General features: G+C 42.2%; 1 protein-coding gene across 6 annotated transcripts; it reads left to right on the forward strand.

Moving 5' to 3' along the window:
• The first annotated feature begins 99,710 nt into the window (after nt 1–99,710).
• Nucleotides 99,711–224,203, forward strand: ntng2b (netrin g2b). 6 transcript variants are annotated; one of them, XM_054744501.2, is made up of 14 exons: nt 188,213–192,890; nt 193,163–193,255; nt 193,410–193,478; nt 197,562–199,916; nt 200,053–200,175; nt 200,604–200,723; nt 200,863–200,949; nt 201,079–201,168; nt 205,741–205,833; nt 205,932–206,024; nt 209,110–209,184; nt 212,311–212,478; nt 220,355–220,489; nt 221,559–224,203. In XM_054744501.2, the coding sequence occupies exons 1-14, from the start codon at nt 192,782–192,784 to the stop codon at nt 221,780–221,782; spliced, it is 3,834 nt and encodes a 1,277-aa protein (XP_054600476.2). In that variant the 5' UTR covers nt 188,213–192,781; the 3' UTR covers nt 221,783–224,203. The 6 variants fall into 6 exon arrangements, 5 of the variants coding, with proteins under 5 accessions (XP_015798517.1, XP_054600476.2, XP_054600477.2 ...); XM_054744502.2 differs by lacking the exons at nt 205,741–205,833; nt 205,932–206,024; XM_054744503.2 differs by lacking the exons at nt 205,741–205,833; nt 205,932–206,024; nt 209,110–209,184.
• The last annotated feature ends 19,590 nt before the right edge of the window (nt 224,204–243,793 follow it).

Consider the following 243,793-nt stretch of genomic DNA (forward strand, 5'->3'; position numbering starts at 1 on the left):
GGATTGTCACAGGTGATCATGGTGATTGGGACACAGCTCAAGCGTGTTATCCAGCTCTGCCCTGGAGGAGGCCGTAAGAACTTAAACAGCACAGACTGGCACTAATGAAGAGAATCCTTTTATTACAAGAGTTACTTTTATGTCAAGAAGAGCAGGAAAGTGACACGAATGAGCCGAATGCTGGATGAATGCATGGGCTTGTAAAATGTGAACATGGGTGTCATTTAGCAGCACATTCAGGTAAAACTACCGACTAAAATCATGAAACCAGCTTTACTACCAGATGGAAAAGGATTGGTGGGAAGAGTAGAAAATGCTTTGCAAAGGCAGGAAGGTGTTGCTATATTCTTGATGCTTTTCCCATCTCCTATAGATGCTCTCCAGAGTTCCCACCTCATTTCTGTCCGCAGCATTTTCCTATTGGAGCAGCCATAGCTGAGGAGGTAGAGACGATTCCCTTGTGATTGTAGGATTGTGGGATCCATCCCACCTCCTATCATGGGGTATTCTGCTGTTGTGTTCGCAAGACACTTCACCTGACTTGCCTGTGCTGATAGTGGTCAAAGGGGAAAATGGTGCAAAAGGGCAGCCCTGCCTCTGTCAGACTGCCTCAGGGTGGCTGTGGCTGCATAGCAGCCTACCATCACTGGCAGTGTGTGAATGTGAGAGTGCGTGAATAACGGAAAGTGCTTTGAGGGCCTAGAACAGCACTATTAAATCACATCCATTATTCTTAATTTTAATATACTGTTGCTTTCATGCTAGCTTCATTTATAATTGCCTTTCAAACTGTCTCCGCATGCTATTGGACAACGAACAATGTGATGTGCTCACCATAGATGTCGGTCAACCAGACAGTCTGTCATCCACTGTCAAAAAAGATGCAAAAACATCCTATTTTCTGAAAAGAAAGGATGTAAGTACGTCTATCTGCTTGATTCAAATAAAAGCCTAAACAGTTTAAAGTTGATGCCAAAGCCTGATCAAACGAGCCAGCGCCATCTTAGCTCTACCACTCCATCACATCATCTCGCCCACCAAACCAACAGAGCACTGTGATTAGCAAGACATAAGACTGTTGAAGCCTGCTGCAGTTCCAGTTGTACGTGGCTAGACCAATATGCAGAGCGGATATCTTGTGCTTTGGCCACTGTCTTTCTAGATTTCTAGGCTAAGCAATGCCAGCTCGACATCTTCTTGACGACCAACCCTTGCCACTGCTGCTTCAATTCTCCACCCTATATTCTACCTGAATAGTAAACCACCATGGCTTTGTGCATCCTTCTAACAAGTCTTCATCTATAATACCCTAATCTGCATAATAAAGAGTTTATTGGATTCTTCTTTGGTAGACCTTGCCAAGGCCCTGCAGAGACCATCCATTAAAATTAGGTTTTGATCTAGTGTGAAAAGTGTCAAATCACAGTGCAGAAGAATTTCAGCTGAACAACAGTGGATTGTATCTTACAACAATACTCACCTACATCCTGGAATGTCGTCAGTGTTTTTCTGGTACCGTTGCCCTGCCGTACCAAGAATTGCAGATGTGAATGGTGCCGAACTAACACCCACGGCAGTCCGTGTTTAAGTATCTCTTTTAAGGACACTTAAAATATGATCCCATTCTCTGTCCATTCTCGCCTCTGTCAGTTCTGGTCTTTGTTCATTGTCACCCCGGTTTCCACCTCTCAGTGGGACCTTACTCATCCATGCGTAGCGGGGAGTCAGTTCCATATTAGTTGCAATTTGTTGTGCTTTCTACTTTCTCAATCCCAATGAAGCAAATGATGTGATAGCTAATTTTCCCAGTCAGTGAATAAAAAATGATCACCGAAAGGGTTTTGTATACCTGAACCCTGGATGATCTCCTTCTCCATCATATCATGCTTGTGCTCGAGACCCCTTCTTCACTTCATCCTCCAACACAACAAACCGGTTCACTGACTCAACATCAACTGAGTGGAGTGTTGTGACAGTTCATACAACAATGTGACTTACCAGGAGGAGAACTCTTTGAAAACTAAAGACAAAAGAACAGAGAAAGACTACAGTCAGTTCAGAACTTGGATATCTTCAGGTCCGTACCAGTCAACAGCTGTTGAGGTCAGGGAATGTTCACAAACGCTTTCATTCTTTACACAAAACCTATCATAACATAAGCTCAGTAGTGTCAAAAATAACTGTTCACTGCCTCCATCACTAGAAATCTGCAAAACCAGCAGCAGCCACAGGGTCACTGGCATCCACAAGGACCTGACCTTTGATAATCATCTTCACCTCCTTTCCCATCTGTAAATGCCATATTGATCCCAGTGTTCCCACAGGTCCAGGATAAAGCCTCCCTTATTGCCACAAAGCCATCTTGTGCTGTTTTCTTATATTAGACAGGTTACATGGCTAAACATGCTGACCTTTGTTCAGTCATTGTTTATGGGCATTGACAGCATCATAGTTTTACCACTGTGACTGTTTTATTGCTCATCTTACCTTAAATACAGTAATTACAGATTTTACATACTGCTCACATTTTTTATTACTTTTGACATTTAAGATGAATAGTTAATGATTTATCTTTTTTTTTCTGAGTATTTGTTTGTGCAGTACCCTTCCTAGACCACTTTATACTATTTTCATGCTTGTATGTCTATTATAATGCATCTAGTTGTTTCAAACTTTCTACCGAAGTTGTAATTTGCACAGTGACAGTAAAGCAGCTCATCAGATTGAAATGCTCAGTGGCAAAAGCCACCCCTGTATTGAGCCTCTGTTTGCCTCTACGCGTCGTAGTTGCTGTGCATCGCTACGACAACCTGACAAAGTGGTTTGTGCAAAAAATTTGGTCACTACTGACACAAAACACAATTATACAGATGGTAAATGGTCTGCTTTTGTATAGCACCTTCTTAGGGTTCTACACCCCCTCAAGGCCCTTCACAACACAACACAGTCATCCACCCATTCACACACACTGGTGATGATCAGCTACGATGTTGCCACAGCTGTCCTGGGGCGCACTAACAGAAGCGAGTCCTGCTGAACGCTGGCTCCACCGGTTCCTTCGAACACCACCAACAGGCAAGGCGGGTTAAGTGTCTTGCCCAAGGACACAACAGCAGCAGTCTCTGGCGAGTGAGATCAAACCTGCATCCTTCTTACAACCCGCTCTATCTCCTGAGCTATTGCAGGTCAAAGCAAAACCAAAACCTATCTCCTCACTGGGAGTTTGACATCAAGTCAGTTACTCGATGCAATCTGCTGGGTTCTTTATTAAAGGAAACTTTTAATGAACAGAATGAATTTAAGTCAGTTGGAATGTTTATTTTGTGAAGGGCCTTGAGTTGACCCATGTCAGTTTTTGGTGCTATATAAATAAACTGAATTGAACTGCATTACAAAGCAAAGAAATGATTATTTTATGATTTTTGGTACAGAGTTTTCCACATTCTGTATGTATGAGTAAATATTTGTTTTTACCCACAATACCAAAATGTTCACACACACTCGACTTATCCTTGAGTTAGTACCAGGAAGCAGTTTATTAATAATTCAACCTAAACAAAAAATAAAAAAAATAAATACAATTTTTAAGTCAGTCCTTGACAAACACCTCACACTGGAAACCATCAGTGGATCTCTGAAGCCTTTGATGTTGTTTGACCACATGGATGTTAAGTTTTCATAAATGAATGAAACTTTCTGAAGATAGAGACATTAGCTAGTACTACAATAAAAATATGTTGCTCACTGCACAGTTTCACCTGCTCCTAAATACATACATAAACAGTTGAGAGCCATCATTCTAAAGAACAAACATGGCCTGAAACACGATGATAGCAGCAACAAAGCTGAAAATCTAGAGGCAAATACATAAGAAGTGTTGTAAAGCGTATTTACATTCATTACTTTTAGAAGAATGTGAGCCGCTCGTCCTCTGGATTAACACCTAAAAATAACTCGGGATGCTCATCAGTCGCTGGAATAAGATGAGACTGCAGATTCTTTGCCCAGTGGTCACAATTAATGCTGAACCTTCAATATCGCCCAGCAGTCTCCAGAGATCTATTAGAATTACCATAAGCAAATTGGTCAACAACTCGACACATTCCATGTGTGTGTGTGTGTGTGGAGGTGTGTGTGTGTGTGTGAATGACACTTCCTAGTCTACCTGCTGACTGACACTGTTCCTTCTCAACCTTTGGCTCACTCAGCTGATCGAACGCACCGCCTTTATGTCTGGGTAAGCATTGTATAAAAGTGTGAGAAAAGAAAACACTCTTCCCTGCATTCCATCAAAAATTCATAAACTGACCTCGCATGAGGGCAGCAACTCTGGAAAAAGCTTTGAAACTGTTTGATAAGGTAGGCATTAGGCAGATGGAAAGGTGTGGCGGCTTTAAAAACAGGTGTGAAACAAAAGCGCCTGAACAAGCATTAAAATATTAACCTCCTTATAACAGTCTGATGGCTTAATCGCCAATCAATAGCATGGGGCAGGAGCAGTGACTGGGTGGGAACAAGATGGTGGTGATGAAAAATGCATGAGGCAGGGGCTGAGGCGGGGGGCCAGAAAATTAAACCTTGCCCACCACATTTGCTGAGTTGCAGCTGTGGAGTTGGGATAGGTTTGAGTAGAAAGATTGTGTGTGTGTGTGTGTGTGTGTGTGTGTGTGTGTGTGTGTGTGTGTGTGTGTGTGTGTGTGTGTGTGTGTGTGTGTGTGTGTGTGTGTGTGTGTGTGTGTTTGTGTGTGTTGCTCCTGACTGAAACAAATAAACCTCTCAGGAAACAGGAAACGTGACAAGCACACCCATGCACAAGCAGGCGTCAGAACATTTTGACTTCTGAGAATGAAAAGTCTGAAAGCAAATAATTTTCAACTTGAATCCAGTTGAAAAACATTCAACACAGCTTGCAGCGGATTAGCATTGGTTAAAGGATTGCAGTTTTTCAGTCTGAAGTTTGATCTGAGATCATCTTATTTTGACAAAACGACGGATTTAAATCTGTTTTCGCTAGATCTAGAAATCACTGCGATGTGCGATTGATCGTACACAATGTAGTAAGACTTTGTGACACTACAAAAACAAACGTGGGCAAAAACATTATCAGAGGGTCATAAAAAGGAGCTGCAGTGACTCTCATGCCTTGGTGATGAGCTGATAATTGATTAGAAGATATTTTAAGTTTCCTGCTGACAAACCAATCAAAGCTGTGACCCTAAATTCAGTCTAATTTTAGTCTCCTCTTAATATGTTTCTTGTTCAGACCAGGAGGGCTCAGCCTCTCCTGAATCATGAAAGATCAAAGACTTACTCTGCACAGATTAAAGCCAGATATATTTACACCCAAAAGCAGCAGTTGTGGATTTAAAGTGACAATGTATAGTTTATACCATTAATTTCTGGAAATATCCATTGAAACATTGTTGAAAATTAATAAAATGATGCCCAGTCGTAGAAAAATATTGGTGGCTTTGTAACATAAAACCTTAAAAATTGGGTCTAGTGTCATTTGGGAATGTCATAGTTGATGCCATGTTTCCTTCTGGCCGGCTCGGGATCCTGCACCTGTCGATGACATCACACTACATGATTGACTGTACATACGAGTACGGAAGTTGACCGTAATGTTTTTTTTAATAAACTAAAGACAATATGGTGTAAAACTACCCTGAAATGTATGTAGTGCCCCCTAGTGCCTGGAAACTACACACTGTCCCTTTAATACACAAGAATGCCCAGAGAGCAAGATTCTAGCAACTCCACCACACAGCAGAACTCCTCCAGGCTTGTGTTATTTGTGGAGATAAAACATCTGTGTTGCAGAGTAAATGAGTCAGTGGTAGAGCCGTGTTGCTGTTTTCCAGTCAGAGGTGAAATGTCCAAATGTCAGGAAATAAAACACCAAATCCTGTTGTTTGAAACTACTTTCTCCTCCAGCTGACTTATACATCCTCAAACAAGTGCACCAGAGAGGTTTTTCCCCCATTCAATGACTCGCAAGGCATTCGTTCCTACTAGAGACCTCTGCTAATGTATTAGAAGTATGAGTGAAGTTGACCTTTGATACTTAGAGCTGCATATTCTCCTCATGCATGTTTGGGTTTGGTTCAGAACCCCCTGGTTTCTACAAAAACATGTGTTAACACATGTTAATTAGATTTTGTGTGTGTGTGTGTGTGTGTGTGTGTGAGAGAGAGAGAGAGAGAGAGAGAGAGAGAGAACTTGTGCCACCCTGTGAACAGGCAACCCAAATTAAGAGGAATTAAGAGGTTAAGGTAATGAGAGACAGAGAGAGTGGGTGTCTGTTGTAATCTTGATTGTGTGACATCCTGCATACATTTCCCAGCGTGTGTGTGACTCTGTGTAAGTACAGTGACCACCTGACTGACTCAAAGTGGCTGTCAAACATTTATACTTTCTTCCTGCAAAAAAGACCAAATCCAGTCCTGCCTTCTAACCCATGAGATGTCCCACCATTAACTATCCTGTTCCTCTGAGCAGTAGTGCAGAGGTGGGTCCTTTGAGGCTGAGCTCCGACAACCTCATGCTTCCCACCTCTCTGCTGGGTGCAGTGTCCTGCCACGAGGCTGTGATCTCACCTGTCAAAGTGAATTTAGCGGCAGGTGAGCTCAGCCAGCAGCTACCTGCAGACTACAGTCTTGTTTTACGCTCCAGTGGGCTGTCCTGCTGGACTCAAAGCTGGAGAAACATGGACAGTGACCTGCCCAACCCCACTCAAGCACTCAGTTGATGCAGTGGAAAGGCGCAACTGGAAAGAAGCAGCAGTTAATAAAAGGGAGAACATCAGGAGGGATGAGCAACATTCCTGGCTGGATTTCCCTGAAGAGTTCCTCTAAAGCACCCGAACAACGGGCGACGTGCCGCAATCTGACAGTGATGTAATTGTCCCCGCTGATGATGTGTGAGATACAGAGCATGCAAGATTTTTCAAGATTATCCCACGATCAATGCTTTCAGAGCAGGAGACTATTTATGGGGAAGAAGTGAGGAGTTCAGGTGTGCTGCTGAAGCTTTATGTGGCCTTGAACGGTCTGTCAGGCAAGCCTGTCTATCTCATTCTGCCTGAAGTAAACTGGGTCCTGCCCTTGACACAAAAAATAGCTCCGCCATTGATCAGAACGCATCCCGGCAAACAGGCATAACTAAAATAGCGTCGCCATTGATCTTGAAAGGAAGGCTAATCAATCTTTATTAGTTCCGAGCAAAACATAAAAACGGTCTTCAGGCTCTGCTTCGCGTGGAAGAGGTTACTGGAAAGTCTGCTGCTGATCAAACACCACATTCGTGCTCCACACTCTTGCGGCTCAGACAGAAGGCCTGAGTAACCTCTTCACACGCACACTGAGCCTGTGAGAAGACAGTCAGACAGACGAGCAGACTGAAGCACGCAGCGAAGTGTTTCTGTCAGCAGGAACTGGCTGTGTCGAGCAGCAGCACCTGGCTTAAAGGATAACGCTTCCCCTGATCCCCTGTATCTGCCACGCCAAACGCACTGAATATACCGTCTCATAACCACTCCTGGGGTTACCTACAGCAGCCACAATCGTTTCTCTGAAAGTGGATAGCACAAATAGAGACATCACGGCTTTCCATGATATAAACTGCTGTCGCTGAGGGACTGGGGACCCATCTGTGTCTGATTACAAGCTATAAATCCACGTAAGGCCTTTCTCTTTACCGCCTGCACGTATAGCTCGACATGTTTATCGATTTTTGTTGTCATTGCAATAGCTTGTACAAGCGCACATGAAAATGTCAGCATTCTTTTCAGCTGCTAACATGAAGACCTTTAGGTCTTTAGACCCCCCAAAACCTCAAGGCCAGCAGGTTTAGCGCTCTCTAAAACAGCTGTTTGCCAATCGTCAGGCACAGAGACGTTTTAAAAATGATGTCCTCGTTATTCATACGGGAAAACAATCATCTAAAGAAGCGGGGAGGAGAAAACAAAGCTGTCTGGAAGAATGCACGACATCCTCAGGGTGAGGAGAAGAGCTGCAAAGTGACAAAGAGGCGGAGAGAGACAAGAAGGGGGCGGAGGATGCCACATTTAGTCTACTTTCCATCTAACGTATGGGAACTTTTAGCAGGAGAAATAAAACAATAAGAGGCAGAGAGAGGGGAGGAATGAGAAGCAAGGAGAAGAAAAAAACTGGGAGTTTAAGGGTTAAACAGAAATATCTTTGATTCTGGCAGACAGATGTTGAAGAGAAGCTGTCTTTCTGTGCAAAGGCCCACCTGAGCTGGCAGGTAGCCATGCCCAGATGGCTCTTTGTTGAAAACCCAGCGCTAATGAGCAGATAGGAAGGGAGGGGAGGGACCCTGGGGTGAGTGATTTGGGGCCAGCGTGTTGGGGTGTTTTTCAGCTGGCACGGAGACAGGAGCGTTGTACTGATTACATTTAGTTTACAAGCCACAAGTGGACGGCACAAATCAAACACCTGGGACTTGGGGATGATGTCATGGACTTCTAATCACTTGGATGTGCAGCCAGCAGCTTTGCATATTCGTTGCACAATCCCATGCATCAATAGATCGATGGTGGTGTATCCTTCAATATGCAAAGAAAGCACAGCGATGTACAACACATCAATCACCCTGTAGAATCATCAAATGCCATGATCGCCCCTTGGGTCAGTAAGCACTAAGCATGCTGGGAAAGGCAGTGACATGGCAGATGCTTACACTCGACACTTACATACGACTGAAATAAATTATTGTTTTCAAAAGCTCTAGCATCACACAAACCCACACAGATGCAACTCTACCGCTGGAAGAAAGGAGGACTTCACACATAACTGTATTCAGTTTTACACCAAATGACAGCAAAACTGATTCAGATCTATTTAAACTGTCCGTGACTCAGCGGTTTATTATCTTTGTAGTACAGTACAACCAGATGAAGCAGCTTTCCCCCCCCCGAACCCCGATAAAAGCTCAGAGCTCCGAGAAAACAAACTGAAGCTCAGCATTGGTGTAGTTAGTAAATGTGATGATAGGTGAAATGAAAGCTGCCAAAAGACGGCTTCATGAATAAGACAAGAGCAGCAAGCCTGAAGATGTAACTCTAAATAATTTACCAAATCTAAACAAATGTTGGAGAAAATCTGCCAGTTGTCAATAACAAAAGGGGATGCATCATGACTGGTCTGGGTTGACCTCAGCTGACCTCTGCTGAGTTATGATTTTGTTTTAACAACATACAAGCTCTATTTAGCAATTATTTTTTGTGTGTGAAGTGATAGGATTTTTTTTACAAGTACAACATAAATCAGATGCAGTTTTATTTTCTGCAGGTGAAACTGGAAAAGTTAGAATATGGTGCAAAAGTCCATTTATATCAGTAATTTCACTTAGACCGAGAGACCATCTAAAGTCTCAGGAACTCTTTGCAGGTGTTGAGGATTCATTGGCTGATTAGGTTGTGACACTTTGAGTCTAGAATATTGAACCTTTTCAAAATATTCTAACTGAGATTATGAATGTGGGGTTTTCATCAGATGTAAGTCATAATCACCAAAATTATAACAAATAAAAGCTGAAATATCTGGATTTGCATGCAAGTCTATCTCTTAGATTAGTTTTACCTTTTAGGTAGAATCACTGAATAAATGAACTTTTGCACCAATTTTTGACTTTCACCTGTATGTATGGTGTATTTCAGGAGTATCCAACCCTGGTCCTGGAGTGCCGCTATCCGGCATGTTTTAGTTGTTTTCCTGCTCCAGCACACCTGATTTTATTCACTAGGTAATTAAAAAGCTTCTTCAAAGCTTGTCATCCTGGTGAACAGGATATTCAACCACTGAATTAGATGTGTTGGAGCAGGGAAACAACTAAAACTTGCTGGATACTGGCCCTTGAGGACCAGGGTTGCATACCCCAGGTGCGTTTTATTGCAGATTGAGCAGAAAATAAAATTTCTTGTCCTTATTTTTCTGAAACACAAAATTAGTTTAACTCCAGAAGTAATGAGAAAATGCCTTGAATGTCCATAAAATGATTGCTTTTTGTGTTTTTTTTAACCTACTTGATGTTGTCAGAAAGGTTCTCCCAAAGTAATTTCTTGAAATCATAATTTTAAAAAATTTCTCAGTAAAACAGGCTCATTTGGCATTTTTCTTTAATAAACCCAGGTTTTTGTTGTCTGATATTGAAATTTGTTTTCTAATTTAAAGGGATACTTTGCAACTTTTTCCTTTTTGTGAGTCCTTTTCTTGAGCCAGTATGTGCTAAAATGACCCCTTATAGGATTACTGTAAGGTCACCCAGCCCCTATCGCCCCCTGTGGCCGGAATATTTCACTTGCAACTTCAGACTGGCGGGCCGTTGGGTTGGAACTTAGAAAAAATGAAGCTGACATACCCGGCGCTGCAGTCTGCTTCCAGCACGTTTCCTGCATGTTTTAAATCACAAACACAGCTGATTTGTCTAGTTTAGTGATGAACCAGTCCTGTAGATACTAAGGAAGGCTGGGAGACATTTCAGCACAGCGAGGAGATACGTTTTGCTTTCGGTTCTACAAACGGACACTAGGGGGTGCTAAAAGCAAGTAAAACTGCCTAGTCTCCCTTTAAAACATTTAGGTGTGAAAAACAAAAACATTGCTAAACTCTAATCCTTTTTCACATTTCTGTATTTAACCATTTTTCTATGTAGGTGTTAATGCCTGAACGAAGGTGTCTCGTGGTTTATTCTAAAATGCAGAACGATAGACGGTGACCTCTACTGCACCAAACTAAAGTCATGCTGTAGATCAACTTCAGGAAAAGTCCTGACAGTGTGCCAATATGCAAAAAGTGCAGCTGAGATCCTCCCTGTTAGAAGCACTTCTTAACCACCCCTGAGAGTTTCCTGTTCTTCCACTTGCAGTTGGTTGTATCTACATATTCCACCCCAGCTGCTGCTTTCTGTATGATCAAAAAGGTCTTCTGAGGCCACTGCATATTTCCAATTATAAGTAAAGTTTTTAAACTGACATGTGGTTTGATCCCAAATATGAGCTCATGTGTTCTTGTGAATGCCTTTTGTGGCTCTTATTATTTGATGGTGGATTTGTTTATGGTTGTTACAAGCGTCTCAGTGAAAAGTTGGCAAAAATACTGTAAAATGGCTAAAATACTTAAGCAAGGCCAAATATATATTACCTGTCAAGAAGGACCCTCAGCAGAGCAATAGAGTCACTTCTAATGAGCCATCTGACTTCAGCAAAAATCAAACTTTCCCTAAAATGTATTTCTTTTTTCTTTTTAGCCTCGTTGAGTTGTTGATGGTGTATTAAGAGGTGCACAGAATGAGTCCCGACAGAGATGCAAGCGAAGAGTCAGACAAGGAGGCTCCCAGTCAATAGCACCTTAATGGTCATCTTTAATGATGCCGGCCTGTCCGGCCCACCTGGCGCTCTCTGCTCTCCTCTTCTGCTCTCGGGCACAACGGCACCCGGTCGGCTTTGCTGAAGGACGTCCGAAGAGTTTCAAAGGCGATAACAAATCAAACTGTTCCCTGAATCTAATATCAAACAGGCCTGGTGTCAGCATTTATTAGAGAAATCAGATTCCCCCCTCGTCCAAGCCTTCGTCTCTCTCAGCCCCCCTTTTCACTCCCACTTGCAGTATTCCAACACACAGCGGCCCTTTGAAGTTGAAAGAATGCAGGATCGCAAATTACCCAGGAGACGTAGCTGATAGTCTTTGAAGCCCTCCTTTGATAGTGTTGTTTTCTGGCTCCCCGAGCATCTCTCTCTCTCTCTCTCTCTCTCTCTCTCTCTCTCTCTCTCTCTCTCTCTCTCTCTCTCTCTCTCTCTCTCTCTCTCTCTCTCTCTCTCTCTCTCTCTCTCTCACTTGCTTTTTCCTTCTACACACACACACACACACACACACACACACACACACACACACACACACACACACACACACACACACACACACACACACACACAGTGCGCTGCAGCTTACGAACACAGATCTGATCCATTCAATTACATTAAACACCATGAGACTCACCAGAAAGCTTAAGCTTTTATAAATGGGCCAACACCTTTAATGGAACACCTGAAAGACAAAGTGATTCCTGATCACAACAGCTTCACTCTACCTGGTCACTAATGCCAACTCATAACAGTGTTTGTGAAACTCTTTTCATTGAAGCGAGGCCTTTGAACAGTGTGAGGATCAGAGATCTGTTGTAACCTTTTTCCCCAAAGAGGGACAGATGGAACGTCCAAGGGCGTGATGAAATTTCTCTCCTCAGCCATTGTTTTTTCACTACTTTCTTCAGCTTCGTCTGCACAGATGTAGTTGTCACAGATCATTTCTGTTGACTCTGGTCTCTCCTCAGTGCGTCTTAAAAGGATGAATGTAAAGACATTCACAAGTTTGTTTTCCTTCTTCCTCTACAGCAGGCAGCTTGGCGACTGATGCGTGAATGTATCTGCTCAGGAAACGTGACAACAAAGTTGCACTTGTTAAATGGCTGTTATTCAGTTTGGAACTGCAAGAACGACAGCAGGAAAACAGCTTCATAACTTAGAAATGAAAGTTCGATTTTTTAAAAATAAGCTGTTTTCAAACAGACATCCAGATGTTACAAACTCACCTGTCTAGTGATGTACACTGTAACCAGTGTTGGGAAAGTTTGTTTAAAAATAAACTAGTTGAAAGTTCAGTTCACACATTTTAAAACGAACAAGTTTGTTTCTTAGTTCATAATTAAAAAAATTTGAAGTAAGTTCACTGTTCCAAAAACGAACTAGTTAATTTTCCAATAGTCAGCACCCGTTCAGTCCACACTCATACCCAGCTGCACATTTACCCTACACTATATTCTCAATGACATGAGGAAAACATTATTTGAACTGTTTTTTTAATGGGAAATTATTAAACAATCTTGGGAAACAGGCTGTGGTAGCAAACTCAAAGTTGCAATATTAAAAGTGCAAAACATAAAAAAATATAATCTTTCAGTTAAGTCCCTTTTCAATTTTTCTGAATGAACTTTGACTCCTCCACACAGCATAGACGTATGGACCATTCCCATCTCAGCCCGGGCCGGGTAGCCCCAGTCGGCCCCAGCCTGGCCCGGTTGATTCCACACATCCTTGCCTTAAGCCCATGTGGGCTGATTCTACCCACCAATCAGAGGCTTGCTCTAATGGAAGGTGTGAATTTGCTGTCAGCAGTGGGTGTGCTGGCCCTGGTCGGCCTGAAGCAGACCCCCTCAGGAAGAGGGCTGAGAATGAGCCTTGGTTGGCCCGGAAAAACACCAGGCCACCCAGATATGTAAACAACCTACGCTACCCGGCCCGGGCCGACCCGGTACAGATGGGAATGGCCTAATAGAAGAGTAGACGCCACACCAGCTGCTACTGCCTATGTTTGGCAGCGTTTGCGGGTTCTACTTCCTATAAACTCTATGGTTAACAGGATGTTTTAGCAGCTAGGCTTTAGCTCCGGAAAAGCTCCATGGAGGTCTGGAGCTAGAATGGCGAAAGAACGCGATCATAAACCTGTTCACGCGCGCCAGGATGAACGCACTCACTTTTACGTTAGTCAGGCAAAATACGATCGAGTTCACGAACGATCGTTCAATGAACGCATTCGGGCACAACACTGACTGTACCGGACTTGTCACCATGGGGTTCACACACACACACACACACACATGTTTCTGCTTTCTCAACACACAGCTTTACTTCACCACCAGCCTAGCTGTCATGCTCAGACTTGGATGGGAGCAAACCAATCTCTTCACGTCACTTTCAGCAGCCCCTCCCCTTGTGCGCACCAATAGGCCACTTTATTAGGTACACCTTGCAGGATGGACTCGTTTATAAAATAGACAAACCCTCCGCGCCGTCACCCAGAGGTTACTGATGAACTGATTTGAAGCCCAATGGACAGCTGCCACCACTGCCTTCTTGGCTCTGTCACATGTCTCGTCACTCCTGGAAAATACAAACATTGAGCTGAGAGTGGAGCAGTGAACATCTTTTGTTGTCAATGACTTCAACTGGTGCTTTTCTTTTTGGGACTCTATCCTGAATTAGAGGTGGCAGCAGCCGGCTGTTTCTCCTTTTCTGATATTATTGAGCGGAGAACTGCTCACACCAGTGGTGTTCTGTTGCTAAGTGATGACACAATATGTTATGTTAGAACAGTGTTCAGAGGCATGAGGAAATGTTTTGAGCAAATTTGCCATTGCAAACGTAAGGTCGTCTTTTAGTTCATCAAGCAATGGCTGCACCTAAGAAGGAGGCTAGTGAATGGTTATTTAAAGTATAAATGAGGTATCTAGAGGTCCACTTGGTTTCATGTGGAAAAAGACCATTAACTCTTCTTATTGACAGGTTCCTTCCCATGAGGAACAGTGGGATTACATCTGCTGTCTATCAAAGCAATGTTGTAATCCAGTCAATACTTCCAAGGACACCTTGACCATCTAAGCACAGACTTTGGATGGACACCCAGAATAGACGGCCCTGACTCACCAGCACCCAACATTGACTCATAATGCAAATGAGAGATGGAGGACACTTTTAAAAGTTAAAGTGAAAACTTTATTTGGAAGGAGTTCTTTTAAGTATCCTCCTTTTTTCTTCATGTCATGAGATCTGAAAGTGTAATAATAGTTCTGAGCTTGACTAAATCTGATTTAAGTACATTTTTTTAGAACCCCCTCCTGTTCTCTTTTTAATCACTTGGGAATTCAGCACATCGGCCTTGTAAACCCAATGCAGATCATTTCCTAAGAGTTGACGCAACTTTCTGATTTCAAGTGTAATGACAGTCCATTGTAGTTGGGTTTTAAGACTCCTTTCATAAATCTTAAATGACTTCTGCTTCATTAAAGATCTGCTGCTCAAGAGCGTCTTTGTCTGCCTTTTTTGTGTGTGCTTGACAGGTTTGACGATCCCCGTCTTGCTTTTGAACAATGTTTAAGATCATCATCGTCTTCTGATGAGCACTTGAAGGACAACAAGTCACAGAGCGATGGTGATAGGACACAGCTGTGCACAAATGTTTGACTCCACCTGCCCGACATGCCCAACACTGGTTTGAAAACACATCTGCACATCCTCCCTGATGTATAGAGCTTGCAGCATCGCTCTGGTGGTTTGGGAGTTTCACGTCCACTTAGGTAATTAACAGTGATCAAGGGTCGTCCTGCCTGTCATATCTGCCTTGTGTTATTGCCTGTTCAAAAGGATTCAAACTCACTGGCCTGAGCTGAAAGGAAAGCTACACACAAGCTCATACTCACATCCAATAAGCCCCTAGTGTAAACGTGAGTCGAGGTTTTTTGAGGTAGGCTGGTATCTGACTTATTTAATATGAACAAGGGAAGATCAAGAGCCCATCCACCCACACACCCAGTGACTGCTTTGAAAGGGCCCCAAAACATAAAATGCTCCCAAACAGTGTCTAGAATTATTGAATTACTGATGTTTAACCAGGAACTTCTTCTCAAGAAGTTTGCACGATCGTTTCTCTCCTCAGTTTGTCGTTGCTCTGTTTTATTTTGTAAAGGAGTTTGGGTAAATCTGTCATGCTACGAGCAGGAGGGTTGGACCCAGGATGTAGAAAACCCAGAATGACCAGAGGAAGGAGTGGTTAAGAAAACAAATTTCTTTATTTGAAGGAGTATGCGCCAAACTTCAAAGGCACAGAAACCAAGCCTAATCTTGAACAAACGGAATGACCAAAACAACGCAGAAGCTCTCTCGTGAGCTCAAACCTGGAGAAACACCAAAAGTACAAAATAACGCTGACACATACAATGGACCGACAAACACTGAGAGACAAGACGGGGTTTTATACACAGAGGGAAGCAATTAGGGAAACAGGTAGCAGGTGTGTGGGGACTGTAAGCTGAAGGGATCAGGAGAGACTAATTAACTAAATGGGGAAAGAACACATGGTATTAAAGGAAGAAACTGACTGGATAATCTAACTATACAGAGAACTACAGATAAGAGAACTAATAAACCTGAAGCTATACACCACAAAAAACACTAAATCTATGGGAACACTAAACTAAATGGGATGGGATAACTAAGTATAACGTGACTAGGGGGAAACATGAGGGAAACCAGGAGGCAGCTGAGGACTACAAGGATACAGAACATGACAAATCTTACTGTTTGTAGATGTTGGGAGTTTCCAAATAATTACAAAAAAAAAAAAAAAAAAAGTGAGGGCTCTGTTTGCAAAAGTTGCTAAACTTTGTGTTCTTTCTCGTTCAAAATTTGCATTAAAAACTGAATCTTCAGAATGTTCCTGTTGTCTGGAACCTGTTTTGAGGCCTTCTCAAATTATTATTTGAAGGTCCGAATGCTGCAGGAAAAGTGAGACAATTATGACACCATTTAGAGTCCAACTTGTGAATTAAAAAAAGAGAATAAATAGCTAATTATATGAGATGTAGTTAAAGATGAGGTTTACTGAGACACGTGTGATACTTGTTTTTTTTGTAATAGGAGTTTCATATGTGTGCTGAATGTGAAAGTAGTCTTCTACCCTCACAAAATTTAACCTAATAAATCAAATCATGTTTTTTTTATATCAAGCTGTGTTACAACCCAGGTGTCTAGAAGGCCTGGGGTAACATGGAGGACATGTGACACAAATGATAAGTTAACAGAGGGTTTCTTTTCTCTTTTTGTAGCTTATTCTAGACAAGAAACCATAATGGAACAAAAAGGGGTATTTTACCAGAGATAAACATTTAACCAAACAGGCTCAAACACTAAAATGTAACATAAAAAGGAACTAACTACTCAGAATACAAAATCTCAAAAAGGTAACAGTTTTTACAGTTTATATGGGGCTTACTCCTACTTTATTTGCAATACCGTCTCCAATCCTCTTAAAGTTCTCACATTTCTTGCATTTTGGATAGAAAAGATGATTACTGAGTTGGAATATCTATCTATCTATCTATCTATCTATCTATCTATCTATCTATCTATCTATCTATCTATCTATCTATCTATCTATCTATATATATATATATATATATATATACACAGTATATATATATATATATATATATATATATACACACACACACACACACACACGCACGCACGCACGCACGCACGCACGCACACACACACACACACACACACACACACACACACACACACAGCTGGGCTTCTGCATAGCTAAACACCAAATTTAGAACAAAACAACAAAAGGTAATTGTGTGATGAATGCTTGTAGTCACCAGCAGGGGAGGACTGGCCTATCTGGCATTCTGGCACTGTCCCGGTGGGCCGCTTAGCCAGGTGGGCTGCTTGCCCAGCTTGGGCTGACACTGCTCCACAGATGGTGATCTGCAGAACATTAGCTACATGCTAACCCAAAGCTAACAGAATTTTTCTAGGCGTTTGTAGCAAGAAAAACGCGGTAGAGCGATGACGTAGGAGTTAGTGTGTAGCTAATGTCCCGCTGATCTCCGCCCGTGGAGAATGAGCTGATCTGGAAGGCCAGGGCTCCCGGTCGCAGCGGCCTGGCCCTGCTTGTGATTTAACTGTCCCAGTCCATATTAGATCTCACATTCAGCCTAGAAACGAGTCCGCGGGCGGCAACACCCCCCACCCCCACCGCTCTCCCAATGGGGAGGGCCAACTGAGGGCCGATGATTCGTGCCAGGGCCGAATTTTGGTCCTAGTCCACCCCTGGCCACCAGTCATGCTTAATAAAACTCACTTCACACAAAATAAGTTCAGGACTTTCACTGGTTTTAGTGAGCGTTTACTCATTTAGTGAAAGCATATTCTATTGTGTGAATTTTTATTAATCCAAACATACATTTTATATTGATCTAATTTAAAATAACTGTAATAAAAGCATGAGCAGGTTGCTGAATCTACTTAAAACCTAGTTTAAACAACTTCAATCAGGTTTAACTTCATGCTGCTTTTCCCAGCACCACATTAAGGTTTAAACCTGAGGGTTGGTAGGGGTGTTTCACAAATGAATTTACATCTTTCCCTTCCAACAATTAATTCATTATAAAATCTTTCATGATTTGCTCCTCTTTCATATTAAATATTCATTAACTGGTGAGTAGCTAATACATTTTTTGCTTGTTACTCATTCATTTAAACATTAGTTCTTGCTTGGCATTCGTACTAATTCTAAATTATGTCCTTTAAAGTGAAATCCAATACTTCTTCTCACATCAAATCAGACAAAAACAAAAGGTTAAAAATGAGAACAGTAAAATATATGAGAAGAAACCATAACATTTCTCATTCATAACAGATGAACACATTTCCATTGCTTATTTCTTTTCTAAACACAGCGTTTTCGATTTGTTTTTACCTATTTTGCTGACAAGTTTCGGCTTACGCTGTAGCCTTCCTCAGGGCACTGTCGATGTTGGTGGCGTTACTTTCCTCACCGTTTATCTGCAGGTAGCAGATGAACACGTTTTTTAAAGAGTTTTTATTGTTTTTTGTGATGTTAGCTAGCCAGGTAAGCCATCAAACAAAAGTAAATATATAGTGTGGCAACAACCTATAGACAGGGCTCAGTTGTGGGGAGCATGGATCCCCGGAAGAACGAAAAATAATGAATGCAAGTCAATAGGGCTATTTTCTAATTCTGCTTGTTTTGTGCCATAGATTTCACATATGATGTCCATGAATTTTAAAGAAGTATTTTGATACTAAGAACGCGCTTATTTTCGCACGGGGGAAAACACTATTTCAGGTTTTGTGTGAAAATAAGCCCAGGACTACAAATGCGCTTCATGAAAGTGATTTCATCAAACTTGAGTACCTCTATCAGCATGTGTCTCATAGAAAAGTCCAAATCCAAATGATCCAAAGTTGATGCCAAATTCATTTCAAATGAGCGCCGTTCCTGAGCCGACTCCATCTTTGTAGTATTTCCTCTGTTAGAGCTCTGGTGCGCCCCCAGTGTCTCTCTCCAAACGTAAAGTGCTGTGATTGGTGTTACAACCTGACTTGTCAGATCGTGACAAATGTGAGACACACCGCTTCTAGTTTGCAAAAACAGAAGTACTGGTAGTTTAGACCTAAATAGACCAAAAACCAAACTAAGCTAAAATACAACAAAGAAATCTAAAAACCCTTGGGACTGCCTGTTATGACTGAGGCCCTGTCCACACGTAGCCGGGGATCTGCCAAAACGTAGATATTTTTCTACGTTTTGGCCTGTCATCCACACAAAAACGGAGTTTTTTTCACACGAAAACGGATCTTTTTTAAAACTCCGGCCAAAGTGAAGATCTGCGTTTTCTCCGTTTTGGGTGTCTGCGTGTGGACAGACAAAACCGGAGTTTTAAGGTCCGCAACGTCACTTTCCGCGACAAAAAAAATGCTGACATCACATGTGCGACCTGTGTTTACACTAGCTGACAGCGTGGATGCCCTCAGAGCTGCGCTCGCTTTATCAATTGTCCAAGCGCTTTTTGCTTGTTTGTTTTTGCAAGTGGAATTACTGCTCCTTGCGGAAGACCACAGACGAAGGACGAGGTTAAGAACGGGGGAAGTACTGCCCCCTACAGGTCTGGCATGTCCTTAACAACGTATTTATCCGGGTACGTGTGGACAGTTTTTTTTAAACGAGGTGGTGTGGATGCAAGTTTTTGGAGGGGCGGATATTCGTTTAAAAAAAACCCGGCTACGTGTGGACCAGGCCTGAGCCAGGACAGCCAGTGAGTGTGAGCAGCAGCTGCTCTTTAAGGCTGGGGAAATTGGGCCCAGGTGTTCCCAGTCAGCAGGTGACAGACCATCACTGCAAAACTGAATTCTAAGAAAGTAAAAAAAAAAAAAAAGCCAAAGTTTTAGACAGTTAATCTTATTTTTAGTTTGAAAAAAGAGAATATACCTCTTTAGAAAAATAGCATTAGGTAAATATTCTTAAACATGACCCACATTTTCTTGCTTGGAGTAAAAAAAATCTGCCAAGTGGGTGAGCAAAAGTTGCTTAGCTAATACTCATAAAACTAACAAAATAATGCAATTTTAAATTTATTTGCTAGTTTTAAAAATTCTATCCTAGCGACGTTTGCTTACCACATTGGCAGATTTCTTTTACTTAAACCAAGAAAATGTGGCTCATATTAAGAATATTTACCTTATTTTAGGTAACTGTTTTTGTAGACAAGGATTTTTTTTGCAGCGCACACACACAGACCTAAAACTGTTCAGGCCGATGGTAGACCTGCTGAGGCCACAACAAAGTGTGGTTAGGCCAATCTGCAGAGCAAAATATTTTGCTACTGCCACAGTTTGTCTAGATTTCTAGGCTAGATTTTAACACTTCCAAATTCCAAAGGTTTTGCTTTTCTCTGGTTAAATCAAAATTTCGAACGTTTTTCTTTGGTGGAACTGCATTCACCACCTCATCAAAGCATGTTTGAAACCACATCATACTCACCCTCAGCCTAAAGAAAGCAGCCTTGCTCACACGGGTGTACCGCTGTGTTTCATCTCCACGGTATCGGTGTGAGACTGCTAATGAGAGCTGCTTTATGATCCTCTCACACCATCAGTTTTGGTCTTTAGAGCCTGGTGAGCATGCAGCTAGCTCTCTGCTACTGTGGGACTTGTAAAAAACAAAAAGCATGTTTTTGTTTAATTAGAGTTGCAGAAGAGCAAAGCAAGGGTTAAATTGGTTACTGCAGAGTAACACCACATCTGGGAGAGCAGATGATGGAAGAAGTTTGTTCCTTCCTATGTCATCACCATTACAGGGTCACAGGCCAGGGAGAGACGGGAGGACCCATCTGCTGGGGCAAAGAAGAAATCTCAAGTTCGGGATGAGGGGGTGGATTTAATATGCATCAGAAATGAAGAAATAGGAAAGAAAAATAAAGTGAGTTAACTGTCCCTTAAGCTTGCTTACCTTGATTGGACTTGTGTAGAGAAAGCCTCAGGGCTCTGTTCCTGGTCCCATTCTGTTTGTAGTATATCTCCTACCCTTGGGGCTTCTCCGATGAGCATGGTATCAAATTCCATCTTTACGCCAAGGATTGCCAGATCTATCTTTCACTCCGGCTGGGGGCGGGTGGATCTATCTCCACTGTTGGACTATTTAAGGGATTAGATCCTGGATGGCTTGTGACGTGTTACACCTGAATGACACTAAAACCAAAGTCATAAATCTCCGTCCTGGGACATGGCTCTGGCTCTGCAGACCTTGGCCTTTTAGCGCCGTTTGACAAAAAAGTTGTCAGTAATCTTGGGATAAAAATGGACTCAGCCCTTAGGTTCAAAGCACACATTATTAAAGTTGTACGTAGTCCTGTTCATTCTGCGACACCCGTCTAGGATCAAGCCCCTTTTGTCTAAGGCAGTGGTTCCCAAACTTATTTAGCCGCATACCTCCTTCTATGTCCCCACCATGTCGACCTCCCCCCCCCAGCCCCCACACCAGGGCGTGGCTATGGGGTTATATAAATATGTACATTAAATTAATACATAGAGTGCCCAGGTAGCACATGCAATTTAACAGTTTCTCTTATGACCTGTGGCTCTGATGTAAACCTGAACTGGTCACCTGCTTGTGCGTAATCAAAGGTCTCTAACGGGGTTTGCTGAAAAGCCTGGGTTTCTGGCTGAATCTGCGCTCCGCTGCCACACGGACTATCCTGGGGCTGACGTTCATAACTGAGGAGATAGCTCTGTATTTATGATCACTAAATAGAAGCTTCTGTTTTAATTTTGAGAAATGTAGTTGTTTTTAAATCACCTAAATACGCTTTAATCACGGAGTAGACTAGCCAACTGTTCATCCATCCATTTTCTTCTGCTTATCCAGAGTCGGGTTGCGGGTGCAGCAGCCTAAGCAGAGAGGCCCAGACTTCCCTTTCCCCAGCCACGTTGGCCAGCTCCTCTGTGGGAATTCTGAGGAGTTCCCAGGCCACACGAGCAATATGGTCCCTCCAGGGCCTTCCTTTGGGTCTTCTCCGGTTTGGACTTGTCCAAAAAACCTCACCAGGGAGGCGTCTAGGAGGCCTCCTGACAACTGATTCCTCCTGGTGTGGAGAAGCAGCAGCTCTACCCTGAGCCCCTCCTTGATGGCCGAGCTTTTCATGTTTTCTCTAAATCCTACTGCACGCTGGAAGCATCAGCGGCGTGGAACGGCAGCGGAATGTCTCTGCTTCAAATAGAATCCATTATAGTCTATGGAGGTGATTCAAACCAGTCGCTTGATCGTTCAAGAAGTGCAGCAGTGTGTTTTTCATGGCTTTCATCCTGGCAGTGGAGAGGAATGACATCATATGACATCAAGCAGCGATACAAAACATGGTTTCCCTCTTTGGTTTTAAGGGCGGACTCCATAAACTTGAGGGATTTTGTGATCTCATGAGAGATCATGTTCTGACGAACCCAACAAAAAGTAGAGATCTGATCCTTAGACCACGAAAACGGATCCCACCAACACCTTGTCTGGACCCAGAAATCCAGCCAATAAAAGTTATGAAAAGAATTATTGACAAAAGGCAGCCTTGGTGGAATCCATCTCTCACCGGGAACGAGCCCAACTTACTGCTGACTTACACTAAAGTAAAACCAGTATAACCCTAATCCTAACCAACATCAAATCAAATAAAATGGCCTGAACAAAACGGACGATTCCCCTAGAATGAAATGTGATAAAAATATTTAACCAAAAAGGCATGTTAAACTAATGTTTGCCTCATATTCCATGCAAACATGTCTCTAGTCTGCCCTTTCAAAGGGTAAAAAACAGTCCACCCTGAGCATGGACCACAGAAAGCTGGAGACAGTTTTCTCAGGGATCAGAAAGACAATGATTGATGATGATTTATATCGTGTGATTGTTCAGTTAAACAATGTCGATTTTATATCTATATTTTTTTATATCTATATTTTATAAGAAATCAAAGTAAGTACAAATATAAATGTGTTTAAAATGAATTATAAAAAACATATTCTGAACAAGTGTTTAGTGGAAAATAGATGATTTATGTGGTTGTCCTTTATTCCAAGGAAAAGTAAATTGTATCAATTGTAAAAAGATGTTTTTTTTTCTTTTTTTGTTTTTTTCCATATAATTTGGTGGTTTTTTGGTGACTTGTACCATTTTGTTTGTTTTAATGTAGGTTTTGTGTTAGATTTAAGTAAACAAGTAAAAATTACTTGTATAAAGGGGTAGGGATATATAAGTTTCCACTTCAGCCTACTCCTTTTCAAACACAGAAGGGATGATATGTATTTTTTCTGTTTGTGGTACTTTTTAAAAAAATATGTATGTTTTCTTTGTTTGAAATAAACTAAACTAAACTAAATATTTTACCATCAGGTTGACACAGTGATAGCTTGCTCCTGATTTATTGTGTGTCCCATTTTTTCTGCTCTTTCTCTTTCTGCAGGTCTAGAAACAGACTCTTGTTCATTATTGTTTATTTTTGTAGAACCCCCCCCCTCCCCCCTCTCTTCCCACCTGTTGTCTTTTCCTTTCTCTTTCACCTCTGTCTCCGTGTCTGGTCGGAATTACAAAGCATTCAAAAACAATAAACAATAAACAATAAAGTTTTAAGTATCAGGCGTGACATTAAAAGCAGACGCTTTGATGCTTCACCTGAGAGTAAATCTGTAAGGCTTGTTACCAGCATTCAGACATCAATTCTGTTTGCTTCACAGCCAGATAGGACATGGTTAAAAAAATAAATAAAAAGAAAGACAATGATTGACAGGAATGTTAACAGTAGAAGACCACCAAGCAATTTGAAGTTCTTTTACTACAGTTACACAGTTTAATGTCCGCGGGACTGTAGCCAACCTTCCTGGACACGATCACAAACTGAAGACAAATGTCAAGATGTGGAAACCATGGTAACTAAAAAGAGATCAAAGAACTTCAAAGTCAATAGACATAAGTGTCAGATCCTATCATGTGTTGCTGTTTGAGATTGACGTGTGAGTATTATTGTTAGCTAATTTTCAGTAATGTGTTACTTTTGTCAGTTTTTAGTTATTTCAGTTTATTTGCAGATATTCCTTTCTTAAATGAATGGGTACCACCATTTTTCCACGTCTGCATGGGACGCTTCCGTTGATGTGCTGCTGTTCATGTTTGCACTCAAAACTAAACTCTGAGCTCAGAATCTTTGCAAACTTGTGAACTACAGAGCAGCCTGACACTGTTTTCAAGCAACATTCTCATGTCTCAGTGGTTCTGTTCCTCTGTAGTTTCATGAACACCACTGCAGAGCGAGGCATCTCTTGGTGTACATCGACACTTTTCAATGAATATTCAGTGTGTAAAAGACTTTCTCTGCTGAAGCAAAAACATTAGCAGGACAGCAAATATACTACTCTGTGTTTACAGCTATGCAGCACAACTGAAACTTGTTTTCTTTGGGGATGCTTTGAAAAGGTGAGCACTAATAGAAGGAACACTGATAGGAAGTGAGGATAAAACAAGGCAAGCATTAGGATATTGTGTTTGTGTGGAAAACAGGTATTATTTTGCAGAGCTGCAATCTAAAACCTTATCCATTTAAGATGAGGCTGCGTTCACAAACATATCCCTAAGAAAAAATACATTAAAGTTCACTTTAAGCTACCAATATGTATGCTGTGATGCCAGTAGATTACAATAATGCATTCTGCAACAGTGATGCTTTTCTTAAACATTTTGACATTTCATGTCAAAATCTATTCAGTCCTGCGTTTGTGCATTTAGACATACGTGCCAAATAAATAAGGGTTTAGGCTTCAGAGGATTCATGCATCATTTGCTATGTGTGTGGTTTGTAATTTATGCATTGTAGGTAATAAGTTGTGCTTTAAAGGAAGAATCTTCACAAATAACACAAGCCTGAAGAAGTTCTGCCATATCGTGGAGTTGCTAACGGTTAGATTCTACTAGCCAAGACGTGCTCTACTCTCTCCCGGCTGCTAAATCAACACAGTCTTCTGCAATTGCAAGTCAAGCTGGATGCTAATTTTCCATGTGGCGTAGAAGAGTCTAGTTTCTTCTGGCCCAAGCATTTCTCCATTTCTTTGGCTAATGCAAGCGATATGGTTTGAAAAAATATCTTGTATAAATAACTGCTAAACTCATGTAGTAATGCATATTGATAAAACTTTTTTTTTAAGATTCTCCTGTAGTGCCAAATACTACAACACGCCTAATTGTAATAAAAACTCAGTGGCACAAAGCAAAGAAAACAGATTCCTGATCTCAAATGTCACATTTTGCTCCAAACCAATGAGAGCTGTGAGAAATGAGGGGGCCTTCTCATTCGCTGCCCCCAAACTCTGGAGTGCTCTCCTTCTCCATGTACGACAGGCCCTTTCACTAGGTTGGTTCAGGTCGGTGCTGAAGGCCTGTTTCATCACCTTGCTTTTGGTCATTGACCCGGGTTGACTATCTTTTTAGAACTGATTTCCATTTGTGTTTTTTTCTGTGATGCATTTCCCTGCTTTTATTATTCACCTTTTTTAATACTGTGTTTTACATTCCACTCATTGTTTTTGTCATTGCACTGTTGTTGTGAATCTTTGAATTTGTTTTTTATCTTATCTTTTGGCTCTTGAATTTTGGGTTTTTATTATGGAGCTTCCCCGTTCCTTGCTGTACAGCACTTTGGTCAGCTGTCATGCTGTTTTTAAACGTGCTTCATAAATAAGCATGGTGGCATGGCATGGTATATAAAATGAAGGAGCTGACTGATTTAGGATAATAACCCACTCATGCAGCCACATTTTGGTGTGCATGCTAACTGTTTCAAAGTATCCAAGACAAAGAGAAACCCTCCCCCGAGTTAACTCATGCCACAACTGGTAAAAACTCTTTGCAGCACGTTTCATCAAGTTGAGGAAAGATGTTCGTATGAAGTGCGGCGTTCCTGCTAAAAAGCTGTGCATGTCGTTCGGTAGGAAGCAGGGGGAAATGCAAACCAGATACAAGATGAGATTCGCTGAAGAAGACGCTGAAACAGTCATTCATATTTCATAAGCAAAGCCCTTTGCACTCCCCTCCTCCCCCTCCACCCCACCTCCTCCTACCTTTAACATTTGCTTATTAAATTCACTGCTGTCAGAGGATACCTCAAAGCTGTACAACACGCACACGCACACGCACACGCACACGCACACACACACACACACACACACACACACACACACACAATTATTCCCACTTCCCTAGAGTGTGTGTTTCTCTTAATGCACGAAAAACTCTCTCTCTCTCTCTCTCTCTCTCTCTCTCTCTCTCTCTCTCTCTCTCTCTCTCTCTCTCTCTCTCTCTCTCTCTCTCTCTCTCTCTCTCTCTCTCTCTCTCTCTCTCTCTCTCTCTCTCTCTCTCTCTCTCTCTCTCTCTCTCTCTCTCTCTCTCTCTCTCTCTCTCTCTCTCTCTCTCTCTCTCTCTCTCTCAGACACCCTGACTTTAAACTCATTACTTCGGACAAGGTTTTAATGGAAGCACAGCAGCCACACCAAGGTGGAAAAAATGAAAGAGAGAGGCAAAATGAGAGTGGGACAACAGTTAACTTGTATTTTAAAACCACACCACGCCCTCAACAGAGTTGTCTTTGGACAGGAAGTGAACAAACAAACCTTTATAACCACAGCAGAAACTGACCTGGTAGAACCCAACAAAGTCCACTTCAGGTGCACCACATCCATGTAACAAAAGTTTGCATGCCTCTGGAACGCTGCAGCTTTCTTCCACCAGCGAGCGACTGAGCTGCACTGAGGGTTTCATAATGATGATGTTACGCCAGCAAAGCGGTAAATGACAGAGCTCACAGGGAAAAATGGTGGAATCGGCATAGCCGCGCCGATCGGTGAGGAATCAATACTTTTCTGCCAAGTAAGCAATAACCACGATGATTAACGACAAACAATCAATCGTCATTGTAGCAGTGAAGCACACAATCAGCCTCACCGGTTGTAGGGCAAGAGCCAGAAAAGGCTAAAGGCTCTTTAATGTGAATTTGACACTTTAAATGTGACAAATCAAAGACTTCAGATCAGTGATTCAACACAATCAGGTGCTTCAAAAGCTTGATTTTCAAAAGATGTCCAAATACCGTCCCTTAGTCCAACTGTTGCACTTTTTCACAAACATTTGAACCTATTCTGTCATGCAGTTTAAATCTGAAGGGGTGAAAGAAATCACTCATCCTGTAACGGGTAGCAAACAAAAGAGGGTGAAATATTTCAGAGTTAGAAGCAGAATTATTGTTGAAAAACTATAAATTGCAGTTTTTGTTCCCTTCATGGCCTCACACACCCATGCATCAGCTGGGTACACACACACACACACACACACACACACACACACACACACACACACACACACACACACACACACACACACACACACACGCACACGGTCGAAAAGTTGCTACAAGCAACAGAGTAGCTTTGTATGCTTTCACATGTAATCTGACAGAATTATGGCTCAGAAGATTAAATGAGTTCTGATTTTTGTTCCTAGAGACAAATCTGTAATAAGTAAGTAACTCTGAGCCATGTCCTGTAATCGGAGTCAGCTAACGTCTGCTTGGGAATCCTAAGCTCAAACTCACTCTGACAGCTGTTGTTAACTGGCAAAGCGGTGGAGGAATGCGTTCCAATGCAAGTGATTTGTACACAGCTGACTTTTATTGCAACTAATGAGGGAAGACAGCATTTAATAGTGAATTTCTGGGTGTGCTTCCAGATTGTGACCAGTAGAGGGAGCTGCTTGTGGAGAAGCAGAGGCCAGGCAGCATCCCAACTCTAAAATAGGTCAGAGCTGTCTCCTTGTTACTCACATCTGGTAAATCTTTTCACTTTGAACAGATCCTGGAAAAAAAAACACAAAATTTCCATGATTTCTTTTAAATCTCTTTCTTTTTGCTTCACACACTGACATAAACCTGCTCCCTCTTCACTTTATTCGCTCCCCCTCCTCTCCTTGCCCATCCCCTACCTGCCCCTCCCTCTCTTTTTATTGCACGGCTCAGCACAACTCCTAAACTTCAGCCATCATCGAACTCTGACAAATTCTCCCCACAACGAAGCACCCACAGTTGGGCTGCTGCTCACTTTGCTAACCTTGAGCTTACCAGGAATGCAAGAAGGCAGGATTGATGCACGCGTGTCCCTCCATGTCTGTGACCGTACGGCTCCCATCAAATGCAGCTGAATATCACTGGAAGGTCACTTTAAAATTCAATTAATAAGAATGTTGAACATCCCCAGGAGCCATCGACACCCCTGGGGGGCAAGACTCAACACGACCCAATCCCTGGGCACACACAAATGATGAAACAGCGGAGATGTGGATGAATTCATATCTGCATTGTTAAGCACAGCTTTGCTCGGAGACGGCCTTGCCTGGAAAGAATGTCTCAGCAACTCCATGTTTTATTAACGGTCGCAGAGCAAGCCAGCAAAAGCATATTGTCTCTTGCGCCACCATCTGTGTGCATTTTCCTTTTCATGTTTTGTGTGTGTGTGTGTGTGATAAATGTGTGTCTACGTGAGCCTATTTCTGTCAATCACACACCCGCTGGGTTGAGGTAAGCTTGAGTGATTCGACTTGATTGGATGACAACAGAAATAAGTTTAAAATGTTGGTTGTGTGGCGTAATTGATGCTGTGCCACTTCTTTCATCCACACAAGGGATCCATTCAAATATGTATGTTGGGCCAAAACTCGGTCTTAATATTTAAACCAGCCTGGAGGTGAGGCCTGCTCCAACAAAGCCCGACAGACCATGTGTACAAAGTACCGGCTGCCTCCCATTAAAGGAAAAACAACTTACACACACACACACACACACACACACACACACACACACACACACACACACACACACACACACACACACACACACACACACACACACACACAAATAAATGCCTGCTGCTTCAGACAGAGACATACAGGTGCTGGCCAGTAAATTAGAATATCATCAAAAGGTTGAAAATATTTCAGTAATTCCATTCAAAACGTGAAACTTGTACATTATATTCATGCAATGCACACAGACCAATGTATTTCCAATGTTCATTACATTTAAATTAGATATTCATAAGTGACAACTAATGAAAACTCCAAATTTGGTATCTCAAAAAATTAGAATATTCTGAAAAGGCTGAATATAGAAGACACCTGCTGCCACTCTAATCAGCTGATTTACTCAAAACACCTGCAAAGGCCTTTAAAAGGTCCCTCAGTCTTGTTTTGAAGGCACCACAATCATGGGGAAGACTTCTGACTTAACAGCTGTCCAAAAGACAATCATTGACACCTTGCACAAGGAGGGCAAGACACAAAAGGTGATTGCTAAAGAAGCTGGCTGTTCGCAGAGCTCTGTGTCCAAGCACATTAACAGACAGGCGAAGGGACGGAAAAAATGTGGTAGAAAAAAGTGTACAAGCTCTAGGGATAACCGCACCCTGCAGAGAATTGTGACGACAAACCCATTCAAAAATGTGGGGGAGATCCACAAAGAGTGGACTGCAGCTGGAGTCAGCGCTTCAAGAACCACCACGAGGAGACTCATGAAAGACATGGGATTCAGGTGTCGCATTCCGTGTGTCAAGCCACTCTTGAACATGAAACAGCGCAAGAAGCGTCTCGCCTGGGCCAAGGACAAAAAGGACTGGACTGATGCTGAGTGGTCCAAAGTTATGTTTTCTGATGAAAGCAAGTTCTGCATTTCCTTTGGAAATCAAGGACCCAGAGTCTGGAGGAAGAGCGGAGAAGCACAGAATCCACGTTGCATGAGGTCCAGTGTAAAGTTTCCACCGTCAGTGATGGTGTGGGGTGCCATGTCATCTGCCGGTGTTGGCCCACTCTGTTTCCTGAGGTCCAGGGTCAATGCAGCCGTCTACCAGGAAGTTTTAGAGCACTTCATGCTTCCTGCTGCTGACCAACTTTATGGGGATGCAGACTTCACCTTTCAACAGGACTTGGCACCTGCACACAGTGCCAAAACCACCAGCACCTGGTTCAAGGACCATGGTATCCCTGTCCTTGATTGGCCAGCAAACTCGCCTGACCTTAACCCCATAGAAAATCTATGGGGTATTGTGAAGCGGAGGATGCAATACGCTAGACCCAACAATGCAGAGGAGCTGAAGACGACTATCAGAGCAACCTGGGCTCTCATAACACCTGAGCAGTGCCACAGACTGATCGAGTCCATGCCACGCCGCATTACTGCAGTTATTGAGGCAAAAGGAGCCCCGACTAAGTATTGAGTGCTATACATGCACATTCTTTTCATGTTCATTCTTTTCAGTTGGCCAACATTAGAGAAACAAACATTTTTTCATTGGCCTTTAGAATATTCAAATTTTCTGAGATACCAGATTTGATGTTTTCATTGGTTGTCACCTATAAATATCAAAATTAAACGTAATAAACATTGGAAATACATTGGTCTGTGTGCATTGCATGAATATAATGTACAAGTTTCACGTTTTGAATGGAATTACTGAAATATTTTCAACCTTTTGATGATATTCTAATTTACTGGCCAGCACCTGTAGATTTATCCATAACGCGTGTCCCATATGGAACCGATGCTTTTATTAGAAGCAGCCAGAGCCACGAGGCTCACCTGGAGGACCGGGGTGCTGGACCACGGGGATGGAACTGGCGCTTGTTTGTTGTGAGGAACCGAAGATGAGTGGCGAGGAGAGAGCCTGTGACCCACTGAGACCCAGGTGATCGCAACGTTAATTACTGTCTGCTAATTACGAGAGAGACGCATCATTAAGCAGAGTGCATCACTGGAGGGCTTGAGGACTCCCTGGCTCTCCTCTTCTCCTCTCTTCCACGCTTTCTTACTTCCTGACCCCGATCTTCTGTCCCAATTAGCACTGCCCTGCTCCCCTCTCCTCCTCCCTTCCCACCTTCCCCAGAGTGTTTCCATCAAGACTGCTGCAGCCGCTGTCTAAACATGGACACACCATCCAGGCTCTGGGTACCGCACCTTCTCACACACACACTCACAATTATTAGAGCAGACAAAGCTAAAGAGACCGTGTGGACACCTCCATCTTACCACACGGTGACTAATGTGACATCACAAGCTGTCATTTCTCACTGAGTTTGTCTTTAAATTCTACATCCCTAATTGTCTCAAATCCCTTCTTAGATTTCTGTCGATAATGTGATCCATCTGTTATTCTCCCTCTTTTGACAGTTTAGGACTTTTTCAATGATCTCAAGGTACACATTCTTAGCTGGGATGCCTCACCTCTGTCCCTAGCACCCTGCCCCACTGCTGTCTGCCTCTCATTTAGGATCGAGACACTTGCTCCCTCTCGGATTTCCTGTGGTTTCAAGTGGGACAGGATCAGCTGCCGGGAGGTCAGGTCAGAGCCTTCTGCTTGTTGGACCATCTGGAACCCCACCGCCACTCGTCTATAGGCCGAATCTTTATCTCCAGGGTGGGAGCAAAAAAAAGAAAAAGAAAAAGATCCAGAAGAGGAAGGAGAGAGGCAAGAGAGGAGGGAGATAATGAGGATGGAGCAAATAGGTAATCAAGAGAGAGAGATGGCAACAGATGTGAAATGAGGAAGATGAAGGAGGGAAAGAGAGGAATGGCTCTTGAACAGAGATGAGAGCGGACTTTGTTGAGACATGAAGCAGAAGAGTAAATGCTGACGAGTGGCTTCTCCAAGAGATGTTTAGTCTGAATGTTTGTGAGGATAAATCTATGAAGCTCTTATCTAATCTCATTAGTCTCATAGTTTAAATGGGACATATTTTCATTTTTATCTTAAGTTATAATAGTTCTATAGGCGATACAGTACATGTGCATGAAGTTTGCACTAAATCCCTCTCACACAAAGCAATTTCAGCAGTTTTATCCTTGACCTTATGTCACTTAAACAAACAAGCTGGAGCTGGCCACGCCCACCCATCCCGCGCTCCGCCTGCTATAAGCTGAGAATGTCATGTTCTGTGTCCCTCTGTCCCTCTGTCCCCAGCCTCCTCCTGTTCTCACTCCAGGTTCTCCTCTTGTGTCCCATTACTATCCCCAGCCCTCTCTAGACTTCCCTCAGGTGTCCTCCTAATCAATCCCTGATAATTCCTAGTCAATCTTACTTTAGTCCTCCTCATCCATCTAGTTATTAGTTTATTTTTGCCCTCAGTCTTTAGGTTTAGTTTTATCTGTGCTTTATAGGTTAAGGTTTATCTGCCATCCTGCTTGTTTCTTTCTCCTCATTTAGGTTATTGTACGCACCTGCCTTCCCTCCAGATCTCACTCCTCGCACCTGTCACCTGTTCCCCTGATCACCTCCCTCTGTGTTTAAAAACCTTGTCTTGTCCTTCAGTGTTTGTCGGTCCATCGTTGTGTCTAAGTTGTTCTGTTCCCTCCCGAGTTTTGCCCGAGTCCGTGCTCAGTTGTGAGCTTATGTTTTGTTTTTGGACCTCTGGATCAAGCCTCCTCCTTTAAAAAATAAAGGATTTACTTATTTACGTCTGCTCCTGTCTCGTGTGTTCTGTGTTTTTGGGTCCAAACCTCCTGCTCAGCGTGACAGAGAAGTTCCAGTATCTGGCAGGTTATCACAACGAGTTTGAGGGAATCTTTTATCAATAACCTCACTCATCACAGAAACACAAAAGTCTCTTGGATGATTCAATCCGTCCTTTTTGGACCATGAGGTCTGCTGTTTTACTTTACATCCAGAATAAATGTAGTTTTAGTTTGACAGTTTAAAGTTTGCAGCATCATTGCCTGAAAAGTCACACAGGAGCTCATTCTGGTAAAGCAACAGAGAATGTTTACTAGTGTGCACGATGAGCCTGTTTGCTAAAGTGGAAAACTTTTGTTAATATGAAAAAAAAATTGATTTAGGTTTTATTTGGTGGAAAAAACCCTTATAATGTGAAACAGTTTAGGCTTGTCACAACTGGGTCAAGACACATTTTCATCAGCCATTAATAAACACTGAATACTAAATTATTCCTGAGAATTATTGGGATAAATGTGTGACTGTGTCTGCAAACCCAATCTCAAAACAAATGGGTCATGTTGCAAAACCAAAAACCTCCAGTAAGAAGTATATATATATATATATATATATATATATATATATATATATATATATATATATATATATATATATATATAAACGCCTTTCAAAATAAAAATCACAAGGTGCTTTACGAGCACATTACATTTTTTAACTGTAAAGTTTAAAAGTTTTTTTAATAAAAATAAAGAACAAATTTTGTATATAAAAACTAATAAAAGATTTAAATTTATTACAGAACTTTGGTAAAGGAAAGATTGAAAACACTTTTTCTGTCAAAAATGCATGTTTTAAAATAGTTTTTTCAATATTCAATCCAATAATTTTGAATACATTAGCAGAGGTCTCTAATAAGATTTGATGCCTTGTAAGTCATACTCTGGGTTAAAAAAAGCTCAGATGCTCTTGTTTGAGGATAAAGAAGTCAGCCGAAGGAGAACGTGGCAGCAGCCGGCAGGATTTGGAGTCGTATTTCCGGATATTTGGACATCTTGCCTATGATTATTTAACAGAAAGGCAACTCTACCACTGTCTATGTTTGCTCTGCAACATTGATGTTTTATCTCCACAAATAACACAAGCCTGGAGGTGCTTGTGCCGTGAGGTGAAGTCGCTATTGCTAACGATTAGCTTCTACTAGCCGAGACGTCTGCTGCTGCTTCCCAGACTTTAAACCAACAACAGCCTTCCCCGTCGTGAGTCAAGATGGGTGAGCCCATGAATGTTGAGTGACAGTGTGACATAGATATGTCAGACTTTTCAAATCCTAGTATTTCACTGTATATTTTCTATCAGAAGCTAATGCAGGAGACTGTTTTCGTGTTCAACTCAGAGTTAATAATCATTTAAAAAAATAATAATTGAAAATGTTTTCTCAGTGAACCTGGGTTTTAAAATCATAAGTGATTATGTTTTCTTTCAGGACTTGATCATAACAAACTGACAGCACCTGTTGTTTGTGGTCATTTAGATGGTTGCATGCATTCAGCTCTACAACGTGGAGACTGAACTAGAATAAAGAACAGCAACAGAAATAGACGTTGATGTATTTTCTGCACATGAAACATGTCTGATTTATGAAATATTGTCCTTTAAGTTGACCAAACAGAAAAAGATGTATGTTTTAGCATGTGAATGTCCCTGAAAGCCACTGTGATTTCTTCTAATGTGCCCACACATCACTAGTGCCTTTCACAGCCAAAAATGTTTGAAACGTTAAGCTGAAACATGTCGAACGAATCCAAAAACACGACCACACATTTTCATTTGGAAAAGAAAACCAGAGCTGTTGTAAAACAATGACTCACTTTCTCCTTTCTCTCTTTCTGGTGGTTTGTTGATTAATGGAGGATGAAATGAAAAGGAATTTTATGATTTGGTGACAAGTTTCAATCACATGAACGCTATTGTGACTTCAGGAAAACATTCTTTTAAGGTTTACACACATAACTTTGTAGGATCTTGAAAAAGTTAAATCAAGATCTCAAAAATGGATTAAAGATGTTTTTAAAAATGAGCATAAGGGGTGACAGTGTAAAAACATTTGCTTTAAAATAAGCATCATAAGAGCCAATTTACATTATAAAAGTTTTAAAACATTATAATGATCACATTGGTCTTTTTTTGCCAACAATACAAATAAATTAAGTCTCGCATTTGTTTACTGATTTCTAATTCTGCCCACAGATTGTGCAGGCGGTCTGTCGATAGTGTTTTACTGTTACAAAGCACCGCCACGCTTATTTTCCTGCAAACAAAAATGTTAATGATAGTCAATTTGAAGAATCCTCAACAGATTAGGATTGTTCGTATCTGCAAACTCATCCATTTGGTTCAGTTGAGCATGATATATTAAAGGTGTGGTTGACTGAAAAACTGTTTTCTAAACGTTTTTTTTTTTTTTGGATTATAATCTGTCACTCTTGAGGTTTTCATGCAGGCTGAACAGGAAAATAGTCTCCTACGCCTATCTGCTGCATTAGCTTCTGACAGAAAATAGATGGTGAAACTGTAGCACAGGGGTCACCCAATCCAGTCCTCGAGGGCTACCATCTTGCACATAGCTGTTTGCACCTGCTCAACTGAATGAAATGAATGACTAATACACAGGTCTGTGCAGAGTTAGACGTGGTAAGGAGAGGATTAAATTACTCCATTCAGGCATGGCAGAGCAGGAAACAGAAAAATAGCAGTTGGTGACATTTGCTAGGATTTGAAAATCCTGACAGATCTACGTCACACAGTTAATTAACATTCATTGTGTAGAGGGGTAAATATTGTTGCTTTTAAGCTTAATATATTACCTTTACTCATGACCAATAAGCTCTGATATTCTGTATAAATGTAGAATATCAATTTGCTTGGTCTTTGGATGTTTAATCAGAAGATTCTAGAACTCTTTGCTTTTTCAGGGATCAGACACACTTCGTATCAATTCAGACAGAGTCAGGTTTATAAAAGATAAGAAATTTATTTTCTAAACAAATAAAAACATGACAAGTTAACCAAGACTACTGTGATGGATGAATCTAAGTGGATGGGATGTGATGTATGGTGATTTAATGGTGTGTGTTTATCAGAACCTTGTATCTAGAAGAACTGAGTTCTGGGCATGAAAAGAATTTGGTTTGCATTAAACTATGAAGTTGGTTCTTATCAAAACGGCATCAGATGCAATCATGTGTGTCTACCTCACCCTTTCTTTGGAGACCCTCTTCATGGATCCAGAGGTCAGGGAGGTCGGATGACCTCTGGGCACCGAGGTTCAGTAGATTAACCGCAGCACCAATGCTCCAGCCCAGAGATTTCGCCAGGCACACAGGTTGGAACTAATTTGCGTCTAGAGCAGCTGCTTCTGAACAGCTGAAGGAACCATTTTGCTGTGTCAGCTGTAGGCAGCTTTTAGCTTGTCGAAAGCTTGTCAAGAGATGCGGTGTGAGCAGAGTTTCCCTCCGATGGCCAGTCAGATTTAGCTCAAGTAACAGAAAGCTAAATCTCACAGAATGCTGGAATGCTGAATCACTCCCCAGTGACTCTGTTTTAATATTCTCATATTATGATTTACTTGGCCAATCGGGACGTACCATGTTAAGGGGGTGTTAACAAACAAACCCTCAGAACATCATGCCTTCTTTCAATGCAGGATGCTCTGATTTGTGGGCAAGAAAATATCTATTTGCAATGTTGTTACTTTAACTTTAATCTTATGAACATTGTGTGAGTGTAGCTAATGATTCACTTGTTAAACCAAACATTCCTGATCATAACATCATAGTATTCATTTCAACCACAGTAATTTAAGCACAGATTAATCAAAACATTTCATTAGTGTTCATATAAAATTTGTTCATTCAACCATATTATTATTTAATGATTATTTAATGATTATTTAGCTTTTGAGTTGTAAAAGTGTTCACTTTATTCAGAGGCATGAGAAATCCTCTAGAGGCGATAAGGGAAGCTTAGGCCAAGAAACAGGAACAGTTTGTTGATAATATGTTATTTTTCTGCCCCTCTGTTGGTACTCTATTAGTTTTCTGTTTACTGGTGCATCTGTCAGTTCACCACTAGGGGGCCAGTAGTACCCTTTGAGTTTTGTGACTTCTTCTTCAGTTATTTTTCTGAGCGCAGTACTACCCCCGGTGGCGATGTGATGTAAGCAGCAGGCAAAGTTGGGGCAGGCAGTGTGAGAAAATGGTTGGAGGAGACAACGCGCTTCACTCCTCTGAGCCCAGTTTCACTCGTTGGGGAGTTCGTTGAGCCATAATCTGTGAGTAATGAATGTGTTGCTTTATTTTCTATAAGATTGGTCACTTTTCTGTTACTTAGGGAGTTCATTTGACTGTATCAGGAACGTATTTATGGTGAAAGTGAAGTATAAGAAAAGCTATGTTGTTAACTTCTGTTTTTGGTTGCTAAATAAGGCAATACTGATGCTTATGTATTGTTTCGCTGTATGTTCACAGTTTTACAAGTTAAAAGAGGAAAAACGGTCTTCAGTAAAAACACAAAGACAGAGATGTGCACTGTCGTTTCTGGAACCACCTCCTCTTATGTTTAGCTCGCTGCATAGGTCGAATAGCCACACATTCAACTGAGGGCAGCAAAGTTATCGTGTTCAGAGCTGTAGAACCTTCTAGGCTTGTTAGAAAATAGAATGTAAAATCCACCTTAGAGAATGGAATTTATGTCTGCAGATGACTGGTGGCAAATAGGTCAATCTGTAGGTGAAAACTGACCATTCCTGGACGTTGCAATTGTCTCAGCCATCTTCACTCACGACGAGGAACGCTGTTTTTCTTTAAACTTCAAGTAATCAGCAGATGACATTTCGGCTAGTTTAAGTTAACCGTTAGCATTAGCAAAGTCCTACAGGCTTGAGTTATTTGTGGAAATAAAACATCCATGTTGCAAGTCAGTGGTAGAGTTGCGTTGCTGTTATCCAATCCAGGGCAAGATGTCCAAATATAATAATAATTATAATACATTTTATTTAAAAGCACCTTTCGAAACACACAGGATCACTTCACAAGATAAAACACAATAAAATACTGTAAAATACCAAGAATAAATCAAACAAAACGAGTCAAGTTATAAGCAGATGAGTCTTGAGTCTGGATTTGAAAAGGGTGAGGCAGCCAATGTTTCTGACGCCTGGGGGAGTGCGTTCCAAAGTCGGGGAGCAGAGCGGCTGAAAACTCTGTCCCCCTTGGTAGTGAGGTGTGCAGAAGGAGCAACAAGGTGGAGAGAGGAAGAGGATCTGAGTGAGCGTGATAGGGTGAAAATATTAATGAGGTCTGTTAAGTAGGGAGGAGAAAGATGATGTATTGCTTTGAAGGTGTGGAGGAGGATCTTGAAGGTGGACCTAAATTTAACTGGAAGCCAGTGGAGCTGCTGAAGACCTGGGTGATGTGGAGATAAGAGTCCAAAGCGTACCGTCTGAAGCTCAGCTGTTATGTCACAAACTTGGCCCTGCTGAGCCAGGGGTCTGTGGGCTTTTTTTGTACCCTGAGTACTGCCTGCAAGGCATTCATTACTAGAGACCACTGCAAATACAGGCAATCTCTTGTTTTAATACATTTTACTTCAGATTACTTCATTTTTGTTTTAAATTAGAAAAGTAAGTAAGTACATCTGTTGTTCTAGGGGTTTTCCAAATGCAAATCAACACATTAATCAGGGACTACATTTGTTATTTCTTACCTTTATTCATATTTTTGTTTGCAGTTGCTGCTTTTTGCACTTCATCCTGTCAGAAAATTCAATAAAGTACAAAAGTCTTGACTTATCTCCCAACCACACTTTCTTGTAATCTTTTTAAAGTCGTCCTAATCAATATTTTTCAGGCCTTCTGAAGGTCTTTTACAGTTTTGCTTTGGACATTTGTTGTCTTTTGGCTCATATCTGATCATTTTCAGAGTGTTGTTTTGTTTGTTTGTGCTGTTATTGTTTATTTGGTTTTTAGGCCACTTTACACAAGCTTGTAAATCATTCAGGCACAAAACCTCCAGGATTGAATCAGGTTTATGATCAATTCTTTAAAAATACACTAAAAAGATAGTTTTACTCATAAAGGTGCATTTAATCACTAACAAGTTGAGCTCACAAACTTTTTATCTGTCAAATGCACCATGCATGAAATGAAGATAAAGCATTTTTCCTTAACGCGCAGGAGAATGTTGACAGATGCTATGCAAATGATTGTTGTGTAATAACGTCAACGCATAAATTAGCCAAGTTTGATCAGGTGGAAATCTGCACCGCGCAGGAGGGATGAGCTGTTGATTTAATCAGTTGCAACGGCTCCAGTGGGCTCAGGTCAACCGAGGATGGTTCGATATCAGGCTTAAAAATTGCAGCAGTGAACATGAATAAAACAAATCTGATCCTAACGGCACCACTCCCTCCATCCATTAAATATAGCAGCAAGATATCAGAGCAGCCTTCGGGCTTGGGAAACCAGACACTCTTACAGTTAAGACACTCACGGGAGGTTAGGATGCATGTGATGTAAACACAGTGACTTAATGCAGATCAGACTTAAACAGAGCTGTCAGTCTGTGGGAGTCCTTGACCCCCTGATGGCTGATGGGGGTTCTCTTGGGGACCGACCAGAGTGGCTGTCCTGAGGTTTCTGGACAGTTGGCTGTCAGGACTATGCTCATCAACAATGCAGCATTGTTACAACCAGAGAACAGCTGGAACATCAGGGGAATGACACTGACAGATTAATGTGCTTCCTGATACATTCATAAGCAGCTACAACTACAGACAACTGTCAAAACAGTCAAACCTCTGTCAGCCCAAGTTCTTACAAAGCCTAATCAGTTATATGCTTTTAAAGACATCCTATGCACACTCAGTGTGTGTGTGTCTTGTGCTGTGCTGTGTGTATGTCTATGCGTGTGTGGGTAGATGGGCGAGAGTGAACCAACAGACCTGATATTTAAATGTTGACAGTATGCCCAGCACTCATGTCACTGTGCCTTCATTTTATCTCACTCCTCCAAACGTGCTGCAGAAAATCGATGTGCATCAGACCTACTCATGCTTCTTGTCTCACCAGTGTTAGAATCAGCCTAATTCAAAGGAAATACATATTCGATTGTGATTTAGTTATAATAGTTATATGGTCGATACAAAACATGTTGATCAAAGTGGTTTCAGCACTTTCTGACGGTTTCTGTACCTTCCAGAAGGAGCCGTTTCAGGGATTTGTCACTTTCAGAAAACTAGCTGTTGATGGCCACGCCCACCCATGCTCCACTCAAGCTGCTATAGGCTGAGAAGATCCAACATGCAGGAGGGCTGAAAGTAAACCTGCTGCTGCTTCAGCAGCAGCTCTCTCTAGTTAGAGTTGTGACATTTGCAAACAAACCGATTCTTTTGAACGGCTCATAAACATGAACGATGGGAGCTGAGTCAGAGCTGGGGGTCAGCCATTATTTCTGTCGTTCTTTTTTTCCTATGCGTGTTTCACACAGATGCACACAATTGAGTTCCTCCGCGAGACAGAACAGTCATAGGGGGAGGGGCGCACCCAGTGGTGATGTGACATTCACGAACGAATCGTGTTCCGGCAACAAACCTTCCCGGAAGTCGGTAAAGTGCACCCGCTCAAACCCCACCCACCGCTGTGACAGACGTAGGTGAAACGCTACCCAACACCATGCACCCTCACGGACACCAGAGGAACACATTGCTCTTAATATACACCCCCCCCCCCCCCCCACACACACACACACACACACACACTTTTGAACGGCTCTTTGACGTAAACGACCGACTAATGAATGGTCTCCCGTGAAAGAGCCATAAATCCCATCACTATCTCTAGTATGCGAGAGATGGTTCTATGCAAATTTCTCTATTTGTGACATCACAAATGTGGGCTTTTTGAAACAGCTTATTTTAGGCACAAAATTTCTTAAACCAAACACTGACAGAAAATCCATAGATGTTATTTTTTTCACATTTGGAGTGTTTATAGAGGCAGTAGGGACCCACATGGCAGCATAAATGAAACCAAAAGGTGAGTTTAGCGTAAAATGTCCCCTTTAAAGGTACTAACTTACAATTGATCTATGCTTTACCAAATTAAACCAGAGGTGAATGAAGTGGATACTTTACAGCCTTTTACAGTTAATACTGCTTATTGTCCTCTTGCCTGATGCACTTCCTTTTAACAGGCAACTCCTCTTGTTGCAGTTGTCCTTGTGTGTGCGTGTGTGTGTGTGTGTGTGTGTGTGTGCTGGTGTGTGAAAGAGCGAGTGAGAAACAGAGAGAGAGTAAAGTGTCAGCACTCTTCTCCAAATCGTTGAGCCCGATGACCTGTCACCCCACCTTAAGGACATAGTGAGGAGAGGCTCACCTTTGGCATTGCTGACATTTTAATTTGTCACTGCTGGCCATCCTGTTTCCATCAGTAGTGCATCAATGAATCAGAACATACGCTACAGGACATGAGAGGGTTTCAGGACTTGGGATCGTTGATACACATCTCGGATTAAGACTGCATTGATGCAACTCACAAAGATGGCCGTGTACTGATAAGAAACAAAGATGACAACAGATAAAACCCAAAGGGACTTAAAATGGTGGCATCTTCAAACATATCAATCTCTATTAAAGTGTATTCATGTTTGGTGTTTGAGCGCCACAGGAGAATTACAGGGGTTTTCTTCACTTTGGTGGATCATATAAAACATTTTAGACAGTTCTGCTCCTATAAAGTTAACACGAGTCCTGCACTGGAGTACCTTGCTTGACTCATTCAAGAAAGATTTAAACAGTGTATGTAAATTAGAAATGTTAAAAATATCATTTCAGCTGTTTTTAATGTTGTAAGTATCAGTTCATGTGTTTTTAGAGCCACACTAGACACTGACGGGCTAAATTATATAATTAAATTGATAAATGACCTGTATTTACAGTGATGATGTGCTACACTGTAGCCACACCTACCCTGGGGCATTCTGACAGAAGCAAAGCTGTTGTACACTGGCGCCACAGGTCCTTTTGACCACCACTAGCTGGCAAGGTGGTGCCCAAGGACACACAACTGTGACAGACTGAATGGGGCTCAAACCTGCAGCCCACCGGTTATGGAGTGGGCACTCAACTCCTCTGCCACTAATTAACATGCCATTAACCATATATTGCCTTTTCATTTATACCATATTCTTGCTAAGATACTGAGTGGCTACGATCTGACTATCTAGGACAAAGTAAAAAACAGCCAATTTGTCATAAAAACAAAAATGCATCTTTGACCCAATTATGGTTCTTGAAATATTTCACAGAAAAAAATAAGGGACATCCATTAGTTAAGGAAATGCCTGGCATTCTCTAAAGGAATGCATGTCATCAGCTGTCTGGCATGCCAGTGTTTAAACTCGTGGAGTCTGCTGGTCTGCTTTAAACTATACAAATGTTTATGTTGACAAATGATGGAGTCGTAACCATCTGGATCAAAGCGAGAACCATTAGCATGTTAGCAATTTTGATTCTGTGACCCTCAGCTTCTACAGCAAAAAATTGCAGCTCATTATTCATAAAAGTGACCATATTGTTGCCGTTTTTGTGTTTTTCAATGGTTGATCAGCACTGTTGAAATTCTTAAATCCAAAGAACATTAAAGAAATTTCACAAAGATTTTAATTAAAATCCATCTAGTGGTTGATGAGATATTTTGACAATTATAACACGTCTCTAAGTAAAGTAAAATTTTCTAGTGCAGAGTGGAGACAACCCATAGAAGCACTAATTTGATCTAATTTCAGAGAAAAATAGAACAGGTCAGATGCACCTAATAAATAAAATCACTAACAAACTCAGGAATCTGTTTCTTTGCTTCACTGTTCTGGTGCTGAAAACATCACTAATGCGGATCAAAGGACATACACAAATGAATGCACCTCTTATTTATTATTTGGAGACTACATTTACTGCAGCTGGCAGAGGCAGAGATTTTTTCTAATGATACGCGGAGTTTACAGAATCATTTTAAATTTTAATAGGGGAAGACTGCAGGAGGGAGCAGTAAAATACAGGGGGTCCCCAGCAAAAACAAGAAACTTTACGAGTCTGATGAAACCCGCTGGTTTTCCATCAGGCTGTCACGGGGCAGCTCCAACGACCCAGTGGCTGTGCTGGGTCAATGTTATCGAGCTCAGTCTGGCTCGGCAGAGGGAGAACGAGCCGAGGCGACGTCGTGCTCTGCTTAAGAAGAAGTGTTATTTTCCCGCATTAGAAGAAGCGTCCAATGTGTTTTTACGCTTTCTCTGAGACATGTCACGTCGCTAAGTTGTTAGCGCCACGCGCTAACGCGTCAATAGTGCAGCGTAGCCTGCTGGAGGTTTTAAGGGTTCAGATGAAAACACCCGATCTCTCATGCTGCTCACGCATCGATCTTAAGTTGTCGCTGTTGCGCTCACATCGTAATACAGTATTAGATGCGGTTAAAGTCAGACATGAAAAAATAAATACATTTTACATGAATAAGTGATGCTTAGCCTGGTGGGGGGAGGAGAACCTGGCCTAATAAGCACTGGAGGAAACCCTGTCCAGATCGTCAACACTCGTTTATCTTAATGCTATTGAAACATGTAAACCAAAAAGCATGTCAAAATGTTTGATGGTTAAAGAGGTTTTGCTACAGATGGCCGGTCTGAGCGATTCTCTAGAACTTTTGAATCACTCAGGATGATCCAGTTTTAAGGTTTTGATGTTATGATTTGCACAGCCAATCAGAGGCTGACAGCTTGAGAGATGTTACCAAGACAACTCAGAAACACACCTTCTTTGATCCCGGATGTTCTGACTGGTTAAAAGGGCAAGTTATGTGTTGGAGTTTAACTTAACCGTACTTGTTATTGTGTGAGTTTAGGTGTGAGGACCTTGTCGTCAAAACATGTTGAACACATGGCAGGTTCTAGTAGACATAAACATAAAAGAACATCCATTCAGTGAGCACAGATTAACGAAGCATTTCATTATACTATAATTATTATAAGTAGTAATAAACAAATGTGTATTTAATGATTATCTAGGTTATGAGTCATGGAAGAAGTTCACATTTATTTAAGAAATCATTCTTGATTATAGCAACTGATTCGACCTGGAGGTGTTCCTTCTGTGGAGGCAGACAGACGGGACCTTGGGAAAGAAAGTTATTGTTTATTTTTCAGACTTGCAGAGTCTGTGAGCTGGTATGAAGGCAGGCTCATTTAAAGGGAACACATGCAGTGTTGTGTCTCCTTTCTGACCAGATGTTGAATAGATGTTGAAAGGTCAGACTGTACCTAAACTGACCATTGCTGGACGTTACACCTTCTTGGTCATATAAAATGCTTTAACCTGTCAAACTGGGAATTATAAATTTCCTTAACTGAAAAAATTCAATGAAGAAATTAGCAACATAACCATTAGATGAAGCTTGAAAGTGTTCCAAATGGTATTTTTCCAGGTGAAATGAATTTTGAACAGTTATTTGTGATAGATTCCTGAGTCATGTGCATATTTATAAAACTTTTCCCCAGTTGGGGCAGTCATTAAGCCCTCACAGAGGCGTCTGTCAGCGCGGTCGAGACACCTCTCCCAGATGTCAATAAAGGTTTGGCACACCTAGGCTCACGGTGCCCTTCGAGACCCCACCGCTGTCCTGCACGTGTCAGCAGAAACAGAAGCCACTGTGTCAGGCTGCTGTTCCCTCTCTCCTTCCCTCAAAAGACCTCTATTCATCCCTCGCTTTGTCCGGTCCCAGGGGCACCAGGTCAGTCCTAATTGTATGCTAATCAGGGCATAGCACATGTCTTTCTAACTGCTGACAATCAATGGGTGGCATCAAGGTATTGTAGCCAATGCAAAAGGAGGCCTTCAGAATAAACAGATGCAAAAGAACCGTCTGTCACTCCTTCATTCCTGACTTTCAGCCTGTTCCTAAGTTTTGGTACACACTTTATTGCACAAAGGAAGAAACACCATTTACCTCCTAAGAGCCACATTTATGAATGGACACAGAATCATTGTTAATATGACAACTGCTGCACGGCGTGGCAGCTGTGAGTGACTAATTCTGATGACTCAAGGTCTTTTACCTACTAAGTGGAGCTGATCTATTTGTCAAACCGTTTGCCTCAATTCTCACGTTCTCCCTGTTTCTGTTCAGACACATAATAAGGAAGCAATGATAAATCTGTTCTGACTTCCAGTTGAAATAAAACTGGCAGTTCTAAATGAATGAGGCATGGATGAGCAAAGATGACACAGAACATGACGAATAAATCCCCCAATATGGGATGTGCATTTGCAAGGAGCCATCCTGTTTGGGTGTATGTGCATGTGCATGTGTGTATGTGTGTGTCTGCTTGCATGTCATTTTCTCTGCATGTGAATGCATTTTTCCATATGTCTGTGTTCACTAACAACAGTAAAAATGTTCATTTGAAATAATTTAAAACATTGAGAATTTGGTTCAAAAAACGAATCCGTATCTCAAATGTGGTCAAAATTGAAAAGGGTATTAAATGACTGACAAAAAATAGTTTTAGTTAATTAAGTAAATTTTATTATATAGCACTCATCACAGACAAAATCACAAAGTGCTTCACATAGATCAAAACAAAATAAGTAATAGTCATAGTCATAAAATCATGATGATCTTAAAACAGAAATGGATCAAAATCAGAAAAATAAAGTCATGAATTTATAAAATACCATAAAACTAATGAAAGATGATCACAGAATCCGAAATTAAAAGATGAGCAAATACAAGATTTAAGTAAAATCAGCTTTAAATAAAAGGGTCTTCAGTTGTTTTTTAAAAGTGTCCAGACCGTCAATACTACTTAAGGATAAAGGAAGATCATTTGGTAGGCATTTCGGTAACACTTTACAATAAGGTACACAAAATTGTGCTTCGTTACTAAGGAATGACTTGGGGAGTAATGAGTAATGAAGCAGGAAACAATAGGCAGCTAACCAGTAGTTACTGGTAAACACCCAGCAGTCTTTTCCAGAGACTAATAGGCAGTTATCTATTTGTGCTTTGTTATTAGGGAATGACTTAAGGGTACTGAGTAATGAAGCAGGGAAGAATAGGTAGTTTTAGAGTGTTTTTACATGTTGATTTCAAAGTTTATAAATGTAAAAGTTAAATTTTGTGTACTTTTGTGATTATTTAAAAAAGTACCCTAAACATTGAACATTTTGTTAGTGATTGATTTGAGCCAGGTAACACTGTAACCTGCAGGATTTTGGTCATCCATCTCTGAAATATTACCATACACAAGATGAAAGAAAATGATGTGTAAATAAGCTCAATGTATTTATGGTAAATGGCTATGTAACAACATATAAGTAATGGTTAAGTACTGAGTAAGTACAGATTAGTTCCTGAGTAGGTACTTGGGAGGAGGCTTCACTTTAAGGTAGACAAAAGCAGTAGGTAATGGTTAAGTACCTAGTAGGTACAGATTTAGTAGAAGCTAACCATTCACATTAGAAACTCTACCACACAGCAGAACTCCTCCAGGCTTGTGTTATTTGTGGAGATAAAACATCAGTGTTGCAGAGTAAACAGAGTCAGTGATAGAGTCGCGTTGCTGTTATCCAATCAGAGGTGAGATGTCCAAATATCAGGAAGTAAAACTCCAAATATCTCCATGTATCCCACACCTTTACAATCTTTTCGTGATTACGGCTAGAAGGAACGCCTCTCGCTCGTGAACGCATACCTCTAGCTGGGCAGCATGTCTAAAAAGTATTGTTTAACAATTATTTTTCTCACATTGTGCTGTTTATTCATTTATACAGGACTGTGCCAAAGTCTTAGGCTGGTGTGAAAAAATGCTGCAAACAAAGAATGCTTTCATAAATATAAATGATCGTTTCCTTTTTTGATCAAATTACAAAATGCAAAGTGAGTGACCTCGATGGTACAGCCAAACTCAACACCGCAGAGTGTGTCTGGGATTAAATGAAGAGGATTGGAAGCCTACATCCACAGAAGGTGTGGTTAGTTCTCCCAGATGTTTGGAACGACCTACCAGCCCAGTTCCTTCAACGCCTGTGTGCAAGTGTAGCCAGAAGAACTGAAGGCACAGAGTGGTCACACCAAATACTGATTTGATTTACATTTCTCATTTGTTCATTTACAGCTTTTTGTTGACTGATGAAAATAAGTGATTAACACTTCCATTTTGAAAGCATTTTATACAGCATTTATTCACATTTTTACACTGTACTGTTTGTATATATTAAAGACTTACACGTCCGTGACAGATGTCACTAACTCTGCATCAGTCAAGGTAGTCTGCGGAAATACGAGCCTGCTCTATGATTGACATCTGTATGTAAGCAGATGTCTAACGTTAATGCACGGGGCTCTATGGGACGGGGCGAGCGGAGCAAAAGACAAATATACATATTGCCTGCATTATAGAAGAAGAAGAAGAAGAAGAAAATCTCTCAAGATAAAAATCACGAGGCGTTTCACAAAAACAACGTAAAAATATAAAAAATAATTTAGAAAATGGTTAAAAATATATTCAAAATGAGCAAAAAATAGACAATTGTGACTAAAAAATGTTAAGAAAGAGAGAGAGTGAATAGAAAAGAGGGAAATAAGTGGATCCTGAGGAAGGTGGAATAGGTGGGGAGAGCAGAATAGAGAGTGGTGAAGAAGGTCATACAAAAGCCAGCTTGAACAAGTGAGTCTTCAGCTGCTTTTTAAAGGAGTCCACTGAGTCCACTGATCTCAGGCTCAGGGGGAGAGAAATCCAGAGTCTAGGGGCCACAGCAGCAAATGATCTGTCACCTTTGGTCTTTAGCCTGGTGTGCTGCACAACCACTAGGCTTTGATCACTGGACCTCAGGGACCTGCTGCGGGTGTAGGGACTAAGAAAATCACCAATGTAAGATGGTGCTTGTCCATGTAAGGCCCTATAGACCAGAACCAGGATCTTGAAATGAACCCTGAAGTTGACTGGCAGCCAATGAAGCTGGAGGTGAAGCGGGGTGATGTGGGTGTGTTTGGATGACTTGGTCAGAAGCCGAGCACAGGCATTTTGAACCACCTGCAGATGGTTCAGGGAGGTTCTGCTCAGACACGTGAAAAGAGAGTTACAGTAGTCTTAAGCATGAGGAGATGAAGGTGTGGAGAACTGTCTCAAGTTCAGAGCGGGATAGAATGGGACTCAGCTTAGCAATGTTCCTGAGACGGAAGAAGGAAGAGCGAACAAGAGAACTGACATGAGAATCCAGGGTGAGAGCTGGGTCAAAGGTCACGCCAAGATTCCTGATGGAAGGTTTGGTGTAAGAAGCAAGTTGACCAAGAGAGTCTCTGACTTTGGGAACCAGCTTGTCTGGGGCACAGATGAGGATCTCAGTCTTATCTTCATTCAGCTGAAGAAAGCTCCCACCATCCAGGTTTTGATAGAGTCTAAGCAGGTGTGTAACAGCTGCAGCTTAGACATCTCATGGGGCTTAAAGGAGATGTGCAGTTGGATGTCATCCGCATAAAGATGGTAGGAGATTCCTTTGAAGGAGCTCAGGATGTGCTGAAGAGGAAGCAGATAGAGGAGAAAGAGCAGAGGCCCCAGCAAAGAACCTTGTGGGACACCATGGGTAAGGGAGGTGGTGGAGGACCTAAACTTGGAGACGGCCACAGAAAAGGAGTGCTCAGAAAGATAAGAGGAGAACCACTCCAGAGCAGTTCCTGATAGGCCTGCCCGGTCTCTCAGCCTCTCCAGTAGCAGGTGATGGTCAACAGTGTCAAAGGCTGCAGTCAGGTCCAGCAGGACCAGAACAGAACAGTCCCCTGCATCACTGTGAGTCAGAAGGTCATTAGAGACCCTTAGAAGAGCAGTTTCAGTAGAATGAGCTCTACAAAAACCTGGCTGTAAGCAATCATAGATGTTACGTTCATCAAGAGCAGTTGTGAGTTGTTTAGCCACAACCTTTTCCAAGATCTTGGAGATGAACGGAAGTTTAGAGATGGGTCTGAAGCTGCTATGGAGAGAGGGGTCAAGACTCGGTTTTTTAAGAAGCGGGTGGATTACAGCATTCTTAAGGTAAGCAGGGACCTGACCAGAAACCAGAGAAGCATTAATTACAGAGAGCATGCTGGGACCGATGGACTGAAAAGCACTTTTAAACAAAAATGAGGGTAAGATGTGGAGGGGGCATGCAGAGGTCTTCATAGAGTTAACTAGTTTGGTTAACTCAGGCAAAGAAACAGGAGCAAAGCTATCTAGGATGATGGGCCTGGTTGGAGTTGGGAGAGGCAGCGATAAGGCTGAAGGAGAGATGCTAGATCTGACCTTATTGACTTTGTCCACAAAGAAAGACAGAAAGTTCTCATAGTCTGTAACAGAGTGGATGGAGGCTGTAGGAGAGGCAGGAGACACGATGCTGCTGATGGAGTTAAACAGCACCTTGGGGTTCTCTTTGCTCTGGGACACCAGGTTGGAAAAATAAGAAACCCTTGCGTCTCTGACTACAGAGTTAAAGGATGTCAGAAGATCCTTTAGGTGCAGCAGATGGACGTGGAGATAGGTTTTCTTCCACAAGCGCTCAATTTTTCTGCATTGGCGCTTTAGGCTGTGAAGGCTGTCATTAAACCAGGGAGTAGGGTTCACTGCTGGAACTGATCTGGTTCTGACAGGACAGATGTTGTCCAGAATGGAGAGGCAGTGCTCGTTAAACTGAGAAGTTAAGGAATCTGGGTCGTTATCAGAAGAACAGGGTGGATCAAAAGCAGCAGAAAAATTGCTAGCTGTGCTCTCATTAAGAAAACGAGAACTAACCATACGGCGAGCAGGAGGTGGGGATGCAGAAACTGACAAGTTAAAGAAAATGCAATGGTGATCTGAAATATAAACATCCTCAGGACAAACACTGTCAGCATTTAGACTCAGGGTAAAAACAAGGTCTAGAGTGTGCCCCCTTGTGTGTGTGGGGCCAGAAACATGCTGGGTAAAGCTGAAGGAGTCCATAAGGCTGGAGAAATTCATGGCAAAGAGATCAGAGGGATCATCAACGTGGATGTTAAAGTCACCAACAGTCACCAGTCTGGACAGCTTCACAGTGGAGGATAGAAAGTCACTAAACTCCTGAAGGAAAGAACTGTTTGGACCAGGTGGACAATAGACCACAGCACAGTAGAACGGGTCCTGACGCCCGACTTTAATCAGCTGCAGTTCAAAGGAAGCAAAGTGACCAGAGGTTATAGAGCTTCATGGAAGATGGTTCCTGAAAACAACAGCTAGGCCTCCACCACGACCAGAACCCCAGGGCTGGCTAAATAATGAATTACCACTCGGGCAGAGTTCAATCAGACCAGAATAATCAGATGTTTGCTGCCAAACTTCAGCCAGAAACAGAAAATCCAAGTTTTTAGAGAGAATTAAATCATTGAGCAGGAAGGACTTATTGTTAACAAAGCGGGTGTTTAATAGAGCCATGCTGAGTGAGGTGGAGGAATCAGAAACTACAGAAACAGCTGGAGTTAGTGGACGTAAATTAGCAGGGTTAGATCCCCGATGTTTATAAAAACCACTTATGGAGGGAACAGGAGGAGAAACCACTGAGGAATGAGGATAAACCAACCTTAAAAAACTTGGACAGAGAAACCGCGCCGCAACGCGGCCTGGTGGGAATGCGGAAGTGGCTCTCAAGTCGCCAAACAAAGGACAAGAAGCTAGAAGATCACGCCGATGTTCACTAGATAAACCACACTTTAAGTCTTATTCTCACCTGGATTCCTGATCGTTTACCTCTTTTCCTCCAACGTTTTCCCAGGACTGGATAAACATCGCTGGAAGCACCCTGGTTGGAATCGTCGTTTGGCTCCGGGCCAGTGTGCCACTCAGAAAAACAAACAGGGAGGTACGTCCTCGGTGCATCTTGGACGATCGTGAACAAACGGAAGGACAAAAGAGTCTGGCGATCATAGGAGATGGTAGCAGGGACACTACTGAAGAGGATCACAGACAGGAACAAGGTGGAAAAGAGGAGGTTAGTGGAGAAAAGTTTGAAAAAGTGGCTGGTGACTGCGGCTAAGCCAAGCACAGGCGCCATCTTGTTATCGACCGGAAGTGGAAGATATATCACAGAACAGGGTCCGACTGTCACGTTTACATAATCCCTAAAAGTGGGGAACTCCTGATTGCTCCTACTGCCATCTCCCATCATATATCTCCTTCCCCCAACACAGATATTATCAGCGTAATCCTGCCAAACGTAATCTCCAGCTTAGTCCTCCCAACCATACGATTAAACAGGAAAAGATGTCCGAACAAGAGGGAGAAAAATTATATATTTTAGGCAAAGGACTTTGTTGTAGCTTTGGGAGGAGGGCGGTAAATGCCCATGATATAGCGCCTTCTAAAGTCCTGCAAAGTCATTCACCCATCCACACACACATTCACACCCTGGTGGTGATGAGCTACACTGAAGCCACAGCTGCCCTGGGGCCCATTGACGGAGGTGAGTCTGCCATACACAGGCGCCACCGGTCCCTCCGAACACCCCCATGATGAGGAGAAAAAAACAGAGAAAGGTAACGAGACAGAGGTTAATGTTTGAGGATTAAAGTCTGTACATCTGTAGAGGGTCTCTGACCGGTGCATGGACCATAGCCTCACCTCAGAACTGAAGCCACGTGGTTGTCAGGCCAACAGAGCATCAGTGAAGTCAATAAAACAGAGCAGGAAGCACAGCGCCTGCGTCCCAGTGGAGAGGAGTGGTGTGCTGAGCGGTTACCACTGCAGAGATCTTCACCATCACCTTCATTCTTTCATCTAACCCCCCTCACTCCTTCTTAAGTGAGACAGCACAACAATCAGATCGCTTTGACAGTCTCTGTTCTTTGTGAGTCATTGTATGAAACTTTAGACTTTTTCTTATGCATAACATTAAATGCACAAACATGATGCACGCCGGTTAGGAAAGCCTGGATTCCTTGCTGACAGGGGATCAGCAGAACCGACCCGACAACACCACTGCAGATCTATCCCACAAGGACACAGCAGCAGGATTAAAATGGCCCATGAGTGACTTCCCACCATGCTGCTGGGACAAGAGGGTGGGGACGGATGGGCTGGTGGATGACCTTGTTTTGTCCCAGGATAACAGCAGCGGCTTTCATCTTTTTAAATGTTCTACCTCTGAGCTCTTTCCAGAGGCAAGGCTTCTGCTGTAAATGCTACAGTTCAGATCATTTGTATTTTTGTGATTATTCAAAAGCCGAACTTCCACCTTTACAGTCTAAAACTTTTGTTCTTGTGGAAGTTTTTCATTCACAGCGAATCACAGTTCCACACAGCTGAGGTGGGAGATGTATCTTGTGTTTCTGTGCAGGTGAATGTAGGAAGAGATGGTGCATAAGGATACCTGAACAAATCCTCAGGAACAATTATTTTACTCCATGTTTGTAGTTCTCTAACCATGTAGTCCAAATTCCATATTTGGTTTGTTTGCTGGTCTAAGTGCAGAGAATGATTACAATGAAATATATATACATTTTTATCTTATTTGTATTTGACAGATGCTTTTATCCAAAGCGAATTACAAAGGAGTGAGGCAGCAAAGTGTGTACAGTGCCCTGCCTAAGGGAACAATGGCAGAATAACTAGGAATGAATTGGGAATGAACTGGTAACCGTCCAATTACTAGATGATGTCCAGAGCCATTATTGCAGCAGTCAGTAATCCATCAGTCTGGAAAGAGTTGTTTACTTTTAAATGAGTAAAAACAAATGTTTACATCCATAAACATGCATTAACTTGCTAAAACAGCTAGTTTGCATTCAACGATCCAAATATGGAGATTATATTATGTAATCAATTTTCCTCTGGGATAAATAAATTTCCCTCTGGGATTAATAAAGTATTTTTGAATTTGAATTTAATTTAATTGAATAAAACATGTTTTGATGTATTTGCAGAACATTTTAAGTCTAAGAGGAGCCTGGATTTAGGAAACTTTAGATTTAAGCTCTGTTGAATAATCTTTACTCAAAGCTATAAAGATTTGGATCATTTGTATCTAAACTTTATAATACAAATGCTTGTAGAGCATGCGTAAAAATGTTTTCACACATCAAACTCGACACTAAAGAGCCAAAGCAGATTATAACTGGTCTGAATGAAAGGACATTAGTGTTTTTACTGTTTGTAATTGCAATTATTTGCAAGTGTATATAATCAAGGTCCAGGTCAACTTTATTTATATAACACCTTGCTGTCGCTCGTGCAACCCAAAGGGCTGAAGAACAAAGCCAAGAATAAAACCTACCCAAGTAGGACATATTAAAACTTATGTCGCTGGAAACTACAATATTAATAAAACCACGAGTAAAAGGATGAGTAAACAATCAAATGGCAAGTTGAGAATAAATCAATAACTACAAGATCAAACAATAAAAACACAGTAAACTAGACAAAAAATAATAGATGCACAAATCAACCATTTTTTAAATCCAGGTTAAAAAAACAAGTTTAAAGGTTTGACCTAAAATACTCCATTCTCTGAGAGGACCTCAGTTCTAAGGGCGAGTTGCTCCAGAGCCTGGGCCAGCCAATGAAAAAGCTTTATCACCACGGGACTTGAGACTAGTTTTTTAGACCGCTAATAGTGACTGGGAACAGGACCTCCGCTTCATGACAGGAGTGGTGGGTAGACCATCTATGCACGGTGGAGCAAGGCTTTGGAGAGATTGAAAAACAAAGAGCAGTAATTTGAATTGGGTCCTGTAGATCACACTTCCTTAGCTGTTAACAAACATGCTGCTGCATTTTGGACTGTAGATGATGCAAAGTGGAGCATTCTAGGCCATAATAGAGGGAGCTGCAGTAGAGATGATCAGATGGATAACTTGTTCCAAAACAGTTGCTGGTAGATATTAAAGTTAAATACTAAAATACTTAAACTAGGATGAAAGGGGATTTCACTAAACTGAATACAAATGAACTCCTATAAAATGTCATTTAAATTCAACCTTTTGTACTTTGGGGCAACTTTTGGTGTGAATTAATTTTATAAATAAAGGGAATCAAAGTAAAATAAACTGAATCAAATTTGACATTTCAAAAATGTCAAATAACCTTTAGTTTATTTTTAGCCACAGCTCAGCTGCAAGTACATTTCTGACTTGTGGGAAAATAGTTGTAAACTTGGGCTTTGGTGTAGCCACAAGTTTGTTTTGAAATATTCAGTTGCACATTTAATTTCCCCTCTGTTGTGGAATGAATGCATACACACCCCTGTAAAAATCTGTTTAGCAAATTTGTTCAAAAATGAACCCCTTAACATTTCTCTGTCCTGCTCACAGGATTTGATCAACTTCCTGTCCTACCCTTGACCACAACAGTGTTAATGTAAACATACAAAACTATACATCATTGGAAGGCTAAGAATCTTGACATTCCAGTGAGGTAAGCTAATCAAACACACGACCATAGCTGTAGACACAGTAAACACTTTTGTCCAACCACTCGCAAATGCAAAATTAGTTTAACTTCCAACCCTTTCTCGTGTTGCTTTTTGACTACATTTATCCAGGTGAAGTGTCTCGATAACTTCATGAAGGTTGGTTTTGTTCTCCATATTTTTCATCGTGGCCATTAGATCCTGATGGACGCTGACTGTGTTTCTGCCTTGGGCGAGCGCCGTTTGCAGGCAGACTTGTCAGTTGTTCTTCCGTGATCTGATCTTCTAGTTTTTCACACAGATCTGTTTTCTCCTGCAGCTGCTGCTCAGATTGAAGTCTCTGATTTTGTTCGTTGGTGAAACTCTTCTCAAGGTTTTCACAAACTGAATTCTTTCACTGGAGCTGCTTTTTGAAATTGTCCTGCTGCTCCAGGACCTCCTTGAGAGAAACCTCGTTCTCTTTGATCAGGTTACCCACGACCACTCTGAGCTCAGAGTTTCCCGTTGTCAAATCTTCAATCTTCTGTTTCAGATGAACATTTTCCTGGATTATCTCTTTGTGTCTGTCCAGTTCAGCTTCAAGTTCGAGTCTAATCTGGTTTTCTTCGCTGAGACAATTTTTTAGTTCTTCACAAACAGAAGACGTTTCTTGGAGCTGTCGTTTAAAGCTCTCTAGCTCCTCAGATGTTTTCTCGTCTTTAGCCTCAACGTTGTCCAGTTTCTCGCTCAGCTTTGCGTTTTCTTTTTCAGATCAGAGATTTCCTTCTTGAGGTTTCCATTAACCACGCTGATCTGATCTCTGCTCTTCTTGAGCTCGTCTTCACGGACCAGACGGAGCTGCGTTCCTTGTTTAAACTCTTTTCTAAATTCTCACAGATCAACTTCCTTTCTTTGAGCTGATGTCTAAAATTGTGTTGCTCCTCCAGAAGTGTCCTCTCTGTGATTTTCTGGTCAGCGTTAAGTTTCTCCAGCTGCTCAGTGAGGTCACCGTTCCATTTCTACATTGACCTTCTGCTGGGAATTCTTCTGGTCCTGCACGCATCCCAGTCTCAGCTGATGTTCCTGGTCTAAATCTTTCTGTAAATCTTCGCAGAATAAACTCTTTTCTTCAAGTTGGTTTTTAAGATTCTCCAACTTGACAAAACTTTTCTTTTCTGCTTTTATTTTGTCGTCATCTTCTTTCTTCAGCAACATCTCAAGGTCCAAATTTCTTTCCTGCAGTTTCTCAACGTTTGGATGAGATCTCTTCTCGAGGCTCCAGAGAAACTGGACTGGTCCGTCTCACCTTTGAGCTCAGAGCAGAGTTCTTGTAAATCCTCGTTTACGTTTTTCTGCTCTTTTAATTTCTTTTATAAGTTCACCAGCGTGTGTTGCTGGTGAAGCAAACCAGTTTCCAAATCCATCATTTGCTCTTCGTAAGGCGAGCAGCTGGTTTATGCAGCGATTCTCTTCTCAGGTGCTTTTAATCTGCAGGTTTCTGTTAAGATTATCCACCTGCTGTAAAAGTTCGGCTATTAGTTTGAGGTCAGGTGATTCCTGCTGAGCTGGTTCAGATGCAGGGACCTCCATCTCAACAGATAAATCCGATTCTTTTTGGAAAGTCTCAGATTCAGATGTCTCAATAGAAAAGGAGGATTGTGTCTGAGTTTCATCTGCAAAAGACTCCATTTTCTGCGTCTTGAACATCTGTTTGGAAATATTTTCGCCTTCACAATCAGAGTCAAAGTTAATCACCAAATTGTAATCCACTTTCACGTTTTGCAGACAAATATCGAACCACGACGTTTCAGTTTTGTTTAAAACCACTCTTATCCTAGAGAAGCAAGGGGCTTGTAGCGACTACGATGGGCGTCCAAGCCTCTCACCGTGTGTCTCAGGCTCGACTGAATGGAACTAGCTGAAGTTTGAGTGATGATATAACAAAGTTGTCATAACTACCAGGAATGGAATTTGTGATTTTGCGTACAGTTAGCATAAATATAATTTAAATATGTGCATAATTTATTAGCTAATTAGATAGCAGGCCCTCTAAATATACATTATTTACACAAGCATGAACACTATCTTGTGCCAGGTTGCAGGTCCCATTTAAAAATGTCTTCAGGATTGTTTTTCCCTAAATTAATTTATATTTAATAATTTATTTAAATTTCATGAAGTGGTTAATTATTTTTGTTTATTTGTCTGACTTTATTTATTTATTTATTTATGTATTCATTCATTCATTCATTCATTCATTCTTTCATAACAGAATACAAATTTTGTGGTTTATTGTGTGTGTGTGTGTGTGTGTGTGTGTGTGTGTGTGTGTGTGTGTGTGTGTGTGTGTGTGTGTGTGTGTGTGTGTGTGTGTGTGTGAGAGAGAGAGTTTGATTAGAGAGGGACAATCTTAGTTTTATGAAAGAATACAAAGTTCCACCTGCAAAGAAAAGTCACCTGCTGTTGTTTTCTGTGATTTACGATAAATAAATAAACATAATTTAAATTGAATAACTTTAGAAATCTAAATAAATTATTAAATAAATAAATATAAAAACAACTAAATGAATTTAAACCAACAAATACATTTAACTGAATTATTATTTAAATTAGAAGCAATGTGAGCCGTCAGGTCGCATCAGAGAACTGGGTTGGACAGTGTGAGCACATGACTCGTGTAATCTGCTCTGCGGGGAAGTCATACAGATTGAGCTGAAGCAGAACGCTACAAGTACAAAATTCACAGTGTACATATCGCTTTACCCCTACTGCACACTGGAGGCATCAGCGGCGTGGAACGGCAGCGGAAAGGTTTACCCGCTACAATCGCTGCACTACAGTGCACATTGGGAGAGTCTCAGCCGTGAAGCAGCTTTTCCGCTGTGCTCCTCGCTCGACTCACAAGATCACAACATCCTTTGAGTTTATGCCGTCCAGCATTAAAAGGATGAAATCACATGTGCTATCGCTGTTTGGTGTCATATATGATGTTCCTCTCCACTGCCAGGATTAAAGCCACGAAAAGCACACTGCTGCACTTTTGGAACAATGCAGGGAGTAAATAAGCTGCTAGGTCACTTGTACTGATGTTGTACTGATGACTTTTATTTTGAAAATTAGCTGGGATTTTACACTGAAACTGTGTGTAATTTCCTGTCCAGCCCCATGTTAACTGTGGAAATTGTCGAGTCCCTGAAGAACCTGATCCTGTATTTAGCGGTGCGGCGCAGCGTGCAGCTTCTGGGACGCTCCTGAAAACTGATAGGTAGATGTGTAAAACAACAATTATGATACGGACTCACGCAGAAGGAAAAATGGCATTCCCATGTATTTTAGACCCGATTTTTATGGTTGTATGTTACAAAGCGCCAATATTTTTCAACACCTGGACATCAATTAATTCATTTTCAACAGCATCTTGATGGATATTTCCAGAGATTAAAGGTAAAAACTACAATGTCACTTTAAATTAACGGACCCTAGAAATCTCAGAAGATTTGTTTCCAACTGAAAATTTGATCATCTTAGGTGTGTTCTTGCTGTGTCTTTGTAAATCCATGCTTTCGTTCGGAGAGCGGGCAGTAGAGGGCGACAACGTCCTCTGCTGCCCGCAGATAAACGGAGAAGGAAGTGACGCGCCACCATCAGCGTCAGCCTGAAGAAGCCGGCAGCCGTCGGCGAAACCGTAGCTACAAACAGGTAAACAAAACTGTTTCTGTGTTTAAAAAAGAACGAAAGCATGGATTTACAAAGACACAGCAAGAACACACCTAAGATGTTCAAAGAGAAATACGGACAACAAGGAACGAAGGACTTCCGCCGTTTGGAACGATTACACCAGAAACGCGCACGTCTAAGAAACCACCTTCGCTTCTGTTTAAGATGCCGGGACGAAAACATCACACCCACAAGCCTACAGCTGAAAACATCGATCCGGACCAAGACAGCACAAAATATAATAGAAAGAGCACAGAGAGCACTGCTCAAGGAGAGGATAAGGAACGTCATAACCAAACAGAGGCGTGTGGAGGACGAACTAGAAAGAGGACACCTGGACTTGAAAAGGAATTACAAACTTGATAAACAAATGGAGGAACTAATTAAAGGACACATGATGGAAAAACAGGAACAAGAGTTCATAAAAGTAAAAGAAAGACACATAAAGAAGTTAAACAGACTCATAAACAATATATATATATATATATATATATATATATATATATATATATATACATACATACATACATACATACATACATATATATATATATATATATATATATATATATATATATATATATGTATATATATATATATATATATATATAGTTTATTTTTATTTAATTTAATTGCATTTTTTACAATTTCTTACATAATTGTTTAATGCAAAAATGAACACACATGCACTTTACACAAGCTGTAAAATGCCATTTCTTTAACCTTCTCTGTCACTGCACTGGGATAAATGGACGCCAGCCTGCACCTTCTGCACAAACAATCAGTGCACAGTTGGATGGCAGCGGATCACTCTGAAGGTTTGTTACAGGCCCCTTTAATAGGGAAACTTGAGCAGAGGGGGCAGGAGACAAACCATAAGACTTCCGCTTCTCTGATTTCACACACTTATGAGAATCCAATACCACTGAAGCAGCTCTGGCCTCCTTCTCTTCCTCAGCTAAGCACTCCATCCACTGGGATAAGTAAGCAGAAATGCAGCGAGGAAGCAAAACGGGAGGAGAGACGAAGAGTGTGCGTGTGTGTGTAACATCAAGAGGAAGATAAAGAGATGGAAAAGGGTTAGTGGGTGCAACTGAGAGAAGAGAAGGAGAAGCGTGGGGAGCCCTGGGGGCAGCATGCAGGAAGAAGAAGGGGGGGGGGGGGGATTTTCAGATATTTTGGAAGACTTGATATAAAGTGAAAAAAGATTGAAGTGTTTGAAATGGGAACATGAGTTTAAGAGTGGAGGAAAGTCAGGGAAGATATAGAAAACAGCTGGCTGAGAGGAGTGCGGCAAGAAGGAGAAAACCCCCCTCATGTGAAGATGAACCTGCATAATTCATGTTCAGCTGCTTTTAGAAACAGCAGCTTCATCAGGACAGGACCGCTTGACTGTAGCAATGCAGTATGTGTGTGAGTTTGTATGAGGAAACGTGCGCTTGTGTGTGTGTGTGTGTGTGTGCGTACACGTGCATGTGTGATGTGCTGAACTCTGCTTGCTGTGGCATGTTAGTTAGTTGGTCTGTTCACTTAGCTTTCTCATCCTATGTGTGCGTGTGTGTGTGTGTGCGCACGCGTTTCTGAGCTCTGTGCACGCAGGTGTTCATGTGTGTGTGCGTGTGTGATTTCACAGGAAGTGGATCAGTGCGCCTTCACCTTGCCCTGCTCTTCACCCTCACTGTCTCTGACTGCACTCTACAAGGCCATTAGAGCTCTCTGAGGCCCACGGAGGCTGCTCGTCTCTGTGTCTGCTTTCATGTGTCAGTGAGTGGGCTCGAAAGTGTGTGTGTCTGAGTGTGTGTGTGTGTGCAGCTGTGTATGCTGACCCCTACAAAATAAACCATTGTTAAAAACCAAACACTATTCCCTTTTTAACTGCAGTTTGTCATTCCATACCTTTCTCATGGTAAACTGATGCACAGAACCCCCCAAAACAAAAAGTTTGGACTCCTGTTCAACAGAAAATAAATGGATCTTTTTTCTGTACAGTTTGATTATGTAAACAGTAAATAAAAGATTTTTGAAGCCTGTTAGAATTTCACTGCCCTCATAACACCACCAGGAACAATTATTTTATCACAGAAAAAGATTATCATCCCGACTGGTGGACAGCTGTTGTATTCCTTGCCTCTCGCTCCAAGGATGGACTCTAATCTTTGTTCAACCTATAAACAAGACAGACTAGTGACTGAATCACAACAAATCAATGTTCTTTGATCTGTATTTTAGATGTTATTGGTTATGGTATGATTCTCCGAGAGCATCTTGCTTGGTTTTATTGAAAAACACGACTCGTATTTTGGTGAAAATGAGGGTATTTTCAGAATGTGAATGAGTTTGAACCTTGGAGATCAGACAACACAGATGACAAGTAGAGCTTCAGATTGACCTGAAACACACTGTAAAGCCTAATTTATACTTCCCCGTCAGCTCCGTGAGGGAGAGACGCACACGCATTGACAGAGGCGTTTTGCTTTCAGACTTCTCCGTCAGCTGGGGATTGTTGCAAAACAATTTCCTGCCAGGACGACAGAGGGCGTAGCGCTAATCTGGGGAATCCTACCATCATTACAGTCATGGATCTAGTTCACGATAGTGTTTACTATTGTTTACATTGTTTTAATGTATTTCAGAGACTTTTCAACACGTACGCACTTATCCCTCATTGCCCTCCACCTCATCATGCGATCGGCACCCCCTAAACCCATGTTTCTCATCTTTTTCGAGTGTTATTTGTGGACATTTCCATTCACAAATAAAACGCTTGCTGCATATCTTTGTACTTCTCCAGTCACGGGTGAATAAATGTTCACATTTTGAGACTTTTTCAGACCATCGCCATATTAAAATATGGACATAGCCCGCCCATTGCTCTGCCGAGGGAGAAAGTTGAAGCCAAAAATGGGAGGTTCTCACAACTGATGTTTTGACCGAGTCACGCCCAGACAATCCAAAAATGGGAAAAGAGGTGGAGCTGAGGGTGGGGCTGTTATGTTTGTAACAGGGTTGGAATAAATGAAACCAATTTAGCTTCTAGCTAATTTAGCTAACCCAAGAAGCTAAGAAGGGCACCAGGGGCGGCGGGGTAGCTCACCCGCACGGCTTCAGTGTGAGACTGTGGTCATGCTGGTCGCCTGTGTAGATCTAATATGGACTGGGACTGTTTGATTACAAGCAGAACCAGACCACTGCGACCGGGAGCCCTGGCCTTTCAGATCAGCTCGTTCTCCACGGTCGGAGATCAGTGGGACATTAGCTACATGTTAACCCGAAGCTATTGGAGTTTTTCCCAATGTTTTTAGCAAGAAAATGCGGTAGAACGACTCCAATGTCCTCTTGCCTCCTTAGTAACAAAATCATAACTAGGAATGTTGACCGATGATATCGGGCTTCGCTGGTCCACTGCGGTCAAAAATTCGCCAGTTTGCTGTTGTCAATGCACGCAGCTCTAGGACTTGGCTCACAGTCTCATGCTGTGCTCCCGACAGGGACAATGTCTCTCACTTGGCCAGGGAACGCCTTGGGATTCCTCCGGAAGGGCTGGCCCAAGTGGCTGGGGAGAAAGAAGTCTGGACCTCTCGACTTAGGCTGCTACCCCCGCGACCCGATTCCGAATAAGCTAAAGAAAAGGGATGGATGGATGGCTCTCGACTGGAGACAAAAACGGCGGACTCGCAGATCTTTCACCGCGGTGGACCAGCTAAGCCTGATCTTCTGTCAGATACCAAGCAGCCACACCAACACGTTATATTTCAACCGATTTCAACTCATTCTAGACCAAGCGGTGTCATGGTAAATGCATAGAATTTTCCCCCATTCAACCGGCAAACTATTAGCAAGAAAAAATGTGGTTGAGCGACTCAAAAGTAAAGCAGCATCAACTAAAAAAGCTGCAGTGTTTCTGCGATCTCCCTCAGAAATCCACAAGTGACCAGCATGACTACAGACTTGCATCAAAGCCAGTCTGCTCCAGGAATGGGAACAGCCAGCCACCTGCTCTAGCTTGGAGCTTTAGCTCTAGCTTTTACTCATAGAGTAAAAGTTGGAAAGAAAAATGTTTTGGCAAAACTCAAACCTAAGTACTTTTGCTTTAGAAAATTTTTAAAAGATGTAGTGGAGTAGAAACCACAAAAAAAGAGCTTTAAAATGTAGCACAGTGAATGTACCAAGTAGGACCAAAGAAAATGACAATTACAGATGCAGAAAAACTGTACATAAGTACATTAATGAAGTAACAGAGCTCTTTTAATTTGTTAACAAAAAACAAAAACAAAAGAATAATCTTAATAAAAGCTTCATCTTCACCTCAGAACTTTGTGTTTGCAGATAAACACCAAATTTGTAACTAAGTACTTATACTTTGTTAGATTCCATCACTGTAAATCTTGGGTCAAAAATACCCCCCTCAAAAAAAAAAAAGAAAAAAAAAGAAAAATAGAATATATTAAAGTGGACTTTCTTTTCTTAAGTTAAAATACAGTAGTTCTATAATCTAGACAAAACATGTTTATGAAGTTCTTTGCAAAAAATCTCTCTTACATGAAGTGATTTCAATCTGGAGGTGGCCACACCCACCCATCCCGCACCCAGGCTGCTTTAAGCTGAGAAGCTCCGATATAGCTCAGAGTAGAGCTGCTGCTCCTCTGGCAGAAGCTCTCTTCCAGCCATTCCTCCCCATCCCCGCATATGTCTCTCCTCCTGCTCCCACACATCATCACACAAACATACACATAGGATCTTGGGGGGTGGACAAATTAGGGAGTGCGGGTATGGACCCCATTTCCGCATTCCTGTGGCAATCTGCCCCCCAATTTTATTTGCACCTTATACACTTCCACCAGCGACATTCCACGCAAACACACACTTTGGGCCTTGGGAGTGAGCACATTCAACAGGATTTGGCAGGGGGATTTCTCAGCCTCTTCCCGAGTGCCAGTGCCCACTTCCAATTTTAAACTGCACTTAGACACCGAGGGCAGTGGGTGCAAGTGGGGTGGTGCGGTGGCATCCGCTAGCATAGGCCAGACAATGCCCGCACTGCCCGCTCACCACAGCCATGGAATACACCTCATCAACACACAACACTATAATGGAGCAGGCGGAGGGAGACTAGGGGTCTTAGCACACCTCTGTTGTTGCTTGGGTTCCTGGGACTGGAGGCTAGGAGGGAGATCTGGCCATCTGGTTGGGGTCTGGGGTGGTGGGTTGCTGTGCTCAGAGTTGGGCGGGGGAGCCTGCTCATCAGCACCCCAGCAGAAGGGGTCAAACTCTGGTAACCGGTGATGGTTGTACCCAGTGTGCAGTAGTACCAGGACCAGAGTGAATAGGCCTTTCTGGTTGCAGTCTCCCTGGGGTCCCTGTGCTCTGGGGCAGCACCTGGATCTCTGAGACTTGGAGCTCCTTCCATCTCCTACACATCTTTGGGGGTGGATCTGTGGCCCCTCACACTCACTATTAGACGCTCCTATAGAGCAACCTTACATATACAAGCATGTGTACACACACGGGTGCTCACATGGTGCTCTCAAAAGTATGGGTTTGGGCACGCTCAACACATGTTTTAAGGCTGTCGTTGCCACTAAATGCACTATGATTTATTATCGTGTGATTGTTCAGTTAAACAATGCTGATTGTATATTTCTTAAAGTTGACGAAGTGATAGCTTGCTCCTGTTGTATTGTTGTGTGTCCAATTTTTTTCCTGCTCTTTCTCTTTCTGCAGGTCTAGAAACAGACTCTTGTTCATTATTGTTTATTTTTGTGGACCCCCCCCCCCCCTCCCCCCTCTCTTCCCACCTTTTGTCTTTTCCTTTCTCTTTCACCTCTCTCTCTGTGTCTGGTCGGAATTACAAAGCATTCAAAAACAATAACAATAAAGTTTTAAGTATCAGGCGTGACATTAAAAGCAGATGCTTTGATGCTCCACCTGAAAGTAAATCTGTAAGACTTGTTACCAGCATTCAGACATCAATTCTGTTTGCTTCACCGCCAGACAGGACACGGTAAAAAAAAAAGCTCTCTCTTTTATGTGAGAAGTGGTTCCTAAATACTTTCCCCTTTTGTGACAACACAAAAAGGGACTACTTGAAACAGCCTGTTTTATGCACTTAATTCCTAAAACCAAACACTGACAGAAAACGGATTTTGCATTTTTACATTTGGATTGTTTATATAGGCAGCAGAAACTCACACGGCATAAAAGGATGCAAAAAGTGATTTTTGCTTATTTTGTCCCCTTTAAAAAAGAATCCAACAACCTGAGACTGATATGCTGGTAAAGGTTCTCATTCACCCAGGTCATGGTAATCCAAAAGGGGTATTCACAGGTAGTTTCTGCTTGTTAAGAAACAATAGATAGGTAAATTTTATAAGCTCGATCCTCCCATATTCCAGTTAGAATTGACAAAGCTCCTCAGATGAACCAAAGATGTCCAGTCGCCTTCATTTGAGCCCTTTTGGGTTAACATGAGATTGAGGCTCTGTGACTCTCTAGTGGCAACTGAGAATCCTCACGTTAAAAACTCCCTGATGAATATGGTTCTTAATTTGTCAACAACAGTCTCCTGAGACACAGGCTTTAAATCTTTCACCCAGTTCTACAAACAACAAGTCTGAGATGACTGACAAAGAAGTTTCAGGAAAAAACTAAAGTAATTCCACATCCAAAAACCAAATGAGCGCATAATCTTAAGAAAAGCTTCATCTTCACCTCAGCACTTAGAATTTGCAGACAAACACCAAACACATTTGCTGCATGTTGGAAACGAGCACAGTGAAACGATGAAGTCAAAATAGGAATTTCCTGCCCGTGGCACAAAGAGAACTATTCAATTAAAAATCACAAAATTCTGGAGGCAAACAACACACACGCCTTAACAAAGTTCAAGATAGAAGGAGCATGGCTTCTGCTGCAGGATAATAAACCAAAACACCTCAAAATCCTCTGTGAACTCCCTGAAGAAGAGCGAGTTGAATGTTTCTCCACGGCCCAAACCAGATGTAACCTTGGATGAGCCCTGCATGTATGAACCTTCAGTGGGAACGAGGGAAAATCCCCCAAACAGGCACTTAAATATTCCTGACTTCGGAAAACATCATGTTTCACTTAAAGACATGTTAATGCACAGGTGTGTGAACATGTGGGTGAATATACAGTGCAGACTCTAGTGTGTACTCGGTGCAGCGGCCCGTGCATACATACTGAGTGCAGCTGCAAACAAATCTCAGTAGGGCTGAAAAGAGGCTCATCTCTGCAGGCAGCACACGGCTGATCAAAAGATCCCCCGGTCTCTGAAATACACAACTCAGGCTTTACCTCTGCTGGCTTCTGGATTAGCACGCTGAGAACAAACATCGCCGTACAAATAGATGGATAAAAAACATCCTTAAAAAGAGTCGGCGCTCCCACCCACACTCCTCACAGCCTATACATTCAAATGTGACAGTGCTGTTAACGCTCAGCACACAGCCTAAAAATGGAACTAAAACAAAGTAGAGAAACAGAGATGTCTCAAATTACCACCAGAGAGCAGTTTCCACACCTATGGACAAGAGCTTTGGGTAGTTACCGAAAGAACGAGATTGCCGATTCAAACAGCCGGAATTATTTTTCTCCAGAGTGGCTCAGGCATCTGGTCAGGATGCCTCCTGGATGCTTCCCAGGCGAGGTTTTCCGGGCACGTCCAATCGGGAGGAGACCCAAAGGAAGACCCAGGACACGGTGGAAGGATGATGTTTCTTGTCTGGCCAGGGAACGCCTTAGGATTCCCCCCGAGGAGCTGGCCCAAGTAGCCGGGGAGAGGGATGTCGGGGCCTCCTTGCTTAGGCTACTGCCCCCTGCGGCCCAACTCCCGATAACTGGAAGAGAATGGATGGATATTCAACCCAACAGGATCACAAATTGCCCCATTAGCCCTTTTTACAAGACACACCATGCTGACAATAATAATAATAATAATAATAATAATAATAATAATAATAATAATAATAATAATAATAATAATAAATACATTTTATTTAAAAGCGCCTTTCAGGACACCTAAGGTCACTTGACAGGAAAAATACATTAAAACATCAATATAATACAATGAAAAAAAGAACATGGAAAAAAATTCTAATTAAATCAGAGGTCATAGGCAGATTTGAACAGGTGTGTCTTGAGTCTGGATTTGAAAAGGGTGAAACTGTCAATATTTCTGATGTCTGGGGGAAATGAGTTCCAGAGACAGGGAGCAGAGTGGCTGAAAGCTCTGCTCCCTGTGGTAGTGAGATGGGCAGAAGGAACAGCAAGATGGAGGGAGGAAGATGATCTGAGGGAACGGCAGGGGGTGGTAATACTTATAAGGTCCGAAATATATGGATGAGAGAGGTTGTGGATGGCTTTGAAGGTATGGAGGAGAATCTTGAAGATGGACCTGAATTTAACTGGAAGCCAGTGAAGCTGCCGGAGAACCGGGGTGATGTAGTGAAAGGAAGGGGTTCTGGTAATAATACGGGCTGCTAAGTTCTGGACCAGTTGAAGTTTATGAAGGCGTTTGTAAGGGAGACCAAAAAGAAGTGAATTGCAATAGTCGAGACGGGAGGTGACAAGACTGTGGACAAGAATGGCTGCAATGTGAGGGGTAAGGGAGGGACGGAGACGGTTTATGGAACGAAGATGGAAATAGGCTGACCGAGTTATGTTATTGATGTGAGCATGAAAAGAAAGTGAGCTGTCGAGGATGACACCCAGCCTCTTAAAATCAGAGTAATATTACTGCAACAGTGCACCTTATAAATGCGCTATGCCGGTATGGCGATGCACAAATTTTGCAGCATTCGTTCCACCTCGCTTGGTAGTAACATTGCAGTAACTGTCTATCTGACCGCTTCAGCGTTGCTGCAAATTGACGGCACTGATGTGTAAAAATGGCTACTTTTTCATGGGTGATGTCAGTAAATCATGGCAGCAAAATGTTAATATTATTGTAGTTTAAATATATTCAGTATAACTTTAAAAACCTTAGATACTTAAAGTAACTAAAAGTAAAACTGTTCATTCAGAATAATCGTTGTTTCTTTTCCTAACGTTGTTGTCAGCCAAAGGCATGGCTGATAAGTGATTGTTTAGAAAGTCAGTATCAGAGAGTTTAGGTAATATTTTCTTTATTTATTCACTCAAGAAAATAAATTCTATCTGCTTTTATTCGTTTTATAGAACAAAAGTTCTCCCCACACACCCAAATGGCTCATTTGTTGAAGGTAACAGTTTTTCTCCTAATCATTTAGAAGACTTTTACTTTTTTAGTACAACTGACAAACAAAAACAATTAGAAATTTAAAAAAAAGGAAATAAAAAAATACATTCTCAGATAAACCAGTTCAAATATGTTTACAACCTTTGGAATAGTTGTAGAGCAAGTTCACTGAGAAACCATTTTCCACATTTTTTTATTTTAAATGATCGGTCACTCTGAATTTAACATGCAGGCTGAACATGAACAATGTTTACCACCCCCCTTACCTGCATTTGCTTCTGATAAAAAAATACACAGAAAAACTCTCGATTCAGAAAAGCCTGACGGATCAGCATCGCATTCATGGACTCGCTCATCTTGACTCGCAACGGGGAAGGCTTAGCATCCAGAAAACAGCAGAAATCCTCTCAACAAGTAGAAGCTAACTGCTAGCATTAGCAACTTCACCACACAGCAGAACTTCTTCAGGCTTGTGTTATTTGTAGAGATAAAACGTCAACATTGCAGAGCAAATGTAGTTAGTGGTGGAGTCACGTTTTTGTTTGCCAATCAGAGGAGAGATTTCCAAAAATCAGCAAATAGATCCTAAATCCTGTTGCCTGTTCTCCTTCAGCTTACTTCTACATCCACCAGAGCTCTTTTCTCCAGATAACATCAAGCTCTAACCATGACAACACCGCCTCCATGCTTCACACAGGGCTGCAAAGGGCATTCTTCAAACACTTTTTTTCCTTATAGATATAAAACCATTTATCCAGTTCAGTCCAAACGTTTGATAGACTTGTGAGAATTTTATATAGAACATCTCACCGTACCACACACCAATATTTACGTATAAATTTTCATGTGCTTTCCAAGGCTGGTGTAGACACTTTTTTCAAAGTTTCCCAAACTATCGAGCACTGTCACAAATCACAGACTTTTTGATAATATTAAAGATATTTTAGGAAAAAGTTGATCCTGATCTTAAGATTTTATCCCACTGTCATATTAAAACCCTGAATAAACGACATTGCCCTTCACAAAAGTTCTCTTGAAGTTCAGATATTCAACATTATTTCAGACTACTGCCATTTGCTACTTAATGGTTATAAAAGATGCATGTGAATGGCTTTTTTGTTTATTTTTGTTTGTTTGTGTCATGTAAATAACCACAGCAGTTTAACGAGAAAAGTTTTTGTTGGATCCTGTCCTGTTGCTGTGGATCGTGGCTCCGCTGCACATTCACATGATGGACCTTTGGCTTTTTATCTGATCATGTATCGTAAGATATTTACCGATGTTGGCTTTTAATTTGTGCAACATCCTGTTGTGCTTTAAAGCTGGACAGATTGCAGTGGAGGTCATGCAAGAACGCAAGTGGGCCCTCCCCTTTGAGCGAGGACGGCAAACCCATAAAAATCAACTCAATTCCACCACCAGACAAGCAGCTTCTTGATACTCGCTAATTATGAGATGGTTAAACATTCCATGCATGTTTTTTCTCCTGCGCTTAAGTTGAGCGATGCACAACTGCAGTCCTCCATCGGCTCTCAGATGAGGCTCGTCAATTAGGGCTCGGGCCAAAGCACTGCATGTTAATTTGCTGTAAAATATTCCTCCTCTAACGCTAATTAGGTGCTAGCTGTGGTCGAGTAATGCTGCTCACCATGTGAGAGCAGCCTGTGCTGCACAGCCGTCCCCCGGTATCGTTTGGCTGACCAAAGCAGCCAAGATAACGGGGAATAATTTTAATTAACCGGTGCCACCTTCTGCAGCTAATGAGCCTGCTTAAAAGTAACCTGACATCTTGTTGCAGCATTGCAGGGTTCTGGGGTGCAGAACCGCGGGTCCTCCAAGGGCAAAGTGAATGCCAAAGAGAACTCCACGTCAGAAAAAGTACTTTGAGTAGTGCTTGTACAATTTTAACATGATTACAGTGGATGCATGCATGTCTTTTTCTATAGGTACAAATGAGTTATAAACAGCCCTGACAATGCCAAAAACTCAGGCGTTAACAGACATTTTGCCTCTCAAATCTTATTGCCCTCATTCTGAAAACAGAGTGATGCATTTGCTGTCTAAATGTGGGAGAAAGACACTTTTTTTTCTCTCTCTCTCTCCTTCTGACTGAGTCAGAGTGATGAAAGAGGAGGGTTTGAAACTCCGCCTGGTCTCCTGCACAGAGCAGCAGAGGACAGGGGACACAAGCACACGGTTTGGCCTCGTCGCTGTTATTAGTCTTCAGTTGTGTGGTGGTGACATTTGCTCACATCTGAAGCACATTCATCTCAACCTCACAAGCACCTGCATTCTGAGAACCGCTGGCTATCACATCTCCCACTACAGAAATAACTTCGGTGACACTTGTTGTATTCCCAAAAGCTGCTGAATATAAAGGCACAGGTGCTAACGGAGCGTTCCGGCTACAGCATTGATACACTAGGACAGTGCCTGTGTGTTGCACATGTGCAAAGGCTGCATGTCGTTGTAATTTTATACGCGCAGAGTTGCATACTCTGCAATATGACAGCTGACGCAGGAGATCTGGTGGTGTCCCAAGGATGAGGTAATCACCGCCAGGACCAGAGTACAGTAATCTACACGGTTAACTAAGACGTTCCCACCGCCCTCGTGTCCACTCAGAGCCCACTGCAGCTGTCTAACCTCAAATGAATGACCTGGGCCTGTGGCGAAACACTCCAAGTGCTGAGGCTCTCATTTCCCTTTTGCATAGGAGCTGAACTTTAAATTCGTCAGTGCGGCATACTCATTAGCCTGCCCGAACGTATCCCCCGCCCTAACACACTAATGTGCAACACCACACTTCATCCGCACACCGCACATCTTTACTATCATACTTAGACTCTCATCTGAAAGCAAGTGATGCCGATGGCGGAGAGTGTCAAGGTCATTTGAAAAGAGCTGAAAGGTGTATGTGATGTGAATTCACTTGCTGGATTGATTCCTCCTGTATGTCCTAATGATCCAACCCTGGCGGATTTAGCGGATAGTCAGGGGTCTTAATGAGAATTTGGAGGATACAGTTGTAGAGATTGTGTAGACACATACTGTTACAGTGTGTGTGTGTGTGTGTGTGTGTGTGTGTGTGTGTGTGTGTGTGTGTGTGTGTGTGTGTGTGTGTGTGTCTGTGTTTGTGTGTGTGTGTGTGGGGGGTGTGTGACTGAGAGGCTCTTTTATAGACTGAACTGTAGATCATGTTTGAGGAGAGAAAAGGAAAAATAGGACTTTTATTAACATGGACTGTGCAGCAGTCCTGGGCCACCCGCCATTCCTTTTATTAATATCAAATTACTCTGTGTTTTCAGAATGATTTGACAATGTGTAGTTTTCATCATTAATCTCTGGGATTATCCATCAAAATGTTGCCCAGTTGTTGAAAAATCTTGGTGACTTTGTAACATGTTACTATAAAAATCGGGTCTAAAATACGTACATGGGAGCGGGTGTAAGTCACTGGGCGACACCATATTAGTCATGTTTCCTTCAACAAGTGGTTACAAAACTTTAGCCATAAACATTGTTGTTTTGCACATTTACCTCCACTCGTTGCCCGTGATGAAAGGGAGTCTGGTGTGCTTGTCATTTTGCTTACTTATTCGAAAGTTGTGCTCCCAGGGATTTTTGAACCTAATGGCCATCCGTTGGCAGTGTTGGGCAAGTTACTTCAAAACTGTAATGCAGTTGAACAGCTGTGAACCTGCTCGAGTCAGCAGAGCCAGAGGCCGGGCCCAAGCCAGACCCGGGGGAGACATGGCCCGAAGACGCGGTGGAAGATGCGGCGGGAAATGCGGCGGAAGACGCTGTAGCGCCAACGCCATCAACATCAACGCCGTCACAGAAGGAGAAACTGGAAGAACAGCAGCCAGCCAGAAGTCAGCCCAATATAGTCTTACAGCAGGAGTCTCTAGACCCAGAAAGGGTATTAACAAGCTACATCTGATCCTGCAAAGTGGTACCAAACTGATGACAGGATGCATGAGTACTTTGCACTAAACCATCCCTCTCAAAATATTGGATATTCTTCTGCATCCCAGAGGAAATCTGGAGACATAAACCGAAGTTTAACCAAGGAACATTTCTTTAGACGTGTTTCTGCTGTGACTGAGGCCTGTGATGCTGGAAGGCTGAAGATTATCCCGGAGTGGAGCATGCTAAATGGTTTCCTTGGTAAGTGTAGCTGGTTTTATTAATTATTTTTCAACTAATTTTTATTTTTCAAATAATCTTATTAATGTTCAAATAGCAAAACAATAAGTTCACACTCAGAAAATTGACACAGAATTTCTGATTCAGCAGAGGCAACAACAGCCTGAATGAGCATAAAGCAAAATCAAAACTTAAGATAACGTGTTCATTTTATTAAAATACTTTTTTTAAGATTATAGATTGTATTAAATTTATACTGTAATAATTTAGGCTGCGTGTTTATAATTTGTTTTTGTGCCTTTAAAACATGCTTCAGTCCATTCAAACTAATCTATTTATTCTTGAATGTCTTTCCACCATCATGTGATTAATTTGTCAACATTTATAAATGTTGTAAGCTATTGTATTTTGCAGAAAATCTTTTGAATTAAATGTGTTGATTAAATATAAACAGCAAATAAGAGACACATATTTGCTCTGTTTACATAGTTTAATGACACCGTGTGGTTATTTACTGGTACCGCCTTGACAATGGCACTGCCAATCGATAAGATGAGGATAAATTTATTAGCATTTAATACAGCTGTGTAATGACGTATAAATTATTATTATCAAAAAATTGTCTGATAGAATGTTTAGCATGCAACACATGACTTATTTTGACATCCAACCAATTTGTAACCAAAAACTAGGCTATGTAAAATGTGAATAAACGTTTATTAGTAACTTTGGTAAGTTTCAGATTTCAATTCATTAAATAACATCGATGGGGGGGGGGGGGGGGGGGGGGGCTAAAAATGCAGCCTGCCTAGTGTAGTCCATTTATTTAATCCGGCTCTGGATGCATCCACAAAATAAATAAATAAATAAATAAAACCTCCAGAATATAACATGCATAAAGGGACATACCAATTAGACTTCCTGGGCTTGTTTTTGGTTTTTCTACATGACAAACGTATCATGTTTATAAACGGGTAAACTACTACTAGTTTACCCGCTTAATTATAGATTCACTAGGATAAATACAATAAAGTTTATCTCTCATCAAATAGAACATTTACTAAGAAATCACAATGTAACCATGGAAACACTACTTGGTATATATGTTGTGCGTGTGGATGTGTGTGTGTGTGTGTGTGGGGGTGTTTAGGTGTTGGTGTATGTGTGTGTGTGTGTCTGGTGGGGGGTGGGGGGGGGGTATTGGTGTGTGTGTGTGTCTGCTCTGTCTTCCCGATCCCCATGAGTCGTGGTGGATGGCTGCTTATACTGAGCCAGGATCCTCTGGAGGTTTCTTCCTGTTAAAAGGGAGTTTTCCTCTCCACTGTTGCTGCATGCTTGCTTAGTATGAGGATTGTTGTATAGCCACTGACACTAGTCAGTGACTCGATGCGATTTGCTGGGTTCCTTATATAGGAAACTTTTTTCTGATTGGCTTCATGAACTGACCTGTATTGGAATGTTTACTATGTGAAGTGCCTTGAGAAGACTCGTCATGATTTGGCGCCATGTAAATAAACTTGAATTGAATAGAATTGAAATCAAATAGTTGCTAAACCAGCTGAAGGACGATTAGCCTCACAGGTCCTGCAGGATGAAATCAGAAGTAACTGTTCTACTGTTAGACATCCTGAGGAAGTCTGCTCACCGTGGGCCACACTGACAACCAGTTACAGGATTTTTTTACTGTTATGACAAGATGCTAACTTCTCAGACTAGTCCTTGGAGCTGAATAGGAATGTGAAACGGGGTTTGGGTAAAACAGCATGTCCTTAAATAATCAAAACTTTTTGTCTGCTTCATTCAAAAGAATGCCTTTTGACACATAAACAAGTTGGAGGAAAGAAATCTCCTCACGACAGATGAAATAATTCAGTTGGACAGGATGTTCTGTTTTTCATTCTTTTGTGGTTCTGTGTTCGGTTTTGTTAAGATCATTGATGCTTTTTTGTTGTGTTTCATGTTTTGTTTTCTTTGTTTCACTTAGAATCTTCCTTGTCTGCCTGGTTCCCAGCACAGATATCATAGATTCAGCTCTTTTTGTATTTTTGCAGGTTTAGCATTAGCTCGTTAGTAGCGCTAGCTACAGCAGGAAGCGGCTGCGTTGTTTACAACAGTCTTAATTCTGCTTTCATCTTATAGGAAAAACTGTCTTAAATAAGTTTTTAGAAACACTATTTTTGGGAAACATTTAATTAACATCATATATTTGAATTATATTGTGGGGAAAAAAACATTTAATCTTAGATTCAGTTTCAAAGCTGCAAAAATAAAAACTGGGAGGGAGGACAAGAGAACTCTGAGAATTATTGCTGACAAATAAATGAAAGAAGAAAAAGTATGCAGCGAAAAGAGAAAATAAAGTATTAACTAATGTGTTAGAAATGCAGGAACAAGAAAATAAAGAGAAAAACAATCTCCAAGCATAAAGAATGTGGGCACAGAGATGGAGGTCAGTGGTATTTCCTGTGTCGGACCCCCATAAATCAGACTCTTTGAGTTACTTTAACAGGACGCTTTTTGTTGCCAGAAACTAATTTTATATTTAGGCACGTCTTATGATTGAACAAGTGAATGTGTGTGTGTGTGTTTGTGCATGTGTGTGTGTGCTTGTGTGCGACAGTACAGCAAGGCTCTAATGAGATCCCAAACCAGCACCAAGCGATGCTGGAATTAGCGCCTTTCACACCCTCGCCTACTCCTCCTCCTCCTCCTCCTCCCCCTTCACCCAGCAGCTCCCATATTCTCTAAACTCTTCCACCGGCTTTATTAAAATCTGGACATAAGGCGCAGTTGAAAAATGAGCAGAACTCAATGTCGACTTTAGACTGATGCCGTCCGGGTTGTGTGCTCTAGAGGAGCACGTGGAAATGACCTGCGGAATACAGCCTTGGCTTTAAATACAAATTGTTACTTACACACATGTAGGGTTGGCGAGTGGGCACAAACTCAGTCATACACGCACACGCACACATGCATATGCCAAGCATTGGGGCAGCTGAGAGAACAGTTCTTCATGTAAGAGATGGAAACAAAACAATGAGCTGCTTCATGGAGATGTCTCGGTTTGAAACAAATCCTCTGATCCACCAGTGTCCAACAAAGACGCAGAAATAAAAAAAAACAAGGAAATGTACAAATGCTGCATTGTAAATAATCAGCATAATCTTCTGGTGCATGAAGCCAACTCACACAGAAGGCCTACCAGGAAACAGCGCTCGGAGAAGTGAAGCAAATACCGTGCTGCTCCGTATCAAAGGCCTCCTGCTGCCTCTGACTGGTTTTAATGAGGAATTAGCAGTAAAAGATAAATAAACAAATTCTGATTTACTATTCGCTCCTTCCGCTGTTCCTTCACCCATCAAAGACCCGAGCAGATCCGAGTGAGGGGAGCTTTCTTCGCTCAATGCCAGAGTGGTGAAATTGTACTGGCTCATTGCAGCTCATGCTTTGCTGGGCTCTCATTGATTTCTGTTTTGTTAAGGTTTACAATACTTTCAGCGTTTGACTGACCAACTTATTAGCTGTGGCTCACAGAGCAGCAGGGAGTACGTGTTCCTTGTCATTAACGCGCTTTGCCGGGTCATTAGCAGCTGAGCGTGGCTGCAGCACAAGCGTGCACTTTGCTTACACACACACACACACACACACACACACGCACGCACACACGCACGCACGCACGCACGCACACACACACGCAAGCACACATGCATGCACGCACGCACACACACACATACAAATGTGGGTGGGTCACTGCTGACTTCTGCCCATGGCCTTGCTCCAGAGATGATTAAAGCCACTGGTGACAGAAAAAGAGACAAAAATGTGCTCACAGGAGCAAGCACACAGGCAGCACACACACCTGAACACACACACACACACACACACACACACACACACACACACACACACGCACACACACACACACACACGAGTGGCTGAAATCTGCACAGCAATGCTGCAACAAAGTGACTTAACAGTATTTGATCATCTTTCAGGTAAACTCTGTTAAACATAAGCAGGCTCACAACCAGCATGCATGACAGAGCTCTACTTTCAGAAACAGATGAGCATGTTGGATCTAAATCTGAAGCAAATTTTTAGGATCCTTTATATTTTTTTATTCCCTCCCTCTGCCCCTGTCTGTCTCTCTCATTAGCTGGGCACATTGGCTTTCCTGCTACCCTTTCAGCCAAAGAAAAGAGAAGAGAGCCTGCGGCAAAGTGACCTTCTGGGGATGGAAGGAGGCCAGGGGAGTTCTCTGACACCACTGATCTGCACCGAGTTCAGTCTCAGCTCAGGCAAATACTATGATCTGATGCAGCCAGCGGTGATTGACGGGGGAGACGGGGCGAATTCTAAGCACCGTTTCAACGCAAAAGGAGAACATTTGACTAAAGACTGACAATTCTGGGAATGACTGCTGGCAAATGAACCGTTGGGAAAAAGTGTCATCAAGAAAGACCTGAGGGGAGGAGAGATCTTACATGTGATTAAAGAGAAGTGATGCACACATAAAAAACTAGGTTTCTAGTTTCCTTCAAGAATTACCTCGATCACTGAATTCTCGAAGGATTTGTGCACGATTCCTAACTCAGAAGGGCAGAGTAGCATAATTAAAGGTTAGCTGTTTGTGTGTTCTTTCCTCTCACTCTCACCACTGCAGCTATATCAAATTATGTGGCCATAGCTCTTGGCAATACTTGAGAGATCACCGGTGCCCCGGTGTCACCAGCAAACCCTGTCAGTGTCAGCGTTCTGCAAAGAGAGCTGATTTAAACTGATTATGCACTAATAATACGTTCTGCGACAGACTGATGAACTGACATGCAGATAAACAGCTGACCGGTCCACCTGCCGTGAAGCTCAGATGTTGCTGCAGGAATCACTGGCCTTGGAGGAGAATGAGGAGAAAACTCAGGATGACTGAATGCCAGGATATGTATGAGTGAACTTCTAGTAATAATGATGAGACGGAGCATAAATAGGAGAAAAATGGATGCAAAAGTAAGTAAGATGTTTGTTAAACAGGTTTCTCAAAAACGGATGTATTTTTGATGTTTTGAAACTGCATGCAATGTCTTGGGGTTTATTGCAAACCCTGGCTTAGTTAATCCACAGCGCACAAATATATTTATTTATTTTGCACAAATATGAGGTCTTGTGCAAAAACCACTAAGCTGCAGAGGTGCTTAACTGGGCCGTTCCTCCGCACCCGTAAGCATCGCAAAACGTAGCGTGCAACGATTAGCTTCTGTTGTAGTGGATGGGTGTGTTTACACCGACCGCAGCGCCTACTGTTTTGGATGTGCTGCTTACGCTTCAGATCTGTTTTACACGCTACACTTATGGAAAATGCCAAACTCAGCTGTAGATTTGAACAGACAGGAAGTCAAAAACGAAACCAGTGTTAACGTTCAAAATAAAAGTCACACACAAATTTCCAGTTGCTTAACTAGTAAAAACAGGAAATCATTTCCTGTGAAACTTCTGAAGCCAAGGGACGCAGAACATAAAATACACCCCAGACCTTTTTGCATGCATGCAGCCATCTATCTCCATGCTTGTGTGAACGCCCAAAATCACTGATGGGGTTGCACATCTCCCGTGGTTTTGTGACCTCGTGGGACCAGCAGCATGGAACGGTTTGCTGCCATTCCCGGTGGAAAGCAACCTTGCGCTGCAAGAAGACTTCTCGCAAGATTTGGAGTTTTCCAAACTCAGGAGAATCCATCTTGTACCACTCCACTTCAAACCGCCTGACCTCCGGCCAAAAATAGGCGTATCCAATCGTGTGTCAACACTGTGAAGGGAAGGGAATTCGTAGGTAAAATGAGTCCATTACGTTACGCGCTGCTTAGGCATCCAATGGAAAGGTAAGACTCGGTCACAAACAAACTCAACAGTGAGCCGTACAAAAGAAATTGACCTACTTTCAGCCAAAAGGATGGATGTTAAAAATGATGTCAATTGCAACATTTTATTGTCAAACCTTTAATCTTATCTTGGCTTTAGCTGTGGCTTTTTTCATTAATTTCTGTTTTTCAACAAAACTGTCATGAAAACTAAACCAGTAATCTTAGCAAACTGGTTCATTGTTGTCATGATGTCCAGGTTTTGTAAAATAATTGTTAAAACATCCATCTGACCGTTATTTCATAAAATGCTCTTTTTAAACTTTTTTTACAGCCTGTTCATAAATACTGCTGCGTGCAATAAACTGATTTTATTGGGTTTTTAAAATTTATTTTGTAACAACTTAATTCACTCTTTAGGCCAAGCCCCTCCTGGATATCAGAGCTTCTCAGCTTTTAGCAGCCAGAGCGGGGATGGGTGGGCATGGCCTGGACAAATGGGCGTGGCCATCTCCAACTTGTTTTCAGTGACAGAGCCCCAAAACGGCTCGTTCTGGAAGGAACTGAAACTGTCAAGAATAAAACTGCTAAAATTTCTTCATGAGAAGGATTTAGCACAAAAAACTTCATGAGCATGTTTTTATCAACCTCAGAACTATTATAGCTTATATAGGAGTGCCTTTTAATCTTTAGAAATTGTGCTAAACATTTTGTGTCTTAAGAAGCATTGTGTGCATTTTTGAGGCCACTTGCTATAATCTTGCCTAAACTCTTTTCCCGACCATTCTTTTATTGTAGTTGCAGGCTGTGACAGCAGTTTGCTGGGTCGCTTTGGACTCCCTTGATCAAGCACGTACAGCTCACCCAGGCAATCCACCTGCACTCAATAAGGTGCCAGCTAGGTGCCAGTCATACATCTGTGACCGATACACACCTGGCCGGCTTTGAACACCAACAAGAGATTATTGCAAGGAAATTTGACAGATTTTTAAGCAGAGTGCAGCTGTTACGGTCCCTGCCTAAACACCATGGACAGCGCTCCTTCTGCTCTCCGTGTTTCTGCACCATGGACAGCGCTCTGGCAAGCCTCTGCCGCCCCTCCTCACCCTGCAGCTGATCCCAACTAGCGACCACCTGTGGAGTCTTCACAAGGCTCAGGCTGCCGGACCTGTGTGGGACTCAGTGGCGCTCTGATGTCCCCAGACAGGAGCCAGCGATCTTGACAACTGAACAATTGGCTGGTTGAGTTTCTGAATTATGTTTTCCCTGAGAGGTTTCTGAGTTCATAGCCAGTTGCTGTAATTTTACAATTATTTCAGAGATTGTTTAGTTATTTATGCCCTCTAGGTTTCTCTAGCGTAGATGAACACATGTAAATAAACATATTTATGACTGTTCTTGCTCATGCTTTCCTTTGTGCTGCACCTTCCGTCACTCACCATCACTGGGTTGTAACAGCTACCCAAACTATGTTGCTTTGACCATTAATGCATGATTCTACGTGTTTGTCTATTTCTGTTATTTCTTCAACAAAGATTTTTTGTGCCAAGTTAAGTATTGTCAAAATCCAGCTGTATTTATTCCTTCATCCACAAAACTTCTACTCCACAAGCCAGAGATAGAGGCACTGTGGTCTCTTGTGTCTGCTGGTTCGGTCCAACAACAACTGGAACACTGTTACGGAAAAAAAAGCTGAGCCAAGATCCAAGTAAAGTGCTTTTAGGAAGTCTTACAGTTCTGCTCCATCACAACTTGGCTGACGTTTGGGCTCTTTTTTTTAAAGGTGGTGGAGGTAGAAAAGCAATAATGTGTCCTTAGTTGGCAAAGTCGAAAGCATACTAAATGCCATCCATACATCCAAACCAAAACACTACTACTAATGTAAATGTGTGAGTAACATAGGGGTATGAGAAGGGGAGGGTTTTAGAATCATTCCTGATGTCTCAACTCTGTCAAATTATTTTTGGGGGGAATAAAAGCAGGTGATTATGTGGATCAATGCATCTCTACAGTGGTGCCAGCACCGGCTACAGCCACTCATCCAGTGCTAATCACCACACTCCCTACTGACAAGCATGTCTGAGAGACTCCCCACCTGCCCACAAACACACTGATACACAAACCTAGAAACATGCAGACACTCACTAGGGGTACCGCAAATGCCTGCAGGGAAATGGGGGTGGGGTGGGGGGTTGGGGGGGGGGTCTAATCTGACAGTGATCTAGTGACTCTAAAGAGGAACTTGTTGCATGGAGAAGTGTCACCGTAGAGGAATGTGCGTTTGTACTTCTGTCTCACTGCAACAAGGGACAAAGTTCAGACGTCGAACCTTTGTAAAGGACTCCTAAAATTGTGTGTGTGTGTGTTAATTATTCTGTTATATTACAATTTCTTTGCAAACACTGGTGTTTGTTCCCAGTATGTTCTGTTTTCTTCATTTTCAGTGATGGCTGAGCAGAATTCCAGGTTCAGTGGACAGAACAGAGTTGCACAAACTCATAACCAGTTTCCCCACACGGCTTTCACTTCGTGTGAATGTGAGTCTCAACTTTCTGGTTATACTGATGGACCTTTCTACCAGCTTGGGAAGTGTCACCCTGCAAAGTGTAGTACATGACAGTTGGCTGCTGTTAGTGGCTAGGTCGATTTCCGCCGGCTGCAAAGTGTGGCGCTTTGAGAACGTTGCAGAAGCACAGTGAGGCATCGTTTAGCTAAAATTATGCTTCAAGTCTGCAATGCTTACAGAATAAGTCAAGCTCAGCAGTTCAGATTGGGCCAGACAGGAAGTCGAACACAAAAGCATTGTTGACAATCAGGAAACTTTCAAAATAAAAGTCACATGCAGATTTCCAGTTGCTTAACTAGTAAGAAAAAAAGTACATCATTACCTGTGAAACCTTCGTAGCTGATGTAAACAACAGAAACTAAACCAGAGATCTTTTTGGATACTGCCATTTTTCTCCCTCCTTGTCATCGTGTGAACAGCCAAAATCACATTTGGTCGTGCAACACTCCGGTCATATCGCGACCTCGTAGTACCAGCTGTGAGAAATGCTTTCACTGTTGTTGGGAGGGGAGCTTGTGTGTAACATGAGCCATGATGCCTACACATCCGGTGGAACGGTCAGGTTAGGCTGACATGAATTTAGCGATAAAAATGCCCTGAACCTCTCATTCATTGGGATATTTGTTGAAGCTGGGGTTCGTAATTTATGCAACTTGAATAATGCTTAAAATTGACAATCTGACCCTGTTCTATGATATAAAGTAGGCAATCTTTGAAACTTCATATTTCCTCTAACCCCATATTCTCTACAGCAAACCAAATCATTTACGTTGACCAACGTATAGAGAATCCGCCCCAGTCCCCAGCGTGATCTGTGGTGTGACGCAGGCACCTCAGCCATCTTAGCGCACCAGCCTAGCTTGAATGCTGTCTTGACCTGTGAAAATGGAGTGAGGGGACTTCAATAGGATTTATCTTTTGTGCATTGGAGCTAAGTGATTAGCTTAGCGCTCAACCGTATGCTACATCAGACTTTTGTTTTAGCCTGTTACAGCGTTAGCTAGGGTGTTGTAGCTTGTGAGAGTCGGTTGTAGATGTCTCCCTGCTCAAACGCAGCGGATGAGATTAAAACGAGTGATTAGCAGCTCCTGCAGAACCTGATGAAAGCTGAGGAGATGATGTCTCTTCAATAAACTTTCCAACGAGCTATCCATCTCTGGTGTCCACTCTTCATTTCTGAACATTTGCTGTAGTAGACAGCTTCCTCACCCTTGATTGTAGAGACACGTTCATGCAAAATATTTCAATAAATTAAAATTAATCTGGATTTACAACTTTTTTAAATAGATTTTTTGTTTGGGTAAGGTTTTGGGAAGTTTGGGAGTATGTATTTTGAAATTAAACCAAAAGGAAGTAAATTCCCAGACAGAATAAAACTAAGCAAACACTTGGGGTTCTCTCCGGAACGATCAGTTCATCCCACGCGTACCGAGGGATGAACAAATGTTCCTGAGCCCACATGTCACATAACAAAGACTGGGCCTTCCCACTCTTCCAGTTCTCTGAGCGGCTATTGTTAGTGCACATTTCCCACAAGATTATCTGAAAACATGCATTAATAAACAGCTCAACCTTTGCAAAATATGCCTCCTCTTTTCAGAGGCTGCAGCGGGACATTGGGACAGGCTGTGGATGAAGTCTGACTAGAATCCAGACCTAGAAAAGTCCAGTAATTGAAAAAGAGAATGCATTTACCTGCCTCACCAATACTGATGGTGCGGTGTCAAAGAGAAGCAACTGTTCCTCTAACGAACCAGAGAATGGTTTTTCATGCCATTTGCAAACAGTTTGGAGTCCATCAAGCAGAAATAAGACAGTTCATTCACAAGTGTAAAACATTCAAGTCAGTTGCCAATCCTTAGGAGAGGAAGTTCCGGCAAGCTGACCCAAATTCTCTGTGAACACAACTGTAAACAACAAATGTGAGCCTGTTTTTCCAACGGATGGACCTTGGAAGAAACTGGGAATAGTCTGCTCAAAGTCGCATAAGAGGCACTGCGGAGGTAACAGCCCAGACAACTATTCCGATTAGCTGCTGCTGAAGGTTGTTCTAAAGGCTAAACAATGATGTCCTGCTCAGTTTTTGTGTTTTCACTTCATTTTTGTTGAATAAATTACAACAGTGTAATAATGCCAAGTACTGTTCAAAACATCACACAGTCCATTAAATGTTTTATCTCCACAATTAACCCAAGCCTGGAGGAGCTTCTGCTGTGTGGTGGAGTATCTAATGCTAACAGTTAGCTTCTGCCAGTCGAGACGTTCTCTGCTGTTTTCTGGATGCTAAACCAACAGCAGCTCTTCTCGTCAAGATGGGAGAGTCCATGAATGTTAGTGAGAGTGTGACGTAGATTCATGAAGATTTTTAAATGCTAGAGTTTCACCATCTATTTTCCATTAGAAGCTAATGCAGGAGAGTTCACCTTTGGCCTGCACGAAAAACTCACAGCGATAGATTATAATCACAAATACAAATTTTAAAAATGGGTTTTGAGTGTTCCACACCTTCAAAAGAAAATTCCTTAATTTATTTTAGCCTGTTTTTGCTGGTTTCAAATTACAAAATAATCCAGATGAAACTGAGTTATGTGAGAGAATTTGGTTTGAGATTTGCATCATGAGTTATTTCCAAACATGTCAGGTACCGTAGATTTGGGAGCCCAAATCTCTCCGGTTAGGGTAAACATGATATAGCTAAGCCAGCTAACAAAGACAAACAACTGTACTCTTCATAAAAACATTTACAACTTGTGTTTTTACTTCTTTTTAATTGTTACAATTAAATACACTCACAACTCAAGTTGAAACAACTTTCAAAAATGACTTTTACTTGCATTAATTTGGACGTTTTACACTGTTGTAACAAAAATAGGTTCGAATCTAATTGTTGTTTTTTTCTAATCAAACCAAATATTTAATCTCAGTGACGCTTTTTAGATGGGACAACAAGCCCATCACCCTTTTGAGGGAGCCAGGCTATGTTCCCCCATAATTCGAACCATGAAAATTTGGCACTGGTTTAGCCTCTATAGCACACCAGGAGCGTCGGGGGTCACACACCCAGATTTATGATCAATCCCAAATACTTGAGGTGACAGACACCATTCTTACAAAATCCTTTCTAATTTTCATCATGTAGCATGAAGGTTCTCTGATTGCCTGTCACTGCAGAGCGACTCACATTTTAGAGCAAAACTGAAACATTTATTTGGCTTAAGTGTAAATAAAGTTTTTTTTTAACTGAGGCACAAAGCTGCTAACGCAGTTTTGCTAATGCAGTCAAATTTAGCTCAAGTTATAAAAACTTTAAGACATTTACTAAGCAATCTTTTCTAATTTAAATAATTCTTATGCCAATATGTGCTAAAATGACCCTTTACAGGGTTAATGAAATGTCACTCAGATCCCACCTCCCACTGTGGCCAGAATACCGCACTTGCAACTTCAGAGTTGACAGGTGTTACCTGTTAGGTCCAACTTTAGTCTGAGTAATGAGGAGCTGGCATACCTGGTGCTGCAGTCTGCTTCCAGCATGTTTCCTGCACGTTTTAGATTGTGAAGACGGTTTTGTTTCATTTAGTGATTAATCACTTCTGTAGACTTTAGTGAATGCTGGGAGCTGTTTCAGCTGTTGGATTTAGGGAGGGCTGGTATCCAGCATGTTTTAGTTTTAACCCTGCTTCAACACACCTGATATCAATCAACAGGTGATTAACAGGTTTCTGCAGAGCCTGATGAGCTGCTGCACAGGTGACAACCACTGAATCTAGTATGTTGGACCAAAGAGACCACTAGAATGTACTGGATACTGGCCCTCGAGGCTCAAACTTGAATAGCCCTGGATTAAGGTGTTAAATGGACGACACACAGAGAGGAGCTAACTTTCACTTTCAGTTTTACTAACGAACACTAGGGTGCATTAAAAGCAAGCCAAAGTTGCCCATAGTCCCTTTAAATTATATAATTTTACTTTGATTTTAATATTCCTTTGTTTTTTAGATTTATATTAATTATAATGAACATTTACTAACAGGAATTGTCCATAACTTCGTTTATTTTCACACCAACACCGGCAAACTCTGATGGTGGCTAAAGTAATTAGCAGAAACATGTAAGGTAGTTTTTATTAAGCTGTGTAAAAAAGGAACAGAGTAATGGATTATGAAGTTACACACAAAAGGAATGTACAAATTATTATGTAACCTCAACTCCAACTTGGAGAATACCCAGTTTTAGACACATAACAACAAATGTTCCAAGCTTTACGATACTGCTTTGGTCACAAGTAAATAAGTTTACCGAGTAAATACAACAGTTTTATACAGCCAAAGGCCATGATAGGATGCAAAACACAGAAAAGAAGTGAAACATGAATTTAGAATGAGCCAAATGTACAGAAGAAGAGTGAAAGTGAGGTAAGATTCCCACCTCGTCCTTCTGTGATTTCACTCTCTGCTTTTAGTAGCGCAGGTCTCACAACAAACATATTGATCGTGTTTACATTAATGGGTACATTGGGAGCCGCAGAGGAGAGGCCGACCCTGGCTTTACTGCAGTCCTGGAATCACTCAAACAGGAGAGTTAATCTGCAGCCAGACCTCCAACCAGAGCTTGTTTCATTCCCACCCCGCATGGACGGGGCAGATATGCAGCTGCAAGTTGGTTTGGTGCGGGAAATGCTCCAAAACATCTGCAGGAAAACCTCAGAAGGATCCGCATATTCAGAAAATGTACTCAGTGAATGCAAAATGAGAAATTGTTGCATAAAGAAAAGAAAATGGGCAAAAGCACATTTTCAAACGAGCCACAACCCCCAGCAGACGCTTTACAGCATAAAGAAAAACATCCAGTTGTGGTGGAACAGAAAAAAAAATTGCACAGAAGAATCGATGCTCGTTGTCTGGGTCTAATACGGGAGATATCAGGGAGTTGGAGAAGAAATGCTTTTAAGTCCTGCAGACCTTTGGTCTACACTGAACACACACACTGAAACCCCCCGCAGTGTCCAGCCATGGTGGGGTGCAGGATCTGATGATAATTAGCAGAGTTTCCATCGTGCACACTCAGTGGTGGCAGTGGGTCCTGATGAGCTGCAGTGGATAGATGTTCACAGAGATGTTTAAAGGCTTCTGGTGCAAAAAGAAAATAAAACACATCCAAATAAATAAATAATAATGGCACACAACATGGTCAAGAGCTTGGTGTGCGGTGCCTTAAACACCAACTTGCAACTTCGAACAAAGTAGTGTGAGTAAAAATATGCTTTTAGTGTCCAATTATCTCAAAATGAGGACATATTAGTTATTAAACCAAACTAATGAGACTGTAACAAATAACTATTAAAAATGCAATGGTCCCCCCTGAATTGACGGTTTCTATAAACACAGGTTAAAAATAAATGTCAGATTAAAATAAAATAAAAAAAAGAACTTCTTCTGTAGAAATAAATGAAAACTTTAATTAAAAATGGAATCAGAGAGTAATGAAGAGGCCACTCAGGACCCTGTCAGGGCCCCTGAGGTACACACAACTTATCTCCATAACAATGTTTCTCAGTGCAGCAGCAGCAGCAGTGACCTCTTGCTCAAAGGTTCAGGACATGGGAAACAGAAAAACTGCTAGAAAACTCAAACATGTGTTCCTTCTGCGCTGCTAGAAACAGGCCTTACAGCAGTAAGGGCACAAAGCTGATATCGATCTAAAGTTTATGTTCTAAGAAAACAAAAGTCGTTTTTTAATCATTACGTTTGTTTTAAAGCTCAACTTTACTCATATTTTTGGAATATTTGCAGAGGGCTCTTGTAGGAATGAGTGCCTTGTAAGTCGTTCTCTGGAGAACAAAAGCTCAGATGCTCTTGTTTGAGGACATAGAAGTCAGCTGGAGGTGAAAGTGGCAGCAGACGGCAGGATTTGGACTTTTATTTCCTGGTATTTGGACATCTTGTCTTTGATTGGCTAACAGTAACATGACTCTACCACTGAATCAGTCTGCTCTGCGACGTTGAGGTTTTATCTCCACAAATAACAAAGGCCTGAAGGAGTTCTGCCGTGTGGTGGAGTAGACGTCCAGCAGCTCCTTTAAGCCCAGTGAGATGTCTAAGCTGCAGCGGTTCCACACCTGTTTAGACTCAATTAAAACCTGGATAGCTGGAACTTTCTACAGCTGAATGAAGATAAGACCGAGATCCTCATCTGTTCTCTCACCCTGGATTCTCATGTCAGTTCTCTTGTTCACTCTTCCTTCTTCCATCTCAGGAACATTGCTGAGCGGAGTCCCATTCTGTCCCACTCTGAACGTGAGCTTGTGGCTGGCTTAGGAAAGGGGGTCCATGTGAAGAAAAGCAGTTGGGAACCACAGATCTAAGGCGATTTCAAAACACAAGATTCTTAGTAAATTATGAGTGGAGGAAGAAATATATCAATACAAGCACATTTTTTCTCAAATGTTGCAAATGTTGCTTCACAGATTTGTGTCAGTGACATGAGCTCTGAACAGGAACTGTTCCTCTAAAACCAGAAGAACAAAGAACAAATCATAGAAGAGAATGATGTAATCAGTGTTTAGATTCTAACGTAGTACTTTAATACCCTTATTTATAAATGATAAATGGCCCACACTTGTATAGCACCTCTCAGAGTTAGGACTCCTTTACACTACAGTGTATCATTCATCCATTCACACACATTCACACACTGATGGTGATGAGCTACAATGTAGCCACAGCTGCCCTGGGGCGTGCAGACAGAGGCGAGGCTGCCGAGCACAGGCGCCACCGGTCCCTCCGACCACCACCACCAGCAAGGTGGGTTGAGTGTCTTGCCCAAGGACACAACAGCAGAATTCTCTGTCCGGAGCCGGGATCGAACCTGCAACCTTCCGATCACTGGACAACCCGCTCAACCTGTTGAGCTACTGCTGCCCCTAAAGGGGGCACTTTGGAGTCCTCATCATTTATATTTAAGTAGGGAATCTGTGGCACACGCAACTAGACAGGACACCCTCTCGTGCTAATTTCCCTACGATGATGGATGGCACATAAGTGCATCATATAATGCATGTATGTGGCACCGTGTGACCTGATGTCTTGGTAAACAGACAATAAAGTTAAATAAGACACGGAAGTCCTGAGAATGAGTGAAGTTGTTCAAAGATGTCCCGGTAATGAGAACTTGAGAGAAAGAGATAAAAGAAACTTCAGAGTTTGTCTTCAGATCTTGTTTAGAAACAGGAAATGTGCTTGTTTTGCTTTTACCGCTTCCAGTTTCTCATCTTAATTGCATTTTTTTTGCAGACAAAGACAAAAAGCCATTGCTTCAGGTCGTACCGCCTGCCTGTTTTTATATTTTTATTTTATTGAATAGTTTTTGTATTTAAGGTGCATGTTTTTTCATACTTTCATATTTGCTTCATTTCAGTTTAGCAGGCCTTGTTTTTAACATTTACTTTGGGTGTTTTCTTTTGCTTCTCTAGTTTAGGTTGTACCAGCTCATGACATGTTGCACATTCATGATGATAATGATAAGCAGGGATGAAGTTACTAGACATAATGGGAAATCATACGCGTAGAAATATAATATAAATGGATTCCTCCAGCCTGGTATCCATTTCCCCTCTACCTCATAGGCTGACCCATGACCTGTTAGATGTAGAGCTTCTGAAGACACGGGCCTCATTACCCAGGCTCCTCTCTGGCAGAGCAGGGTCTTATTTACCCCCGAGGAAGGACAGAAATAAACAAAACACCTCTGCTGATAAAATGATGGAAACAAAACACCGTGGCAGAGAAAGGTTACGCTGGCTGTTATCCTGTTCACTGACTGCAGGGTTTCAATCATAATAAAGTAAAAACCTCCCAATCAGCACTGGCAATGTCTCAATTATGGAAGAAATGTCACCGCAAAACATCTACGCACATGATAATCGTGTCATTTAGAAATGTTCGGTGTGAGTCCCGAGCTGGTCGCTCACAGTTTGACACAAAAGCATAAAAAATGTAACAATTTACTGTTATGTAACGTGAGATATTACATGAAGGTCAGAAATGACTTCATGACGTTTTATGTTCATTTGACATATTAATAAATAATAATATTAGATAGTTGGGTTTCTCATAAGAAAATTGTTGATTCTCAAAATGAAAAGAATGAAATGAAAAGTAGCAAATCTGAGCTTTTTAGATTAGTGGAATGTTTTTATTATAATAACATTTTTTCCATCTAATTTCTTTTAAAACTTCCACATAACCTCAACCCCTTGGTCAAATGCAGTGATTATGGACTACGGGGCTCACGTGTTACAAGAAGATACACACGGCCAGACACATCGGTACTTGTCAGGTGACGCGTCGGGTGCTGAAGCTCGTTGCATGATGGGATAGCTAGGGGTGTAAACAAAGGAAGCACTGGTCGCTTTGTGTTTTGTGAGCTTATGAAACTGCAGAAAATGGTACACTCCTGTTGTGTGAAGGGCTGCCATGCTCTCTTCACAAGAAGGCAAAAAAGTGAAACGTAGGCAGGGATCGCGCTAACCGGGTGCTTTCCGTTTTTGACCGTTTATTTTGACGGAGAAATCTCAAGGCACTTGGTCGTTCTGACAGACTGGAATTACCCCGACGACCCCGAATGCAAAGACACTTTAACTGTAATGAACAGAGAACATCACAGAGGTAACAGAACATATCAAGAGAAGATTCCCATCAGAACATCCGAGCATCATCTCAGACGTGGACACCACGATTAGTGTAGCTTGTTATCAACGCGCTGAGGAGCTGCGAGAGCACCTCGGAGCGCGCCTGTGGGTCACAGCCCAGCAGCAGAACCAGAACCAGCTGGTAAAATGTTCCTGCTTTAAGTGAAATTGTTTAGTTGTAACATTAAAATGTTGCGGGACATGCTGGTCAGCTTGTTTAGATTAAACATTCATTATTTGAGAAATGAAAATTATGTGAGGAAATGATTGTGACTGTTGTTTAAGCTCTGTCTGTCAAAATTAAAACAAAGGTGTCTGGCGTGACCTCTGCATGCAGGTGTTGTTTCTGTACCTGCTTCTAACTTATATTGATAAAAACTTGTTGAATTTTGGCTCATCCAGAAAATAAAACCTGGTGCAGCACCTGTTTTAGTGGAGTCCTGTTTCTGGACGGCTACTTTTACTTTTACTTGATTATAAACATGTTGAAGTAGTGCCACCCTTACTCAAGTGATATACTTTCAGCAGTAATGAAACATCTGAGCTCCATATGTTTTCGCTGAGGTTGTAGGGATCTACGATGTCGAATGTACCGTATACAATTTCTGAAAATACCGACCTCGATCTTCCCTCACAAGTTCATTCCTGTAAAGGATGTGTCCATCCTTGTTCTTTTTATCCATCCTCTTGACTCGCGTTCTGCTTCAACTTCAGCTGCGGCTTACCATAGCAACGTGAGCCATACTGCTAAAATAGCACTTAGGGGGTGTGGTTGACATGCAGGTCACGTGTCTGACAAGGAACGATAGGCGTCAGAGCCATTATGTCAGATAGGATTGTGTCCCGCCCCCTTTTTTTAAATGATGCATTTGGTTCCCCCACATTTAGTCCACCTTGCACTCTTTCGATCATTCTCAAAGAAATTAGTCCGTCTGCTGAAATCCATTCCATGTTTTCCTGGTTGCTCTGCTCTGGCGCACACATGGAGAGAAGGGCATCGCTGCAGACCCAGAGACCGCAGATTCAGGCCGACTGCAGCCATACACTATTGGAGAAGGGCCCATACGCTATTGCACATGGATGGGGTTGTCAAGTAAAAAAAAAAAAAAAAAGATCACCGAACTGAAGTGAAACTTCAGTGCAGGCTACTAACAAAATACATGTTTTCAACTTGTTTAGTAATAAATAATAGTAAGTAAATAGTAAAATACGGACACAACAAAGAGGCATGGTTGTTAATAAATATTGAAATGATTCCTTACATTCAAATGTAGTCCTCAGCCCCCCCCCCCCCCACCATTCTCATAATAAACAAGAACAAACACACAATCAACATTTTAACATTTTATTAGAAGTGTCTATTTTTTTAGTGTTTTTGCACTTTCTGCATTAAATGCACACACACACACACACACACACACACACACACACACACACACACACACACACACACACACACACACACACACACACACACACACACTTTATGCTTCTGATGCCCATGGCCAGACAGACGAAGACATTTCCAGGCTGAATTATCGTCTGAGTGTGCACCTGAGCACACCCTTGCTAACGCTACAACAACAGTCTTATGTAGCAGAGGGTTGAATGCTACGCTAACCACTTAGCTCCAAAACACAAAAGATACATCTCTTTTCATTCACTGACTAACGCTAAAGCGCTGCGAGTTGAGTTAGCATTCGAGCTAGGTTGGTGTGATTTGTTTTGCTGTAGAGTTCAGGGGAGGGGCTTAGGGGAAATAAACATTATGAAAGATTACCTAGTTGATGTCATAGAACAGGGCCAGACTGTCAAATTTAAGCATTTTTCAGTTACTTTTAAAATTTCAAACTACACATCCCAGCTATAAATCTTAAATGCAGATCCAACATGTTCACCAGAAATAAGGATTAGACCTGTGCTCCTTCCCATGTTGCAGTGTGACTTTTACGAGCTGCTTTGGCCACACAATGTCACCGCCGGTGACACAGATAGCTCTAAATGTGCACAGATGGATGAACCACAGCCACAGGTGACAGCAGGGGTCATCATGGCGGAAGGACCTCCAGGTTGAACAAGGGCGAAGTTGTACGAGCAAATCAATGAGGCAAAAAGTTGGTATTGATCCTGCTGGATTTATCCCCTTCAATGTCAACAAGGAGCATCGGTCTGAGGAGGAGAATGTGCCGTTTGCTGGGAGAGCAGCAGGATGTTTCTCATTCCCTCTTCTGCAGCTCGTCTAATGAAGGACATAATGGTGCGAGTAGGCTGAGCGACTGCTAGCAGATCGTTCCAGAGAGCCGACTGTAAATCTTTTGTCCTCCTGACTTTAATATGCCACACAACCTGATTTATAAATTGAAAGGGTGCTCACATCAAGCAATTAAATGTTTATTCTTAGGGTACTGGAATTTTTTTGACATCCATGCTGAAGAGGGAAAATTGCCTAATTAGATGCTGATGTGATAAATGTTAACATAAATCAATGAGCAGCAACATTAAATGGAACGAGTCGATGAAGGTTCAAAGACTTACTCGAGGATTACCCAACCTGTTCTTGTCTGATGTGAGCATAAAATTAACAAAAATTTACAAAACTATGATTGTTTCAGTGACCTTGTCCGTGAATCTGGAGATAAATCAGGAGAGCGCAGCTTTCTTAAACGAGTATTACGCTGATTTTACTAAAGAATCTGTACACAGAAAGCAGAAAACAGTGCACCATCGGGAATTGATATGTAGAGATAAAAATGTGTTATATCAATCTGTCTGTCAAGAAGTTTTCAAAATACAATAAAGAATAAAAATGTTAAAATGACCATAACTATGACTAAAACATCACAAGGTACTCTGCTTGTGCAACAAGATCAGACATTTTCAGTGGGATGTCCTTGTAGAGTAGTGGAAAACTTAAATAATTATTCTTTTTATTGTCAGAGATACAATGTTTTTTTTATATTCATCTCACTCCCAACAAATAGTAAAATAACAAGAAACCTTTGTGACCTTTGACCTTTGACCCAGCTCTCACCCTGGATTCTCATGTCAGTTCTCTTGTTCGCTCTTCCTTCTTCCGTCTCAGGAACATTGCTAAGCTGAGTCCCATTCTGTCTCGCTCTGAACTTGAGACAGTTCTCCACACCTTCATCTCCTCACACTTAGACTACTGTAACTCTCTTTTCACGTGTCTGAGCAGAACCTCCCTGAACCGTCTACAGGTGGTTCAGAATGCCTGTGCTCGGCTTCTGACCAAGTCCTCCAAACACGCCCACATCACCCCGCTTCTCCTCCAGCTTCACTGGCTGCCAGTCAACTTCAGGGTTCATTTCAAGATCCTGGTGCTGGTCTATAGGGCCTTACATGGACAAGCACCATCATACATTGGTGATCTTCTCAGTCCCTACACCCCCAGCAGGTCCCTGAGGTCCAGTGATCAAAGCCTACTGGTTGTGCAGCACCAGGCTAAAGATCAAAGGTGACAGATCATTTGCTGCTGTGGCCCCCAGACTCTGGACTTCTCTCCTGAGCCTGAGATCAGTGGACTCAGTGGTCTCCTTTAAAAAGCAGCTGAAGACTCACCTGTTCAGGCTGGTTTTGGTGCGACCTTCTTCACCCTCTCCTTGTTCTGCTCTCCCCACCTATTCCACCTTCCTCAGGATCCACTGATTTCCCTCTTTCCTGTTCACTCTCTCTCTTTCTTAATATTTTTTTAATCACAATTGTCAATTTTTTGCTAAAATGAATTTTTAATCATTTTGTAAATTCTTTTTATATTTTACATGTTTTGTTTTTATGAAGCACCTCGTGATTTCTATCTTGAGAGGCTCTATAGAAAAGATATTTTCTTCTTCTTCTTCTTCTTCTTCTTCTTCTTCTTCTTCTTCTTCTTCTAATAAAAATGGGTGTAGTTGAATGTCTGAGTGCAGATGAACACTGTGCGATAAAAGAAGAATGTAAAACACAAAACTCCTTTAACTAAAAACATACGATACTTGTTTACTATAAAATCCAATTAGGACCCCACCTCTGTTTGGTCGGTGGAGAGCTGTAACAGGAAGTGAGCTCACCTGATGCTCTTACATTACTATTCCTAGAAATGTTCCTTTAGCAATGCATCCTCAGCTACACAAATTCTTTATAATTACTTCCTAATTACTGAGGCTGATTTCTAGTGGCCTTTGACCTTTCAGGCTCCAACACCATTCATTGTTAGTCCTAAACATCATATTGACACAAAGACATGACAGGAAAACAATCAAAAAGCTAAATCCTTATGAAGATGCTCCTCCTCTGTCCACGTGTGTAAAATGGATGTGAAATCCCCGAGGCACCGCTGAGTGAGAGGGAAAGAAGCGAGCTTGCTGCTGAACGAGTGAACACCGAACACACTAACACACCAAATGCATGAATGAGTAAGTGAGCAGTGCGAGTGACTGAGTGTGTCAGTCAATGTGGAAAAGATTAGTTGCAGAAGGCCGGTAAGAGCGAGCGTAGCTTTACATTTGTTAAAGTGATAGATGAGTGAGCAGATGAGCGAGTGAGGGAAGGGGGTGGAGGGAGGAGGTGTGAATGGCTGATTGATTCATTCAGTCTGAAGATGAGTGAGATGTTGCCTTTGTGAGCGTAACCTTTAGAAAGACACTTGTGATGTTGAAGGGTGTGTGTGTGTGTGTGTGTGTGTGTGTGTGTGTGTGTGTGTGTGTGTGTGTGTGTGTGTGTGTGTGTGTGTGTGTGAGTGTGTGTGTGTGAAAGGCACCTCCAGAGCTTCTCATCGATCACAGCACACGAGGACAGAGGGGAAGTTCAGTTACGTTGCAGTTGACGAGCAGAAAAAAGGCCACTGCTGTTGAGCAGCTGAACAAACTCAGAGCGTGTGGACTCTAATTTCCCTCTGGGATTAATAAAGCATTTTTGAATTGAATTGACGTTCAGCACGTCTGCAGTAAAACACGGGTGCATCAACAGTTCCACCCACAGACGGAAACGCGAGCGGCAGCAGCGAATTTCCTGTGTGGACGCAGTGTGGTGCAGGACACCACCCGGGTCCTCTGCAAGCACTGTCAATCTCAGAGTCAGAGGCTTGTCGTCCCTCATTACGAAGTGAAGAAGGAGAACTTCTGCTGTTTTTGTTCATTGTAGTAGAACTCTCTGGTTTCTAACAACTTTTACGCATCAGTGTTTGGGGGAAGAAACCATAGAAGACAATAAGAAACACCTGGTGTCCCTTCGACGCTACAATTAGCATCTGGGCTGTGATTGGTGGATCTGCTTGTGTGTTTGTATTTGTTGGTTTTCCGGTAAACCCATCTGGTTGTTTAAAGGACATCATATGGTCACAGTGACAAGTCTTCCACATATAAACACACATATGGAGCTCTTTGATATAACTGTCATCAAATATGTTAAAAACATAAAGCAGAAAATATAAAAGGCCCGGATTATATCTCAAGCATCAGATCAAAAACATAAGCGAGGGAATTTTGGCTGATTAGTTTGAGGTTTTTAATTCTTGACCTCCTCACATTAGCATTAAATAATTATTGCATTAATAAGGACATGCTTTAGTAATGCACTGATCATGAACTCTGCACACAGCTTTGCTGCATGAATAAAGTCACTAGGTCCTCAGTTGTGATTCAAATGAAGGGAGAACGTTACACAGATGCACATCAGGTGAAGGCCCGATGCTGCATTCAGGGTCGTCGTGGAACAAAGTGCTGCATGCAAAATCAGCTTGAAAGTTTGGAATTTAGAAAAACAGTAGATTATCATAAGCCTTGCTGAAGTGCTGATTGATGATTTAATTCCATTTTAAAGGTCAACTTAACTCATATTTTTAATACATTTGCAGTAGTCTTTACTGGCAATAAATGACTAAGTTGTTTTCTGGGGAAAAAAGCTCCGGTGCACCCGTGAATGTTGAAGTCAGCCGGAGAATAAAGGGACAGAAGACGGCATGATTCGAGGTTCTTTCCTGATATTCAGACATCTCACCTCTGATAAGATAACAGCAACTGGACTCTACCACTGACTCTCTTTGCTCGGCATCATTGAGGTTTTATCTTCACAAATAATACAGGCCTGAAGGAGTTCTGCCATGTGGTGAAGTCGCTGATGCCAACAGTTAGCTTCTAGTAGCCGGGACTTTGCTGTTTCCTTTACACTAAACCAACAACCTTTTTTCCTTGTCACGAGTCAAGTTGGGTGAGTCCACGACTGTTAAGTGACAGTGTGATGCAGATCTGTCAGGCTTTTCAAATCCTAGAGTTTCACCATCTATCCTCTATCAGGAGCTAATGCAGAAGATAGGTGTAGGAGACGAAACTCAGAGTGACTGATCATTTTCAAAGATAATTAGTAAAAAAATATTTCTCAGTGAATCTGCTCTTTAAAAGATCTACTCCAGCTCTTGCAGTGTTCAAACTATTGTAATCATTATTTACAAAACTTCATATGAACTGGTGGGAATTTGAATTTAGTTGCAATATAACACATTTGATTTAATATTATGTTGTGTGGTATTGAGTTGCTGATTTCTAGGACTATCTTGACAGAATTAAGCTAAACCATGAAACAAGTGCAACAGCTAATAGCCACAGTTAAGGGACTACATGCAAAGGGTGAGGGGCCAATCGACAGTTGGAAACAGGACATCTACCTAGATGTAACGTACCAAAACTTCCAACTGAATGTTTTTTAAAGCTTGCAGAATCTGCAGTGACACTTAAAGATCAATAAAGAACAGAAGACTGACAGCTGAAGGGCAATATGTCACCATCTCAACCATCGAAGAAAGAGTATTGATGGTGATGACCCCTGTTAACCTTAATTCAAGGTCAGCTGACCTGAATTAGAGGAGGCTAACCAGGCCGTGTGTGTGTGTGTGTGTGTGTGTGTGTATGTGTGTGTGTGTGTGTGTGTGTGTGTGTGTGTGTGTGTGTGTGTGTGTGTGTGTGTGTGAATGTGCATGCATGCGTGGGCAGTAGATTACTTAACCATTTGGTCAAAACTACTCAAGATGATTACGATGGATGGATACATTATTTCTGATCATGTCCTACCTGTTTGGGGCCGTCCCAAAGCTCCAAACTGATTTATGCGAGACGGAGATCCTTCCAACAGCTCAGTTGACTTAAGCATCATCTTTTCAGCAAACAGAGTGAAGGGGAGAGAGATGAGGCCTGTCCTGAACCTTGTCCAAACTCTGCAGGCTGCATAGATGAAGGGAATATTTTTTATCAAGGTCTGCCAGGATACTCTGACAGTCCTTTTCTCTGCCAACAAACAATGAGAGGGAGAAAAGGGGAGCATAGAGAAAGAACTAAAAACATGTCTGGCCATGTTGCTGCCTTTTATGCAAGTCTTTGTGTTCAATAGGTACACTCAACAATGAATAAATAGGAAAATGATCCATACTGAGCAATGCACAGTGAAATGGCCAACACTGATGTCTCTTCATTACGTTCAGAAGTCAAAGAGCCACAACGGGCTGTTCTGTAGTAATTAAAGCTCTTATTTATGACTGAATTTCTAGTAACAATATTTATAATTTCATAATCAGGTGAATTCAGTCAAACTGAAAAAATAAATTATTCAGATGTAGGACATATTTAGTTGCTTAAAGATGACGAAGATGTTTATTTGAAGCAGTGATTTATAGAAGCAGCTTGAAGCTCGACCAGCCTCTCTGCCCACACGCGGAGTCCGTTTCCATTTGTGGGGTAAATGTTTCTGAGCTTCATCATATCAAGTCACATTTTGAGCACTGCTGACACTCTCTGACCATCGCTGAATCAGTGGTGAACTTCTGATTTAAATCACGCACAGCAAGCGAGGCACGAGGGAAACATCAGAGTTTGAGGCACCAAGGTTTTCAACTCCAGCTGGTAAAAACTGAAGAACCTTTGGAAGGACAAAAATGAAGAGTTAAAGTAGCTGAATCCCTTTTATTCCTTCATCTTTGACTCAGACGCTGCTTGACAAGTTTACTGTTTGATTGCAATGGCGATTAAAGACTTGAGTTACTTCATATCAATAGTAACTTGGGCGCCATGTTTGCTATGTACTAATTATCCCTGGAGATGCAGGTGAGGGGAGTGTTTGTGCCTTTTCTTCCCTCCTCGTATTCTTTTTCAGACGTTTTCCACTTCTGGTTCCTTAAAATGTGACCTGATGTGTGGATGTTGTGACCCTACATCACTCTCTTGTATAAATGAGTGAACTGTCTCCTTATAAAGCAATCCCACCTGCTCTTGTGCTGCTATTGAAGTGGTATCCAAACTGGAGCAGACAACTTTCAAGGTTTTTTAGTGAAAATATTGCAGTGTTCAAAATCTTACCATCACAGCATCATAACATTTTGTCTCAGTCAAAAAACCTTCTTTGTACACACACACACACACACACACACACACACACACACACACACACACACACACACACATATATATATATATATATATATATATATATATATATATATATATATATATATATATATATATATATATATATTTCTGACAGGAACTGGCTTCTTTTTGTTGATTTAGAGTTTTTCGATGACCAGATATTATCTTATTTTCCCCTTAATAAGTATTTGTATTGAAATCAACAGCATCAGTAATGCATTTAATAACTTTTATATAGGTTTCATGTCATTTTTTTGTATTTACTCCCAAGAGATCTACTATTATTTTTATTTAACTTTCGGTAGCAAATAACTGACTGATAAACTACATGCTCTTTGTAGTCCAAATATCCCTACAATACCTTAACACACCATTTGTCCAAGTATTTAATGTTTAAACAGACTCATAATGAACACATTTGGTTTTCTAGACTGATGACGTTTCCTAAGAACAGAGCTTTTTCACAATATAGAAAGCCAAATAACACAGAGCTGCAAAACAGCTATAAACTGTTAAAGACAGATTTGCAGTTTTGCTTGCTTTTAGCACCCCCTAGTGTCTGTTTAAAATTATCTTTGGTTTTACCAAAATGAAACATATCTCCTTGTTGTGCATTCTCTTTTAAACACTTTCATTTAACAGCTGAAGAGTCTCCTCAGTCTTCTTTAGTGTCTACAGGAGAGATGTGTCATTAAATTAAATAAACCATCTGTGTTCATGATCTAAAACATGCAGGAAACATGGTGGAAGCTAACTGCAGTGCTAGCTATTTCAGCTCAGTTTTTTCTAAGTCTCTAGGTGTGGCAGCCAGCCATTCTGAATAGTGATGTGTCGGTTGCGAACGAACCGGCTCTAAGAGCCGGCTCTATCAAGTGAACGATGGGAAGTGGCTCGACACTGGGAGCCGTCAGCCCCCCCACCCCCACCCCCAATCACCCACCCCCACCCCCAGTGAAAGCCACTGGCGATTGGTCAACATGTGTAGCTGCATGTCCAGACTGTCCACACACAGAGCAGTAGGGGTGGGGAAGAGGGAGGATCAGACTCAGAAACACAGCAGAGCACATGCAGGCGAAGGGAGACGAGAAGGAATGAGGAGGAGGAAAAAGGCGAGAGAGAGGAGAGTGCGACGAAGACGGTGAGAAAATGAGCGACTGCAGTCGGAAAGTTGAGATTTCTTAAAGTGTTCAGTTAATAAATCAATTTAAATGATAATTATTTGATATATTGCATTTTTTACATGAGTAAATCCTTTTACATATAGTCTTGCATTATTTTTAGTGATGAATATACTTTACGCAACAGAAAATCTGAGGAGCCACTTGGGAGCCAAAAGGACCGGCTCTCTAAAAAGAGCCGGAATTCCCATCACTAATTCTAAAGTCGTAAGTGTGATTTTCTGTCCACAGGGGGCGGTGGGGTGACTTTTCACTAAAGGTATAGCAGAGGATCTTTTTCTTCCAGGTGGATCATCTGAACAAGTTAAACTGTGAATCATTCTAGTCACACAAGGCCGTCATCATATGTGCCCTTTACTGTTTTCACTTCCAAAGCGAAGGTTGGGCTTCCCACAGACTCCTCTGGTTGTTGCCGGTTTTCTGCTCGACAGGTACGACGTGCTATTTGGAGAAAATAATTTCAGATTACTGCTGGAAGAAGTGCTGCGAGGTCAGCAGCTACTTGTAAACAGAGCGTGCATGAGGCATTCTCTCTCATGCACATTTTTTCTAAATGTTGAGAGGGCGGTTCGTTCCTGAAATTCAGAAACATCCTCTGCCACACCTTTAAACCTGTAAAGAGTTACTTTAGCACATACTGGCTCAAGAAAATGATTTAAAACATGAAAAAGTATCCCTTTTAAAGGGAAAAGCAGGTGATTATTTTAGAGCCTATAAACAGTTTTAATTTTTCTATAAAAACTTTGTTTTATGGTGATTTTTTTTATTTTCACACCCTAATCCTAACCCTAACCCCAAACCCTTAACAAAGCTTTGATCTTCAAACAATTAAAAGTGTTTTTCTACATGAACAACCTGCTAGAAAGAAATTTCCATCACTCTGGAAATTGTAAATAGGGCCACACAAAAGCACTTTGAGAGCCACCAATGGCCCTCGAACCACACTTTGGATATGTCCATCCCCGAATACCAGTAGATTTGGTCTGATCAGGTTAGCCCTGGTCTGTGATGCACATTGCAAGACTGTCCAAATCACATAAAACTGCCTCATGCTTAAACTCTCAATCCTTTCAAACCTTGAGTCTACAATATTTATCAGAACTTTCTAATCTGACACTTTTGAATCAAATCCCATAACGTCTCTTGGGTTTTTCCAACTCTGTAGAGGAGATGCTGCCTTCACTTCACTTCAAACGAACAAAACACATACAGACGGTTTTGTTGTGCAAAGGTTTGGTATTTCCCTAAGCATGACGCTCCCTCAGAATTATCAAATAAAAAGGAGCTTGATGTCACGAGACCTAAACAGTTTGTATTTATAAATATTGATAAAGATTTTAAAACTAGACAAACATATTGAGTAAAACTCACAAAAGCTGCTGTTTTCTGCACAGAGCGTTGGATTTTGTTCTTTTTCAGCACCACGGACAGCGCCACATTACATTTACTTCTGTTCAGTGTTTGTCCTTTAAAGTCAACAAAAGTTATGTTTAAAACTTTTAGATTTTTAGGTAAAGTGAGTCCTGTCCAGAAGTCACATTGAAATTTCTCACAGAATATTTGAGGACGTGTTTAAAGCAGTTTCCCGTTTAAACAGTTGCTCCAGTGATACCGGGTGCCGGTTTCCTTTAAACCGAGCCGGGGTGCATCTGATCGGACCTGATGGGAAACAGTTTGGAGCAGCAGGGACGGACACGGGAAGTTGCACCGCCCCGGTTCAGGCAGCAGGGCTGGAGCAGATAAAAGCTGAGATAGTGATTGAAAGTGATGGTAAAAGGATTTAGCCTCGGCATTAACTGAGAGAGAGAGAGAGAGAGAGAGAGAGAGAGAGAGAGAGAGAGAGAGAGAGAGAGAGAGAGAGAGAGAGAGAGAGAGAGAGAGAGAGAGAGAGAGAGAGAGAGAAAGGGAGGGAGAGAGAGAAACAGACAGAGAGGGAGGGAGGAGGAGGAGGAGGAGGGAGGGATATATTTTCCATAAAGCCTTTTTTCTCCCCCCTTTCTTTCTGCCCTTGAGCATCCCGGGTAAACCCGAGCTTGTAAAGTGGGAAGAGGAGGAGGAGGAGAGGGGGGATAAGGGCGGGCACAAGCCTTTCCTGAAACTCAATATTTTATACTTTTGATACTCCCTGGTGCTGGATTTCTTTTTTTTACCGGCCGCTTCCAGATCTAGGACACCGATCCATCGTGCGCAGCCATCCACGGTGTGATCAAAAAGTATCCGGTGGACGAGCGGGACGAGGATAAAGCATCCTGGTGAGAGGAGTACAGTGAGGACGGCGGCGGGGAGCGGGGACAGTGGACGCTCGAAGGGGAGTGATTGGACCAAACAGGGGGGACAAAGTGCTGACCGACCTCAGAGATGCGTGCGAAGAAGTAAGTGCTTTATCTGATTAAGCATTTCCACGCAGCTTTATAGTCTAAAGAAAGGAGTCCCGGCTCATTTCGCTGCTTTAAGGACGCAAAAGATGCGTAAAAATTAAACAGTTTGTTGAGCGGCAGCAAGGCTGCGCGGTCGGTGCAAAACTGTGGAAAACTGACACACTCCTGCAAGAATCGATGCTAGGAAATAGCTCCGGAGACCTCACCTGACAAGTAAACTTCGGCTCGAGGCGGCGTGTTCACTTTTTCACTCTGCTATAACAGACTGTAATCCCTTTAGGAAAATATAATATTTTTGTGCCACTTTGTTTAAGTTTTAATTTTAACATCTAATTATAATTTAAACAAGGAAATGATTCGTCTATAAAACTTTTAGGGTTTGTTTTGCTGCAAGTTTACAAAATATTAAGAAATATTACAAGCCCGGGAATATTTTAAAGCATAATCAAAACATTAAATCTCGGATTTTGACTTAATACTAACTCTCAGATTATTAAACGGGGTTGCTAAAAATCTATTTCCTTGATATTTCCTCCACTGTCCACATAACATATGTAACCCACTCCGCAGCAGGAACACATTTCACACATACGCACGTACACACACGCGCGCAGGCACGCGCACACACTCAGGCTGCACCCGGCAGCAGCACGTGTTTTTACGCACCGGATTAAGGCGCACAAAGTTGCGCATTTCTGTTTTTAAGCACACAGTTTTTCAGAGTAAAAGCCCGTCTTCAGTCACTAAATGTTAAAGGTGAGTTTAAACTGTCACAAAAAACTTTTCAGACACGTTTCCTTCTCTCTTTCTAAACGCATCACCTGGCTTTGCTGCGTAAATTTAAAACTTATCCATGTTTAAAAGTTCTCTTTGCAGAATAACTCGTGGAGAAATCCATTAAATATTTCCCCTTCCTCCCGTTTATCGTTCCAGGACAGTTAAAAGGGGTCAGCCGGTCTAAGACGACTAATGGATCTACGTGAAGACGCAGCAGCTTGCCTTTCATCCCACTGAAGGACTTGACTCTCCGAGGCATGGATCCGCGTGAACCCTTTCCATCCAACTCCCCTGAAACATTACCGTAAAAGCACATGACGAAGCCAGGTTCTGTCACGGCATCCACCTCTCCACCCGTCACCCTTCCTGTTCTGAAAGCCAGCCGTCCAAACTAACCAGTCCCTCTCTTTTAGTCTCCGGCGTTTGCCCAGCTGCAGCTACTGCTGTCCGTTTTCATCTGGGAGATTTATTTCTTAAAAACCCGGAGGCGAGTTTACTCCCCCCTCTTAGAGAGTCGCATGGTGGTGGGAACTGTCACTCTAACCTTATGATCACCGCTCCATGCGCTTTACCTCCCCTCTGAGCTCTGTGGCCCCCGGACCCCGCTCCACTGACCCCCTCCCAGCCTGCCATGCACCTCCAGGCGGTGTTTCTGTTGTTGCTGCGCTGTTTGGCCTCCACCCTGGGCCAGTACGACCTGTGCAAATCCCTGGTGAGCACGGACGAGGGCTCGGTGTGGGAGCATTACGCATGTCAGCCCAGTCCCGCGTCCATGAAAGACTACATGAGGATCAAGGTGGACCCGCCAGGAATCACCTGCGGAAACCCACCTGAGAGGTTCTGTACCCTGGTAAGTTCATTTCAGGACCCGCATTCCTTTTATTGCAAGTTGTTATAAATAATGTATGTTTATTAAAAGAATGCATAAAACCAGAATAGTGAAAGCTACAAAATAATTTATTGCATTAAAGATAAAAACAAAACCCGAACAGGTCTGAAATTGTTCTTTTGACCTGTGTGGAGGTGCTGTCTGCATTAGCATGGATTAGGAAACTTACCCTCATGTATTTATTAAACTTCCACCTAAAACGCACAAAGTGGGACCTTTCAAGCTCCAAGGACACAAGACGGTGAGCTGCAGGAAAACTTGTTAAAATGTCTCAGAGGAATATTTAATGCTCTTTGGCCTGCAGGCTCATCCCACCTCATGAAGGTGTAATCTGAAAATAAAATAAATAAATAAATAAAATGACTAATTAAGATTCTCCCTGCTTCCTGAATGAAAAAACAAACAACATCTCTTTGAAGTTTGACTCATGATTTGACTCATCGTGTGTGAGAGACAAGATCTCCTCTTGACAAGCGGCCCACTGCCACTGTCCACTCGCTGAGATGGCCGCAGCTGAAGGCGCCAGACTTCCCTTAGCATCTATGAGTCAAAAATCTCACAAAAATTCCTAACACAGTCTGTCTCCATCGTACACCATCATGCAATTTGTGTTTATTAGGTGGCTATTGTCAGAGTAAGCTAAGATTTGTTGCTTTGAAAGAAATTTGACAAATATTTTCTCCCTCGTTGCCTTTTAAAAAGCCTTCCTGCTGACATGCGGAGTCATTAAACGAGGAAACCTTGGATACCTAATGGTTAATGATTTGTTTAGTAGCGGAAACCACTGCTGCCTTGAGTGAAACCTCTCCGCCTGAGAGGAGAGATGGCCAGGGGAAAGGTAAGAGGTGAAGAAATGGTTGCTGCCATAACGTATTGGCATCTGCCCCCTAATGGTTCTGGACTGGAAACTTCCATAACTATATTTCTGAGTGAGCGATGATGAAATATTGATGTGCTTCTTAATGGGCATCCTTACAAGGGGTAGGCTAGCGACGCTCCGTCCCAAAGATCCTGAGTGTGCTGCACGGCTGACGAGACAGAGGGAAAAGAGCGGTGATGGAGGGCGGGACAGGAAGGAGTTTGATCTTAGTCAGCACTTTTTCATCGGACGGGATCTTTGTAGTGGAAAGTTCTGGTTCCTCTCAGGTCATTTGTGGCTTTGGGGATTTAACCAGGCTGCTGAGTGCACTCGCTGGGGATTTAAAGAAGGAAATGTACTCAAGAAGTGAAGGATGTCAGATGTCAGCATCTAAAATTTAACTGTTATTTTGCAATCAGTTGAGCATTCAGAACTCCTTTATTTAATCTTAAGTAAATCCACTCTTTTCCTTCCCCAAACCGATATTGGTCATGGCTTACTGAACATTTGTTCCATTTACTCTTAAAACTGGCAGCTTCTCAGGAAATCTTGTGTCTCTTTTTTAATTGGCTTACATTTGCATTCACTCATTCAGCAATCCGACAAATCAAAAGGAAGTAACGGCACGAGGAAGAAAAAAACAACCTGCCAATGTGCAGATCCGCTCATCTCTAATAAGACTCGAGAAAGAGCACAATATGCAAAATCATTTTTCCTCCCATCCCTTCCCCTACAGTAGGAGCGTGGCAGCGTGTTGGTACGACTCACTTTTGAAGCCTACTCTAGCTTTCCTCTCCTCTTTTGGGTTTACAGTAGAATTTTCTCCCCGTCTCCACAGAGATGGCTGTTTTCCTACTCTTTTTATCTCCCTTGTTTCCTGGGAACGCAGCATCCTTTCTCCACAGCCAACATCGCCAGCACGTTGGCGTCTTTCGTTGCATGGCCTTTCAGCACTTTTAAAAAGACGGCACCGTCACACAAGTGCAGCGCGAGGAGCGTCAGTAGTTTTATGTCTTGTATCCGAACCACGTTACAGTTGTAGCTTGAGGAAGGATTAGGTGATGAGGTGGTGTGTCGCAGATTGGCGAATAACTACAAGGAAGGGGTGAAGCAGATGAAACTGGATCACTGTTCCACAGCTGTACACACACAGCTGATGTTTAAAAAAAGCAGCATTCAAATGTGTCTGTCTCGCTTTGTTGTGTTGTTTTTATTTATTTCTTTTTTTTCTGGTTTTGAACCAAAACCTTCAATCAACCGTCTCCCTTGAGGCCGAGAACAGAGAGCAGTGGAATGCAAATGGGTGTGTGTGTGTGTGTGTGTGTGTGTGTGTGTGTGTGTGTGTGTGTGTGTGTGTGTGTGTGTGTGTGTGTGTAGTGATGTTAACAGGGACGATCAGGGGTTTGTGAAACATGTGGACGAGCTGGCTGAGAGAGTGTGTTAGTGTGTCTAAGAAACACACACACCTTGATATTCCACAACACATTTGCCCATTTTAGAAGGTAGAAATCAGCCAGCACTAAAAATAGACATGAGAAGGGAGAGGAGTCGCGCAGCAGCGGAAGGGGAGCATGCAGGAAGGGGAGGAAGATGGCAGCTGGTAGCGTGGATCAATGCATCCCAGACTGGGCCTTTGGCCATAATTTATGCCCCCTGCTTAGTGCGGCTTCATCAGACCCTGCCCAGCACCAGGCCATCAAGGCCATCGCAATAAATAAATAAATAAATAAATATTTAAATAAATAAATAAATAAATAAATATTTAAATAAATAAATAAATGAATATTTAAATAAATAAATAAATTTAGCAAGAGCCACCTAAATCCGTCAACTTTTGACTCCCTCTTCTTGGCATGAAAGATAGCCCAGGTGGGTAAGTGTCCTAATAAAACCCAACTGGGGTGAATTTGGACACAGCGTGAGCCGATTTTTACAGTGGAGGAAGCGGACAGTTTCAGTAAGAGTGAGTGTACAACCAAGAGAGGTGGGGGAGGGTGCAGTGATGTAATGGTGTGGCTGGCGTTCCCATTAGGACACAGTTGAAAGTGATCTGAGAGTGTTTAGATGTGTTGGCAGAACAGGAGGGTAGTTTTAAGTGAGATTTATCCTTCGCTGAGGTGATACTAAGAGGGATTGGCCGCAGGGATTTAAACAGCCTGAGGTGGACTTAACAAACCACCGTGTCTCACCAATCAGGAACGCAGGACTGATAGATAGCTGTGTGAAAAGGAGAGGGAATGTGCGCCGAAGACAAACAACAAGCACTTTTGGATGTTTATAAGTGTGAAAGATTTAGTGCTCAAACTGTTCAGGTGAAGATTTCCAGGAAATTTAATTCCTGCTGTTTATTTATGCCTTTAATTTTCTGGCTTAAAAATAAGATACTTGAGAAAATAAGAACAAGGTCCTCCAAAAACGCTTGTGTGTCCATTATAATAACGGTTTCTTTCTTCTTCTTCTTCTTTTTGAGTTGTTAACGGCAGTTTTCTTACCAATGCAACAACACAGCTGTTGTTGCATTGACGATTTAACTAAAATACACTTATTTAAACCGGGGAAGTTCAATATCAGGTCTTTATTTTTATTTTTACTGACATCCGAAATGCCGGTATAGTCTGACTGTTCATTTCTGACACTATAAACCAATACCAATATATGAGGGTCCCCCCTCATGGAATCATTTTAGGTGATTCACACCACATCGAACCCTCCTATCACACATACTTTAAACAATGTCTGTGCAAAATATGACACACATTTAGGCTGGTTGAGCTAAACAAACAAAAACATCCCAAAAACTAAATCTCAAATCTGCCGTATTTAGACATTTTGAGTGAGAGAAGTAGCTGAAGAATGTTCTTTTATATTATGTACATGGTACTTCAAAGTTGTGTCAAAAAGTGATACAGTTACTTCCCTATTTGACACTTTAATGCCATGCATCGGTCGATAAAATAAGACATCCCTAATTTGTGGGATCAGCCAATATCATTTCCTACTGAGTTACAACCAATCAGCGTGAGGTAACAAAGTTTTGCTCACCAACTCCACCGGGCCACTATCCCACTATCTATCCCAGTTCAGGCACTCCATTGGTTCCAGAAAATGTTCCTTTTGGTCGACGTGCTTAGGTGGAGAAACACACCTGTTCTGGTAAAATTACCATGAAGTTTCATTATAGTGGAAACACACCTGTTGTGGTGGCTGTGCGATGGTCTGGGACTGCATTGCAGCTTCACAACCTGGACAATTTGCTGAGATCTAAAGAACCATAAATTCTCCTCTTCATCAGAAAGTTCTAAAGGAGAATATTTGACCTTTGACCTCAAAGCTGCAATGATGAATTTTCCCCTTTTTAGGACTTAGGTATGAACTTTTGAGATATCCATTAAAGTGATAATCTTACCCTGTAATGTGACATAACGTATTGCTAAGTGCGTGCTGTAAAGCCCAGTGATTGAGTGCCACGTGGGTCTCCACTGCCTCTATAAACATGTCTAAGAACGTCCACCTATTGTCTCAGTGTGTGATTTTCAGAAATCTTTTGCTTCTACATACCATTTCAAAAAGTCCCTTATTGTGATGTCACAATAAGGGAATTTACCATAAAACTCCTTCCCCATCGATCAATTCTGTGGGAGAAGCAGCTCTACTCCGAGCCCCTCCAAGATTTCCCAGGTTATAAATGAAACCTGCACTTTGAAATTACTCAGGTTGTCTTCGTCTTATGTTGAAATAGGTTTGCTGATCCTCAACATTTGGGTGCAGGTACGTTCTCACAGCACTGTGGATGTGAAGTGGACCCTGTCTGGTTAAAATATCCTAATGGGACTTGAGTCCTGATTAGCCACAACCCGTAAAGCTGATGCTCTGCTACCGGCTGCTGTTGTAGGTGATGTTTTGTATTCGACACCATGTTTTACCAGGAATCACACTCACCTATAAAAAAATGTGAGTGCAGCTAGCTGTATTACATTGATTAAAATAAAAACTTAAAGCAGCACTGCTGAATGTGGAGCACCCTTCAGATGCACGGAGTGAAGAAATAATGTAATAACCTGTTACACAACCCAGATCTCAGTTGTTTTAAAACTTATAGACCTTCTCCTTTCCTTTCTTCCCTCCTTTGTGTTTGGTTTGGACTGAACAACATCAATAAATTATAGAAGCTTTTCCTTGAATTCAGCTGCTGAGTGCCCCCCCCCCCCACCCCCACACCCCCACCCCACCCCAAAAAATAAAACAGCGAGTCCTCCTGATGTATCTCCCCGTGTATTTGCGGTCCCTGAGTTCCAAGTTAAGTTCATGAAATAACGCGTCCAGGTCCAACTGTGGAGACTTTAGCAGGATGAGCTCAGCTGCTGCTTTGGAGCAGCAGGATGTCTCCGTTCTGCACTCCTTCTCTCCTCCCCCAGCACAATCACACATGCCTACAGTAAACATTTCTCTTCCTGCAAGCACACACACACACACACACACACACACACACACACACACACACACACACACACACACACACACACACACACACACACACACACACACACACACACACACACACACACACACAAACAACACCTGCCCACACAAACGAACACCTAAGATGCATTTTACACTCCCCAACTGCTGCTTCGTACCAGCATTTTGCCGATAACGGTTAAACACTTTTTTCCCAGGTAATTAAAGCAGAACCTGGTATATTTTATGTAATCACGTCCCCGTTCTTGACTTACACACACCTGCAGTGGCAGGGAAAGGTTTTGACTGACTGATTAGCAAATGATGACCTCATTTTCAAAACCTTGAGATGAAATTGAGTTTTTAGGGTTTGGGGAAGATTGTCTTGTTTTATTTTTTACGTTTTCAAAGTAAAATTATACAAAAAGGCCCAAAGAACAAGTTTAAGGACCCTGCTTTGTTGGTTAAATAAATACTGCATGTAACATACTTTAAAAGCTGACTTTTCATAATCATTTGGACATTTGTTAGTCATGAAATTGTCAGATTTGAATTAAACTGCCTAACTGCGGGGGACGTAGTATAAAACTTCAAAAGTAACTCACTATCTAACCCATTTCTATAATATAAAGCAGATAATCTTTCATAATTTATATTTCCTCTGAGCTCTGCAGCAAAACAAATCATTTACAAGAGCTCAGAGCATTGACCAGTAGATATGTGCATCACACGAGGGAGCTGACAATCCACAAGAATTGGCTCCAGTTCCCAGTCTGATGTAGCGTTCAACCTTACGTTACATCAGACTACTGTTTTAGCTTGTTGTGGCGTTAGTAGGGGTGGGATTCCTGCTGGTTTTAGATGCAGAACCCGATGAAGACTGAGGAGATAATTCAGAAGTTAGAATGACGGGCGTCTGAGCGGGAACATGTTGAAAACATGCTACAGCAGCGGCCCTCCGTTAGCGCTACAAGGCAATTGATGTATGTGTGCAGTATGAGGCGTGGCTTTCAGATTCTTCCTGTAGGAGAGGGAGAGCCGTTTAAATGTTAAAATCGCCTCCTTCTCTCCATGATGACATCATGCGACACACACACACACACACACACACACACACACACACACACACACACACACACACACACACACACACACACACACGTCTTAACCCTAGCCCAGTCTCGCTTAAGTGGAACACACTTTATGAAACTTTTTATGTGTGGCCAGGACCTTCTGGTGTAGCTGAACCAGCTTTAACATTTACACATCAGGTGTTCAGTGCTTTACATAATTTAGTCACAAAATGCTTACATTTAGTCAGTTATTTGCACAATTTAGCCTCTCTTTTGCATTTCGATCACTATCCCCTTCTGTCGTCAGCACATATTTCTTGCAAAGATCTAAATGGTGATGCTTTCTCAGACTCCAAGAACTCTGTTTTCATAGGAAAGTTGTTTAGCAAAGATTTGAAACATCTTTAAAATGATAGCAACGCAAGAGTAGTGGTTTGATTAGCGCATTAGATTCTAAAAGTAAACCTTTGTTCTTGAGACCTAAACTAAATACTTGAGCACAACAACATGTGTGCAGTAAAAATGTTTTATTTATGATCAGTTCTGCTCTAATAGCTGAGTTCTGCTGTTTGCTTTGCCTCTGTTTGCTTGGATCCAGCCTTTTTACAGATGGTGTCGTGTTTGCTGCTAGAATTTGTTGGTGCTGATTTGAAGCCATTCTCCTCTTGATGAGTGAATTGTTCCCTTTGCCACGAGCTGCAGCACAAATTCAGGAGTATGGCTGAACACCCTCTATAGCTAACAGTCATACAAGGCTATTCTTTTTAAAAACAAAAGAAGTTTATCTTATAATAAACTTTATCAATTTCAACCTAATTGGGTTGGTGTCACTTTTATGGTGTAACAGTGGAGTTTCTTCTGATGGCTCCTTTTTGTGCAGCACAACAGAACTTTAAGCAAATACTGTTTTGTTAATTCTCTGTTTCCCTATTGCATTTGAAATAAAGGAACTAGCGGTGCATACGTCAACACCCTCTCACCGCTTTCTCCTGCTTTTCATGCGTCCATCATCATGAACTTTCAGAAAGTTGAGCAGTTATGCAGAGACAATGACTACCAAGCACTGAGAAATATCTCAACCTTTTAAAATATCTTCGTAATTTCCAGAAAGACACAAGGTAACCCAGTAATGTTTATAATGGTAATAATATACAACCAGAGAGTCTCTAGAGTTAGCAGGTGTGCTTGGCTCTTTTATCATTTCTGACTTTTCTTGATGAATATCTATCTTTCACCTATTAATCTAGTTTTGTGATTTTAAAGGAAAATTATTCAGCTTTTCATAACTTTAAATAATTTCTTGAGCCTTTATGTGCTAAAATAACCCTTTATAGCCAGGGTCAATTCATGGACGGCCGGTATCCAACACGCCACTTAATTCTGTGGTTGAATCACCTGTGCAGCAGCTCATCAGGCTCTGCAGAAGCCTGTTAATCACCTGCTGATTGAAATCAGGTGTGTTGAATCAGAGTTAAAACTAAAATGTGATGGATACCGGCCCTCCAGGCCTGGAATTGAATGCCCTAGCAAAAAGGGTTCCTGAAATAACCCTCAGCCCCCCACCACCGTCTGTGAATACCACACTTGCAACTTCAGAGTGTCGGTTTGCTCTGTTGGACTTAGAAAAACATTGAGCTGACATAGCTGGAGCTGTCGTCTGCTTCCAGCACGTTTCCTGCATGTTTTAGATCATGAACACGGCTGATTTGCTTTATTTAGTGATGAGTTGTAGACACTAATGAAGGATGAGGTGACATTTGAGCTGTTAGGTTAAGTTGTTAAAAAGACAAACACACAATCAGCGCGTTTACATGCACATCAGAAAACCAAAGTTTTGCCCAAAAAGACTCACGTCGATTTATTTAATTGCATATAAACGTGTTAAGTCCGGCTGAAGGTGAACTGGTCTTAATCGAGCTGAAGCACCCAGATGATGTGGTAGCAATGTGAGTACATTCTGCATCGAAATGTATCAACCGAACTAATCCGGTAGGATGCTCATGTCCCGGAAGTGACAAGACTGCGGAAGCGGTCTCCTGACAACACAACACCATAAAACAGGACAGTACGTACCAAGTGAGCTGTGGTGCAGCGTTGTTGTTGAGGATCCCTTCATCCATTGTGCATGTCCTGTTTCAATTCCATCTCCCGCCAGCCTCTGTTTACTGCTTTTGTTGCTATAAGCTATGAAAAGGGTCATGTCGCCACCTACTGTACCGGAGTGGAACGAACTCTATTTAAGAAGCTGGTTTTCTGATGCGCATGTAAACTAGGATAAAGACTCCCAGCTTCTTACAATTAAATTGACCTGGATCGACTTAGATATCAGTCAGCGCACATGTAATAACACTGACTGAGGAGACAAGTCTTGCTTTTGTTTCTTCTAAACAGAGGCTAGGGGGTGCTAAAACAGGCCAAAACTGCCCAGTCTGCCTTTATACCTTGTGGACTTTATTTTGTGTTTTTGCTTGCGTTTCTGGCATGGTGGTTGCACCATTTTTGTACTTCCTGGTTGTGCTTTGAAGAAGCTACAAATCACCTTAAAACAGTTAAAGACCATCTAAAACACTTATAATCCATAATTTACAACAAAAAGAAAACGATAAAACACATCTGTCACATTCTCAATATGATTTAAAGCATTTCAGTAAAAATGTATCTTCAACCTAATCTTAAAAATCAAAAGAGACGGAGCCTGCCTAACCATCATTAGTAGAGGAATCTAAAGTTTGGCTGCCACGATCGGAAGAGCGCGATCCCCATCAGACGTGATGTAAGGGCCTCTAGCGCTACAGCATAAAGAAGGCCCTGTAGTGGAATATAAAGGTGTAGCTAATCCGACAGACAAGAAGGACAAGCACCATGCAAAGCCTTCTGTACAAATAAAATCATTTTAAAATCACTAAATTTACCAGAAGCCCCAGAAGCCATTGAAGAGCAGCCAGGACTGGGGAAATGTGGGCTTCCTTCTTAGTGCCAGTTCACCCTCTCGGGCTCAAAATAAACTTTGAAAGAAGGACGAACAACTAAGTCCTGCAGGGGCACTTCTGAGTAAAAAAATGCTCATGAAATACATATGTGGAGTAACCAGGTAGGTAGGTTTTAACGTAGAAAATCTGCAACACCTGCCTCCAGAGGGTTAAAGCTGCAATAGCACATCTGAAAAAAGAGCTACCTTTTAAACACAGATACGATCACGTTGTTCATCTACCATCCCAGGGCCGCATCCGCCTGATACTGAAATGCACATAGCCAGAGTAGATGAGTCGCTGTTGTTGTCCGTGACTTCAAATAGTGCTTTTATTTTTGGGACTCTGGTAGTTTGTTCTGAAGTTGAAGTGGTAGCAGCCGGCGGGTTCTCCTTCTCTGGTGTTACTGAGCACAGAACCTCTCCCAGCCATGGTGTTCTGTTGCTGAATACGCCAGTGAGCAATGAACAGAAGACCCAGGGAAGTAGCGATTCAGTGAGACCGGCAATTGGATGAACCAGTTGTTGGTTTCGGATCGAGCTGTGACAAATGTGAGAGTGTCCACTTCGTTATATATATATATATTTTTTTTCATTTGTTTTTTTCATTTGTTTTTAATCATCACAAAATATTTATAGCTATACAAGCTAGCTTATATAGAACGTTGTTAAGCTAGCTTGTTGTACAGATTTGCCATTGTAGTCCCAACAACTGAGCAAATTTGGGCGTTGAAAGTAAGCGCTGCATGCATGTTTACCAACAAATTGAACTTAATATCCCTCTCATATCTTCCACATAAGTGAAATCCCACACCAATAGGGCCACAGACCCTGAATTTCTGATTTGACTTCTTCAGATTTTCAGACGCCGGCTCTACATTTCTATGTTTTCTCCCTTCATGAACAAAACAAATCTTTCTTAAAATAAATAAAAAATTCAATCTTTCACTCTTTTACTGACTGAATTGTTATTTGGAGGCACCCAAACATTTGGATCCCACTGTATCTACTGTAAGCAGCATGCAGACAGAGCTGAACCGCCTTCATTCTTCCCACCTAAAACCTCCAGTATGATGAAAAAAGCTTATAAGTGAAAAAGCAATATCTCCTCCTCTTCCCTTCGGTGGCCTTTTTAATGGGAAGGTCACTCTATTTGATGTGTCTTCAAAACATAATAAAATGTGTTGTGTGTCCTGCCTTTATTCCCCCTGCCGCCAATATGAAACAGAAACTTCTGAAAGTTGAAGGAGAAATAAGGAGGTGAAAAGAGAAGCAGACAGCACAGGAGATGTAGAGGGCGAGAAAAGCAGAATGCGTGTAAATGCATATAAGTATTATTTTTTATTTTTGTTGTTTCAGTGGTCAAAATGAGCTCTAACTTACTTCGACGACTGCAAGTGTGATGGTTAGGAGATCAGAGGGAGCAATCGTATTTTTAGCCACAGTTTCACAATCCCAGATCCTGACGAGACACCTCAGTCAGCGTTCTTAAACCAAACAGGAGCCAAACTTCACGTTAATGTTCAGGAATGTGTAGTTGTCCTGCAACCATAAACAAGGAATCCACTCCTCACTGGGGCAGCATGGCGGCTGTTGTCGTGGAGACAGAAGCCCAGCGAGGATAATAGCTGGAGGGGCTTAGCAGTGTGGGCCACCTGCCACAGCATTAACCTAGGATCTGAGTGTTTGTGAGAGAGGGAGTGTGTTTGCAGGAGGAGGCGCGTATCCTGGCATGGATGTGCTGGAACTAGGTCTTCATAGTGGCAATCGGTGAAGTGGGATAAGGAGGACAGGGCACACAAAGGGCTTAGCGTGACCTCGTGTAAGGCTCTTGTGGGGGATAAAAATCATCCAGCTTCTAATACTATACATATCTCCTCTACTGCAGCGAGACCTGAAGGGCTATAAGAGGTCAGGGCGAACCGATGCGGAGGAACATGCTTAACCTGATGCCATAACAGGTCTAAGAAAGGGACTAAAAGGGACCGACTGCAAAATACAACCTTAATTTGACCACACTGAGCTCCACGTAACATTAAAAATAGACTTTTTTACCACAATGTTATGAGTAAAGCTTTATTCCATTTTAAATCAGCAAACCAGAAGTGGCCTGCCTAGATTTAACTATCTAATGTCTCAAAATCCCATTAATGGTAAGACTGTATTGGTCCCTCAAATCAACTGTCTGGGTTCTGTTTGTACGCTGACAGAAAATCCACAGTTAAAGGGAACACATTATACAAAACTCACCTTTTGCATCCCTTTGTGCTGCCACTTGGATCTCTACTGCCTCCATAAACACTCCAAACATGAAAAAAAACCCATCCCAGTTTTTCCTGTCAGTGTTTGGTTTTAGGAAGAATGTACCTAAAATAACGGATATCGAGCTTCTCAGCTTATAGCAGTGTGGGCAGGGCATGGGTAGGCGTGGCCAGCTCCAGCTTGTTTTCTCAAAGTGACAGAGCCCTGAAACGGCTCATTCTGGAAGATACTGACGATGCCAAGACTAAAACTGCTGACGTGTGAGGGATTTAGTGACAAGAATTTCATGAACAAGTTTTTAATAGACCAAAGGATTATAATAATTTGAGAAAAAATCATATAATATGTCTCCTTTAAACAAATTCTACTATTTTATAATTAAATTGACCCTGAGATGTTAGATGTGGGTTCTCCTTATCTTGGCCTTCTCCTGCCAGGTTTCACAAATAGACTGTATAGAAGATGGCAACAGTGTAGAAGCTGAAGCCAAATGACTCAAATTGCCATTCCTGGCTTGTTCCAGTTTAAGTTTGAAGTTTGGAGGTTGCACAGTGGAACAGTTAATTGCACCATTGCCTTGCAGTAAAAAGGCCACAGGTTCAAATCCCAGCACAGACTTCCTGCATAGAGTCTGCATGTTCTCCCGTGCAGGCACCAGGTCCCATGTGACAAATGAGTAAGTTTAGAGTTGTACTCCCTCATTTTAAACAAACAGAAAGGGATCAGTTTTACATCACTTTTTTATCTCAATAACGGCCCCGCCTACTTTTGAGGTAAAAACATGAGCGCCGGATGAAACGTGGTTCATGAGAACAGAGAGCATAATGTATTTCATAGCAAATGTTGACAAGAGATCCTTTGTGTGCTTTTGTTTGCTTCTCCAATCACATGAAAGATTTGTGGCACTGACCTTACCTGCTTTGAAAGGTGGTGGGGGGTGGCAAGAGGAAAGGAGACTTATTTATAGACGTGTCTGAAAAAGTGTTTCTTTTTTACTTTCCTTCCTCTTTCCCTATGATTTTCCTGAATTACTACATTTTTTGGCCTTAATATGAGGTGCTGGAACGACATTCCCTTTTCCCTTTTTTTCTACTCTGGATGTGGACACGGAGGGTTTGGGATCATCCAGATAACGGTTCCTTCTCTAGAACCCTGTGAGTTGTTGACTGTGTGTAAGACAGAAAAGGGAAGTTATTGAAATACATCTAATTAGCAACAATATCTGTTGCACTTATCTACTGCACTTGGTAAAAAATATACACCAATGATATCCAGATTGTTACATTTGAATACTAAAGCTTAATGGTGTGTGTTCAACTGTAGAATTTCCTAATATATTTAGGTGTACATAGTCATCTGATGCTATAAAACTCCATTAGAATCTAAAACAAGGCAGGGGAGATGTTATATTCAAGCTTTTAGGGTTTAAAATTGATGCTAAATGTGGTTCTTTTAACGTACACACTCAGCCCATACGTGACAGGGTGTAAAAACGGATCTCTTGCATTGATTTCTTGTGTCGTTATGAATTTGGTTGCTCACAAAGCCTTTGTGTACTTCTACACAAGCTAGCGTTAAGAGGAGTTTGCACTTTGTCTGGGACAGAGTGACATTTTCAGTAAGATTTGTAGGTCAAGAATCACCTCCCCCAGAACAACAGTCCACTAATCTCTCCATCCATGTGTGTAAACATGTCTGGACCCAGGTTGGGAGAGCACCAGCTGGGCCTCGTGTTCTACTTACTCCAACCTCCAAAGAGGGAAAAAAAAACCTCCATCCAATTCTAATTACCTCGTCTGGGTGCAGTCGTTCACCAGCGCGGTAGATTATCATCCTAAGTGTGTTTGTGCTGACAGTGATCTCTATCTGAGTTGCTGCAATAGGGATAATTAGGTTATCAGATAGTAAACAACCCTGCTATGTAGCGGCAGCGCGGGGTGAGATAGATTATCTGCAGTTTGTGGGATGAAGCTGTTGTCGATTCACAGCGGAGTCTTTACATGCCTTACAAACCCGCACAATGTTTCAGCGCTTCCCTCAGCGCCAGCTCAGCGCTTGCTTTTGTTTTGAGTTTTCTCAAATGTGCATCGTCTCCATAAATCTGATGATTTATAATCTCACTCTTGCAGCATTCTAAGTTTTAGTTTTTGGGTATTACATCACTAGAATGGCTCCTGAGTGCCTTTCGTTCCGTGGAACAGACCGAGAGATGCTGCTGCGGGCTCGCCGATCCCTGGATGTGACAAAGTGAACGTCTGCAAAGAAACTGAGACACATGATCTATGACTGCACAGGATGTCAATATAATCCGGCATTGCATTCGCGCTAGAGCTTACATCATATAGAAGAAACTGCTGTTTCATGAGATACTCCACTCAGATCTTTCTGAATATCGACCACGAGCCGTTAAGAGCACCAAAGAGTTAGAAGCTCTGATGGTTGCAGCAAAAACAGAGCAAAGTTTGAACTTCTTTGACCAATCCCACATTATAATCCACACCCCCATCTATATGCTCAGCATGTTACAACACTCGTATCTCCATGCAAAAGTTGCATCGCAAACAGATCTGTGGAAAGCTCATTAGCAGGCGTGTGCGTTGGGTTGAGCGTGTCAAAGCGTTCTGCTGACTTCCGACGCCATTTTCCATCAATTATCCAAATGCTAGCTATTTACAGCCCTGCAGGGGTTCACTTGGTGCATCAAACAACACATTAGGAGAGAAATTACTTTAAAGTTTCTGAAATGTCAAATGGTACTAAACGTGGTTTCAGTATTACGGTTTGTTAATACTTTATCAGTTTATCTGAATCGACTCACAACTCATTTTTGGTGAAGTGCTGGAGTTAAGCTAATTTGATTATAGAATAATTAGAATAACTGGAATTTTTTGAGGAAAATTGAGGATCTGTTTAGTGCAAATTTGCCCAGAGTCTGCATAATCAGAGCCACAAATATACTATTTGTTTTAATGATAAATAACCCGCACTTGTATAGCTCCTCTCAGAGTAAGGACTCCAAAGCGCTTTACACTACAGTGTGTCATTCATCCATTCACACACACTCACTCACTGATGGTGATGAGCTATGATAGCCACAGCTGCCCTGGGGCGCACTGACAGAGGCGAGGCTGCCGAGCACAGGCGCCACCGGTCCCTCCGACCACCACCAGCAGGCAAGGATGGTTAAGTGTCTTGCCCAAGGACACAACAGCAGAATTCTCTGTCCGGAGCCGGGATCGAACATGCAACCTTCTGATTACTAGACAAATATAATATATATGATATAATACAATAAATATAATATATCTTGTGATGAATGAATGATGTGGAATTGAAGGGCTGTTAAACATTTCAGAAGCCAATGAATCATTTCATGCTTGTTGTCTGTATTTCTACAAATGGAGCTAATTCAAGCATCTGTTCTACCTTCTCCTCCTGATTGAGTTTAGTTTTCTTTCTTACACAAAACTGTTTTTATTCAAATAAAAATCTCACAGCATGAATTACTAATGTTTTTTGGTTACATAGCCAGTTACAAGTGAAACAAAAAAATGTGAAAATGGTGCAAAAGTTCATTTATTCCAGTAACTGAACTTAAAGGTGAAATTAATATATCAGACGGACTCATTTCGTGCAAAGCCAAATATTTCAAGCCTTTTATTTTCTGTAATAATGGTGATTTTGGCTTACAGCCAATGAAAACCCTACATTCATTATCTCAGACAATCTGAATATTGTGAAAAGTTTCAATATTCTAGACTCAAAGGGTCACACTCTAATCAGCTAATGGATCCCAAACACCTGCAAAGAGTTCCTGAGCCTTTAGATGGTCTCTCAGTCTAGGCAAGGCAAGGCAGCTTTATTTGTAGAGCCCATTTGAATCACAGAGGCAATTCAATGTGCTTTACAATTACCAGGACATGATATTAAGACAGCATAAAAACACAAATTAAAATACACACACGCTAAATGACTGAAATAAATGGACTTGTGCACCGTGTTCTCATGTTTCAAGTTTCACCTGTGAACCTGTAAACAGATATTTTTATTCTCATTCAAGATTAACGATGGGTTTAATCTTCGTTAAAACTCTTTCTAGTCTAGATTTGTCCTCCAATGTCTTCATGGAGTTATTTGATTAAATAGAACTTTTAATTCTCTTGAAACAAAAACTACAAAACTCTTTCAGTTTAGCTCATAACACCGTCAAAAACTGAAGATTTAGTAATTGATTGACTTTTAGCTGCTGCTGTAGGTTTATTTACAACACATACAAATTTCAGGTTGACTTTTGGTCAGATTCATTAGGTTTAAATATCAGAACAATTATCCAGCTAATTCTGATTATCTAGTTTATCTTATTGTCAGTATTCTGTAAAATCTAATTAGTTAACCTTGCTTGAAAAAAAACATGATGAAGAAGAAGAAAATATCATTTCTATAGCGCCTCTCAAGATAAAAATCACGAGGCACTTCCCAAAAACAAAAAAAATGTAAAAATATAAAAAGTATTTAGAAAGTGTTTAGAAATATATTTAAAATGAGCAAAAAATAGGCAATTGTGATTTAAAAGAAAAAATGTTAAGAAAGAGAGAGAGTGAATAGGAAAGAGGGAAATCAGTGGATCCTGGGGAAGGTGGAATAGGTGGGGAGAGCAGAATAAAGAGAGAGTGGTGAAGAAGGTCATGCAAAAGCCAGCTTGAACAGGTGAGTCTTCAGCTGCGTTTTAAAGGAGACCACTGAGTCCACTGATCTCAGGCTCAGGGGGAGAGAGTTCCAGAGTCTGGGGGCCACAGCAGCAAATGATCTGTCACCTTTGGTCTTTAGCCTGGTGCTGCACAACCAGTAGGCTTTGATCACTGGACCTCAGGGACCTGCTGGGGGTGTAGGGACTAAGAAGATCACCAATGTAAGATGGTGCTTGTCCATGTAAGGCCCTATAGACCAGAACCAGGATCTTGAAATGAACCCTGGAGTTGACTGGCAGCCAGTGAAGCTGGAGGAGAAGTGTTTGGAGGACTTGGTCAGAAACCGACTGCACTAAAAAATAATGAAAATCCAAGCTATTTTCCACTGCTACATCGCATAGTTACTGGCTTGTCGTAGTTCTCTTTCTTAACATTCGTTTCGATGTCTCACTATGGGATACGCCCCTCCGCGGATTCCTCAGAAGCACTTATCTCAATACGCCAATCCTGATTGGCCAGTGACCGTGACGTACGCGTCCCCATGCTACTATAAGTAGCAAGCGTCCCAACGCACGCACTATTCAATCACCTCTTCTCGCTTCGGTGGTCGCTTATCTCTGAGGTAAGTTAGCTCAACTGTTCACAGACGGAGCCTTCTAATATTCTCTCCGTCGCCGAACGTTAACTTACCGTCCTTCTGTCCTGACCTTCACCATAGGTTCGGGGCATAACGAGCAGCTTCACACTCCAGTGCATCTGTTCGTTCTGTGCTAACACACCAGTTAGCCAACATGGAAGCCGCTCCTCCTACCAGAGGAGTCGATGGCTCAGGAGCTCGCCTCTGTACCTGTGGGAACAAAATCTCAAGCAAAGACCCGCACAAGGTCTGCTCGAGCTGCCTCGGGCTGGAACACGCCCAGCTGGCATTGGAAGTCCCCGGGTCATGTGAGAACTGTGCCTGCTTCACCCTGAAGAGCCTTCGCCGGCGGCTAGCGCGCCAAGCTAGCCTGTCGGGGAAGGACCCTTGCCTGCCGGCCCCTGGGCCACCGCCTGGGGACGCCAGCGAACATGCCCTCCCGGAGCCGGAACCGTGTGCCGAACTCAGCTGGGGCTCACAGCTCGAACTGGCCGGTCCGAGCCACCCCGTCGAGGACGTGTTGGAGTTGGACTACGGAGACGACGAGGACACCTCGGAACTCCTCATTTCAGAGGAGGACGAGGATGACGACGTCTTTCTCCCCGTCGCTCAGGCCTCCATGCCTAGCTTTCCGTCCTCTCCCAGGGATGGAGCGGCTTCTCCGGCCGCCCACCTGGACATGCAGTCAGTCTGCCGACGCGCTGCGACCAGGCTCAACATCCCTTGGCCCACCGTGGTCACTGAGGCTGTCAGGTCCCGCTACGAGGGTAAGAAGCTGCCTCAGGCCACAAGGGCGGCAAAGCCCCTCCTTCCCGCCTTCCCGGAGCTTCTCCAAGAAGTGAGGTCCTCCTGGGACAAACACCCTTTCAGCTCAAGGTCTCCGGTCCAAGGAGCCTCCTCGCTGGACTTCGAGGGGATGGAGAGGGCTGGCATGCTTCGCATGCCGCCGATGGAACCGCTGGTTGCAGCCCACCTGCACCCACGGCTCTCGGCAACTTCCTCCAGGCCTCCCGCTCTCCCTGCAAAGGCGGACCGCTTCCAGTCGGCGCTGAACGAGAGGGCGTACAAGGCTGCCGCCATCTCGGTCCGAGCTTTGAATGTCTCCTCCATGCTCTCAGCGTACCAAGCCGAGCTCTGTGAGGACATGAATACGAAGCCGGACCCGGAGGTGTGGGAGGAAATCACCGTACTGACCGACATCTGCCTGCGGGTGCAGCGCTGCGCGGTCCAGGCTACGGCGAAAGCTATGGGCATGATGGTGCTTCAGGAACGTGCACGTTGGCTGAACCTCACCAACCTCTCTGATAGAGAGAAGGAGGACATTTTGGACATGCCAATCGTGCCTGAAGGCATTTTCGGCTCTGCCCTGGCATCTATGCAGCAACGGTGTGAGGCCAAAAAGAAAGAGGATGAAGCCCTTCATCTCTGCCTTCCCCGTAAGCCTTCACCGGCACTGCCGGCTCGGCCGAACCTTCCTCAGGCAATACCCCGAGCCCAGCCTCAGTTCCGGATCCCAAAGCGCCCGAAGCCTCAAGCTGTCCAACCAGCTCCCTCGGGCTCAGCGCCTCGACCAGTGTGGCCTCAGCGATCCGGCAACCAAGCTGCTCCGCCGCCGGGACAATCCACCCGACCCGGCGGTCAGCAGGTGAGGAAGAAGAAGAGGGCAGCCTGACGGAGTTCTTTCCCTCCCGACGCTGCAGCTGGCAGTTCCCCGTTCGCCAGCCCCTCCTGTTCAACGTTGCCATGGTGCTTTCTCCCCCCCTCACGGAACCCCTCCGGCAGAGTCCCCGAGCGGTCCAGGGTGGGGCCAGGACGTGCAGCCGGCTGTGCCGGCTCAGAACACACGTCACAAGCACTCACATTGTTGTTTTTCACAAACATGTCACGCTCAAGGAGCATTAAAACGTTCGCTGCCGCATCCAGACAAAATGTCAAGGGCGCAGCAAAAATCAATAAAAATGTTACCCATGAGCGGTCCCAGGCGGGGTCGGCCCCTGGCGGACTTTCTAGCCAGCCACGGGTCGTCCCCGTACACCTGGGCCGTCAAAGCACAAAGCCCCCGCGCATGCGCAGTGGTTGCCACGAGCACTGCTGCCCCACAACCTCTGGGGGGAGCTGGTGCTCCGTGTGTCACGGCTGTGTCACCGCTCTCAACTCACATGGAGGAATGGACAGCGGTTTCTGCTTCACATTGGGTGATAAGAACAATTTCGAGGGGTTACAGGCTCCAATTCGCCTCAGTTCCTCCTCGATTCTCCGGCGTAGTGTTCTCCCACGCCCAGGGGTCGTCAGCTCACATCCTTCAGGGAGAAATCTCCTCCCTGCTGGAGAAGGGAGCGATATGCATTGTGCCTCCCGATCGGTCTCAGAGCGGTTTCTACTCCAGGTACTTCCTGGTCCCGAAACGGGGAGGGACCGGGATTCGCCCGATCCTGGATCTGAGGGCCCTGAACCGATGCCTCAGAAAGTACAGATTCAAAATGCTCACGCTCTCATCCCTTTTGCGTCTGATTCACCAGAACGACTGGTTCACCTCAATCGACCTGAGGGACGCATACTTTCATATTCCCGTGTACCCTCCACACAGGAAATTTCTGAGGTTTGCCTTTCAGGGAGTGTGTTACGAATACACCGTGCTCCCATTCGGCCTCTCGCTGAGCCCGAGGGTGTTTGTCAGGTGTACGGAGGCGGCGATCGCCCCTCTGAGAGGGAGGGGCATTCGACTGGCCACATATTTAGACGACTGGCTCCTGCTGGCACGGTCCAGAGAGGAGGCAGCGTCAAACACGCTGGTTGTGATCCGTCACTTGTGTGGTCTGGGTTTCAGAATAAACTGGCAGAAAAGCGCTTTACTCCCCTCCCAGAAAATAACCTTTCTAGGTCTGAATCTGGACTCAGGGGCGTTCACGGCCCGTCTCTCGACACCGCGCGTGGACGCGCTCTCGCTCTGCCTGGCGCGCTTCCGCCTACACAGTTCGGTGCGGTTTGCGTTATGCCTCAGGCTGTTGGGTCTCATGGCGTCGGCTATTTCAGTGGTACCACTCGGCCGTCTACACATGAGAGATTTTCAACGCTGGGTGGCTTCTCTGGGTCTCTCTCCAGTGCGCCACAGAGCGCGCAGGGTGACGGTCTCTGCAGCGTGCGTCGCGGCGCTCCGCTGTTGGCGTCACCCCTCCCTCTTGGCACAAGGGGTGCCTTTGGGGTTGGTTCTCGTGAGGAAAGTGGTCACGACAGATGCGAGCCTGTCAGGTTGGGGGGGGCTCCTGGAGGGTCGCTCTGTCAGGGGTGTGTGGAGCAGAGAGCTCTGGGGGACACACATAAATTATCTGGAACTCCTCGCGGTCTTTCTGGCCCTGAGGCGCTTCCTGCCTTTTCTGTCCGGCCATCATGTCCTAGTGAGAACAGACAACACCACGACTGTGGCATATATAAACCGCCAGGGGGGGCTGCGCTCCATGCGGTTACACACACTGGCACGCAGACTGATCCTATGGTGCAGCAGGCATCTCCTCTCAATCAGAGCCACCCACGTCCCGGGTGTTCTGAATCGGGGGGCGGATCTGTTGTCCAGAGGGACACCCCTGTACGGGGATTGGAGCCTGCATCCAGCAGTGGTGGAACAGATTTGGATCCGGTTCGGCACAGCCGTAGTGGATCTTTTTGCCTCCAAGGAGAATGCTCAGTGTCCTCTGTTCTTCTCCCTGCGCGACCGAGACGCTCCACTCGGCGTGGACGCGCTGGCGCACGACTGGCCACGGGGTCTGCTTTACGCTTTTCCCCCAGTGGCCCTGATACCATCCACCTTGCTGAGGGTACGAACCCAGCGCCACACTCTCATTCTGGTGGCCCCATTCTGGCCAGCCATGCATTGGGTGGCGGACATTTTCCAGCTCCTGGAGGGCCAACCTTGGAAACTGCCGCTTCGCAGGGACCTGGTGTCCCAAGCGGGAGGCTCGATCTTCCACCCTCATCCAGAACGGCTGGCCCTGTGGGCCTGGCCCCTGAGGGGTGCGGACTAGTGTCAGCAGAGCTGCCCCAGGCAGTCATTCGAACCATTCAGAATGCTAGGGCCCCCTCCACTAGGACCCTATATGACTGTAAATGGAGGGTGTTTGAAGCCTGGTGTCAGGGCAGGGAGGTCTCACCCTTCCAATGCCCGGTGAATGTCATTCTGTCTTTCCTGCAAGACTTGTTGGATGGGAAGAAGGCTTTCTCCACCATTAAAGTGTACCTAGCAGCCATTTCCGCCCGACACTTGGGTTTTGGTAAGAAATTGGCAGGTCAACACCCCCTGGTGTGTAGCTTCATGAAGGGCGCGCGCAGGCTTCTCCCTGTGTCTCGACCCCTGGTGCCCTCATGGGATCTGTCCTTGGTGCTGTCGGCCCTCTCCGGGCCTCCATTTGAGCCTATGGACGGCCTGGACCTTAAGATCCTGTCTCTTAAGGTGGTGCTACTCCTGGCTTTGGTATCTGCAAAGCGAGTTAGTGACTTACAGGCTCTCTCTGTGCACCCATCCTGCACCCAGTTTGCACCAGGTGACATGAAGGTGTCCTTGAAGCCCAACCCTGCCTTTGTGCCTAAGGTGGTGGGCTCCTTTTCTCCTATTATCCTCACAGCTTTCTACCCACCGCCCTTCTCCTCTCCTGAGGAGGAGCGGTGGCACAAGCTGTGTCCGATTCGCGCGCTCAAGGAGTATGTGAATCGGACAAAGAACCTTCGCAGGGGGGACCAGCTTTTTGTGTCATGGGGTGGGCCTCGTAAGGGGAAACCCATCACAAAGCAGAGGCTTTCCCACTGGATTGTGGAGGCTATTTCTATGGCTTACTCCTGTCAGGGCATTCAGGCACCTGTTGGGCTCAGGGCCCATTCTACTAGGGGCCTGTCTGCTTCTTGGGCCCTTTTTCGGGGGCTGTCAATCCAGGAGATTTGTGCTGCAGCAAGTTGGGCTTCTCCACTTGCATTTGCACGCTTCTATAAGCTTGATGTTTCGGTCCCTGCAATGACTCACACGATTCTGAGTGTGGGGTCTTTGGCGGGCCAAGACGTATCCCTGTAGGTTGGTGATCGCTGGATAAGCTGTCTGGCAATACGGGAGTCTCCATATCCCATAGTGAGACATCGAAACGAATGTTAAGAAAGAGAACTTTAGGTTACTGTCGTAACCCCGGTTCTCTGAGTAACATGAGTGAGATGTCTCACCAGACAACCCTTCTTGCTGGGCGAAGCGAGAAGAGGTGTTTATCTTGAATAGTGCGTGCGTTGGGACGCTTGCTACTTATAGTAGCATGGGGACGCGTACGTCACGGTCACTGGCCAATCAGGATTGGCGTATTGAGATAAGTGCTTCTGAGGAATCCGCGGAGGGGCGTATCCCATAGTGAGACATCTCACTCATGTTACTCAGAGAACCGGGGTTACGACAGTAACCTAAAGTTTTTGCAAATTGCATTAGTTGCTCCAGCACAGTTTCCTGTACCTTTTATTTTACGTGCATAATGACTAGCATACCAAACTTCATTTAAAGATGACTTGGTAACATTTTAAACACTTCCATCAGAGGCCATCAGAATTCTTAAAGGCTCAGTTTGTCAAAAAAATGTGACTCTTTTGCACCTCGCAGTTCAGAGTTCATCTCCGGTAGCCCACACCTACTGAAACAGCAATATGTCATCAATGAGTTCCAGCTTTCAATCCTGTGATCAGGTCTGTTCTTTAAATTTGTACTCTTTTCTAAATGGAAGGAACAGAATTTCCTCAACCCAGCAAGGCGAACATGGAGAGAACTGACACCATCACTTGCACAACGTTTAGAGAGAGGAGGTGAGCCGGCACAACTTCTCAAAGTTTTCAGCAGAGAACAAGGAAATAATCGAGGAGCAAAACACGGAGCGTTATCGCTCATGTGTCCCTAAACAGCTCGACTATGGATTGTCAACCACAGTTTATGTATACAAAATGTCAAGCTAGGAATATTTAGCATAGACTTTGGTGAGAAATATTAATGAGCAATGGCGAGTTTGTGAACTTGATTGGCAGAATTTGATAGTAAAAGTGAAAAAAATATTACTGTGGCTTTAAATTACAAAATAAATAAATAAAAATAAACAGTGACAGAAAGGTGACGGCAAAGACCTAAGTGACAGAGAGAGCTATTTATACGTTCTGCTCCAGCAAAGAGCTCGTTAACAACCGAGCGCAGGTCTACTGGATTCTCACTGAAAAACAAGAATCAATGATTACTAGTGTAGAAACCAGAAAACTGAAAAAAGACTAACATGTATTTCATACAATAACAACATCATAATGCACAGTTACGTACAATAAAATAAGCATCTGTCTTTGGAAGAGGAGAAACTTTGAATTACGACATCAAAACTGCTTTAACCGACTGCATGACTGTAAATAATAACCAGAGAAGATAAAAACCCTTATCAGTGTAATTAGTGCATCCTGGGGGCAAATGATGAGCCTTCTGTGCATTACACAATCCAAACAGCACCAGAGCTGAATTTAGTAAATTAAGCACCAAGAGAGACGAGTGGAGATCTCTGGGAGTTCTCTGTGCAAATATTATCACTTCTGTTGTGTCGGGGATGTCAGAAAACTGGCGTGCAGCAGGCAGTGATGTGAACTCTGGAAGCTCTGCAGGAACTTCAGCCACCTCTCCATCGCCCTGCGTGGTACAGAGAGCTGCTTCTCAACATAACCCATTCATTTAAAATATTTGTTTATCACAACACAGCTTAGTTGTACTATTTTAACCTGGGAAAAAAGACCCACTTTGACTTTTCAGGTCCTAGTGTAATGATGAATTTGTCCTCCTGCAAGTGCTCAAATATCTCTGATCAGAGTGAAAGGCTTTTCTCGGAGCAGGTGGGGAGAGGCTTGTAGAGCTCAGTGAATAATCCCGTTGACTTTTGCTTGTGAAGCAAGGCAGCATTTCTAAAGTCTTGGCATCGCTGGAAGTGGGGGATCAATTATTCTGAGTTAAATGTGCAGCAGCACTCTGCTGCTCGTGCAAAGGCAGTGATGATGCACAATCCTCCTGACCTTCACACTTCCTGTTGTGTTGTTTAGCTAAGTTTACTTTTAAGGCCTCCACAGCGTCTGGACGAGGCAGTCCTAACTTACACCCGGTATGCTTTTTTAAAACAGGAAATCCATTTTTTTATTGTTATTTTTAGACATTTAAGGATTCTTCAGGATCGGTATTTACATAGAAAAGCCTGTAAATCTTAAATTAGACAGAAAAAATAAAAAGCTACTTTGATACAGTGATCATGCTGAATATGCAGTTGCTTTATAGCTATAAACTATAATGTGTAAACTTTCTAAAGAAATTCATGTCAAGTAATTATTCAAACTCTGGTTAAAAAGGGGAAACACTCATATTTTCAACACATGTGGAGTCCTCTCTAGTATAAATGAGTGCCTTGTGGGTCGATCTCTGTGGAAAAAAGTTCCGGCGCTTTTGTTTCAGGAAGTAAAAGATAGCTGGAGGAGAGGGGAGCAGACCACGGCAGGTTTTGGGGTCTTATTTTCCCATATCTGGACATCTGGCCTCTGATTGGCAAACAGCAACACGACTCTACCACTGACTCTGTTTGGTCTGCAACTTTGATGTTTTATCTTCACAAAAACCACAAGCCTGGAGGAGTTCTGCCATGTTGTGGAGTTGTGCTAACGGTTAGCTTCTACTAGTCGGGACGAGTCTACTGATCTGTGTGGCTTTTTCTGACCCAACATGTTTCCCCGTCTGTTTCCTTCCTGCGGTTAATGCAGGAAACAGTACAGGACCATTTTCATGTTCAGCTTCCACATTAAACACAGCTGGACAGATTGTATTTCAAAAAGAAAAAGTATAATTTCCTCTTTGATTTTTAACACTGACGATTTGCTCTTCTGTATTCATCCTTTTTTCAGGAGAACCCATACTTGTGCAGTGATGAGTGTGACGCCTCTAACCCAGACTTGGCCCACCCTCCCCAGCTGATGCAGGACCGTGAACGAAACGGCCTAATCACCTACTGGCAGACGGTGACCTGGAGTCGCCACCCAGAGCCTCTGCTGGCTAACATCACCATGTCCTGGAACAAGAGTCTGGAGCTCACAGACGACATCCAGATTGCATTTGAATACGGTCGACCCACAGTCATGGTGCTGGACAAGTCCATGGACCACGGGCGTTCCTGGCAGCCCTACCAGTTTTACGCTGACGACTGCCTGGACGCTTTCAACATGCAGCCTAAACGAGTGCGCGACCTTTCACCTGCAAACCTCACACGGGTCATCTGCACTGAGGAGTACTCGCGCTGGGTCGGCTCCAAGAATGACAAACATGTGAAGTTTGAGACGAGGGCGCGCTTTGCTGTGTTCGCTGGATTTAGGCTGCAAAATATGGACAACCTGTACACACGCATGGAAAGTATGAAGGGACTGAGGGACTTCTTCACCTTCACCAACCTGAGGCTGAGGCTGCTGCGGCCCGCCCTCGGAGGCACCTACGTCCAGAGAGACAACCTGCTCAAGTACTTCTACGCTATCTCCAACATCGAGGTACCTGCCAGGTGAGGGGTCTCTGTTAACATTTTTAAAGTGCTTGTGGTGCGTTCGATTTACCTGTGAACTCGGAACAGAGAATGAAGTCACACCCAAGTTAACCGCGTTCTGGTTACCGTAGTCGGAGAAGTCAGGATTCCAATGTGGCGGCGCACACTTCCCAAGTAGCCATTGTTTGTAGATTCCTCCTAATAACAGAGTTTTAAGCTGTAGATTCAACCTGCAAACAAAACTTTTAGTATGTTCAGCTTAGAGTTGCAAGCACTGCATGTAACGTTGATTTTAAATGCACTTTTGTAAGTGTGTTTTTGAAAGTAAACACACTTCACCCAAAACTTACTGTTGTTGATACGGAGGGCTGCCATTTTGGATGTTGAGGTCGGACTTCTATTCTATTTCATTCAAGTTTATTTAAATAGCGCCAAATCACAACAAGAGTCTTCTGAATGATCTTCACACAGTAAACATTCCAATGCAGGTCAGTTCATTAAGCCAATCAGGAAAAAGTTTCCTATAGAAGGAACCCAGCAAATTGCATCAAGTCACTGACTAGTGTCTGTGACTTTACAGCAATCCTCATACTAAGCAAGCATTTAGCGACAGTGGAGAGGAAAACTCCCTTTTAACAGGAAGAAACCTCCAGAGGATCCTGGCTCAGTATAAGCAGCCATCCTCCACGACTCACTGGGGATCGAGAAGACAGAGCAGATACACACACACACACACACACACACACACACACACACACACACACACACACACACACACACACACACACACACACACACACACACACACACACACACACACACACACACACATCCACACGCACAACATATATACCAAGTAATGTTTCTATGGTTACATTGTAATTTCTCCTATTTATCCTAGTGAATCTTTCATTAAATGGGTAAACTAGTAGTAGCACATTCAATGTCAAAGAAAGTAAAATGTTATTATCAGGAGAAGACGAATGCTTAAATGGTTAGCAACAGTATTCAAGCTGATGGTCCCCTTCGTGAGGCCTCCACAGCTCAGCAGAGCATCATTGTAGCGTCTTCTGGGGAGAAAAACACTTAGTGAAAAATTAAAGTTACATTTTTTTCGACTGCTAAAACTCAAAAAGCCAAAATGAGGCACAATTTTCAAAACCTCTACTTCTGTTCCCAATCGCTTGACTCAATGTATCACTATACTTAAGATTTCCTTATCATATTAGAACTCTGATTTTCCTCCTTTACACTCTGATGTCAACTTCACATTACCTTGCTGTCAAAACACAACACACAATTTTCAGGTTTACACACACTTTCCACATAAATTCTCAAAGCTTCAATCAACAACACACAAATATTCAAATCTCTAAATTTTCGGGTCTGGCGAGCAATTTGCAATCAGGGACTGCAGCATAAAAGTAAGTTTCCACAAGGCTACCCAGGTGTGTGAGTGGTTTCAGGACCACCCACGGTTTTCCATTGTATACCTTCCACCTTATTCCCCCTTCCTCAATCCCACTGAGGAGTTTTTCTCAGCCTGGAGGTGGAAGGTGTACGAAAGGAATCCACAGAGCAAGGTCCCACTGCTTCAAGCCATGGAGGAGGCTTGTAGGGATGTGGCCTTTGAGGCCTGTCAGGGCTTCATGAGGCACTCAGGGCGGTACTTCCAGCGCTGTTTGGACCAGGAGGACATCGCTGTGATGTTGATGAGGCCCTCTGGCCAGACAGAGACCGGAGGCATGATGCCCATGATTATGCTTGAATGGGAGAGGGGGTAACTGTAAAAAAAATGTTTTGTCTCAAAATTTGTGTGATGTCTAATGTTTTTTTTTTTCAGTGAAAAGTGGGCACTGTCATACATTCAGTGTGTAATTCATTGGGTTCCATTTAGACAATTGGGTTTTCAGTTTTGCTCTTCAGTGTTCTTTCCATGCTTGGTAGTGTTCACCCAAAGGCTACTTGTGTTCAAGCAATGAATGGTATGTGTGTGTCATGTGAAAATGTGGCTGTGTTTACCAAATGAAAACACGTGTTCCATTTTGGGAACATGTTACGATATGTGATGGCAGGGTTTTGTTGCAAAGGGAAGCCACGGTTTAGGAATTTGTGTGTTATGTTTGGGGTTTTGTGTGTGCAGTTTTGAAAGAAATGTACAGTTTTGAAAAACGTGTTTTAGCAATCGAAAAAATACTGTAACAGCTGAAATTGCGGGAAATACAGTTAAGGAGCAAATTGTAGAAGAAAGTAGTCGAGTGTGAAAAGTGGTCAGTATGTCCTCCAGCAGTCTAAGCCTATAGCAGCATAACTACAGAGATAATTCTGGATAACCTAGCCTTTTAGATGGAGGCATGTTGGAGGCAGGGCAAGGGAGAGCCGTCTTTACCGACTGTACACTCCATCTCCCTCTACTCCCCCACTCGTCCAGATTTAGGCTAACATCAGATTTTAACCATAGGCCCTATCAAATAAAAATGTTTTAAGCCTATTCTTAAATGTAGACAAAATATCTGCCTCAGGGACTAAAGCTGGGAGCTGGTTCCACAAGAGAGGAGCCTGATAGCTATAAGATCTGCCTCCCATTCTATTTTAGATATTCTGGGAACCACCAGTAAACCTGAGCGCTGAAGTGCTCGGTTAGGGACATATGGAACAATCAGGTCACTGATGTATGATGGAGCTTGATTATTTACTCATTCGCTGCCAGCGTTTCCCAGCGTTTTTACTGTTTTTAAAGAGTCACAGAATGTTGCGCACTAGGATGATGTCAATGCCAAAACAACCAAAACAAAGCGGAGACTCACCTCTTACATCAGGAAGAATCCACGCGTTTCAAGCGTTATCCTTTCTTTCATAATCCGTTGTTGAATTGTGATCGGCAGAAGCTTTTTCGGTTCTCGCCTCACTTTTTTTACAGCAGCGGCCCAAAACGACCTCCTAACACGTGGATTTTCTGCTTCCTGATCACATGATCTGTGACGTATGCGGATGAAGATCAGCTTTAGACCTGTGATGTTTTTTCTCACGGTGCGGGGGCTTGTTCCAGTACCCACACAGTAAAACAACACAAATGATGACTTTGTCATTGGATGTGAATGAGTTAAGAGCTTTATATGTGAGGAGGAGGATCTTAAAATCTATTCTGAATTTAACAGGTAGCTAATGTAGGGAAGCTAAGACAGGAGAGATATGATCTCTCTTTTTAATTCTCATCAGAACTCTAGCTGCAGCATTTTGGACAAGCTGAAGACTTTTAACTTCATTCTGTGGACTTCCTGAGAGTAATGAATTACAGTAATCCAGTCTTGATGTAATAAATGCATGAACTAGTTTTTCAGCCTTGCTCCTGGAAAGGATGCTTCTAATCTTAGCAATATTCTGAAGGTGGAAAAAGGAAATCCTATAAACCTGTTTAACGTGGGATTTGAATGACATGTCCTGGTCAAAGATAACACCAAGGTTCCTTACTTTGTTCTCAAAGACTAATTAAATGCCATTCAGGTCAGGTTCTGAAATCCGTCCGAGTTTCCAGTTGGGAGATCCAACTTTGTCGGGTGTTTAATTTAATATATATAATTACACACACACACACACACACACACACACACACACACACACACACACACACACACACATATATATATATATATATATATATACATGTAAAACACAAACAGCAACTAGATGAAAATAAATCTTGGCCAATACAGATAAAGATTTTGATACTTAACATGTCACGCTTCCCCATTGATTCATTCTTATCTGTCTTAGTTCACTTTTTCATTTAGTCAATCTCGATATATTAGAATAGAATAGAATACAACTTTATTGTCCACCGTGGTGGAAATTTTCCTTCGGCTCTCAAGAACAAAAAAAAACATTCATGCATAAAAACATTCATGACACACGTGTATTTTAGACAGAAGTGGGTACATCCAAAACAAATATGGGAAAATAATAAAATAGCAAATAGAAAACCAATAATAAACCACTGTCTGTGTCATATGCTTTTAAGTTTTATCACTTATATTTTAATGCATTGATAAAACGTTATTTAATGTGCTAACCTGATCATCCCATGTTAAAACATCAGAAATATCCAACACCAATGACTCTGGCTGATATGAAACGATATGTTTGATATTGATACATCTGACATGACGAATGCAGCAGCTGCACAGAAATAATCCTCAGGCAGCACAGGTCAGGTAGATCTGGCAGCATAGTCAACTATTATTTTTTTTAATCACACAGTAAATGATCTTTATTCACGTAAAACAGTAAATCCTCCTTTAGAGCAAAGTCATGTGCTGCACATTTATTCAGCATTGTTCTATCTCACACACACACACACACACACACACACACACACACACACACACACACACACACACACACACACACACACACACACACACACACACACACACAAAACATATTAATCATTGATTAAGTGTGGGAAGAAGGCTGGTAAGGTTACACCGCCGCCAACAAAGCATTTTTGTTTCTGGATTTAGGTTCTCTCCAGACTCTTTTAGCACACGCTTTAAAAGGTTCAATAGGAGATTTGTTACCAGAGCTTGTAAATTTCTGCAGACTAAGAACAGGATCTAACTTTTGGCTTTCACTAGTCTTTAATAAAATAAAAAAAATATCTATATAACACAGTTAAAAATACAACCACAAGAAAAGCTCTTGTAGTTGAGCTGTCATTTTTATTAAATAAGGAAACAGTGTTTGAGTAACTGCATTATTGCTGATGGATGTTTAAGTGAAACAATTATTTTTACAGCTACAGAAGGAACTCAGCTAATAAAAGCAAGTGGAAAATCATTAGGGTCTAGCTCTCGCTTCCACAAATAACTGGTTCCTTGGCTCATAAGTTACATTTAAAACCTAAAACTGGGACCATAAAATGTTTATATGTTCACAATATTTTACCATTTTTGTGACAAAATGTTCACTAAACTTGCGCTAGTTAAAGGACATTATAAAACTCAGGTGTGTAGGTGGGTGAGGGATTCTACACTTGCAGCTGATTTCTTCCTGTCAAACACGACAGACAGCAGAAATCACCCGGTGATGAACATCCTCTCTGCTCTGACATCCACACACTCCTCCGCTTTGATCCCAGGCCTTTCCAAATGACCCCGTTCTCTGCGTGAACTCTCGTCGGTCCGTCACCGGCCCGCCAGGACAATGATTAATGACTGAAATAAAAGGCCTCGGTGGTCGAACGTCAACCCCAATCCGCATTCCGCCAGGGGATCTGGGAACCCTTACATGGCAACTTTGTGACAGTGAACGATGCTCGGGCTATCACGTACCTGCTTAGCATCAACAAGCCATCTTTCCTTCCTCTCGGAGTTATTATTCCAATCAATACGGCCGGCTGACATTTGAATGATATTTAACATCCTTGCTGGGACGGTGTGCAACGAGAGGAGGGAGGCACGGATTTGTGTATGCGTATGTGTGTGTGTGTGTGTGTGTGGGTTGCTGAGCAGAGAGAGGTGGAGGGGGTGAAGATGAGTGTCTGAGCGGGGTGTTGACCGATGTGGGTGTCTGTAAAATGCGTGTCTGCGTGTGAGGAAAAAGGTGTGGGGAGTGTTTGATGAAGTTCTGAGTGGATGCTGACACAGCATACACACACACACACACACACACACACACACACACACACATGGCTACACACACACACACACACACACACATGGCTACACACACACCCATAAAGCAACCCGCTGGCAGTGTGGAGAAGGCCTGCAGGTATTGATCACGACCACTTTTCAGGCTCAGCACAGAATCAAAGCGAGGGGAGAGATCAGGCCAACACCCAGGGGGGTGAAACAGTCCATCACCAAGCCTGGACCTCCACCAAACCCCACAAATTTAATAATCAACCACTGCTGGAAATGTTTTTTTTTTCTTCTCTCTGTCCTCTACTATTGAACAAATCAAATCCTTGCTGCACCACTTCGCTTGAACAACCCCTACAGATCCTCTCAACCTTTGTTTATAGTGTGAACCCTCATTAACATTTCTTCCATAAAACTCTCCTAATTCTGTTACTGGAGCTGGTGGCAGCCGGTGATAGTGTCAGCACGTGGTGGATCTGGTAACAGAGGAACCAAATTTAGCCCTTTGGTGATGACTGAGGCCAGTCGGTCTTCCGCCCCGGCCACCCACACCTCCCGTAACATAATCACAAATCAATAAGTTATTCTGGGCAGCCAGGAGGGGTATTAGCTGATAGTGGTGGAAGGGTCCTCAACAGTACAGTACAATCAGGAGTGTCTGATGCTTACGGCTGGGAAATTGATTCTGGGCAACGAGACGATTAGTCAGTGTTCCCTGGACAAAAGGCTAAGCTTTTTCATCTCATCTCATCTGGCCTTAGTAACGTATTGGGATTTCCAATGCTTAAAAATTTGAATAATGAATATTCCACTCCACTGGCGCTCTGGTGGGGGAAAAGCACACCGAAATTGGTTTTATACGATCCAAACTTAGTGGCAGCGTATCGCAGGTCGCCACTCTAATGAGATACGCTGGTGTTCTGGATGGAGAGTGGGTTGTGGACACTTCCTGGACATGTTGTGTGTCTTCGGGCCTGAAGCTGCTATATGTGCCCAGTTTAAAGTAATTATTATTAGTTGACTGTTCCTAATGATCTGAATTGACCATGCTGAGAGAGAGAGCCAAACAAGCCATTTTCCCATCAGTCAGTGCAGACGTTACCTCTGTGGGATGAACCCCTAGTATCCGAGACTGCAGCGTCAGCGTGATCGGCCCGGAGTCTATAAAGCTGGCGAAGGTATGCTGGAAAGTCAGGGATAAATTCTGCTGCTTTATCAATAAATACAGGCCCGATAAGCCATTAGGCGCTAATGCAGGAGAGATGAGTTTGATGAGAGGGAAGATTAAGATTTAAGAATTTTGGACGAGATGGAAACGCCCAGCAGACTGGATATTGGGTTTTTAGAGGATATCCAAAGGTGGAGGAAGAATTGGGAAGTATGCACTAAAAAGGGTGAAACATGTGGAACATAAATTAATCGTGAGGATTCTTATTGTTTTTTTGTCACAAATGTTTCAGATTAGTGAACAAAATTCAACATCAAAGACAAATAGGCAATTTCATTGGCTATGTTTTATTTTTAAATGTATTTAACAGAGAATGCTGCTGTTGTGTCCTTAAAAGGAACTCCGGCTTTGAGGACGCGTTTGCCCTAATAAGCCACAAGTTTTCTGTTGTTAGAAACACACAAAATATTGCTGTTTATTTATAAATCTATAATATTTAGTACATTTTTTGACATACGTAGGATGCCATGTTTTCTGTACGAAATGCACTCGGGGCGATGACGTATGTTGGTTGCACTTAGAAAAATAGCTATTGACGTTATTAATAATGAAGTAAAATGCAGCATTGTGCTGCTTTTGGATGTCATTTCCAGTCAAAGGGCAACATGGGGAGTGATGTGAGCTTACACAGCTTTCCCACTGGCAAGAAGAGGAGAAAGCAGTGAGAAGATGCCAGTGGACGGACACAACTTCCCAAAGATCCACGGCTGTGTTCCCAACATTTTTCTCCTGATGCGTTTGAGGCTTATAGTCGACCACAACTACTTAAAGAGCTCACCAGAGCGGCTGGGTATAAGAAAAGGCAGAAACTAAATGCTTTACCAACCATTTTCCCACACAAGGAGCCTAAACGCCCTCGGAGAGACAAGAGACGCTGGACGCTCTCCTGAGCCGACCCGCTCCTGCAGCTGCCGCTCCGTCACGTTCAGCGAACCATCGGACACGACACTTGTCACAGGTGAAGCTGAACGTTCACCTCTCCCATCAGTAAAACAAGCAGTAAGTGTAGCAACACAGTGTTCTCCAAACATACAATATCTGCAAAATTTATTAAAGTTGTTTCACTGAAAATCCTAATCATCTATGAATCACACGGCAGCACTGGATGCCAATATTCTCCAAAATCATTCATAACTGAATGAGTTTGATCACACGATAGTTTACCGTTAACTTCTGCTGACAAAAATGTGAGCACTCTCCCTCTCGGTTACCATGGAGACACATTTGCCGCACACTCACAACTGGTTTTGTCCTGCTCTCGCTTCATCCCGCACTTCTTGCTCTTCATTTTGATGCTCGTTTTGTGAAACATAATCAGTGATGTCATCATTAATGTTTCACTCTGGTTCAAAGTGAAAAGGCTGAACAGACGACATGTTGATGTCGCTGAACAGTCACTACAGGGTCCCAAAGCCGGCCGGTGCAACCGCGGTACAACCAAATGACATCACCACCCAGAGTGCATTGCAACGCTAACAACAATGGCGACCTACGAGTTAAAACTATTTTTTACAAATTTTATAAAAATGTAGACATTAAGAAGGTTTTTTACACCACTTTAATTTAACCGATACTAACATTTATCTTTTAAGAACCACAAAGTTTTGTAACCTGGGTTCGTTTTAAGACACTTAACCCACCTTGCCTGCTGGTGGTGGTCGGAGGGACCAGTAGCAACAGTGTTCGGCAGGCCGCATTCCTGTCAGTGCGCCAGGGCAGCTATTGCCACCTCATAGCTCATCATCACCAGCATGTGAGTGAGTGAATTATAGCATTTGTTATAATAGATTTTGTTGTTGCGAGAGTTGAGAGGGAAATTGGGAAATGTGTAAGTTCTGTAAAGGCTCTTTAAAGGTGTGGTTAACTGAAAAAACATTTAAAAATTATTATTTCTGGTTATAATTGGTCACTCAGAGTTTTTCATGCAGACTGAACAAGTCTTCTACATCTATCTCCTGCGTTAGCTTCTGATAGAAAATAGATGGTGAAATGCTAGGATTTGAAAATCCTTACATATCTATGGGATATCTATCATATATATGAACTTGCATTCATGGCCTCACCCATCTTCGCTCGTGCCCGCCCACAGGAAAGCTTTTAAAAAAAATTGCAGTGAAGAGAGAGAGCGGAAAGTGTGTTGGTGATAGTGACATTGCAACATGGCTGAACGCATTCTGTTAGCCAATCAGAAGCGAGGTTGGTGCATGTCATTAATAATAATGAGTATTCCTGCTGGTTTCAGCCCACATCTGCACCAGCAAATTTCTGCATCTCAGAGTAGAAGCATCATGGCTTCTTTTTTTACTCATAAGGCATAGATTTACACTGAACAACATTGGAAATGCATTTAATAAATGAGTAGACCACACCTTTAAAGTCATAACATCAGTTTGTCCTTTTATTACTTCTTCAGAACATTTTGTGTAAAAACATGGTTGGGAAATTATCATATTTAAATAATTGGTATGTTTTGTTCAAAGCTTTATTGTTTTTTTGTCTTACTTTTTATTTTGTGTGTGTATATGTGACTTAAGGAGGTCTAAAGATCTCCGATTTTTTTATACATTCGTTTTATGGTCATGTAAAGTGAACTTATATATATATATATATATATATATATATATATATATATATATATATAGTCTGTTAGGTGTTAAATATCTTTTCAGTGCAGCGTAGAGTTACTCATCCTGTGCAAATTTCTTCTGAGGTTAACGTTAAACTCACAGCAAAGGTGTTTTAGATTTTAAAAGCTCTGGGATTTATATTCATTTCACTTGCTGGGTTTAAACTGCAGATGAGGGCATTTTCATATCGCCGGACAGACAGGCCATGTGAAAAGCTATCTCTGACCATCAAAGATAAAGTAGCAGGGTCTCAGCTCTATCATCATTTAGATCAGTGAAACCATATTCGCTGGGAAGCCTAACTCATAAGCGGAGCTCTCAAATTCTCCCCCATTCATTCAACCCCCATCTCCCCACTCCCGCTGCCTCGGTCCCATCCGTCAGCCGACCTGCCGGACTGTGGAGTGGACTAGAGCAGGCCTATAGTCTGCATTATGGCTTCAGTCTCAGGGTCATGGATTGGGCTTTTTTAATGAAATAAACAGCAAATCATATGGTGGGCCTTTATAATGGAATAAAGGAAAGGCTGTAAGCTCAGGAAGAGCCAGCTAAGTGGATTAAGGCTAGAAGGGAGGGAAGGCAATGGAGCAGGATGGAGGAGATAGACTAAGGCGGTATTGTTTTTTTCTCCCTTCGCCTGGCTTGTAATCGCTGCAGCATCAGGTTCACTTCTGCCTGACTCTGAAATTTCATTTGATTGGCTAATGGGGTAAGATGACATTTAAGTTAGACCAAGTAGTCTGAGTGTCTCTTATTGTCTGTCAGTTAGCTGAATCAGGTTTAAAGAAGAAGAAAAAAACACTCAGCAAATGTGTCACAACACACTGCTGATCATCTTTCCATTAGGTTAAGAAATACCAGCCATCTCAGTTTGCAGGAGACGTACACTTCTAATTCAGAGGATCAGTCTGATGGAATATATAGTTTTTATACCGTAGATGTTTATAAGGAAAATATGGATGATAGAGATGTGGACGCATGTAGAGCAAGTAGACTTTCTGTCAAGCGAAATCAGTTAAAATCTGAAATTTTTACACTCATAGACAAGAATTTGTTCTCACAATTGTTGTTAATGGAAAACAAAACTAAAAAAGAGTAGAAGTCTTTTGAAGTGGGGTCCTGTAGAAAAGCTATGAACAATTATTAATTTATTTATACATTCCCAATAAAACTTGAAAAATGGCCAAAAATCACATTTTGCATGGTTGGATCTTAAAGTTCCAGATAGTTTAAGAACACTTCATGAAGAAAAGCACATGCTTGCAGAGATGTGGGCTTTTAAAGGTGTTTAGATTGGCTGTTAAACCGCCTGTTACCAGTCAGAAAATGTTTAGGCTCGCTCCGATTTCTTCTTGTTGCACGTTGAAGCTCTACGTAAACTCCAACCATGCAAAATATGATTTTTAGATTGGTCTTAAACTTTTGATCGGAACTGTAGTTCTGTACTGACGAGCTAGGAGCTAGCTACAACACAATCCATGTATTTATGTCATATTTAAACACTGAATGTGGACACTATCAACCTTTATGTTGCTGCTGTTTTGTATCACAAGCTTTTTTTTCAGAGTGTTTTTTATGCGATAAAAATAAAAGTGGAAGAGTTTTATGGTGTAGCTAGTAAGCTAGCTAGGTCATGCTCCTCATTTTCAGCAGAAAAACACAGATAACCAAGAAAGTAAGCATGTGGTGTTCCAAACTGCTGTGAACATTCTGACATTTACAGGCATTTATTTTTTTATCCATCTTTCTCCTTGAAATTCAGATGTTGTTGCATAGATCTGCCACATGTTTAACCAGCTGAACTGACGGTGACAATGACCATGAATGCTGTTTCCAGTTTTTTTTTCTGACATTCAGAACCTGAAAAAACTTTTATTATAAAAGTAGAAGTACCGGTACTCTTGTCAGCTTACAGCTGAAACACAAAAGTGGACTGTTCCCAAACTTGTTGATGTGTTAGTCGAAGCTCAACTGCACTATTGATTTATCAACTTCTAAGTAATGAAAAGTGTTTCATTCAAAAATTAATATTTGATTATTGATCATGAATTTGGCTGCTGTAAGACCCAATGTGCAGGTTAAGGCTCTGGAGGCAGGTGAACTTAACAGTGTACTTTAACAACAAAAAGCATCTTGACAAAAAATATTTTTAAAGCACGTCAGGATGTGTCTCTTTGGTTTGATTTATTTTCCCCTCAGCTCCTGTTCCCTGTGCACACCTGCCTTCCTCACCTCACCTGTCCCTATTATGTGATCACCTCCCTCTGTGTTTAATCATCCAATTTCATATCTGCTATCAAGTGATGGACATTGGTTTAGCTCAGTTCACTTAATTTAAAATTCAACCTTAACTAAAAGATTAGACCACTTATTTCCATCAGAATTAAAGAAGAGGATGGAGAGGTTTAGTCAACTCAAACAGCAGCTGTTCATTAAATAAATACCACAAGTCCCACTAAACAGTAAACAAGCGTTTAAACCCAAGTCGTGAACAGATGTATCGTCTCTAACCATTGAGTAATTTCTTTCCAGTAGTAAAAACGAAAGATTTCACCCGGCAGGAAGCGAGCTCGCTCTGCTGTTGCTGCTTCTCTGCGTTTTTACATGGCGGTGTTGTTTCATGCCTGCTCGCCTCGTTTATCCGTGGTGAGTCTGTGTTTCTCTCGGCACCATCCCGGCCTCCTGCTGCTACAGCTAATGTGCTGAGAGCTTTAAGCCCTCTGTCTCCTCGCAAACTGGCACAGAAAACTTTCCATTACTGTACGCGTTACAGAGAGTAGAGAGAGGACAAGCAAGGCAGCTTTTTAAAAAGTCCTTTTCATGTTTTCTCGATGTTTGTCCTGGTTTGTAGTTATCGTCAAAACAGCCAGTGAAGCAAAAAGTTCTTTGTAATTCTGGATCACATGGTGATATTCCTGCATGAATAAATTCAGCTGTAAGTAGGAATTTTACTTAAGGTGAAATGTGGCTAAGCTCAATAAAAAAACCGCTTAAAACAGTTTTCATTCCTGTGCTCCTACATGCTCTAGATATAGAACATTTAAATCATAGCATAAAAAAAACTGCTGTAGATCTTGCATCTGTACTTGCTGACTTTAATCTCAGATCTCTGACTTTTTTCTCAGATGTCAAAAAGTCTGAATTCTGAAGAAAATTTTATTTTTCAGTGGTGCTAATCCTCTCCCGTAGTATAATGATTCACAACAACACTTAATTTCCCTCAGGGATTAAAAATGTGATTTTGAATTTGTGTAAAAAGGGTTGAGTTTTGTGTTTTTTTTTTAAATAATTCTACAGAATTGATGCTAACGGTCACATTTCTAAACAAAGCTCAGGTCAAGTTGATCCAGAATAAAACTGTCTCCTTAAGCTAAATGCTGATTTAATTTTTTAAGCTGTTATAGCACATTTGGAAAACAAATTTGCCTAAAACATTTATTTTATGCCTCTGAAGGACCTCCATACACTGTATGGCTATAAATAAATTGTGACAATTTTAAAAAAAGAAAAAAATAATAGAGTGGTTCTCTTGCATTTGTCTAAAACTCTCTGCCAATAACATGTTTCTGACCAAAAGCAACCCTTGGATCACCCGTCTCACTTCCCTGGGTCCTCCATTCATTACGTACTTGTGTATTTAGCAGCAGAACACCACTGGTGTGAGAGCATCTCCACTCAAAATATCAGAGAAGGAGCAAAAGCTGGCTGCTACTTCAACTTTGGGACAAACTACCTGAGTCTCAAAAAGTAAAACACCATTTGAAGTCACGGGCAACAAAAGACGACCGGTGTTTAGCTTTGTCTGCAGGTTTCCGGTTCCGGTGGATGTGGATCCAGAGAAGACACCCAAGGGGAGGGGGGAGTGTTTTATGACTGTGGTAGCTTTCAAAACCTAGCTTGTTTGCGGATTCACTACAACAGCTTTAACTCTTTTGACATTCTTGTATTTAAAACTGTTCGTACAATCTCTAAATTCTAATCAATTGTTCTAATTTATATTATGAGATTAAATTAATATGAATATATTTTCATCACCAAATAACAGATATTCATTTAAAACAGTCGTAAAACCTTTTTTATTTAAAATTGTAAACTTTTCTTCGAGTCTCTATAAAGCTTATGAAACTTTGTTGGGGCTCAAAGTGGCCCAGGAGCCCCAGAATAAAGCCCTACAACTTAAAGAGTAATTTGCCCCCACCCAGTGTGTCCAAGCTTATGGCACGTTAAACCAGCTTTTCTCAGAACAAACAATTTCACCGTGACCATTACAACATTATTAAATAATCAACAGTTTTTGCTGAATAACTATAAAAATTAGTGTATAATCATGCTGTATAGATGTGTATCTTAGTTAAAATTTAAATAGTCTGCCTAAAACTGTCAGTGTTACGCCTTATTCAGGTAAAAATTCTGTACTACATTTAAAGTTAACTCTGTCATTGCTATTGGCTAAAAAGTACCCTATGACTTTAGCTGGTGCCATACAATGTCACAATGCCACCGTGAGCCTGTGTGTGTGTGTGTGTGTGTGTGTGTGTGTGTGTGTGTGTGTGTGTGTGTGTGTGTGTGTGTGTGTGTGTGTGTGTGTGTGTGTGTGTGTGTGTGTGTGTTTGTTAGCGGCTCCGCCCTCTCGGTCTGCCAGGAAAAGCCTCTTTGTGGCAAATAGGTACCCAAGCTGCCTATTCTCGACAAGGTAAATGTGGTTTTGAATTCTAGAACCCCTGGGGTGTACCACCCAGTTAGGGTGAAATGTGTTTGCAGTCCAAACAGCACTTTTATCTCTGGTTCTTGGCATTATTCACCCCACACACCTGTTTAAATCAGTCTAGACAATGGTCAGTTACCCTGTTAGCCAGTGTGGTCCTGATGTAAAATGTCTCTACTGAAGCCCACTGGCAGCTGTTTCTGTACAGTATGTGTCTGCTGGGGATACAAGTGATAAACCCCAGTTATGCCAATCTAGGGACTATGAGATAAATAAAGAATCCTGAGTCCTCCCTTAATTCTCTCAGTGAGTCTTTGTCGTGAGCCTGAAAGAACCTCAGCTTCCCTCACCGTCCTTGCTGATGTCAGTGCCAACAGTAACACTGTGACCAACAAGTTCCAATAGGTAATGCTACTGAGTATCAATGAAGAATGAAGGAGCATGACTACTGAATCTCCTCTGCTAAATATTAGAAGATTATTTCTAATAGAGCTACTTACTCAGCTAATTGTGTTTGAATGAGATCTGTTTTGTTTCAAGAGCTCCCAGAAAACATCAGGATCTGCTTAGACTCAGACACTCACGTTTAAGTCATCTCAACTCGCATGTTAGGTAGATCTCACACACACACACACACACACACACACACACACACACACACACACACACACACACACACACACACACACACACACACACACACACACACACTCACACACACACACACACACACACACACGCACGCACGCACGCACGCACGCACGCACACACACACGCACACACACACACACACACACACACACACACGTGTTTTAGCCCAACAGGTAGGTGTTAAATTATCATCCTCGTCAGCTGTCAGGTCAGAAGACACCCTCTGAGGACATAACATCACAATGCTGTACCTTAATGCATGACTCCAAATACTTAGCTCCATCAACAACAGCATTAGGAATGAATGCAGCATCGTGTGCCGGTGTTGTTCGGAAACCATCCCTAGACTTGATTTGTAGGTGAGAGTTAGGTGTTGTTCCAAAGTGCATGAAATAAAACAGTTTCTGATGCTTGATAAATAAATATATATATATATATATATATAACTTTTGGAAATGAAGTAATCTTTCTATTTTTATACATAAAAAAATATCTGTATGATTCTCATTTAACTTGCTAATCACCAACCCTAGAACAGCCCTGATCTGTTCTGGTGCAGTAGCGCTGCATCCTAAGGGAAGGACTAATTAGACCCTTAATGGCTTTCGGCGGCTAATCCGACTTGCACAAAGGTTTATCGTTCCAGTGGAAGCGTGAATGAGGACAACAGGGCAGATAGTCCAGAATCTCTGTGGCCTCTGGGCTTATCCATCCAGTCCACTAGAAAACAACAGAGCACATCCTTCACCTCCTCCTCTTTTATTTTTCTTTACTTTTCTTCTTTTTCAGGTGTCTTTATTAGCTTTTCACAGTGACTTTGACTTTGGAGACTGCCACTCCATCTTTTGGAGCTACCAGAAAGTTTTCTTGCCTGTCCTTTGCTGACTGAAGGTGAGCAAATGGAAGGTGTAAGCTTGGATGAAAGAGAAAAAAAAGAGAGGAAGGCAGATGATGGATTAACTCCTAGTTTCAAGAGACTAGCTAGGCTGTGTGACTCTGTGATGAATGATGTGAGGTACGATGCTCTGTAAATATTATTCACCAGTTCACAAAAATGAGGCTTTTGCTGAAGCAACACCCCCCCCCCCCCCCCCCCCCCAAACATGAATGAAATACACAGGCTGTGCTTAACGCATTGGCTTCTGTGCTCTCACGTGTGGCCCCTCCCACCTCATTCAGACTCCTCCCCTTTGGGTTATCTCCCTTTGAGGCAGCAGAGCCTTAGAAACAGATCACTTTTTAAATCATTCATGAACACTCCCCAGAAAAGAGAGGCACGCAGAAAGCTGCAGAATTGCAATGAGGAATGTGTCATTGTTCCCCTCATATGCGATGATTTATGACACAACGCTTGTAACTGATTTGATAATCACGGTTTATTTCCCCCCCTCTGTAAGGAAGAACGTTATAGTCAGCAATTTTGCCCGTTTTCCTTTCATTTCCCATCTTTTGTTTCACAGATGAATATTTTTCCCCCTCCTCAGTTTCCTCAATACATTTTTCTTTTCTTCTCTCGCCTTCCATCCCTCGCATCCCATAAATATCATCCTAAAAATACAAAATGCAAATAAATAAATAAATAAATAAAATAATGAAATAAATAGAAAGAATAAAGCTTTTGCAATGTGCCTTACCCTACATATGATGACGGGAATCTCTTGATACGGCCAGAGTGCTCTAAAACTGAAAGGCGCTCTGGGAATTGTAAGTGGGAGAACGTGAGGTTCGGGTTGGATGTCCTTGGAAAAACGCCTTGTTTTGCGTCAGCCACATTAATTAGCATAGTATTATTACAGGCATGGTGTGATCACAACACACAGCCATCTTTACCGTGGGACTGCTGCTGTCATTACGAGCATGTTAATGACCCCAACCCTAGCCCAGATAAACAACTCATCAACATCATCATGAGGGAAGAGACACGCACGCTACCCCCTCCAGCTGACAGAGGTTCGTACGTTTACTGCACCTGGGTGCTGGCTGCAGGGAGCAGTAGAAGGTGCTGTCCGTGGTCCTGAACTCCTGCTACCGCACCCATTTTGGCTCACGTTGAGGAAGGCTGTTGTTGGTTTAGCTTTAAGGAAAGAACAAAGAACGTCTTGACTAGCAGAAACTAACTGTTAGCATTAGCAACTCCACCACACAGCATAACTGTACCTTCTGTAAATGTGTGACTCAGCGTAATACACATGATAGCCCCATCTACTAGAAAACGTTTGTTTCTGCGCATAACTGTAGTTATCGTCCATTTATCGTTATAGAGGTGAAATCCTCAATATATCATGATGCTGACTGTAGGACATATCGCTCAGCTTTAGCTTTGGCTAAATTCTACTTCATAAAACAGGAGTGCAAGAGCTTTTATTCCCACAGAAATCAACTCACAAAGGGTTCATCCCAGAGACCACAGCAAAAGTGTTGAAAACTTCAGTGAAATTGGCCTAATTGCTAGAAAATGTCATGAAGACACTGACTGTAGAATACATCTCAAGTTGCAGAAAGTAAAAAAATAAACAATGAGCACTATTGCCTTATACTGCTTTAAAAATAACTTTATGGAAAGACTCATCTTTATCTTGTTAAAAGTCTTCCGACTGCACTGATCCATGTCAGCAGATTTAGTTTGGTCCTGAACAAGGTCAAGAACAAAGTGCAAGCATGGACTCTATGAAAACAACATACGTAGTCACACACTGTCAAAGCCAAGCCAATGATGAAGCAGCCTGCAAGTGCAGCATTACTGTCACGCCCTGTCCTGTCTTCTCCTAGGTTGTAGTCTGTGTCTCCGTAAATTGCTCCCACCTGCCTCTTGTTTCCCAATCACCATAGCTCCTGTTCCTCATGTATTTAAACCCCTGCTGTTCTGTGTTCCTTGTGGTGTCATTGTTTCATTGTCCAGCGTGCTTAAATGTAAATCCTGGTTAATCGTTCCTACCTGCCTGCCTGTTTCCTCCCCGGTCTGGATCCACGCCTTTCCTCCGCTCCACTCCGCGCACGTCGTGACAATTACTAACGTTTGCTGGGTGTTGACTCCAAAACACCTCGGGTTCAGAAAGGCTCGATTTCGCTCAGGCAGTAATCAAATTACTAATATCTGTTATTATGGGCTGTTCTTGATTATATAAATCTTGGTCTGCCAGCACACGCTGTCTAATCCCTCTGTGAAAAAAGATGAACACAAAATGTTAAAGTTGAGATATTTTTAGAAAATTTGTTATATTTTCATATAAAATATTTGTGGTAATTGTTGCTATTTCCTAGACTAAAAATGAGTTAGACATTCTGTTTGCTTTTAGACAGAAAAAGCCTTCTCTGACTAATATCGTTAGAACCAATGAAATGGATCAGTCATGTCAAATTTCTGCTTTAGTATTTGTCCTTTTGCAGGTGAAATAAAGCAGCAATAAAGTATTTATCATCATTGTGAAACACACTGGGACACGTTGGACTGAATCTGAAGAAAAGCTTTAATTATATGAATTTCTTTCATTTTAAAAGTGTTAATAAAAACAATTGAATATTTATTAGAAAATCAGCACAATTTGATTAGGATTTTATTAATTTGTTTCACACGTCAGAGAATAAAACACCAAAACCTTGTCTGAAAGTGTGTGTTTAACACTTTTTACCAAGAGGAAATACACACGGTCAGTCTTCCCCAGCTTTAGGAGAAATCTGAGTTCATTTTATTAATTATATAATAAGACCAAACACTTTCCTCTAAAGTGTGTTGCTGAGTGCTTCTTTCATATCTGGATATAAATTCTGAACAATTTTACCACAAGAAATTAATTTATAGAGCCATTAAATACAAAATGTCTTAATTACTGAATGGAGGGGGAAAACACACTCTGCTCAGAATGTTAAACACTGTCCTCTTTTTCTGTTTTTTCTCCAACAAAGTTTAAGTCCTTGTACTAATTGTCTTGCTAAGTGCACAAGTGGGCTTTGATGCTCTCCTTTCCTCCTTCTCCTCCTCCGTTTCGCACCCCCCCCCCCCCCCCCGGCCCGCGGCTCCTCCAGCTTTTCTCCTGTTATGACTAATGATGTTCTTTCAGTCTCAAGGTTTCAGTAGGATAATTATATTAACCCTTGTCCTCTGGATGATCCCAAACTCAACTCCTCTTCTCCAGGCGTCTTGCCTCTCCACGGCCTCGCTGGAATGAAACTTTAACACACAAACAGAGGACACCATGGTGCCCACAGTGCAGCTCTGCCCCAGTGTGGGTTTTGTGTTAACAAGTATGTACGTTTTGTGGACTTTTAGAAGATTCTGCATGAATCGTTTCATCATTTAGACGAGCAGGAACACAAACACATAATCAAAAGGATGTAAACTGAATCTTAGGGGTTTGGGGGCATCATTGTGTCATAGCATACCCCATGCATACTGGGACATTTGCTTTTATTCACACATGAGCTTCAGTGAGATCCATTTTTTCATTAAAGTGTTTAATGTGGAGTTGGCCCACCCTTTATAACAACATCAACTCTTCTGGGATGACTTTCTTTCAGATCTGTGAGGTCAATCTGGTGTTGGATGAGATGGTCTGGCTTGTAGTTCTCACCAAACTCACTCATCCTTGTCTTTATTAACACCTGAATTCACTGACTTGGAGGGTTGCCTCAAGATTTTTGGCCATTTACTGTATTAATTTATGGAGACAGTTTATGCGGTGTTGATGCCTATATTCTCTTTTCCTTGCCAAGAAGTCCTACACACAACACACAAGAGGACTAGCTTTAGTGAGCTCTGAGTTTATGGTTATGTAATAGTCCTTCATTGCACAAAGAAACTTTATAAAATATAAAACTGGAGTTGGCCTACAACCACAGGAGGCTCCCAGACTCCCATGTTGCAGTTTTTTAATAGCCCAAACAAAGACATAATAAATCTCCCGAACTTCAACTATTATTTTCAAAGTTCCTTTATTCATCCACTTATCAATGCTCCCTGACCTGAAAACTTTCTGGAGGCACCCCCAGGGCCGGATTTAGCCAGCCCAACAAAGGGGTGCAGGTAGAATATCGGGGGTGGGGTGGGTGGGTGTGTGTGTGTGTGTGGGGGGGGGGGGGGGGGGGGGGGGCAGGTCTGGGAAATAATCTTTCAGGTGTCACATACCCCCAAACCCCTAAAATGCATAGAAAACTATGCTATCATCATTGCAGTTCATCTATCTATCATCTATCTATCTATCTATCTATCATCTATCTATCTATCTATCTATCTATCTATCTATCTATCTATCTATCTATCTATCTATCTATCTATCTATCTATCTATCTATCTATCTATCTATCTATCTATCTATCTATCTATCTATCTATCTATCTATCTATCTATCTATCTATCATCTTTATCATCATTCTTTATGGCTTTTAACAGTCATTACAGCATCAGCCGCCTGCTTTTCTGTGCTAAAGTCCCAACAAATCCGTCCATATCCAGGCCTGATGTTATGGCCTTCTCGTGAGCCAGAATGACTACATTTCTTTTTCTCTCGTGTAGTGTAGTATGGCGGAACGGGGTAAGGACACGAGACAAAGAGGAGAAAGAGCTCTCGCATGATGCTGCTGATATTCCAATCACAAGGGAGGTCACAGACATGCGATGGAGCTGAGGAAAGGCATTCTTACACCCATGTAGATATTTGCAAACAGTGGAGAGGTCTACAAACTCTACACTATTGTATCATCATCAGTCTTTTTGAATTATTTCCCCAACATTATTTTTCCAACAAGAATCTCATTGGAAAGTTTCTCGCTGTCACTTCCTGTCATTTTCTGCAGAGGACTTACATGTCAGGATCCAGAAAAGAGGGAGACTGAGGTTGAAGGCAGTTAACTGCGTTCATGAGATCAAGATTGCTTTTGGAGAATCTTGTCTCCATCTCTACAATGACTATGTCCAAAATGTTGAGAAGAGCTCTCTTCAGAGCCTGGCTAGGAGTTGTGGAGTCTTCTGCGTGGCCCACAGTGGACATTACAACACTACCTGTTAGCAGTGAGCTTGTTTTTTTGTCTTTTAGAAGCTGGTGCAGGTGTGCTGGTTAATGTCTCACTTTCCTCATCTCTCATCTGCTTCAAAGCCTGCAGAGATGATCTGACTACTTCTGAAGCACAGCACAGGTCAACAGAGTGAGACTGCAGCATGGAATTTGCAGACTTGAAGGAACCCAGAACTTTTAGGAGGAATTTTCCTATTTCAAAGAAATCGTGCCTCCTTAACATCGTCAACATTCCTGATGCCTCTGTACAGATAAACAGCAGCAGCTCTGTCTGTAACCTCTGACAGGACAATAGCATCCTGATTCTCCACAAGGCATTTGGTCACATCATGGTGGCTTGTCCACCTGATCTCTAACAGTCGTTTCAGGGAGGGAACGTCATAGTCCTGTGAAACAAAATGACGGTGGAAAAATGAGTGTAGAGATCCTGATAGATCAAAAAAGGTTTTTGCACATGGCTCTGCCTGCATTGCATGGACCACTGCCAAGTGCAGCTGGTGGTTGTAGCAGTGGATGTAGGGAATATCCTTCACTACCTTCTTCTGCAGTAAGGTCTGAACCCCACCCCTGAGCCCACTCATGACAGAAGCTCCATCATAGCACTGACTGATCATTTCAGCTGCACTATAGCCTGAGTGTGAGAGATGCTCAAGAATTTGGGTGTTAAAAAATTCAGCATTTAACTGACTGATTCTCCACATCTGTCCCTAGTTCCATCACTTTTAATGCAAAACCCAGCAAAATCTGCTTTGTCATAATTATCTTTGATCTTTTTTAATACCATTTTTGCCAGTGTTGCAATAATTGAGTTTTGTATGTTGTGAGAGGCGTATTTAGCATTTTCTGGGATGTCTTTGTTAATTTAATTAAATTTGGAGTCTTTTGCCCTGCAATGGACTGGCTCTCCGTCCAGGGTGTACCCTGCCTGATTGCCCATTGACCACTAGAAATAGGCACCAGACAACCCCACCCCCCACCCCCACCCCACACACACACACACACACACACTTCACAAGCCAGTTGTTTTGGATGGTGTCTGCTGATGTCATTTCCTACTGATTTACAACCAATCAGTGAGAGTTAACTAAAAGTTCTGCTCAGCGACTCTACCAGGTCTTTCCAAGTACCTACCCCTAATCAGGTACTTCATTGGTTCCTATAAATTGGCCCGGTAAACGACCCGTTCGGCCAACCCGCTGAAGTGGAGACACGTGCATGCTGGGAAGCTCCAGTAAAATTACTCTGAAGATCAGTGGTATATTTCTTTTGAATTGAGCATTGTCCACCATGTTGTGATGGCCTTTATGGAACATCAACCCAACACATACATCTTGGAAATGCACATAAATTACCCCTCAAGACTTTTTTGTTTTAACCCACAGAAAAGCACCAAACCGCAAAATACACCAATTTGTGTGGAAAAGTACTAAACTGTCTACTAGGATTCATTTAGATCGACATTACAACCTGGATAACATTTTGTATCTGGGTTTTTTCCATAATCCAAAGGTTTTTTTAAGTTTAATGCTAAACCAGCCGATTGAGATCCTATAAAGATTTATTTTGCCCTTGGGGGGTTTAGAGGCTCAGTGGGAGACCACAGAACAGGAAAAATCTCCCAACCAACTCCACATCAGCCCAGAGTTTCTGCCTTGTCATCACTATTTTCATTACTCCTTTCACCCATTACTTCTTCCACCTCGTTCATATCTTCAATAGAAAAATGCATAATGAACCACACATCTCACACCAAATCCCGCTCACCCCAGGTGTTACTCTTCACATGAGCTTTCATTAAAACATCTTCAGCTACAGTGAGGACTCTGCAGGGAGGTTACACACTAATATCCATGCCCCACACTGATCTGAGAACACTCGCAGATGGGCGAATCCAAGCTGGACGCTGTTTGGTGAAAGAGGCACCGAGGTACTGTGACATGGTCGCTTCGGTGAGACTGTGTCAGCTGCTCTGCGTCATTTGTGCTGAATTAACATCACAGTTCATTTAAGGTCTTGAAAACACGCCCACCAAGTGCCAGGGTGAGCCCCCACTGTGGTAATTTACTTTACAGGGTGCATCTATTACTGGGTGATACCTTTCAGCAAAATGTTATTTTAAGCACAACCTTTTTTATTAGTATCTCAGGGTGGCGTTGCTGATGCGGTGCTTTCACACAGCATCCCACATCCGCCTGTAAACAAAGAGAAATTCAACAACGCTCCACTTACTGTTGTTAACATTGATAACAAGTGTTATACTGGCTTATCTTCCTCCTCATGGTAAGATTTCTGTTTAAATGTCAAAAATTGCTCAGATTTACGAGTTTGAAGTGCTTAGCAGCTCTTTCTGGTCTGGTCTGATTGAACTCTGCCCAAGTGGTTATTCTTTTCTTAGCCAGCCCCGGGGTTCTGGTGATGGTGGAGGCCTAGCTGTTGTTTTCAGAGACCATCTTCCATGAAGCTCTATAACCTCTGGTCACTTTGCTTCCTTTGAACTGCAGCTGATTAAAGTCGGGCGTAAGGACCCGTTCTACTGTGCTGTGGTCTATCGTCCACCTGGTCCAAACAGTTCTTTCCTTCAGGAGTTTAGAGACTTTCTATCCTCCACTGTGAAGCTGTCCAGACTGGTGATTGTTGGTGACTTTAACATCCACGTTGATGATCCCTCTGATCACTTTGCCATGAATTTCTCCAGCCTTATGGACTCCTTTAGCTTTACCCAGCATGTTTCTGGCCCCACACACACCAGGGAGCACACTCTAGACCTTGTTTTTACCCTGAGTCTAAATGCTGACAGTGTTTGTCCTGAGGACGTTTATATTTCGGATCACCATTGCATTTTCTTTAACTTGTCAGTTTCTGCGTCCCCACCTCCTGCTCGCCGTATGGTCAGTTCTCGTTTTCTTAATGAGAGCACAGCTAGCAATTTTTCTGCTGCTTTTGATCCACCCTGTTCTTCTGATAACGACCCAGATTCCTTAACTTCTCAGTTTAACGAGCACTGCCTCTCCATTCTGGACAACATCTGTCCTGTCAGAACCAGATCAGTTCCTGCAGTGAACCCTACTCCCTGGTTTAATGACAGCCTTCACAGCCTGAAGCGCCAGTGCAGAAAAATTGAGCGTTTGTGGAAGAAAACCCATCTCCACGTCCTTCTGCTGCACCTAAAGGATCTTCTGACATCCTTTAACTCTGCAGTCAGAGACGCTAGGGTTTCCTATTTCTCCAACCTGGTGTCCCAGAGAAAAGGGAACCCCAAGGTGCTGTTTAACACCATCAGCAGCATCGTGTCTCCTGCCTCTCCTACAGCCTCAATCCACTCTGTTACAGACTTTGAGAACTTTCTGTCTTTCTTTGTGGACAAAGTCAGTAAGGTTAGATCTAGCATCTCTCCTTCAGCCTTATTGCTGCCTGTCCCGACTCCAACCAGGCCCATCATCCTAGATAGCTTTGCTCCTGTTTCTTTGCCTGAGTTAACCAAACTAGTTAACTCTATGAAGACCTCTGCATGCCCCCTCCACATCTTACCCTCATCTTTGTTTAAAAGTGCTTTTCAGTCCATCGGTCCCAGCGTGCTCTCTATAATTAATGCTTCTCTGGTCTCTGGTCAGGTCCCTGCTTACTTTAAGAACGCTGTAATCCACCTGCTTCTTAAAAAACCGAGTCTCGACCCCTCTCTCCATAGCAGCTTCAGACCCATCTCTAAACTTCCGTTCATCTCCAAGATCTTGGAAAAGGTTGTGGCTAAACAACTAACAGCTGGGGGGGGGGGGGGGGGGGGAGATGAACGTAGACGTAGTTTACAGTCCATGAGCCCGCAGGCCTGGCGAGTCTGTGCCAGCTGACACTGGAGTGCAGGAATATGCAATTCAACACCAGCCGGCAAAACGCTGTAGTGGTTTGGAAAGAACCTAAGCCAAACTGGAGCGACCCAGAAGTTATTTCTTGCACCACTAAGAAGTACCAACATCATTTAATGTTACTCTGTTATCGGGTTTAGAAGGCTAGAGGCTAACACTGAGCTAACGGTGAACTACAAAAGAAGTTGGCTCTAAAAATATCTCAAGCTACTTTTTAAATTCCCAACAACTTGATAAAATAGTTGGATGTATGTTTCTACTGATCACCTTACTGTGTATGACTCATCTTTACTTGTTATCTAGAATCTTCTGGCGCTGGTGCGTAACTGGCAACAGCCATGAAACTCTCGGAACAGGAGTGAGAAAATTACTGCAGTAACCAAGTTTGACCGCAGGATGTCATTTTTACTTAATTCTAACATAATACAACTTCAACTTTTTATAGTTGAAACATAAAAATACGTAGATCAACAAGAAACACTGAAATAAGTGTGAATAACCAGATAAGGTCCTTTCTGAGGACGGTATGATAAAAGGTCAATGGTTCGTATTAGACATGGCACCTTCCAGAGTCCTAGAAGCCCCTCTAGGAGCTTAACAACACAATCGGTCATTCACCCATGCACACACACATTTACTCCCTGGTGATGACAAGCCACTGTTGAGTGTGATAGCCAGCCAGGTAGCAAGTTGACAGAAGCACGCTGCATGCTCCTCCTCCGCCACATTTGTTTACTTGGAAGTCACATTTTATCTAGAGATATTTTCCATCTGTGCCTGGGTGAAAAGCGTAGTAGTGTGTAGTTATTGCAAACTTTAGAAGAAAAGATTTAACACCAAAAAGCTGTCATTATTAGCAATCATAGCAGTTTTGTTGCTGGGATTTTTTTTAAACAGAATGTGTTTTTTTTTCTTCAAAAACCATCAAATGATGAAGCGAAAGTTGGTGAAATACAAGGTCCATGAATTTGAAGCATCATCAGACTCCAAAACCCTCAGATGCATGTTATTTGAGAAGTTCTGATATGACCTGATATGGAAAACTCAAATTTATCATCTTGATAAACTATTGGTTCAGTTTATGAATTACCTCATATTTGAACAGTTCCCAAAGAAGAAGTTCCTCTAAAAGGAAGAAACATTCCTGAGTTCAAATTAAAGGCTTTAGCAAGCTACGTGCTTTCTTCATACGCATTAAGCATCACAGTGACGGTAACAAAACCCCTCTGTATAATGTCTGCATATTACTTTCCCCCTGTAGTTTGAAAGGCCAGCGAAAACAGAACACAGCTGGCATGTAACCCACACCTGAACTGTTCCAGTATAAAGCTCCACTGCTATGATGAGAAGAGTCCTCTGAGGTCTGGCGGGGAGAACAAGATGTGCCCGGCTCCATTATTCTGCAGTTTGGGCTTGTGCATACAGTGCATACTTCAGAGAGCAGGTATCTTAAAGCAAGAACCCAGTTTGCATGCTGCTTTATACGTGACCCAACACGACCAATCACAGGGCAGCGCTCATGCCTGAGCTCCAGCTCGGCACGCAATAGCCATTTATTTTATGCTGTGTAAATAATTTACCTACAAGCTTAGTTCCACAAAGTCCCTCTTGGTCCCTCCATCTATCTCATATTAAAGTGCACAATCACAAACTCAGAGACCTTTTTTAAACTAAAAGCATACGGTGCTGAAATAAAGAATTATCCCCAAAACACCGGGGAGTTCACACATCGCCATCCAGATCACAACGCGCGCACACACACACACACACACACACACACACACACACACACACACACACACACACTACAAATACACACAAAGTGTCAGATGCAAAGACAATCAAGGTCATTCCTCCGCTCTGAATAATTTAAATCGCCTCTTTGCTTGACATATTACGCTCTGTTGGTTTACTTTGCTTTTCAGGACCTAAAAACAAAAGTAACCTTTGAACAGTAAATGTAATTACAGCAATATGTTTGATTGTGTGTGCAAGCGTGTTTGTGCCGGCGTGTATGTGTGTGTGTGCGTGCGTGCATGTGTGTGTGTGTGTGTGTGTGTGTGTGCTGATATGTGTAATTTTGTTTTTTTCCTTTTGACACTCTAAAGGCAGATTTAGAATTTGATGTGTTGAGGGGACTGCAGCGCCTCCCTCCGGTGTCTTTGCAAGAAACAAAATGATAAAAGTATCACTGACCCGATTAAAAGTGTGTTTTAGTTATAAATAGCAGCTACCTTCTTGTTGCAGATTGCTTCCTGTTGGCTTCCGGAGATAAAGTTTATGTTCTCAAGGGTTAACAGGCTAACGGGCAGTCTGAAAAGAAGCCCAAGGTGCATTGTTGACTTCCTAAACCAGCTCATCTTCAAAATGAACTAAACATTCATTTCATTACATATTTATATTACATTCTAATTGCATGGGCTTTTTTGTGCAGAAATGTGAATACCTCGTCACCAGAGGAGACACCCGGATGTCCTGGAAGTCCACCAAATTACTTCTGGTGATATTTCGGCCTTTAAACAATCATGCAATGCAAATTTTATGTCACTAATTAATAAAATGATGTTTGTATTAACTTATTAGAAATGTTAATGATTGGAGATTTTTCAGGATTGCATCAATCCATTGTCACTCAGTTTCTCCAAGCTGAGCCTGTTGACAATGTTTTCTTTAATTGCTGTGACAATACGTTTCTTAATTTCAACATTTTTTTTTTAAATAATGCATTTCTACATTCACAAATGGCCAGTTTCTTTAGCCCTGGATGAGCAGCTCACCCAACTGGTCACTCTCTATAGGTTGTTGAAGCATTCAGTTTTCTCATCCTATAAAGAGGAACTACTCTACTAATTATTTTTAAATATGGCAAAAATAAAATAAAAATTAAAACTATACATTATTATTACTAAAACATCATTATTAGTTTTACATTGTTTCTACTTAGTATTAAACATATGAAATATGACTCAAATAGAATTCTTTTCTTTTAATAAGACACACATTGTGGTCAATAAAGATGTTTGACACAACTTCTCACTCAATGTGTTTTCTTTATTTTCACCACCATTTACATTGCTAGATTCTCACTGCAGGCATCACATTTATAAATGAACACATGTGGTGTTAGGTACTTAACTAAAAAATGTGAAATATTTTCTTCAAAATAGCCACTTTCTGTGTTTAGCACTTGTTCGCCCCTTTGTAAATGGTCATGGTCATGAAAGTTAAGAAAACACACTGAATGAGGTTTGTCCAAACCTTTAGCCTGTACTGTGTGTGTGTGTGTGTGTGTGTGTGTGTGTGTGTGTGTGTGTGTGTGTGTGTGTGTGTGTGTGTGTGTGTGTGTGTGTGTGTGTGTGTGTGTGTGTGTGTGTGTGTGTGTGTGTGTGTGTGTGTGTGTGTGTGTGTTTTGGTGCCACCTTTGGAATGGGAGGTTTATTGTCACTAACTGACATCCCAGTCACAAAACCTGAGTTGTCATCCGCAGGTGGACCCTCACACACAAGTAAAGGTGACGCAGAAAGACGCTCTAAGCGTGAGAACATCAATGCTCCGGTTGAAAGTGCACCGTTTAGAGACTCATCCATAAAGGTTAAGAACCGAGAAACTGCACAGCAATAGAGTGGAAAAGCAGAAAGGGAGAGTTGATTCAGGAAATGTGTCTAAATGCAGTGTGTTAGTGTGTTGTTTTGCAGCTCACAGTATAAAATGACAGATAATGAGCTTGAGAGCAAAGATGTGTTTTTAAACTGTCATCAGTTCGGCTAATACTGTGAGAGAGTGGGAGGAGCTGACAGAAATGTGAGAAAACGATTGAAAATGAGGCACACTTTAATTCCTACTGCAGGGATGGTCGGGTATAGATTATCTGTTTAGTCTGGAGGGAGAGTGGAAGCGTGCATGAAAGGATGGATAGTGGAGAGAAGAAAAAAAAAGGTGAGCTGTGGTAGAGAGAGGAGAGGGAACGTTTGAAGAGGCCATGGAAGGCTGCACTCGAGGAAAATCGATCCTCTTCCTTCAGAGAAAGAAATTTATGAAGCCGGAACATAAACGCAGTCATGTCCAATTAGCTCGTCTGAATTTATGAGGTGAGACAGGGGGAGGAAGTAGGAGGAGACGGGGTGATAAAGACTTCAGCAAAAACCAATAAGGCGTGCTGCTGATCATTGCTCTCCGCTTCATAAACCTCCCACCTCATGCTTGATCACCTCCTTCTGCACCGGGGTTACGCTGTGTTCGAGGGCTTCCCCCCAACTGGATGCTAACTTATGGGTAAATGTACAGATCTCCTCCACATGGTGTCTAAAACTATGATAAGAACAGAGAAAAAGTTCCCTCACACATTGTAAAAATATGATTTGTGATTATGTAAAAGAGAGTTCGGCCATCCAGATGTAGTAAAATATAAAGAAGCAACATTGTTAGGAGAGAGATCTGAAGAAAGCAGAGACATTCTGCACTTATGGATCGAAAGTTACAATTACCATAATTCCCGGACTATAGAGCGCACCTCGATATAAGCCGCACCAACAAAAAAAAGTTTTCTACACACACGCCGCACTCGAACACAAGCCACAGCGCAGCAGCCACAAGCAGGTCTCCTGCGTGTGGCGCATGTACGGCCATAACATAAGATAATTAGACAGAAAGATGCTGCATGGAGGTTTTTCGTTGTTGTTTTGATTCAACAAAACAAATTTTAAACACGGGTGAGCACTAGCATTCATATTTCTGGATGGTTATCAAATAAAAACAGAACTGACACGTTATTACCAGTAATTTGCATGTTTAGAAGAAAAGAACAGCGCTGACACAGCATTAATAAGCCCTGGATGATTAGAAAATAAAAACTGCACACAAAACATGCCTGGTTAGTAAATAAACAACTTTATTGGTCGTGGAATGACTTTTACATTTCCACTAATCACATAAGAGTTCCCTTTAAAATCAGACCTAAAGTAATCAAACAGACCTTGTGGTTACAGAAATATATTCATTCAAGTGAGGGCATGTTATTTTCAAGCAGCTTTCTCAAAAAAGACCAAGTGCCTAAAGAGTTAATTCATATTTTAACAACTATTTTGTCTCCATAGTATCCCAGAATAATTTTTTAAGAGAGGAAACTTCAGACAGCATGGAAGACCTGTCAGGAGCTGCTTGCTGTACTTGTTCAGGTTTAAAACAGCAGAAAGGTGTTTTTAACACTTGAAGCTATTGCTTTCAAACTGGTTTCCTTGGTTTTTGAGCCCAAAACTCCAGCAGCTTCACATGAGACAGGACTCTGCTGCCCCCTTCTGGCCAGAAACTGCACTAAACAGTTTAGACCATTCAGGTAAGAACCAGTGTGCCTGTGGCTTCTCTAGCTGCTTCATAGACCCTTTTACTGTTTGTAAACAATATGACGTCAGCGAGAATGCGCGCGCTGCTTGGCAACAGAGAATGGCGTTGTTTCAGGCTTTATCAAGCTACGCTGTGGGGTTATCACCGGCAAATCTTGAATGTTATATTATTAAACTCACTTTAACGAATGGCATCAGACTCCCGGATCCCTGTGGCATTACGGAATGGGTGGAAGATGTAGGTGCGTGGCCAGATATCACCCAGTGGCCCGATATATATACGTTTTTAGTGGAGAGGCCCAGTAAGTACACACGTGAGAAGCTACGGGCATACAAATCGTTAGATGCATACAACTATGTTGTCTGTGGCCACGTACAGAAAGTAAAATATCACGACATAGACTCTGAGTTTTGCATCTTGAAGGCAGAAGTCCTTCCTAGCCAAAGACAAGGACACAAAACTGCTACGTACGAGGCTTGGGTCATAGTAACAAACCAGAGAACTACGTCTTCACAGCCAACTGTACCTGCAAGGCAGGGTGAGTGTAGCATAGGTTTCTTTTTTAGCGTGCTCAGAGTACAATCGTGTTAATTTTAGAGAAATACAGTTTATACTAATATGCAGTGGGAAAATACAGATGAATTAGAATGAAATGTTAATTTGAAGTATGAAATAAAGCGTATAAATTTATATGTAACCTTAGGACATAATTACCTTATCTGATATAAAATGGGCGCTACAAACTCGAGCATTTCTGATCGTGGTTTCCATCCAGTTTTCATCAACCCTTTGATGGCCTGCAGCCACAGACGCCTCCGATTTTGTTGAAATGGATGTGCTCCCTTCGGAATTCTGTAAAGTTTCAGTCCACTGCTTGAAGAGAAGCGATTCTGGCATCCACAACCCGACATTTTTATGTGCTCAGAACTTCAAAACAAAGGGTTTAAAACGCTGTTTTAGTATCGAGTGTGAATGAGGAAGCCTTCACTCTCGTTGCCAGGCTGCGCGCGCAACTGTTGATGACGTAGGTAGTAAAAGGGTCTATTGGTTTGATGTGCAGGTAGCTCATGTAAGGATTAGCAGTTAGTTTTTTTCAGGTTGCTGACCAATACTAATAAGCAGAAGGAAGAAGTTTACTTGTCTTGTTGGCAATATGACAAAGCCTGGAAGTAAAGGGAAGAGGGTAATGTCTGTGGAGGAAAAGCAGCTAAAACCAGAGTGAACACTGGCGCGACCTCCACCATAAAACGCAATTTTACAATAGTCATTAGTTTTTTTGTTGGTCTGGAATTACTGTTAAATCACACAGTCAATTTCTCAGTCCAAGAGGTTTCAACCAAAACCCAACATACCTAGCCTTTTTTTCACTAGGAGTACTGTTAAACAACCAATTTCTCAAATCGAGGGGTTCCACTAAACCCCTTCCCTTTCAGCCACTAACAGTGACACAGTCCAGAGTGCTTAACCCTTTTGATGCATGAATTATGAAATCTTCAACCATGATTTTTTTAACAAATACTTTCATTCATCTTTCATCTTTGGGTGTGAATGAAACAAATTTTACCAATATTTTCTGTAACATTTAATCATTTGCATATAATTTTACTACATGTCCACCACAATGGACAGCGTGCATTCTGAACATGAAACATGTTGGCTGGACATGTCCACATGGAGGGGCTCAAATGCAATAAAGTCTTCAACAGCTGTGCTTAATAGCAAAAACAAATAAATAAATTACAATTTTGAGAATCTGTCCACTGTACTGACCACTTTGCATCAAGGAGTTAATTTCTCTTTTTCATGTTCTGGTTTAAGTTACCTTTGAGGCCTCGACTGATAAGACCTTATTAGCTCAGAGCACAGCAGCTGTTGTTTGGGTTATTTTGAGCCTGGCTGTGCTCTCTCTCTGTTTCACATCTTCAACCCTTTTTTCTCTCCACCGCTCTGTGCTTTCCTGTAAGCATAATACATTTGTGACGTGTCAGCGGTTATCAAAAGTTTGTTTTCCATCAATTATCTTATCATTTTCAGATCATTTCCACATTTCCTGTATTGACATTTCCATCAATGTACAATTTTTACTGAAAAGGTATTTTGTCAGTTCTTATTTCCCCATGTAGACACCACACCGTCTCTTCTTAGGCCTGAGGTGAGGTTTAGGCTCACGAATCTGCTCCCCAACTGTGTCTCTAAGCACAGCGGGACTCACTTATCAGCCAACCAGTTTAAAAGTATGACCACCAACTTGAGATGTGTGCAAATGATTTGCCATATCCTTCTTTCGACACGAACAAGCAAGTCCAGACACTCTCTCTTCCATTCGAACAACAATTAAAGCAGACAACATCTAAGACAACAAACAACAACAGCAACTGATAACTAGAGCAACGTTTCTATTTCTCCAGCTAAAACACTCAAAACCAAGCCAAACTCAGACAGCATTCATCTGCCAAACATCACTTCCGGCGGACGACACCATAATTTGAATCTCAATAGTTATCATACCGGTTTACTTCTATTTCTTACACCAGAGCTGTATTTCTAATTTCCGGCTAAAATGCACAAAACCAACCAAACTCAGACAGTATTCATAAACCCAGCTCAGACGGTATTCAGAGAATCTGTCCATACATCACTGGTACCAAATTTAACCTCTGGTCACCTAGGATTCCTCTCGGTACCACCAAACAAACAATAAACAACAAACTAGTCTCACCAAATCTCTCCACTCAGGTCTTGAGTAGTTCGTGGATCCGCATTTCCTCCCAGTGACGTCAAGACCCTCACACCGACCCCCCAGCAAAACTCAGCACTGGAGGAGATTTAGGCTGTCGACAGTCCTCCGGCGTCAGTTCTTGGCGCCGTAAGGCGATGGAACCCCGGCTCTCGAAGGACCCAATTATGTTCTGGATTTTATCAGTGTGTTTGTCAACAACCCATTTCCTGATCGAAGAGAAAAGGAGAGACACATTAAGCAACAAGTCAACCAGTTACAACTGTGGCAAGTGCACGAGGCAAAATGCCCGAACATCTGGTCACAGACTTTATTTAAGCAAAAAGATAAGAAAGAAATGGGAGTGAGAGAGAGAGAGAGAGAGAGAGAGAGAGATTGTGTGTGTGTGTGTGTGTGTGTGTGTGTGTGTGTGTGTGTGTGTGTGTGTGTGTGTGTGTGTGTGTGTGTGTGTGTGTGTGTGTGTGCGTGTGCGTGTGCGTGTGCGTGTGTGTGTGTGTGGAGTCAAGAATGTGTGTGTGTTTATGGGAAGAACAATGTGTGTGTGTGTCTGAGTGTGAGAATGCTTCAGGACGTTTGTTAACAGGATTAAGCAACGGAACATAACATTTCCACAACTCCTTGTCTGAATGACATTGTTAGCTTTGAGACCTGCAGCTGAGTTGTTTACAACTGTTGTAATTCCACTTTCAACCAGTAGGGGAAAAGGCTTTATTTTTTAGGTTTGGCTAGTTCTGTCGGTCTGAGTGTGAACAACCGAACATCCATGGTGTCTGTGTGTTTTACAACTTGATGTAAGTGGTGCACAACAGCCCTGAGCAGGATAAAGCAGGTAAAAGGCATTCACGGATGGATGAAGATGATTTTCAGTTCAACATTGTGTCATCAGCCTATTGTGGTCTGGTGTTTGGAGCATTTATTTTCCTCAAAAGAAGGATGTGAAATCTTGTGCCCATTATGTGACAGTACAGTTGGTTTTTATTCTGCTGGTTGAGAGTTTTGCATCTCCGAGGGGGGACACTGGGAAGCTGGCCTTCCCCGTGATGCTTGATGGAACTCAGAGTAGAGCAGAGGAGATCACCTGCCAGAGCTGCGTCACATGTCATCACAGGTTAGAAGACATGAACAAAGACCCTCCTTCTGCTCCTCTCCTCTGAGTTTCATCACTTTAGAGGCAGGCAGACTGTCACAGCTTTGACATAGCCGCCCTGATCTGGGCTGCTCTGACTGCTCAGCCCCATCTAAATCCCCCTTTATTCTCTCTTCTCAAGCACATGTCCACAACCCAATTTACACAGTGTGCTCCTCGGTGAACACTGGTGCAGCCAGCAGAAGAAAGGGAGCTAAAAGGCATCGGCCACATGGGCTGAAATAGGAGAAAAACTCAGAATTAAAACAAAACAAAGAAAATCGTGAGTAAAACAAAACAAAATGTAGTTGGAGAAAAGAGTATAAGGGGAAAAGATGTGATGAACGATCACCCATGTGATGGTGAAGGATAGATAAATATGCGTCAGCTTCAGTAAAGAAGCAGATGAAGCCCCACTAACTGCTTTTTTTGGCTCCGCCACTACAAGACTCCCCCCTTGATGTTTGTTTATCTTTCTTCTCATTTATCGCCGTAATTGCTGCATCGCTGCTCTCTGAATCGGGCATTCCTAGATCATTAAATACTTAAGGCCAACATGACTTTAGACAGCGGGAATAACACAAGCTTGCACATAGATACAGGTATGCACATTAACTGAAATGTATGCATGTAGTTAAATAAAGATAAATGTTTCTTCTCTCTTGTGTAGGAATGACCGTTTTAAAAAGGAACTGATCTTTCGAGTTGCCACAAGCATCACAGAAACTGCACTTAGCAGATAAATGAAGAGAAACACTAACCCTTAATTACAGCTGCTAATTAAAACTTCAACTTATGAGTGGTTTCTAATGTAGGCTGGAATTAATTTGACTTCCCCATTTCCCTTCTGTTTTTTCAAACACCTCGACTCCCCCTTCCCAGCTTCCCTCATTGAATCTCCCTGCTTCTCCCCTCTCTAACTAAACAGGCACGTGTCTGATGGATCCAGCTGTCCAAGTCTCTACTTCCTTCAGCTCCCGCTTTTGTGACTTTGCAGCGAAGCCAGACATCTTGCACATTAACATACGATTGTTCCCATGTATTATTTGTGCGTGTAGGGACTGAAAAAGAGGGACGGGGAAAATCCCAGAGCAGCCTGTCATCTGAAAGAGCAGGAAGAGCCAGGAGACTCGAAAAGGTGGTGTGTCACATCGTTCATGTGGAAGGAGTGCAAGGCTAGGTAGTCTTTACGGGCTGAGGTCAGAGAATTAGGTCAAGGAGAGAACGTTTGCAAGTTGAAACTTTTTAAAATCTAGAATTTATGTTTTGGAGAGGACATATGATGCAAAACTCACCTTTTGCATCAGTTTGTGCCTCTGTACACACTTCAAACATGAAAAAAGTCCATCAGTTTTTATTGCGTGTCTAAAAAAAACTGTTTCAAAAAGTCCTCCGGTATAATGTCACAAATGGGTAACTTAGTTTAAAACCTCTCATAAGATTAGTACTTTACGCCGACACCCTCTCGAATGTCACAGCTTCTCAGCTTACAGCTGCCTGAGTGGGGATTGGGTGGGCATGGCCAGCTCCAGCTTGTTTTTTTTAAAGTGACTGAGCCCTGAAATGGCTCATTTTGGAAGGTACTGAAAATGTCAAGAATTAAACTTAACTTGAGTGGGATTTTGCGCAAAAACCTTCAATAACATGTTTTGTATTGACCATAGAACTAGTTTTACTTAAAGATGTGAATGACTAGTTTAATCAGTACATTTGCAGTGGTCTCTATAAGGACTGAATGCCTTGTAATTCGTACAAGTCAGCTTGAGGCGAAAGTAGCTTCAGACAGATTTGGAGTTTATCTGAGTCCTGGTATTTGGACATCTTGCCTCTGATTAGCTAACTCTACCACTGACTTTGTTTGTTCTGCAACGTTGATGTTTTATCTCCACAAATAATACAAGCCTGAAGGAGTCCTGCTGAGTGGTGGATTTGCTAATGCTAACAGTTAGCTTCTACCAGCCGATGTTTTCTGCTGTTTCCTGGATGCTAAACCAATAACAGCCTTCCCCATGGCGAGCCAAGACAGGTCAGGTGACAGTGTGACGTAGATCTGCCAGGCTTTTCAAATCCTTGAGTTTCCATCTATGTTCTATCAAAATCTAAAGCAGGTGATAGGTGTAGGAGACTATTTTCATCTTCAGCCTGCACAGAAAACTCAGAGTGACTGATTATAATCAGAACTAATCATTAAAACTGTTTTTTAGTGAACCACGCCTTATAATATGCAGGTGTTTGTATGACATGGCCATTATGCCTGCAAGAGCTAAACTAAACAGCACGACGCCTCTGAAATCACAGCGTTCTCCGGTATCGATTTAAACTACAACTCCAGGATCCTGCAGTCAGCAGAGCCTCGGCGTGCGAGATGAGACAGATGAGATTTATCAGCAAAGACGCAGGAGATGAAAAGCAGTGATATGTTCGGCGCTGTCAGTCACTCAGCGCGAGCATTAGTCACCACACGTCCGCTTCTCTGATCTGTTGTCTGTCATCGGGACGCTCAGACAAATGCATCACAATCACACAGAGCTAAAAACACACACTCACACACATCTGTCTCATCTGGCACACGTTCACCCACACGGTTTTCTCCACACGCACAAAAAAAGGAGATGTTCAATTTCCTCTTGGCTAAGTGGACAGCTCGTGTCCTTCAGAGTGCAGGCAGGAAACTAGGCTTTGTTGCTGGATGGATTCTCCGTGGCACATCCTGTCAGCACGTCCAGTGATCAGAGAGAAACGGCGGTAATTTATGGGACCGTGAGTGAGCGCGTGATGTGACACTTTTTACCAATCGTTTGTCTCCACTCCTTCTTGAGAATGTTGGGTTTTGTTATTTTGTGTATGTAATGTAGCAAAATTACTGCTGAAGTTGACAGATTGACATTAAACCGCATACCCCTCCAAATAAGAGATAAAAAACAATAATAAATACAAAATTGGCAGAGCATTGTAGATTAGAGTGAGGAGGGAAAATTGAAGCAGTCATCTCGTCAGAATACAGAGGCCATTCTTTGAATATTTGATGCAGACGGATAGATGTTCACTCCAGTGGAACAAACTGGATTGGAGTCCAGTCGCTCATCTGGAAAGGGCTGTAATTTAAAGTTGTACTTGCAGAGTGTCCTTTAGATCCTCATTTCCTCCCCGGCACACCTGGGCCCCATACTGTGCCGAGGTCAAGTGTGCACATGTGCATGCACACCAAGGAAAGCTGTCATTGAAAACAAGACAATACATTAAATAGCTTGTTAAATTGCTTCTTAAAGTAAAGCCCTGCGACGAACTCCGTGACCCTGCGTGGACAAGCAGGTTCAGATAATGGATGGATGGAAGTAGAAGATTTCACTGAACATTACTGAGTTTTGGCTATAATTCTTGTTTTTAAAATAATTCTGAAAACATTAATGCAGCTGCTCTTGGTTTTTTTTTTTCTTAAATGCAAAAATGTTCCAAATAACAGCAGAAACATGTTTATTATTTGGTTTTCATTTCTAAAAAACCAAAATATATGTGTAAATGCATGTGTGTGTGTGTGTGTGTGTGTGTGTGTGTGTGTGTGTGTGTGTGTGTGTGTGTGTGTGTGTGTGTGTGTGTGTGTGTGTGTGTGTGCTTGGATCAGAAATGAAAATATTAAAAAGAAGCTTCCGGTTAATTTGTGTTTAAAAGTATAAGTAAGTAAGTAAAAGTACAGATAAAGGGGTCAAACAATTACCAAAGTCAAAGTGGAAGCATGCAAGAAATATTTGAAATAAACAAAAGTATTAGTGTATGCATTTTCAAATGTACTTTAAAGTAAAAAGTATTCAACTAAAATTTAAATATGCATTGTGTGTAGACGTGTGCTGTTGAACATGAGGGAGGCAGCATGTAAAAGTACTCTTCCTTTGAAACTTTTTAGAAAAAGTAGTGGATTACATAGTACCGACAGTTGCTTTAAAATGTAGAGTAAAAGTAAAAAGTAGACCGCAAGAAAATCACTTCAGTGCAGAAACAGAAGAACTGTAATTAAGTACAATAATCAAGTACTTTTCAGTCTCTCTTTTAAAAAATGTAGTTGATGTTAAATTATATTTAGCTATAAAATCAAGTGTGCTTGTTCCAGAATAAAATTTTAGAAGATTCTTTGTTTGACGTGACATCGGGTCAGTTTGTGATGACAAGAGAAGATTCTCTAACTAGATTATACAAGTAAAGCAAATAACTACAATACATGCATAAATACAAGCTCTCCTAGGGACACCTTTTGTTTTCAGTGATTATTCATCTTAAAACCATCGTCTGCATGCTACGTTTTCTAGATGTCTCTGCTGGCTGAGTTTTTAAAGCCCAGCTCCTTTCAAAAGAGCTCAAAGTGATCGACACATTAATTAAAAAGCTTTACATTCATTTACTATAAGCTGACACACTCATGAAATGCCTTTTTTCAGTCAATCCTTCTATAAGGGAGTATTGTGACTTTACTCAGTCAGCGCGTGAAAAGCAAAGCTGCTTAAAAAAACCAGAATCAGATGGACTGGCAGCTGTACAAACTCCGGGAGCAGACATCAAAACAGAGATAGGATGCCACAGTTCTGTCAGTGACTTCTGAGACAAAAGTGAGTCTATGTGAGACCAAAAAGTGACAGTTAACTCAGTAAACCCACGCAACACAAGATCGGGTCTCAAGGGCATTGCATAAGACAGGTGTTGCATAAATAAGTCAGTTTTGGAGGTTTGAAGCTTTTCTTGGCGCTGCTCGGATATTTTTTCAGCAAAACACTGATTATTATCGTTTTCTTCGTTATAATGTGCAGCTATATTTCAGGTGTGTGCTCTTTGATCGCTCCAGATCTTTGATTATCAGTGGTTGCTTTGAGTAGAAAAACATTCCCATTAACGCTGCACTAACAGGCATCAGTTCCCATCACCTCAAGTGGAGTCAGAGGGTCACGTACACTCTTCACACGGGAGCATTTCATCTCACATGTGTCGACTGTCTGCTCTAATCCCCTTTAAGGTGCAAGTGTAACCTCCACGCCTCCCAGTGCCTGCTGATTGATGGGAACCTCCAGTGCCAGTGTGAACACAACACCACAGGCCAGGACTGTCAGCGATGCAAGAAGGGCTTCAAAGCCAAGTCCTGGAAGGCTGGTTCCTACCTGCCCCCACCCACTGGAAGCCCCAACACCTGTAAGTATTAAATCAAATCTGCCTTTACTCTAGATCCAGTCACACTGACGCCAGGGCTCGAGCTTGTTAAAATAAGGATGAATATCACTTCAAAACTGCAATAAAATGTCTTTTAATCCCTCAAAAATAAGTTTTATTCTGAGGTCCTGCATGAAAAAAGGGACACACACTGAAAGATGATGACAAACACCCTGAGCTCTCAGAGTTTCCAGGACCTAAGTGCAGATCTGGGATCAGAGCGGTGTAGCGACACAGGACTGAACAGGGAGGAAAATCCTGTTGGAGAGTCACAGTAGCTCACTGTGATAAAATAATAATCTAGGGCAGCCCCTCCCCACATTTCTCCTTTCTCACGCACACACATGCACACACAAAAGGAGGCAACAGCGGAAACACACACACACACACCTGTGCCCACACTGGTGAGAATGGCTCTATTGTCAGCTTTCCTTTTTGGCTTAATGCTGTTGTTTCCGAGCCACTTAGAGCGGGACGGACACACACCTCCAGACGGCATCCCAAGCCTTTTACAGGCTCCCGAATCCCATTAGTGGCATTTAAAATTTAAAGTATTTTTAGCTCGAGTTGAAACGCGACACAAGAAATGGCTACAGCTCAGTTTGAGCACCACGCGCTGCATTTTGCATGCTTAGCAAGTTTAACTTTAAGGCCAATTTATAAAAGAAATGCAGGAAAAGCTAATTAAAATAAATGTTTGATTTGAGCAAAGTTAGGAAAATCTGTGTGAAGGGGGGTGAGGATAGGGTGTAAGGGTTAGGGATGCTGAGAGGCCATTATCTTCCTGAGCAGCAATCCCAGCTAACCTGGGTCTGATCAATGAAGCAGAGTCAAGCCTGTAGGCTAACTGAATACATAAATTAACAAATCCTCATCATCTCTTCCTTTTCCTCCTTTCTTTCAGGTACAATCGCTGGTTCCCCCTCCGGTTCCAGTAAGTATCAACACTAGCAGAAGAGCTGGTATTCGACCACCTTCCCTTTCTCCAGCTTGTCCTCTTTCTTTATTTTTTCTGTGGTGTTTTTGAAATTTAACTTTCAACCATGCATAAATATCATCTGTATTTCTAGCTCCACCCCGTTCCTCTGTGATGTTCACCCGGCTCTCTAGTCACTCGTTTTCTCTTTCTTCACATCTTCCCTCTCGGCGCGGCAGCTTGAGCCCTCTGCGCTTCATTATTAATAGATCTCTCTGTCGCTGTGTCCTTTCATCACAGCGCATCACACTAACCTGCACAGGAGGAATTCTTCCACTTCTTTATATTTAGACTAACGACAACGCTGCTGATGGACTGAAGGAAGGGGAACGAGAGAGAGAGAGAGAGAGAGAGAGAGAGAGAGAGAGAGAGAGAGAGAGAGAGAGAGAGAGAGAGAGAGAGAAAGTTGTGTGATAGAGCGGCGAGCCAAGCTGAGAAGAAACAAACAGAGGGAGAGATGTGGGCATATGTTAGTGTGTTGTAATGCAGTGTGATTCCGGGTGAAGCGCGAGGGAAGACAAGAATAAAAGGGAATTTGATTAGGGATTCTCTCTGTGGAGATGCTCTCGGCCTCTGAGCTGTTAGACAGAAACGATCGGCAAAGTGGCAACATCTACCCTGACAGCACTGGGGCTTTTCTCATGGCCAAACAGTCCAGGGCTGGAGGATGCATGGATAGACTGAACAATTGGACCGCACTGCAGAGGGAAGCTTCTAAACGCCTCCTCTGATGATCAAACATGAGTATGGGGGTATTTGGGAATGAAACAGCTGATTTCATTTAGGGGAATTGTAACTAAGGAGGTGATAATGAGCGTAAGCTCCGGTCTCCCACAGATTCGCTTTCAGAGTCACTTTAATTAAATGATTGACCTGTTTTACCAAATAGCCTCAACACAAGCTTCATCTAGGATGTTTACTTCTCCTGAAGCTGACGATGAGACAGTGGGTGGTGATGAAGCTGAGACTGAAGAATGGCCGCCGGCTGTTACCCATGATGAGCTCTACGGAGCTCCTCTGGAAGGTGTGACAAGTAGACGTAGCTAGACGTAGAAACGACTACCGTGTGTTCTTTGCTTTCACTTCACTGTGTGGTTCTGTGTGTTTGTCAGCTGTAATTAGCAGCTAGTATAAAACACACACACTCATGCACACACATAAAAGTATCGTCAAACAATGAATTTTGGTTTATCAGCAAATTGTGATACCTAACGGAAAAAGGAAATTTGCCTTTGCTTGAAGGTCACATCAGTTTTCTACAATGAAATGCTTCAGGCTGTTTTTACTCTTTTCCCCTTCAAAGTTGTTGTGCTTCTTTTTCCAATTTTCCATGAAGGAATTATTTAATATTTTGGGGAAACTTGTAAAAAGCTGGAGGAGATGATCGGCATCACTCGGGTGTCTGTTTCTCAGATAGGATGCTGAAGATGGCAGCAGTTTAGCTCGTTGTTGCACGCAGAAAACATCTTCTCTGGCCCAAAAGAGGCAACAAGCAGCTAAAGCTTTACACTTTAGATTTCTTTTCAGTTTCTTGTTTGTGTTGGGGGGATTTTAATGTAACTATTGTGATAAAAAAGACAAAGTTTGAAAAACAACAGGTAAGGGACAACTCACACGTTTTCTTTAAAAAATAAATAAATAAAAGCATTGATTCAACTATTAAATAGGAAATAAAAACATAAATGGAAGGAAGGAGGCTTTGGAGGAGAAAGTTGTATTAATGAAGTTGGACCTTAGAGTGTGATCTTTAAAATATGAAGTTAATGAATTGTTGTCTTATTGTCAAATCAAATGAACCTCAAAATGCAAATTATTTTTCCCAAGTTTTGAAGACGCACCCAGATATTTACAAAGCAAAGAAAAATGCAGTTTCTTACGTAATATATCAATTTAAATGGAAACTTTGCTATTTTTTCTTATTTTTAAGTCATTTTCTTGATCCAGTACGCGCTAAAAGGACCCTTTACAGGAAGAAGAAGAAAATATCATTTCATTAGCGCCTCTCAAGATAAAAATCACAAGACGCTTCACAAAAACAAAAAATGTAAAAATATAAAAAAGAATTTAGAAAATGATTAAAAATATATTTAAAATGAGCAAAAAATAAACTACTGTGATTAAAAAATGTTAAGAAAGAGAGAGAGTGAAAAGGAAAGATGGAAATCAGTGGATCCTGGGGAAGGTGGATGGGGAGAGCAGAATAAAGAGAGAGTGGTGAAGAAGGTCATACAAAAGCCAACTTGAACAGGTAAGTCTTCAGCTGCTTTTTAAAGGAGTCCACTGATCTCAGGCTCAGGGGGAGAGAGTTCCAGAGTCTGGGGGCCACAGCAGTAAATGATCTGTCATCTTTGGTCTTTAGCCTGGTGCTGCACAACCAGTAGGCTTTGATCACTGGACCTCAGGGACCTGCTGGGGGTGTAGGGACTAAGAAGATCACCAATGTAAGATGGTACTTGTCCATGTAAGGCCCTATAGACCAGAACCAGGATCTTGAAATGAACCCTGAAGTTGACTGGCAGCCAGTGAGGAGAAGTGGGATGATGTGGGTGTGTTTGGAGGACTTGGTCAGAAGTCGAGCACAGGTATTCTGAACCACCTGTAGACGGTTCAGGGAGGTTCTGCTCAGACACGTAAAAAGAGAGTTACAGTAGTCTAAGCGTGAGGAGATGAAGGTGTGGAGAACTGTCTCAAGTTCAGAGCGGGACAGAATGGGACTCAGCTTAGCAATGTTCCTGAGATGGAAGAAGGAAGAGCGAACAAGAGAACTGACATGAGAATCCAGGGTGAGAGCTGGTTCGAAGGTCACGGCATGATTCCTAACGGAGGGTTTGGTGTGAGAAGCAAGCTGACCAAGAGAGTCTTTGACTTTAGGAACCAGCTTGTCTGGGGCACAGATGAGGATCTCAGTCTTATCTTCATTCAGCTGTAGAAAACTCCCAGCCATCCAGGTTTTGATAGAGTCTAAGCAGGTGTGTAACAGCTGCAGCTTAGACATCTCATGGGGCTTAAAGGAGATGTACAGTTGGATGTCATCTGCATAAAGATGGTAGGAGATTCCTTTGAAGGAGCTCAGGATGTGCTGAAGAGGAAGCAGATAGAGGAGGAAGAGCAGAGGCCCCAGCACAGAACCTTGTGGGACACCATGGGTAAGAGAGGTAGTGGAGGACCTAAACTTGGAGACGGCCACAGAAAAGGAAAGCTCAGAAAGATAAGAGGAGAACCACTCCAGAGCAGTTCCTGATAGACCTACCCAGTCTCTCAGCCTCTCCAGTAGCAGGTGATGGTCAACAGTGTCAAAGGCTGCAGTCAGGTCCAGCAGTACCAGAACAGAACAGTCCCCTGCATCACTGTGAGTCAGAAGTTCATTAGAGACCATAAGAAGAGCTGTTTCAGTAGAATGAGCTCTACGAAAACCTGACTGGAAGCTATCATAGATGTTATGTTCATCAAGAGCAGCTGTGAGTTGTTTAGCCACAACCTTTTCCAAGATCTTGGAGATGAACGGAAGTTTAGAGATGAGTCTGAAGCTGCTATGGAGAGAGGGGTCGAGACTCGGTTTTTAAGAAGCAGGTGGATTACAGCGTTCTTAAAGTAAGCAGGGACCTGACCAGAAACCAGAGAAGCATTAATTATAGAGAGCACGCTGGGACCGATGGACTGAAAAGCACTTTTAAACAAAGATGGGGGTAAGATGTCGAGGGGGCGTGCGGAGGTCTTCATAGAGTTAACTAGTTTGGTTAACTCAGGCAAAGAAACAGGAGTAAAGCTATCTAGGATGATGGGCCTGGTTGGAGTCGGGAGAGGCGGCGATAAGGCTGAAGGAGAGATGCTAGATCTGACCTTATTGACTTTGTCCACAAAGAAAGACAGAAAGTTCTCACAGTCTGCAACAGAGTGGATGGAGGCTGTTAGAGTGGCAGGAGAGACAATGCTGCTGATGGTGTTAAACAGCACCTTGGGGTTCCCTTGGCTCTGGGACACCAGGTTGGACAAATAGGAAACCCTAGCGTCTCTGACTGCAGAGTTAAAGGATGTCAGAAGATCCTTTGGGTGCAGCAGATGGACGTGGAGATAGGTTTTCTTCCACAAGCGCTCAATTTTTCTGCATTGGCGCTTTAGGCTGTGAAGGCTGTCATTAAACCAGGGAGTAGGGTTCACTGCAGGAACTGATCTGGTTCTGACAGGACAGATGTTGTCCAGAATGGAGAGGCAGTGCTCGTTAAACTGAGAAGTTTAGGAATCTGGGTCATTATCAGAAGAACAGGGTGGATCAAATGCAGCAGAAAAATTGCTAGCTGTGCTCTCATTAAGAAAACGAGAACTAACCATACGGCGAGCAGGAGGTGGGGATGCAGAAACTGACAAGTTAAAGAAAATGCAATGGTGATCTGAAATATAAACGTCCTCAGGACAAACACTGTCAGCATTTAGACTCAGGATAAAAACAAGGTCAAGAGTGTGCCCCCTGGTGTGTGGGGGGCCAGAAACATGCTGGGTAAAGCTGAGGGAGTCCATAAGGCTGGAGAAATTCATGGCAAAATGATCTGAGGGATCAACGTGGATGTTAAAATCACCAACAATCACCAGTCTGGACAGCTTCACAGTGGAGGATAGAAAGTCACTGAACTCCTGAAGGAAAGAACTGTTTGGATCAGGTGGACGACAGACCACAGCACAGTAGAACGGGTCCTTACGCCCGACTTTAATCAGCTGCAGTTCAAAGGAAGCAAAGTGACCAGAGGTTGTAGAGCTACGTGGAAGATGGTCTCTGAAAACAACAGCTAGGCCTCCACCACGACCAGAACCCCGGGACTGGCTAAGAAAAGAATAACTACTCGGGCAGAGTTCAATCAGACCAGAGTAATCAGATGTTTGCTGCCAAACTTCAGTCAGAAACAGAAAAGGTTTTCCAGGTTTTTAGAGAAAATTAAATCATTGAGCAGGAAGGACTTGTTGTTAACAGAACGGGTATTTAATAGAGCCATGCTGAGTGAGGTGGAGGAATCAGAAACTGCAGGAACAACTGGAGTTAGTGGACATAAATTTGCAGGGTTAGATCCCCGATGTTTATAAAAACCACTTATGGAGGGAACAGGAGGCGAAACCACTGAGGAATGAGGATAAACCGACCTTAAAAAACTTGGATGGATGAACCGCGTCCCAACTGAAGTAGCGCTCAGGTCACCAAACAAAGGACAAGAAGCTAGAAGATCGCGCCGATGTTTACCAGATAAACCACGCTTTAAGAGAAGTCTTATTCTCACCTGGATTCCTGCTCGTTTACCTCTTTTACTCTGACGTTTTCCCGGGACCGGATAAACATCGCTGGAGGCGCCCTGGTTGCAATCGTCGTTTGGCTCCGGGGCAGTGCGCCACTCAGATAAACAATCAGGGAGGTACGTCCTCGGTGCATCCTGGGCAATCGTGAATGAACGGAAGGGCAAAAGAGTCTGACTGGCGATCATAGGAGATGGTAGCAGGGACACTACTGAAGAGGATCGCAGACAGGAGCAAGGTGGAAAAGAGGAGGTTAGTGGAGAAAAGTTTGAAAAAGTGGCCAGTGACTGCGGCTAAGCCAAGCACAGGCGCCATCTTGTTACCGACCGGAAGCGATTCATGTAAGGCCACCCAGCCCCTATCGCCCTGGTCTTAAGCATGTTTTAGGGGTTTCTGTGCTCCAACACACTTGATTCAGTGTTTGAATCACCAGCTCATCGAGCTCTGCAGAAGCCTGTTAATCACCTGCTGATTGAAATCAGGTGTGTTGATGCAGGGTTAATACTAATACATGCTGGATACCAGTCCTCAAGGCCCAGAACTGAATAGCCCTGGATTAAGGTGTTAAATAGACAAGCGAGGAAATAGGTTTTGGTTTTGGTTCTCCAAACGGGCAAAAGACAAAACTGTCTAGTTCCCCTTTAAATCCAGTCTTTAGTGACTGTGTCCTCCATTACAATTTTTTAAAGTAATTTAGAAGTTAAACTTGAACTTACAGAAATGTTTAGAAGTTGTTCTCTACTTGAACATGGGTAAAGCAGCAGATTTCATCTTTTTTTTCATCTAAAGTCCATGTAGACCTTTGAAGATCCAATATGAAGTAAGAATGACATCCTGTGGTCAAATTTGGGTACTGCAGTCCATTTTTGTAAACAAAAGGTGACTTTCTCACCGTTCCGGGAGTTTCATGGCTGTTGCCAGTTACAAATCAGCTCAGAAGAATTGAAAAAAATAGCTTGAGAAAATTTTTAGAGCTGACTTTTTGCCTCTAATTCACCGTTAGCATTGTTAGCTTAACTTCAGCCTCTAGCATTCTTCACCCAATATTAGAGTAAAACCAAACAATGCCATCGCTTTTTAGAGGTACAAGAAATAACTTCTGGGTCATTCTTGTTCATGGCTTCAGTTATTTCAAAAACTCTGAAGCTTTCAGCCTGCAGGTGTTGAATTACAAATGCCAAAAGCTGGCACTTCAGCAACAACCTTGCGGGTTCACAGATTGTAAACAGAAACTACGTCCCTCTTTGGTACAATGCCCATCTGGTGACATTGAGGGGAAAAAAAGTTACTCGTGGCCACGACTTATTAATGCGTTCCCACGATATATTAATACATATTAATAACTTGTGGGAACGCATTAATAAGTCGTGGCAACGAGTTAACAACTCGTTCCCATGCATTAAGTATCTCATGGCCACAAGTTACTTTTTTCCCCCTCAATGTCAACAGACGGGCACCGTACTTTGGTTTTTTTCAAAGGAAAAAACTGGCAACTTCCCAGCCAGCTAAAAAGGAAATCTGTTCCAATGTAACGTCCTTCCAGCATGATTGAAACATTAGTGATTATTAGAATTCCTACATATTGTAAATATAAGTAAAACACTGAATTTTAACATGCTCAATGATAACCACATCAATTTTTGCATTTTATCAAAGATGAGATGTCAGTTGGATACAACTTATTTTTACCTAAATAAAGACAAATAAATGTATTTTCTGCTGCCTGACATGATGATCAGATCCCACTGGAGCAAGGACTTCCTACACACTTGTGACAAATCAGATGTGTGTGCTGGTGGATGTGCTTATAGACTCTGACAGGCGGGGTGTTTGTGTCAGTGTTGAAATCATACATAATTCAGCCTGCGACTTACTGGAGGTCTTAAGACGAACATTGACCGTTTCCCCGGCTATTTATACCCCCACCATTAATGTTGGATGTGAATTGTCCAGTCTCGAGAGCAAGGTCGTCAAAGTGTATAGACATTCAGACTTTATTTGTTCTGACTGAGTGAGTTGAAACCACCCAGGATAGATGTGAACAGATTCTGTCAGCTGCCTTGATGTACAGTAAAGTGGTCCTTCCAGCCCAGCAAGCCTTCATACTAAATTAAAACCTGCCAACTTGGTTAGCAGATGACTTTTAATGTTGGGCCAAAAAAAAAGCACTTAAAGTGTGGGAGGAGCTGGGATTTCTGCACCAATGTGAAGCCATCTGACTTTTTTTGGTCTTAAAGAAATCCCTTATAAGTGTTTTCTTTCTTCTTCTTTTTGTGTGTTTGAATGACACAGCACTTTTGTTGTTTGGCTGACATTAGGAGAAAACTCAAAGCAGTATCGTGATTGGTTGTGAGGAGGTCCGGACAGAAACCTAAATGTTGCAGAGGAACTGCAGAAGTTTGGAAGAAAACTCACCGTGAAGGACGTCAATGTCCAAGAAAAGTTATTTTTGTTAACTTTACATCAAAATTTAATGCTTTTTCTGTAGAAATCAGTCAGAACATGTATTAAAGGCCTCATTTACTCTTTTTTAAAATGTTTGCTGTGGTCTCTAATAGGGATGGAGAGATTCACCAATCTGAACCGGTGGTTCGGTCATACAGGTGCTGGCCAGTAAATTAGAATATCATCAAAAGGTTGAAAATATTTCAGTAATTCCATTCAAAACGTGAAACTTGTACATTATATTCATGCAATGCACACAGACCAATGTATTTCCAATGTTCATTACATTTAAATTTGATATTCATAAGTGACAACTAATGAAAACTCCAAATTTGGTATCTCAAAAAATTAGAATATTCTGAAAAGGCTGAATATAGAAGACACCTGCTGCCACTCTAATCAGCTGATTTACTCAAAACACCTGCAAAGGCCTTTAAAAGGTCCCTCAGTCTTGTTTTGAAGGCACCACAATCATGGGGAAGACTTCTGACTTAACAGCTGTCCAAAAGACAATCATTGACACCTTGCACAAGGAGGGCAAGACACAAAAGGTGATTGCTAAAGAAGCTGGCTGTTCGCAGAGCTCTGTGTCCAAGCACATTAACAGACAGGCGAAGGGACGGAAAAAATGTGGTAGAAAAAAGTGTACAAGCTCTAGGGATAACCGCACCCTGCAGAGAATTGTGACGACAAACCCATTCAAAAATGTGGGGGAGATCCACAAAGAGTGGACTGCAGCTGGAGTCAGCGCTTCAAGAACCACCACGAGGAGACTCATGAAAGACATGGGATTCAGGTGTCGCATTCCGTGTGTCAAGCCACTCTTGAACATGAAACAGCGCAAGAAGCGTCTCGCCTGGGCCAAGGACAAAAAGGACTGGACTGATGCTGAGTGGTCCAAAGTTATGTTTTCTGATGAAAGCGAGTTCTGCATTTCCTTTGGAAATCAAGGACCCAGAGTCTGGAGGAAGAGCGGAGAAGCACAGAATCCATGTTGCATGAGGTCCAGTGTAAAGTTTCCACCGTCAGTGATGGTGTGGGGTGCCATGTCATCTGCCGGTGTTGGCCCACTCTGTTTCCTGAGGTCCAGGGTCAATGCAGCCGTCTACCAGGAAGTTTTAGAGCACTTCATGCTTCCTGCTGCTGACCAACTTTATGGGGATGCAGACTTCACCTTTCAACAGGACTTGGCACCTGCACACAGTGCCAAAACCACCAGCACCTGGTTCAAGGACCATGGTATCCCTGTCCTTGATTGGCCAGCAAACTCGCCTGACCTTAACCCCATAGAAAATCTATGGGGTATTGTGAAGCGGAGGATGCAATACGCTAGACCCAACAATGCAGAGGAGCTGAAGATGACTATCAGAGCAACCTGGGCTCTCATAACACCTGAGCAGTGCCACAGACTGATCGAGTCCATGCCACGCCGCATTACTGCAGTTATTGAGGCAAAAGGAGCCCCGACTAAGTATTGAGTGCTATACATGCACATTCTTTTCATGTTCATTCTTTTCAGTTGGCCAACATTAGAGAAACAAACATTTTTTCATTGGCCTTTAGAATATTCTAATTTTCTGAGATACCAGATTTGATGTTTTCATTGGTTGTCACCTATAAATATCAAAATTAAACGTAATAAACATCGGAAATACATTGGTCTGTGTGCATTGCATGAATATAATGTACAAGTTTCACGTTTTGAATGGAATTACTGAAATATTTTCAACCTTTTGATGATATTCTAATTTACTGGCCAGCACCTGTAATGTTAGCAATGCAACTGCACCGGTAGCTTCAGTGTACATCATATAAAACTGATGGCTACATTGCAATAAATCTTTCCATGTGCGTCTCTCCTCAGTAAAAAACCATAGTTACATCAATTACTTTATAATTTATCTGCTATGTCTTCAGTTTTGAGGAACATCGAACATCTCATCAATCTCTTTTAGCAGACGTCAGGTGGTACGCACTGCGCAGCCGCAGAAAAAAAAAACTTGGCACAATACTAACCAACGTACGTGCTTCCTGTCTTAACTTGCCAAAATAAAATAAAGATCCTGAAAACTACAAGTCTGTGACACGATCTCTGGTCTCGGCAGCAGCGTATTTTTCCGAGCATTTGTATTAATCTGCACACCCGAAGCTTTGTGTCAGGTGATTCAAAATAATCCCTTATCATTGTAACATTTGTGCAGACCTAAAAAATACCACATATAATGACATTTTGCTCTTAACAGTGGTCCAGAGAGATCCAGTAAACAGCTGAGTTAAACTCACATCTCCCTGCATCTCCAGCATTCACTTTTCTCTTACAGAAACAGTAACATCAAGAAACAGTAACATCAGGCTACAGCCTTTAATATTGCCCCATATGGATCATTACAATATTTAGAACAATTTTCTGATGTTTAAGGTATTTTGTAATAATTCCTAATGATTATTTGATGAACTCTAATAATTTTCTGATTCTGTTTGGTTATTTTTCTGTGCAGAGTGACAGTCTAAACCTCATTTCAACCCTCCTATTTCAACAGAGTATTGTAGCAATGGAAATATGTATAATATGTAAATATCACCGATGAAGAACATTGCCTTTTCATGTAGAATTTATTGATTCATCAAATACTAATAGAGGATCAAATTAATCCTTTACAGAGAAGAGGGGAAAACATCGTGATGTTTTAAAAACCAGATGTGCTTGTAAACTATTTAATATTTGTTGAATCATTTCAAATCGCATCATGAAATGTATCAAATCGAAAATCATTTTCAAATCATTAATGAATTGTGAGCAGGTACAAATCGTACCAAATCGTATCGTCGGAAGGTTTCACCGTATCGTTAATGTATCGTACTGCTGGCAGCGTATGGAGATATGAATGGAATCAGCTTCAATGGTGGAATCACATCCCGTCTCTGGTACGAATGAATGCCTTGTTGGGTGTTCTCTGTGGGAAATAAGCTCATCAAGTGAACGTTAGCTGGAGGAGTAGGGGGGGAGAAAACACCAGTATTATGAGACTTACTCATGCAAACACCTTGCCTCTGATTGGCTAACAGGAACACAACTCTTCCGCTGCCTTTGTTTGCTCTTTTTTAGGTAAAAAATTGCAATTTTTATGTTTTATCTTCACAAAAAAACACAAACCAGAATGTGTTCTGTCATGTTTTAGAGTTGCTAATGCTAATGGTTAGCTTCTAACCAAGACACACTGCTCTCACCTGGCCACTAAGTCAATACAGCCTTCCACGATCGCAAGTTGAGGCAGGCGAGTTAAGCAATAATAATTTTCCATGTGACATGAAAGAGACAGACTTTCTCTGACTGGGTTATTTTTCCGCTTATTTCCTTTCTGCGGCTAATTCAGGACATAGAGGTAGAAGAATATTTTCACATGCAGCATACTCAGTTAAACTCAGTGTTCTCTTTTTAAACATTTTCGAAATGCTTTTTTATATTTTTACAATTTTTATATTTTTTGTTTTTGTTTTTGTGAAACGCCTTGTGATTTTTATCTTGAGAGGCGCTATAGAAATGATATTTTCTTCTTCTTCTTCTTCTGGTCTATGCTGCTTTTCCAGCAGGATAATCTGTTGTTTACTTACAAAAGCAAGAAAACGAAATTCAATCAACTGCAAAGCCATATCTTTGTTTGATAATTAAAGTGTCACAGTGAGAATGTTGAACCCAAAGTGATGGTTTGACTTCTACATCAAAGCAATTGACTCCGATCCAAGACTAGTTGGTTTTAATCAATCAGGTGAAGGGACACAATCCTTAAAATGGGTTTAAGAAACTGTGGAGTCAAAACACAGGGATGGGTAATTACTGAGTCAAAACAGCTGGTGTTAACGGGCAGATGAGCAGCAGGTGTGTAATGAGCCACACATGAAGGGGAGCGGAGGGGATGATGGAGTCTACAGCTTAGGGAGAAATAAACTAATAGACATCTAAAACAAAAGATAAAATGTAAGAATAAAACTTCAACACGTCACATAAAATTACTTAAATGTTTATTTAATTAGTCACTGAACAAAGATGCAATCCAGTGATGTCAAAATGGTTAATATTTAAACCCAGAAAACCAAAAAGTTGATTTCTAAAAATAGAAATGCTGCATAGATAATTCAGTTCAACAGTCACTGTGCTGTTAGAAACATCCCAAAGTAGCACAGAGCTTTCAGGTACACTTCTGGGACACCAAACCGGAGAATCGGATAACAGCAGAGGACCGTTTCCTAAAAAGCTCAGCTTTAGAAGAGTGTAGCCTGGTTTTAACCTGACCCTGATGCATGTAAAAAAAACCTTGTTGTGTGTGAGTGTGTAAGTGCACAAGTGTGTGCTTAGATTTATGGTGGGCATATGGTGCAGTTCAGTGAAACCCATAAATCATCTCCGTCCCGTCCTTGTCCTCCTGGGGATCTGAGGTCTTCGGTTCCATTCTCATCGAGCTGCCGCCGCTTCTGTTTGTACAAATGTGCACACACACTCACACACACACACACACACACACACACACACACACACACACACACTCACACACGCATGCACGCATGCACGCACGCACACACACACACACACACACACTTTTAGCCCACTGTGTGGTGAAGGTTCAACAACTTTAACAACTAGATCATCATTCTTGAGTAAAATAAACGTTAATCTGTTATTTCCTCTGACAGTCAAATGCTATCTGTACATGCTGGGTCAGTCTGAAATATTATCAACATGGCTGCATGTGCTGAACTTTATCTGCAAGTTGTGCAGAAGAGTAATAAAGCAGGTGTACGGCGCCAGAGTGGGTCTGCCTTTTTAAACACAACATTAGCTTTAGACAGCAATGCATGTCATAGTAGTTGCATCCTTTGTCTTGTCTCTGCCCCAGTTAAGACTGTGAGCATGCTCAGATGAGGATTAGCAACCTATTGGCAAGAGAGTCTGATCCACTGAGCTTGCATCCCATTGGTCAGCTGGACAGATGGGTGTTGGTGACCGGATGGGGGGAGAGGGGAGGTCAGAGGGACCAAATCCTAAAACCGTCATAAATCTACCCACAACACCACTCGGCCTCATGTGATCACACTTTATTTTTCATCCAAAATAACTCCCGAAATGCCGTCTCGCACTCCATTACGCACACCTGGAGAACACGAAGCATGCAGGCAAAGGCACCAGTGGTGGACTTCTCTACTCAGATCCAAGCCTTTCTGATTAGAACTGAACTTGGCTTCAGGAGGAGAGAAAGTGACAGATTGGATCATGTCTGGAAAATCATGTGACACATTAATAACATCCATGTAGTCGGACTCCATTAGGTGTTCTTGCAGATGTTAACAGATTGTGAATTACAATGTCTTCATTAGCGCGGGGCTAAATCACTAGCTCACGCTCTGGTAATAAATGATGAGGATGCTAGGACTGACAGGTAGCATTAGATGTTATTGTTGTACTTTCTTGGGTTTTATTAACACAAATGACAAATGATCTCATTATTATGCAAATGCATTTGTGAGGAAGACACCCAAAAGTGTGGAAGCACAGGAACAATGTTTGCTTATTTTGTGTATTTGTGTGTGCATTTTTGTATAGTAGGTGTGTGAGTGTGTCATGGGACAGTAAAAGTCCGTTTGTACAGACGGGTGCCTTTTTAGAGGATTATGGTTAGAAGCAGCTTAGACTGTTGATGCATTTCATTGGATGATGCTTTTGGATGGCTGGAAATGACAAAAATACTTTCATTTTACATTTTCTTTGCATGCAGTGGATACGACTATCCACGATCCTGCTTCTGGAGGTGAAAACTCACATATGAGTTCTCTAAATGTTCATTATTTTGATATAACTGAAGGTAGGTACCACATGGTAGTAAAATAGCTCCATTGTGTGATTTTGTTATAGTTGTGATAAAATCCTGAGAAGAAAAGAAGTACAGAAACTTTTCAAATTAGGTTTTAAATATCAAGACACAACAAATGTGATCTGGTTTTCATCATCATCTAATGGCAAAAACTAAAAACTACACACAAACCAATTTCCCAGACCAAAGTTACCGGTCAGACAGGAAATCTTGCAAAATCTTTCAAGATGAAACGTGACTTGGAAGTAACCAAACATGCCAAAGGAGGAGCATGCTGTGCACTTCTGTCACCTCACCTTTTGATTGGCTACGCGTCACATTCAACAGACAGCACACTCATTGTCCTCAAAAATTACACCAAGATGATACCTAAGTCCTTCCAAGAGCATGCTTAACAGCCCACACATGGTCGGACATTCGAGATTAGAGCTGTCACGGCTGCCCAACTGGCCTTTAGCATTGTTGGAAGGGAAGAATTAGGTTAGAAATGGGCATAATTAACAGTCTTAGACACAGTGTTGCACCTCGACGTTAGTTAAACAGAATATGCACAGAGCAGAACCAGCAGTGTCAATTATCACAATAAATACACAAAAACGCTTTCTTGTGTGAATTTCACTCTATATATAACCCATATTGCTTATTGAACATCTCTTACCCCCAATCCACACTGGAGTCATCAGTGGTGCAGAATGGCAGATGAAAGGTTGTGTGTTTTGCGTTGCACCAATCCACATCAGGGCAGCGCCTCAGACACTCAGCGGCTTCTCTGCCTTCCTCCTCGCTGGACTTGAGAAATCACAAAATCCCTCAACTCTTCAAAGATTGGGGTTCATTCAGGTCCTCCACCATTAAACCAAAAAGAAGAAGAAGAAGAAGAAGATCGCGTTTGATATCATTGTTTGATGTCATATGTGTTATGTCGTGCCTCTCCATCGCCAGGTGCACCGTTGCATTTCTCAAAGACGCTGGGAGTAAATAAGCTGTTTGGTGACATGTATCTGCATCTCTGCAATAATTTTTATTTCGAAAATTGCCAGATGTATTAGACTGATATAGTGTGTCATTTCCTGTCTAGACCTATGTTAACAGCAGAAATTGATGTGTCCCAGAAGTGGCTTGCAGCAAAACACAATCGTGTTTTCAGCGGCGCGATAGAGCCACTTTTGGAACGTGCCTAAAATGTTCTCTGATGCAGCCGATAGATCAACCCCTAGACCATAATGGGTTCTATTTTAACCCTCTGGAGGCAGGCGTTGCAGATTTGCAATGTTAAAACCGACCTACCTGGTTACTCCACGTACGTATTTCATGAGCATTTTTTAACTCAGAAGTACCCCTGAAGGACTTAGTTGTTCGTCCTTTTATGAAAACTTATTTTGAGCCTGAGAGGGTTAAGAAGAGTCGTTCAAAACCTTTGATATCTCCAGTGTGGATTTTTAATTTATTTATGTTTGTTTAGGCTATAATCATTTTATGGGGAGAAAATGTGTTCAGAAGTGGACAAATATAGGACTTGTACCAATCTCCCCAGGAAAGGGCATTTCTGCAAATTAACTTCAAGATCAGATCAGGTGATGTAATGCTTGGACAAATTGTGAAAATCCAGAGTGCTTCATCGCTGACTCTATAGCCTCACTTGTCAGGTTAGCTATATAAAAAAGCATACTTGGACTAACATCTACCAGCTTACTGTTAGCACAGTGGTGGAGGACTGATGATTTGGGCAATTTGCAGGTATTGAGGGGTCCAGAAACTCCTCTGATTTCTAATGTCAAATGTGAGGATGTCTGTCAGACATCTGAGACTTGAACCAATCTGAGTGATGAAACAGAACAGCAATCCCAAACACTGCATCAGATTTATAACAGAATAAAAAAAGAATGAAAGGGTTGTGATGGTGCAAAGTCCAAACCTTAGCCAGATGAAAATGCCATTGAGGGACCTTCAGAGAGCAGTGCAGGAACAAATGTCAGCAAATATTAATGAACTGAAGCAATGTGAGTCGGCCCATCAAAGGGCCACACACAAGCAGGACAGACATCCATTTACACACTCATATACACACCCAAGGACAATCGTCACTAATCAACCTAATTAATTTTAAACCTGTTGAAGACTAGATTAATTTGTTTTATCTTGATACATAGCACCCTGGACCCTTCGTGCATGTAGGCTTCAAATAACTAACAATGTGAGCGTGCTTGATACTAATTATTCTATTTGTGTCTTAATTAGCTTAGGAAATCCTTGTTAGCGCAATACTAGAATCTTCCCTTGTAGATGCTATTTAACTGTTGCTTGTTTAAATACATGTTGTGCATTGCTACATCCAATCAAGTCCTTTCAGGAGCAAAATTATTAGAAAACTTTACATAGTGGAATGGATGTTCAAATAGTGTTAGGATTCACTTTTTGGTAGTGCCATGAGATGTGCTTGGATGCTCTTCCCAAAATAACATGCATTTTCCGTAAAGCAGAGGTATGATGAGTAGTTGAAAACTTAAGATTGATCATCATTTTAGAAGACTTGCGTTGGTGTATGAAAGCCATGTTTATATTACATTACTTTTCACTTAGCAGACACCAGCATCCCAAAACAGCTAGTAGGTAACACATTGTATGTGCTGAGGAAGTCAGCAATAGACCCAATTGCATCCATAGATCCGACAGGGAGACCGCCGCTCCACCTTCTAACACCAATAAGGTGAAGGTGTGTATTTTTCCCTGGCGATAGGAGGCAGTATATGCCTACATCACTGCATGCAAGCAGTATTTTTGTGTTTGAGTAAGACCTCGCCAACAAATGTTCATTAGGGTAAAAGATTCCTGGGAGTGCAACATCCAGTAAAATTGAATCAGATACCCATTCATCACTGGCAATGAGTGAAGAGGTCAATGTGTAAAACAACATTTATGAATGGCGAAGGTTTTGTAACCGCTTGTAAATGCTAAGTAAATGCATTTTGTCCTCACGGGCTTCCGTAGAAGGAAGCATGGTGTTGCCCAGAGATTTAGGGGGTTTCTCAATGCCAAATAACCTTGCCTTGATGTCTTGGTCCCGCCCTGGTTGCGTAGGAGATACGTCATCAAGAACCACCTAGGCATGATCTGATGTCCATGTTCTACTGAGGCGTCTGTTCTTCTTTTGTTAGCCACTTAACTGGCTGAGCAAGGAAAGAAAGAAAGAAAACAATCTTTTATATAACGCCTCGAGGCGCTTCACAAAAACAAAAAATGTAAATGTTAAAAAAATTCAGAAAATGATTAAAAATATATTTCAAATGAGAAAAATTAAAAAGTTTGATTAAAATGTAAGGAAGGGGAGAAAGAAAATGAATGGGAAAGAGGGGAATCAGTGGATCCCGGGAAAGGCGGAATAGGTAGAAAGAGCAGAATAAGGAGAGGGTGGTGACGAAGGTCACGCAAAAGCCAGCCTGAACATGGGAGGTGTTGTGTAGCCTAGCCTTGGTCAAACATTTCCCAGAATACACTGCAGCATTTTCAAAAGGATGGCGGATCAGAAGCTGGCAGCTACTTCTGGGGATAATTTCAAGTTGTAGCTATTGGGCTGTTATCTAAAATATTTTTTACATCCAACGTAGTTAGCTTAGTAGTTGCAGCTTCGTTGGCTAGCGGGTACTAACTTGCTTACATATTTAATTTACCCAATACATACACAATTTAAAAAGTTTATATTGAAACTTCTATGTGTAAAATATTATGTTACATCATGTGTCATATGACGTGATGTAAGTCTGTTCCACTTAACTGTTTTCTTTGACCAAGGAAGGACGGTGTCCTGGTAAGCAAGGCAACTGGCCTTGCAAGACATTGCCTTGCGAGGCCAGGTGCCTTGACATTGAGAAACACCCTCAGATCCGCTCCCGTGTAGTTTAGATCTGATTTTTTTGCTTATATGTTTATAAAAGCTGCCAATATTTTTCAACAACTGAGCATCATTTAATTCATAAAACATTTTGATGGTTAGTTTCCAGAGATTAATGGTAAAAACTACACATTGTCTCTTTAAAGGTTGAAGAGATGGATTACAGGTCAAGGGGCAGAAGCAAGAAATTTGGACTTTATTTACAGTCTAAATTTATTTTTTAGGTAAACCGTTTCACGTATCTGAGTTTGGATTAGTCTGATCTCAGCAGCTGTTTGTCTAAATTGAAAAAAGCAAGAACTGGTGAGAAAATGACTTAACTGATTTATTTTTTCCTGTTAAGCAAACTTAGTAATTTTTTAACTCCTAATTTTTTAGGCAATCACATCTGTCTCCTCTGTTGTGTATTCATGATTCAATGAATGATTCACTGCTGAGCTAAAGGCGTGAGATTGGCTTCGTTGCTATTTGTCGGCGCTCATTCAATCACCAAACTTCATGTGGTCACAAACATCAGAAGCACCAACCAGATTAACACATTATGACGAACGCTGTGTGATTTGTCTCTACAGCCGTATCAACAATAGTCACACCCTTAATGGGCACAATGTTTGCAAGCTCAACAGCATTTCCACCAGTGAAAGGGCTGTGGAGCGGCTTTAGAGTTTAGCCTATCTCAGCAGTGAGAAATCACACTTTGGTTGTGTGTTCGCACTTGTGTGTGTTGTGGATGTGTACACTTGTGTGTGTGTAAATTTGAAAAGGGAGGTAAAAAAAGGAAAAAGTAAGGCTTTCTTTAGATAAACAATCTGAGGCAGCATCTCTTATGCTAATGTCTTAGCTTGCCCATTCCTCATTGCATTTACATTTTCTGTCCTAATGCCTTTGATGCAACAGAGAGCAGAGCTCCTCCAGCAGAAAGCAGTGATGCATCGAGCTCAGTTCCACAAATGCATCACGTTTTAACCACTGGCTCTTCGTCTGAGATGCCACAGCGTCTTCCTCCTCCCTCAGACCCTCCCCCAGAAGACTTCAGTTATTCAGAAACAATCTCCGAACACTCCCATTTTTCTCACCCAGTCCCAGAGGATCACTCCCATCAATCTGTCGTTGCTCATCATCACCTTCCAGCTATAGATGAATCCATCATTAGAGTTCATGGAAGCACAACAGAAACTGGAGAACATTCAAAGCTGATGCATGTTGAGGAGGGAGGTAAGAGGAGCCCTGCAGCAGCTGAAAACAGTCACCTTACATGAAATCATTGTGATGTTTATGATGTGGAAGCTCTGAAATGAGCCTTTTTCAGGTGGTGAGAGTCTAAGTCTTCTCACACGTTCTGATCTGAATCATATCACATACCAGAGGGGTTTGTTTAGATTAGATAGTCAGATATATTCATATTGGGTGTGTGAGAGGCAGTAAGGGGTCTGCAGAGAAACAAAAGTTGTACGAGCATCGAAAAATCAGTGAGCGACTGACTTCAGCTGGCATTGTGTTTGCATCATTCTGAGACATGGAGGGGATTGAGGAACATCAGCCGTGGGATCAGAGCGAAGAACAGACACGAAGACAGAATCAGGGCAAAGCCCAACTTAACCTCGCCAAAACGACTGCAGATTACAAACTACTGCATCGGCAGGATTAATGTGTGAAGTGTCATAATATAAATACAACCATCTTGTGTTGTTTGAGGTAACTGTCTGTTGGTTTAGGCTCGGTGTCCCTGCCAGCGAGGGGGCAGATAAAGAGCTTCATCACTGTCATGCCTTACAAAGCCCAACAGACTCTCACACACGGTTCTTTTAGTCCGTGCAGAGCGAGCAGGAGCCTGCAACGCTCCAGCTGCTGACGTTTGATGTCAGACTGTTTGGGCTGAGCTGACAGAGATTAATATCAGGAATCACCCCACCTCCAAGGCAGCAAAGGGTTACTGAGATCAGCTTCGTTTACGCTCACCACTGGGCAGCAGCAGCTTTCCAAACGACTGAGATGTGTTTCATCAGTGGAGTTGGTTTCTGTCAGCAACCGTGTGTTGGTGTGTGCAGCTGTGACAGATGTGTGAGAAAGCGGGTCTAGTGGGGCCAGCGGAGGACACGAGTCGACGTAGGCCGGGGTTACTCTGATGAGATGCAATCAGGGCACGATGCCAGGTTGTGTGAAACGGTCCGGGGTTGCTGTGAGAACAGCTGCCGACATCCTGTCTCACCGGAGCTGGAAGGTGGGAGGGTGGGTGGGATGGAGGAGGGGGAATGAGTGGGCAGGAGATAGCCTGAAGGGGGGAGGCACCGTGGGGGAGTAGGATGCTAGCAGAGATCCTCTCTGAAGAAGAAGAAGCATGCCTGCAAACATACATGCCTGCACTAAACACCTCAAGGGGAAGCAGATGGAAACGGGAAGCTTGGTAATCTCTGGTGGCTCGGAGATTATTAGTCCCTCAATGATGTGCATGATGCGGTCACTTCACGTGATTGGTTATTAACGGTAATCGACTCTTTGAGGGAGATTTTGGTTTTGTATTTGTGGCAAGAAATGGAAAAGTGGATCGATGAGAACTTTTGATATAAAACTAAACCAGTTCTTTTCACTGTCTGTAGCCTTAAAACATAACGCAAAGGATCATGGGAACCTTCTAAAGCCCTGAAGGAGAGAGGGATACAAACATAAGAATCCTAAATAAGAGGCAATTAAAATTCAGTTTTATTAGTGCGTTTGCCACAATGTCGAGTTTTGATTTGCTTTGTGAGACGGAACATTACATCTCAATATGAAAATGTCCTTCAACGAGGAAACGTTACTGTAAAATAAAGCAGCCAGATGGTGCTATAAATACTTATCTTTTTGGGCAAAAAAGAAATGATAAAACATAAAAGTCTAGATATTCTCAGGGGGAATAAAGAAGCACAGTTTCATGACATTCACATAAAAGCAAGTGTGTGTCATCTCCTTCACACCCAGAGTTTCTCAAGCCTCTTCGAATCTCACAGCTTTTTCTCAAGCTCAAGACTCAGGCCCCTGATGGGGCAATCCGCGATCTGACAGAAAGAGACGAGAGAAAAGGAAAGAAAGACAGAAGGAAAGAAAGAAAGAAAGGAAGGTCTCAGCGGAAGAGTGGAAGACAGCAGCCGTTATCAGTAATCTTAACCCGCTGCACAATCTGCCTAATTAGAAAGTTCTCATTGTTCAGGCAGCTGAGGAAATCGCTGGTAAAATACCCCACAAGATGTCTCCTCTTGTTATGTTAATTATGACTGTGGTTTCTCAGTGTCCCACAAGTCTGAACATGAGAGCCACGGACACAAAGCAACAAGCTCCTCTGAGCGTGAGCGGGACAGGGAGGAAGAGGAGGAAGGAGAGAGAGCATCTGAAGGGACAGGTACAGTATCTCTTGGAAATCTAGTTGTAGACTTCTGTATTTTACTTTAGCGGAGTCCAGTGTGGCAGATGAAGTTTCATTATGAAACTTGACAGCTCCGAGTGCAAACTAGTGGCAAAAAAAAAACTCAAGGTCAAATCTAAATGAATGTATCAGTTCACTGACAAGATAGTCTGTCATTCAGACAAAGATTTGACACCACGGGTAGCATAGATTGATCTGGAGAGTGAGTGAAATGGATGGGTTAGAAATGGAAAGCAACAGGATGGAATAAAACTGGAGAAAAGCGCAGATTTTATTCACCTCCTTTTGTGATTTTTTAAAAAATGACAATGCATCAGAGCATCACAGAGCGGGGGACGGACGACAGAATCACGGCCACAAATATTCAACTTCATCTGAACATGAACATGAGGCGAAAATAACACAGAAGACGGGCTGCTGTTTTCTGTAGAAGTAACAGCTTATAGGAACAAAAGGTCCGTTTCCACTTTCGGAACCTCCGGGTACAGTATTTGCACTTCTCCTTTTCATCAGGCTGTCCTAAAACCATTTTGCAGACAAGTTCAGGGATCAACGAAGTACCTATGTGCTTGGAAAAGGCCAGGTAGAGTCGTCAGGCGGGACTTGTGGAAATAAAATGGGCAGATGTTGCCAAACAACCGACATTTGTAAAATTGGAAAAGCTGCTAGAGAAGGAAGGAAAAAAATAAATTGCCATTTCTAAACTCCAAATGTTGAAAATCCCTCCACAATGTGGTCATTGTGACTACCTGACCCTAATATAAATATTTTATAATAAACATTTCCCTATAGGAGTCTCTCCCCAGGCCTCTACAGCAAAACTAATCATCGGCCTTGTTCGAGATGAGCAGCACCTCGCCTGAAAAACACACGAGAGCAGACAGGTGCAGCAGGGGGAGTGGCTGAAAGCCGCCATTTAAGTCGGACAGATTTTCCTACGTGTAGGTGACGATGGATGACGATATCATGTTTGCGTTAATTTTTGTTTAATTTGTAATTTTGATTCTGGTGCCTGTTAGCAACTGAAACACATCCTCACATGCTTGTGGATATCATATAATGTAGACACATTCATATGAAGATATGACTGTAATAATAAGTAAAGGTTTTCAGCTGTAGTTTTTAGTGTGCTCATAGGAAATGTGACAAAAGAAAATAAATCACAGATCAACATAACATGATTTACAAAAGACACATGATCAACTAACGTTTCGCATTCTACCACAGGATATATGGATCAGAATGGAAACCAATCAGATCTTAGATCAGGTGAGAGCCAGGCGTTTCCAATCATGCCCTAGGTCAGGGGTGTCAAATTCTAACTCACACTGGGCCGAAATGAAAATCTGGGATGGAGTCGAGGGCCAAACTTAATGTTTTTTGAAAAAGTGACGGCAAATTTGCACATTTTCTTTATGAACATATATGCAATTTAGAACCTTTTAATTTGGAAACAAACTTATTTTTGCATCAACACTGAATGTGGAATAACCAAATTACACACGAGCAAGTCCGTTTAAAATAAAAGGCATCAGTGGTATTCATTACTTGTGGTATATTCAGCATTTTTAAAATCTATTCAGGATTTATGTTTTCTTGTTATTAATTTTTCTTATATTTTATTCTCCTTTTTTTCTCCTGTAATACGTGTCATCGCTGCTGTGACATCTAGTTTTCCCCACTGAGGAACAATAAAGGGAATTTCTATTCTCTTCATTTATCAGCAGCCTTTCCACTTCCTGTTTTACTGTAAAATCTTTTCTCACGGGCCAACAACAAAATAAAAATATCATTTTATCTTAAATGAAAATGCAATATCTCACCTGTTAACTTTCATGTTTTGGAGCAGAAAAAGAGCATAAAACCAACATATTTAAAGCTCAGTTTGCTCCACTGGTTTACTGTGATGCTCACCTGTTCCAGCCAGATACCTGCATCATGGTGTTGAGCTGAGGAGGAGACTCCTGTTGTTTTGTTCATCTTCATCATAATAATGACAACATTAGATGACAACAGGTACTCACATAGGCTTGTGCTGCTGAACATGGAGAGCATCTGAGCAGCTTGACCAAGTTGTTGTGTGTCGGGGAGGAAAAATAACTACAGCAGCCAGAGGCATACTGATTTGAGCGTGTCACTGCTCGCTGGAGTTATATCAGCTCGGTCTGGAAGTTAGTTGGAAAACGTTCTCTTTCAGTCGTGAACACATTACTGAGCGGTTAAAATCTCAGTTTCTGGGCTTCAACGTCGGCAAATAGCTGAGTATGTTTATTTTTATGAGTCCAAAGAGACTTACAAGTGATAATCGACATGTTGCCCTTGAGGCTAACAACAACAATAACAACAACAACAACAACCAATTTCCAGTCAGTCGTAGGGGGCAGTGAGGCAGCATGATGAATCATGGAGAGGAGGGAACAAGGAGTGGACAGTAGAGAGGGGGACGGATGCAGGGAGGGTGCTAGTTTAGAAGATGCTTTCTAAAGAGCAGGGTCTTCAGGAGTTTCTTGAAAGTCGAAAAGGAAGCCGCTGTTCTGGTAGTATTTGGTAGGTCATTCCACATTTGTGGAACGATGCATGAGAAGAGTCTGGATTGTCCTGAGCGTGGTGTAGGCACTGCTAGCCAACGATCCTGTGATGACCGGAGTGGCCGGGCCGAGACGTAAGGCTTCGCAAGAGGATTCAGGTAGATGGGAGCCGTACCATCTCGGACTTTGTATGCTAGTGTTAGCAATTTGAATTTGATGCGCGCAGCTAGCGGTAGCCAGTGGAGCTGGAGTAAACTCTGCGCTGAGTGAGAGGAGTGTTTAGTTTGTCCGAGACAGCAGAGCTGCAGACATCGGCAGCAGACGCTAGAAAAAACACAAAGGAGGGGGCGCTTCGGCTCTGCGCTAACACCGCAAAGCATCATGGGATATGTAGTGTTTGCAGAAAAATCGGCCAGCGGGTCAGTTTTAATATATTTTTGATATTTATCCCGCGGGCCACATAAAAATGCTCCGCAGGCCTTGTGTCTTACACATGTGCTCTAGGTTTTGCAGCCAGTGGAGAGCAACTGCAGCGCCTTGCTCCAAAATCTGCGGCCGCCTTGATCCCACGAGGTTATCGTTGCCTACATAGACATGACGTCAGAGCAAGTCGGCGTTAAGTTGGACACAAACCGGCATGCACTGCGCACCGATCACCGGTGATCTAATCTGCGCAGAACTGGCTCATCTCGAACGGTCATTTACATGGGCCTTGAGGGCGTTGATTTATGTATCCACAAGAGGAAGCTGTCAATTTGGTTCCGTGCATGCTCTAAGGGGTGACACAGACTCCTTAATCAGCTTGTGTCTGTAAACATCAAGCTATGTGAGGAAGAGGAGGGAGGGGAATGAAATAGGTTTTATCTTTTGTGTACTGGTGCTAAGTAATAGGTACATCAGGCTAATGTATTAGCCTGTTTTAACGTTAGCAGGGTGAGTTAGCATCGCCAGTGCAGGAATCCTACTGGTTGCAGATGTCTACCTGCTTGAACAATGTAGATTTGAATAAAATTAGTGATAAGCAGCACCTTCAGAACATGATTAAGGCTTAGGAGATAAATCTGCAGTTAGAATCAGGCGTCTGTCTGAGCAGGAACATGTAGAAAACAGTGCTATTAAGGCTATTTGTGTGTTGGTGCATGATAGGTGTTGCTTTCAGCTCCTTCCTGTAGGGAATGAGGAGCAGGTGGGAAGCTATAGCTGTTCAAATGTTAAACTCTCTTCCTCCTATCCTTCAAGACATCCCGCTAAGGAACCCATCATTAAGGAACTTCTATTGAGAAGACAGTTTAAATTCCTGTACGCTTCTTGAGGATGTCAGAAAGAAGTAGAGATGGCGTATGCAAAATTAAAAATGTCTTTATTTCAGTTAAAATTGTGATTTTTTCAGATTACCACAAGTCTGTAGAACACATACCTGAAACTCATGATTACAATGTTAAACCATCTGTGCACGAGGAGAAAAGGGAAATGGCAGAGTATGGAGAAAGGCGTGCTGAAATAACAGGTAGAGTGTGATGGCATTTAAATAAAAAAATTGCATAAAAGCATCAATTTTTGTTCTGTTTTGTTTTGAGGATATAAACATGATAAGCATGGACATATAGTGACAAGCTCTTCCAGCCATGAGGGGGACAGAGTGGAGGAGGAAGCGCATGGAGAAGGAACAGCTGACAGGACAGGTATCTGAGTAGAGTAGTGAACATGGTAGAAATATCCCAGTAGATAAATCTCCCAAACTGGATGTCCTGGAATAAAAATAATAGATTAGATCAGGGGTATTAAATTCTGGGCCTGGAGGACCAGTATCCAGTAGGTTTTAGTAGTTTCTCTGCTCCAACACGCTTGGTTCAGTGGTTGAATCCCCTCTGCAGCAGCTCATCAAGCTCTGCAGAAGCCTGTTAATCACCTGCTGATTGAAATCAGGTGTGTTGAGCCAGAGTTAAAACTAAAACGTGCTGGACACCGGCTCTCCGGGCCCTGAACTGAATAACCGTGGATTAGATCTTGAGATTCTGATCGTTAAGATGCTGATAAATGTGATGTCAGTCCCCCACAAGTCTGATGAGCGTGTTCAGGAAGGCCAGAGTTCAACGACTGCATCTGAAATGGAGTATTTAAACACCGACAGGAAAGGTAACCTGCTTTTATGATCTGTAGGTAGTTTTTGTCTTTAAAGATGAACAAGAGAGAAGTAAAAGTGTAGAAGCACGAGAAATGTTGTTTCCTAAATGATGTAACTCGTTTAAAATTAAACTGAAACTTCAATATTCTAAATGTCTCATATTGACTGAACAGATGGCAAAAAAATGACAGAATACCAGATACAGTTTGCTAAATTAGATCTCAGGATTTTCCATGTTCGATGGTTTTGGCTCTTTATGTGAATGACAACCATTATACAACAGCTTTCCCCATCTTGGTGGATCGCGAACATGACAGTCAGGTTCAGGAAAGAGCCTCATCGGAGCACCGGGAAGATGAGCAAACGGAAAGAAACGGTAAAAAACACGTTTTGGCTCATGTTGGTACAGATTAGGTTTTAGTTTATTTAGATGTTAGTTTAGTGTTTAAATTTTAAAGCAAGAACATTGGAAATATAGGGTTTTGGAGATTATGAATTTTAACCAATGAGCTGTTTCTGTGATGTGGCAGTTTCCAACATGTTTGATGGAGACCAGATTTATAGCCATGGCACGCCTTCTTCTGAGCACAAGAACACAGGTACTGTATGATCTTACCTGTTGTAGTTGGCTCTTTAAATTATCTCCTTTTTGAAGAAATATAAATTAATGCTGATCAGAAAAAGCTAAAACCTTTCATAATGTCAAGAACTTACTCCCTCATCTGCTTTCTTCACGACTTTTTTCACAGTCAGCCGAAGTGAGACAGTTCCCCCACATGTTTGAGGGTTAAGTTTAGACACATGAATGGGGTAAAAAGGGCATGAGGATGTGCATAAATAAAGAGAAGGTAGTTTCTATATGAGTGGTTTGTTTAAATTCAGTTGTGGTCAATCCAAAATTGAGGCCTTCTTTGAAATTTTAAACTTTATGAAAGAAATCTGTGTCAAGGAACTTAAAAATTGGAGGAAGAAGTAGTTTTTTTTTATTTACAGTGGTGTGAAAAGCAATTTGCCCCCTTCCTGATTTCTTATTCTTTTGCATGTTTGTCGCACAAAATGTTTCTGATCATCAAACACATTTACCGTAAATCCTCTAATATTAGCCTGTATTTAATTAACTGCTGGGTATCATATTTTGGCCGGTGTCGGAGTCGGCGGAGGTGAATAATGGCCGATTTTTTATTGTGGCCGGGTGGAATGTGGTAACAAGCAAGTACCACAGGGGGGGGCGGTTGAGTCATCCGTCTCACTTTTGATTTGCCAGTGATAGACCGCGAGGGTAACTTTAACCGTGCGGAGACGAAGAGGAGGCGAAAATTTGATATCAAGTTCAAAGAGAACGTGCTGATTATGCTGCAGAATACTCTGGGGAGCAGTAGCAGGGGTTGTATGAACTAGTCACTAGTCGACTTCACCGCTCTATAGTGACTTGTTATGCCTGTCATCGACTAGTCGCTGTCACGTGATAATGACCGGCAAGATGCAGTCCGCGGAAAAGACAGCAGCCTGCTGTCAGCAGGTGACAAGCTCCTGCGCGTCGGGAGGCAACGCACTGTGCCAGAGTGTCGGTATCTGACGCCCGCCGTAAAACGGACATTTAACCAAATTGTGACGTTTACCCTCTTGCAATTTAACCTTCCCCTCACCCCCATCCTAATCTTAACCAGCTTGCGCATGCAATGCTCTGATCGTTGATGCGTTCCAGACATCTGTGTCCTGAGCAGGGCCACAGTAACATTATCAAATCAGGTGTGGCCACCTCAAAAACTAATTTAACACGCGATCGTTCATGTCGGCTCATTTCCTTCAATGTTTTCTGTCTTTTATTCTTTTATTTGTGCCTGATGCGTTTCGCTGCTGTGAATCGGGGGGCATCACCTGCTTTGTCCTCGGTGACGCACCTAACTGATGCGGCCGGGAGCACTTTTGCGGTCGGTAGATCTTTTAGAACTGCAGTTCAAAGGTAACTCATAAGGTGAATATATATAAACCCAGGTAGCAGTTTTTCTTTAGGATTGAGAGGAGATGCAGGAAGATAATAAACAGGCAGGACAGAAAAATAGTCAAATATAAACAAGTTAGTTTTTGTACCTGGTGGTTGCAACAAACAGACACCATTGAAGGTAATCAGAAGTGAGGAACAGAAAATGAAATAATTATTTTAATGTTTAGAGCAGCAGGAACTCCGAGAGGCTGCAGGCGCATCAGTGAGTTTGCGGCTGCTGCGCAGGGGGAGGGGGGAGAGGGCTGAAGCAGGGGGAGGGGGGAGATGGCTGAAGCAGAAACTACCGTTGTTAAAAGAAATGTGTTTAACTTTGACAATGTGGGCGCAATTTTAATTGTCAAAAACTCCAGCGAACCATTAGTTCATTTTGCTCAAATAGAAATAGAGGCCTGCCTCAAATTCTGGTCCTCCTTCCAATAATGGCCTGGAGCTTGATGAGCTTGAGTCAAATACAGGCCCGGGCCTGTACTAGAGGATTTACGGTAACCATTAGTCAAAGATAACACAAGTAAACACAAAATGCAGTTTTGAAATGATTGTTTTTATTATTTAGGGAGAGAACAAAATCCAAACCTACATTGCCCTGTGTGAAAAGTAATTGCCCCCCTTGTTAAAAAATAACCCAACTTTGGTGTTTCACACCTGAGTTCAATTTCTGTAGCCACCCCCAAGTCTGATTACTGCCACACCTGTTTCAGTCAAGAAATCACTTAAATATGAGCTGCCTGACACAGAGAAGTAGACCAAAAGCACCTCAAAAGCTAGACATCATGCCAAGATCCAAAGAAATTCAAGAACAAATTAGAACAAAAGTAATTCAGATCTATCAGTCTGGTAAAGGTTATAAAGCCATTTCTAAAGCTTTGGGACTCCAGCGAACCACAGTGAGAGCCATTATCCACAAATAGCAACAACATGGAACAGTGGTGAACCTTTCCAGGAGTGGGCGGCCGACCAAAATTACCCCAAGAGCGCAGAGACAACTCATCCGAGAGGTCACTAAAGACCCCAGGACAACTTCTAAAGAACTGCAGGCCTCACTTGCCTCAATTAAGGTCAGTGTTCACGACTCCACCATAAGAAAGAGACTGGGCAAAAATGACCTGCATGGCAGATTTCCAAGACACAAACCACTGTTAAGCAATAAGAACATTAGGGCTCGTCTCAATTTTGCTAAGAAACATCTCAACGATTGCCAAGACTTTTGGGGAAAGTACCTTGTGGACTGATGAGACAAAAGCTGAACCTTTTGGAAGGGCAAACGTCCCGTTACATCTGGCGTAGAAGTAACCCAGCATTTCAGACAAAGAACATCATACCAACAGTAAAATATGGTGGTGGTAGTGTGATGGTCTGGGGTTGTTTTGCTGCTTCAGGAACTGGAAGGCTTGCTGTGATAAATGGAACCATGAATTCTACTGTCTACCAAAACATCCTGAAGGAGAATGTCCGGCCATCTGTTCGTCAACTAAAGCTGAAGCGATCTTGGGTGCTGCAGCAGGACAATGACCCAAAACACACCAGCAAATCCACCTCTGAATGGCTGAAGAACAACAAAATGAAGACTTTGGAGTGGCCTTGTCAAAGTCCTGACCTGAATCCTATTGAGATGCTATGGCATGACCTTAAAAAGGCGGTCCATGCTAGAAAACCCTCAAATAAAGCTGAATTACAACAATTCTGCAAAGATGAGTGGGCCAAAATTCCTCCAGAGCGCTGTAAAAGACTTGTAGCAAGTTATCACAAACGCTTGATTGCAGTTATTGCTGCTAAGGGAGGCCCAACCAGTTATTAGGTTCAGGGGGCAATTACTTTTTCACACAGAGCAATGTAGGTTTGGATTTTGTTCTCTCCCTAAATAATAAAAACCATCATTACAAAACTGCATTTTGTGTTTACTTGTGTTATCTTTGACTAATGGTTAAATGTGTTTGATGATCAGAAACATTTTGTGTGACAAACATGCAAAAGAATAAGAAATCAGGAAGGGGGCAAATGGTTTTTCACACCACTGTAAATCTGCAAAACAATCTTTAGTGTTCCAATCTCCCACAAGTCTTAAAGACATGAACATGAAATTCATGGTTAAAAAACATCCTCACCAGAGCACGGACAGCACAAGGCTCTTTGCAGTAGGAGTTTATTGTGATCTTTAATACAGTAATCAGGAATATCAGGGGACATTTCAGTGAAATATACCATTATCTAAATGCTCAGATGTATTTAAGATGTATGACCTACATCCTAAAAAAACAAACCTAAGCATGGGCTCAAAGGGGGTCATAGGAACGACAACATGGAAAGGACAGGTCACAGTTTTTAGGGAAAATTTAGTGACATTTTAAGAATAATCAGCATATACATCTTACCTAAACACTAAAACAGAACAAGTGGATCTAAATGTTTGGTTCTAACACTGATTACTATTATTGTGTCAGTCTTGCAAACAAAGTGGTATCTAAATTCAGTAAACACATATTGAAATTATAACAAAAATTAATGTTTAATACCTGTCCCCACCCCAAAAATGGTGTTCATGCTGAAAGGAGTGCTATTGTTTTTGATGTAGTGGTAACGTGTTCTGGTAAAGTCCATATTAGATACGTTTACAAAAAATACTTAAAATAACAAAAATGTAAAGGTAAAAATTAATTTACAAAACTTTTTTTTTTCTCAGATGCTCACAGTTTTCACAGACACACACATAAAACTCATGGAAATGCACACGACACTCAGGGACATGCACACAAGACTCAGGGACATGTGCACGACACTCAGGGACATGCACACAAGACTCAGGGACATGTGCACGACACTCAGGGACATGCACACAAGACTCAGGGACATGTGCACGACACTCAGGGACATGCACACAAGACTCAGGGACATGCACATAAAACTCATGGAAATGCACACGAGACTTGGGGACATGCACACAAGACTCAGGGGCATGTGCACGACACTCAGGGACATGCACACAAGACTCGGGGACATGCACATGACACTCAGGGACATGCACACGAGACTCAGGGACATGCACACGAGACTCGGGGACATGCACACGAGACTCGGGGACATGCACATGAGACTCAGGGACATGTACACGAGACTCGGGGACATGTACACGAGACTCAGGGACATGTACACGAGACTCAGGGACATGTACACGAGACTCAGGGACATGCACATAAAACTCTTGGAAATGCACATGAGACTCAGGGACATGCACACAAGACTCAGGGACATGCACATGAGACTCAGGGACATGTACACGAGACTCAGGGACATGTACATAAAACTCTTGGAAATGCACATGAGACTCAGGGACATGCACATGAGACTAAGGGACATGTACACGAGACTCAGGGACATGCACATAAAACTCAGGGACATGCACATGAGACTCAGGGACTTGCACATAAAACTCATGAAAATTCACATCACACCCATGGACATGCACATGATACTCAGGGACATGCACATGAGACTCAGGGACATGTACACGAGACTCAGGGACATGCACATGAGACTCAGGGACATGTACACGAGACTCAGGGACATGTACATAAAACTCTTGGAAATGCACATGAGACTCAGGGACATGCACATGAGACTAAGGGACATGTACACGAGACTCAGGGACATGCACATAAAACTCAGGGACATGCACATGAGACTCAGGGACTTGCACATAAAACTCATGAAAATTCACATCACACCCATGGACATGCACATGATACTCAGGGACATGCACATGAGACTCAGGGACATGTACACGAGACTCAGGGACATGCACATAAAACTCTTGGAAATGCACATGAGACTCAGGGACATGTACACGAGACTCAGGGACATGCACATGAGACTAAGGGACATGTACATGAGACTCAGGGACATGCACATAAAACTCATGGAAATGCACATGAGACTCAGGGACATGCACATAATACTCAGGGACATGCACATGAGACTCAAGGACGTGCACACGAGACTCAAGGACATGCACATAAAACTCATGAAAATTCACATCACACCCATGGACATGCACATAAAACTCATGCAAAAGCACAGGAGACTCAGGGACACGCACACGAAACTCAGGGACATGCACATCACACTCATGGAAATGCACACGAGACTCAGACACATGCACATAAGACTCTTGGAAATTCACCTGAGATTCATGGAAATAGACATGAGACTCATGGACAGGCTCATGAGACTATTGGAAATGCACACAAAACTAATGAAAATGCACATGAGACTAATGGACATGTACATCACACTCATGGAAATGCACATGAAACTCATGGAATTTCACATGAAACTGATGGAAATGTGCATGAGACTAATGAAAATTCAAAGGAGACTCATGGAAATAGCCGTAGAACTCATGGACATGCACATGAGAGTCATGGAAATGCACATGAGACTCAGGGACATGCACAAAAAAATCATGGAAATACACATGAAACTCATGGACATGCACATAAGACTAATGGAAATGTTCATGAGTCTGAGAGTCATAGACATACACACGAGATTCATGGACATGCATATGAGACTAACGGAAATGAACACAAGACTAATGGAAATGCACATGAGACTCATGGAAATTCACCCAAGACTCATGGACATGCACATGAGAGTCATAGAAGCGCACCCGAGTCTCATGAAAATGCACACGGAACTCAGGGACATGCATATAGGACTCATGGAAATGCACATGAGCGTAATGGAAATGCACATGAGGCTCACGGAAATGCACATGAGACCAATAGAAATCCACATGAGATTCATGGAAACACACATAAGATTCATGCAAATGCACATGAGACCAATGGAATTGCACATGAGACTCGGGGACATGCAAATGAGACTACTGGAAATGCGCATGAGAGTCATGGACATGCACGTAAGACTCTGGGACATGCAAACGAGACCAATGGAAATGCACATGAGAGTCATGGCCACAAAACAACCCCACTGGGACATGGAGAGGAGGAGCTTGACAGAAACTTTGCGAGGACAGGTAATCTGTTAGATGCTGTACTAGCTATGTTCTTTGGAATTCTAGTGACAGAAATATTATGTAGATTACAACACAAACACATAAAAGTTTAAATTGATATAGAATGTTTACCTGTAAACCTAATGATTTATTTCAGACCCTCGCAAGTCTCACAAACACAAGACTATTGGTCATGCACATGAAAGTTATGGCCACAAAACAACAAGCACACATGGACATGGAGAAGACGAGCATACACACCAAAATGTTGAAATGACAGGTAACCTTCTAGATTTAGCAGTGGTTGTCCTTTAAACTGTAGTATGAAAATGACAAGATCTCGTTACCTGAGATCCAGATTGCATATTGTCTCAACAATGTAAAAAAGAAATTATGAATGTTCAGTTAAATCTCCCCGCTGCCCTTTATTAACTCAACTGACCTGGAGCCAGCTGTACAATCTTATCTAAATACTTTCTCTTTTAAACCTAAAAAGGTTTGGTTTTATTAAACCAATCCTGTTCTGGCAGTGTAGGCGCATAGAACAATGTAGCTGAGCGCCTATAACTCTGTCAGGGCAGATCATCCTATTGGGTAGTTCATTTGAATGAATTTATGACAGATCACATTCACATAAAAGTGGAATGGTACCTAAAGAAACTTTTTGAAGTAGAAATGTATACAAATGCTTACCTGTAAACCTAATAGGTTCTCCAAACCCTCATGAGTCTCACAGACATGCTCATGAGACTCACGGCCATCAACAAGTAACAAGCTCACAGGAACATGGAGAAGATGAACACACACGTCGAACAACTAAAGGGGCAGGTAAATAATTTCCACGTAGATCATTTTAACTCTAGTGTTGAAAATATCAAGTAGATGTGTTTAAGAAGCATCACACTCAAATGACCAGAATGCTGAAAAACCTGTAAGTGTTTACAAATTAACGTGATAGTGATTTCAGAACTCCACGAGTCTCACGGACACAAAACAACGGGGTCACACGGACATGGAGATGCAGATCAAGTACACAGTAAAGCTGAAAGATCAGGTGAATCTATAGATTTCTTTCAAAATGGCAAAATTAATCAGCAGGTGATAATTTGGGGGGGGGGGGGGGGGGGAATTAAAAACTGGAGGTCAAACAACAAATGTTTACCTGTAATCTTATTAACTATAGGTTCATCACACCATCACGATTCTCACAGGCATGTGCATGAGAGCCACAGACACAAATCAGCAGGGTCACATGGAGAAACTGAAATAACAGGTAATTATTACTCTGTAGTGGCAGCTAAAACCCTGTAAGCTAGTAAAAAAAACATCAAGAAGATCAATTTCCCAAAAACAGAATTTCATAGCCAGTAGATAGATTTTTTCAACTGGTGTTTAGCCTACTTGTTTTTATTAATAGCACAAGTAGTTTCAGACCCTCATGGGTCTCTCAGAAACACAAGGCTCTCCTGGGGAGGAAGAGCAGGCACACACACAATGCTGAATTGACAGGTATATATTTAGACTCTTGATTTGTTAAGTCTAAAGGCAGAATTACAAAACAGAGCTCCGGAACAAAATAACAGATACTAAAAAAAGCGATGCTTACCTGCAAATGGGGCAACATGTCGCATGGAAATGTACATGAGACACGTCAACAGGCTTGCACACGAAGAAGACGAGCATACACATACAGCATGAAAGCAAAGGCATGTCTCTTAAGGTGTTGTTCTTATGGGAACAGTGTTTTTCAGGTTTAGGTAGGGTGATTTTTTTCAGTAAAAGCAGATCAAAGGGAATAAATCTTTAGGTTACTGTCGTAACCCGGGTTCTCTATCATGAGTGAGATGTCTCACTATGGGATACGCCCCTCCGCGGATTCCTCAGAAGCACGTATCTCAATACGCCAATCCTGATTGGCCAGTGACCGTGACGTATGCGTCACCTGCTACTATAAGTAGCAAGTGTCCCAACGCACGCACCAGAGAACCGGGGTTACAACAGTAACCTAATGTTCTCTTTCTTAACATTTGTTTCGATTTCTCACTATGGGATATGGAGACTCCCGTATTGCCAGACAGCTTATCCAGCGATCACCAACCTACAGAGGTACGTCTTGGCCCGCCGAGGACCCCACACTCAGAATCGTGTGAGTCATTGCAGGGACCGAAACGTCAAGCTTATAGAAGCATGCAAATGCAAGTGGAGAAGCCCAACTTGCTGCAGTACAAATCTCCTGGACTGACAGCCCCCAAAAAAGGGCCCAAAAAGCAGACAGGCCTCTAGTAAAATGGGCCCTGAGCCCTACAGGTGCAGGAGTAAGCCATAGAAATAGCCTCCACAATCCAGTGGGAAAGCCGCTGCTTTGTGACGGGTTTCCCCTTACAAGGTCCACCCCATGACACAAAAAGCTGGTCCCCCCGTGAAGGTTCTCCGTCCGATTAACATACTCCTTGAGCGCGCGGATCGGACACAGCTTGTGCAACCGCTCCTCCTCAGGAGAGGAGAAGGGCGGTGGGTAAAAAGCTGTGTGGGGAATAGGAGAAAATGAGCCCACTACCTTAGGCACAAAGGCAGGGTTGGGCTTCAGGGACACCTTCATGTCACCTGGTGCAAACTGGGTGCAGGATGGGTGCACAGAGAGAGCCTGTAAGTCACTAACTCGCTTTGCAGACACCAAAGCCAGGAGTAGCACCACCTTAAGAAACAGGACCTTAAGGTCCAGGCCGTCCATAGGCTCAAATGGAGGCCCGGAGAGGGCCGACAGCACCAAGGACAGATCCCATGAGGGCACCAGGGGTCGAGACACAGGGAGAAGCCTGCGCGCACCCCTCATGAAGCTACACACCAGGGGGTGTTGACCGGCCAATTTCTTCCCAAAACCCAAGTGTCGGGCGTAAATGGCTGCTAGGTACACTTTAATGGTGGAGAAAGCCATTTTCCCATCCAGCAAGTCTTGCACAGGGCACTGGAAGGGTGAGGCATCCCTGCCCTGACACCAGGCTTCAAACACCCTCCATTTACAGTCATATAGGGATCTAGTGGAGGGGGTCCTGGCATTCTGAATGGTTCAAATGACTGCCTGGGGCAGCTCTGCTGACCCTAACCCGCACCCCTCAGGGGCCAGGCCCACAGGGCCAGTCATTCTGGATGAGGGTGGAATATTGAGCCTCCAGCTTGGGACACCAGGTCCCTGCGAAGCGGCAGTTTCCAAGGTTGGCCCTCCAGGAGCTGGAAAATGTCCGCCACCCAATGCATGGCTGGCCAGTATGGGGCCACCAGAATGAGAGTGTGGCGCTGGGTTCGTACCCTCAACAAGGTGGGTGGTATCAGGGCCACTGGGGGAAAAGCGTAAAGAAGTTCCCGTGGCCAGTCGTGTGCCAGCGCGTCCACGCCGAGTGGAGCGTCTCGGTCGCGCAGGGAGAAAAACAGTGGACACTGAGCATTCTCCTTGGAGGCAAAGAGATCCACTACGGCTGTGCCGAACCGGATCCAAATCTGTTCCAACACTGCTGGATGCAGGCTCCAATCTCCATACAGGGTAGTCCCTCTGGACAACAGATCCGCCCCCGATTCAGAACACCCGGGACGTGGGTGGCTCTGATTGAGAGGAGATGCCTGCTGCACCAGAGGATCAGTCTGCGTGCCAGCGTGTGTAACCGCATGGAGCGCAGCCCCCCTGGTGGTTTATATAAGCCACAGTCGTGGTGTTGTCTGTTCTCACTAGGACATGATGGCTGGAGAGAAAAGGCAGGAAGCGCCTCAGGGCTAGAAAGACCGCGAGGAGTTCCAGACAATTTATGTGTGTCCCCCAGAGCTCTCTGCTCCACACACCCCTGACAGAGTGACCTTCCAGGAGCCCCCCCCCCCAACCTGACAGGTTTGCATCTGTCGTGACAACTTTCCTCACGACAACTAACCCCAAAGGCACCCCCTGTGCCAAGAAGGAGGGGTGACGCCAACAGCGGAGCACCGTGACGCACGCTAAAGAGACCGTCACCCTGCGCGCTCTGTGGCGCACTGGAGAGAGTCCCAGAGAAGCCACCCAGCGTTGAAAATCTCTCATGTGTAGACGGCCGAGTGGTACCACTGAAATACCCGACGCCATGAGACCCAAAAGCCTGAGGCATAACGCAAACCGCACCGAACTGTGTAGGCGGAAGCGCGCCAGGCAGAACGAGAGCGCGTTCACGCGCGGTGCCGAGAGACGGGCCGTGAACGCCTCTGAGTCCAGATTCAGACCTAGAAAGGTTATTTTCTGGGAGGGGAGTAAAGCGCTTTTCTGCCAGTTTATTCTGAAACCCAGACCACACAAGTGAGGGATCACAACCAGCGTGTTCGACGTTGCCTCCTCTCTGGACCGTGCCAGCAGGAGCCAGTCGTCTAAGTACGTGGCCAGCCGAATGCTCCTCTCTCTCAGAGGGGCGATCGCCACCTCCGTACACCTGACAAACACCCTCGGGGTCAGCGAGAGGCCGAAAGGGAGCACGGTATATTCGTAACACACTCCCTGAAAGGCAAACCTCAGAAATTTCCTGTGTGGAGGGTACACGGGAATATGAAAGTACGCGTCCCTCAGATCGATTGAGGTGAACCAGTCGTTCTGGTGAATCAGACGCAAAAGGGATGAGAGCGTGAGCATTTTGAATCTGTTCTTTCTGAGGCATCGGTTCAGGGCCCTCAGATCCAGGATCGGGCGAATACCGGTCCCTCCCCGTTTCGGGACCAGGAAGTACCTGGAGTAGAAACCGCTCTGAGACCGATCGAGAGGCACAATGCATATCGCTCCCTTCTCTAGCAGGGAGGAGATTTCTCCCTGAAGGATGTGAGCTGATGTACCCTGGGCATGGGAGAACACTACGCCGGAGAATCGAGGAGGAACTGAAGCGAATTGGAGCCTGTAACTTCTCAAAATTGTTCTTAGCACCCAATGTGAAGCAGAAACCACTGTCCATTCCTCCATGTGAGTGGAGAGCGGTGACACAGCCATGACACACGGAGCAGCAGCTCCCTCCAGAGGCTATGGGGCCGTGGTGCTTGTGGCAACCACTGCGCATGCGCGGGGGGCTTTGTGCTTTGGCGGCCCTGGCGTACGGGGACGACCCGTGGCTGGCGGGAAAGTCTGCCAGGGGCCACCCCAGCCTGGTTTCGCTCATCGGCATTTAAATTGATTTTTGCTGCGCCCTTGACATTCTGTCTGGATGCGGCGGCGAAATTTTTAATGCTACTTGAGCGTGACATGTTTGTAAAAAACAATGTGAGTGCTTGTGACGTGTGGTTTGAGCCGGCACAGCCGGTTGCACGTCCTGGCCCCACCCTGAACCGCTCGGGGACTCTTCTGAAGGGGTCCCGTGAGGGGGGGGGGGGGGTTGAGCAACATGGTAACACCAAACAGGTGGAGCTGGCGAACGGGGAACTGCCAGCTGCAGCGTTGGGAAGGTAAGAACTCCGTCAGGATGCTCTTTTCTTCTTTCTCACCTGCTGACTGTCGGGTCGGGTGGGTTGTCCTGGTGGCGGAGCGGCTTGGTTGCCGGACCTCTGAGGCCAAACTGGTCGAGGCGCTGAGCCCGAAGGAGCCGGTTGGACTGCTTGAGGCTTCGGTCGCTTCGGGATCCGGAACTGAGGCTGGGCTCAGGCAACTGCCTGAGAAAGAGTCGGCCGAGCCGGCAGAGCAGGTGAAGGCTTACGGGGAAGGCAGAGTTGAAGGGCTTCATCCTCTTTCTTTTTTGCCTCACACCGTTGTTGCATTGATGCCAATGCAGAGCCAAAAATGCCTTCAGATTTACTGAAACACATTCAGGATAATAAAAAATAAATCTGTGTTTAATTTTAACATTAATGATCCTAGACTTTTCAGACCCTCGTGAGACTGACAACCACAAAACAAGCTCACGTGAACACGAGGAGGAAGAGCATAAGCACGTTGAAGCAGAAGAGACGGGTGTGATCTTATAGCTTCTGACTTTGGACTTTTTTGGTCTAAATCACAACAGTTATATAAATGTTATACTGTAACCTCAATGGTAATATTCATTTCAGATGCCCACACACCACATGAGACTCATGGACACAAATCCGTAAGCTCACATGGACACAGAGGAGAGGAGCACACCCGTAATGGCGAAGGGATTGGTACGATCTTTTTAGATGCGTTTATAAATTCTAGTAAACAAGGAATGTAGATGAAAAAGTTACCAATGAATGAATTGCAACATTAATTTCAGACCATTGTGTGAACGTGTGATCGATAGGCACAAATCCGAAATGTTCTTAGGGCTTGGAGAAGAAATACCTTTAAAAATTAAATATAAAAAACGTGCAATTCCTATTCTTTACTCAAAAATGGAACGTGGAAACTCCAAGTGATAAAACTTTATTTTGCTTGTGGTAAATCAGCTGTTCACGACTACAAAGCATCATCGGAACATGAGGAGAAAAGTGGAGGTGAGAATAAATGAATGGATTTTCATTTCATTTTATTGTTCTCATAGATAATCTCAAGACTTTAACTTGAGTCACTGCTGGTATTTCAGACCTCCATATTTCTGAGGAACACACACACAACACTCACGGCCACAAAATAGCATCTAGGCACGGTGATGATGGTGAAGATGATGAAGGTGATGGCCTTAGACATATTAAAGCTGAGAACGAAGGTGTTTTGTTTTAGCTAGTAGATTTAGACTATCTTTAACCACCACATTGATGCAGTAAAAGCTCAGTAGATGTACTCGTACTCTGAATTAAACTTGGCAGCACTCAGTGAAAGTGAAAAACTTCTTTTATCTAAACAATTGGCTGTCGGGCAGCATGAGCCATAATTCTAAATCTTGATCTTGACCATAGCGCTGCACTGTTTTGTTTTTGCCTTACACATTCGCTGATGCTAATCAAAATAAAATAAAAAACAGAATAAAGAAAAACCTTTACTATGTGGACTCTAGCTGCTCCTTTTGCTCTCTCGTATGTGGAAAAAAAATTAAAAAAAAATTAAAAATCCATGTTGCATCGATACAAATAGATTTGTAGTTGCTGCTCATTTGTAGCACACCAAATCTTTGAACCTGGGAGGAAAGGAGGCAGTCATGAGACCACAAGGCACACTTTTGGGGAAAGGGAAGAAGATAATCAAGAGAAGGAAAAACTAAAAACAAAAGGTAGTGTTATTTAAGCTTAGTGGTTCTTAACTGGTTGTATAAATTTACCAAGATTTAAACATGTCTGTTTGATTAAACTCCTGTGCACCGATGTTTGATCAGCGTTTGACTTCAGCTAGTTAGGGTTTTTAATGTTATGACTCATCAGTGTAAATTTCCTTAGAAGTCTTGCTCAAACACCTTTTTTCAGGGTGTTTTCAGGACTTCACATCAAAACTATAAAATTGTAAGATTTCTACGTCTCACCCACAACTGATAAATCCTTCTTAAGGCTTGTTGAGCTAATTGATCTCATTTGGATGCAAATTTTGAATAGATGAGTACCACAGAAATTCTCTTTATTTCAAATGATATTTAACTAGTAAAGAACCACTAAAGTAGTGGCGGGTTTTCTCCTTTAAAGACCAAGTTTGCTGAGAAACTGCTTTTACTTGTTATTTATTTAAATACGACTGGTCACTTTGAGTTTAAAGGTCAATTTAGCTCGTATTTTTATACTGTTCATTTGCAGTGGTTTCTAGTAGGAACGAGTGCGTTGGAAGTCTGTATCTAGAGAAAAAAGCTCTGGTGTACCTGTTTGAGGAAGTGGAAGGCCCAGTCCCAATACTCGCCCTGTGGTCTTCAGCAAAGTTCACTTGGAGGAAGTGCACAGTGGCTTCGAGTGTGTAGTACACAAGTGTGCAAATTATTACCAAACTGGGATAGTGACCATTGCATCTTCAAACCAGGCCCCCACAATGCAGCTCTGAAATCGAGTCAAACCCGGAAGTGAAATGAATTGCAGTTCCACCCTCATCCACTGGGGGCTGGTGTCAGAAGCGAGCAAATCCTCATTGACTCCCATGTTAAAAATACCAATTTCACAGCAGAAATAAGCATGTTTACAGCCTGGTACCAGAACATGTTTTTGGTTTAAATTATCTAGTTTACACTCATGACAACTCTGAGGGGGGTGAATTTTTTTCTCACTCTTCTGTTTAAGTGTATTAAAAGCCTAAAATTCTGTATAATTAATGAGCATCAGACCCACGTGACCACAGAACTAGCTCCGTGAAAAGGCCCCAGTAGGGCCTCGGTCTGGCTTGGAAACTGCTCCGGGATTCTGAGTCTCTGTGTGTGTGTATTCTTGTTTGGATATTGTTTGTGCAATTGTTGGACAAAATGACTTGCTGTGGTATTAATTGCACTAATAGAGCGTCCAAGGAGTCTCCACTTCATTTTTTCTGTAAGTAAAATTATATTTATGTATTTTAGGTCACTGCCGAGCTGAGCTTAGATTTTAACATGTACTGTTTAACCATGAAATTTAAATGTAATAGGGAAAACCCCCAGTGCATTTAACATAATGCTGCACTTTAGAAGATGGGTTGAAATATAACATGTTGGTGGAGCTGGGTTCCCACTATCGGCTTGTGAGACCGATGTTTTCCACCCTTATCCCCTCCCCGCAGCCCGGTCCATCTCTGTCTGATCGCGGCTTCTGTTAGCTGCGCGGGCTGACGGCTGGTTCTCCCAGCAGCTCGGCGCATCTGTCTGATCGCGGCTTCTGTTAGCTGCGCGGGCAGACGGCTGGTTCTTATGGCAAGCCAGAACTGCCAAAATACGCCACTTCTCCCCGCAGCTCGGCGCATCTCTGTCTGATCTGAGTTAGCTTCTACTAGCCGAGACGTTCTCTGCTGTTTGCTGGACGCTAAACCAAAAACAGCCTTCTCTGTCGCAACCCTAACCCTTCATGAACGTTAAGTGACAGCGTAGCATAGATTTGTCAAACTTTTCTGTCTGTTGTCTGTCCGTCTGTTTTCTATCAGAAGATAACACAGGAATTGGAGGTAGAAGACTATTCTTATGTTCAGCCTGCATGTTAATCTCAGAATGACTAATCGTTTTCAAAAATAAGTTAAAAATGGTTTCTCATTGAACCTGCACTTTAAAGTATCTAGGTAGAGTCTAGTGGGATTCCAGATTAGACCCTTGTGTTGTGTTGACTTAAGGTGTGACAGACTCCAGCTGTAGCCCAATAGGTGACAGAAAGTTAAATAAAGATTCCTTCATCTCTCAAGGTCTTCTGAAACTCTTGATCACCGGAGAGCCACAGATCAAACAGTTTCTTGGGACTATATATGACGATTTCATTGGTAAGAGACCAACCTTTTAGCGTATAGTTCAATGAAACACATGGGAAACGAAAGCCTCGTGTTTCTGAATGGCGAGTGTTGTTATTCAAGTGGAAAAATCCCTTCTTTTTTGTTTTTGTGTTGTTCACTTCTTCTTTTTGCTCCTTCTGTCCATTTACATCTGCAACACTCTCATGGTTGATCGCTCTGTGTGCATGACTAAGGTAAGAATTAAGTGTTCATGAAAACAGACCCTGCTTTAACACGTTTTCTCTTATTTTCTGTATGAGAGACACTGAAAATCATTAATTCCTTCACATTTACAGTTTCCATCGTTGACATTTTTCTCCTAACGTATCTCTTTTACAGTTGACGGTTCACAGCCCATTGACTCATAACACTAATTTAAGGAACAATGTCTCATTGCCTCTGTAGTCTGTGAAGTAATTGGCCATTTATATTTATTTACACCCCCCCCCCCCCCCACACACACACACACACGCATGCACACACACACACACCGTCCTAGCATGGTTCCCTCAGTGCTGAGTGAGGCACTTTACTGTTCTCCTCTAGTTGGCTTCCTTTAAACCCGCTCATTAATATTTCAGCTGGCATCATCAACCAAACAATAATAAAATAATAATGTGATGGCTGATTAAAGAGCTAAACTCCAGCTTTTTAATGTGCATTTAAATGTGTATTTGCATAAACATGCCTGGTAAACGCCTCTTTAGAGGACAGTGATGCCTTGCAGCACACTATTGCAGCCAACTTCTAAAGCTTAATAAAACCTTAATTAGGAACCAGCCTGAGCCAAGATAATAGTGTGTGGAGCAGCTCGTCTCCACGTAACGCTGCAACCCCTTGCACAATGTAGAGTCTCCCTTTGCTAGTGTCAGGCATTTGCTTTTCTTTCTCTGTGAGGAAAATTATTCAAATTTGAACCCCGTTTTTCTTTGATTTTGTCCCAAATTTAGAAAAATGCCTTTATTATTGAGCTTGCTTCAAAAAATCCAATAAAGGCTTCTGAATGTGCACCAATTTATGGAAATGAAAGTTAAAACTGTAGAATTAACTACCACCTTTAAAAATTTGAAGAAAACTGCACTTGAAAAAAGAATATTCACAATATATTCTTAAAAGTTAGTAATAATGAGATGTGATTACACTATCGGCAAACTGGTTAGACTTTACGAATACACCTTTACCTCAGTGCAAACTAGATCCAGGAAATTATGGGTGAAAAACTGGACCAGCATTGATTTAATTAAATCAATAGTTTTTTTTAAGTGTTTACCATTAAATTACATTATTTATTACATCAATTATTCAACTCAGTTTATTTATATAGCACCAAATCACAACAAGATACGTCTCAGAGGTTTACATTTCTCAAAGTAAACTTTCCAGTGCAGTTCAGTTTATTTAGCCAATCAGTAAAAAGTATATGAGGAACCCAGCAGATTGCATCAAGTCACTGACTAGTGTCAGTGTCTTTACAGCAATCCTCATAAGCAAGCATGTAGGGACAGTGGAGAGGAAAACTCCCTTTTAACAGGAAGAAACCTCCAGAGGATCCTGGTTCAATATAAGCAGCCATCCACCACGACTCACTGGGGATCGAGAAGACAGAACAGACACACACACACACACACACACACACACACACACACACACACCAGTGTTTCTATGGCTGAGTTGTGATATCTTAGGAAATAATATACCGGTATTTCGTAAGAGATACACTTTGTCTTTATCGTAATGAATCTATAATTAATCCAACATTTTGAACTATTAGTAGCACATTAATAGTAAAATGTTATTATCAGGAGAGGGAGAATGTTTAAGTGGTTAGCAGCAGTGTGCTAGCCGATGGCCCCCCTCCATGAGGCCACCGCAGCTCAGCAGAACACCATTGTAGCTTCTTCTGGGGAGAAAAACACTTAAAGGAAAAAATAAAGCTAACAGTTGAAATAGCAGTATGTGTAGAAGGACTTCACCAAAGCCGAATTTAGTTTAAAAAGTATTATGTTTGTCAAAAGACCAGTAGGTAAGTTGTGTTTCCAAAACTTTGATCACTATGCATCTGAAGCCTTTCAAATCAAAAGAAACAAAATACTGTAGTTAAATAATTCATTTACACGTGAAAAAAAAATGATAAAAGGGGTTCTCATCAGATTTAGCAACTATATTTGTAAGGAGTCCATTTTTAAAAATACCTTTCTTCATTAGGAGTTAAAAACAAACCAGAACGTTTCTGAAAGGTAAAATACATAATTTGTACAATATTTCCTGTTTTTTTTTTAGGATTCGCGTGCAGACCACTGGACATTGCATTGTCCTCGGATAATTATAATTAGTTATTCACCGCATCAACAAACAACCCTTGCTTTCGTTTTTGAGAGCAGGACAGTCTTCCAGATGAAGGTTGCCCCAAATGCATTTCATTTACATTCATCACTCTTATCCAAACAACTTTATGGCATTTATCTCTGGGGGTTTATCGTCCAGCTCTGGAGTTGAGGCCGTGCTCTCTATCAGGTTAATCCGGGTCAAACTGATTTCATAGTTTCATGTGGAGTCTGGAAACACCTCGCTCACCTCAAACTCCCTCAGTTATGGTTTTGTAGCTTGTCTCATCCGGTGGCACAATTAAATTCCCAGACACAGTTAATATGGCTGTTCCCTCAGACCTGCACGCACGCACACACACACACACACACACACACACACAGAGAGAGAGAGAGAGAGAGAGAGAGAGAGAGAGAGAGAGAGAATGGTGGAATTCCCTTCAGTAATCAGTGCAACACATCAAGGCTGACTCAGCAGATCTGTGATAGGGAGTGGTCTGTCTTTATTAAACCAATGTAGATGGAGAGAGGTGCCTAATAACACACACACACACACACACGCACACACACACACACACACACACACACACACACACACACACACACTGGCTTTCAGAGCCATTCATTCTTTAAACTGACAGAAGTAAAACTTTCGGAAAGATCTGTTTCATTTATCATTTCCAGTAATCTTGTTTGTAATAACGCAACATTCTCCCTCATCGGCTTTTTACCCCCAACATAAAATCGTTATCTTCCTCTTGGAACTAAAAGAAAATCTGTTTCTTTCTTGCAGACTGTGAGTGCAACGGCCACTCCAATCGCTGCAGCTACATCGACTACCTGAACATCGTCACTTGCGTCAGCTGCAAGCACAACACCAGAGGCCAGAACTGCCAACACTGCAGACTGGGATACTTCCGCAACGCCTCTGCCGAGCTGGATGATGAGAACGTCTGCATCGGTCAGTCTTCTGGGACGCTGTGGGATTGTGCCTGTACGTGTGTGTGTGTGTGTGTGTGTGTGTGTGTGTGTGTGTGTGTGTGTGTGTGTGTGTGTGTGTGTGTGTGTGTGTGTGTGTGTGTGTGTGTGTGTGTGTGTGTGTGTGTGTGTGTGTGTGTGTGTGTGTGTGTGTGTGTGTGTGTGAAGCAGAGAACAGGAATCTGCACAAGCTTTGAAAATCAGTTAACTAATTAAATTGTAGGTTTTCCAACTGAAAAACGAAGTTAATTGGCGATAATAATACTTTTTTAGATCTGGTTATAAATGTAAACTCTGGATGTTTGAAACAGAAGTCCTTCACACGTCATCCCAGTGACAGACACACTGATGCATGATAGAAACATTTGAACACTAAGGAGGACTTTAATAGTGGATAAAGTGTCTCTTTATCATTTTAGTTCTTATTTAAGATTTGATCACAAATGTGATTCCAGCAACGTGTGTGTAAGGTAAAGGCGGGGAACACTGAAAACCTAATTTTTCGTGATTATTTCTGATTATAGACCGACCCATTGAATGTTTACATCTGGGTAACTGCACACATCCACATTAGCTGGAGGGGAGAACTCCGTCTCCAGCCAGAGCTGTATCTCCGTGATAATAATAAAAATAATACATTTTATTTCAAGCGCCTTTCAAGACTCTCAAGGTCACTTTACAAGTGCAGGTACATACAAGAAGAAGAAACACCAATACAAATAAATACATGATGTAGGCTAACAAAATGGGGATGTAAACTACTTGAAATTATCTAACACATCTTTGTGCAGATGAATTAAAAAAAAGAAACATCTCAAAGCTAACTGTGTTTAGCGCAAAGCTTCCAGACACGTTTGAAACAGGGAGCGTAAGTCAACCGGGCTAAAAACGCAATTTTCTAATCCGCTTTGTCTTACGCCCTGGATCGCACATATGTTGTACTGCAATTTAAATTAAAACTATTGATGGGTGTTTCGACCACACCAGTCATGTACTTTGAGATTTATTAGCTTGTAAAAGTTCGTAATTAACATGACTACAAACTAGAAATCAGCACGTTGCATATGTGACGTCACCACATAATCTCCTCTCCCCAATGTAGTTGCTACCTACCAAATGAGCAGCTTTATGGTGGTTGTTTCCTCCGGTGGGAAGTTTGCTGAACTTATAGCACTTTTCCCTCAGTTTTCTCCTTGTCTGGTTCGACGACATCACTTTCGTGAAGTGCATTTGTAGTCCTGGACTTATTGTCACAAAAAACCTAAAATTGTCATGGTCTGTGTCTGCGTCTTTCCCCATGTGTCTCCTAATGTCTCTCCATCCCTCTCTAGATTCCCTTTTGTGTTCTCTTAGCGCCTCATGTGTCCTTTGTCTGCATCTCTGTTATGTGTCTTAAGTTATAGCCTTTTAAAATCATTCCTCCCAGGTCCTGTGTCATCCAGTCATCCTCAGCCCCTCTAGTTGTAGCTCCAGCCTCTTGTTCCCCAGCTCAGTATGTGTGTGTGTGTGTGTGTGTGTGTGTGTGTGTGTGTGTGTGTGTGTGTGTGTGTGTGTGTGTGTGTGTGTGTGTGTGTGTGTGTGTGTCAGGTCTGGTGTCCTGCTCTGCTCCTCTCCTCATTTGTGATTTCACCTGTGCCAGTTCTCCACACACCTGCTCCTCGTCTCCTATCACTCCAGCCCCAGTGTATAAAGCCTCTCCTTGTCTCATTGTTCTTGTCGGTCCATTGTATTATTGTCAGCGTCTGTTCGTGCTCTATGTTGAGCTTTACGTCTCCAGGTTTTGGTGCTCTTGGTGAGATTTCAGTGCCCTGAGTTCATAGACTTTTGATTTTTGGTTTCCTACCCCTTTGGGATTTTTTGGGCGCATCTTCCTAAATAAAGGATTTAATTTTAAACGCTCCTGCCTCGTGTCATCTGGGGTCATCTGCATATTGGGTCCTAACCTCCTCCTTACTTCAGAACTTGACAAAAATATTGTTCCCCCTGTTCGCAAATAAGTGCGTTCTTGGTATCAAAATGTGTCTTTAAAATTTACAGGCATCATATGTGAAATCCATGCCACAAAACAAGCGGAATTAGAAAAAAGCGCTTTTAGCCCCGTTGACTTGCATTTTTTTTTCGTTCTTCCGGGGACCCGTGATGCGGAAGTGACTTAGGCTCCCTATAGCTAGTGAGCTGTGGGGACAGCAGTCCTCAGAACTGGCTGTCTGGGCTTCTCACAGCTGAACCGAAGTTGTAACCGGATCTATTCTACATTTTGCGGGTCAATGGAACGATCGCCGTGACACTGCTTGTCTTCGGAGATTAACGGATGCTCTGTTTATTCTGACAAGCAAAGTAAACAGAAACACGAACGACATTAGCGGCTGCCTGCTTCAGTTACACAACACATTTTGTGTAATCATTGCAACATGACCATTACCGTGAACTACACACCACACCAGCGTTGTCACTTTCATACACGTTTTTGTCTCAAGGCTGATTTGCAGCACAGCTCCTACCTGCCGCTGCCTCCTCTCGGTCAGTTGGTTCTCCCCGGCCGGCTCCTCGTCCCCGCGGTCATGCATAATTATATAATAAAGCATGTAATTTATTAGATGGCTATAACTTTTTTTTTCTGGACATGTGGGGCAGATTTTTTTACTTTTTTATTCTGTCATGAGACTTTGTCATAATGTGGGTGGTTTATTCACAAGAACTGGCCTTAACCATTGCATTTGGTGCATTTTACCTGCTGGAAACCTGTAAATTTTACTTTGTCTGTCTTTTGTTTACTTGTGCAGCCTATAGCTCTGTGTGTAACAATGCTGATAGATTTTATTTGCTGCTATTTAGCTCTGTTTATTGATAACTAACAGACACAGTGGTGGTCAATGGGAAGGTGCCGGCTTCTTGCCCTCCGGCCAGAGGCTGAGGGGCGGGGTGTGGGTGCCTGACATCAAACTAGAAATAGACGGTGAAACTGTAGAATTTGAAAAGGATGACAGATGTCACTTAACATTCATGGACTCACCCATCTTGACTCACATCGGTGTTGTTGGGTTTCCAGAATTTTAACATAGCTGAAATCCAAACAAAGCTGCTCTCACTCACATCATTTTCTGCTTTTGTTGTCTAAAAGCAAAACAAGTTCTGAACTTCAGGCTTTAGGACCATTTCATCTGTCAGAATCTCTGTGTAGCTGTTATTTCAGCACATGAACTGAGACCCTGGCAGGGGTCAGGGCTCCAAATGAATTTGATTTTGTAAGAATCTCTTTCCTTCAGTTTGATAAACTGCTGACATTTGGCTGCAGGTTTGATCCAGATGGACACATATTCTAAGATTTACACTTCCAACATTAATATGTGCAAACAAAAGTGATGTTTATATCCAAACCGTATCTCTCTCTAATTGTTGTGACCTTATCAACTTTTAGCTGAACTGTCTGAGGTGTTTTTTTTTGCATAGCAAAGCTACCCTCTCTGTTGAGGGTAATAGGCCCGACACACGGGAGGCGACATCACCTCTCCTCCATTCATTTTCAACGAGACAAAGCGATAATCGCGGGTCTCCCTCCTACTAAGCGAAAAACGTGCGTGTGAAATTTTGCGCTCGTGCACGTGTCGTGCACAGGTGATCCAGCGACGCGATCCCAGAAAGTTGAAATATTTTCTACTTTTCATCGCTGTCGCTCGGACGAGGACCAATCAACGGAGGTTTCATTCACTGACCAATGAGCGGACAGGATGCTCCGTACACCTTCGAGCAAACATGAAGGAGAAGTTGATTATTATTATGTTTTATATAGTAAAATCAGAAGTAAGATTTCACATAACTTTAGCTTGTGAAACATCATTTCTACCACTTTATTAACTCTAAACTGCTTAAATAACCTTAATTCCCTCCAACCTGACACAGCCAAACAAAACAACGGAAGTTTCGATTTCACCATGGAACAGAACGCGTAGACGGCTTTGCCGCTGCCGCGGATCGCCTTCCGTGTGTCAGGTACTAAAAGCGACAGCGACGAATTTCGCTGATCGCGGTCGTTTGTCGCCTCCCGTGTGTCGAGCCCCTACCTCTGAAGTGCCTTTTTTCCCCTCCCCCTGACTCTACCCTGATATAAACCCTCTTGATCTATTACGGTAGCGCGACTCGGGTTGCGCATGACCACAGTCCCAATTCTTGTCATGTATGTCTGATCTCAGATTTATGTGTACTGAAACTCTAATTTCCCTCTGGGATTAATGAAGTATTTTTGAATTTGAATTAAATTGAATTGAACGCCCTGCATGATCATCTCCATCTTAATTTCTATCATGTGGCACAAATCACACAGGTTTTAACCAGGGCTTAACAGTGTTTGGGCGCCTTCTATAAATGGCTACACCCTAAACCTTTAGTAAAGGCTCTTTGGGCACTAAAATGCAGCACACCTCGTATAAGACCAAAAACAACACTTTTTTGAGGTTTCGGTGGGATTTTTAGGACTTCAAGTGTATTCCAACACCTGACCTTTGCTGAACTCCAGTATATGTATTCATAGGAATCCTTAAAACCAGCGATCATATGATCACCTTTAAATTGAAGTGGCAGAACAAGGAAAAGCATGACATGCAATTAATTTCTGGCTAAAATTCCTTTACAACTTTTTATTCTGTGGCTCAACACATGCTTTGAGTTGAGGTTATTCTGTTTGCATGTCCACAGAGGTAAAATTTGTTGTTGATTTGGATCCATCTGTGTGTGAGCTGCAGGAGGTTGGAGGGTAAACATGTTCAGGACACACACAGGATCAGGCAGACTGAGCACAAATAAAACCCCATCAGCTCATCTGCCAGCATGTTGGCACACGGATCGTGGCAACAGAAATCACGTCACGCAAGTGTCTCCAGAGACACAAACGCACTTTACGCAGTTTGGCGTCCTCAGTTTGGCTCACAAACAACTTTGATGCCAATGTACATGACCCACAAACAAAAATGCCTGGTTATCTCTGATCAGATATTTTTAATAAATATTTATCTATAAATTAGCTGATCTAAATTTAAGTTTCATGTAAAAGAAAAGCAATTAGTCTGTCTCAAGTTATGCCAGAAACTTCATTAAAATCTATAAAGACTTACGACTTGACTCGGACTTGAAGGCCAATGACTTGTGACTTGAATTAACTTGCATCTGTTGACTTGATGATGACTTGAGCATATTTGATATTTTAGCACAAAAGTGGTGCGACATGGACAAAAATCATAAATCATTCTTCGTTCTGGGTTTGATTTACTGCTAAATGCAGCAGCTCTTAGTTTATAATCAGTTTCAGTTGCACTTTCTGCTGTTTGAGCAAGTAAATGAAGCTTTAAGAAGCTTTATTTCTGGAATTCATTTCTTATCAGTGTCATTAATCAATCAATCAATCAGATTTATTTATAAAGCGCTTTTCAAACAAAGTGCTACTCAAAGTGCTTTACAAAATTACCCCAGATTCCCACAACAGGTTAAAAACATTAACAGACATATGCAAGTGCACACACGCACGCACATGCAAACACAGACACACACAAGTAAAAATTATATTTGGCTGAGTCCAGGTGAGCCAAGTAAGGTAAGGCAAGGAAACGCCATCAGAGGAGCCGTCTGCCCCGGCAGCATCAGGTCTTCCTTAAATTGAAGTTGGACAGATGACTTGATTATGACTTGAAAATTCAAAGTTAAGGATTTGGACTTGACTTGGACTTCCAGATCATTGACTTTGGACTCGACTTGGACTTGGTTGTCTTTGACTTGGACCTGACTCGAGACTTGACTGGAAAGACTTGTGACTTACTTGTGACCTGCAAAGCAGTGACTTGGTCACATCTCTGCTAAAATAAGACACAACATTAAACGATGCACTGTTGGACAAAAAATATGAAGCCCAGTAGCATTAAAGCCAGGTCACCATCAGTCTGTGATTTTGTGGTCTTCATCACTAAAACGAGTGTAGACCACGTCAATTTTCACTCTGGTTTTAGCGCTTTACTTTGCCTCCAAAGACATTATTTTACATTTATTTTCAGGCTCCACCATGATGCCAACAAAAAGCCCGAGCTACCTCAACTGGCTCCTCTCGATATTTCTTACATGTACTCAGTCATTTGAGTGTTTACGTTGGTGACAAACTGAATCCGTCGTAATAGTTAAAATACGTGTACGAAATGAGAAATTGAGCCAGACTCTTTACAGAAACTAGCAACTCAACTGAGTGGTGGACTCAGATTTCTCAGAGTAAGGGTACGTCTTCTCAGGAATGATATTTATAGTCTTTATAGTGAAATTTATCTCAGTCATTTTTTGTTTTTGTGAAGCGCCTCGTGATTTTCATCTTGAGAGGGCTATAGAAATGATTTCTTCTTCTTCTTCACTCAGATAATTATTCGAGGGTCTAAATAAGATACTGGAAGGCTTCTGAGAAAAAGTTTTTTTTTTTTTACATAGTTTTCAGATAATGATACAGGAGCAGCCAGTAGATAAAACCGGTGTGTTTTTACACAATTCATTGAGATGAATGAGGGAGGAATAAAGCCTGTCCTACTATGACCAGTTCAACTATTCTGATCCATCTCTAAGGAAATGTCTTTGCAATGCAAAAAAATACCCACATAAAGATTTTTTGGGGTGTTCTGACTCTTTCATTACAAACCACTGAGCACATAGAGAAATGATCATTATCTGTAAAAACGAGACATTAGGTGTGTGGTTTTTTTCTGACAGAATACATCAGCTTTAATGTTTGGAAGTCCATTTTGATGAACATCTTTGAATCAGAATTCCAAAACACTGTTAAATTATTCAGCATGACAAAAAGTTTTCAGCATTCCCCTCAGCTTATTTTAAAACCATATTCATGGCTCCCACCTTTGAATTCAGGCATCATGTGATCAAAAGAGCCGACACTTCTGTGAGGTTGAATCGGCTCCATCAACATCTGAGATGCATGGTACCTTCTGACATAAAAGGACATCTGTCTTTTTTGTTTATCAGCCTTAGAAGGGAAGGAAGTCAGGTTTTTTTCAAGGCTGTAAAATATCTTGTGTATGCCAGTAAGTGGATTAAATGACTATTTAACCTGAAGCAGAACTTGAGTACACGTCTGTGTATTTGTGCTGTTCAAACTCAGGGACATGAGTCATAACATGCAAATGAAAATGTCTTAAATCACACTATAGCTGTACCGCTGAGAGTTTAACAGATATTTAATTATCTGCAAGGTCCACGTGGCGGGGTGAGGTGGTACTCACTCCTCACCCCTGCCACGTGGACCCAAGTGTTACGTCCCCGACATGAGATGGTAAAATGTGAAGGATGGGGATAACATAAAAACTGCAGTGGATATTAAAAGGGTTTTATTGTTATAAAAAGGTTCTAAAAACGCACACAAACTCAAAAAGGTTAACGTTAAAAGACGAATGATCAACTATTAAAACACCTGGTTAAAACTTATAAGTTTTACCAAACGAAGGTGTTTAAAAACAAAGTCAACCCGGCAAATTGCATCGAGTCACTGACTGGTGTCAGTGTCTTTACAGCAGTCCTCATACATGATTATTAAATTGATAATTCCTAAAACCACGCACTGATTTTTTTCATGTTTGGAGTCTTTATAGAGGCAGTAGAGACGAAGGTGAGACATGTCACCTTTAAAGAACAGGCAGCTTCACACATCAATGAGTTTTTCCATTCCTACTTAAAAGTCTACTTCCCACGTTAACCTTTCACAAATTTCAATTAGGAATATTTGCTTAAAGACAAAAACAAAAATTGGGTTAATGGGAAAAGACTTATGAATATGTTTGAGTGAACTCAATGGTCAAATATCTAACACTGTTTTATTCCCTCAGAGTGTAACTGCAATCAGCTGGGCTCCGTCCATGACCGGTGTAACAACACGGGCTTCTGCCAGTGTAAAGATGGAGCCACGGGAGCCAAATGTGACGACTGTGTGCCGGGTTTCTACTGGAAGCAGGGCTGCTACCGTGAGTATGAGCAGACCCAATACTCATTGAAAGGTTGCAGCCTTTTCCAGGGCCTTCTCAAGAGCACAGTCCATTTAACTCACGCCACTCCTGATGTTTTCTTTACTCACAAGGGAACAGATCATGTAGCTCATTAGAGGCGTCGTCTGCTCTTTGAAAGGATGACTCTGTCACACCTTAACCCTATTACAGAGATTCGCCTTCCTCCGCCATCCACAATCCCGTCAGGTGCCCATGTCGCAAATAGACCATCGGTGGACGTGCACAAAAAGACCAGACATGAATGCAGTTTCACGTATGCATCAATAATAATAGAGAACATGGTGTAATTAATAGTAGCACCATTTGTTTTAGGTTAAACATCAAGAGCTCCTATGCAAGGGAGCCAGTTGTCTCAGGTGCGACTACATCCACAACAACCAAGTAAATAAAATGTTAGAACATGGCATTATTTCTGGCTGCAGAACATTTTCAGGTCAGGTATTTTTAAAAGTCCAACTGCTACTGTGTTTATGCAGATTTTAGCATTTTAACGACTGCTCCTCCAATCATTACGTAGCTAAAATCACACGTGCAAGGCTGCTTTTTGCTGGGTTTGACAAAACAATTTTGACTTGACCCTGAGAAAGTGCCGGCTCAAGGAAAATGGGCAGATTAAAAAAACAGGCTGCAGAAACAACAAAAAGTGAAAGAAAAAAAAAGGCAGGTGTTACTTGTTCTTGTCCCTGAGGAACAAAACAAGAGAATTTATCTTTCCCCTTTTCCTTCCCCTGCTATGTTCCTCTCTTTGTTCTTCCTGCCCTGGATTCCTCTCTTCCTGCCGTATCTCTTCCTATCTTCTCATTTCTAACACTGCCCCTTCCTTGTCTTTTCATGCTTCTCTTTGCCATACATCTCTTCCTGTATCTTTGTGCTTTTCACTCCCCTACGCTCCTAACGCCAATCTTTTTTCTCACATTGCTGCACGATTTTGCAACTCCTCACACTCATTCTACTTACCTCTGCAAATCCATCCCTGTGATGTCCACACCGCTTCTCCCTCTCTCCCCTCTCTCTCTCTCTTTCACAGCTAATGTTTGCGACGAGGAGATGCTCCTCTGCCTGAACGGAGGAACGTGCTACCTGAACCAGAAGTGCGTCTGTCCTCCAGAGTATAAAGGGGTTCTGTGCCAAGAGTCCCGCTGCGAGGCGGGGAAGGACTGCAACGGCGCTTCTTCGCCACACCTTTCTACGGCCACCCTGCTGCTCTGCACTCTGCTGACCTACCTGCTGGCCACATTAACACACCACTGAGCCCCTACCCTTCAAAGTGTGTGTGTTTGTGGGACAAAAAGAGGGGGTGACCCAGAATGGGGAGGACCAGACAAATCATGGACCCCAAAGAAAAGCACACAACAGCACTTGACACTCTCACTGAACACTACCTAAACCTTGCAAACACACGTGAATACACACACCTCCAGAGGACTGTTACGACACCGAGTGTGTGCCCAGGTGTGAGACAGACCAAGACAAACCCCTCAGAGGAAAAAGGTTCCAGTAAAAGGGGATGGAAATCATACCAACCACTGTTCCCTTTATTCTTCAGCTGGAGCAATGTGCATCAAACCAAAAAGCATAAAAACACTTAAATCACCACTGTTTCACTTCTAAGGGTATGGCTGTTGTAACCTCACATAGACCCTTTGAGTTCTTCTTTTGCCTTGGTTGAGTTAAAGGTCGCTAATGTGTGAGTGTGTGTGTATGCGTGCGTGCGTGTGTGTGTGGTCTGACTCAGCGTGCGAGTGAGGCACTTGACAGGTCAAAAAGAAGCTTGTTTAGTTCTGCTGCCACGGCCTACATAGTACAATACCCAGGTTTAATTTCTTCTTGAAAAATGATGAGACTTGATTTCTTTTTTTTTTCCCTAAATCAAACGTTTAATCATTTTATCTAAATGTGCCCACAAGCAGTTGCTGAGATTATACATATATTATACTATCTGGGGATGGGTGGGGTCATGAATCCTAAAGAATAAATTAGTCACTATTATGATTGTTAGAGGAATGAGTGATTGTTGCCATACTTAACGAGATTTAATCCTCTCACAATATTCAGGAAGCAGAGTTTAATCAAGCTAATCAGACGTCTAACAGAGAGAGAAAGGATATGAACCACGTAACAATATTATATGACATTATTTGAATATTTTTTGTAGAAATTATTTTTGTTTGAAGTTACAATAAATTATAAAAAACAAACAAAGAAATTACATTTACAACTATTCCAAATGCGCATTTTATTACACTTGATTGTAAAGCTTACAGTAAAAATGACTGTTGTTTGCCTTCTTGGTTGTGTTTTTTTATTGTTGTTTTCCCCGACTCAATGAAAGTTGGCGTGTTTCCACCACCGGATCTTCAGGGTAATTTTACCGGAACTTCGCTTCATGCTCATGTCTTCACCTCAGCAGGCCGGTGTCGGTACAAGGTCTGCTCGGGTGCAAGATCGGCTCGGGGTCCGTCGACTGCCGATGACGTCAAAGTAGTTGATTGGCTGAACATGAACTGTATGGAATTACGTAATCACGTTACGTTGTTATCACGTTACGTTAGTCCAGGCAAATCTTTCTGTTGGAAAGATGGACACCTTTTACAAAGAAATCCATCATTACCTCTTTGAAAATACACTTTTAGCATAGAGCTGCATGTATATTAGGGCTGAACGATTAACTGCATGTGCAATTAAATTGCGATGTGACAAAAGGAGATTTTCTAGTCGCAAAGGCTGCAATTTGGCAGCGAGTGGTTAGCGCAATGCTAATATACATGGAAAAACCCATAGGAATGCTAATGCTAATATCACTGATTACATTCTTACAAATTATGAATTGGAAACGTGCCAAATGATTACATTTGGAGTCTAATAGAAAGTAAAACTACCAACAATCAAATAAGTACAGACAGGTATTTTACTAAAGCCAGAAAACGTTTAACTCCAGAGTTTTGGCTAGCAGCTATGAGCGTAACTGAACTACACATGGACAAGACGTCAAAACCTCTAAACACGAAACACTTCAATAAACGGGACACACTTCTTTCCTGCAAATATAATTTCACAGGTGTTGCTAATACCTATGATCCTTCAAGGGATGTGCTCAAAGAGGAGTTCAACATTATGAATAAAATATAGTGTTTTATTTTACAAATACCATTATAAACACAAACTTATGTCTTAAGAAACATTATTTTAATAACGAAACTGCTAAATTCTTTCCAACAGTATAGATGTGTGCTGTATTTTGTCCGAGTGGGTTTGCCACACTTTGACGTCATCGGCAGTCGAAGGATCCCGAGCCGATCTTGCACCCGAGCAGATCTTGTACCGACACCGGCCCAGTGGACTATTCTCCGGGCCATTTTCGGGAACCAATGGAGTAGCTGAGCTGTGGTAGGTACTTGGAATGGTCCAGTAGAGTCGCTGACCAAGACTTGTGGTTTACTTGCGCTAGTTGGTTGTAACTCCGAAGAAAATTACATCGGCAGAAGTTGCTAAAACAACTGGCATTTGTAAGATTAGAAGAGTTAGGCCTGGGGTGCACCGGAGGCAGACGCAGTACTTTAGACCCAATTTTTAAGGTTATATGTATGTTATAAAGCTGCCAATATTTTTCAACAATTGGACAAAATTTTATTCATTTTCAACACAGCTTTTTGATTAAAGGTAAAAACTACATATTGTCTCTTTTAAAAAACTGCATTCCTTCTGGTCATTGAATGCCACTTTTTACATTAAGCTGCTCTCCCAGTCCTCTCAGTTGATTAAATGATGGCTTACTTTGACAGAATAAAACTTTAAATATTTTTATTATCTGTAGATGCTTTTTGGTGCCAGCCAGTGACATCACACTGCTGAAGCAGTTGTGATATGCTGAAGTCTTTTAGGGAAGTCCTGAAAGGGCTGAATATGGAGACATGAGAGCAGTAGCACAAAAAGGTGGGTATGCATTAGAGCTGAACGATTAAATGCATATGTAATTAAATTGTAATATGACAAAAGGAGATTTTCTAATCGCAAAGGCTGCGATTTGACTAGCAGCGAGTGGTTAGCACAATGCTAATATGCATGGAAAAACCCATAGGGATGTTAATGCTAATATCGCCGATTATATTCTTACAAATTATGAATTAGGAACATGTCAAATGATTACATTTGGAGTCTAATAAAAAGCAAAAACTACCATCAATCAAATAAGTACAGACATTTTAGTGAAGCCAGAAAACCATGAGATTTTTACTCCACGGAGTTTTGGCCAGCAGCTATGAACTAGTAATGTGTCGGTCGCGAACAAACCGGCTCTAAGAGCCGGCTCTTTGAAGTGAACGACGGGAGCCGGCTCGTCATTGGGAGCCGTACCCCCCCCCCCCCCCCCCCCTCCCTGCCTTGGTGAAAGCTACAGGCGATTGGTCAACATGTGTAACTGTGTGTCCAGACTGTCCACACACAGAGCAGTAGGGGCGGGGAAGAGGGAGGATCAGACTCAGACAGACACACAGCAGAGCACATGTGGGAGGAGGGAGACGAGAGGGAATGAGGAGAAAAAGGCGAGCGAGAGGGAGGAGAGTGCGACGAAGATGGTGAGAAAATGAGCGCCAGCAGTCGGAAAGTGGAGATTTCTTAAAGTGTTCAGTTATTAAATCCATAGAAATGATAAACATTTGATATATTGCTTTTTTTACGTTAGTAAATTATTTTACATAAAGTTTAGCATTATTTTGGTTATAAATGTATTCTACGCAACAGAAAATCTGAGGAGCTACTTGGTGAGCTGAACCAAAAGAACTGGCTCTCTAAAAAGAGCCGGAATTCCCATCACTACTATGAACTTAACTGAACTACGGAAGCTTTGCATGGACAAGACGTCAAAAACTCTAAACACAAGAGAATTTGATAAACAGGACACACTGCAAATTACTTTTTTATAAGTGTTGCTAATACCTATGCTCCTTCAAGGGATGTGCTCCTGGCTGCAAAGCATGATTGCACCTTCAAATACAAAATTTTGTCTTTACTTGTGAGTGTTTATGTAAATGTAGGCAAATAAACTTGTAGATATGATATGTAGATAAGTATATAGATACATAAACTTGCTTATATTCACTTCAAGTTACATAGATTTTTTTTTTTTTTTGCTTCTGCTAGTTGAAAAATATGAGAAAAGCCCTTTGAGATAATAATCGTGAATTAAACCGCAATTGCAATATTGAAGAAAGAAATTGCAATTAGATCACTTTCCAGAATCGTTCAGCTCTAGTATGTAGTGCAGCACGTGACGCATAAGGGCGCCAGCCTGGAGGGGACGCCAAAGCAATCAGTAGGTAGTTGTGTGCCTGGCTGACCGACTCTGGGCCTGGACCGAGCCATTGTATCACCTCGTCAATTTTCCCCCTCCCAGAAATGTCCCCGAACTCCTTTAGTGGAAACACGGTTAATAGCAACGTGCCAATCCATTTCTTTATGAAAAGCACAAGTCTGGACTAAAGAAAAATGCTCGTGCTCATTCATGGGATCTATTTCATTCATTTTGTACAAGGCACTGCTCATCTTTACAAACCTAATTTTATTTTTCATTTTATTTATTTATTTATTTATTTTTTCATTTTAAACCCAACAGTGTCCAGAAGTCACTGGGAACCGCTTTGCTGATGGGAGTAGGACTTATTTTAGCTTCACAAAAGATTTAAAAAGAGCTTTTATGTCTGGAGAAGCAGTATAAAAAATGGAAAACTTGAAGCATAATTTTTTCACAATAAGGAAAAAAGGTCTAATCCGGTGCTTTAATGTCTCAGATATGTTGTGTGGCTCTTCTTTCCTTTTACAGCATAATTTAACACAGAAATTATTCTTTTTTTTCTGCTGAGTGTGCAGAGAGAATAAATTGGTTTATAGAATAAATGGAAAAGAAAACTAAATCTAGGAGTGGTGGTCGCTCTGTTAGCTATTCTATTTGTAGCGCGCGCACACACACACATACACACACACACACACACACACGCTATTAATTTGAACCTTTCAGAGCAAGGATATGCGTACATATCAAATATTACATTTGGCAATATGGAGACGTCCTTTTTTTCTGAAATATCAGGAGCCAGCCATTTTTCTTCTTGTTTAGTTCAATGACGTCAATTTGGTGGGACGAGCATTTATAGTCCACTACATGTTTTCTCACAAAACCTAAAGCAACATTTCCAGCCTGTCGAAAATAAGTGTGTGCCTCTAAAATTCACGGACATTATAAATCCATGGCACATATCAAATGGAATCAGAATTTTTTTTTATTGGCCTATAGACTCCCATTCAACCCGGAAATAAGATGAAGTCTCACCTTCACCCACGTGAGTTCCACGCATTTCATAACGTAACCCAGCAAAACATCATGGGCCATGGAGAAAAAAGCATCTCTGTCAAAAAGAAAATAAACAAACGGTGGCAACATACCGCCAGCGGCGACCGGGCCACCAGGAGCACCAGGACATTTTTCAGTTCCTCACTCTTCTGTAAATATCTCTGAAGTATTTATGGAAAAATAGACACAATTTTTAAGTGCATTAAAATGACGTTTTAAAATGATAGAGAAAAAAATGCAAAAAGCATGTTTACATGAGATGTTGGTGGAAAAATGAAGCAACATGACGTAAATAGATTTTAGGATTTTTAGTGTTATTCTGATGTGGAAATCAATACAATTATTCCATGAAAACATTTAAAAGCTGCTTAAACCTTCATTATTTTTTATCGGGTTGGTTCAAATCAAAAGTTAAAAATGGTGTAAACTGGACAGAACAACTCAGGATCTGAGGAGGTTAAAGTAAAGAATTGTTGTGTTTTCCCTGCTTTAAAATGAATCCAGGTGAATAAGGCTTAATCAGGACACACAATTGTTTCACATCTGACCAGCGAGTGTATGTTAATGAAAAAAAAAGTTGAACCTTTCTGAGTTTTTAAATTAAAATGCTCCCAGGCTCATAAAACCCAAGTTTGTTTTTGAAAACATGAAACAGGATAAATGTTCCAAACTCATCTCGTCTCATTAAAAATAGACTCAGGATTCAACAGGTGCTGACGTTGGAGTCTGTGTATGATACGGAAAAACAGCAGCTCTGGTTTGTCTTTGTCTCCCTGCAGGTGCCTGAATGTGACTCGGAGTTTGGGGGAAATAATGTCTCTATTTGTCCATGTCATCTCTGTGCTGCTTCCCCAGCTGTGCCACCGCCTCCTGCTCGGATTATTTGTTGATTTCACATGGGTCCACGAGGCCTCTACATCTGATTGCCCTAAAACTCCCCCTTCCACCCCGCTTTTGTTCTTTGTTTTGAAGATGCACACACCTTCCTCATATTGGGCCCAGGGGCCTCTGTCAGTCATACTTTGTGCAGCCTACCTTCGCTGCACATGACCTGATTTCTTTTCCAGGGGGTGTGCATACCGGCTGGAGCTATGTTTCATCATCATTGGAAAAAATATCCAGGATACAGCAAGCCTTTTGCCAGACACAATCCCTCTGGAAAAGGCCAGACGGAGCACCTCGTGCATTTTTCTTTTGTTTTGGGAGTTGGTTTGTGTTCAGCGTGTTCCACATGTTCAAGCCCTGCTCTGTCTGAACTGTTAGGGCTCCTCACATCAAAGTCACACCCTGCCTGTAGTGTAAATGTCTGATCATACTGGTTTTTTCATTTGGAGGTGGGGTTAGGGGGGTGTCGCAAACACAAATCTCAAAGTAAGTAAAAAGATCTTCACCATAAAGGCCCAAAGACAAGATTTATTTTAGAAAAAAAGTATTTTCACTATTTTAAAATTCACATCTGAGCTGTGTGGGCGCTGTTTTACAGTCTTGATAATGAATAACTCGCCTTTCTACTCCATCTAACATTCATCGTAATCATTTGCGAATGATGTAATCTGTCAGTTTGGAGAAGATCTGACTAACATTTTCAATAACTGCTTATAGTATTTTATGTAACGTCCAGCAACGGTCAGTTTAGGTACAGTCTGACCTTTCAACATCTATTCAACATCTATTCAACATCTGGTCAGAAAGGAGACACAACACTGCATGGGTTCCCTTTAAATGAGCCTGCCTTCATACCAGCTCACAGACTCTGCAAGTCTGAAAGATAAACAATAACTTTCTTTCCCAAGGTCCCATCTGTCTGCCTCCACAGAAGGAAGAACTCCAGCCCGAATCAGTTGCTAAAATCAAGAATGATTTCTTAAATCAACATGAACCTCTTCCATGACTAGATAATCATTGGGGCAGCAGTAGCTCAAAAGGTTGAGTGGGTTGTTCAGTAATCGGAAGGTTGCAGGTTCGATCCCGGCTCCTGACAGAGAATTCTGCTGTTATGTCCTTGGGCAAGACACTTAACCCAACTTGCCTGCTGGTGGTGGTCGGAGGGGCTGGTGGCGCCTGTGCTCGGCAGCCTCGCCTCTGTCAGTGCGCCCCAGGGCAGCTGTGGCTACATCGTATCTCATCCCCACCAGTGTGTGAATGTGTGTGTGAATGGATGAATGATACACTGTAGTGTAAAGTGCTTTGGAGTCCTTACTCTGAGAGGCGCTATACAAGTGCGGGTCATTTATCATTAAATAAACATTTGTTTATTACTACTTATAATAATTATAGTATAATGAAATGCTTCATTAATCTGTGCACACTGAATGGATGTTATATTATGTGTGTCTACTAGAACCTGCCATGTATTCAACATGTTTTGACGACCAGGTCCTCACACCTGCACTCACACAATAACAAGTACGGTTAAGTTAAACTCCAACACATAACTTGCCCTTTTAACCAGTCAGAACATCCGGTATCAAAGAAGGTGTGTTTCTGAGTTGTCTTGGTAACATCTCCCAAGCTGTCAGCCTCTGATTGGCTGTGAAAATCATATCATCAAAACCTTAAAACTGGGTCATCCTGAGTTATTCGACAGTTCTAGAGAATCGCTCAGACCGGCCATCTGTAGCAAAACCTCTTTAACCATCAAACATTTTGACACGTCGTCAAAACCATTTTGCACCTGCAAAGCTGATGAGCAAACAGTTCCTGCAGAAACAAAGCTGATATTGTTAGACTCCTTAAGAGTCCGCCAGACGCACGGTTCCATCCAGCTGTTGTGGCCCGATACATCTCTGGGCCGAAGAGTCGGTACCACGGTATTGTACAGTCCTCTGGTGCCAGAGGTCAGCCGACCCCTGCAACTTTCGGATCCACCAAGAGGGTCTCTCCAAAACGGGTGAAGTAGACATGACAGATTGCGTCTGATGTGCTTCTGATGATAACAACTTTATAGCTTAGAGCAAACCAAATTCTTTTCACCAGAACTCAGCTTACATTGATAAGGAAGCTCTGACTGACATCGCATTCACACATAGGTTCCTTCATCACGTTTAGTTACATCCACTCACAGTAAATGCTTAGTTAATTAGTCATGTTTTAAATTGTTTGCAAAATAAATTCTTATTTTTATAAACCTGACTCTTTCTTGAAGTAACACGAAGTGTGGTTGATCACTGAAAAAGCAAAGAACCTAGATCTTCTGAATTAAATCCTAGAATCTTCTGAATAATTACAATAAAGACCTAGCAGGTTAATATTTTATATTTATATATAATATTACATCTTCCTGGTCATAACAAATAAAAATCATCGATTTGCCTATGCTACATTTATAATCACGACCAGAAGAAGAAGAGTAACAGAAATACATCTATGAGACATTTATGTTATCATAATTATAAAAGCAACTTTTGTTCAGAAGTAAGAAGACATGGCGTCTTTTAACATTTTTATGATGTTAAAAGCAAGATCTATTTTTCTCCGTTTACAGCATGTTGTACACTTTTAGAACACTGGTTTTAAACATTTTGATTTACAGTCATTCAGTTGCTTCAGAAAAATCTGCAAATTTGTTGGATTTCTTTCAGAAAATTGTCTGCATTTTAAAGTTTGAAATTGATAGATTGATTCACATATGTAATAGTGTGCCAGGCTAATAGGCTACTGGTATTAAAAGAAAAAATATATGTACACATACAATGCTATAAGATTCAATTGGTGCATGTCACTTGCAGGACATAGATTCTCCACCAGAGGACAGATGATACGGAGGATTTAATAAACCAAGGCTTTTAAAGAGCTAGTTCACTAAGAAACCATTTCTGGTCATTTAAAGTTTCACATGTGGGCTGAATGTGAAAATGGTCTTCTATCCGTATTTCCTGCATTAGTCACGGATACAAGTTGAGGAAATACTCATGTCAGGAAAAAGCCACACAGATCACATATCACACTGTAAATTTGCATTCATGGACTGACCAGTGTCAGGAAAACTGTTGTTGATTTAACATCCAGGAGAGAGTAGAACATGTCTCATCTAGTAGAAGCTAACCGTTGGTGTTAGCAACTCCACAACATGGCAGAACTCCTTCAGGCTTGTGTTATTTATGGAGATAAAACACCACCGTTGCAAAGCAAACACAGTCAGTGGTACATTTGCTTTGCTGTTTGCCAGTCAGAGGTGAGGTGTCCAAATATCAGGAACTAATAATGCCATTTTCTGCTTCCCTGTCCTCTGACTAACTTCTACTGCCTGAAACAGGATTACGACACAGGAGCTTTTTTTCTCTCAGATATTTGACTCACAAGGCATTCATTAGAGGCCACTGCAAATGTATTGAAAAAACAAGTGAACTTGGTCTTTATGAAAAATACTAATTCTGATGTCTTAGAAATCAGTGTTACAACCATGATAGAACAGGGTTACTCTAAGTTTCCTGTAGTGGTTGAAATAAATGAAACAGTGGAGAAGTTGTATGAAACTACACCCAAAGCATCATGTTTAAATGTGCTACTTAATCCGCCTCCTCATTGGGCACCAGTTTCAGTTGTTGGTCGTATTATCAGAACAATTCCTGGCTCTTCTTGTTCTCCTTTGGGACGTTTTTAAAGATTTTCAAGCCTTTATTGGCTTGTGATTTACTTCCTGTTTATTTCTCACATCCTCACCGGTCAGTTCCCCTTTATGCACTTACCCTACAAAACAGGTATCCCCCATTCTGTACAGAGATATACCACCACCACCCACTTCCACCCCCATCACCCACTCAAGAGGGCTGTTCCAGCATCAACTGAGCCACAACTCTGCATATTTTTCATTTCTTTTTCTCTTTTCTTCACATTTCTGGTGGCCTTTTGGCCCGCTGTGCGGCCGGCCCATCTGCCGTTAACCAGGAATGCCAGATTGACAGTCTGAGCCTTGTAGCAGAGTCTGTGATCCTGTGAAAATCACTGCATAAAACCGTGTGAAGATCTACCTATGCGGTTGCAGCAGTTGGTGATAAATGTTTGACACTGACTGGTGTGTGTGCTGCACATTTCACATTTTCCACATTAGCCTAAAGCTGACACCCAGAGGCCTTGTTTGACTTGAAGGAAAGAGGACTGTATAGCTCCCTCTATGAAAATCTGAATGTTAACCGCAGGAAATAAAATCTGTTAGTAAAATTAATAATGTTTTAAATCTGAACATCGTCTGAAAACTACCTTTCAACTACAAACTACCTTTCACCATGAGTCAGCAGAAAAGACTGTATATGTTTGAATTCAGATGACCAGTTGTGATTCATAACTTGAGGCTTCATCATCTATGTCCACCCTGACAATTACTCAGTAAAAAATGGTGTTTTTAGGTATTTTTATTCTCATTTATTATGGTTGTTGTATGTTTTAGAGAGCGAACATCTACCGAAGACAAATTCCTTGTAAATGTAATTTTACTTGGCCAATAAATCTGAAATCTGAATCTGAATCTGAAGTAAAACTGACACAACGCATATTGTATGAACGTGATAATACTTTACAAACGTGAAAATTTGATTGTAAGAACATGAAAGTATATTGCTAGAATGTGGTGATATATTACAAACGTAAAAGTTACATTGTTGGAACAGTAGAGTTAAGATGCTATAACAAGATATCGCTTAAATTTTATTTTGCGTGGGTGGCACCTCTGCGCTTCCATACAAGAGAGAATATTTTACAGTTTTTCTTTTTGTTATGTGCAGTTTAGAGCTCAGTGCTTCTTTTTTTTCTTTTTACTTCTTTAAGTATTTTTACTTTTATTTAGAAAACTTTTATGAATTTTTACGTCAAAAGAAAAAAGAAGTTTGGTCAACTCAAAAAAACTAACAAAATCCATTCTATCACTTTTTTGTGTAAACTTTGGGCGGTCAACCTCATAGTCATGAAAGATTTAATAGTTTAGTTCAGCAGGAAGACTACCGCCATCTTATGAAACATCATACAGCTGATTAACAGATGAGCTGACATCTCAACATCTGTGTTGCCATGTTCTTTATTAAGATTGTGTCAATAAACATATTTATCTATTTTCTGCGTAAAGCTCCCATCTGAAGAATGAATTTTCTCCACAGTTTTTTCACCTTGAAACATAACTCTATTCCACCTTGTTACATCCCGCTGGGGCATTCAGAGTGACAGTTTTATGCTTCCAAACTTTGCAAGTTGTTTATTGAATAAAACAAGTGGAAAATGCTTACAACGGGCCATAGCTTGGCTGTCTTCCACTACCTTTTCCTTGACTTTTGCAGCGACACGCTTCTGAGCAACCTGCATGCCATATTTCAAACATGTCTCAAAAATGGCTGCCGCTGTGCTGTACAGATCCCTCAAAACGTCGGTGCTCCAGGCAAGAAGAAGAAATCTTTGACGATTCACGACGGTGACAGGCGTAGCGTTACAGCTGTGCTGTGATCAGAGGTCCAGGATGGCTGCGCTCCTTCTGATACTTGTACAGCAGTAAGGCAGTGCGAGACTAGACATCTGCCGAGCTCAGAAGTGCAACTCTACAAAATGTGTTCAAATTTAAGAAAGGAATTTTCTGCAGATTAACATTTACTCTCAGAAATCTTAGAATTTTGTTTAACCCTCTGGGGTCCAGGGTGTCATTTGCCGTTTTTGACTAATATAGAGTTTTCCTTTGTATTTCCAAAATAAAAACCATAACCACTGCCTTATGTGGTATCAATCTTTTCAGCACAACCTGGACATTAGGGCTGCACAATATATCGAAAAATGATCGTCATCGCGATAACTGGACGTGCGATAGGCCCATCGCAAAGCACGTCAAAAATGGCGATAAATGTTTGGTTCAAACATTTCCATCCGTGTCATACATCAACTTTTTGTAAACCAGCTCTGTTTTTTACGCTGAAGTATTATTTGACCAATCAAATGTAGCCCTTCTGATATGCGGCCAATCAGATGGGTCCGTTCACGTAATACGCCCGCCCCGTAGACCCTTACCCCAAAATTCCACTATCTCTGCTCCGCTCCGCCCCCGCTTTCCGCTGCTGCTCGCTTCCCTTGTTCGTCATGCTGGCTCAGATTAACGAACGCACTTTGTGCTGAAGTTTCTGGAATCAGCGCTGCTTTCAAACGTGAACGTGAGTCCGCTCGGTTTTGTTAAGCAGCTGATAATAACCGGGCTGACTCCGACACGTGCCGGTGAACAAACCCACCTACCTCCATGTCGCTAGTGTTCCACCGGGTGGTGACGTTAGCCCCAGGCGCCGGTTAGCTTCCAGCTAAAAGGCTACAGCACTCTCCTCCCAGTCCCACCCTGCTAAAGAGGGCCTGGAAAAGTTCCCCCACACATCATAGTGATTTTTCCTTTATAACCTTGTTAATCAGGATAGTTGATTTGCTGCTGCACATAAACTCATCAGTCAGAAGCTCTGCTAGCCGGCTATCTTAGAGGAGCTAGTTCAAATTGTTAGCTTGTCATCAGAATCATAGTTGTAGTTTCATCATCTGAGCTGCTTTTTAAGATCTAGGTAAACTTGTTCAATTTGGGGTTAAAAACAAACATTATCACATATTTTCCATGTAGTTTTTTTTTTTTGCCAGTTCCTCTTCTGAAAGGTAGACAATTGTTTTTCTCTTTCCCTCAGACAATCTTAATATTCTCCTAGTTTGGCCCAGCACAGTTCACTTCCCAATTACAGCAACAGCCTTATATCATAACCACATAAGTGGAGAAAATGTTCAGTAGCAATGAGAGAATTTGCTGTTGCATTGAAGTGATGTTAACTATTATTTAACATTTAAGCTTACTTTCAGATTTTTTTATTTATTCAAAAAACCCTGGTAAGGGATGTTTTTCTGTATTTGGAGCATCAGAAAAAGTTTCATGGTGGAGGTGATGTTTTAAAGTCACTGAGGAACTGCATGCATGCAGTTTGTTGATTTGCAGCTAATACATTAGCAGGTGCAGCTGCATATTTTTGCAATAAAAATGTTATGTTGTAATGGAATTCATGCATTAGTTTTTGTTTGCTTTGAACCCAGAGCAGACGTCACACGCCAGACGACATCAACACTGCATACTTTAGTATTTGTTCATTTATCGTGAGTAATATCGATATCGCAATATTAAGCACTGTTATCGAATATCGCAGGTTTTCCTAATATCGTGCAGCCCTATAGACTTTATGAATTTATACTTATTTTTTATATTTGGACATAAAGGGGTTGCATATTAGACCTTAAATCACTCAAAAACATAAAATCCGAATAGAAAAAAGTTGTTTATTTTACTGTGAAACCAACAAACATTTATGACGAATGTTTTTATAACAGAATGGTAATCTAGACTGTACATTTGTAAAAAATATGACTAAGTATAGCAAATAACAAATTTAATAAAAAATTATTAGCCCTCTTGGGTCCAGGGTGTAAATCACCGTTTTTGACTCATTTTGGTTTTTCTTTTGTATTTTCTAATAAAATCAATAAATATTGCCTTATGGGGTATCTTTTTTTCAGGAAAACCTGGACTATCTGAATTTATACTTATTTTATTCATTTGGCAATAATATACATGCGTTTTGGAGTGGGGATTGGCTCTGTCTCACGCAGCGGAGATCGAGATCTGACAGCTGGGTGGCGCCGCCCACTTTTCTTGTTGGATCTCCGAGGAGCTGGATCTCTGCCTTCATCCTCTACCTCATCATGACCCAACTCTTCTATGAGGAAGGATGGCTCTACCACATCGTCATCAACATCCTCGCTATTTGCCTCAGACTCTGGCTGTGAGTCTCTGTCCACTTCCTCTGCCTCCAGTTCAAAAAACAGCTGAACTGCCTGGTGGACATTTATCCTTCTCATCATCCTTTATTGTAGCCTAATAAAAGCCTACTAAACTGCAGAGACAATATATCTGTCCGGATCGCTCCAAAATATGAAGTTTACCGTCAATATCTGTCTAATTGTTTGTTGTTACTCCGTTCGTGCCACTCCTTTCCCCGCGAAGCGGCTCCTTTTTGCGCAAATCTCGTTACTCGTGTGGCCTTCCTCTCTCTCTCAGCTACATAATGATACTTTTTATCAACTGAATATGTGAGTCTTCCACCAACAGCAAAAGGATCTCATGATTTTGTGGGGGGTTTTTAGTGTTCACAAGCACATTCCCTCTCACGGATTACTAAACTGCTGATTTGACCAGGGGCAGATTAAGGACTGAAGAACATCCGGGGCTTAACACACGCACACACATGCGCGCGCGCGCACACACACACACACGTGACACGCACTAGTCAACATCATATATGTCTTGTACCACATAAATTTTAATCTGAAGCTACATATTAAGCATTTTCAGGGCAGAGTATTGTTCCTGTTAGTGTTTAGTGTGAGATGATAGTAAATATTCCCTTTCTTTCTCCAACAACTTTACCTGATAGTAAACTAACTTTAGGCAAACCAGCAGCACAACAAATATTTTCAAATAAGACTCACAAACCTGAGTCAACACCAGTCTCATCAAAGCTGGGGTTCTGTCGTTGTACTTTTTGTCTAAAAAACGTCCTTATGTCCATCTTCACTCATGCGTTTCAGGCAGAGACTGTAGAAGAAGCGGCTGCTGAAGGGCTTCTTCAGTGGTGGAGGCTCAGGCAGGCTGTATACAAACTACTGCCAGCTGCTCCCTCTCTGTTGGACTTTGGTACTGCATGTTACTTCCGCGATTTAGATCCGGGGCTTTCCATGAAACATCCGGGGCTTCAGCCCAAGTAGCCGGGCCTAACGCTGCCCGTGGATTTGACAAGTTATCAGAATGTCTAAAAATAGGTCGTTTTTTTTAGTTTAGTATAACTCCGCTTTTACGTTGCCTATTAAAAAAATTTAAAAACTGGGGTGTAGTTTATAATCGCCTTTGTAAAGCTGAATTGAAACCGAAATTCAGGGAGGCGGAGTCTTGCTGCTACAGCGTCCCAAATCAGACCTGTTCAAAAGACGCATACACGCATCCATGGACTCCAGAGGGTTAAACGATGAGTGACACATGTAGCAACTATCTGTAAAGATTGGCATTTTATGAACCCGTGTCTCGAAAAGTCCGTAATGCATTCAGTCATGTCAGAATGCTTTCAGGTGGTGAATTGAGTTTGTCTAGAGCCCTACCAACACCACTGTCTGCATAGTTTAACAGTTTAGGATTCAAAATCATGGATACGTTGAAATAAGCATACATGCTACAACTGGTAATAAGTCGGGAATCAGTTTAACTGCAGGAAAACTGATCCGACACTCTCCTGGTAGCAGTTTGGTGCTAAAGTGGGCCTTCACTCATTTCGATGTGTGCTGTGGTCTCTAGTATGAACGAATGCCTCGTGAACACCGAAGGTTGTGTTGATTTGGCAGCAAGGCGAGAGCAGAGCACATCTCGGCTACTCTTTAAAGCAGAAATCCAGAGGCTTTTTTTCCCAGATAGCACCATCTAAAGGTGGGACAATGTATCGCACCATAAGCCCCTCCCACTGCATCCATGATTGTGGCTGGAAACAACACCTCTCCCTCACAATTATAATTTTAAAATGCATATGTTTACATATTCAAAAAGGCTGCCATGCACTTTGAAATAAAAAAAATGTTTAGTCAGTGTTGGATTCTACATGTATGATGAAACATAGATCAAGGGCCCCTGTTGGAAATTTTTGCTTGGGGCCCCAGTAGACCCTTGCAGTGCAACTGGCGTTGACCTTAACATTTCAGGATTTTTCATCTCACATCAGTGATGACTTAAACATGAATATCATTAAAAACAATCAATACATTTTCTTGTCTCTGAATATTATTGTGCTGAAACCAGTTTCAGTTACAACTTAAAGCTTTTTTTTTATCTTGAATTAACAACAATGATTTTCCTGGCTTTCAAGCACCCAGGAAGCCTGAATACGAACATTTTCCACAGCAACAAAACATACGAGCAACTCTACATGAATAAACGACAACCCTGAATGATATTTGGCCAAACTGATATCTACTTCAACTTTTGCTATCTTATCATTTTTGTGTTTTTCTTTTTCTTCTGGTCATGCTGAAAGTTTCTTATAAAAAACAACCATTGTTTTAGTTTTTTGCTTTCAAAATGTTTAAAGAAACAGTTTTCAACTTTTTCATGTTTTTCAATAATTTTCTTGAGCCGGTATGTGCTAAAATGACCTTTTACAGGGTTAATGAAAGGCCCCCTGTGGCCAGAATATTCCACTAGCAACTTCGGAGTGCCAGTGCATTCTGTTGGACTTGGAAGAAAAACTGAGTTGACATACCTGACGCTGCAGTCTTTTTCCAGCACATTTCCTGCATGTTTTAGATCAGGAACACAGCTGATTTGTTTGATTTAGTGATGAATCGCTCCTGTAGACACTAATGAAGGCCGGGAGACATTTCAGCTGTAAGATTAAGGTAGACGAACGTACAGCGAGGAAATATGTTTTGCTTTTTGATTCAACTAAACAGTCCCTTAACAAATTTGTAACCAAAATTTAAATTAATCTATTTTAAAAGATTTTATGAATGCATAAGAACCCATTTCTCTCTCAAACCAGTTTCCTTTTGGCACTATTAGAAAATATATGTGTGTGTTTGCTTTCTCTGAACAACGTCAAAGCAAAATATATTAATACATAGTTTCTACATAGTTTTCTTATTATGGCATCTCAAACATATTCTGCACTCTTAACTTATTTGCTACTGAGACCCCTTTTCAAGGTTAGAGGTGATTATTAGCAAAAGTATATAAATCAAAAAGGAATTAGTTCCCTAAGACAGGTGCAGTGTGCCACAATCTGCAGACTGAACATTTTTATTTTAGGGAAATGAATTTCTGTCAATAAATGACTCCAGGGATCTGCCTGCCATTCCTCACTGTTGGTCCATACACCTCCAGATGGCTTTTCATTAAAAAAAACACTAATTGGACTTTAAATGTCACAAAAACAACCTGAAAGTAAAGTGAAGATGGACAGAGTTGATGAGGTAATCAGAATTAGTCTTTAACTCTGAATTTGGTCATCTGATTCCTCTCCAAATTTGTTTTTACAAGAAACTTCGGGCACATAGAGAAAACAAACTTAAATTCACATAAAATATTAATATAGAATAGTATCTAAGACTTGTTAGAAATAAGTTCAGTTTCTGGATTTTTACCTGATATTTTTTGGGGAAAAGGAAAAAATTATTATATATTTTGATGTATTTAATCATTTTTTAGCATGTGAAAAAGTCTCCAAGAGTTGTTTCTGTGAGGAAGTGTATTTTCGTCTCTCCCTCAGCCTCTCCTTTAGTATGCTGCAGTCACCTTGCAGTTTCTTCATGGATGGGCACTGTCAGCTTCTGTCACACGTCTAAACGTGTGCATTTACGGTATCCTGATGCAGCAACAGCTTTCTATCTGCTGCTACAGCGTGATCTTTGGTTTGGGTCACAAGAACTTCTCCCTCTGACAAGGACACAAGTATCTGGACTTTTGATGAAGTGAATAGATCTCAAAATTATTTAACAAATTTGTTTTGAGACTTGGGCCGAATGTTTGTGCAGCTGGTAGCACAGATGTTTTGCAGCAATAAGGTTGCAGGTTTAAGTCCCTCCTGTCAGTGGTGGTGTTGTGTTGCTGTTAGCCAATCAGAGGCAAGATGTCCAAATACCATGAAATGAGACTCAAAATCCTGCCGTCTGAAGCTACTTTCTCCTCCAGCTGAATTATCTGTCTCTAAACCAGCGCACTGGAGCTTTTGTCCCCAGGAGAAGGACTTAGAAGGCATTAATTCCTACTAGAGACAAAAATATATTAAATGCACTAAAAATAAGAGTAAAGTTGATATTTAAAGCTCACACTAAAAACATGAATAACAAGCATTTTCTTTAGTTTTTTTACTGAAAGAAATGAAATGTAAAATGACACCAACATAATATTGTTAAAATATGTACCAACAACAATAAACCTTTTATTCAAACGTCCCCATATTGTGTTCTTTTGTCAGCTAAGGATGAGTTTCACTTGTTTAAGCAGTACATTTGCAGTGGTCTCTAATAGGAATGAATGCCTTACAAGTTGTACTGGGGAAAAAAATCTCCAGTGTGCTGATTTCAGGAAATAAAAGTGAGTCACTTTAGAGCCAAGCTTCAGAAAGCAGGAATTAGAGTCTTATTTCCTGATATTTGGACATCTCACCTCTGATTTGCTAACAGCAACGTGACTCTACCACTTCTATTGTTTGCTCTGCAACGTTGATGTTTTATCTCCACAAACAACACAAGCCTGGAGGAGTTCTGATTTGTGGTGGAGTTGCTAATGCTAGAAGTTAGCTTCTACTAATCGAGACGTTCTCTGGTGTTTCCTGAATACTAAACCAGCCTTCTCTATTGTGATTCAAGATGGGTGAGTCCATGAACGTTAAGTGACAGTGTGACATAGATCTGTCAGGTTTTGCTAATCCTAGAGTTTCACCATCTATTTTCTATCAGAAGCTAATGTGGGAGATAGGTTCAGGAGACTATTTTCATGTTCAGCCTTAAAGGGACTTTACGGAGTTTTGAATTTTTATGCTCGCGATTGCCCCCTATGGCCAAAAGCGTAACGGCAGCTTCAATAGGAGGCTCGTGCACGAGGCGCACATGCTGTACGTGCACACTCCTTAACGAAAATAACAGCTGAGACGAAGCTCTGTGAAGCTGACGAGGGTCAGCTTCACAGAGCTCTGAGAGCTGACAGTCCCTTTTGTGTGTGTGTGTGTGTGTGTGTGTGAGGCCCGGAGGACAGAGGGCAGGAGAACGTGCAGCTAATTAATTAAATAATTTGGTTCTGTACCTTTCTCTTCAGCACAGCCGACAAAGGTTTATGATGGGTCAGTCCTCCTGCATGCTCAGATCATTCCCTTCCCTTGCTTGAAAAATTGTTCCAAAATGAAAGTTGAACCCACATCTTTTTTATCTGTGAATTCAATGCCGTTCGGCGAGTCTCAAATAAAAATGTGGGCATCTTACTGTAAAAAAATATACCATTAATGTAAAAAAGAAACTCTAAAAAAACTCGCCCAGAATCAAACCCAGGTCTCCAGCACGAGAGTTCAACATTTAACTAGATGAGCTAAACCACCACTGATGTTTATGGTATCTGTAATATTTATATCCTTGATGACAGCTAAAACAATGTTCAAAGAACGGTTCGGAGCGAAAATGGCTATTTTGTTGCTAATTTGCAGGAAATATCTAGAAGGAAGTAGCTAAGCGTCCTCAGAAATGTAGCTAGGTTCATCACTAGGCGTTAGGAACAGCGACAAAGTCGCTGAGTTGGCACTACCTCACTCTCTGCTGCTAAAGCTACTGATAGCAAATGCTACGGGCTATGCCTGAGCGTGAACACGCATGAAGCAGCCTGCCCGACCTGAGCAGCTCAGCTCAGCTCTCTTTTTCTGTGATTTTACAGAAAAACAGGCAATCACAGTAAAAATGCCAGGGCTCATTCTACAGGACCAGGGCATTGCAGGAGAATGTATGAAGAAGAAATGTATTATTTCTATACACGTTTTGGCTGTCAAACTTCCATAATGCCCCTTTAATGTTAAACTCAGAGTGACTGGTTATGAGAAATAATCATTAAAAATTGTTTTTCAGTTTTCTACATAGTTCAGTGCTTACCTCACTAAGATTTTATCATCTTGTTATTTCATTCAACAATACAACTTCAAGTGTACACTTTCATTTGAAGCTCGTATTTCCCATGATGCTTTGTAAACATTAGGACTGAGGATGCCCTATGTCTGTGCAGAAAGGGAATGGCTTTAAAACTTCTGATCGATTCCAAGAACCCTTGTTGCTAAAGAGATGCAAGGTCTTGGGAAGATTTGCTGTAAGCCTCTTTTAGATGTGGTGTCTGGCTTTAATGAGATCTGCCAAAAGCACTTCATCACAAGAAAGAGAAAGAAAAAGTCAAACAGGTCATTTCAGAAAGAACAAGAAAGTCAACTTGCTCAGCAGCTCATGGCTGACCCAGAAACAGGAACTCCGTCAGAACTAACTCTAAAGATTTGGCACCTGCAGACCTTTAAGTTTTCCATATATTTATTATCCTAACTTTTCCAATAACAAACATGGATAAAAATCTAGGAATATTTCTCCTTTTGTCTCATTTGAGTATTTTGTTTTTCTAACTGATGAAAGACTCTAGCGTGTATGCTATCCAGTAAATTTGCAGTTCTGACAATATTGCAGTCAAAACAATTTTAAAGCAGACGGAATAGAATTAAAATGCTGTAATATTTCAAGAACAACTCATGTTTCACACAAAAGAAAAAAAATAACAATTTTTATCTACAGGGTGAAAGTGCCAGATACCCAAAGAGAGCATCAGCGATAGCAGGCCAATGAAAGAGTTCAGTGAGTCTGAAACGGAAGTGGAGGATAGCAGTTGTGTGTGTGTGTGTGTGTGTGTGTGTGTGTGTGTGTGTGTGTGTGTGTGTGTGTGTGTGTGTGTGTGTGTGTGTGTGTGTGTGTGTGTGTGTGTGTGTGTGTGTGTGTGTGTGTGTCCTGCCAGCAGGCAGCTTCTGGGTTGCCTAAGTGTGCCATCTGTGACCAGGTCTGCCATGTTATCATACCTTGTACCACTGTCACTGATGATGAGGATGTGTTAGAGCGTATGACTTATGCTTTCGCTGCCAGGGCGCAGCAGTTAGGCGCCAACAGGAAGTAGAATCATTTGTTTTTCTGTCTCCAGTTTCATCATTTTCAAAAACAACAAAGAAAAAGGGGAACAGCTAAGTTAACAAATCATGTTTGCCACCAGCTTTTAACGGATCATTTGCAGTTGATATGAGCTGTATTTTGCTCTTGCATCACTTTACATTTTGCATCACAGTCATTTCCTCCTCTTAGTTTGTGAATTACTTTCTTGTGTTTGATAATACCCTGTGTGCTCCAGATACACCCACCACCACCTGCATAAATTGCTAGAAGTTACATTTTTGTAAAGTTACTGTTGAAATTAGCTGAAATATCCTAGTTATCTAGCATTCCAATATCCCACTCATTACTTTCATGTGACCTGGGTTTTTAAGGGGTTAACAGATTTCTTTCCAGGAACTGAACAGAAAAAAATCCCTGGAAATATTACTGTTAGCTTGTTTTTGTAGCTGCATCTGTGTTGACCATTGACCCACCGCGCTGTCACCTGTAGATGTCTAAAGTGATGAAATGAAGCCCAGTGGGCGGTTCCCACCAGCACCTTGGTTGCAACATGCATTTTGTCACTCCTAGAAAATTAAGAAATAGAGCTGGGCTGTGAGGTTGAGATGTACATGTAGCTAATTGAGCTAACCAAAGCTAACAGAGGTTGATGCTTTCAGCCAGAAAACTGTGGATGAGTGACCCTGCTACCTTCTTCCTTCTAGACTGTAAAACATTTAAGCTGGGGCCGAGGCTGATGCTTTCCCTGGAGCTAGCAGGAGGGCAAGCTGCTAGCGCTAGCATTGGTGGCTAATCAAAAAGAAACACTCCTAATTATTCATAATTTCAAGCTTTAAATACATCTAAACGAATTACAAAAAAGTTCACCCCCTTAAGAGTTTTCATTACTGTAAACTTGATCGAATATGTTTTTTGGAACCAGGCTGTAAACATGTTTATTTCTCCTGTGAAGTTGGCATTTTTAACATGGGAGTCAATAACTTGCTTCCATCTGGTGCTAGCCTCTAGTGGATGAGGGAGGAACTGCAATTTTTGTCACTTCAAAGTTGGTTTGACTTTTGGCTCTTCCATAGTCATCATCACACACTGGTGAAATGAATCCTCCCATTTGACCCATCCCCATGGGGAGTGGTGAGCTGCAGCGGTGAGCTGCGCTAAATAAAAGATAGTTTTCTTTCAGGAACTATTTGGGTTTAACCCCAATCCAACCTCTTTAA

The sequence above is a fragment of the Nothobranchius furzeri genome, chromosome 6, assembly GCF_043380555.1.
Source record: "Nothobranchius furzeri strain GRZ-AD chromosome 6, NfurGRZ-RIMD1, whole genome shotgun sequence".
Taxonomy (NCBI): domain Eukaryota; kingdom Metazoa; phylum Chordata; class Actinopteri; order Cyprinodontiformes; family Nothobranchiidae; genus Nothobranchius; species Nothobranchius furzeri.

Bases quoted from the DNA above. Each gene is read 5' to 3' on its own strand.
- ntng2b (XM_054744501.2), top strand. From the start codon at position 192,782: ATGCTGATAAATGTGATGTCAGTCCCCCACAAGTCTGATGAGCGTGTT. The intron at 200,950-201,078 runs GTGAATCTATAG...TATTAACTATAG, and splicing joins CAGTAAAGCTGAAAGATCAG to GTTCATCACACCATCACGAT. The intron at 205,834-205,931 runs GTGTGATCTTAT...TATTCATTTCAG, and splicing joins CGTTGAAGCAGAAGAGACGG to ATGCCCACACACCACATGAG.